Genomic DNA, 288,358 nt, shown 5'->3' on the forward strand with positions numbered 1-288,358 from the left:
AAGTCGTCAACTCTGGAAAGGATTACTACGCTCAGATAGTCGTCCTATTTTTCCGTTGTTCATTCTTTTTGGGATGTGATCCCCTTCTAAGTATACCAGGAATGCCTTCTTCTCAAAAGCCCCACTAGCCAGTCACCTAACTTCATTTTAGTTACTTGTCTTCATTTTGTTTGCTCCCTGAGTGGAGTCAAGCAGTGGACCGCAGGATACACTGACGCGGAATGTAGTTCCCTGGGAGCCAACCTATCTCTCTCTGACCCAATTTATTCTTTTTTGAAGGTGGCATGTGTCTCTGCAGTAGCAAAGCCTCTCGTCTAACGAGACCGTAAGTTAGTCGTGATAGCCATACCCTGTACAAGGTGACCGTATTATTAACAAAATGCTCCGGTTCGACACTGGGGGATCGAAAAACATCTCCTCCAATTTCGGGTGTCATGCGAACCATGCCCATTGGTAACTGACTGTATTTGAACCAAACCTCACTGGTAGCTGGTCGCCTCAGTGAGTACATTTCACCTTACCTGGCTTTGGCGGTCCACCTAGCACCCATACTCGTGTATGAGAGAACCAAATAATTACACCAATGGCAAAATACTACAAAAAAAACTACAACAACCAGCGGATCACGTAGCGCAGAGAAGCTAACAGACGGAGGTTACATCTTCAAAACGCTGAAGATGGGGCATCAAGCAGTGAAGCCAAGATCAACACTGTCCTACTGCGAGGACCGCAACTAATAAAGGCCACTGCTCATAAAGTAGGGACAAGCAAAACCGCAACTGTCAGGAAGGAGACAGGCCTCAGTGGCGCAGGTTCTAAATGGTACCTGCATTATTTGAAGGAAGTCCAGAAGCCAGAACAGGCACTTAAGAAAGCTCAGGATAAATTTAGGTCATCATTGTCGGAGCCCAGAAAGCGAGGAGCGAGGGGAGTGCTCCAAAAAAATACAAACCTGAACCCTAGAGGGGAAAAATCCTGGGTTGGTCAGGGCTGAACGCAGGAGTCAGGAAGCCTTCCAATAACTATGCTGCCAAAAACGTTTCAGGAGCAAATTCTCACCGGTGAGAAACAGGAAACTATCGAACACCTAGCCATCAGGCATATGTACAAGGGACATAGTTCGAAACTTGCGTTCACCGGGATACACTTTCAACCAGGTCATATACTCGTAGACTGCCTGGCGGCGGACACTCCGGAATGGGTTAGGACTAGAGTCCCCAAATCGTCAGCTTGAAAAGGAGCAGAACTGTTTACATATGCTGAGATACGATACTAGGAGTACACATGGTGACAGCGTTTCTTCCCAAAGTCGCAGCGCTGGAGACGGAGGTTCTTAAGTCCCCTCCTAATTGCTCAGAATGATGATCTCCATACGCGACTATAGAGAGTCTTCAGAAGCAAGATGTGGGGCAAAGGTAAACTTTTCACGATCGGGGTAGACGACCGATCCCTGAAGACAATCAAACATCAAACTTGCCACACAAACTGTAGGTTTGGTAACATATATGTGCACGTACACAGGAAAAGGCCCAGGAAACATATTTCGGAGGAGACATAGGGTGGAAAACCTACCGAGGTCCACGAAGAAATCTCAGAGGACAGAGAGAGTGCAAGGACGGGGAAGTAAACCTATTGTCCAGTGAAGTGAAGAAGCTGGACGACCTAGACTTAGATCCTCTAGGTCTTAGGGTGGACAATAACTTGCAAGAAAGCGTCATGTCGGAGGAGTGGAGAAGAGCTCCAAACATTAACGGAGCCAAAACCCAGCACTAAGATAGCTCATGTAAAGCTCCATCATGCAAAAGTAGCATCTGCAGTGGTTGCAAGGGCAATCTCCAATTACAACATTCGAATAGTGACTCAAGAATCCTGAGTGTATCAGATTCAGGGTCTACATGGAGGACGCATGTAGGCAATTTTGGGACTACTCTTACGAAAAACTAAGAGCTTGCATCATCAAACGTACCTTGTGGCTATCCAAGTCCCAGTAGAAGCCGAGGGGAGAACTCAAGAGGCAGTTGTGGCATCGGAATATTCCCGGAAAATGACATCCGTATTCCAGCGGAGCTAGTCTTTAAACTGATGAAGTCCTGTGAGTTAAAGGCGCTACCGCCTCTCTTCGGCTGTGATACCAACGCCCATCACGAAGTCTGGGGAAGCAGTAGTACTAATCGAAGGGGGTGAGCATCTTCTTCAATAATTTATACAGATATACAGGGCAATATTTTCTGTCAGTCTGTAGAAAGAAGATCGGACATGCTTTCCAGAACTCATTTCTCGGGATCGCACCCCACAGCAGAAGCCAATAACATCCTGCCTGACACCCCAACAATGAAAAAAAGGGGAATAAAAGAGAACTGGAAATTAGCAAAAGGGATATGCTCGAAGTTGGGGTAAGGTGGACAATGAGAACTTTGAACCACTGAAATCACCAGGAATAGATGCACCTTCCCAGCAGAGAGACCAAGAAATCTTCTTACAGTCTTTTCAAATAATGGTAAGAGGCAGCGTAGCCTAGGGATATATAGCAAAGGCATGAAGACGGGCGAAGGCGATCCCTAACTCTCTCGTACTTAAAGAGGTGGAGAAGGTCACAGACAGCTGTATTAGAACTAACGTTCTAATGCACAATCCCTTACATGACCAAGGAGGAAGCTAAATTACTTGCTTTCACGCTTAGCGATCGTACACCCAGCTAGCTGCTTCGGGAAATGAAGCACCTGGGTGGGGACAAGGTTGAAGTGCAACAACACACGCCTTACATAGTACGACCCCCTTAGTAGCTGCCATTATCTGGTAGACACAGGCACAGAAGTCCCGGTTCTCCCCGTTCCGGTACCCAACAAACTATTTCCTCAATAGTTAAAATTAGCAGCAGCAAACGGCCATTGCAACGGCTACAGGAAAGTAGACATGAGTCTTGGCTTGTGTCAGACCTTTTCGTGGCGCTTCATTTTAGCTGAAATCAATGTCTCCATATTAGGCGCAGGTTTCCTGTATCACTACGAGCTGTTGGTAGACATGCAGCATAGGTCCTTGATAGATCCTACAATATTGCTGATCCACACATTCGCGCCCTGTTTCAAAAACATCCCAACATTACTATCGAATGTAGTCTCTCACTTAAGTATGATGTCTAGCGCGGCAATAACACTACTGATTCTCCAAGGTCGCTGTTGAGCGGAAAAAGTTTGAACAACTACTTAAGCAGGGTATTTGCAGACCTTACAATAGCAGTCGGTCATCTTCCGTCCATTTGGTTCCCAAGCCCAATGGCGGCTTGCGACCTTGCGGAGATTATAGCCACCTGAATGCCCAGACAATTCCTGACCGGTACCCGATTCCATTCATCCAAGACTTTGTACATTATTTGGCAAACTGTCGTGTTTTCTCGACCTTGGATCTCGCCAGGTTCTACCACCCCATCTACTCTGCACTACGAAACTTGGACTTCTGTTTCGTCTACTTGAATGACGTTTTGGTCGCATCTTCCATCGAGTCTAAACATTTGACACATATTGATTGCATTTTTCAACGCCTCTTTGATAATAATAATTTTCAACACTAACAAATGCAAGTTTCTTCAACAGCAGGTGAAACTTCTAGACCATTCCATCACCTTTGACGGCATTTAACCTGGCCCAAACAAGGTGCAAGCATCGCCAGCATTCCGCGGTCAAAGACGGTGAAGGACCTTAGAAGGCTCTTGGGTACGGTAAACTTATACCCTTGTTTCCTGCGCAAAACCGTTCAGCACAAGAAGGAAGCGAGAGGGTTGATTTCGTTTTGACGTTTGCCAATCGACTGCAGCCGAGTAGCCTCGCCAAGGGTTCTCTCGTCGAAACCCCTAGGTTTCGGTTGGGGGCCGAGGGCTGTGGCTTGCCACGAGGCCAATTTGAAAAAGTAGAACTACTTCACACGGCCTTGCCGACTGAATTGACATTGACAGATACTTTGTGCAGTGTAGATCATTTTCGTCGGTCTTCCTAGTCCTTCCTTACATTTATCAGATTAAAAGATATTTTCAGTACATCAACTTTCAAGTCATCCAAAATCGATGATTTAACTTCTCAATTTCGGATAATTGCTTCAGAATATGCCTCCAATCCAATGATAAGATAATACCAAGTGTAACCAGCCAAAAGAGGAATCAATACTCTAGTAATGGCGTACCCTCCTTGTACATATTTATCTATATCAGTTGTCTCGTTAGTGCTTCATGGACATTTAACAAAGATTAAGGAGATCCCATGATTAATACATACTTATCTGCATACATATATCACAGATATCTTAGAAATCTATTAACAATGCCACAGGCTCCCAATTTAGGTCAAAGCGATATCAAATTACTAACGCGAAAACGATTATCAATTGGGCTCTTAGATATATACCACGATTCCTTGAGCTTACTTAACGAGCGTGAAATCTCTCGAGCATAATTTTTCTCAGCGCTCTCATAGTTCAGCATTAATCATGCGGAAGTTTAGGAAATTATGAAGGACGACCTGATCCAATCGAATGCTTCGCCCCCCAAAAAACTTCAACTTAATTCCCCGGGATTTTCTATTTATATCTGCCCGGAACACAAATTACCACTCAATCCAAGTGTCTCATTTTTTATTCAAAACCAACCAACAACGTTACGCTATGCCGCCGGTATTAAGTGGAAAGTTGGCAACGAAATCATCGAACCAATAACAACTAAACTCCATTCAACAATGCATTCTGGATTCCTTTCAGGAGGGAAGCTATCGAGCATGTCGGCGGGGGTAGGACGCCGATCACAACATGGCTCTATTCTCACTATGTCGCTCGTTTCAGTTTAGTTCAGTACACTTTGCTCTGGATAGTCAATGGGTATCTTGATGACTAATCAATAGAGCAGAGGGGGTTGTGATGGTAATGGAGGATTCCACAATTTTTTATTCCTTCTCTCTTGAGTCCTCTTGCTCCGCTAAAAATGCCACAAATTGGCGATGACGACTCCGTAATGAAAAGCGACAAGACTATTGAAATTAAACTTTCGATCTGAGCACTGGATAAGGGATGAATTATTGATAGCGGAGAGAATAATAGTATTTCATGGCGGAGAGTAGAGTTACCGTGAGGGAGAGGCAGACAGGATACACCTTTCAGTTGATTAGCGATATTTAACGAGATATCTCGCTCAACTATGCAAGTAATGAAGCCTTAAAAGAAATACATCCTAGGCAGAGCTCAATCCTGTAATATCAGACAATTTCTAGGAAAACCAGCATTTAAAAATCTGAAAGGGTAAATGGAGGGATCACCATCAGTTAATTTCCAGGGAAGACCAGCTGTTCGGTAACACTTTCCCCCATCTTCATCCACTATCAGCTCAAGGTTTCCGTCATTCAACCAAACCTAATCAATGACGCAAAATCGAACTAATTACGAGAAAAGCTGAAGCTATCATTGGAAATGAATTAAGCGAAATTATGGAGAAGTTTTCGCAACGTCAGTAAAATGCTATTATCACCGAATGATTTCAAGACTAAGCAGGAAAAACGATTGGGAAAAGTTTAATTTTCATTAGCAGTTGGCCTGACCTTTCCATGCATTTTCCGTTACTAACTTTATGCAATCAATCGCTCGATATAATTGGGAAATAATCATTAATAAAATGGGTGGGGGGGGGGGGGGGGGGGGGGATGAGTGGAGTTAGGTTAATTTCGCTTCCGTTAAGAGATTTTGGTTTGAGATATAAGTCCTCCCTGATCCCAGGAAGGAATAAGCTAAAATGGAATGTGCATTGTAGGCAAAGTAAAATTACCTCGTGCAATGCCTCGTGTCGTGGAAAGACTGGATCCCTTCCAAACAACATCACTGAAGGTCCTCCATTGTAGCTGTGCCACACGCTTTGGATGAACCATGATCCTCCCATGGGAACGTTTAAATTTGGGATACGGTATGTAATGGGGTAGCCTGTGTGCGCATTGGATCTGGTCGTAGAAGTTGGTTATACAGACCTTGGCCGATAGTCAGGGAGACGAATGCATGTTGATCCGGTTTATAAGAGAATAGCCTCTGCCCTCTGTCTCATATATTATTAAATTCGCAATGCTTGATCAGGACTCTTCCTAAGAACCATTCGTATTCACAAGATCTTGTGATCTGCCCTTGTCAGGAAGATATAGTAGTGTTTCGATGGATTTGTCCATGAGGAAGAAATTCCAACTATATTCTCTGAAAGAAACTCAAATCAGGCTTTACACAGTGAATATAGTTGCCTTCATTTAGGCTACTTCTCCAAATATAAGTGGAGCCACACTATGTGAACTAGCTCCTCTTCCTTATACTTTCAGAGGGACTTTCCAGTTCCCAAATCAAATTTTTGGCCTGAGCCCCATGCGATTAGTCAACACCTTCTATCGGATACGTGCAATTGGGGTAGGAATACTTCTTTTCTGATCCTTGAATATTAGATCTGCCAAATTGGGATTGCTTTTTACAGTCTGCCACGTAGGGTTGATTTGCCCTTTATACCCAAATATTCACTTACAGATCGTCCGCTGTTTCAAAACGGAGTAGTCTAAATGTCTGAAAAACATCTTTTAAGGATAATGTAGAGGAAGCATCACCTGGTTTTGATAGAAGGCACTTCCTATGCAATGTGCTAGGCGCAAATATGTGTTAGGTGAGGATTAAAAAGTGACTAAAAGAGCTATGTGAAGATCATGCTGGGCTCAAGTCCAGATGACGGAGGAGAGTTTGAAGCAGGGTATTTAATGCATCGTCAGTTGTCAGTAGAAGAACCGATGATCAGGAAAAGCGAGAAAAAGCAAAGGTGGACGTCCCGTTTAGTTGAGATAACTCCATCATACTGCATCCTATCTGATTACACCCCTCCGTCAAAGAGGTATAACTCAAATAACCTGGTCCTTCAAATAGGGAGTTTAATACGATGGGCTTACAATCCGTCATCCACCAAAAAATCGAACATCATGTACAGAAACATGATGGACAGTCTCGGACAACATTGACACCACGGAAACGACTGCGGAAACATGTAAATGACTACGCTCTTGGATCCTGGAATGTTAGATCAATCAACAAATTTCCAGCTGCCAAATATCTACTTCGACAGGCCAGCAACTACAAGGGCAGGGTTCTAACAGTCGACGAAATGAATTGGAATCGCTGCGAGATAAACGACATGAGGTCTCACACAATCTTCAAAAGCGGGAAGTTATCAGTTAAACGTGAGTTTGAAAAGAAAAAGAAAATATTATGGACTTCAAATCCATACACGAACTATTGTGTGTGCTTCGTATCAAAGCACACTTTTTTAATATAATACTTGTCAGCATCGTCCCCAAAGTCAAAGAACAATTTAACGATAGCCTGGAGAGACTATACGACTCATTGCCTCTGAATGACATCAAGATATTGCTCGCGGATTTCAACATCAAAGCTGGGAACGAGGAGACACATCGCGAACCGACCATTTACAAAAGGATATGCGCGTTCTCATCGTCAAAAGTAATCATTCAGCATCATCAATATGAGATCATATCGAGGAGCAAAATGTGACTCTGACATTTTATGGTAAAAACTGTCTACGGATGCCGAATTCCAAAGACCCGCGGAATAAAGACTAGCCTACTTAGAAAATTTCAACCGGCAAAGGTAAAAAATCATTTAACAGCTGAAGAACGCAAAGCAGAACTAGAAGAATAATTGGGTCCAATTTTTCAGAATGTCACGATGAAGCCTGTAGATGACACCTGGTATGACTTTATAATGTAATTAGTAAATTTTATTATTCTTATTTTTTTGACGGCTGACGACAGACTGACTAGTCCTGTTCTTACGCCGGCCCCGTGGCTGTCATACTGCTACCAACAGGTAGGCGAGGTTCTCAGGCGGGTGAGTTTTGAGTCATAGTAAATTGTGCTGCACTACTTTGGTGTGGAGCTCGGGTAAATCTCCACTAAGCGGCTCCACACTGCAGCGCTTCCACACTATCCCACCCCTTGCTAATACTGAGTTTCAGTGACGAAAACCGACTCTTTGCCCACCAATTTTAGGGGCGCAGATCGAATCTCACGCGCCGAGCACCTTTCTTTCTCGAGACCTTAGCCCCGCGAACAAAAGGCTTTAGCCTGGACACGGAGACGTTCCCGGGTCTGTCGTCGACGTCAAGCCTAAAGAAGTGCTCCCCTCCGTTTAATACTTCATATGGGCCCTCATATGATGGTGGCAGGGGCTTTCAGTGAGCATCCAAGCGAACCATCACGTATGCACAGACATCCTGGTCATTGGGGGCGTTGGTCTTCGTCGAAGAATGACGGGATGGCGGGGGTGATTTTAGTTTGGCCACGGCATTCCGGAGCAAGTGCGAAAGCCCAGTGGTGGAAAGGGCTTACCTGGTATCTAACACAGGATCGCTAGTGAGTAGAACGAAAAGCAGGACTTGCGACCACGGAAAGTCACCGTGTGCCATTATGGCGGCCTTCAGTGTCCTATGCCAGCTTTCCAGCATCCCTTGGATTGTGGATGGTACGCAGTCGTTCGATGACGTTTGAAGCCTCAGAGCTTACCTAACTCCGAGAACAGGGTAGACTCGAACTGCATTGCCTGGTTATCCCGATCTATTCCCGACAAAGTTCCTTGGCGCATGATTGTGCGGAAACGTCCGCCAGAGGTATTGCCTCAGGCCACCGCGTGAACCTATTGATGATTGTGAGGCAATACTTGAAGCCATGCAAATCTCGTAAGAGCCCAATGATGTCGATGTAGATTGCATGAAAACGCTTGGTAGACCGAAGGAATGAGCCTACTTCTTTTTGTAAGTGACTTTACACTTTTGGCACACGATGCATTCATTGAATAAATGCCTGGGTGGCACGTATTGAATGTCGGAAGTGAACTGGCGGATGAAACTCAAATGCCGAGGGTGGCGAGGGGAGGCTTTGTCGGGCTTCTGCTTAAAAGCAAAAGTAAGTGGCACCGTGAACACTATGAAGGACCAGCCTTCAAGGGAATACCGGAAGTATTTAATTGTGAGGTACGCGGCGAGTAACTCATCATAGGTGCTGTAGTTCCTTTGAGCGGAATTCAGCTGTTTGGAGAAGAAACTCAACGACTGCCAAATTTACTTCTTTTTTTGTGAAGAGCAGCACCTACGTCTGAGGCATCGACGGGCTGCATCTTGATGAGGGAATACCATAGGTGCAAGCAGTTGTTGCTTGTTGGTCTCAAATGCCTGGACAGCCTCTGGGAACCACACAATCAGGCGGGAGTCTTTAGTTTCTGGCCCAGATATGAAGGCATTAAGGATCGACTGATGTTGTACCGCTTTGGCAAAGAAACGACGATAGGAGTTTAATATGCCCAAAAATCTTGACAGATACTTGACTCTTTTAGGGTGTGGGACGTATGTGATGGCCTGTACCTGTCTAGATCAGGGTGGATTCCCTCAGGGGAAATCGTGTGGCCTCAAAGTTTCACCTCCTGTTGAAGGAATTTGCATTTTTCAATGTTAAGTACTAGACCGGCCCCAAAGAAGATGTTGAAAAATGCACTGGAGGTGTTCCAAATGCTCGGACTCAGAGGAAGACGGAATCAGAACATCATCCAAATAAACGAAACAGAAGTAGAGGTTTCGCAGCATAGAGTTGATGAATGTCAGAAATGTTTACGCTGCGTTGCACAGTCCAAAAGTTATCCTATTGAACTCGAAGGGTCTGAAACGTGTGCATATTGCCGTCTTCGGAATGTCTTCGGGAGCTACAGCTAGTGGGATATTGGTCTTGAAACCTCTAAGCATTTAGAAGTCTGTAGTTGCCACAAGCTCGCCAGTCGCCCTTGGGTGTAGGGACCATGTGAAGTGGCTTAGACGAAGATCTGTCTGAAAGTCTGCAAATACTCTTAAGAAGTTTGCAAACTATTTCCGCGCCACTGCGAGCTTTTGCGGTGGTAATAGACGCGCCTTAGCGAAAAATGTTGAGCCAGTAGTGCTGGCGTGCGGTTGATTGTCACGCTTAACGAGTTCAGAAAGACTACGCTAGGTAGTGATGTTGCGATATTTTTGAGGAAGTGCGCGAATACGTGAGTCGACAACGTCTTCAGAAACGATAGACAGAGTGCTGGGTATGCAGGATGAGATTCCTCCTGATGACCTAAGGAAAGTTGAGAGACCAGTTATGTTGATCCAGTAGCAATCCGTTGGAGTCCTGAATTCAAATCCTGCTTGCTGCGGTACGTGCGGAGCGACGAAGGATTTTCTACCGCGAGTTTCAACGAAGAACTGAGACTTCAGCCCTTGTATCAACAACAGAAATGGAAGCTTTTTTCTGAGGTGGAGGAAGGAGGCGTCATGACAGACCACAATACGATGTCGACAAACCATCGTTCATGTTACGTATTGCATCTAAGTTTCCTCCAAGAGCCATACATACCTCTTGAGAATCGAGGAGTTGCTGAAGAACGAGTTGCCTAGGGCAGAAGTTATCTACCGAATCGAAAAAGTTGCGAATATTAACTATTCAAGTCCAATAGTATTTGAAGACAACTCCACCGTAATACTCACTGATATGTGCTTGGTTGCTTCTTCCCTAGGCACTTTGAGAATGCGGGTTATACTCTTAAGTGTACGGATTCCGGGGCCGATTTGCACCAGAGTCATCCAAGCCAGGCTTTGTAATAAAATGAAGTTGATTACCTTTCTCTTTTCTCTGGAGATAACTTAGTGGCTAAAGGTTTTAGCCAGAGCAAAAGTGTTTAATTAGATGCTGTCTTACCTCTGCTTTCCCAGCAACGTAAGTAAAATCGGTCAGGAAGTGTTGGTTGCTGCCTTGGACTCATTCCCAAGCAGGAAAAGGATGGAGACAGTTTGTACCTAGTTAGCTCGTCAGTCATCAAGTGGATGAGTTTTAAGGATGTGTTTGATTACTGATTTTGCGTGAGTTTCAACTTGAACATGAGTAATTCTTATTTGCAGCTACTGTAATTTCTTTAGAGAACGTCAAGGACGTTACCGACACATTCAGCAACCGCCAGTTAGCCAGAAATGAGTATAGCCGGCTTAGGACGAACAGGTTTCCAGCTATCGATAAACTCCTCTTTGCAGAGATGCTGCATTGTGGAATTGCAGAGCGTTGCTTTTCGCTGGTTATTATCAGTCCGCTTTGCTTTGAAGCACGTAAATAGTGTCCCGTGAAGGAAGCTTATCGATTCCACTGACGCATTTTCATTTACGCTTCGAAATTAATCTCACATGACGTTTGATCTGTTAGTTGTGTTTTACCAAGTACTGTTGATGACTCGTCTAAAAATAAGTCAGCTGAAGAAGAAATATTACAAAGTTAGAGTGAGCTGACTCCGCTCCATGATATAATACCCTATGGTGGTTCCATAAGGCGTGGGGAGAGTCGGGAGTGGTTTTAGTAGGTAGAAGTCCCACACGCTAACATGTTCAGACCAGTGTCTTTTCACGATTTTCAACTCCTAAAAAAAAACTGACAGACAGACAGGTAGACTGACAGTAAACCAATTTGAATGAGATTTTCTTTTATACAGAATCTTAAAACTTAAAATTGGGGAGGGGGGGATACTCGGGCGTTCACGTTCGTCTACGCGGTAGAGCGAGCCTCGGTCCTGTTGAGAAATGCTTAAAAAATACGCGCTGGCGCACTATATATTGGTACCCTCCCTGGAAAAATGGAGGAACTTGTGTGAGCCCTTGAGAAAAGGTACATTGATATTTGCGCTTTATATGAAACTCGAAAGTTACAAGGGAGGTGTCTTCGATGGTATGGACATGAAATTTGCGGTGACGATATCTCACTTGCCTTGCAGATTTGTCTGAACTTTGAAGTGGATGGGAAACGACCAAAACGCCGGGCGAAACAACGATGGCTTGATATTCTGGGTGGTGATTAGAGAGCCTCGCAACTCCATCCAGATGAGGCCCTTGATCGAGCCAAATTGCGCAACCAATCGAGATAACCCGATTCCGCTTCTGAAGAAGAAGAAGGCATTTCTGCAAATAAGTCCTTATTTCGGGAGCTGCTACGACCTTCTTCAGTGCATACCAGGAAGTGAAAGTAGTAAACCTTTAATGGCAGAATAGTAACAAGAAACCACCACTATATCGCCAGGACGGCTTTCTTTACTATAATAAAAGAAAGTGCAATCTGGGTCTTAGGGAGGAAATCCCGGTTTCGTGTTGAAAACATGCAGGTCATGCCGTACTCTAGCGTCATACAAGTTCCAAGAAGGAACTAGGTCGGGCCAGATACCCGTAGATGTGGTGATGTTCTCATCAACCAAAGTGGGTTGCCTCTGAAACACATGGCGCAGAACAATGGAAGAGATGTGCGAGTTTCTCGGTAAGTTGTGGAGGCAGCTGAAATGCGTTCCAGAGAATGTTAATACCATACTTATATAGATGATCTCTTGCTGTACGTGAACATTTCTTTATTATTAAAAAATTATATCGGAGATAATGGGGTTTTCCATACCCATGTTTGTGATATTCAATCCAATGGTGGGAAGTTGCGGTATGTCCTTTTATCTGTGCAAATTTATGAATTTTTCCCTACCTTGCTGTAAAATGAAGGTGGCAGAATTTGTTGGTATTGTTCAAACGTCCACAGAACATACAAATCGAGGAAGCAGCAACTCCTTAGGGGACACTTCAGTTGACGTGCAACTGCTTTCTCTCTGGCATTGTGCTCTTTACCCTTGAGATGTTCACTTCAACCTCATAATGACTAAGATTTAAATCATCCCTGACCTCACTATTTTAAAGTCACTTTATCTTAAAATGAGAAAATTGCCTTAAGATATTGTAGTTTCTCCGTTCTCTATCTTCAAAATAGAATTTCTAACTGTGTCTCAAAATCTCATCTAAAAGTTTTCTTGCAGAATCACAAATGAATTTTCCAAAGCAACACTGGGAAGCAAGGACCTTGCATACCTACCTAGGAGTAGTACCAGAGAGCCAGGGAAGCGACTACGGCAATGTTTTTGCAATCTTGTCTTCCGTTTGCATCGCTTAATGGCATTGTTTTTCAAATGATAGTTACAGATATAGATACAGACATCCGTACGAGTGTATCTGCGCCCGCTACATTCCTCCGCATAGTACGTGGAGGACGTAAATTTCTTTCCGAACGTTCTCTTATGCATTCAACTCTTGTTGGAGAAATGCTTTTGCCAGAACAATTTCTATTCTGATAAAGATTGCTTTACACAATTTTGAAACCGATACGGAATCCTGGGAATCCTTTAAGGGTTACCATTGCTATCGTTCCAGGCATTTCTAATACTTTGCATTGCCATATGAAGGCAAATAGTTGATATCCGTCTCTGATGTAGATCGTGTGGTCTGTGTACAAGGATATGTGTAGGGACGTGTGTAATGTATCTTAGCCGGCAGAGAAGGCTAAAAGACAGAAAACTTGTGCGGATAGTCAATAGAGCGAAATGTTCACGTTTGCGGAAATCGAATTTATTTTTGGAACTTATTTTGCATTCAAATGAGTCGAGTTCGGCAGGATATCGAGAGCGGAAACAAGCTTGACGAATGGAGTGATATATATCTGAAATGCAATCGAAACGATTTGATGTTTGCAGAGTGTGTAGCTTCAAATGGTGGAGGGGACTTAAGGGTGTAAAAGGAAACCAGTCAAACGTTGGCCAATTAAAGGCTGAAGCAAGGGGAGAAACGTTAATAGTAGCGCATGTTAGACTCCCTTATTTTTGCGGGCAATGTCCTCGCTACGAAGACACCATTTTATGGAGCCACTCGCTCCCGAAAAAAGGTTTTACTATCCCAGGCACGCATGTGATTCCCATTACATCACCCATTCGCCATAATAATGTCACACATTAGGTCTTCTTTACGATCCTGGAGAGATTCGTGTTTGTCTTGTGGAATTACCACCTGGTTAACCGAAATTCAGTGCTATCACCCCTGGTCCTACCTGTGTCGCAATGGGCCCAAAACGAAGTTGACCACTGACCGTCCAAAGAGAAATGTGTCGGTCACATAAAAATAATTCGAAAAGCCATAAATAAGGGAAAAGCCGTAATAATACGTTGTCGACCGTAAAGTGGAAGCTTATTATAGTTTTCACCTAACATAATAATCGCACATATTGTGCGCAGGGAATAGAGTTATTTCCAGGATTATTTATTGTATTGCACGAGGAGGACTTGTATAATTTCACGGGAAGACAGGCAAAAAAAAATTATTTGTTTTACGTGACATATTTTCAGGAGGAAATAAATTTCCATGATAAACGGTGTTCTTTGCAAAGAACATTGTAAATATTGGGAGTACGTGAAAATCAGGATGGAGTAGGTAGGACAGAGAGAAATTTATAAAATTTCATTATTATCCTTTGCTGCTTATTCAAACAAATCAACTTTCACTCAAGAGTTCAAAGGACATTGTAGCCCCAAACAGGTTTCATAAAAGTTTCACAATTGGGGCTAATTCGGAAATTCTTGGTACTATTGTTCTCCGAAAACTGCGTATTACAGGGAGGCTTCCTTGGCATTTCCGAGTTGGAGTGAGATGGGTATTTTCCTTCGAGTGAAACCAATTTTCATATGAACCGGCATGTGTGTCTGTTTCGAAAGATGTGGGATTTTAACTCGGGAAATTATTTCTCCCCACGTAACCACTGAATCATCTCCATAGGTACATGTATTAATATCAGGAAGCTACCGGTTCAGTATGCTTCCCTTCCTCCTTATTTTAGCATGCGCTTTGACCTGCAAACCTTTTCCAGGATATCATCATCATCAGCGGCCCAACAACCGGTATCCGGTCTAGGCCTGCCTCGATAAGGAACTCCAGATATCCCGGTTTTGCGCCGAGATCCACCAATTCGATATCCCTAAAAGCTGCCTGGCGTCCTGACCTACGCCATCGCTCCATCTTAGGCAGGGTCTGCCTCGTCTTCTTTTTCTACCATAGATATTGTCCTTATAGACTTTCCGGGCTGGATCATCCTCATCCATACGGATTAAGCGACGCGACCACCGTAACCTATTGAGCCGGATTTTATCCACAACCTCACGGTCACAGTATCGCTCATAGATTTCGTCATTGTGTAGGCTACGGAAGGTAGTTTGTACGTCTCGGGTGGTTCTTCCCATAATATCGATATCATCAGCATAGGCCAGTAGTTGGGTGGACTTAAAGAGGATCGTACCTCTCGCACTTACCTCAACATCACGGATCACTTTCTGGAGGGCCAGGTTAAAGGGGACGCATGATAGGACATCGCCTTGTCGTAGACCGTTGTTGATATTGAATGGTCTTGAGAGTGATCCTGCTCCTTTTATCTGGTCTCGCACATTGGTCAGGGTCAGCCTAGTCAGTCTTATTAATTTCGTCCGGGTACCGAATTCTCTCATGGCCGTTTACAGTTTTACCCTGGCTATGCTATCATAGGCGGCTTTAAAGTCGATGAATAGATGGTGCAACTGTTCTCTATATTCCAACAGTTTTTCCATCACTTGCCACAAAGAGGAGTGAAGCCTTTTTGGTATGGGCCAATGGTGTTCTGGGCGTATGGGGCTATCCGGCCTAGCAAGATCGCGGAGAATATCTTATAGATGGTACTCAGCAACGTGATACCTCTATAATTGCTGCACTGTGTCATATCTCCCTTTTTATGTATGGGACAGATAATGCCTCGTTGTCAATCGTCAGGCATTGATTAGCTGTCCCATACTTTGAGCACAAGTTGATGAACCACTTGGTGTAACTGGTCGCCTCCATATTTAACCAATTCGGCGTAATTCCATTGGCTCCTGGCGACTTATGGTTTTTTAGCCGACGAATTGCACGGACTGTTTCTCCTATACTTGGTGGTGGCAGTGCAGTATTTGTCCGTCGTTTTCAGTTCAGGTGACCTTCAACTCGCCGATGTTCTGGTTATTCAGTACCTCATCAAAGTACTCAATCCATCGCTTTAATAAGCCCATTCCATCGGAAATCAAATTTCCCTCTTTGTCTCGGCAGGATGAGCATTGAGGTGTATAAGGCTTCATCCTGCTGACCTGTTGGTAAAACTTCCGTCTTATGTGACTGGTGCGGTTGCCCCCTGTACTTTTCTAGTTCACAGACCTGTTGGTTCTCCCAGGCTTCGTTTTTCCGTCCGTGAAGTCGCTTCTCCGTTCGATGGAATTCGTGATAAATCTCTGCGCGTGCCCGCGTTCTTTGAGAATGCAACATTACTCGGTATGCGGCATTCTTCCGTTCCGTTGCTAGCTTACATTCACCGTCAAATCAGCCGTTCCGACTCCTTTTGCGGCTGGGGCCAAGTATGTTTGTGGCCGTATCAATGATAACGTTCTTCAGGTGGTTGTGAAGATCATTTGTGGATGCTTCATCTCCAGGTCGTCTGTTGACTGCGGTTATTGCGGCATCCATTTGCCTCTTATAAGTGTTGCGGAGGGTTGTGTTATAGATGGCTTCAGTGTTAACTCTCACCTGATTGTCAGAGCGGATTCTGGGTCGTTTTGTTATTCGAGCACGGAACACCATGCCAACGAGTGATCCGAGTCTATATTGGCCTCCCTATATGTTCTGACATTCATTAAGGCTAAGAGGTGGCGGCGTTCAATCAACACGTGGTCAATTTGGTTCAAAGTGGTCCAGTCTGGAGAGGCCTAGGTATGTTTGTAGACCGTTTTCCGCACAAACCAGGTACTTCCAACAACCATTTCGTGTGACCCTGCTAATTGAATAACCGGCAGTCCGTTATCATTTGTATTTTGTTGTAAGCTATGGGAGCCAACGTATCGCCTGAATACGGGCTCCTTCCCTACTTGGCTGTTAAAATCCCCAAGTATGATTTTGATATCATATCTGGAACAGGACTGATAGCAGCAGGTTTCATTTTTTGGCTGACTAAGAAACCTACTTCGCGCACATGGTTTACTGGATGGCGACTATCATATATATGGTGTAGCGACTCTTCTCCAGGAAACCGGTCCCTGTACAACGCATCTCATGTAACACTGTCACATCAGCCCTACATTGGGACAGGGTATCGGCTAGCTGATTGGCAGCTCCATCCCTGTACGGGGAGCTCACGTTCCATGAGCAAATGCGCAAATCGTTATTCCGTTTTCGTTGCCGGGTTCGTCGTTGTAAAATCCATCCTGTCCGATGCTCCTGTTGTGGCTTCGTAACAGGTTGTTTTCCGTGTAGGGTTGTTAGCCCTACCCAACCCCCAACCTGGAGGACAAGTTGATGCAATTTGTCCCATTTTTAGGGGCGTGAGATTCGTCTTCATCGTTAAGAAAGAGCTCCCAGCGGTCACCACATGGAAGTGGATATAGGATTTGGTACTAGAGCTGTTGGTGTTGGTTCAGCAGGCGTTTCTCAGGTTTTATGCTCCATCGTAGGCACCAATCCACGTTTCGCCCTGGGACCTATGCTACACTTTGACAACCTTTCCAGGATATAAGGTATAATATTGTTTGCGGGATATCATTCTCCATTCAGTGCAGACATTCATCGCGATTGAGCTACATAGCCACCGACCAAACAAGATCCCAAGTCCTTTGGATGAGGCTGCCACAAATCGCCTACAGGTAGCTCAAGTGAAAGGAAAATCTACAAACCAAAACCTGATGTGCTGGATCTGGGGCGGGGGGTTAAAGTCATCCTAGATGGCATTCAATTCTTCTACGATGTTGTATTGTCGTGTGCAACTAAGATCAAAGACACATAGGCTGGTTTAAAGCTTAAAATGATCCCAGATGATGAGCTCCCCAACAAGTATATCCCCTAAATCTGACTGCGTAGCTCAACATGAATAAGACTGACTTCAAAATCTTCTTATATTCTTTGGAGGCTGGAATGAGGATGTCCTCATTTGGAATAACGAGAACCACGTAAGGATACTGGAGAAGGCGGACAATAAATTAGGATTAATCGGATTCGAAATATGAGATGAAAATCTTAACTCCATCGACGACGCAGATGACTTAACTGCCGAAATGAACCATAACCAGGACGGTGAAATTCGAGGCGTATTTCAGTGGATCTGTTGGTGTTTTCTATGAAAAAAAAAATATCGATATAGCTCCCATCCAAACGCCTTGGGTTCGGTACTCAATAATGAAGCGGCTTCAGGGCAAACAGTTTTAGTTGCTTTTTTGTCAACATACCAGGTAGGTTGCCTACTTTAAGACAGGTGAGGAAGTAGTTAAAAGTTTACCTAAGCGTCAGTTTGTGCCCATTGATCACAATGGTTCCAAGCTAGAATCTAATCCGGGGGAAGGTCTGGTATACTCGTTGATCTACACAGCTCACGACATGGTAGTACCGTCCGGAGATTTCAGTCATTTAGTAATCTCTACCTGAATGAGGAAGTCCAGCAACCTATCAAAGCTAGATGTACTTTATAGGAGAGGACGAACAAAATAAGTTTCCTTTTCATTTTTGTTTGCTAACTTTCTGGTCAATAACAGAAGCGAAGTTAAAGGAAGTTAATAGTTGGGAGAAGAATGAGTGGGTATAAAAAAGAAATCTTCCTCCAATCACTTCTGGATACTGTTCTTTGTGAATCTCGAAAAGGAAAAGATACCCAACAGTCAGGTGGTCATCGAAAAATTGAAAATTGTTATGCGGCTGATGCTGATGGTGGATGGCAATAGGAGAGGTGCAACAAGCCCTGAATCTCTGAATCGCGGTTACTAACCACGACGACTATCAACTATACATTATTCCTGGGAGTGCATAGTGCAGACTGGAAACACAAAAAAGTAGGTAAAGAATTAGAGCAGGAAATATGGAAAATAAAACACGAGAGGACCATATCAAGGATTGAGCTGTACCGGGCATTCGTCCACTCAGAATGAAATGAAGTCGTATCACGCAAACTAGACCGAGAAAAGTTTGCACTATTTCTGTAGACTTGGATAATGATGAATAATGAGAATAGCTCCTAGTTCAATTGCGTGAGAGGGGAGCGGCCAACTACATTTTGAATCAAGGGAAAAGGTGAAGGTCAGAATCAGAGACGTCGTCTGCTGATGGTTTCAAAACTCCTTATAGCGATGAATAAGAATCTCTCGGAGGTAAGACCTGGTGCAGCCTAGGATATGAACAGTGATTAGGACAACATGGGGAACTGGAGGACACTCTCAACTACTACAAAGCATACAACCTTTATGCAACAACAGTGTAGGTATCATATTTACGAATGTATTATTGGAAACACTCGTCGTGGTGTACCTCTAATTCATGTGCTGTGATCATCGTAGGTTTGGAGAAAAGGTTACTAAGAATATCAGCCCATATATGTTAACGGTGATTGAATCAAAAAACAAGGTTCCCTGGGGGATTTACACTCGAAGCGCAGCTCTTCGGTTTATAACCTTAAAGGGAAAATTTTCTAATGGATGCAGACGGTCGCGAAGGTTCGCGACACCACATCCAAGAATTTGGTTCCCCAATACCTTAAAATAATAGCAGTGAAATCCACACCCATATAAACTTATGGCCATAGGCAAGTAGACTTGAGTTTTGGCTTGCATAGTACTCTTCCGTGTCACCCTATTTTAGCGAAATATCAGTATTCCCATACAGGGTGCAGATTTCTTTGCCATTGTTGGCTATTGGTGGACGTGTAGCTTAAGTCCCTGATAGGCCCTCAAAACCTCTCCAACATCAGGGAAAATTACGAGCTGTTCATGCATAATGTTCAGCACCATGTCAATACTACTGATTCCCTAATTCGAAGGTGTATCTTTTACCATACCAATAGTTTGCTGTTGTGCGACAAGAGTTTGAAGAACTCCTTAAGAGTATGTGCAAACAATCCAACAGCTGCTGATCTCTCTTCTATTTAGTTCCCATTCGGAAATACGAATACAACCTTGTGGAGACAATTCCGAAACGGTGCCTCATTTCTCTCATTCAAGACTTTGCGTATTAGGAAAACTGTCACGTTTCCTCCAGTTTGCATTTCATCAAGACATACCGCAAAATCCTTGTAGCTCCAGCAGATATCCCAAAGATATCAGATTGAGCACCTTTCGGACTCTTCGAGCATACATGGATAGCTTTGGCCTGTGTAATGCTGTGCGAACCATCTAGAGATTCATCCACTCTGTGCTTCGAATCTTGAATTTGTGTTTCGTTTACTGGATGATGTTTTCGTCTCCTCCGCCGTGTCCTAATATTTGGTACATTTTCAGTGGATTTTTACATGCTTACTTGATCATGGCCTTGTTCTAAACGTTGCAAATTGCCAGTCGCAGGTGAAACTTCTAGGCCATTTCATTACCCCTGACGGTGCTGAACTGAACCCAGGCAAGGTACATGTGATGGCGAGCATTCTGTTGGCTAAAATTATCAAAGATTTTAAATGTTTTTTTGGTATGCTAAACTACTACCGTCATTTTCTTTCCAAAGCCATCAGTCTTTCCGGTACCGACATAACAGCGTTACTGACTAAGTCTAAAACAAAGGAGTCGCAGGAGGTTGCGTCCTCTTCAGAAGCCGTCGACTTCAACACTTTTGACGTTCCCTCAATACGATGCACCCCTGCCTCCCCGTGTTCTTCGAAGCTTAGGAGCTTGGAAGCAAAGGACCTGCAGCACCTATAATCATGAACTATTATCTGAGCATCAAATGCTGCCATTTTTTCCTTGTTCACGGGTCATAAGCCTTTCACATTGCCTTACAGCAAACGCCCGACAAAATGTCCCCTGGCTAACTTTGCCACCTAACCTTCAGAAGCCAGTTTAGTTCGGACATTCAACGTTTGTCCAGCAAAGGCAACTTAGTCGCGCTTCATCTCGGATCTTAGAGATCAACATCCCAATCCCAATTGATTTTTAGACAATCGTTGGCATTGGGCGCCGAAGGCCGCTATTAGGGCTAAAGAGGATTCCTCCTGGACGCAGGTCTTGCCCTTCATTTTGCCTGACCTCCGTACAACTGCGAAGAGTTTGTCAGTCCTGCTACTCTGGTGTACGGGGAGAACCTACGGCGACCTAGTCCTCAAGAAGAGAAACTATTCTGGAGAGACTGGATTCTTGCTCCTGCTGCGGGAAGACATTGCCCAATAGAAGCCGCCTCTGCTATCTCATCACATGCAAACAATGGCTAGTACCCCTAGAGAGCTCGAAATCTGCATCCAGGTCCTGGTGAGGAGTGATACCATTGCCGGAGGCCACTGCAGCTACCATACGAAGAGCCTTACAAGAATCCTATACCGATGTTTGCTACAATGTGGCAGAAAGAAGTAGTTAATACCGCTTCCAATAAGCTACCCTCTTACACCACGGACGGATCCGGATGTAAATTTGTAAGAATGATAATCTAGCCAATGTATATCGCAACCCACGTAGCACAAACTGAAAGCGATACAAGCTAAGAGATGGAGTGCTCAAGGAATGTGATCAAAACCATGTATCAGGTGGTTGTAGATGAGCTAAGCAATAGGAGAAGGTTGACAAATAAAGAATGTTTGAGAATAAGTGAAAGTTGACAAAGAAAAGTGCACATAGTGTAGCTGGTGTTGTCAAAGACCCACTTCAATAGATAGACCAACGATTCAATCCTTACCGAGTATGACAACAAGATGCGGAAAACTAGGGAAAGAGATTCCGTGAGTAAATGCAAACACTTCCAAAAGAATGCGTTCCCAGAAGATTCTACCTACATATTTCGCTTACCTGGTTGGGATACTGCAGTTCACCATATTCTCCGGTAACAGGGGACTCTAGTTATAAGGCAAAAATGACGGTTGATTTTCGGGAAGGTAAAGGTGAGAGCAAACAGAGCTAAGCCCTTCACTGCCTTCCTTATTAAAACTGCTAGATAAGCTGATTCAGAGATACATGCTTATCAATCGAAAAAGTCTGAAACTGATATGAGAAAAAGCAACAACCGCTATCATGGTTCTGATGGATATAGTTGGCGCCTTTGATAATACCTCTTCCGGATTAATGGCATCAGTCAAAAGAAAGCAAGGTCTAGCCTGGCTAATGCATATCTGCGTGGTGAGACTCTCTACGCGGCTAAATTCAGGGGATATCCTTAGAGAGGAGGCCCATCACTTCTATCGTGGAAACTTGTAGCTTATGAAGCACTAGCCGAAAGCTATGACTGGCTAAGTGCATTAATGGAAATAATCTCAAAAGTGGTACAATAACGCCTTTGTCAAACGGAAGAGTACCCAGAACAATCGCTAGAGTGATAACTATCGAATGAATTACACAAAAGTTTCGATGGTTCTCATTCCAAAAAAAAAACTAATCCATCTCTTCGAGAGGAGAGTCCTGAGGAAAATAACAGAAGCTAAGCCAGAGAACGATTAATGGCGAATCAGATACAACCATGAATTGTATCAAATATTTGATGCTCCTGAAGTCTCCAAATTAATCCAGCTTTGGAAGTTGCAATGAGCTGGTTATGTTCATCATATGGACAACACTCGGATACCTTAAAGAGGATTGCAAGGCAGAACAGAAAGACGAAGACCGTTTGGAAAACCATGAAAATGCTAGCCAGATTCTGTTGACGAAGACAGTGCATCAGTGTTCGGATTTCGAAATTGACGTTCATGATAGATGGATCGAGGGAAGGGCTGTAAAATCTTGACGAGAGCGTTGCCCACTCAATACGCCAAAGTAGAGTAAAACACCATGGTGGAACTCTGATTTGGCAAAACTAGAGAATAAAAAGGTGCATTATTTGAGGGAGTAAAATTGGCATCTAACTCGCTTCATAGATATAAGGCTTGGTGACCCGGGTGGCACCATCGCTGTTTAAGTAATAATGGATACGCGGGGTCTACATATTCGGAATATATACCCCGCATGCCTGGCATACACTTATATTTCAATGACCTGGCGTTATGTGAAGGTGATATTTATTCCCACACCAGCTTTCACAGACGTATTTTTCTTTAAATTCCTTTCAATTAAAAGGATTAGAAAGACTAGTAGATCGGTTCATAAGGGATACATATATTCCTAGATGGCCACTTTACTGTAGATAGCTCACATACCGCAAAGGCAAATCCACGGAGATATCATTCCATGAGCTCACGGCGAGAAGGCGATATCTGAAAAGGAATAGGCGTCACAATTTGTGAGGCAGCAAGACAGCATGAAATTGAACCGCTGTTAATAAGCTGGAACCTTGACATGCAGGATTGGAGGAAGATTCATATGCCGGTCGGATGTAGGAGAGGGTGATATACAACAGGCTGCTCGCGTTCATCAAGCTTGCGGGTGGTCTTTCAGAGCGGCAGTATGGGTTTCGGCGAGCCCGTTTTACGGTCGATGCAGTAGCAAAGGTCGTGGAATTGGCTCGAAATGCAATGGCCATGGGCAAATGCTGTGCTCTGGTGACGCTGGACGTCAAAAATGCTTTTAACTCAGCCAACTGGGGCTGGATTAAGGGCGCTTTGGCCAAACTAGGTGTTCCTACCTACTTGGCTCGGCTCATCGAGAGTTACTTTTCGGACAGACTTCTCTGGTACGAGACGGACGACGGGTCGAAGGAGTACATTGTGGCAGCAGGTGTGCCTCAAGGTTCTGTATTGGGACCGCTGCTGTGGAACATAATGTACGACGGAGTGCTTGGCCTTCGCGTGCCGGAGGAGACAACGCTGATTGGTTTTGCGGACGACTTGGCGGTAGTTGCAATTGCAAAGCATCCCGAGGACGTGGAGCTTTATGCAAATGAAGCCATACATACCATCAAGTTATGGTTACGAATGGCCAAGCTGGACCTGGCGGACGAAAAGACGGAGGCGGTCCTCATTACCAACCGTAGGAAGAACAACACGGTTACAATCCAGGTTGGTAATCGTGAGGTCGTCTCAAAATCGGTTGTCAAATACCTGGGGGTGATGATCGATGCCAAGCTGAGTTTCAAGGGACACTTGGATTATGCGCGAGAGAAGGCAGCAAATGCCAGCTCATCCCTTGCAAGGATGATGTTTAACGTGGGAGGGCCGAAGTATAGTCGCAGGCTACTCATCGCGGGAGTGGTGAGGTCGATCCTGCTATACGCGTCCCCTGTCTGGGCGGGAGCGTTGAACCACGCTGTCACCCGGAGGAAGATATGTTCGGCATACCGCCCAATTGCGCTAAGGGTGTGCAGCGCATTTGGGACGGCGTCGACGGAGGCAGTGTCTGTTATCGCAGGAATGATCCCTATAGATCTTCTAGCGAGCGAGGCACACTGGCTCTACGAAAAATGGAAGGCAAATCCAGCCGAGGTGAATGCGGATTTCCGAAAAGCCATCAGGAGAGAGTTGTGTGGCAAGTGGCAACAACGATGGGATAACTCCGACAAGGGCAGGTGGACCCATACATTGATCCCGTGCGTCGAGAAGTGGGTCAACCGAAAGCACGAAGAATTGAATTACCACCTGACACAGTTCCTTACGGGACACGGTGGCTATAGGAAGTACTTGCATCGCTTCGAGTTGGACGAGTCTCCCAACTGTCCTGAATGCGGTGCTACACTCGAGGACCCGGAGCACGTTATGTTCCATTGTCCCAGATTTCTGCAGCAGAAAAGGAGGTTGAACAGCATCTTAGGGGCGGACATCGAGCCCTCCAACCTGGTGGAAGAGATGTTGAAGTCGGAGGAAAACTAGATGGCGATAAACGAGGCAGTAGCCGTGGTGCAGACAAAACTCCTGGAGTTGGATCGAGCTCGGAAGGCGGCGCGACGGGGACGTGACATGGACGAGCTGGTATAGCGAACCAGAGCCTCCCCCGCGAAGTAATATCATACTTCACGGTCCCGCGGGGAGGGGCGGAAGAGTGGGGGTGGTTTTAGTGGGTGTGAATCCCACACACTGCTGCAACCTGGCGCAGCAGCGTCTTTCTAAGATTTCCACCTCCATCCATAAAAAAAAAAAAAAAAAAAAATATGCCGGTCGGATAGAAGTCTATTAAGACAGGCTCTCCATATAGGGTGGGGGCTTTTATGGCTCTTGGTAATGGACACCTGGCTATGCCCCTTACAGGATACAAAAGTCTTTGTGCAATAATTATTGACAAGGCAGTCTACATTGTGTGGTGCTATCCTAAAGCTACCTCTAGGTAGGTAGACATCATTGGCACGTGGAATGGATGGAATGGATGGAATCGTGCAGCGATGCGTCTGTCGGCAAATCCCTCCGGCAACATTTGGTGGTTCTGGGAGTCATTGTTTATATGGTTTCCAGATTTGTCTTTGAGAAGAATGATCAATGAATGGTCACGAATCTGTTAGGATTACAGACTTAATAATCGTTACCGACGGGTCAATCATAGAAAGGGCATCCGGCTCAGTGTTTTTTTTCGGAAAACCTGATTATCGCAATGGTTCAAACTCTTGGTAAATTCATGAGCATATTTCAGGCGGAGACCTATGTCATGTTATTGACAGCAGAAGAATATTTGTGACAAAAATGGTTGGATCGCCCCATTGGAATTCTGTTTCGGCAGTCGTTATTAATGCTAAACTGTAGCTGCCTGGTTTCTTTAGACCTCAAACGAAGATACCCTGGTAAGGTCTTCTTCAATGAAGAATCTGCGTATTCTCCACCTCTACAAAATGTACTCAGATTTGCAAAAGCCTGCGAACACAGCAGGCGGTAAGCCACCGTGTGGGCCATTTTAGGGGGCAGTACTCCTCAACCTAACTAAACAATCACTAACTATGAGCTGCAGATAGCTGAGCTCGCTACTCCAACGTTTTCCAAAGAATAGTTTAGGGGGCGGTGTTTTGGTGGACACCCTGGTCGAGTGTGTTTGTACGTCCATATTGGAGATAATGTGAAAGGCCAGAAAGGTGGTACTCAGCAGTCTGATCAACATTTTCGTGGGACGGTTGGAGACTAAGTTTTCCCTTTCACCCACTCTTTCATTTGATAAATATCTTGGTAGCTTCTGGTGGCAACTCCATACCAAATGCCCTAATATGGTACTGCTGCTTTTCGGTTTTGATGGTGCCTGCTTGACAGTTTTATCGCAGATATTTTTATGTTTCCACATAGGTCGTCAGGCACAGCCCTGAGCCCGGTTCCTATTCCATGACTGTCCCACCTGTGGAGATTACTATGTCCACGTAATTGCAAAAGGTGCATGGTCATCTGGCGGCCATTAAATTTTTAGATTTTTTTTGGTCCTTTTCCAGAGATTATTTATGTCTTCCCCAAGCATAATCCGAAACTTGTATAGTTTCCGGGGATTAGAGCCAGGGTAGTAACTTTTCGTTCACCTACGGTTATTTTCTTTATCATTTTGAATACTCACAAATCCGTTTCATTTACCATGAAGGTGTGAAGTGGAACACATTTTGAGTTCATCTAATCCTATATTCCTAGTTCAGAGCTTCATGCTAATTAATGCATGGCCACGAAGCCATGAGGAAATGTACATATCCGGATGTCATCCCGTCTTGATGGATTTTTCGATAATACATAAATCTAATTCTGTCCAAGTAGTAAAGGTTTATCCGCTTCTCAGAGCTCATGCCTGCGTAGATTAGATACAGAACAAACAATTTGCCTTACAACAAAGGATACAAAACAAGCAATTCCACTTCATTAATATACAAATCCTTCCACCTGCACAATATTCTCTTCAGTCATTAAATCATCACCTGACTCGCTTAAATTTGCTCAAATTAACTTTTCTACCTTTCAAGCAAATGAACGTAATCCTTTTCTTATCCGCCATAGCCCCCGGCAGGCAAAATAAGATCACCGAAAATTAGTCGCAAAGTAAATACTCCACACTATGAAAAGGATGAGAAAACAATGGCGCTGGGGTAGAGGGCGAGGATGACTACTCCGAAAGGATCAGAACGGAGCAGTCTGTTCATTCGCTGATTGTTCAATTCAGTCATTGTAACTTCTCCCTATGGCGAAACTTTCCCTCCCGGGGATTTCTTACTTATTCCCCCTTTGAATTTATTTAATTATTTATTTATGATTCCCCCTTTGAAAATATCCTTATTAGTTTTTCCAGTCAGTCCTAACTCTTCTGCTTAAGGGGGCTGGAGTTCAGTCTGTGCAAACTTGCAGTTCTAAAAAGGTGTCCTTTATTCAGTGATTTTGGACTGTTCAGCCTTATCAGGTAGTTAATGTGCAACATATATATTCAAATCAACGAGTTCAAATGGGTCCTTTTTGGGGGCTACGTATTCATACAATCACCGATCAAATAATGGAGAGCTATTTCTCCGATTTTCGATTAGCAATGCCCCTCAACCCTTCATTGAGGGATCCATGCTGCCGTAAACGAGGGGTCGCCTTCATCCATACGATAGCGTAAGCAGGATATTCGGTCATGGAAGACAATGCGTTTGGAAAGTTGCCACGTTGGTACACACCATAAACGTAAATGGCTCCTCAGGATGAGTGTAAAAGCAAAAGGTCTCCTTAGGTCTCTTGCTCGTTTTCCCAAGATGAAACATAAAAGCAGCAATCGCTTCTGTTAAATAGAGAATTTTCCTTTCCAGTTTTTGACCATTTTTCGCTTTTTTTTCCATTCATTTCTTTGTTGTCCTTTCCGGGGGAAATTGCTAACATTATTTCTTGAATAACTTCCATTTTGCTACCCAGTTTTTCATGCAAAGGTGCTCACACACGGTTGGGCTGTATTTTCCTGCTTAGCGAAGAGCAAATATAGAATATGCCGGAGTGTATACAAATGTCCTAGGATCGGAAAAAAGCAGTAGCAGATGCAAAGGAACTTCGCTTCTCAGGAGAAAGTGTGAGAGAATGTTCTTTAATCTGAGATTTTTTTATTCCTGCTAGACACTGTGTTTGGGTACGAAGTTTAAGAATTGTATTGTGCTCACATGGGACCTTGTTAGCCATTTGAACTTTGAACTGTGCACTCTCCCTCAAATGGGGACTGCTTTCCTTTCATCCCACGTCGTCCTTCCCGCTTCCCTCCCAACACAAAGAAAAGTCCATGGAACGGGAAAACACAACAACAAAAAAAGACGGCGTGTGTGTAGACAATTTTTCCCGTTCGTTTAGCGAAATGGGATTTCAAACATTTTCCAGTCATTTTCTGAATTTTTTCCGTTTCAAATCGGTCTCCTGGTTGTTTTGGCAATGCTCTTAGGAGTGAAAGCACACGAAAAAAAGAATATTGATGCTATAAGGCTTCCTCTTGGAAATGTCGTGAGGAAAACATAATAGATCCGGGAAAATGGTAGAAGAACCAAAACGAGAGGTTTTACGCCAACGACAAACGATGGAGAACATATTGAGTCCACATGGTGAGATGGCAAACTTTTTTTCTTGGAAGCCCGGAAAATCGGTATTGTGCGCGCGAACAAAGAAATTTTGTAGGTGAAAGTATTTAGGTAAACGATGTTTTCGATTTATTAGTTTCGTAGCTGAAGGTAATACATAGAAAGTGCCTTGAGGAAATAAGGAAATGTGAATGCAAGTAAAGGATTCGTATGAGACATTTGAGGACTACCAAAATGGAGGATCCAACGATGTATTCTTAATTTGTTTGTCGATTGCTTTGCAAACTGTTAACAGATAAGAATCGGCATTTGGAAGTCATCTTATTAGGTAAGGATGGAGTGTACCTTTTTTTTTATGGATGGAGGTGGAAATCTTAGAAAGACGCTGCTGCGCCAGGTTGCAGCAGTGTGTGGGATTCGCACCCACTAAAACCACCCCCACTCTTCCGCCCCTCCCCGCGGGACCACCGTGAAGTATTACTTCGCCGGGGAGGCTCTGGTTCGCTATACCAGCTCGTCTATGTCACGTCTCCGGCACGCCGCCTTCCGAGCTCGATCAAACTCCAGCAGTTTTGTCTGCACCACGGCTACTGCCTCATTAACCGCCATCCAGTTTTCTTCCGACTTCAGCATCTCTTCCACCAGGTTCGAGGGCTCGATGTCCGCCCCTAAGATGCTGTTCAACCTCCTTTTCTGCTGCAGAAATCTGGGACAATGGAACATAACGTGCTCCGGGTCCTCGGGTGTAGCACCGCATTCAGGACAGTTGGGAGACTCATCCACCTCGAAGCGATGCAAGTACTTCCTATAGCCACCGTGTCCCGTAAGGAACTGTGTCAGGTGGTAATTCAATTCTCCATGCTTTCGGTTGACCCATTTCTCGATACACGGGATCAATGTATGGGTCCACCGGCCCTTGTCGGAGTTATCTCATCGTTGTTGCCACTTGCCACACAACTCTCTCCTGATGGCTTTTCGGAAAACCGCATTCACCTCGGCTGGATTCGCCTTCCGTTTTTCGTAGAGCCAGTGCCTCGCCCGCTAGAAGATCTATAGGGATCATTCCTGCGATGACACACACAGCCTCCGTCGACGCCGTCCTAAATGCGCTGCAACCCTTAGCGCAATTGGCCGGTATGCCGAACTTATCTTCCTCCGGTTGACAGCGTGGTTCAACGCTCCCGCCCAGACAGGGGACGCGTATAGCAGGATCGACCTCACCACTCCCGCGATGAGTAACCTGCGACTATACTTTGGCCCTCCCACGTTAGGCATCATCCTTGCAAGGGATGAGCTGGCATTTGCTGCCTTCTCTCGCGCATAATCCAAGTGTCCCTTGAAACTCAGCCTGGCATTGATCATCACCCCCAGGTATTTGACAACCGATTTTGAGACGACCTCACGATTACCAACCTGGATTGTAACCGTGTTGTTCTTTCTTCCTACGGTTGGTAATGAGGACCGCCTCCGTCTTTTCGTCCGCCAGGTCCAACTTGGCCATTCGTAACCCTGACTTGATGGTATGAAAGGCCTCATTTGCATAAAGCTCCACGTCCTCGGGATGCTTTGCAATTGCAACTACCGCCAGGTCGTCCGCAAAACCAATCACCGTTGTCTCCTCCGACACGCGTGGGTCAAGCACTCCGTCGTACATTATGTTCCACAGCAGCGGTCCCAATGCAGAACCTTGAGGCACACCTGCTGCCACAATGTACTCCTTCGGCCCGTCGTCCGTCTCGTACCAGAGAAGTCTGTCCGAAAAGTAACTCTCGATGAGCCGAGCCAAGTAGGTAGGAACACCTAGTTTGGCCAAAGCGCCCTTAATCCAGCCCCAGTTGGCTGAGTTAAAAGCATTTTTGACGTCCAGCGTCACCAGAGCACAGCATTTGCCCATGGCCATTGCATTTCGAGCCAATTCCACGACCTTTGCTACTGCATCGACCGTAGAACGGGCTCGCCGAAACCCATATTGCCGCTCTGAAAGGATGGAGTGCACCTTTGACTAATCGAAAGGCACAACATATACCATTGATTGAAAAGGTATGTGATGTAAGGACTTTTAGAACACCCAGGCAAGTTTCCACTTCAAATAACATAAATAGGTGATGCAGTATTAGTCAAATTTGAACCTTGGCCCTGAAGTGAGCCAGACCACCTCATTCCTAGATTTGAACGATACACAATATCAAAATCAGGGATTTGGCTGAGGTATTCCTTCACAGCAGAGCTTATGTTTGATAGCCAGCTTTCAATCAAATGCGTCTGCCAACGATTCAAGCAGTGACTTTCTGCTGCGAAAGGCTGGTTAGCTAACAGCAAGCCATCCGCCATACTGCTTTATGGGTTCGTGTTCGGTGGTGTATAACTCTTAGCAAGACAAGTCCACTGTAGCTCAGCCACGCAAGCGCATGCACTAAAAACCACCCGCAGTCTTTCCAGCTTCAGTCCCGCGGTACCTACATTTAGGTGTTACTCGCAGGGCACGGATTTGCCTTTAGGAACTCGTGCTTCTCACTTTTTGAGCTTTCCTTCTCCTTCTGTTCATTGTGTAGTTTTACAAATGCGGAGGAAACCTCAGCTCCTTTCTCTGTACGAAGATTTCTTCGACAGATTATCAAAGATCCTAACCGGATTTCGTCCTTTCATCCTCTGTGAAGATTTCAACCTTCCTATGCTCCCTTGGCCTAATACTCCTCACCTACATTCCCTCCACAATACCTCCACTGCCTTCCTTTATCTACTTTCACGGATACCTGTGCCTCGCAAACTTGATTTAATCCTTTCTAAACTTCCTGTGCGTTGCCTTCCCAATACCTCCATGGCTCCTGCTACGTTGTTCCTGGCACCCATTATCCTGCTCTCGAGTTTGATACGTAGATCACTGGACCTCTCCTGTCGTGCGCAAGCCTGCTAAGTTTAACTTTGGTAAGGCAAACTTCGAAGATTTGAGGTCAGCTCTGGCAACAGCCGATTCGGCTTTCCTCCTTTTTCCATTAGCGTGTGATCAACCACTCAACATTAAATTTTATACCATTTTATCATGCTCAAGAACTGCTAGACATTCTCACTGCAGGTTGCGCTACAGATTGCGATGCTCCTGCCCATCAACCGCTCGTCAATCATCCAGGTTACCGCATACACTTCAGCCAGGTTATCGCATACACTTCAGCCTGAAAGACCATTGTATATTACCCCCAGGAAAAAGCCCACTTGAGAGATAGACTGCTGTTCCAGAACCCTGGTGAACCATCGGTGTAGAAGACGTCAGCATGTCCTGCCACGATTCTTCTGGTTCGTCCCAGAGATAACTTCAAATCTTCTACCAAACAGATGTACGGGGATCCAAGAATGAGAAAGCGCTGCGAAACGTTGATTCAGTTCTCCCAATAACTCTTCCAATGCTCTGTTCGCCTCTCTGTATTAATACGACGTGAATGCCTTCCAGATCAGCAGATTAGTCGAGGCGCATTTCGATTGCAGAAGATTTATTTGCGCTACCCTCTGTCAGTCTGCAACAGCTCGTCGGTGGCGTCGCTGGATCCAGGTTGTCGTCTGGTTCCGCGGACCAGAGCGGAGTTTGCTAGTGCTGCACATAAGTGACTCCTGGCCGCTTCGCTGAATGATTTCGCAGTTTACGCCTCCTCAGCCGGCTGTGTGTAAGGCTTTGTAGTCGCTCCAAGAAGTCCGTTTTGGTGCCACAAACTCTAAAGCATAGCCCGGATCAAATCTCGAGAGCCAACCCGTAGCATTTACGAAGGATAACAGCATTCCCGCCCTGCCACTAGAGATCTCTATTAAGACCTCAAAGACTGGCTTACATTGTGTTCGTAGCGTGGCTTTAGCTAGAGTTGGGGAATTGGGAAGGAAATGCCTGAGGACTTCTCGCTTCTTTCCTCATACTCGGCAAAGCGAATTGTAAGATAAGCTGGGTCTGGCGGCGGGGTCCTATAATCCAGGGTTCTGCGTAGACTGTCGTAATCTTGTATGCATTACGAACGTCTGGTCAAAAAGCCCTCGGGATCAGGTCTTGTCATAGGTGAGCCAAATCCTCCATCACTTGTGTCTGCAGCTAGATGATATCACCATTGAACACAAAGCCTTTATTGTTGCTGGCCTGTCGGTTAGAATGTCTATGTTATAAGTGGGGCTCGTATCATGCCCCTGCAATCGACAGACTTCCGGTCACTTCCGCTTGTAATACAACAGCGAATCCGCCCCGGCTGGGTTTTTCTTAGAAAACTCCCTCGCCAACTCCACAGACCATCTTTGATCTGCCCTTGAAGGGTACTCATAACCTTGCAACCGGAAAGTCCGTAGCAAAGTTGTTCCTACGTGCAACATAGTCCGTTCAAAATGCCCAGAGTTTCCAAACTACTTCGTCTAGTATGTAATAATGGCTTCGTTGTCCAAGATCTGAAGTCATCTAGTCTGACTAAACTCTTAGTGACAGCATCTGTAATGTGAATGTCCAAGGAAGGAGGCGCAGGAATATATTGAGGGCATCTGCCAGGCAGGACTGCTAGAGCCCCGGTGGCATCTGCACACGCGGTTCTTTGAATGTGTAAAATACCCCTTCAACATCTTTCAAGTTAGGGCTTCCTTGATGACTTTGGCACTTATGATGTTGAATGCTCTCTTTGTTACCAGGAAGGCAACTAAGGTATATTCCTTCTAGCGTGGGGACCACCCAACTATGTTAATTACGGCTGCCAGTATTTGCACTCACAGCAAATGTTGAAGATCTGGCTGAAAACTGGACAGATCTTCATTTCAGCATGTTCCAATGTCCTCTTGCTGTATTTAGCATGACATGAGACTTTGAAGCCGATTTGGAATGCCTTTTTCAGAGCCTCGAACATAGACTTCAGTTCCTCTTTCATATGAATGCTGCTAATTTGAGCATAGGAGACTTTATACATAATATTTAGGCTAAACTTAAACAAGGCCAACTACTGGAGATTTCCGCAGCCAGATTTAGACTGAAAAGTGTCCAATCGTGATCTGAGAATGATATTTGGGCAAACACTCTCCAGTTCTATACCCTAAAACTGTCATTGCCTGTTGGTAGGATGATACTAAAGACTTCGATTAACACCATTTCAGTTACACATCATTAGGTTTCGGTTAATAATAAAGTCAAAGAGAAGCTCACCTCTATCGTTAAATTCTATGGCTACGCCGCTGAAAGGCTCCAAAACCCATGCCCCATCGGCCAGCTGTTTCTATTTCTGTGTTTGTAGAAGCTGCTTGATGTTCAGACTCTTGCACATTGAGGTCCTCTTACTTTGCTTTTCGACCGAATCTGAAGGTTGATTGCGATTCGCCTTTAGTTCGTTTGCCTAGCGTCTATTCGACAATCGCTTGGTATTTAACCAGGTCTTTTTCATCTCGCTCGTCGACAGTACCGACCCCTTTATTCTCCGCAATCTTGGCTCTTGAATAGCATCCTAGTAGACCTCCGCTCTTCCCTGGTGAAGTTTCGGTCTTTTGGAGAACCTCCAAAATCGATCATTCGGATTAGCAATACTGTAGCTGGCTTACTACGCCCAGTTCAAGACAGTGGCTTCCAAACTTCACCCATGGTAGTCCCTGTTGTTGGTTTCAACAAGCTGTAGCCACTCTTGTTCAGAATATATATGGCTTCCTAGAATTGGCTCTTAAGCAGGATTCTAGTGTACCTCTGCCACTTTGCTGGTCTCCGATGCTGACATTCGCTTGTTTGCTGGTTTCCGTTGGCCGAAATTCTAGTCGATACCTGCTTTTGGGGATACCTTCAACTTTGACGGTTTGAGATTAGAAGTCTTCCTAGGTGGAAACCACAAGTTCATTGGCCACCTTGATCCAGTAGGTCCCTGTTGTTGGTTTCAGCGCAGCGTTGCTTCGACTGACACAGATTGTATTGCCCTCGATGGTTACCGTCTCCTGGCTGGATGCCAGGAGCTCGTCCTCCCACGAGTCGCCTGGCATCAGCACCTCTTCTGCGATTATCATCTGTTTGTCTTTGGATCCTCATATTCGTTGTGAAACATGTCATACAATTTTTTGGATATTCCAAGAAAGAACATCGCACAAACGTTAAGCGAATTTCAAAAAATTTGAAGGAGAGCCCCGCAATGGCAGTTCTTTTTAAATACACCGCGCACCTGTCTCCGCGTTCTTAACCTGTCTGGTCCACTACTTAAGTCGATAAAAAATTTCTTCAAATTCTCCGAAAGAGGCTTCCATCATCGCCATTCACAAAAGCGCTGAGATTCCATATTCGTTGAAAACTATGTCAGCGATTCGATGTCCGCCCACATTGGCCACTTCATAATTAAAGGGCATGACGGCTCTGTTAAGCGAAGGTCCACTGCCTCCAACCTGCTTGACATCTTCAACTTCGTGGTCAAATACGGAAATTCACGGCAAGATTTATTCTGACTTTGCTAAAGCCTTCGACACTGAAATCACGTCTCCTCTTTAAGCGTTTCCATTTCACTTTTTTCATGACTTGTTACTTACCTTTCCAACTGATCCTACCGCGTCTTCTTAGATGGCTCTACGTCCTGTTCCCTCTCCCCCTCGTCTAGCGTCCCTAGACGTAGGATCTACTCTATGCTCTTTATTATTTCAATTCGTTTATCAACGAACTCCCCCCACCGATCGAGGGTTTTGGGATTCTTTATTTGATGGGATCAGTTTTTTTCCAGTTTAGCGCTGAAATTGTGAGCAGTCATCCATCCGCTTACCGTCATATTAATATGGTAGGTGCTTTGTGCCTATTTAGCGGTGGGTTCGGCAACAATTGCTGCAATGCCATCTGCGTGACTCTTCTGGCATGTCGAGTCTTAGAAGACTATCATAGGAAGCGTTCCAGAGGTCCGGCCTGATCAATATCTCCCACTGATCCCATAGAGCAAATACTCCCTCAATATCCGAGGGAATGAGTTTTCGACTCTCCATGAAGGCACTTCTGACATCAAGCGTTATGAAGAGCACTATCCGCCGAGATTAGCGGCTGTGTGCCACGGTTCAACGAATGAAATCTACGAATTCCATAACAACATCCACTGTGGGTCTCCCTGTTTTGAACCCGAACTGCCTTGGGAATAAGTCCCTCCTGATCCCTTCAGCGAGTCTACTCCTGATAAGCTTCTCGAGCACTTTCCCGGTCATGTCAAGCAAACACAGCGGTAGGTATGCAGACGGCAGCTCAGGGTCTCCTTATCCTTTGCTGGTTAACATGAGCCTCACCCCTTCCAGGGGCAAGGAAAAATGCCGTCCTTTCAGCCAACCGTTGAAAGGTCAGAGCATCAACTCAGGCCGTTGGTGGAACACCAATAGGAAAGGTGGTGGTTGGTGGAACACCAAAGGATATAGACTGGCACAATCAACAAATTAGAAGCGAGGTTGAGCGTTTCAGCTATGAATATCTCATGTTCTGAACCATGGTTACTTGTGCAGAAAAGAATGCGCTTGCGGAACGCCAAAATGATGCCCTAAACTTCGCTATTAGATCAAAGCCCAAAATGCAATTTGAAGGGCGTGAATGAAGGTACTGAATTGTCCTCCTCGAGATTTCATCTGAATGTCTATTCTGGAATGGAATTATATTCTAAGTTCAATTATTTAATGTACCTCACTATCAAAAGCTTTCCCAATTATTACATATTCGTGCCCATCCTCTATTTGTAGTCCAATAAATGCCTCAATTTATTAGAGCGCAACCAATTAACTTTACACCTTCCACATTCCTGCCGGTTTTGCTGGATAGGATATAATATCTAGGCTTCTTTTATTATCTCTCTCCACAACCTCGTAATATTAATCCCATAAATTTAACGTCAGATTTATATATCCATGTTTGTCCAAGAGCTTTTTATTGGATCCATATTCGAGCCCTAGCCATTTTCATCACCGTCCATGTACACATTGCGCTCCGTAATATGCGTGCGTTGATGAAGACATAAAATTCCCGAACCGAAAATTTGTTGTCAAGTCAATCATTGCTGCTGTTTTACACTCACTTTTGCTTCGGCTCTGCTAAATAGAATGTCGTAAAATCCGAAAGCCAATTACGCCTCTCAGTTCAATGGCGCCTACCAGGTCTATCAGGAAAGGCTCGAAAACGGGAGTCCTATCTTCCTTCAATTTACGAGTGTACCTTACCAAGCACTTTGTCATCATTACAAACTCATCAAGTAGACTATCTTCGACACGACAACAGAGCAGGGACTGTCGGAGGATCTCAAGCCCAAGGAAAACCACTAACATTCATTTGGCAATCTGGAACCTCTTCGCGAGTGTCAGGTTCGAACCCATGAATTTCATCAGAACATTAGCAACCTAACTAATTGTCGTCATTAGTTTAAGTACAAATGTTCGGCAATAATCATTACATTTTGTACCCCCGAATGTTTTTTTGATGAGTTTACAAACCAATTACGGAGACAAGCCTTTCGGGGAGAAGCGCTTGTTGATCCTTTGGTTGCTGTGTCGAACATGATTCTCAGACAATGCCAATTTGAGGTGTAATGCCGAAGGAGGGTCGTACACAAATTGAAAAGATACTCGATTTCAAGGGTATCTCGAAAAACCAGGAAGGCCTAACCAAAGTTAGATAGAAATCTACAGCGTAGTAAAGATGGGAATCCGAACACACTTCTACGGGACGAGTAGGATAATTAGGATATAACTACATCAGATATCCAGGCAAGGCTCTCCGGTGGGACAGTCATAAACCCGACCTAACGACGGGAATGGCGAAGCTACATTCACTACCAGCTCCGTAAACTATCTGATTGGCTTAATTATACGCACATGAGTAGTTTATACGCGTGCAGATTAAAATAATCAGAATAAAACCCATAAAATTTCCATTTCCCCAAACCAAACATATCCTGTGTGGTTGGCTAGGATACTAGGACTCTACGACGAAACCACTCTGGATATAAAACAATAAACTGTCGTCATCATATCCACTCACGATTCCGCATTTGAAAAATATATGAAAAAAGCGTCGGATTGATTGATGGCATCGGAAAAAACTCAATATTTCATATCCTGTCATTCGTATTGGAATTCAGATTCAACAGTATCTCATCAATTTCCTGAACTGGGAGAGAAGGCATTCGGAATACACAATGCAGAATGCGAAGAGATTTTATGTTTGGGAACGAACTGATTTCAGGAAAGATAATTTTACCATTGCGGATATCATGTTAATCCTGTATCCATCATAATTTCGCAAAAAAAAAAATCAGAGAGCGCAGGAAGGGATGTTTATCAGTGTAGGGGAAGTATGCCATATACCGAGCTCGAAATTTATTTAGCGATGGGATTTAATTTGGGAGAATTTTTATTTCAAAGAGTTCAATATGAACGTCCTTTATCACTGTTGGATTTTGATTCAATCTGGTCATTTAATTGAATTGCGTTGATCGATTACAAACCTTCAGTGGAGACCGAAGACCAGCATCGAAAGTATATTGATCTCGCAAATTTTTCTGCAGCCGCCAAGTTGTCAAAGATTAACATCTTACCTGAAACGGATAAGGAAGAATTCAAAAACACTAATTATTTCGACGAGGGTTTTACCTGGCTCGGTAAGAAATAATGAGGAACCATCTCAATAACAGCCAGAGTATGAAGGGAAAAGTGGAGATCGTAGGGCGATAGGAATTCGACCTCAATTATGGTGCGTGGAGATACTTGGCACACTTCCATCGAAAAGTGATAGTGCTCCCACCTTCTGCAGAAAAAAAGATGTGCTTCCAGTAAATACAGCCTTGATTTCCCGATTGTGTGGGGGTAAGACTGAAAATCCCCGGGTCCGTTGAGCAGTTGGATAATAGTCAAGCTCACCCACCGTGCTTTAGATTGAACTACAGCCGCACGTATATGATGAGATGGGTGGTCCATCTACCCCTCGATTCCCTTTCCTGAGATTTCTGCCATGCTCAGGGAGTGTTGGCACTCTTTTCACAAGCGCGGCTTCCTTATTTCCCCCGCCTTTTCTTAGGTACACATGTAAATTTCCGCTCAGCAGCATGAGGAGCGACCAGAATAGCTTCTGCCATCACCTTTTGTGTCGGCTCTGAAACGATACGATAGGCAGATACCACTAGCAGAGTCCTTCACCTTTGAAGTTGTGCCAGGCACTTGTGGTATATCTCCTCGCGGAGGGAGTCAGCCTACATTTGGAAACCGTAAAGAAAGACGGACTGAACGGCACTCATCAGCAAACGATACTTACTGGGTAAGGGATCTCGGACAGTGGACACCAGTCGGTAAATCGACAGCATTCGTATCCATCATGATGCAGAGATATTTCACCGGCAGCTTTAACTAGACCATATCGTCACCAACCTGAGTAGGGAGGAATGTGGGACCCTCTCCTTGGATTTTCTCCAGAGCTAGGGAGGATCCATGTTCATCCTTCCATTTCATTTGCTAACTCGCATCACCATTTCCAGTGTTCGCTGAACATATTCAATCGTGTATGCAGTAACCAGCACCGCAACATCATCCATATGTCCAACCAGATCGGATTTATGAGGCATCTTGGGTCGTAGAAGGCTATTATATAAGGCGATCCAAAGGTGCAGACCTAGGATAGATTACAGAGTACAGCTCGCTGTTACTTTGATTGTTCTTGCAGAGCAGGTCACGGTTTGTTAAATAGTCCTTCCATATCCGCAAAAGCTAGCCAGAAGTATGGAAATGATTTTCCAGCTCCTCAAGCATTCAGCACCACCTCGCAGAATTGAAGGTATTTCTAGCATATCTTGATGGGCTTATTAAGTAGCTTTCCCGCTGTGTTTAACATACTGAGAGGGTGGTACGGTGGTAGAAGTCTTGTAACCTTCAGTTTCAACACTTTGCCACGAATACCATCCGGTCCTTTTGCTTTTTTGTATATCATGAAGAAAAATGCCTCCTCTAATTGCTTTACAGTCAAGACTGAGCAATCTTTAGTATTCACCTCCTCCTCCACGTCAGCTTGAATGGGGTGAACAGGAAAAAGGGCCTACACGATTTCTTTCATCTTCACTACGTTCATAAAACAAGGTGATCAATCGGCACCTATTTCTTAGGTAACCAGCTTATACCCGAAACCTCGTAGCTTCTTGTCAACGTCGCAGATTAGATCCTGCAACGGCGCACTTCCTGCCTGTTCGTAGCCAAGTTCCTTTCCCCCTCTCCTATAATCTGGGACGAAATATTACCTCACCTTGGCCTCTTGCACACTGAGGAATCTGCCGAAATCTGAGGTAATTCCTTTGGAAACTTGCAATTGCACCAATATACTGGTTACTTTCCGGGGATTCTTTTTGGGAAACGTTGAAGGTACTAACAATGCAGTCGCAACTGGGTCTTCTTGCTCAACTACGCCTCTTCGGAGAGCTTCGGCAAATTTTCGAACGACGATTTTCCCGATGTCCCACCTGGCAGGTAATTGTCGGACGTCAGAACATTGGGAGGAGGCTTTTGTCAGTTCGAAGGAAATGTACTGATGATTACTATCGGTGGCATCTTCCAGTAACTTCGATCGTTACACCGCTGACACAAAGGACTCTATACCTAAGGTTACGTGGGGGATGGTGTCCACACAATCAGGCCGGCGAAATATCGGAGCGCTACCGATATTTAGGACAATAAGTATTGTCTTGGCCTCATTGAAGGGCGTTAGAGTCTTCTCCGACTTGAACTCTTACTTCCGTATTTTTAATGATGTCCTTCAAAGCAGTGAAGAGCGGTCGTTCGAGGTAAGTGCTGACAATAGGTCATTTCCCCACAACGAAGCCATCTCCTCCACCATTGGTCCGCACTGACAAGTTAACCTTATCTCTCACCCAAATGACAGCATATCACAATGGTTACCTCTTGTCATGTTCCTGCTCGTTGAGAATCTCTTCTTTCTTACACCATCTACCCCCATTTACCCGTGACCGGTTGCACCCCATTGCATGTTCTCTTGCAGAACGTGGATTGCGGTACTTGGCTATTCATCCCTTGTAACTTTTCCGTGAAAACCTTACACATCCCGGAACCGGGAACATAAGCTATATCTTCTTTCTGCAGACCGTGGTCTCTGCAAAGAACACAGCATTTTTGCGGCTCGCATGTCTTCACTTTGTGCTTGGGTTCGCGGCACTTGTAACACAAGGAGTTTACATCCTGTCCTTTGTAAGCCCCTGCTATATTCTCGTAGCCGCGACACTTAAAACGTCGGGTTGGAACTGCCCTTCACCTTATCCTGCAAATGATCTACCCGAACTTGATTTCCCGGAATAATATTAACAAGGGCCAATTTTCGCCGCCGGAACGTAACAGATGTAACTCCCCCCTTGAGATTGTCCATATCTATTTAATCCCTTTTAGATTCTAAACTGGTGACCGTTGCTTTCGAGCCTACAATGGTTTCATAAGACCAATGAAAGGCGTACAACAATTTACAAGCTCCTTCGTGATGAAGTACTTGTTAACGTTTTGGCAAATTGTAGATTGTTGGCCCGAGAATTTCTATCCATTTTAGTCAGCTTTTACTAAATTAAGGAGTAATTTCAGTATATTCTTAAACTCTAGCTCACATCACACGTAAATCCATCGCAAAATTGACCAAAAGGAGGTGAAATCTGAACTCCGTTCACCCCTGTTATCGATTTGGTCAATTCAAGAGAATCCAAAACGGAAATTAACCTCGAAGCGTTCTCTTATACGGTTTAAGTATGGTTCCATGTTATTAGAACGTGTCCTCCCTTTACTTGTCATTGTTCTGCCCAAGATCTGTGGAACTTACTGAGGCTTTCGGTAATTAATTCTTAACTTAGCAGTGAGAAGTTCTTAAAGTGAAGTACCTTCCTTCATGCAAACCTACTCGCACGCCAAACCCAATCAAGGTCTTTCAAAGTTGGATATAGTTTGGCCAACGAAGGCGTCGGTTGTAGACCTGACCTTTGAAGGCCATGCACTGACATATTGGTCTGTCGGCGAAGGCTACACCCACAGCGATGACCAAGCAATCCTTACCGAAATATAAACAACTGGTGGAATGGTGCACTGGCCAGCCTTTGATCAACTTTCCCCTGAGCAACTGAAAGGCTCAGAGGGAGGAAAGTAGAATCGAAAAGGGGTAAATAGGGGATGCCTGTCGACAAGTTCACGAAATCCTGAAGCTGGCATTCAACGCAAGAGGTGCTTTAAGGAAGTCTGCTCGGAGGCAACCGCAAAACTGGGAAGGAGGTACCTATTGAATCGTAATTTTGCAATTCAGAGGCCGCTAATCTCCGCAGATCGAATGCCCTACTCGCGATTCACCCAGTTTCACACAGGGCATGGCAGATATTGCGACAATCTACCCGATGGTGCATTTACGGACGGAGTTCCGAAAGGGTCAAATCACGTATTCTCTCATTGCTCAAGATTCGGAAGAAAGGGGAAACCTAGAGGAAAGTGTAAGAAAGGTGTGAAAGCAGCTAAAGTATACTGCTCGCACTGCAAGGGCCGCTCAACCGTGCCAATCACCTCAGGGGGAGCGGTTTCTGTCGGTTTGCCTTTGAGGTAGGCATGCCGGGAGTTAGAGAAAGGCGTTCTTTCCATGGTTGTCATTAAGAAGATGTCCAGGACGTGCGCTGGGGTCTCCAACACGAAAGAGATGAGTGTGGTTAATCGAAAGCCCTTCACGGACTCATCGCGTGCCTGCGTGCGCATTTCCAAGATTGTGGTACGTATCCCGAAGAGATTCAGCTCCGGTAAATCTCGACAAGCCACTGCACAACCCATTCTGTTGCTTTTGTAGCATGACTGCCATTATGCCATCTGGACTCGGAGATCTATATGCGGAAAAGCTGGTTATGACCCAACCGATTTTATTTTCCGTAATTGCTGATTTTATAGTCTCGCACGGTTGGGGTCACACAGTTCACAGTTTTCCGAGCTGCAAAAATGGAAGGCTTGTGTACTGCTACCGTTTCGCAAACAAAACCTTAAAAAAGCATGACTTATCCCTCTCGTTGATTTCTGAGTTGCCCAAAGCGTATACCTTGCATTGGTGTCACAACCTACCAACAGGTTGGCCTTCTTTGTTGCTATGGTTGTCATCAAATGTTATAGTTCTTCTGGTGAAGCTGATTATGTAACCCTATGAAATATACACGTTCTCTGCTCCCACCTGCTCCAGTTACTATGATGACTAAGTCGCTGGAACTCAGGTCAGGACACTGAAAAGCGTGCAGATTTTTCCATGCTCTGGGTCTACTCTGATCAACGTCTTCTGTGCTGTGGAATAAATTATATTTGCTTAAGAGCCCTTTGATGATTCGGTTGCCTACGATAAAGGGCTCCTGTACTAGTCAATGTCTTTCTCTAGGAGGAAGACAAGCAGATTAGCTGAGGTGTACTTCGAGTGTAGCAAATTTATTTACGTAACCCTCAATCTGATCAGGGGGTGAGGGGGGTTCGGCCACCCCCATCGATTCTCATCTCCTCACTTTTACCTTTGTGTTCCCGACCCCGAAATTCACTTTATAGTCTACCTTTTTCAGCGCCTCCATGCACTCTCCGTTTATACGGAGCAGGAAAAGTTGGCTTTTCCTCTAGGGTTCTTACTCCTTGATAACTACCCTGTCGTCCATGAGAATCCTGGGGTTTTAAGGGCGAAGGGATTGGGCAAGCGGATCTTTAGCAACTAGATGCAAGCGATCAGTCTCCTAGGAATCTCATCGTAGGGGATAACTTTCAGCTTTAAGTCCTCCAAGGTGTCGCTTGTTGCTGCTTATCTTTTTCCAGAGGTTGCTTATCATCCGAGCTCTTGCCACTTTGCTCCGCTTGTGTCTTGAGATCGATTGCGTTTGAGAGCGGTGGGCTTTGCCTTCTTCTCGTCTGCGAGGCGTTTGCTGTTACATTCCGCAAGAATCGTCTTGTGTTCAGCAAAGTCTCGTCCATCCCGCTCGCCGACAGTATTGGCCTCATTATTCTTAACAATCTTGCAAAGAATAAGCATGGCCTTCTGGTACTGGCTCTTGAGCAGGGATTTAGCTGTTTCTTAGCCGATTTCTGGAGAACGACGTTCTTGTCGATCTTTGATGTTGAGGGATCCTCGAACATCGATGGTTTCGGGTTAGCAATGCTATGGCTGGTACTCGCTATACCCAGCTTGACGGCAGTGTATTCCAAGATGGACACCACTAGTCCGTCTGCTGCCTTGCTCTGTAAAATTCCTGCGGATGATTTCAAAACAGCGTTGCTATGGCTGACACTGATGGTACTACTTTCGACGGTTACTATCTCCGGGCTGGATGGCAGCCGCTCGTCTTCCATTAATGCGTTTGCTATTTTTGTTAATTGAGTCCATGTTTTGATCCCATGGGTAGCCCGGGAAGAAGGTCTACCCTGGCTAGCCCGGCCAACAAGGTAGGGAAACCCCTTAATTTGAAACTGATGGTACCCAAGGTACTCAGAGTTCGCATATAAAGACCAAGCTTCCAATTGGCCACGCAGCCCTCGGCATATGCTGTTCCACCTTGGTTTGGTGTCCTATTAACACCTTCTCCAGTGCAGAGAGGTCGATCTCAGGGCTCTTGCTTCGGTTCATCCCCCCGCTAGATCTACTTGCCCCTAACAGATGACCCGCAGGCGAACAGAAAAAAGGGGGAAGCAAAGAATGAAAGGTATCTCTTGTATCTATTTGATACGTAAACCAAACTAGATGGGCTAGGGTGCACCTCAGAAGGATCACTAAGAGCTTTTTGGGAGGTCAACTGACGTACTGCATGTCCACTGAAGTAATCTGTATTTCAGATGATGAGTGCCTTTTAGATTTGGCAAGAGCTAGAAGATATTAAGGCGAGGCCATCAAGTTAGATTGCTTCTAAAACTAATTGCAATACACAACGAACTTGTGAGGCGGAGGCCAATTAAAGTGTATAATAATCGAAACCGATTAGCTAGCGAGACACAATAGACAAACATATGGTGATAAAGTAAACATTCGTCTATTCATATTGACTGCTTGACTAGCTTTTCCACTAAAAATAGACCCGCCTCCCGCTACGTCTATTATGGAAATTTGCTGATATTATACCACAATCACATTATCGCTACAAGATTATTATCTGACGTTCAACACAATAATTATTGCTCCCTATCACTCATCAAATCTTCAGCGAACTGCTTCCACGGGACTTCTACCCTCGAGTACAGAAGGATCTTTTCCGTCCTTCGTACTCCCCGACCAGCTTCCCGACCGAATCGCATTTACGGAATAATTAGCAACAAATGTTTGGGCCATTTGTTAAGTAATTAGACCTCCTGAAGAGTCTATCTAAAGCATATTAAAATGAAATATGGCATCTAATTTTTCGTGCTTCGCTTCTTCGGGCCAGGACCAGAGCAGCAACCTATGGAAATCCTTTAATGAAGGACTCGTTGGAGCAATGGAGCAGTATCGATAGCACCACAGTCGCAAGGGAGAGTACGGTCGTTATCAAAGTGTATAATTCAGCCGATACATCTGTATTTGTTTCAGCTTTAGCTCCATTTTTCCATCACACAATTAGTTAGCATCTGTTGCTATAAATATTTCGTGTCATTTTTTATCGAGTACAACCATCGCTATCAGGGAGAGTTCGATAAAATTAGAGCGTAAAAATTTGCCGTTCACATCAAGATGGTTGAAATGAAATATTTAATGCACGACACAGGCATCCCTCCTCGTACCCAGCAGGGTGGGATCCTTGTCGAAGAATAGGGGGTGACAGCACGTTTTCCATGGCGCCTAGAACACACATGCACACACCATTAGAGATGAAATTCTCTTTGAAAAATTAGTCAGGCGATAAATTTCAAGGAGGTAAATGATTAAGTGTTCTTATAAATTCTGTCGGTATTCGGGATTTCAATCGATACCATGGGGACGTTCTTTATTAGAAAAAAGGCAAGCGAGACGTCGGCTCGAGCGAGCAAAAGGACGAATGTGGATGTTATGATGAATGGGATTTATTAGAAAGTTCAAATGAAGTCATTGGGCATGAAGTGATTGATCATGTTTGATAAATGTTACTTATTAGTTGGATTGAAACAGGGGCTCCTCTGCAAAGTTGTTTAAAAAGCCTTTTCAGCTGTTTCCACGGTGGGTTGTGCTCTCCAATAGAATTCCATGTTGAAGTGAGAAGGACAAAGGAGCTCCTTGAAATAAGCACTTTCACTGTTGCTTGCTTGAAACATTGGCTTGGGGTTCTACATAGTATCAGAATATAGCATAATCACAGTAGCATGTATTGAAAAGTTTATGTATTCTGGGAATCATGATGGAGATTGCCTTGTTCTCATGTTACCAATTGCCCATCGAGCTCCTTGCGGTTTCACCATCTTGCTTAGAGGTCAAATAATTACTGTAAAGATGTTCAACTTGTCTTGCAGGCGTCAATGTGAGTGTTGAATCTAATTTGTGGGAGGATTTAGGTGAGGTGGTTTTCAGAATCAATACATGTGGCGAAAGGAACGAGGCTCGCAATTAGAGGACTTGAGGATTATTATATGACTGGCGGCAAAGTAACAAAAAGGCTTGAATTACAAAGATCATTTAGAAACAAAGTAAACCAAGGAAGGCTTCACAATACCCACAACATTAAAGCTAAGGCTCCACGATAGTAAAGCAGCAGTTCCTCTTACAGTACTGGGATGTTTTTAACCTCGACTATATTTTCTAATTTAAAAAGTGAAAAGTTGTAAGAAGACAAGATTCAACGATTTTGCAAGGTTTCAGAATCAAAAGTGTCCTTTAGATCACTAAAACATCAGCAGGTTCTTCTCAAATTTGCAGCACAATTAAGGATCGAGCATTTACCTTATATACATACAAGCAAAAATTGGGTATTAACACTCTTTTAGGTGTGTCGATAGGTTTGTACCCTAGCAGATATCCAAGTTGGTAAGTTCTTCAAGATTATTTTTTTTAGATTTTTAACTCAACCATTTTCTGAGAAGAGTCCGGTGAAATAAATGATCACACTAATTTCAAAGCTAGCTTGAGAAAGTGCTAACCAAGGTCTTTTGTGGCGCGGCAGGAAATAAATTTCGAATGTCGCGAATACCAGCGGACAGATGACGTCATTGGCGCTCCACTCAGTTCAGACCTCGCTACAAGAGTGAAGAACAGAGTAGGTGACGAGAAACGTCAGATAAAAAAATAAGAATAATAAGTAGAAGAAGATAGTTGGCAGTCATTGTGAAAAGAACGAGTTTTGTGCAGAAAGAAAATAGTTACGGACGGAAATCAGTATAATTTCTAATATCCCTGGATTATAATATGAATACTTTTTTGAAATTGTGTATTGAACGTTGTTAAATACAAGCTCCTAAACTTTCATTTTAGACCGCGCGTGCTTAGATCTACACGCTCCTTTTCCAAATACCCCCTTAAACTCAACTTTGTTATTTACCGCATATATGTCCATCTCTAGATCCTACATTCCCACAAAATTTTGTGTCAATTAGTTCAACCATTTCTGAGAAAAGTGCAAGAACAGAAAAATAGAAAGTCAAGTAGTCGATGTGGCATATACAAAAAAAAAATGTCGCCGTGGAGAAGGACTGTATGTGAGCATTATATACATAGCCCCCTCAGGCAATTTTCTTCCAAATCGAAAATGGGCAATGCACTGGGCTGCTTTTCCCCGGATAGGAAACTGGAAATCCGGGTGAGTGCCTGAAAATAATTTGATGGCGATGAGTTTGTACAGATGCTAATGGGAGACCATGATCCCAATGGTGCGGCTTTAGAAAAGCTAGATAAATTTTAAGAGACTAATAACTATTGGCGGAGCAAAGAAATCGCGGAGTTACTAGCTACATGCTTTCGGACAAGAAAGATCTATTCACGATCCAGATGAAGGCCAGATTGGGCCAGATGGGAACAGGACGTATATGCAAACCCTCTAAGTAGCCTTCAGAAGGATATACACACGGGCAAGTGGGAATACTTTAAAGAGCTTGATACGAAGGCAGACCTAAACCTTCGGAGAAGAACAGGCAGCGAATGCCACAACTAACTTTCCTGCATCCTCTTCTCGATTTAGGTATAACATGCCCCGTATAAAGGGGAATGTTGAAAGTCGATACAAGCGTTGAGCGCTTTCATAACACCTGCGGGGACCGAGGAGACACTTGCGGAAATTTGTCAGAGAATCGATGATGATGAAGCCTCTCCTGATAGAGTCCATAAATTCGCTGTTACGGCCAGACTTAACTAGTTTATCAGCATATTCAAGATCTTTATGGCTGAAAGAATTTGTCTCCGTTCGGTGGGAAAGACAAACACTAGCTGTGCTTCAAAAACCCAATAACCGATCAGGAAACCCATCTACAAAAAGGGGATGCCCTATCATGCGTCCTCTTTAACCTCGCCCTAGAGAAAGTGATTCGTGATGCTGAGGTAAATGCGAGGGGTACGATCCTCTTTAAATCCACCCAACTATTGGCCCATGCTGACGATATCGACATCATGGGAAGAACGTCTCTTCAAACCCGATGAAAACTCGTGGCGGTTGAAAAATTGCAAAGGTCACCCAACGCCTATAAGGGTAAACCGCTGCGAATGGGGAATATTTTGGTTTCATCATTGTGAAGTTTGATTTGCCAACCACGCCACTGAATGGGTAGGTAGTAAAACGAGAAGGAATAAGAAATTCACGCCTTTCTACCCTCGCCAAAAGCCTATACCGGTTAATTCCTCTTAAAAGGTTACGGTTCCTTGAAGGCGACTATTTCCGTAACATTAATAAGCATTGAAATACTTAGGGCTTGCTTTCTGTTTTCATTACTATTATTTATTAAGCTTACAAATACAATTATTTCGGGAACCACTTCTTCCCTTCATCAGTGCTAAAGGTAAGGTTAATAAATAATACTAGCGAAAAGAAAAGGCAGGTCTTACTTAATTGAAATAATAAAACTTGTTGTTTCTTTTTCGTTGGTGTGGATAATTATTCTTGCAAATACCGATATTTCGGGAACCACTTGTTCCCTTCATCAAAACTTGTTAGCACTGATGAAGGGAACAAGTGGTTCCCGAAATATCGGTATTTGCAAGAGTAAATATCCACACCAACGAAAAAGAAACAAGTTTTATTATTTCAATTAATTAATCGTTGGAAACACCGCATAATTTCACTCAAGTCTTATTTATTTCAAATAATTTAATCACTAGAAAGACCGTGAGAATTACATTTAGATTAACAAGCTTGTTAGTATTGCAATCATCAGGTCGATAGGCGAGGGGATTGCCTTATCATTAAGCCGCTTTCCGGACACACGCAATTGAGGGAGAGGGGGGAGGTATGGGACTGTTTTCCTCTGTTGTGTAGCTTCATTAATGTTACGGAAGTAGCTCTTCCCCGCACCTCGCCATAACTGCCATAATTCTGCGGCGATGTTAGAGGTGGGAGGGGGCTTGTTCTTTCATTTTCTATATCCCTCTATCCTCTTCGGGGTGGATACGACAAATCAAAATCAGTCATGATACCTCTCATTTGAAAAGCCACTAATTTTTAGAGGTAGGTGAACCCTGAGATTTTTCAACAGACTTTGAGAGAGAAGCTCTCCCGCTTCTAAATTCATACTCCCATTTCTGCCTGGAGGATAGGATTCAAAGTTAAACCCTATCAATTTGACTTGAAAATAGCCCCAATTGGGGGCGCCATAACTTTTTGAGCTAGGATGGCGGTCATAATTTTTTAAAGGGGTTAGCGAGGAGGGAATTCCTCTTGCATACCCCCCTTGATCCTTGGCCCTTAACGCGGTATGGTTAAAAATTTAACCTACCATGACGACATAGCAAAACCCATTTTGAAGGGTCATAATTTTTAAAGGGAGTTACCGCTACGAGCTTTGATCAGGATTAAAATAGAGACTACCCTCTCCCTCTCGGATGTGCGGTACAGCAGCTTCATGCTCATACCTTTACCTTGATTAATGACACCCATCCGATCGCCGATCGGATTATCAACAGTTTCCGGGATGTAAGTGAGCCTTTAAGAAGGGTACCGGCGGTCATAGTCAATCAAAAGGAATATCTAAACCTGAAAGCGGGTTTTGGGTAAAACTAGCCCGTTGGAATTCGTTAAAGTATGCTGTTGTCCACTTGGGCGTTAATTACTTATGACTTTGTTCTCAGTAGCCCTATGCAGAAGAAAGTGTAGTATTTCGCAGCCTACAATACTTTATATGTAAACCCTAATGAAAGGAGTGATACCCTGGGTCTTTTGCGCATACTAGAAATTGTTCGAAACAGGTAAGCCTTAAGCTTGACACCTTTGCAATAAAATCCTTGGTATCAATTTTATGCCACTCAAGGTATAAACATAAATTGGAAGAATACTCTCCATTAATGTTACCACTTTTGGGTTATCTAAAATCAAACAAAATGACACGTCAGGATTTTACTCGGTATAACGCTGCAGCCTACAATGAAGTCAATAGATCCGTGATGGGCATATGCAGAGAGAGAGAGGTGACATCAAAAGGAAATGCTGCTTCAGATACATGGCCTGTGTTGTATAATCAGGAAAGATGGTAATAAAATAGAGTTCGTAAAAGGCTGATTTTTCCATGATGGTGATTTCTTTGGGGTTTATGTTTCTTCCAGAAAGATACCATCTGGTTCATGTCGGACCAGACCAAATGGAGAGAACTTCCTTTCGCGTTTTTAGTCAACTTATTCCTCCTTTTGGGCTCAACACCCAAGTTATCAAAAATTAAGAGGCAACTCCGCCATAGGAGTAGCATGACCCAAGCGGTTCGCAGGCGTTAAACATACATAAAACACAAGATGAGAACGACTTAAAATGGACGCTGCTCCCAGAGCTGAGGTGAGTCAGCATCTGATGAGTCTTAATTTTGACAGAATTGTCTCTCACTATTTACTTTTACCATATGATCTTCATTCCGGAACATATCATCAGAATTTGGCTCCTTTATATTTGTTGAAAGCTTGAAATCATGAACATTGCTGACCTGAAAATGTGACTCTTCACCATGAACTTCACTGTGATACATTTATCTGGCACATTATCTCACCTTTTGATCCATATCGATTCCCTTCAAGACATTCACAAACATTCTAATCCATGAGGAGTGAAAATTCGCGGTACATTACCACCACCGTTCCCACCCAATACACCTCATTAACTATATCCTTTCAAGGTTGCATTCACAGGAAATTTTCAAATACACTCCTCCATAATCAGCGACAGATTATCTTAATTGAAAGACAGCTACATATCGCACAAGGGCATAAATTGTAGCACGCCCGCTAAATTTATAGAAGAAAGGATATGGGTACGAGCCAACAGCCAACAACCAACGAGCAAAGTGAAATTTCTAAGACGGAAATTGCTGACAACTGGGAAGAAGCACAAAAAAATTGTTAGCAAGACGTGATATGAAAAGCGCAAGGATATGCTCAGCCAAGTACGAAATTGAAATTAACGTCGAAAAATACGGAATTCTGAAACGACGAACATCATAGATGGGTTGATGTTGGCGCAAACGTCGCACCACCATCATCGGCAAGAGCAGAGAGCCCGTCTGGGTCACTGGGTCCAATGGTACAGTGTCTCCTCAATCGAAGAAAGATTGCGAAGCGGAAATCAGTGCGGATGTTGCAATATGAAAAAGTAGTGAAAACCCGGCTACAAATATCTCTAGGATTCTATGATAATTATGCTTTTTCAAATGTCACTGCCGAGATAGGGTGCAAGAGGACAAGATGCGATGCACCGGGGTTTCATTTAAGCAGATCCTTTTTTCCTCAAATTTCCAGAGATGTTTCGTATAACGAGAAAATGCAAGCAGACGTTGTATTTTCTGTGCGGAGCAAAATGGTCTTATTTTTGTTTTTGTCAGTTGAAATTTTTTCCCCGGAAAATTTCGACATCGGAGCAGTATATGATGTGAATCGGATAATTGGATGGATATGGGATTGCTGAGAACTGGCCATTGATCCAGATTAAGTACATTCCGGTCTGAGGACTTGAAGCACTTGGGTACCAGCTCAATTATTTCTGCATTTCTGAGCTGATCGTCATTTAGTTGGGCTTTCAATGAGTTGAGATGGAAAATTAAAAATAATTTGAGATTATGACATTTGACCATTTCATTAAGGATACGTCATATATAGACATACCCATTACTCCTCAATTCTAGCAAAAGAAAGTATAAGAACCATTAGTAATCAATGCCTTTTCCACAGGACCCTTTGACCCGTTTATGCAGTGGGACGGAAATTAGCTTTGTAGATGACCTGCCATCTTTTGCTAAACTTGTGTGGCGTGTAGGAATATTCCTTCTTGTGATGATGTCCGTTTTTTTGTAAGAATATTTGGATATACGATGGCTCTATTTATACAGGCGTTACTGACATTTTATCTCTTAGATAGTAGCAGTAAATTGACGAGAAGTAGGCAACTTTGACCCCTTATAACTTTGTTAATAATAGTAGAATTTCTACCAAACTTTTCAATATGATACCTCATACCGAGGGCATTATTGCAAAATATTATGGTTCTACAATGAATTTAAGGTGGATCCGAAGTAAATTTTCAAAATATAATTGTTTAGCATTATTCACTTTATTTAAGCAGATATCGCAACGGAGAGTATTTTGGGGTCTAGAGACTATGTGGATCGACTACCATCATTTTTTTCAGAATTTTGGGTTTGACCTGTGAGTCGGGGGTTAAGAATGCATTCAAAACCTCCCCTGCTTGTCGTAAAAGGCGATTAAAAAGAATAGAAATTTGTGGGCTAGTGGCCTGCAGATTTTGGAAATTTATTGCTACCAAAAAGTCGTCAACCCCACGGATAGGGAGTAACTTCCCGGGAACGATCTTGGACCATTGAAAACAGACTATGATTGGTTTCTGGTATGTGCGAGCGCTCCTTGATAACGGTACCGAAGGTCCTCAGAATGCTCGCTTTTCAAAATTTGAACCGGAATTCCAACGATGTACCTGAGCTGGACACACTGCACCTAAGCGAAGTAAGATGATGCAACTCTGGGGAGGGCTCCTTTCCTTCTTCCCACATTAATGGGAATGTGCTTTTGTACCAAATGTGCCGTGTGTTGTGTTTGAAAAACCCGAATTAATGCGGCGTATGGGCTAATGGACGAAACAGGGCAACATTATTTGACACCAGAATCAAATCGATTGTCATGCGAATGTATTCCAAATCGTGTAAAGACGCAACAGTCCCATAGCAAGGCTATGGCATCAATGTCCCCCAGCAATTTTTTCTGTTCTCAGACCTCAATGGAATTGTATGACATCTGAAATCATTGTATCGCCCCGAAAGCAACTATGAACTTTTTCGCCAACCTGGTATTCTGGAAAGCCTGGTGGTAGCAGACGTGAATTCTGTATCAGATTGCTTCTGACGGCTACCGCAATTCGCGCTCTCTTGACCTGGCAGCTGGTTTCTGACAGACTTACAAGTGCGAGATTCCGGCCCAGATTAAGGAGCAACAATTATACAATGCTACGCACCAACAAGGACTTCCGATATAATGGAGAAGGATGCTTTCAGGAGAAATTAAAAGCGTTTCAGGGGAAGCTTCCCAAAGGTGACATTGTAATCGAGATGGGTGATCTGAAAGCCAAGGTAAGATTTGACAACACCTTGCTCGGTCAAGTGATGGGAAAATACGGTCTTGGCGACCACAATGGCAATGGTGGGAGGTTCGTAGATTTCTGCAGCTTCCGCCGCCTCGTCATAAGGACAGTTGGGTTTAAACTGACCGGCACCGTATAAGCAATCAGATCGACTACTTCGCGATCGGCAGTACATTTAGGAGTTGTCTCCTGCATGTATGGATCAATAGAGACGCTAACATGGGCCTCGAAAGGGATCCCCATTTTATGGTCGCTTACGTTGGATTGTATTCTGCATGTCGCACTTCTGCTACCGATTTTCTGCATCCCTATAAATTTAACATCGACCGCTTGTATGACTCAGCTCCCGTTCGATAGTGGGAGAGCTGCCTTGCTGAGTCGACGGCAGATATACTGAGCAACCCTCCTGAGAATATCGATGAGCAATGCGCCGCCATCCAAAATGCTCTTTTCTCGGGGGTTAAACAGGTCAGGTCGACGGGGCGACATATGGTCTGTCTGACTTTATAATGGCGGGAGTGAATGAATGAATGGAAGGAGTTGAAGGCTCTACCGACCGCGATGATGATGGCGAGCGTGCCGCAATACCGAGTAAAATCCTGGGAAGTTGAAAGAAGAATTCGATCAGCGAAATAGGACAAGAGCGCGTAGGATGCCGCATAACGCCATGATTTCGGAAGGGTTTACCTCATCACCAAAGAGCTTGCACGTGGTTAGAAATCTTTCGATGGTCCTGTGAGGAATATTTTCTGTCGTCCCTTCATCACGATAACGAGCACCTGAAGAGATGCACAGAACACTTCACCACGGTTCCTAACCCTACCATAGCTGGTACAGTTCCGCTTCTTCTGGACGAAATGACTAGTCACCATAATATGCGGATATGGACTAATTCAAGCAAAAGAGAAGTTATTTCGGCCATCAATGTACGCAGTAAACTCGCTGAGCTTGATGGTCTCCTCGCAGATTTATTTATCGCTGCACCTACAGTTACTCTAGATCTGCTTCTTCCACCCATACAAATCCGAGAGCATTCCCAGAGAGTGGAATAAAGGGATGATCATAAAAATTCCAAAGAAGGCGAGAGTGTGGCAATTGGGAGGGGGAGAGGGGGTTTAGATAATAACTAAAATAATCCTGGGACGGATCAGGAAAATATTCAAAACTTGATCGACCGAAAGCAAGCTGGTTTTTGCTCCAGATCCTCCTGCATTGATCACATCAACACCGCACGGATCAGTTTAAAAAGTGCGCGGTGTTTTGATCTTCGCTGCACCTGCTCTTCATCGATTTCGATAAAGCTTTCGATAGCGTGAATTCGGAGTGTATCTGGAGTGCTCTACACAGGAGGGCATTCTGGACAAATCAAAAGCTATTATCAGAGCGACATACGATGACGCAAAATATCATGTGTTGCACTGAATTAAAATCTCAGAGGATTTTTAAGTCAAAACGGCGTCCACCACGGTTTGTATCCCGTCACCGATATTATTTCGTCTTGTTGTCGGCGAGGTTCTTCAAGCTGCCTAGTCCGAACGGTATAGAGGAATTCAAACACCTCGACTTCCCCGATCACATCTGTTTGCTCCCTCACCGGGTCGTGGACCTTGGACAAATCGCTCTGGATTTGGAGAGAGAGAGGGTTGGACTGGAGATAGACGCCAACGAAATCAAAGTTCCTAATCTTACGAGTCATCGCACTCTCCCTATCAATATAGATGAGGAGAGCGTCGAAGGCGCCAATCAATTTGTATATCTTGGAAGCGTGGTTTCTGCCGACGAGGGTGGCACCGAACTGGATATTACCCGACGCAGTAACTGCACTAATTCCACTTTTGCTGCTCTGTCTAAAATCTAGGAATGCATGTATGTCAACACCAAGGTCAACTTGAGATTATTCCGTTCTAATGTTCTTTTTGTGTTTCTACATGGGAGTAGCACATGGAAAGTGATCCCCACTGTCACTCGCAAGCTCCAAGCTTTTGTCAAAACGGACGGAATGCGCTGACCTGATACTATTTCAAATGAAGATTTGGGTCACTGCACAGACCTGTCATCCGTAAACGATTTGATTGGAAGGGGATAAGTCACACATTAGTGAGTGACGACATGCAGTGGAATCTGATGGCCTATGATTGAGCTGCCTCAGAGTACTTGGCGCAGAAGAGTAGAGGACGATTCCACACATCTCGAGATATCCTGGGGAAGCCGAAGCGTATTTCAGCAAACCACGAACAATTCCGCGTATGTAGGTATGGTTGAAGCGCTACATATATGCCACTAACGGGTGAATGGCAACCAAGTGAAAGTCTTAAAATTGGATCAAGAAGAAGAATAGGACATGTATAATGAGATCAACAAATTTCCAAAAAGGAGATTTTCTTCTTCTTCTTATTGTCCTTCAAAAGATAAAGGAGGATCCACAGTTGACCGGACCAGGTGATGGAAGCAACAACATTGGAAGAACAAAGAAACAAGATTTGATCCGAGAATCGAATAAATCCGTAGAAAGGACAGGTTAATCAATGTTGGTAAATGACTGCTATTTTGTCAGAATGTATAAGTAAACCGTTGGAAGCAAGAAATCGTCACAGATACAAAAATCTGGATAAAGTCACTTTACAGGGAGATCTCTGTGGCCCACTTTAATAATAGTTTGGTCTTTGTTCCAGTAGAATCCGGGGTACACTTGATTAGTGCAGGTGTCATAGATGGGTAATACCTAGGCTCATTGGGTAGATGCCTCTCTTTTAGATATCACACGAACAATCAGGACAGGCCGAAAATATCAAGGTACTTTGGACAGATGGTTGAGGTCGATATGTACGTTACGTTGAAAATCTGCGAGAGTGCTCAGTACCAGCCCTTCCGGACCATTCGAGAGTTAAATATTGACTTAGTGATAATCAGTACACTCTACCGCGATTATGTGGTGCTGATTAAATGATCAGGTAATACCTCAAAATGAGTATCTTGAAAGAACGCTGTACAGGAAACCATGTAAGATTAAAAATTAGCTACACTGAATTGGCGAACGTCAATAAGAACTTCTTAAATGAAAGCAACATTTTTCTGCAAATTTCGGTGAGGTATAAAGGAGCCCGGAACTATCACCTATACTACACGACATTAGCAACACAGATGTACGCGGGTTTTGGGGAGGACTGAATGGCACCATCAAAGAAGTCGCAGAGAAGGCGTGGGATATAAATCCCGGTGAACATTCAACTGAGAACGGTTACCAACCCGGGACTAGCCTTTGCGAGGAAAAAGATGGAAACATCATCAGCGATGCCGACAGCATCAACAAATGTTGGGCGTCCTAGTTTGAAGAGCTTCTGAATCCGACCACCTGGCGCCCCCATAGAAGTAGCCCAAATCGATGGCGGTATTGGTGGTCCTGGCCCTACCACATACCTTCGATAGCAGAAGAAGTTGATTTCGCCGTGCGGTCACTAAAATCAAACGAAGAGCCGGGTGTGCACAAGGCTCCAGCCTAGCTATTAAAACCCGGTGGAACGGGTCTACTAAATATGATACACCAACTACTGCTCTGAATCTAGGAGGACGAGGGGACCACAGACGACTGGCGCAAAAGCGTACCATCCACAAAAAGGGAAATAAATTTCCTTGTGAAAACTACAGAGGCATTTCACCAGTCTTTTCGTCCTATAAAATACTGACAAAATTTCTGGAGAATAGAATAGGAACATACGCCGAACGACTCATTAGCGAGTACTAAGGCGGTTGCAGGCCGAGTTGCTCCTGAACTGAACAGCTTTTTACCGTTAAACTAATCCTGCAAAAGTGCTGGGAATATTACTTTGGCGGATATAAAATCTTTGTCGACTTCAAGCAGGCATACGATAGTATAGATCGTGGATTACTGTACAACATAATGCTGCAATTTGGTATACCAGCTAAACTAGTACGACTGACGAACGACACCATCTCATAGGTCAGCGTCCTAAAAAGGTTGAGCACTCGAATACGCTATCGGAGCAATGGGTACCAATACCAGCGGGACGCTTCTCATCTCTCAAAAACTGACTGACCCCCTGCGAAAGAAGATGGTTTACGCATCAATGAGGACTAAACAAAAATAATGATGCAATCAAGAAGAAGAACGTCAGCTTATTCGAGCATTAACGTAGGACACTCCAACATCGGATTCATAGACAGCTTTATGTAACTGGAGAGCAGCGTGTCAGAGAACGCGAATGAGACTAACGAGGTCGAGCGGTGGATACAGCCAGCGAATAAGACCTTCTTCTCGGTCTTGCCAACAATGAAATCAAAGTAAGTCCATTGAAACACGAAGCTCCGCGCATACAAAACCATCATACGACTAGTGCTACGTGGGTGCGAAACTTGGACCCTAATCCAAGCCTCGGAAAATTTGCTAAACACATTCGAAAGGAAAGTCCTTCGGTGAAACTTCGGAGCAGTTCGCGACAGTGATGATGAACTAGAAGACTTGAAATTTCTTAAACTACAACGCCTACAGTATACAGGGCCTATCTAACGAATAAGTGACGATCCTACATGCCTACAAGTGTTATGAATGGAAGACGTGTCGACGGAGCGAGTCTATGAGGAAAACTGAGAGTACGGAGGGAGAGGACAATATATACGGACGACAAGCAACTAGTAAGCTTCCAGGATTGGAGGACGTGGTCACGTGATTGAGATAATTGGAGGATGACGATCCAGGCGGCCAAAGCCCGACGTCGGGTATGAGTGCCACAATGATCTAATAAAGGAGCCTGCGGTCCATTCAAAATTCGGTCTAAATGTCGGCGTAATTTGATGATTCTGACTTCAGGAGTTAGTCCAAGCAGACAAATCTCAGGACTTTATTTAATTATATCCAATATGGGTATTATAGTTTCGGTAATCAGGTAAAAATTGGTAACAGCGGGGATATTTGGAAGGAGTTTAAAAGAGAACTGGCATCATTGATGTCCCCTATAATATAGAGGATAGTCGTATTTTAGTAAAACCTGGATTCAACTTTGAGAAATGTGACTTCAACAATGATCTTACATGCATATTGTCAAGAATCAATAGCGATAGAAATGATGCAAGGGCTGCTGTAATGATTGAGTCATGTTCAGGATAAAGAGTGGGTTATAATATGGGCAACATGGGTACATTAGTGTACCCCAAAGTCGTTACCGTAGAGCAAGAAGACTGAGAGTAGATTGGGTTACTAGCGCATTGATCGACATTTTATGGAGACCAAAATCATTGCGCATCTTCGACCACGACGGTAATTGCGTTCCCATGTGAGTGCGAGTAAATGGCCGCGGGCATGTGGCATTACAGAGCATGGCTTGTCACGTGAGATGACAGAGAAAACAATTAAAGAGAAGAGTAAATGGTTTTGATCCCTAGCAAACAGTATCCTAGTTGGTTGTCAATGCCTTAAGAAGCTGAATTAAAAAAGGGACCTTAATGCGTATATATGTATAAAGGAGGAAAAGCGAAAATATTCTTATGGAGGATGATATCAAATCGCATGGACAGTTTTGAACAAAGGGGCGTATAGGGTCTTGCTTAGCTAAAAAAACTAAATATTAGGTTGTTGCACATGAAATGGCCGATTTGGCAATCAAGTGAGATTAGTTGCGATTTTGCTGTATAAAACCACCACCAGTTTAAAAGGGAAAAAAGGATGGAAAGAACGTATACTTTTTCTGTATGAGTTCAAACTCGGGCTTAAAACAGCGGAGGCGACCACTAACATTAACAGTGCATTTGGAGCTGATACAGTAAGCGTACGAACCACACAGCAATAGTTCAAAAAATTCCGGTCAGGCGACGTAAACCATCAAAGTGAACCACGTGGACATCCAGGACCATCGATTAACAATGACGAGCTGCGTTTGCTAGTCGAATCCGACATAGGTCAGTCTGTAAGAGACATTGCAGAGAAACTGGGCGTACACTATTCGACAGTTTCCCGGCACTTGCAACGACTTGGAAAGGTGAAAACGCTCGACGAATGGGTTTCGCATGCCCTTGCGGAGCAAAACATGGCGCTTCGAATGGGAATTTGCAGTTCTTTACTCTCCCGCAACAGAAGCGATCCCTTTTTGCACCGAATAGTGATATGTGATGAAAGTCATGGGGGTTTAACGTGAGTACCTGCCCACGGTCCTCTTCGGACACGGATTGATTTTATGACCACAATCAGAGCCCCGTCATGACTAGCACTGCGGTACTGGTTTATACTGAGTGCAGGCTCAGCATTCATACCAGTGGATGCGAGGCCTATCTAACATCTTTGCCGCAACTAAGGGGTACGGCACCCGAGTTGTACAGCGCAACTCCACACTTGAGCTCCGAGGAGCTCTGCCCGCGATGCGGCATAACCATAACCACCATGAAACTCTCACTAGGGGGCCAACCGCAAATAACCGGGACCTCCAGGAATTCTCCTGGAGCATACACTCTCAGAGGACCATCCCGGTTCCCATGGTACCAGATAACCTCCGGTTATCAGATGAGCCCCTTGCAGACTCGGGTCTGATCGCCCTCCTCGAGTACGTGGGGGCGGAACTCCCCAACAGGTTAATTGGAATCAGCCCGAAGCGGAAGTGACATGTGATGAAAAGTGGATATTATACGACAATCGTCGCCAATCTGCACAATGGCTAGATGCTGATGAGCCACCGAAGCATATGCCGAAACCGAGCCTCCATCCGAAGAAGGTAATGGTGATTGTTTGGCGAGTCTGGGATGGATTTAGTGGGTAAGCATCCCCCACGCTGGCGTGACCCCCTTAAAAAAAAGGACATTGAACCGAATTTAATAAGGTTTTCTTTCTTAAACAAAACCTTAAAAATCAATTAACGGACGTCAATAAAAATTTCCCAAATGAAAGCAACTTTGACGAAATATAAAGGAGTCCGGGGTGCATTCAAGAGTCAGGCTAAAGGTTGGGGTAATTTGACGATTTCAGTTACAGGTCTTTTGGGTATTGACGTAAAAGGGGGTAAGATCCACACTGGACGCACCAGACTCTTCTGTCAGCGGTAATGCGCGCAAGAAGCGTAAGACCAACACATCTGCTGTGGCCAACGCTTTATTGTGCTCCGCACCAGGGCTTATATCCACGCGTCTCGCGGGGATTAGGACCGGTGTGCCGGGAGGTGATCAAATCAGCGAGAGAGGTCTCAATGAAGCTGGTCCCTCCCACAGGAATACGAACACGAAGGCGGGAAGGGAGAGGACTTATGCGCAAGCTGCAGCCTCTGTTCTGACTGCTGCCGTGAGGGTTTCCTCAAAGGATGGCAAAATGTCAGAGGGACAATTTATCATCCTCCGGGAATGCCTGTGGAAAAAAATGCTAGAGCCTGGAATGAAGCCACGATTTAACAATCAAGATTTTCGTGATGGACTTCTCTATTTGGAGTGCACTGACGAGGCTGCTTAAAGTGGCTCCAGCAGGTAATCCCAACTTTGAGTTCCAGCGGTCGGCCCAAGTTCACTATTGTGAACACTGAGCTACGCAGGACAGAACATGTCGGATGTTGGCTACCGGGCCCTCGAAGGAAGGCAGAGGACATCATCCGCATACTGGGTGAACAGAACCTGGGCATGGACTTTGGACACTGGATGGTAAAGTTCATGAATGCCAGGAAGGACCAATCTACGAACGTGGAGGGCTTCAACTTGGTATTCGAACTGGACCAACAGAGTCTAAGTGTGCTCAGGGGAAGTCACCATATGGTGTTCCACTTTTTCCTATATAGACTGAAATTCAGTCATATCAGGAAACTGTAGGGCATCATCTCCATTTTGAGAGCGAAGAACAATGATGGTCTTCGACTCACACAACATACAGCAAATTGCAGCATCTTCGGTGCGCTCTCCCACAATGGAGCCGTGCGCGGAGGATAGTGCATACAGGGGCGGAACCCCCGTATGGAGGCTCGCACTGGGGAAGGGACTACAGAGTGAATCCTACCTGCTAGTAACTTCTCCCACACCTTCCAAGGAACAGGCGGAAGGAAGGGAAGCCAGAGACGTGAACGGAACTGACTTGATGACAATTCGAGTGATCGAATCTATCCAACCCGGACACCGCAAACCAATTAAGGTGCTAAGTGGAAAACAGATGAATGCTCTGCGGAATGAGATGAGATCTTTCGTGGATGAGAACATGGGAATTGCGATACTTCCAAGTACGGCTTTTCTCGGAGAAATCAATCACGAGGGGATCGAGTCTATGGCGGTACGGTGTGGGGGAAACCCCGTCATACGCGGACTGCCGCATACGCTTCTAACTGTTTTCCATAAGACAATAGACTAAGTTTATGTCAAAAAACATAAAGATTGGTCAAATCAACCTGCAGCATGCCAAAGCTCCCTCCTACCTGTTGGCAGTGAGAATGACAAAGCTACAGGATTTTCCCTATCTCTTTCTGGTGCAAGAACCGTGGGTTGGATTTAACAGAATCTGTCGCATTGGATCAGTAAAGGGGGCTAGGATCTTCTACGCCGAAAGATCCATAAGACCGAGAGCTTGCGTCCTGATGTCAAGACGGTTAGAGGCAACTATGCTGAGACAATATTGTTCCCAGGACTTAGCTACGGTCATCATACAATACCAGATAAATGGCGAGAGGAAAAACATCATAGTTGCCTCCGCTTATTCACCCTATGATTCTTTGTATCCTCCACCGACGCACGAGCTTAGGGATCTGGTGGCGTATGCAGAATTAAGTGGTCTCGAACTCTTAATAGGTTGCGATGCGAATGCTCAACATATTTGTTGAGGTAGTAACAAATGCAAATCCAAGAGGAGAGAAGCTATTTGATTTCATCACTTCAGCTGGTGTTATGACTGCAAACGTAGGGCGCGCTCCTACGTTCGTGGGATCGAGAAGAAGCGAAGTAATTGACCTAACAATCTGTATCCCAAAATTGTTAGAGTTGATTACACACTGGCGAGTGCTAGACGAGGTCTCACTATCAACGGTTTTTCAAGCCGAAGTTTATGCGATCCTAAGGGTGGCAAACTGGGTGATTGACGAGCGGTTGAAGGGCAGGCGCATCGCAATCTGCAGTGACAGTCAAGCTGCACTGAGGGCATTGAGCAGTCCTTTGATCACCTCGAAAATCGTTCAGGAATGCAGAGACTGTTTGAACTCCATGTCTAGATTCAATACGGTGGAACTACTCTGGGAAACTGATCACTGTGGCATAGAGGGAAAGGAAATCTCGGACGCTTTAGCGAAAGAGGGGTCAATCTACCTTATGCCGGGACCGGTGCCAGCTATTGGAGTATCAGTAGCATTGGCCAAATCTGTTTTCAAAAACTGGAAACAAGCTTCCCATAATGACAGGTGGCAGCGCCTAAATGCAGGTGTATTGTGGGCATTCTAACAGGCCATAATTCACTAGCTGGGCATATGTTCAGAATAGGAATTACCAAGGATGATACGTGTCCCTGCTGTAATGAGGAAGCGGAATCCACGGAGCATTTGGTGGACTTAAAAATCTTTATGGGGAAATGAACCATTTTGCAATGCCTATTTTGATATGATGGACAATATGAGCAACTTTTTTTATAGTGGAAGGTTGAATATCCTCTGGAAAAATTGAGGCTGAATTAATTTAACTGTCTAATCGCCTTGAACCAAATTAGGTACTTTAGAGAAATCATTTACATAAAACCTTTTTATCGAATTAAGTTGAAATATGTGCAAATTTAAATATAAAATCCATTAGCGAATCCTCCTGGTCTGGATGCTATACCACCAGTGAAATGAAAAATTTACGAACTTTATCGGAAATCCTATAAAAAGGACGAATTTCCAGTAATTGCCTTCTAATCCATTAATGGATACAGCGCGACTTAACAAATTAACGAAAACTAAGCGATATCCTGGCTCTATTTTCATCACCCCAGTTTAGTTATTCTCCCACTTTCAGTCTTTGCAGCTTCCAGTATCCCTTTGAGAACGTATCAAAAACCTATACTCACTGCGGAAGGGATAAAGTTTAGAAAATATCTAAGCTGAAGACTTTAATTTCCTCTAGTTCTCTGCTATGCACCCTGCCATTATCTCCTCAGCCATCCTTTTTCCCCGGTCTTTTTAATATCGCAAGTATAGGTGTCCTGGAGTATAAGGGTATACGCCTCAGCACCTACATATATAGCTGGTAGTTCCTGCGACATAAACGTTATTTCGCTGAACACAAAGTAAATTTTTCTTTTAATCTAATTCGACTAAAAGCTTTTCATTCAACTTAATCGCTTTTAAAAGCCGCGATGGTAGCAAGGACGAATACGAGAGCGTAGCCTGGATAGGGGCTGAATGGCTGGCGAAAGAATAACGGCAAGAGACACGAGAAAACCAGGCTATTCAAAGATGTGTATAATGATGGCCAGAGGGGATGAGGTGATGACATTAGAGTAATCCATGTCGGAAAGAATTAACGAACTACGTTTTATTTCCGCTCTCACTTTACGTTTTATGTGAAGGAGAGTGTGAAGAAAGGAAATAGAAATGTTAATGATTAAGCGGATAATTCAGAATAAATCCCAGCTGAGCGTCCGGGGAACCAGATGGGTAGGGCTGGTGTTGGTTTTTAATAAGAATTTTAATTTATTTAAAACACGAGAAATTGAGTCGTGTTGGGTGGTCTAAGTATGAGATGGGCTCAAGGATTTGCCGGTAAGAGGACACTGCCTAGGGTCAAACGAGCTTTTCTTGCATGTTGACCACCCATTCCATAATTCGCCTCCGTTGACCGGATAAGTCCTTCTAGGAAAAGATGGTATTTTGATTTCAACAGAAATTCAGGTCGCTTTCCTTAATTTGGACCCGTTGACTTCTGTATACACATGCAAAGCCAATAATCCTTTCCTAGAAAGGTCCAACTGCAACTTGCCGCCCGAATATTTATAAAATATATTTTCTCTCCCTCTTGACATCCAACAAATCAATTGTTTATTTAACAAACAACAATAAAAAACGTAAAGATAGGAAAATTTCTCTATTTTCTGAAATTCAAATATTTATTCACCACGACTGAATGCCTGACAGGGCATAATTTTCCGATTGAATAAGCTTCATAAGGCAAAAATGGCAAAGGCGGGCGACTGAAAAGGTGGGAAAGTATGAAAAGATAAATCCAGAATAGTCAAATCGAAATCTGTAGAATGCAAAGAGAAATACTGAAGGATTCATTGGTTTATAATCCAATTAAATCAAGATTTTTAGTCAACGTGAAAACCCAAAGTAAATTTTGTTAGGGTTTTATGGAGCACAATGGTTTTAGTCAATTGAAATTGGCTTGGGGTGGGGTGGAAACTTTGAAGGGTTTGTCTATGTTTATTTTTTTCCCAGACTAAAAGATGAGAGAAGAATAACCGAGTTGTGATAGCAAGTGGGAGAATGGGAGACTACTTACATAAGCTTTCTATCCCCATGAAATCAGGCGAAAAATTTGGCACTCTTTAGAGACAAATGGAATTTGATTTTCAAGCTATCAGAGTAAACAAGGCCTTCACAGAATCGAGGGGTGGCAGTGGCAGTACAATGAAACTAGAAAATTATGATAGATAATGAATTAATGAATTCTATCAAATTCTATGCCCGCCAAAAATGTGTTCCTTGGGAGATGATTAAAAATCCAGAGTTAGTTCCACATTAAGGAGTAAGTGGAGCCTCTAATGCTACTGCAAAGACTAGCATTTCCCTATGACAAGACCACTAGGCCACTAGATATTTTGACACAACAGTAAAATTAAAGCTTTTAGGCGCTTCATTGAATATCAAAACAAAACAATAGGTTTTTTGATGGGGCAGGTTGCGGTAGTGTGTGGGATTCTCACCAACTAAAACCACCCCACCTCTCCGCCCATATTCCCGCTGGACCCCCTTGGAGATTACTTCACAAGGAAGGCTCTGGTTTACACTAGCACAACTAGTTCACATAACGCTTTCCGGGCTTGTTCTACTTCCTACAACTTTTCCTGTATCGCAGTCACCATTGCGTTTATCGCACTTCAATTTGCTGTGGACCCCAGGAAACTACCTAACTCCTCCACGAAACTATGGGGTCCGATAACTGCGTTGAGGGCATCGTTAAACCTTGCTCTTTCAATCCCGATTCTCGGACAGTGGAGCATAACATGTTCCGGATCTTCGGATGTAGTGGGGCACTCAGGACAATTTGGGGACTCCTCCAGTCTGAAGATAACTCTCGATTATACAAGCTTAGTAACCAGGGACACCGAGTTTGATTAGGGTGTCCTTAATCCAAACCCAGTTGCCTGAGTTAAAAGCATTCCTGACATCCAGTGTCACCACCGCGCGGCAGTTACCAGCCACCAATGCCTCCCAAACCAGGTCTACGACTGTTGCAATAGCATCGACCGTGGACCGCGTTTTGCGAAACCCGTACTGCTGCTTCGATAGACCACCCGCTAGCACGACGAACGAAAGCGACTTAGTGAATAATCACCCTCTCCAACATCTTTCCCAGAGTATCTAAAAGTAAGATAGGGCGATATGAAGAAGGTGCGCCAGGTGGTCTTTAGGGTTTCAGTAGCAGAACCAACCTCTGCCTTTTCCGCTGGGCAAGAAGTGTTCCCCTTCTTCGACCATGCACGATTCAGAGGTACTTATGGACCATGCGGGTCTGATTTTAACTGCCAGCTTCAGAACTTTATTCAGAATCTCGTAGCCCTTTTGTCGCCAATTCCTCCACAGATCTCCTGTAGTATGTCCTCAGTCACCCCGGGGATTAAGAGGACGTCCTGTTGAACCATTGGATGGGGACCACTTTCTTCCTGTTGTGGGAAAAGGAGTGCGATTATTTTGAACAAGAGTCGCGGGCACATCACTTGATGTGATTTTTGTCCACGAGTATTGTTCATTACAACCTTCTAAGCAGCAGCTCAAGGTACAACTGCATGTAGCAATTCCGTTTATTTTCCCGTATAGACTTCTGGGGGCTACTTCGAAGATCGCGGTATTCCTTCTCCAACTGCGGATGTTCTCGCTTCCCTCTTGTATTTTCCTAGTGTGGTGGAACTTGCGTCGCGGCATTGTAGAGTCATATGCCTCAGTTATCCGTTGACATAGCTGGCTCACTTTGCTAGTACCGTTCCTTCAGAAGCCGCCAGAAATGTTTCTTCCTCGAAAGCTCCAATGGATCACCCATTCTGGTTTTTTCGCGTTCAATTGCTGATTTGACTGTCCCCTCTACCGTTTCTGATGTCGAGGAAGATGGCCTGATGATCACTGTGGGTGTAGTGTTCACCCATTTGGCAGACCATCCCTCTCGCCAACGAGGTACTGAGGTAAGTCAGATTCACGATCGAGTCTAGCCCTCTGCCTTGAAAGGTGGGCACGCAACCAACGTTGGCTAATACGATGTCCAGCTACGCGAAGGTTTCAAGCAGAATTTTTCCCCTGCTCTTCGTAACTCGACTTCCTCAGTCTAAGGCCCACGCACGCAATTAAATCGGCGGCAATGATTTTGAAGCTGTTTTCTCTAGCGTCCAACACCAAGTTCTTTAGCATCTCCTCATATTGCGCTGATGCTGCTGTAAATGCTGGACGCCATTGACTTTTGACTGTACAAAGCCGGGAGCTCTCGAGAATGCCATTGTTTCTTAAATGGCTTGTTGTCCAAATGCCCATGTCGCCGCGTTTTCCAACGAGTCTTTCACCCAGGTAATACTAACTTAATTTCGGTAAGGTCTATATATTACAACCACGTCCACACTCAACTCTCGAATGGTTTGCGAGAGCAAGTCTTGAGCTGATTCGCAATGGTTGAGATTGATTTGTATCAACCTCATCTAACCCTACGGTTCAGCTCCCTCCAATATGCTGGATACCTGCCACCACCTGCAATATGCCGGTCATCGATTCCCTTTTTCTCTCTGTACAATTTGCATTACGGATCTTCCGTGCAGTCTTTGATAAGGTGACCCTCCTGCACCTTCTCGATCTATCGTCTCTACTTGTAAATGCTGCTGCAAGGTGACCAAAGTCGAAACATTTAACGCATCTGTTGAGAGATACTTACTCGCTAAGTTGGCACACTACCCAACCTATTCTTACCTTACCGCTTACCGCTTTTTGCTGCTCACCTTTGTCCATTGTTTGAGTTGACGAGCTCTAGACGAGGAAGGACTTTTGTCAAAGTTGTGGTCGTAGACGAAGAACTACTCGGAACTTTCGCCGGCGCAGCTTTCTTCAGCGAAGGGACCTTTTTCTTCTTGGCCGCTTGCTGGACGCCAAGAGGTTCAGTTATTTCGTCCTTCCTCCATTTTTGTCGCGTTTTCACCTACCTTATGTTGGGGAGGCGTCACCTGCGTTTCCCACGTGACTTTGTTACGTGATGCTTCGATGTTTTTCTTCTCAACCGCCCTAATATTGAACTACTTAATGTCATGTATCAGAACCCTGATATTTTGGTGGATATTCCGCCTCTACTTGATGAACTGATATGTTAGATCTCATTTTTACTGGGGGGTGAAACAAAAGATGCTGTATTTTACTGCCCTCCACGCTTACGTTTTCCAGCATCGGTAGTTATATTTATTCGGGGACTATCCAAGTTCATTTTCGAGTCCCGCGACGAATCTCGACTGCCGAGGGGCAATGTTGCTCACAGTAGTGACTTCTAAAGTTTTGAGCTTTTGCGAAAAGGATCCAGGGTAGATATCATTTTCACTCCACTAAGATCTCTTGTAGCATTAGATGCTAAAGTAGCCAAGCTTCTCAGTACTGAGACACTGCAGTCATTAGATATCGACGGTCAGGAGCCCGCTTGCCCACTCCCAAAACCGCCCGGTACTGGGTTTCCGAAGCCCTGTACCATAAAAAACTACCTTTCTCGTCTCCTATATTTGGTTTGATTTGTGAGTATCCTTCCCATAGCCAATTTTTACCCACGGGTGGGTGTTTGCTTCTTATCTACCCGGCCTATGTATAAGTATGTCCATTGACGTACATCTCTGCATGCGTGCATGTGCATGCCCATAGCGCATCCACCGAGCGTTCCCATATCCGCACGAAGGGACGCACCTGTTGGGAGATTTGGCAGCTCCACACAGTACTCAAGAGATTGGAACCCGTACGGTAGCACAAAACCTCTCATTTAGCTTGGGAGAAGCGTGACTTAAGCCATTTTCAGATGTTAATGCCTCCTTTATGTAAGTTTGCAAAAATTACGTGGCTTCGAGTTTAAGCGAGCGTAAAGCGTAAATGTAAGCCTTTTGGAAATGTTCGCCTTTTGGACATCGCTCGCTTCAAAGCTCTACGAACTTCAATAAGGGAACTGATAACTACATACATATAGTATTCCAGAAAGGAATATTTTTCCTGGGTTAGGGCCGCGTTGGCCAATTCCTCTCAGTTACTTGCCAAGTTCCCAGGCAATTCTCCTGACTTACCTTAACAGTCGTGTGACGTACTCTCCCTGCGTGAATAACTCCTCTCCTTCGACTGGGTGCAGCCTGCCCATGTCATCTGTCATATCCTATGGACAGAAAAAGTGGCGAAATTATACCTTGCAGGTCTGCCTGCACCCAAATGCAATTCCACAGAAGTGCTTTTTTTCGATACACACCTCTGTCCTAACCAGTTTCGGGAGTGTGGGTACGTCTCTTCCCGCGTCACTGACAAAATTGCACTAAATTTGGGGGGTTGGAAGCGGATCCGAATCCAGGATAAATGATTGGGATATTGCGAGAAGTTAAGAGAGCGCACGCGAATCCAAAGCGGGAAGTGAAGAAAAATAACGTAAGAGGAAGAATCTACGCAGATGGCACCGTTGTCCAATGTGTCTTCCGCCATAGGTGTTAATAAGGTGCAGCCCTTTGAATCTCCTCTCTACGTTGGCATCTACCGATCATTGTAACTGGGTATGTTCTAAGGAATTGTTATTATTATAGCTGGTCCCAACTCCAGATATGGAAAAGGAGGGATAGGGAGCGGGTTCGACTTCAAGTCATTGCGGAAGTTGGGGGGCCAAAAGGCGATGCGGCATAATATTGGCTTGAACAGCCCCACGTTGCATTGCGGGCAACAGGTTCACTGCTTCATATAGTCAACACGGGGGAGGCTCATCTTGAAGAAGAGCGAGCGGGTGAATTTACGCTGTATCTTCTCTAGGGTAAGACAATCACTATTACAGAGGGGAGACCAAATCATAGAAAAATACTCAAGGATAGTTCGCACGAGGGAGTCAAAAAGCATTATGGAGGGTTGTGCTGAGGTGAAATCAGTACAAGAACGCAATATGAAATCTGACATTTTGGAAGCACAGTTGTGATATTGAAGTAGTGGCTGTCAAAACGGGGTTTATCGTCAAAGGTTAGCCCCAGGCTGAGGATAAAGTTTAAATAGGACAGAGAGCAACCATCAAGCGAGCAGGAGAAAGGGGTGGGAGAGGTTTTAAGCGAATAACACACCGAGTGGCATTTGCTGACATTAAGAACCAACTTATTAATTGTGTATCAATGGACCAAAACATACAGATGTGAGTGCAGGAAAGCGCAATCCATTGGGGACGAAACACAGGAAAATAGCTTGAGGTCAACCGCGTATAACAAGGAAGGGCAAGTAAGGATAGAGGGGAGTTCGTTAATAAAGAATAATAATAAAAGAGGTTCTAGAATGGATGCTTGTTGCGCATCAGAAGAGGAGAAAAGGTGTAAAAATGCAACCATCAAAGGAAACGCTATAGGATCGAAAGGAGACCTAGGAGGCAAGCCATCTAGTAAGTAATGGAGGAATGTTAGGAGAGGCGCGTTTGGACAATAGTATCTCGTGGTTAATGGAAAGTCTTAGAAAAGTATGTGTAAATGGCGTGGAATTCCTCCTGAGGGATTTGGTCACAAAGTTGGTGAAGTCCAAAAGATTGGTTGCAGCCGATCGACCCTCCTGCTCCTTAGCTATAAGGTGGCCGAAGTCGGTAGTCAACCATTCATTAACGTAGCTCTCGAGGATTTTGGAGCAGGATGTGAGGAGCGAAATAGTGCGGTAATTCTCAGCAAGACTATGGCCACCGCCTGCGTATGTGGGCAAAATAAGGGCTTCTTTCCACAGGTTGGGAAAATGATAGTCTTCGAGGCTCTTATTGAAAACAATGCAGAGAGGCAGGAAAATGAACTTAGAGGTTTTAATCAGGAAGAGGTTGGGAAGACCATCGAGGCCGCGACCGACATTGCATGAAGGTTGTCAATGATATACACCAGGGAGTAAGGAGGAGAATGGCAGGAGATTCGGAGGAAACTGTACTCACAAGGGGGGAGAGAGGAAGAAGAAGGAGAGGAGTTATGCACCGAAGGGAAGTAATTGTACAGTAAAAACACAGCAAAGCTCAGGAGAGATAGCAGTGGAGCCAGAGAATTTGATGAAAGTGGAAGGGGATTGGGAGGCATTACGGGCGTTACGCATATGAAACCAGAAAGGCTTTAAGTTACCACCCGTCAATTCGATTTCAACACTGTCCGGATAGTCCTTTCTAGACTTAACTATCGGCGACTTAACTGAAAATCTTTTTCTTCGTAGCTTGCTTCAAACGAAGTTTTTTATGGATTTCAGTGGTGAACCATAATGGGTAGCAGTTCGGGGATTTAGTGGAGAAAGGAACGTAACTAGGAAGGAGGTCAGAAAGAATGGAATAAGAGGAGAGGAGTGCTTGGTCGCAGGTTAATGGTGAGAGAATGGGACCCAAATTTGGAAAGTTGAGCTTAGAAAGCTTGCGCATAGTATGTCACCACAGACAATGAAGGGAAGAGAAGGGGAAATTACCATGATGGTTATAGCTACATTTAGTCTTCCTTTCTTTAACATTCCACCTCCTTTTCTGCCTTCCCATTATGCACGTTGGGCTTCAGCTAATAAAAATTTATGGCATTTTCAAAATCTAAAAGAAAGTCCTTAATGTAAAGCAACCGAAAATGTATCCAATCCAATAAGCTTTCCTAAAAAGTATATCTTTTTTGCCAGCCTGAACTCACGTTATTTTCGTTGTTTACTTGTCGCACATATTCCATCAAAGACAAAGTACGATTCCTGCTCCGAGATCAATATTCAATCATGTCGATTATCTGCAAAACACTGTTCCATCATTTAAAATTTATAAGCATGACTGCCGTATCTCGACCTCTTCCTATTCACCTGAGTGCTAGCGTGCAGAGGAAAAGGAGCCGTAACTCTAGACCTTTCTCCATTTCTCTAATACAACTTCTTGGAGTTATCCAGGGTAGGTACGGTTGCGTCTTTAAAAATGTATTATGGCGTATGTTTTCATAAGAAAATACGATTACGTATTTCGATTCTGCTGCTTGTGTACGTACCTCTCTCCTGTTCGTCGCATTATTCGTTTTGGACTAAAAAGCAGAAATTTATAGACGCAAAAATTCCAAGGTATTTCGTCCTGTTGATGCCTGAAAATTGTTCTGTGTTAAATTTGGGTTTTTGCAGCATCTATTCGTACATTTAGATTTACGCTACCCAAATCCTTCCGTGAATATCGAATTAAAAAAAATATTGGGGCAGGGCAGAGCGGCAGGGATTGGAAATTGTCAACGGGGCTACATCGGTGCCTGAAATTCGCCGAATACGTGACCTGAATTTGATTTCAAATGCCTTATTAAGGTTCATCCATCCAGTGGAATTAATCAAGCGTTGGTGGCTACAAAATTAGTCTACCCTGACCATGCTCCTGCCGAGTGACGGACTTCTTTTGAAACGCGACTAATATGGTGGGATTTTTGTCACCCCAGTCAGGACGGCCTACAAATATCACCCCAAAGTGTCTACCCATAACCACCATCGATATCCGTATTTTCAGCATCCCTAGCATTATGGACCGGAGCGAAGCAATAAGCATACACTCGAGTGACAAATGATTCCTGCTCCTGATGATAATTTACAGCAGATAAATTCCAGTACTACCCTTGCTCACTCGTCTCCGCTTTTTCGACATTAGCCTGCAGGCGAGCGGAAGCAAGCAGCCAAGCAAGACGACTTTAGTCAAAATACCTTCGCCTTACCTACGCCAACGTACAATAGGCTAACGTGGAGAAGGGTAGTGAAAAGCGACTTTCGGCGAGAGAACCCACTTTTCTTTGCATCCCTCTGAAGTCGGCCAACCATAACGCGGACACGGAGCTACTGTTTTTACTCCTCGGGAACAGAAATCAGTTCATTTGGTTTTCCACGTTTACTTCGGGGCTTCTTTAGTTTTTCCTTCGCCCCGGTGACTTTAAGATTCCATGCAAATTATCTTACGCTTCCTGGATTTCAGCGCTCACCCCTATAAGCCGGAGGCAGTGAAGGTGAACAATTTTCTTTTTTTTTTATTTACTCATGTATATTCAGGGGAAATGCGCGCTTCTTGAAAGTTTTTGGGTTTGTAAATCCATCTTGTTGTCGAAATTCAGAATTCAGGTGGAAGCTGTTAGCTTAATTTTTGTTCGGGGCTAGTGATAAAGGTGAAGTGATTTGAATTTTGATCGGAGTCGAGCGGGAGGGATGGGCACGGTAGCGAATACGGATGTATACAGAAAGTTGATGTAATTGATATTGATGGGAGACAATGGAAACTCTTGTGAAATAAAATGTTAGGGGAAAGGTCTTCAAATAATCAAAATCCGTCTTTTGTAGGAAATGTGACGGTTCTTGGTCTTATAATGATTTTAACTCAACACAACATATTTATCTGCACCCACAAGATGGTATGTGTTTCTCTTTATAGTAATCTGAACCCAATTAAATTAACTGGTCACAATTTTTCTACCCTCCTTCGTGATACCAGGTCTGGTATGAGGGCTTCATTTACAAAATCACCAAACGTCCACCCATGGAAAAAAATGGCTATGGGAAGAACACCCAGAATAGACAACCAAAAGTCCTTGGTATGTGAAGAATGGTGGCTGTCGTAGGCACACACCCATGCAGCACTTATTGACGCAAGCTGCTACTGTAAACATAGCATTTTCCACTCACGTGTGTCAGTAGGATGTGCGCATGGGGAATACGGCGACCCGGGTAGGGTTGTGCCTGGTGGGTTGAGACGAACGTTTCCTGTGGGTTTCAAACTCCAACACGGTACTTTGTTGCAATCCCGAAATGGGTTAATCGCGGAGGTACCACCCCCTAAACTAGTGGAAACACCTGAGTTAGTCCCGTTAACTCAGGGAATGTGCAGGAGAGCGAGGTACTACTGAAAGCCTATGGAACTGTTTGGTAGATGTGTAGTTTAAAGCAAGGAATGGACGGCTGGATGAATTGGACTTCCTATAGAGCACAGGGGTAGTGGGAAGCGAAAAGCCTGCATTTTCCACCGTAGTAATCCGTGAACGCGAGCCGTGAACCGCCTGCAGGCGGAGGGTAGTGCTCTGAACACACTATATGAATGTTTTGGTCCGCAACACAATGTTCACCATTATATTAAGGTCGTTGTCCGAAACTTTAAAAACACTTAAGGAAAGGTCATGGACGAATTAGGTTGGACGAAAGCGTGACAAATTTCGGACTGTTACAAACTCCTATCGTAACGGACAGAACAAGCCACTCAACCAAGTGCGATATAGAAAGCTTTATGGGGCATGCAGAGGAGTGAGAAGGAAAGGAGGAAACTGACATAAAGTTTCCAACACCAAAAGATAACAGAAGCTCCAAAGAGTCGGTAACGGGAAGAGCACAAGGTTTGGATTTCAAAGCGGGTTCACAAATAAAATCCTAGAAGATGAGAGCAAATGTTTGGACAACTGTGAAGTCAAAGAAGCAAGTAAAACTGCAGAAACCCCGTCAGAATGTGAGCAGGGGTGCTTTCCCTTACACTGAGATTTTACGAGAGGTTAAGGAAGAGCTGACGCTATGCGAGCTGAGAGACAATGTCCACAGATCAGAAGAACGCAGAAGGGAAAACAGCTTCAAAAAACTCAGGGCGGAAGGACGCCCAACTATTAGCACTTGGTCGGTAAATGACTAGCTGAAGAGTCTAAGTCTACGGTGAGGCACTTGATCCCCCAAATAACTGTGGAGGGTAGAGATCTTGACAAGATTACGATAAAGGAGGACATTTGGAAGGAATTGGTGTGGCAATTTTAAATTTCAGATGAGAGTATGCAGGCAATAACGAACTTTTGAAAAGCATACAGTGGACACGCAAACGTCAATTATCAGCTTACTGGTGGTTGCCGAAGTTAAGATTGAATGGGTTGTTTGTAGGTAGAAAATATCTCCTCCTATGTGCTTTAGATGTCTGGAGAACGTCCATATAGCCAGATCTTAAACAGAAAGACCCTGAGTGTATGTTGTGCAAAAACATAGATTTTGACAGTACGGGCCAAGCAGCAGGAAATGGAAAATGCCCGTTGTATAGGAGGGAACCAAAAGTAAAGAGTAAATGAGATTCATTCAGATAAACCACAACCACTCTGGGGCCGCACACGAACTTTTGAACCAATCAGAGTTCGATGTGGGCTTGACAGTTATTAGAATACCATACATACGACGTGGTATAGGTCACCGAAAAAAAGGAAAGTTGCCATGGAAGGCAGGATGACACCCATTCGAAGAAGAGCTAAAATTAAACGTGTTCATATTTATAGTTGCTCCGCTTTGCCAAACGCAACAAATGTTTATTTATTTATTTATTTAATTAACGGACAACAAACAGAAAGAATTCCAATTAATTATTGTCCTCAGGAGGAGGAGGAGAAAGCAAAAAACTTAACTTGTTTTGCATTATAATTTCGGCAAAGCCTGGGAATCGGGGAATGAAAATAGACTTCGAGCTCCGCGAAGGGCACGTTGAAAATATCTGCGTTACGTGTGTTATAAGACGCAGGGCGGCAGGTGATCTCGTCAGCGGCGGAGCAGTCCATCAGCACCGAGGAAAGTTTAAAGAATGTGCATAGATCCAGATAGGATCTACGCTGTTGTAGGAAGGGAAGGTTTAGAAAGCGGAGGCGGGAGGGGTAATCCACACGAGGGAAGCTTTTCTTAAAGAAGAGGGAACGGGTGAATTTACGTTGCTCATTTTCAAGGGCAAGAAAATCACAGTTACGGGAGGGTGACCAGATCACGGAGCAATACTCGAGGGTGTTCCTTTCGAGGGAATTGAAGAGAGCTAAGGAGGATTGGATGGAGTCAAAATCAGAGGAGGAGCGAAGAATAAAGCCTGACAATTTTGCTGCTCGATTGATGACATCGAGGCAATGGGTGTCAAAGCGGAGCTTATTGTCGAAAGTGACTCCGAGGTCTTGAGTGGAATTTAAGCAGGATAAGGAATGTCCGTCAAGCGAGTAGGAGAAAAAGTGGGTGAGGAGTAGCACATAGAGTGACACTTTCTGACGAAACATAGTGTCTAGGTTATTCTGACAGGAAACACAGTCCATAGGCGACGATATAGCGGAAAACAGCTTAAGGTCATCTGCAGAGAGCAAACAGGGACAAGTAAGGAGGGGAGGAAGGTCGTTAATAAAAAATAAAAATAACAAAGGACCCAGAATAGACCTCTGTAGGACGCCAGAAGAGGGCGAGAAAGAGCGGGAAGTACAGCCGTCAAAAGAGACGCGGCAGGATCGGTTGGAAAGGTAAGAGGCAAGCCATAAAACAAATGGTTTGGGAACGTTTAGGGACGAGAGTTTGGATTAAAGTATCTTGTGATTTACAGTGTCGAAGGCTTTGCGAAGTCAGTGTAAATGGTATGCACTTCTTGCCGTGAATTTAGACGTTGGTAAAGTCAAGCAGGTTGGAGGCAGTGGACTTACGTTTAACGAAGCCGTGTTGTTCTTTCACTATGTATTGGCCAAAGTGGGCGGACAACCAGTCGCTGACATATCTTTCCAGGATTTTGGAATACGAGGAGAGGAGGGAAATGGGGCGGTAATTCTTGGCAAGCGAACGATCGCCACTTTTATGAATGGGGATAATGAGAGCCTCTTTCCACAAGCTGGGAAAATGATTCTCTTCAAGGCTTTTGTTGAAAATAAGAGATAGGGGAAGGGATATGGACTTACCAGTTTTGAGCAAAAAGAGGTTTGGAAGGCCATCGTAGCATCGTAGCGTTGAATATGAGCGAATACGCAAGTGTACAATCCCTTATTGACATCGCAAAGACTTCTGCGCATGGTCTACCGAGTGGAGAAGCAAGGTTGGTTAGTAGCGAGGCCGGTATTACTGGATCCTTTTTCTTTATCCTTCTAATTTTTTTGACAGATTCGTCGTGATTGGGAGTTCCGAAGTATTGTTAAGTGTGAAACAAGAGGACATGCCGTTCCAGCTCCTTATTTGATCGATGAAAGCTGTCAGAGGAGCAATATAACCGAAGATCTAGTACTGACACTTTGGTTAAAAAGGAAAAAGGCCAGGGATAGGCGGTGTATCAGCAGGAAAAGTATCAGCGGTCGTGCGGCTCACTCTTGAATTGAACGATGGTTCCGAGGTATGCACTCAAGCGCTGGTACTCAGGCGGGTAACTACAGGCTCCTTTCCACAAGATATCGCAACGAGTAAAAGCATTGCTGTAAGGGAAGAAGTCGGTGGTCTCAGTAAAAGAACATGCATCTCATGTTCCAGTTTTATTGGGATCCTGTATGCTTCCACAATTTTTCACGAATGGAGTAGAAACCCTAGTTAGTTTCCTACTCCAGAACACGAAGTTGGGATGAATAGTGTCTTCGATATCGGAATTCACTTGCCAAGATTGGCATGAGAATAAAAGTTGGTGGTAAGTGGCCAAAAGGCCGGCCAAAAGAACGGTGGCTTGGTACACTGGATGGGGATTCAAAAGCCTCGAGATTGTACCCAGATCAGACAAAATAAAATGGCGAAACCAATCACGACGAGCCGACCCCATTTGTGAACGGGACAAAAGCTGAAAAAAAGAAGAGGAAGCTAACGCTGATCACTATTGATAAGGCACGAGTTTTTCCCACCTACTTCCTGAAATGCTTGGATGTTACACGGCCACATTGACTCATCTCTTCAATCTGGCTGGGGAATATCTTTGGCAGAGTTCTAGATCCCTTAATTTCCGAAAGGAAGTTAGTCGAGATGAACAAAGAAAAGATTTTTCCATATCTTGACATTTGTGGAATGTCCAAACCCAATCCATTTGATATAAATTTTTCTTCATCTCTCTGGGATAAACCAAGCAATGTAGGAAAATGATTCTCCTTCGCGAGACATCTGAAGGATGTGTATCAGCCAGACCTTTGTAAATTCCTCTGTTTTTCAATCCACTTATCGTATGACTGATTAATGAGATTGCAACTTTGGCCCGCGAACGTGGCATAAGCAAGTGAAACTGCCTTTTCTTCTTCTCCGTTACCCCGTTTTACCCTGTTTTCCCGATTTGTTTTTTTTTTCTATTATTCGGGATTATATTGAACTCAGAGTAGATAAAAGCTGAAATATCCTTGGAAAAAAAGTTTTAATCAAGCATAATTAATTTTTAGCCAGTTTGAATTGAGCTGATTGCTCAGTTTATAAACTTTTATCTGCAATGTCCCTAGGTACACTCTGCAAACTTTAAGTGGCATTGAAAGTAAATCCGAATAATGGAGATGTTGCTAGGTATACCAATGACAGTGAGTGGAAAACATATCGTTACTACCAGGAACCCTTACCCTTGTACTTGTGGGCTGCTTTTAGCTTTCGCTTTTCCGACCGGAAGATGGGATCTCCCGAAGGATATTGCAAATATAACAAAGGATGAGTTTGCTATTACCGTGAAAAGGTGCGGATTTTTAACGCCTGCTTCGAAGAGCGTATCTTCCTGACTCAGTGAGTAAAGCAGATGCGGGTGCTGCTATCATAGAGTGGTAAACCAGCCGGTCAGCCATCCTCTTACTGTTTCATTTGTTTACTGAACAGTATGGAAAAGTTCTTGGAGTGCATTACATACAACAGACTACCCCCAGTTTAAGAGGAAGCAGGAGGCATATCCACCCAACAGTATCGTTTTTGCGCTGATCGACGAACTGTGAATGCTATCAATGAAGTCATAAGTCTGGTAAAGGAAGCGATTGCAGGTATAAGGTCATAGGACCGTACCAAAAAATGCGGTGCTATCATCATCTTTGATGTGAGGAATGCTTTCGACTCAGCGCAATGGTGGCATATAATAATATCTCGAAACCAGCTGAATGTGTCCATATATATTCACGTAATCATGAGGGACTATTTCGTGGGTAGAAAAGCGACACCCACGTAGGCCCAGTTGAATATTTGGTAAACGGCGGTATGGTTCAAGGGTCGGTGCTAGGCCCACTACTCTCCCCCAGCAAGCTACCCTTATTGGCTATTAAGGGAACACATTACCTGCGCAAGCGAAAAATCAGGCAAAGTTATAGCTGCCTTAACTGCTATGATGACTAATTGGAGGACCCAAACCACTGATTGGCTGGCTCATCCATTCTACTGTATGCAGCACCAATTTGGACAAAGACCCTTAACGCTCAGACGTTTAGGAGGGTAGACTGAGCCTGAGCGTTTTAGAAGTTATTAGCGCATTCCGAACAAAGTCAGATGATGCAGCTTTCGTGCACGCGGAAATGGTGGACATTTGGGTGAGAAGATGCTCCATTTGGTTCGGTATAACATCAAGTGGATGTGGACTAAGGATCGCCTAGTTTAAGTTCAAACTATTGGCGGTTAAAAATTGGATATAATTCGCACCAATGTCGAATTTTTCCGATTATATAAAGGAGCGTTTTCCATCTGTTGCCACTTTCGGTCACGCTGCTCCTAGGGCAGAGGTGAGGCAGCGTCTGATGAGTTGCCTCTGCCCTGGACGAAACCGTTAGTCCCTCTTTTTGAGATGCGTAGATTATTCAACTGGAAAGCACGCGGCGACCGAATGCCAAGAAGTGTGGTATTCAGCACCATAAGTTGCATTCAGGAGGAGCTTCCAAGGTTAGAGCTCTTAGGAAGAAGCGGCAGGGAGAGACCAATTCCCTCCGTAGAAGTAAGTTGATAGGGGAAAAGGAAGTTAATCGAAACAGCCAAAAACGGATTTTTCGATATCGTGACATTTGTGGGAAGTCTTATCCCAATCCATTTATCGCTTTTTCTTCATCTATCTAAGATGAGCTAAGCTGTGGGGGAAAACAAAACGCGAGACGCTTGCAGGATATGTATCACCCAGACCTGTCTAAATTCCTCTGTTTTTCAATCCACTTATCGTATGACTGATAGATGAGTTTGCAACTTCGGCCCGGAAAAGTGACATAAGCGAATCAAACTGCCCTTTCTTCCTCTCCGTTATCCGTAGTATCCTGTTTTTCCAATTTGATTTTTTTTCTATTATTCGGGATTATATTGAAATTAGAGTAGATAAAAACTGAAGTATCCTTGGAAAAAAAGTTTTAATGACGCATAATTAATTTTTTGACAGTTTGAATTGAAGTTTATCAACTTTTACCTGCAATGTTCCTAGGTACAATCTCCAAACTTTAAGTGGCATTGAAAGGAGCTCCGCCTAATGGGGAGGTTGCTAGATACACCGATGACAGTGAGTGGAAAACATATCGTGACTATAAGAAGCCCTTACCCTTGCATTTGAGGACTGCTTTTTGCTTTCGTTAAAAACTGTAGACTTTGGTTTCATTTCAACTGAATATTTAAAGATATTCAGGGATTCGATTTCTGGATAGAGAAATTCAAAGGACGTGTCAATAAAGGACATAATCCTGTGAGAAAGTCACTGTTTCCTGTTATGTATTACTTACTGAATCGACCGAAATGAAAATCAATTTGTCTAAGTTACCTTTGCCTTGCAAGTTGACGCCTTACCCAATTAACACCCCAATCTATTTACTTTCTACCCAGCATCAATCTAGGTTCATTCTCGCAAATAATTCGGTAAATAAATTTCCCTGAATTAACTTTAAGCTTATCTATTTCATGCGAAGGAAAGTTCACATATTCATATCTCACACGAATGATGAAATATGGGATTAGCCCTGGGTATAAACTTCGCTAAATAACTTAGTCCTCTACTAGAATTCACAAGGATATGATATTCGGAAGCTCCGGACTAAAATCTTTATCATAATAAATTCTAAAGGGTTGTTTCGAAAGGAATCTTCCTACAACTGTTATTCAAAGGATCAAAGCACTGCATGGCAGAAAGGTTGTATACAACCCCGTAAACCAGGGACCTTTCTGTACATCCTTCACGGATTCCACCAATTCAATTCATATCATAGCAAATAACGATTACATATAAACAGGATCGCCCATTCGTTACACTTGCCCTGCTTGCCTCATTTCCAACCCATCCGCCAGAGCACAACAGATGAAAAAGACATCTATTCTCGATTCCTTTTAGTACATTCTCCTCATCGTTCAGGGAAAATCCTGAATAATACTTTAATCCTATCCTTATCTTGTCAACTTTTGTTAAACAGACAAAAGCTCGTAGCATTAGCGCGTCGTTTGTGATAATCTCATTAGTTGTTGTACTCATGGCGAAGCGACGCAAACGAAGCGGCATAGCGAAATATTGGTCCTAAGGTGAAGGCAGCCCCTTCGCTCGGCTTCTAGTCCTCTCATATTCCTTTCAAATGAATATCCCAAGCAGCGGGACTGATGGTGATGAAGAGGACGATGAAGGAACGCGAATTCTTTAAGATTTTCTATTTTCGACCTTCCTGGAGAGATGAACGACAGGACTGAGTCGGGTGAGTATCTTTTAGATAAAGGACACAAGACAGCAAATGACAAGTTCAGGATAAAACTTTTATATGAAACTTATCTGGATGGAAAATAAAATCGTTTTCGACCAATGAGCACCTGCCCGGCTTGAGACTTCGATGAGCAGAATAAAAGAAGCAATAAGTCCTTTGATAACGCCGTGGCAAATGGGCACTTGAAGAGGTATCCTGTTTTGTTGCCAACATCTTGGTAATTTTACAGTTGAGTGAAACCAAAAGTAAACTTCCCGATTAGTGAGAATCGTCTACTATTGCTGAAGATAGAGGTGCTTTACCAAATGTTCACTAGATTAGAGTCGAATGGCTTTAACGGTATAATTGAGATTTTGATAGGATAGGGATGGATCCTGGAAGATACTTTACAATCACGCAGTCAACAAAGAAGGCAAGGAATTTGTGCGGGAATAAGTACTATTATGATATCTTAATTTCAAAGAAGCAGTGGTGTTGCACCGAATTCAATTGCTTCAAAATGGTGAAATTTCCAAAATGGCACATAAGCCCAAAGAGATAGATAATCTGTTCATCTAAAGTATAATGAACAATGGGTTAGTGAAGCTGTACGAGCGAGTATGATGGGTCACACTTCCTCAACCTGAAAATAGAAAGGATAATTATACGGATTTTGTCGTGTGCATTAACGTAATAGCATTATTCCATAATAGCGAAGAGATCAAAAAGGAGCAGACGCCATCACCGTTGATGGAAATGTGAAAGTGCCACTCTAGTTGACTCCAAGGCAAGATAGAGATATAGATCCTTTCCTAAACTACATAATTCCATCATCAAATAAATTGGATCAAATTTTGATAGTCCTTTCCTTTTGTGAGCGAAGATGTAGGATAGTCATAGTCGGCACTTCAGATAGCCGCGGATGATAGCTGTTCATCGCAAGGATGTAGATTGAAAGCAGTATCCGAGCTCATTCTAACTTCTAAATCCTATATAAAATCTAAAGTCCCCGAGTACCGGGGCGAATTCATCTATTTCTTGCGTTTACATGCCTGGCCAATTTAAATTCTTGTCACGCTTTCGACATTTCCATTTTTTTTTTTCCGAATTCTACGTAACACCAAAGTCTATATGCGTTGAAACGCCATGAATGCTGTAGTTGGGCTGGTTCAAGGAATTCCGTGTGCAATAATGGAATTTGGGCGGTAAGGAGAGGCTAAACCTCACCAAGTCGCACCATCCCGTCTTCTCTAAATAAATCTGATAATTCAATTTACATGGGGAATGGAAAATCTACGTAGACGAGTCCTTAGTGGAAAATAAATTTTACTTTGTAAATGCTACACGTCCTTTTTTTACATTCGCTCCCATTGAACCGAAAAGGAGCGCTGAAGGGAGATGTTCTGGAGGCAGAAAAAAAATTGAAAGGTATTTTGGTTACGTTGCAAAAGCGAATGATACGGTGATTGGAAGCTATTACCCGGTTTTATCTGGCGAGAATGTATGATGAAATGAGTCTGGGTATGCCTTAATTCTTTGTAGAAATTATATACTTATGTGAGGAGCAATTGAGTTCCTGGAAAAGGAGCAAGATTGTAGTCTAGAGGGCGGGGGTTCAACGTTTTAGTTGAATACGGTGTGTCAGTCACGTCAAACCAGGTACTAGAATTGAACAAGGGATCGTCATTATCGTGACACTAGAGCCCATTTCGAGTCTCAGCTTTTAGAATGTCCTTCCTCCAACCACCTTGATCCATCGATCGCGTCCTCAAATATGACAAACTAAGCAGTGATGTGTTGCCTTTGTCAACAGAATCTGCATCGCGCTTTTGTCGTTTCCCTATCGACCTTCGTCGTTCCGCCCTGCCTTTGGATACAAGGGTATTTTTGGATAAGGAATCGCTCGGCGGATGTGTTATGGGGATGCATATACCCGCATCCGGAAATGTGCGTCTATGGGCATGCTTATGCACAGGCCGGGTAGTTGAGAACAAAAGCTTGCAAGTGGATAAAAGTCGGCTATGGGAAGGATATCCCGAAGTAAAAGCAAACGTGGAGGAACAAAAGTCGATTAAAGTTACGGTCCAGAGCTTTGGAAACCCAAACCAGCGGTTTTTGGAGTATGAGATTTAATTCTATAGTGGGAACCTTGGCTTCTGTGGCATCTAATGTTACAAGCGTACGGGAGGAGCTGGAACTGGTTCCATCGACCGACCCGATCAGAAGAAGCTTGATTCTTCGATATCCCGTCTCTACACGGGCACAAACCCCCGCGATCTCTACCCCCTGTTTAAAGCGTGTACCGCGAGCCTTTGATGAGGAAGAATCCTTGGCGATGTTGGAGGCAACGGCCAAACAGGAGCTGCCTTTACTGCCCTGGGTGAAAAAATCTAAGAGTTGTGTGAATTCATATAAGTGCTCAGAATTATTCCCCAAAATACGTACGGCAAGGGCCACCACGAAAGAGAAGGGAAAGGCGTCGAACGAAAAAGTGAGCCAGGCGACTCAAGTAACGACTGTTCAAAATACGAAAGGAGAGAAAAGGGGAAGAAGCTGCGCGAAAAGTTGAACGATTCAACACGCCAGCAAACTCCGGAAAGAGACAAGGACTCAAATCACAAAAAGGCGGAGCACATGAGGACTATGGCTGAAGCTGACGGCGAAATTGTTGTTGACCTCAGAAAAAGGGAGCGGATTGCTAAAGGCGGACGCGGAAGCTTAGAGGAAAGTAGCAGCCAAAAAAAAACCATCGAAGGCAGATAAGACCGGAGGTGATTATCATTTCCAAACGAGGTGAAGGGTCACATGCTGACATTGTCAGGAGAGTGAAGGCAGACCCCGAACTCAGCAACTTAGAAGATAATGTCAGCTTGATTTGACTATCCCAGAGAAGAAATCTAATGTTGGAGCTCAAAAACTCCAAGAACGTAATAGATGACAAATTCTTGAAGCAAATCAGAAAGTTGTTAGTACAGGAAGCCGACATAAGGGCTAGCATCACTATAAATTGCAAATCTATAGATGAGATCATCACGAAGGAGGAGATTCACGAGAACCTTGGAGAAGCAGTTCGGTCTTGTTGGACTACAGGAGTCAGCGGTGAAAACGCTGGGGAAAACCCACGAGGGAACACAAACCGTCATCATCAGCCTACCAGTAGAGACTGCGGTCAAACTGTTAGCAACAGAGACAGTAAGAGTAGACTGGGTTATGTGTCAGCTGAGGGAGCAGGTGAAGCGTTGCTTTATATACCTTAGCTTCACCCACATTGTGAAGAAAAGCACTAGTCCAAATGACAGAGCAAACCATTGTATTATAGAAGATGCCGAGTGGAAGGTCATATCAGCTAGGATTGCTTTGAAATCGGGGGCCTGGGGTGTATTGTGGACCTCACATGCATGAGTGCCACTTTAGCCAGTAAAATGCTTGGCATGTCAGTGAGGACTAGACTCACAGTCACCGCCAGGCAATTTGCATGTAAATCAAGGATGAATAGAGCTTGAAAAAGAATTCTCGTAGAATGCCGGGTTGTTTGCAGTGAAAGCTTTTGGGGGAGCTCGTTTTCCGCAGCGCTCAAATTTGTTATATCTCTGAAGGGTATGGCTAGAGAAGGAGCCACCTGAATTCCCTGATAGATGACGGAAGCATGCGATGCCACTATGCCCAGAAGGTGATTCTTCTCCATTAGGCAACCCAACCACTGGTGAAATAACGAAATGGAAAATTTGCCAGCCGCATATTTCCGCGCACGGAGGCTTTACCAGAGGCGACGGTCGAGGAGAGGCACACAGGTAACTTCGTGCCGCCTAAAGGAAGCCACTCGCAGGAGTAAAAGGAACTGCTTCAAGCAACTGTGTGACAGTGTCGATATAAACCCTTCGGGCGAGGCCTGTAGGGTGATAATAAACACGCTACGAAGATCACCTCAGGTTACCTGTCCGTGCCTTCTGAAATAGTTTGTTATCACTCTGTTCCCTCACCACAAAAATATCGTAAGGCAAACGGTTTTTCAGCTAAATGAGTGAAAGAGCTGCGGGAAATATGTCGTGGGATCGGTTTGGATGGCATCTCCAACCGAGCAATGAAACTGGCAGTGAAGACTAGGCCCGCTATTTGTACACTATTCATCGTCGAAAACAGCAATGGCTCTTCGGGGCGCTAGTTTGGTTTCCGGCGAGCCCATTATACACTGGATACAATAAGCATTTTGGCAAACCAGGTAAAAGACGCACTGATTTCTGGTGGCTGCCGTGCCGTGTTGGCAATGGATGCCAATACGTATTCAGCTCGACCAAGTGGAACAGAATTAAAGGGACGTTGACTAACATAGGAGACCCAGGTTTTAAGCAAGTGTGGTGGAAAATTACTTCTCAGAGAGGACTCTCTGTCGCGAGACGGATGAGGGCCGCAAAGAGTACATTGTCGCAGTCGGGGATCTGTACTGGGTCTCCTATTGTGGAATATCATCTACAATAGAGTTCTTGCTCTAGCCGTCCCAGAAAGGACTGGGATTGTTGGCTTTGCAGATGACCTAGTTGCGATTGTTACAGCAAAACACCCAGAAGATGTCGAGTTCTACGCGACGGAAATAGTGAGACCGCTAAAGTCCTGGCTAGAAAGATCCGACCAGATAGGAAGACGGAAGCGGTGCTTATAACGAACTTCAGGAAGCGGAAGTCGGTGGATACACTGTCGTATCAAAGCTGGTTACAATTTACACCAAATTGAGCTTTAGGGAGACCTAAATTATGCATGCCAAAAGGAAGCCAGTCACCGCGGCAGAGTATTAGTGGGCCGAAGCACTGTCGGAAATTGCTTCTAGCTGGAAAACTCTCCGAGACGTAAGCGGGCAAACTCGACTTATTGACCGCGATTAAATTATTTTTTAGCTTTCCCACATTACATTTTCTAAGTGAGTTAATTTTTATTGCACAGGTCTTTGAAATGCGGCACCTATAAACACTGTTTACCATTTAGTGGTCGAAGACACACTTTCCTCCTCGATAATGACTTCAAGTCGAGAATGCTAGATGATCATCTTTTGCTGATGAGAACGTGGTCTATCTGGTTGAAGCTAATGCCATTTAGGGACATCCGATTTTATGACTTAATTCCGGCTACTTGTAAAGTTCTGCTACTTGTCGGTAAGCCGCCTGCAAATTTGGAAACTTCACTACTACTGAAACCTCAGCAACGTCTGGGACAGATTTGATTTACAAAGCTTAACATATGGTCACAAATCTTTCGATGGTCAACCACGATGACCAGCAACTGAAGAGCTGGAAAGAACACTTCACGACGGTACTCAACCTCATCAAATCTGGTGAGGCTCCTCCTCCTCAGAAAGAAATGACAAGTTTCCGTAGCATGCGAATACGGGCTGTTCCCCACATAGAAAGGAAATCTTTCGGCTATATATATACTCAAAGCAGCCGGGCTTGACGGTCTCCAGTGTATCTGTGAACAGGGAGTGTATCTGGAGTGATCTTCGTAGGGAAGGCATTCCGAAAGCTACTATCAGAGTGACGCATGATGGCGCAAAATGTCACGTGCTGCACTGAGGTGAAATTTCGGAGGATTTTGAAGTCGTTGGTAGAGTTCACCAAGGTTGCATCTTGTCACCGATATTATTTCTTCGGGTTACCCGTGCTGCCTTGTCCCGAGATGTTGAGGAGTTCTGCGACCTTAACCAAATGCTTCAGGATTTTAAAATATTGGCAAACAGAGTTGGATTGAAGGTAAACACTAATAAAATCGAGGTTCTCAGATCATCGTAGTTCCCCTACCTGCAATAATGGACAGAGCATCGAAGGTGTCGATCAAGTTGAGATTGTTCTTTGCTAGTGTCCTGCTGTGTTTCTATTTGATGATGATGGCGCGAAACTCAAAAACTGATGAAAGGCTTGAAAATCCACATGGCGCTTTGAAGTAGGAAACATCAAATCAAAACCAGGCTGAGGAAAGCCGCGCTGCCTTCTGTCTCCGCAACTGGTGAATAAGTTCGGGCGGTATGTTTTGGAGGTGTGTTGATTGGAGTCCATCGAATCGTCCTGTCATTTGGAATCCTCTGGATTGGTGCGGTTGGCGGCTTGCGCCCTGATGCCGATATGTTGTTTCCTTCGAATGGTGCAGCCTCGAGGAATGCAGGCTCCAGGTGTTCTGTAGAAACGTTGGTTTCCTTTCAATTGAAGTCAATTTTATATCTGACTTGGGATATTCTGCTCAGGATCTTATGGGGTTGCACTAGCGATTTGCGGATCGAGTTCCTTTGAAAAAAAAAAAAACGTGATCGGGGAGTGATACTGCTTCGGGTCATCCTGAGTCAGTCCACCATGGTCAGACTCTTATCTGAAATCATATCATCGGGCCGACTATGTCTAAGTGCACGTGTTGAAATTTGCCATCTGGTACTACCAACGATTGGATTGGGTTCAGTTCGTGTTTTCCGATTTGAGAGCGCTGGTAGGGTACGCAGCAATGGGTCCAATTATATATGTCCTTGTACATTCTAACCCAAACGGGGGCTTGTCCGGACTGAGAATTCTTTGCCCTCCGGGTAATGTCTGAAGTGTTTGATGCTATAGTGAATGGCGCTGTAACGTTTTTTCTTACTAGAAAGCTTGCGTTGGAAGAACGCCAGTGGAAGACAACGGTTGTCTTGCAGCTTTTGTAGGACTAAACCGATTGGGGAGTCAGATACATCCGCTACTAACGAGAGAGGCTGATTTTTCTTGTAGTGGACGAGGAGAGTTTCTTTCGCCGGTGATTCTTTTCAGTTTAAGAAGGGTTTTTCTGACTTAGGCGTCCATTTTGTATTTTATGGCACCTTACGTTGGCTAGGTACTCGATCAACTCATAGAGCCGGAACGGCGTTATTACCGCTATCTCAGGAATGTCTTGCTATATTTTAAGGACTGACAGTTACACATTGCTTCCAATGAAGAAGTCTGGTAGCGTCCCCGATCTGGACGAAAATGATAGTCCTTCTTTGAAAAGAAAGTTGACAGTTTGGCCCCAAAAAGAAGAGTTTCTGAACCAGAAAGGACCCCCTGAATCCTTCATGGCTTCCTTGATGTCCTGGGACTTTCGACCATTCTGCAAACGTGCTCGATGTTGCAGGGAGTTCTCGACGGATTCTCCCATTGACCTACCGCCCCGTGAGTTGTTAAGTAGGTAGGATCGTCCGAGCCTGAATGCTTGGCACTTAGTGCTAGTATTAGGTGAAATAATAATAAAATTGTCTGGCTGGTCTTTGCCGTATGGATTGTTCCTAATAATAAATTGTTTGGTATTCTACCATCTGGTGAAATTGCGAACTTCCTTTTTATAATACTAACTTATCGTAGCCTGTGTCTGGTCTTGTTCCCTTAATTCCATTTTTTACTTTATTCCGATCATTTAAAATATGCATGTCCTCCCCTAAAATATTTTGAAAAGAACACAACGCCGAATGCATCATTGCTTTTCCTATTTCTCTTACAACTACAACCCTTTTCAAATCCACTTGTCGCCAGCTATATTGTTATGGTTCAATGCCTTACCACCAAACGACTTAAAACAACACGGATTCAGCCTTTTGCCAAAACGCAAGGAAAGCAAAATTAAATTTATCTCCGTATCAAAATACATCTCCGTTCACATTAAACCGTGTTAATCAGTTTTATTTTTCCACCTCGCTAGTCTGCACAGGAAGGACCGTTGAAAGGTCAACAGGATTACCCACATCGTTCGAGGAACCCAACCACGATACTCCAGACCTTGCCACAGAGGTGGAATACTGTGATTTCAGTTGGCTAAGCTCCGGCTTGGAATGCTTGTATACAACTGTAGACTTTCAAGATTTTAGCCTAACTTCAGGACTTTTTTGCTTCCACCCTCCAGCAAGGCTCCGAGTAGTCATCGGATCAGGAATGTTATTCCTTTCGCTGTAAGTTTCCCTGAAGATGAAAAAATGCATGCAAGTTTGTTGTGGAAGATACCTGACCAGACTGAAACTAATCGAAATTGTGCTGAATGTAGTCGTAAACCGAGTCCTGACGCGTGGTTGTATATAACAAGAGCTACTGCGGAGCGAGCATGGTATGCAGGAAAATCTCCGTAGTCTAGGTTGGAGTTGATTAAAGAGAAACTTGGGGATCCTTAAGAGAGGAATCCTGAAATCGACGCATCCTATAGAATCCTTTGGGAAAATATTTCATGCGCAGGTTTTTAGGTTCTCATTCCCTTCAAATTCCAAAGGTTACTTGCATTTCCCACAAATACTTCCTAATGGGGAAAACATATTTTCTCGATCGTGTGAAGTGAAAATTTATTTGTTGTTTCTCGACAGGACTCGTAATTGTTCCTGTTCGTTAGTTGTCGTCGTATCTTTTAGAGCGTTTGCTCGTCGCTTTCCCGAATGGGTGCTAGATGTGGTGGTTTCATTCCCGCTTTGGTGTCGTTGCTCCCATCCTTAGACGGAGATTCCCAGCCTTACGTATGGTAGTTCCATTGCGTTCATAAAATCGGCTAGGACTTGGGCCTCCTCGTGTTCGCAATGAATTTAGTGTGTCGATAGATTCCGCGTCGCATGGAAATCGTACCAGTCGCTCATGCTTCCCAATTTGACCGATTTTATAATTCGATTATAGGCCAGTCACCGTGACACGTATCCTTGCTGTGACAGTGCTTTGGTCCATATTTGCCAGATTAAATATATTCTGTGAGTTTTGTTGAGTGAAAGCAGAAAAGTTTGCTAGATCCTGTGAACTTGATTGTGTACTATATTGAATTCTCTCGTTCACTTGGAGTCCTTTCCGTTGAGTTTGGTTCTAAAAAAAAACCAACGTAAGAGTTATTAGTCCCTCCTTTGGAGGAGTGAAGGATCAGCAATATAGAGTTTTTCTTCCTTTCATATTAGTGAAACCGTGTGATAATCGACAGTGATGAATATGGGAGATTACAGGCAGTTGGAATGATTGATTGATTGATTGGGCTCCAGCATCCCAAAATGACGACGGCAAGGATTTAGGGCGAACGATTCCGGCGACGTGTTGTCCTTTTTTCTGAATAGCAGACGAGATAGGCGGCCGGCAGCATTTGTTCATTGAAACGTGTCATGTGTCATGTTTCCAATGAAGTGGGTGACGCATTCAATTTAGTGTATTAATCGGCTACTGATTTACTATAGGAGATATTTGAATATTGGGAAGAAGTGCGAAGAAAAAAAGGATAATCGCCGCTCAAAGCAGTAGTGTCGAATCAAGTTATTCTATCTAAAAAATGTTAAGCTTGACATCGTATCCCATTCGTCTGAGTGCCCTTTGTGTTATGTATGTTCATCCAGCATGACTACCACAATCAATTTTACTGTCAATGGCCAAGATATATTCGACATGAGTGCATTGGTGAAATAAATTAAAATCGACAGGTGATAATAGTCAATATGTGGAATATTCTGAGAACTGCCGGATGGATTTTGGCTTCTGTAGCAGTTGCTACATTAGCTTCACCAGAAATAGCTACCAAAGGTGAGAGGATTATTTATTACCGAATATTGTATTTCGAAATGAATAATACATTGATGGATACTATGTATTAAAGTTTATTTGTCAGTTGTTCAGATGGATAGTGTATCTTGAAGTTTAGGTACCCCAGAGGCATTCATTTGTTTCTGCCAGCACTGGTACGCTTACTCCGGAACTCTACCCAAGAAATTCACCTCTCTTCTCTACTGTTACACCTTCGAGGTCTCCACTTGCATAGTGCACATTTTTTTAGTGAATCCACTTCTCTTTAACAAATTATAGATAACAAATCTTTAAAGAATAATGCTAAAGGCAAAATGGCAACTCTCGAAGGCTTCAAGATAAGAGCTCGGGGTCATATCTCGGTGTCGCTTTAGGGTAGCAATACAAGAACACAAATGTCGAGATGGATCTCGTACAGTCTTGGCTAATTAATGACTAATATAGTCAGGGAAAAATATAAGATAAAAGTACTATAGTAGGGTATCTATGCAGATCTAGAGTTTATCAAACAATAAAATTTTGGATCAAACTTTTAGCCCACTTTAAAGTTTATCGGTTCCTTTAAATGTTTCAAGTCCTTGGGTTGATTTCCTAAAGAGGAAAGCATACGACACCTAAAAAATGACAATCAAATTTCCTCTAATGGTATTCAGTAGATACTTGTATATTAATAGATACAGACGAGTATTAGACGTCTTCAGTTCTAATCAAATATTGAAGTGATGTATCTAACATTTGCTGCTGAAAAATAAATATTGATTGTCAGATACAGATATCTACACATTCTTTATTTGGAAGTCCTTTTTAAAATTTTCATAAAATAGATTTATTACATTCACTGCCTGTCTATTTGACAAGGTTAGAACTATAGACTGATATCGTCATCTGTCGAATTTAAGGAAAAGATCCAATTCATGTAGAACGAGAGGGATTTTTTATGCCAGATAATGTGCGTAGTACTTTTGAGATCAGGTCTTAATTTTGACACAAGTTGTAAAGAGGAGAGAGTAGATGAGCTTAAAAGTGGTCACTTATTTCAAGGGTTTATCCTCAGAAGCTACTCAGCCCAAAAAATCTGAAAAAATCATGGTAGTACCCATACATGACATTTAGAAATTAAAATAAAAATACATCTCGATATTTCTCAAAGTAAAATGATATACCGCATCATAATGGAAAGTTTGGTGGAAATCGTGCAATTATCAACAAAGTTATAATAAGTCAAATCAGCTCTCTCACATGAAATAACTGTGCCCTAGCAGATAAAATTCAGCATTGAATTGAAGTGAATAGAATACAATAGAACAATGTGCATTAAAATATCCTTACATAAAAATCCATAAAACCCTTCATATCTGAGCGCTAAGCATCCAATTTCTGACGTATTCTGTATTATTCTGAAAACTATTCAACTTTCTTTAATAATGATGGATGATTCGGTAGCCTATATAACGACGAAATGGTGATGATGATATCATTCTCAAACAATCTAAGATTTAAACAATAAAAGAAGCATAAACGAAATCTGAAGATAACTTTGAGCTACAATGAGGTCCTTCCTAAATCTGTTCAAACTTTTCCCAAAAAAATTACTATTCCTCCTCGCCCTCGATATTTAGTAAATATGACTTCAAATGGACGACTGAAGTTAAGGTCCTTTACTTTTCCCCGATGAATTTGCCCAGCAGATGGGTGATCTCATAAGGTCAGTACTTTTTGGTCGCCATTTCAGACCGCCATTACAGGGTTGGTTGGATCCTCCGGTGTTGTATTTCTTTCGGTTCCTCAGATTTCCATTGAAGTCTGAAGGACTTTTCTTCTGAATTTGTGTAACGTTTCCAAAATTTTTTTTTTGCTGCACATTTCAGCTCCGGGGGAAGTCCCCTTTAAGTTTCGTCTGAATTTCAACCGTTGGCCGGAGGGTCGATTTCGATCATGATGCTAGTGGTTATTTAGATAACTTATTTAGATAACTTGATCACAGTGGGCCTAAGTATACCAGCCTTTTTGGTTTAGTGCCGTTACCTTGCTGAGAAGAGGGATGACTTGGTTTAACGTTTTTTGTTGATTGGGTGTGAGAAGTGTACCTGTATGCAGTTTTCCCATGATACCTACACGATTTAATTTAAGAACGCCACCATTAGAAGGTTTTTCTTTAAGTGAACCATATACCTACCATCCAGCAGGTGTGACAGTTGCCCTTGAATAGTTCACACCGCCAGCAGAGCGGAAGGTACGCAGAAAACGATGAGGAAACGGCAAACCATTTGCTTGAAGTGCTCTTCCCAGGTAACATCAAAAATCTCATCTCGGAGCCGACAGACACATATAGCACTCAACTGGAAGATTGGACTCTGGCATGCAAAGTAGTTTCGCAGGAGCTAGTGAAATGGGCATGCAATTCGTTCCATAGATGCAAATCTGAAGGTCCTGATGACATTATTCTTGCTCTAGTAAAAGAAGGAATGGATGTTTTCACCCACACATTCGGAATACATACCGCGGTTGCCTAGCACGTGCTAATATTCCGCAAAAAGCATCCAACCGATCAGTTTGACTTCCTTTCTGCTAAAACCACTGGAAAGGCTAGATCATAAGGGATACATATATCCCTAAGTAGCCACTTCATTATAGGCAACATCATCATCAACGGCGCAACAACCGGTATCCGGTCTAGGCCTGCCTTAATAAGGAACTCCAGACATCCCGGTTTTGTGCCGAGGTCCACCAATTCGATATCCCTAAAAGCTGTCTGGCGTCCTGACGTACGCCATCGCTCCATCTTAGGCAGGGTCTGCCTCGTCTTCTTTTTCTACCATAGATATTGCCCTTATAGACTTTCCGGGTGGGATCATCCTCATCCATACGGATTAAGTGACCCGCCCACCGTAACCTATTGAGCCGGATTTTATCCACAACCGGACGGTCATAGTATCGCTCATAGATTTCGTCATTGTGTAGGCAACATGCCTTCTAGAAAGGCAAATTCACGTAGACAACACTCCATGAACTAACGGCAAAAATTGAGGAGGCAATGACCGATGGGGAATACGCCTTAGGCGCCCTTGTGTCGAAGGCATCTTCAATTAGGCCTCATTCGCGTCGATCCGCAGTTAATCAGTTGGATCCTTCACATGCTACAGTGGAGAAAGATCCGCTTATTGGTCGGACAGAAGCCTATTGAGGCAGGGTGTCTTAAGCGTTGCCCATAGGGAAGTGTTCTCTCTCTTTTATTATGGCTCCTGGTAATGGACATCTTACTATGACTCTCGGAATGCACTAAGGTCTTCGCACAAGCATTTACAGCCGATCTAGCCGTAATAATTATCGGCAATTTTGTGGGCACAGTATGTGACTGTCTGTGTGCATGTAATCCACGGTTGGTGCCTCCTTAATGGACACACGGTGAACGCTAGGAAAACTGGTGTAGTTATGTTCATTAGGAATGTCAGGTGGCAACTAAATGCCTCCCACCTCAGCAGGGGCGGAAATCCAGCTGGTACAAACAGTCAAATATTTAGAAGTACATCTTGACTCCAAGTTAACGTGGAAGCACCATATCCAGCAAGAATACCGAAAATACTGCAGATTGCTCCGTTGCTGTAAGACTTTCACCAAAACGGATTCATTGGATGTATACATCCATAATAAAACCAATTTTGATGTACGCGTGCATCGTCTGGTGGCCGAGACAGAACTTTGCCAACAGCAGGAAGCTACTAACGCAAATTCAAAGGCTTGGTTGCCTAAGTATTATTGGAGCAATGAGTACTATGCTGACTGCGGCACTTGAAGCTATCCTAAATTTACCCCCCATTCACTTGGAGGTGAAACAGAAAGCAGCCAATGACGTATATATACTCGATACCATTGGAGCATGGAAAGACGGCCAATCATACGGTCATGGGTCCATCTGGAAATTTTTTGACAAACAATAGGTGGCTCTAATGCCCACCGATCATACGATTTCCAGATTCGTCTTCGTAAAGACATATTCCGTCATAATCACCGAAAGAGAAGAATAGTCAATAAATGGCCATGAATTTTTTAAGAATTTAATAATCTTCACCGACGGGTCAGTCATGGAAACCGGATCAGGTGCAGTTGAGTTCTCGGGAAATGCGAGCATCATCAGCACTAAACAGGAACGACATGTCTGCAGATATTGCTGAATTGTTCTGAAGGTAGGTGAAAATCTTAGTGAATGAACCCGAGAGCGAATTTTTCTTGACCCTTAAGAAGTAGGACATGAAAGCCCTAGTAGTGCTTTTAACGGACACTGCCCCTTAAACTACCAAATGAATAAAATCGAAGTGGTGGTCTCGGCTATATGCAGCCAATGCGAGGAGGAAGAATAACCTCCTTAAACCTCAGACGCACATACCTTTTTTTTTTTTTTTTTTTTTTTGACAGAGAAACATTTTTACAACAAGAATTAGACCTTTTGGTCTCTAGCCTGTAGTGTGGCGAATCTTAATACTAAAATAGAATATTCTCACTCTATCAAGCCAGTGTTTGAAAAGAGTTATTTTGTTCAAGTCTTATTTTAAATTTATAGCTAAGCGCTTATAACTAATACAATTAATCTTTTTAATAACTAATATAATTAGCCTTTTTATTCTAATCTCAGATTTAGATTTGGAACCAATTCGTAGGGAATTTCTTAAGGTTGAAGGGTTCAGGAAAGGATTGCTATGTAGTTTATGTCTATAGTCAGACTTTTTCGGTGTATCTTTTTTTTGATGCTGCGTCTGTAGTCCTTATACAGTTGGTACGCAAAGGAGCACCCTACTGTTGCAGTGAGGATGATGAGAATAGTTTCAATTCTTTCTGATTGTACGTCGACCGTGTCTACTATGATTGTGTTCGTCACCTCCCCGGTATTATCAACGTGCTTATCTTGAGTATTTCCCATATTACTGGTTTGGTTAAACGGAAAAGAGTACTATAAGAAAATTGATGAGTGTGGCGGGTTTTTATTTGCAATTTGTGGTGGATTTGTTATTATTTGTATGATGTTGTAAGGTAGATGTTATTGCAAGTTGGCTAGTTGCAGTGGGTCAGTTCTTTTTAGTCTTGCGTAATTGTTGGAAAGAAGAATGTCTTTAGCTGTAGTGTTTGGATGGTTGGCTAATCTTTTGATATATTTTTTGCTATACTTTTTCGCTTCTTTTGCAACCTTTAAAGTATTGGTGTCGCGAAGAATTATTTCGTTCTTAACGTACCTGGGTGCACCTAAAATTGACCTGATAATTTTTGTTTGTACGCGCTCGATTATGTTGATGTTCGACTTTTTGGCTGTGCCCCAAAGTTGCAAGCCATAGGTCCAGATTGGTTTTAATATAGATTTATACACCATTATTTTTGTTAAAGTGTTGAGTTTGGATTTTTTGTGCATTAGCCAATATAGCTTGCGGAATTGAATTTTGATTTGGTTGCGTTTATGTTCAATGTGAGATTTCCAGGTGAGCCGTCTGTCTAGGTACAGCCCAAGATATTTAACTACGTTAGAAAGATTGACTTTATTTCCGTTTATGGTGACAGGTCTGCATGTTCTTTTTCTCAGCGTGAAAGTTATCTGCTGTGTTTTGTTAACATTTACACTGATTTTCCAGGTTTTGGCCCAGTTCATTATCGTGTTGATGTGTCCTTGGATTTCTCTGACGGCTGTTAATGGATTAGGATGGCTATATAGGATGGCGGTGTCATCAGCAAAGGTGGTGGTCAGCATTTTGTTATTTGTAGGGAGATCTGAAGTGTAAAGTAGATAGAGAAGTGGTCCAAGTACACTACCTTGGGGTACACCTGCTTCTATGTAGTGGGTTGAGCTGAGCGCATCCTTATATTTTACTTTGAAGTTTCTGCTATCTAGGTAGCTAAATAGTATAGCGTGAAATTCTTTAGGGAGGAGGGCAGTTATTTTTATCTTGAGGCCTTTATGCCAGACTTGATCAAAGGCTTGTGCAATATCTAGGAATATACCTACACAATATTCTTTTCTTTCTAGGGCTTGTTTAATGTTGTTAACGATTTTGTGGATTTGCTCGATCGTTCCGTGTTTTTGTCTAAATCCGAATTGGTGAGAGGGTATGATATCTTTCTTTTCTATTACCTTTAGAATTTTGTCAAATAGAAGCTTTTCGAATAGTTTAGAGAGGGTTGGGAGCAGACTTATTGGTCGGTATGATTCCATTTTTTTCATGTCTTTTCCTGGCTTAGGGATGACTGTAATCCTGGCGTGTTTCCAGGTGTCAGGATAGTAGTTAAGACGAAGAATTGCATTGAAGATAAATAGTATTGCAGATTTTCCTGAGAGCGGAAGTTCCTTTAGCATTTTCCCTGATATGCAATCATGGCCTGGGGTTTTCTTAGGGTTAGTTTCTTTAAGTTTTTTGAGCAAATCTGAAAAATTGAATTTTAGGGGTGTTGATGGGTTAGTTGTATGGTGGTTAGGGATATCATGTGGGGTGCTATCACCACCTTCCGTTTTGAATACTTTTTCAAAATATTTAGCAAAGGCCTCAGCTTTTTGCTGGTTAGATATGATCCAGGCGCCTTGCTGACTTTGGATTGGAGTTTCCGCTTGTATTGGCTTTTTAATTCTTCTTGTTGTTTTCCATACTGCGTAATTTGTGTCTGCTAAATGGCTTAGTCCAAGAACGAATTTTTGAATGTTTTCATTTCTTTCTTTGATAAGTTCTTGTCTAAGTGTTTTGGTTGCTTTATTCAGGATTGCTTTTGTTCTTGGGGAGCGTAGCTTTTGCCATTCGCGTTTTGCTTTTCGTTTGGCTTTAAGCAATTCTTGGACATTCTGAGAAGTATCGGGATGGGATATTTTCGGGGATTTATGGTTGGCAGTAGCTAATTCGATGCATTCTAGTATAGTGCTAGTCAGATATTGCAGTGCGTTGTCAATGTCCGTTTGAGTTTTAAGTCTGATTTGTGAGCAAAAGTTTTTGTTGAAAAGTTTCTGAAACTTATGCCAGTTGGTTTTGTTAGTGTTTAGTTTGTCTTCTTCTTGGAAATTTGTGGCCGTAAGTCTAAGCACGAAAATGGTTGGTGAATGATCCGAGGAGAGGTCGATCGTAGTAGTGGCCCTAATGCGATTGGGATTTAGGCTTTTAAAGATACCAAAATCTATACAGTCTGGGATTTTGTGGGGGTCGGATGGCCAGTAGGTGGGCAATCCCCCTGAAATGCAAAGGAGATTGTTTTTGTATACAGCGTTTAAGAGCTGTTTACCTCTGGGGGTGGTTAGGCGTGAAACCCAGTGTGGCGACTTGGCGTTAAAATCGCCCGCCGCGAAAAATCTGGGTCCTAGAGTATTGAAAAATTCAGAGAATTGGTTTTCACTTATTTTGCTTTTTGGGGGACAGTAGACAGCAGCTAATCGAATGATTTTTTGATTTTGATCGGTAATTTCAACTACCGAGCTTTGAATAAATTTTGAATTAACACTAGGTACAGGAGAATATCTTAACCTATTTCTTACTAGCACAGCTGTTCCTCCACATGGCTTGTCTTCTGGGTTGTTTTGTAGATGGGTATTATAACCGTTGATTTTGAAGCGGTTGTTTTTGCTGCAGAGGTGCGTTTCGACTAACAGCATGACATCAATGTTGTTTTCTCTGAGAAAGATTTCTAGCTCGTTGCGATGTTTGAGAATACCGTTTGCGTTCCATTGGGCGATATTGATGCTGCTCATTTACCTAAAAGTTGACTAAGTATTTCTGTTTGTTTGTTTAAGGTTACCTGCATTTGATGCATCGTATTTGTTAGCTGTTGGATGTTGCTTGCGAGTGTTAATAGTATTTGAGTTGTGGTGCCAGGAGTGCTGGTTGGGCTGGTTGATGTCGGAATGTGTGCACATACCTTGGTACGGTTTTCTTCAACGAAGAGTCTGCGTATTCTCTGTTTCTGAAGAATGTTCTCACATTCGCTTACGCCGTTGGCGAGAGACCGATGAACAGGCGATTTACGGGGATAGTACAATGGGCCTAGCAAAGGTCTGAGTGCTTGGAGCTGCGGCTCCCCACATTAAACTTAAATAACTAACTAACCAGCAGCCGGCAGATGAGTGATGGGCTTTGGTCTGACCTGCCTGTCAGACTGTACAGATGGCCATTGATCGATTGAAAACTAATTTGGTTAGCCGATTTTTCTGAAAGGATATCAGGCAAGCCGATACGTAAGTGGAATGATGCGTCTCGCCGACGTTCATTGTGTAGGCTCTCTAGATAGTGAGCATTCTGTTCACTTTATGAATTTTCAACGCTTTTCAGAACAAGCGTTCAACTGATGGTGCCGTTCGGTTTTCGGGTACGTTTATAGAGTTTTCAGTTTTAAAGGTGCCTAGCGGAGCATATACGGCAAGCTCTATATGTCTTTTCAAATTCAGCATTTATCTTTAAAGATTTTATTTGGATTTGCAAGAAGAAGGGGTTTACTTGCGGCAGCCAAGCTTGATTTTTCCAACTTCTTCAGTTCTTCACAAAAAATTTCCAAAAAAAGGGAAAAAACGGCCTTCACGCATGATGACCCCCTTAAATTGTTGCGTTGCTAATGCTTTCAGATACTTGCCCGACCTAAAAGATGTTACTTGGCGTTATATTCTCAGACTGGTACACCAAAGCAATTCTTTTCAAAGAATCCCAGCTCCATTTTCATTCAGTCCTAAAAAGTTGCTATAAAACTTTTTAGTAAAATATTGACAAAAATCTGAAAGTCTGAATTAGAAATAAAAAGTTCTGAAATGGATTTGCAAAAATCTGAAGTTAGTTTGAGAAATTCTGGATTGGTTTGGAAAATTCTGAATTAGGGTTGGAAAATCCATATTAAGATAAATAGGAGAAAATAATAAGAAAAATTAAACCAAATATTATATCAAGTTCTATATCATAGACATGGCACTCAAACATGTGGTGAGCGCCATTCATTGGCGTAACATTTTGAATGCACGACCACAAATTTGATAACAATAAGTCTCTATGCTTAGCCTGAGATTCAACCTTTGGCGAACTCTCTCCAGTAAAAACTCAACACTCTCCTCTTCAAAATAAATCTCGTTTTTCTTATCCCTGGTTTGGATTTTGTCTTCTCTCAACAAATGGCCGTACCCACCCAGAAAAGTCCGCGACTTTTCATTGCTGGATAATACACGTAACTATCAGTCAAGTTAATATTCAGTCACCCGGAAGAAAACCGAGCCACTAACTCTTCTTTCGCTTCACCAGTCGCCCACATTTCATAAGGTCAAACGAAAAAAGTAGAAATATTACTGAGCACAGCTTCACACCTTTAGACAAAAAGCATTTAATTGCAAACTGAACCGGGCAGGTACATAGCATTACAATGCCAGCTATTAGAAAAAGAGATCAATGATCGTTTCAGGTTTAAAATGTGTATAATAAATAGGATTGAGGATTTCGAAGAGATTTAAGATTTAGAAGGGAAAGAGACAAAGGTGCGTACAGTTAAATAAATTTCTCCAAAAGTCCAGAAGTGGAGACTCAAGAAATTCAAGAATTTCCATACCATGAATACGTGGACACTACAAAATAGCACTTGACTCCTAGCGATTGCTTTCATCGTTTTCTCAACCGGAAGTTCCCTGTGAAAACATTTCATTTTGAACTCTCTTCTCCTTTCCTCAGCATTTGGAAATTCATGCACGTGTTTTGGAAATTTATGGCTGACTTTTATTTTTTGATAAATAATGAAACTTTTCGAATAGGCTCCTTTAACCTGTATAATTTTCCGCACCGCCCCCATCATAATCATTCACGCAAATAGATGCTTGTACTTTTCATAACGAGGGCCTTCATTTCCAGAACTTCCGTTGTTATCAGGCTTACTGACCATTTCACTGCTAACACATTGCTACAGGTCACAAAGGCTGCAATTGACACCACTTATTTCCCGGCTTTAAATAAATGAACTCACGCTGCTTTGATCATAAGCTTTTAATTGTTGCGGCTGTCATAAAATTACGGCTGGCTTCTGTGTATCTAGATTCATGAACAATATTAGATTTATTTCCAAATGTGGGAATGTTTAGGATACATCCGTTTCGTTTTGTACAAAGAAAAGTCCTTGGTGTATGTGCACGGGATTTCACGTGGATATCTCAACCATAAAAATACCATCCGGTATGTGGTAAAAAAAGCCCCAGTGGGTTTAGAATAATGATGTTGGCTGGTATATTCGGAAAAAGATGCTTATTTTATTTAAGTTTAAATAAACAATTCTGTAGAAGATATTACGAGCTTTTTTTTTTTTTGAGTTTTTGGGTATATTCCAAAAGCGGACATATTTCCTTTTGATATAGCCATGGTTTGACTGGAAAAAACTGAAGTAGTCATCCTGACTAAAAAGAGAATTTCGACCCTGCGTCCCATATGGTTCGGCGAGTCGATAATCGAGTCAAAATCAGCGGTAAAGTACCTGATGAGTTCAACGCAGTCTGTCCTGTTCTACGGCGCAGAGGTATGGGCTGGCGCTGTTAACAAGGAGGTATATCGTAAACGCCTCGCGCAAGTACAGAGACGGGGAGCTTTGCGAGTGGCGTCCGCGTACTGCACTGTCTCTAAACCGGCCGTGATGGTGATCGCGGGAGCAATCCCCCCCCCCCTTGCCCTTCTTGCTAGGGAGCGTCAGGCCATATACAAGCGCAAGGGAGATAAGCCAAGGGAGGTGGTTGCTCGCGAAGAACGACAACGCAATCTAGACGAGTGGCAGCTCTCGTGGCAAAATGAAACTAGAGGCAAATGGACTGCGCGGCTCATCAGCAACTTAGGTCCGTGGCTGAATCCGAAGCATGGTGAGACTGACTATTTTCTTACCAAATTTTTAAGTGGGCATGGAAGTTTTCAGTCTTACACAAGATTGGAAAAGCGCGTTCTCCGGATTGTATGTTTTGCAAAGGAGTTGTGGACGACGCCCACCACACTTTTTTTTCTTGTGGAAGGTGGGATGGGGTTCGTCAGCAGCTCTATTTAATCACAGGGTATCCCTCTCCAGAGAACATTGTCGAAGCGATGTTGAGGACTGCTGCCAGGTGGAATCGTATTGAACATTACGTTCAGGCCCTTCTCGTTGCTAAGAAGATAGAACTCGACCGGTAGAGGAGCAGGGGGTTCCTTGAACTGACAGTTCCCTTCCTCCTCTCCCCTCCCGTTGGTGAAAGGAATTCCGTGATTTGAAGGGTCCGCAAGGCGGGAGAGTTCCAGGACTAACTGTCTCGAAGTAATGTGACAAACGGTTCCAGGCTAGCTCTGTGACGTTGGGGAGGTGTCTAGTTGGTAGTCCGACGACGTACCGAATCGGGAGTCCAACACTCTGTGCGTAAATGCCTTGACCTACCTTACACCAAAAAAAAGGAACATAGCCATGGTTAAAGGCTTAGTTGTGCGCTACGCTGACACATGTACATCTCCGTATTCTGATCAGGTTATTATTAAATATAATAGAGCAGTATCCAATAAACTCTTGCAAAAGTATCTAAGGGAGCCAGAAATGTCCCTAAATTGAAAAACAATTACCATAGTTGAGTGTCATCCCGTATCTCTTATTGAAAAACGTAGTATTCTGTCTTGGTGACAATAGCCCACCCCACTTCATCACATCAGTTATCCACTTATTTGATTGCGGTTTAATCAAAACAGCATGTGGTCTCTCTTCTAAATATTTTTGAACCGTAAGTACTTAGAAAAACAATTGAAATTATCTGTATATCTAATTATCTCAAATAGTGATTACTGTTTGATTGACCTCAATATGTGGTTTGGACTAATGGAATTTTGAAAGGTTGTGGTCTAATTAACGCGATTATACCTGAAACGTGGAAGTCCTCTATGGAATTTTATGGAGTAGCAATCAATTAAACTAAATAATGTGGGACCAGATATTTTATTTCAGATAGAAATAGTTTGGTTTATAATTTTCCAGTGTTTAAATATCCGCCAGCAATTTGTATTCAAACTGAACCAGTCATAGTCAGGCTGACTTTGTTTGGTTAAGCAATAGTTCTATCTGCATATATTTATTCTGTTGTTAATAATTATTGAAAGTTCAGACCAAAGGTATTCAAGAGGCTTTCTGTATCTAAATATTGGATTTCACTTCACGGATTCGTTCCTCATAACTAAAAATTATAATAGACCAGTACTTAACTGGCCTCTAACTAATCTTGGAAGATGTTGAGTTTTCAACCCCATCCCCGAAGGGATTGCAAAGGTGATGGAGTAGGAGGTGCTTCCTCTTCAAAGCCGATGGAAACTCGCGGCAGTTACCCCAATTAAATGGCCGCTCCCGTGATCTCCCATCCGCGAGGGTATTCAGTGATAGATGGACAATTATTTAAAGGGACTAAAAGGCCGGACCTTTCTCTTTCTTCTTCATATCCTTCACATGCTCTTCCCCCCACGGAGTAGGGTTGAAAAGTCAAACTTGACAGTTTTATAAAAGTAGTTTTTTTTTGTTGAGGATGAAGGGAGTCCTGAGTCCGCATCCACTTGATGACAGACCGGACCATTTGGGAAGCAACTTACTTCCTCTCTTGTGGTCCACGGACTCCTTGTTTTTTTTAAAAAACGAAAGATTGACTGACGGTTTCGTCTAGGGTTCCTTTGCTTTAAGTAAAACTATTAAAAGGAAAAATTTTCCAGTTTAACTATAAATTTATTCAAAAAAGTCACGCGACGACGGCTTTACGGTTTCTTACCAGGGCAGGGGCAAATCGTCAGACGCTGCCTCACCTATAAAGGAGCATTCAACATCTGCGAGCCGCTGCGGTCACGCTGCTCCCAGGGCAGAGGTGAGGCAGTGTCTGACGATTTGCCCCTGCCCTGGTAAGAAACCGTAAAGCCGTTGTCGCTTGACTTTTTTGAAAAGTTTGGGTGCAAGCCATAAGCGAGGGGACCGTGGACCAGGAAGGAGGGAGTAAGTTGCTCCCCATTTGGTCCGGTCCAGCATTAAGTTGATGCGGACTTAGGACCCCATCATTCTCAAAACGAATATAAATTCATTGTTTATTTAAGAATTGCAATTTTAATAGTTTTACTTAAAACGAACTATAGAAAACAAATGAGCAGGTTCCACTTTCAACACCTTACTTAAGTACAACAAGTCAGGAAACTGGAAGATTCACGCTTCAGGTATGAAAGGTTTTGTGTTTCCCTATGTGAGAAGCATAAGGCAGTCCTCCATTGGCTGACAGCATTGAATCGAGGTATTTAAATTGCTCAGTGCTGTCAGCTTCAATAACCTGCCCAGAACTGAGCGAATTAAATATCTGGGATCAATGTTATCAGCCAATGGAGAACTGCGTTTTGAAATTGCTTCACGCATTAATGAGACCTGGATGAAGTGACATTCCACAACTAGTGTTCTTTGTGATCGAGGTATCAGCGAACGTTTCAAATGTTGGCCGACTATAAAAGGCAATGAAAGGCATCTTGAGGTAATGGAGACGAAGATGTTGCTTTGGACTGGTGGCGTGACACGTTTTGATCACGTCCGAAATGAGGATATCTGCGATCGATATGGGGTTGCACCGATCTTGGAAAAGCTGCGTATGAGGACGCTGGATGCGGATTTAAAACCCTCGCGATTACAAGCTGATCAGGGGTTGGATAAAACAAAATTGCGAAACCGATCACGACGAGCCAATCCCGTTTGTGAATGAGACAAAGGCTGAAGAAAAAGAAGAAGATGCGAGGAGCGACGAGTGCATGACAGGTCCATGTCACATAGTTAAAAATTCCATTTCCCTCTAGTTTTTAGAAAGCAATTTAAATAAATCATTTGATGAGAAGCCCTGTATTGATAATAGTGAACCTACTATAGATATAAAATAGGGCTGGGGAGAAGTAGATTCTTCATGAATGGAATTTTAATATTTCATTCGAATGTCAGTTATTCTCGTTAATTATGACGTCAGCGTCTTATTTGTATGGCTTGGGATGCAGTAAATTCGCAAGAAATTGATAAGTTTGAACTGCTATAACTTTGACACTAATAGGAAACTTGGCATGGGTATGCACGAGACTGTCTCCTATGTCGGTGCTTAGTAGTATTCCTAGGATGGACTTAAGGGGAGTTTTTTAGTCAATTTCTAAAAGTTGGTAATATACTATTAGTAAGTTTATTTGAGCAGATATTGGAATGGCACATATTTTGAGGCCTAGATTTCATCCAAGCGCACCACCCTGATTTTTTTCTGATTTCTAGGTGGGGTAGTTTTCGAAAATGAGTCCTGTCTCACTTTAAGTGCGTACATTTTGACCCCTTAGTCGAGCACTTTGCAATTCCAGGCCTTTCATTTGATACCCTACACGACTATATTCGGTGAAAATTTTTTTTGAATCCCCTCTTTGCACCTCTCCACCTAAATTTATGCCATTCGCTGTATGCGTGGGATTTCATAGTTGCCATCTGTCCACCAAATTTAGTTCGGATCGGTCTAGCCGTTTTGGAGAAAAGTGCGTGTGACAGACAGACAGACAGACATTGAATCAATTTTAATAAGGTTTTGTTTTACACAAAACCTTAAAAAGCAACTCGCCGGCCTGAGCCAAGATATTAAATTTCTGCAGCTCGGTCTCAAACATAGGATACTACTGAAATCACACCAAGTTTCCATCCAAATAGGACCCCCTAACTAAAATGCCGGCATACATACCAGAACACTCGAAAGAAGCCTCATCAAAGAGAGCATTAAATCAAAGTTCTCAAAATTGGACAGGATCACTCTCTTGGCTTATCAGCGCAACATATCCCAATAGACATCACACTTTTCAAACTTGAACGAGCATACGAATGCGAACAGGATCGAAGGAAGAAGATACTTTCACAAATATAGCAGAGTTTGTAGTTAACAAATTCTCGGAAGTTTTTATAGATGACAAATTGATTTTATTGAATAAAAGATTGAACTACGCAACATCGGCCTTGAAGATGAACGTCGAAGACACGATTATAAACGTCAAGGGAGCTATTAGGTATCTGGAGAAGGAGGAGGCAAGGTCCCTCGTAGAAAACGTCATTCAACAATATAGCAAAAGGACAAATAAACAACACAATAAGGAAGAGCGGATGACTAAAAAACTAAACCAGAAACCAGTTTTTTACCTCAGAGCATATAAAGGTAACAAACTGGTAATACTAGACCGAACGACCTACGAAGATCTGGCGCTCCAGAAGTTAAATAATGGCAACTTCTTCAAGCTAAGAACAAATCCTCTACCAGAGTCGATTAAACGAGTGGAGAAAACACTAAGGGGGAATGGATACTACAAAATCACCGTAGGCACGGTAATGGGTAACCCACTTTCCCCTCTACTAAGCGAAGTGCTTCTGACAGGTCTAGAGGAACTAATGGAACAACATGGGATAATGTCCACGTGTTGGGTTAGATATGTTGATGATGTAGAGCCATCGTAGACAAATCGCTCCATAAAAATATTATATTTACCATGGAGACTGAACAAAAGGGAGAAATACCAGTCCTGGACATCCAAATAATTAGAAACGGGGAAGACTTCGAGTTCGATATATTCAGCAAGCCCACAACCACCCAACGGGTGATTCCTAGTAGCTCCAGCTTTCCATTCATACCAGCATCAATTCGAGGTTTTCCACAAGATGATACATAGAATGCTAAACATACCCCTAATCAGATCGAGATATTTTAAAGAACTGGCTTATATAAAAGACACCGTGAGAAAGAACGGATACAGCACCGATATTATAGACGTAATAATAAACCTCGTTGTGGCCCAGGATCAGTAACGCGCTTAAAGAGAGAGGCTGTACCAACAAGCAGATATGCGCAACTTTATACTTGACTTAGGAGTGTAAAGGACCCGAAATCCAAGGAGGAGGAGAGCGCGATCTATAAGATCACATGCCCGGAATGCACCAGTATATATACAGGACAGACTAAGCGGTTGGTAAAAATAGGATTCGAAGAACATACCAAAGAAGCGGAACTAGCTGCGAAAAACCCACTATATCAGATAAAATGGTATAGAAGGTGTTGAGTGCTTGGTCACACGTAAATGGAGAGAGGAGGGGAACCCAGTTGATTACCGCCAGGGTAGAGTTCAGATCTTCGAAATTCGCCTTACGAAAGTTGAATTTGGTAGGCTTGCGCATGATAGGAGAGTGGAGCCGGGATATCTGAGCATCGAAATTGAGAGCAGGTGATGGGCGTCAGGGGCAAGGTAGGACGGGGCATGAAGGGATTGGGAAAGGCAACGTACAGGAAGGTTAGAGAGGACAAGGACAAGAGTGCGATCTAAGTGGTTTCTAGAAAGGTTTAACTGGAGGGCACCACAGGTGTACATGAAAGTGAATAGAGGAAGGGAGGGGTGGGTGGAGTTGTTAGGGAGGGAGGGAAGGCCTCATGGGAAGATTAAAGTCGCCTCAGGGTATGAAAAGAAGTGAGTGGAGCAAAAACGATTAGGACCTCTAATAATCTGTCGAAGAAATCCTCGTACTGAGAAAGCGGGCTGAGGCAGGGAAATTATGCACACGATATGATGCAGGGGCATACGTTTGGCGGAATGACTGGTATGGTGACAGAATCGTAGCAGCTATTAGGGCACCTCCACCGGTTGTCTTGCCAAGCGTAACGCAGTCTTTGTCACAACGAAAGACAGAGTACCCTTCGAGCTACTCGGAATCTAAAATCCTGTCATCCAGCCAGGTTTCAGAAATGCAGATGACATGATGTTTGAATGTTAAGGCAAAGAGTTTGAAATCCGGCAACTTGATCTTTAGACCCCTTACATTTTGATAAAAGAGTGTAAAGTAGTGGGAATCATTTAAGTTCGGCGAGGCAGGCGGGCGGGCCGGAAATTTGCACGAAGTTTAATCCTTTGACAAGGCTTGACGAAGACCTCCTGTGGCCAAAAGGAAGATTGAACGATAGCATCGAAGTCGTGGGGATATGTCACTTTGGAGGAAGGTCAGGAAAGCCATATTTCGTCAGCTTCACACATGAGAGAGGTGACAAAGTTGAGTTGGCCTTGCTTCTGATATAGATCAGAATTTCGTCGGACATGGTGGAGTACGCTAGGCTTGACACGAACAGTTGTTTCGGCGGCAAGGCGATATTCAATTGAGGCCGGCTCGGGGGACATGAGGTCGGAAGGGCCTGCGATTCAGCGGTGACTGGCGTTGATGATGCACAGGAGGAAGCATATGGTAGTACTAATGCAGCGATAGTAGGACAATCGTCACAAGTGCGTAGCCAATGCTGAGTACGAAACATGTCCTTCGGATGGAGGACGATTTTTCGGGTGGCTAGCGGACGCCGTCGGGCTGATACAATCTTTTATAGAGGCAGTAGATGAGTGCGTGGCAGATAAATGCAGAGAATTAGCCGACCGGGTCGACTTAGGTATGACGCCAGTATTATTGGCTGCAGTTACCGGCAGGGTATAAGCAGAGTCTGTCAGTGGCGTCTCAGGAACTGACCCTATGTGTGTTGATGCAGCAGTAGAATTGCATCAAATAGCGTGGTACCGTAGTAGGCGTTACAACAATAGGTAACGTTTGGTGAAAATTTTGCGCGAATAACTATGAATGCAGAGGGAATCCCCAAATATTTGACGTGGAAAGTTTTACCACAGTACCCATAGCTGTCTAAAAATTAGGAACGAATTGAATCTAGATACAATTGATGCCAAAAAAATCGATTCCTCGAATCCGACACTCGGGATGACCCCCTTAAATACACAATAAATCTATAGTTAAACTGGAAACTTTTTCTTTTAATAGTTTTTACTTCAAATTTGACCTTGACGATATTAAAAACGCCAATTTGAGGGACCATTACTTTGTAGGTGAGAAGGTAACCGTCACGAGTTTTCCTTGGCTTTGAGGAGGGAGCACCTTCACCTTCCACTTCTATAAGCTTTCCTCCCGCCGCAGATGAGGCGGAAAACTCATCTTTTAGCTTAATCTTGAAGTCGACGAAATTAATCTGTCCGAAAAGAACTTATCCTATTGTCTGTACGAGTATCTTCAGTTTTCAGAATTCAACTTACTTAGAAACATCCCTTCATAATCTACTCATAAAATGTAGCCAAATAAAAGCTGCCAATGAAACTGACACTTCTAGGACAAAATAGACGAAACTAGGATATCCTTTAATTTACCAATTTATAGTTGAACTGATCTGACTTGACCTAGATATGACTTTATTTAGATGCGGCAATGCAACATACATATCCTGAAAATTCTGAAAATGACGTACGATTAATTTGGATATGTCAGAATATGAAAAATGTGGTAAAAGTTTTATTTCAATTTGAAAAATAGGACGCAATATTTTGAGGAATATGTTGAAATATTCATGGACGCAGTAAATCAATCAACCTAAATCAACTATTTGATGCTTTTCATCCTTACATTCCATCCAGACCATTCCCAGAGGACTTGAAGGGGATAATGATAGTATTTCTGTTTATGGACGGGTGTTGGTTTCAAGATATTGATGCATATTGTTGTGCGCTAGGGCTAGGGGTGTATATTTAAGGGAAGTTTTTGTAAAAGAAAAGAAACATGTACCCTTACTTGACGGTTATTTTCCGATATGGGGAAATTCGCAATACTGCACCGTCCTTAGTTCTTGTTCGTCTCGAACTAAACCTGTCCCTTCACTCCCTTCAGTTTTACCGTGTAGTTTAATTCGGGATACTGCATCATTGGGCCTTCTGAATATTAGATAGGGGCCTTCCCAGTTACGTAGCGATTTCGACGATCTTCCTTTTTGTCGTCGCGGAATGTGCGGCTATACTAAATCACTTTCTTAAGAAGAGTTGTCATGCAAGTCGTGTTGGGTCCGCATGCGGTCCATTGTCAAAGAAATTTTTTTCCTCACCTTACCTGCCAATGTCGCAGATCGGATACATAGTCTCTCCCATATTGGTGGTAGTCCAAATATCAGGTCGGTAGGGATTTGGATATTTCTATCAAATATAATTCTGGGTGGGGTTTCTTCTGTATGCATGCATCGAAGTCCTGCAGGCCATCAAAATCAACGGTATGTACTTGGTTCCGGTCTTGTTGTCATTCGTTGACCAATGTAGATAGATTGCCATTTAAACTGCTGTTGAACCGTTCGACCATTCCATCTGATTATGGGTGCGATGGGGTAGTCCTGGTTTTATTAACCCCAGTTCTATTCACATTCGTCTGAGCGAGGAGCTCCAAACTTGGTTACCGAATTTGTAATTAATTGATCGGCTGTGGTGGTAATCTATTCATTTGGAATCTTAGACTCCATAAACGGTCCAGTTATATCGATAGCTATTTTTTGAAAAAGTACTCCTATGTGATACTGCTGCATTCTAGCTTTTGTTCGGCCTTGTGGGTTTTTGCTTGAAGCACAAGTGACGCAAATATGGCTCCAGTTTTCCATATCATCACGAAAATTGATCCACTAGTTCCTCTCACGTACTTGGCTAGTGTACTGTTGACTCCACCCGCAATTCCTTCCTGGTGCTCTTTCAATATTTCTGCAACCTTGGATCATGGAACAATTTGTTACATAATATGTAAAGTTCCGTCTACAGATCCCCATTTCCGGTTAAACATTTTGTCGCCCAGTTGCAGGGAATCGCATTGAGTTCAGTAGCTTTTCACGACTTCACTTCATCCCGGTGTATCTTTCAACTTAGGTCTTTTCCCTTGATTTTTCCAGTCGATTATTAGCGATATATACGGATCATTTTGCTGAGCTTCTTTCCATTCGTGAGGTTTTCATTTAGCATTCGGGTTTATGGTCAGTGACTGCGAATTTTTGCCGACTCTGCCTCCGGCATTTTTTAATTAAAGTAATTATTTTAGCGATGCATGATCCGCTCTATTTGTGGAAATGCTTAGTGGTGTCTACCACTGCCAATAACTCCCTGGGAGTTTCACAATAATTTCGTTCGGGCTTGGAATGGCAAATCCTTTGGAGTATGCCAGTTCATTATAGCAAGCGTTTTTTCTGGATCCATTTTGACACCTTCGGTAGGTACAATGTGACCAAGGTGCTTGATTTCTTTACAGAATAGGGAACATTTCCGTTGCCATCGCAACTATTGAAGCACTTCTTATAAGTTCTTGACGTGTCCCTCGAATGACCCCCCGATAACAATGACTTCATTGTCGGGGAGTGAAAAGCACTTTAATTTAAAAATATTTTTCACAATAAAATTTACCGACGGGTTAGCTTCAAATGATATAAGAGGTTAGCTTGTAACCACTATCAGTCGGCGAGAAGTTCACTAGGTGATGCTGAAGTTGTGGGATAAGTGAAATTCAAACATGTTTTCTGTGCCGCTATCAATAGATGATCTAAAGAATGGCGAGTGCTGGGCCGATTAGGAAAATATTTTAAGAAATTAGATTTCTGTGGAATATTGTCATTGTCGTCCGCACTTGCCGGCGATCAGAACAAGAAGAAAGTGGATGTCCAACACGCCGGCCTGGTGCCAGGCCGCCAACTGTGTCGGCGGCAGGTGATCAATGCGTCAGCGGCGGTATTTTCACCGCTGGTAATGCAGTCAGTGGTCCTTGTCTTCGATTGCTGCCACACAGGTTTTTTAATTGAGACCACGCAATGTGAAATTCATTAGTTTTTCGAACGTCGCTGGCACGTTTCAAAGTCCAAACGGTCCTACGCTGAATCTCCATAAGCCATTGCCCACAGTAAAAGTGGTTAACTCCTTATGTTTATAACCTATTTCCCCTTGCCTGTAGCCACTTTTAAGATCGAGGGAGGAGAACATTGTGCATTCATCAAAGTGTCCTTGATTTCATTCAATCGTCGGTAATCTACGTAGAACCTAGTACGGCCGTCCTTCTTCTTCACTAGGACTACAGGTGAAATCCACGGGTTTTTGTATTCCTCGATTATAACTTCTTTCTGCATCGCTTGGATCATCGAGGCGACTTCATTTTATTTTACCAGAGGAACCCTCTTCGCAGGATATGGTATCGGTGTTGCACTTCCAGTACCTATTCTATGTTTCACTATACTGGTCCTTTCAAAATGACCCCGCTAGAAGTCTGTTGGTATTGATCTTCTTGCAGACTACTGGTCTGCAAAAGTGTTGCAGTGATGTTCTTCCTCCCTTTTGATTAGTTTTGATTGGTGGTTTCTGATATTCTTGGTCGATCTTTGTTCCTGCAGGAATCGATTCACAGCTTCCAATAATGTTACCTTTATTTACAAAAACATAAAACACTATTATCGGCATTTTGTTACCTCCATAAGTTTTCACTAATTTTCTAGTCAATATTAGTTTTCGTAATGCGTGTGTCACCTCTGATTCAAACAGGCTGAATCGGTAGTCTTCGGGATCACCAACGAATTTTGCCCATACCCCATATTTTCTAAAGATTTAAGGATGTCAACGTGGTCGCGCAACACAATCCTTAGTTAGACTTGGGTTGGATTAGAGTTTACCTCAATAGGAACTCCAATGTTTCGCCATAATTGGCATTCGTGAACCTAGTCATGTGAAGCAAGGGAATCCACTCCAAGCATGCATTCACCGATGATATCGGCAACTAGGAATTCAAGGAAAAACTTCAAATCGCCCAGTTTGATTTTCCATACTATTTCGACATATAGCTTAGCCGTTTCGTTATTCGAAGGGCATACCGCCCTTTTCCGTGCAGCCAATCACCTTCTACTACTTTGCCGCTTAGGATCGATCTGGTCGCACCAGTGTCAATTGTTATAACACAGTTCAATCCTTCAATAAGTCCATTCATGCAAAGATCGTATTCGTCACGGTGAAGTCGAGAGACTGTGATGCCTGTTCCGAGGGAGCCAATCCTACAAGCCAACTTTCGCCCCAAGAAGTTGACACTTACTCATGGCATTTCAAATTCTTACCGTGACGTTCCAAGGATACTTCCCACACTCATAGTGAAAGATAAAAGTTATATTCGAAGAGGGACACTAATTGCTGTTTTGAGCACATACACTCATTTTACGACTCAATCTTGAATAATAGGAAATAGTAATTAGTAGGTAAACCCACTACGAAAGCCATGGTAATGGACATCAGTGGTTGAACCCACTGTTACCTTAAAAAGTAATGAGCGGAGTTACTCGAATCGAAATTTAATTCAATAATTGCTAAATTATAATCCCCAATCAACGCCCCAAGAAGCCCGCTAATTGGCTACAAGCAACATGTTGTATATCTGTTGCCAAGGTGTTAATCTTGCCTTATCATAGCCGATACTACGTACATTAACTGGCTACGAACAATTTCCCAATAACACAAAGCTATTAATCGTTTGAAAATTATTTCCTGGAAAATACATCATTTCTTGGAATAATTAGGCTTTTCGAATAATTTTGTTGATTGTTCAAGCAATGTTTACATTGCCTAATATTTATTTTATTCAGAAAAAGATCGATTTGTGAGATGGCGATTCCGTTGGGCACAGAATTCATCTTTTATCCGAAGGCGCCCAATGTGGGGTCATTTTTGTATTAACGTTTCATGGAAATGACTTCTAAATGACATTCGACATATACAATTCACATATTAGGAGCTAGGACGCCCCCCCCCCCCCATGCTCAGAGTTTCTATTTTTAAGGAGGTCCAAGACGACGTAACCTTCAGAGCCTAGCTTCTGAATTGGCCCAAGCCTAGAGAAATACTTTATTTGAAGTTATGAGTACTTCCTTTCAATACAAATAGAAATGGTTTTAGACAAAACTCTGTTGTTTTCTTTAAATCAAAATTTTACTGACAGTTTCGTCCAGACTCAGTATAATTCGTAGTTATGTCATTCTCTACGAATTATATAAGGTGAGCGAGCGGCTTTGGCCACACTGCTGAGGCAGTGCCTGATAAGTTGCCTTTGCCTTGTTACGAAACCGTGACGCCACCTTCGCTTTTTATTTTCGAGGCTTAGGTTGCTAAGCCCAAACGAGGGGTCAGTGGACCAAAAAAAGAGGAAGTAAGTTGCACTGGTCAGGCTCTGCTCACTTCGTTTATGACCTGTAATGTTGATATGACAATGGATACAATTGCAAATCAGACCACCCTCGTTACAGTTATAAATTTTATCTAATGTCGTCTAAAGATGAACCTTTAATTTTTTTCTATTGAGGATGATGTGTTTCCCCAAACAAGGTTAGTTACCGCACGCGGTACATTTTATTTCAAATGGTCAAATCTTGTAGGTTGAGCATCAATAGATGTGTTAATTTGTAAAATAAAAGATTTTAAACAATCCTGTGAGCGCTTATATCCATATCCAATGACCACCATGGACTGTCCCATTTCTGGTAATTCCCTCAGCCGTTCTTCTTCAGTCCTTAGCGATTTGGTTCGTAAAATGGTGCTCCTATCCCTTTCCTAACTTATTTGCTTTCTAATCCGAGATGACCTTCCCGCCTCACTGATACTCTAGGCCATTCTACAGATCCTTACCTGCATTTGTATATAAAAATGGAGAGGATTTATTCCCAGAAACTCCTCCAGGGATACCGTTGGGCATGTCCTCGTTGCACCACTGATACTCGCGCAAGCAATTCTTCGAAGTTTGTGTAAATTCCTCGCTGTTGAAGGTAATCATTAGCCTTAATATTGTTGTGTATACCCAAAATAGTATCTTCGGGGTGCATCCCTATTTTTTTCTACTATGGACAAACAAGTCATCAGAGTCCGCGTATATAAATTTTTAACATGTGTCTTCCAGAGTAGTTTTTAGCCCAGTGATTTGATCTCTGTTATTCGTTTCACCTTCGCCTCCAGTAAGTGTAAGTAGGATTTACCGCCGGTGATGGCACCTCGGCTTTTCCGCTTCAAGGTAGCAACAATTGTAGGGCTGTGGTCTCTGGCGCTCAAAACGCAGCTGTGTAGTATCGCGAAGGTGCAGTAACTTTTTGCCAAGTGGCAAACGACTGAAATCCACGTATCTGGAGCATGTAAGGAGGCATCCTGCTTCTCAGATTGGTACGGGCTATAGTGGCTGCCTTTTTTTCTTCAGACTTTCTAGGCCTGTTATATTGTGTCAACCAGTTGTAATGATTAAATTGAATTGGTGATAACCAAAAGACCACCCTGATTCGTTGTAGTCAATCTACATCGAAAACCTAAAGAATTCCCAACCAGCTTCCTTTCCTCAGGTCATGAAAATGGAGGCTACCCTTTATTAATAAGAATTTTGCGGGTGTTCGGGATAAGCGGGGACGCCGTTTCCTTTTTAAGTTCCAGTGGGGAACCGCGAAGAACACATGTGAGGGGCTCAAATGTTCAAAAGGACCTATCCAGGAGGCACTTCTTTGGGGGTTCAACATTTGCAGCCTCTAGGGTGGCTACGACCAACCATAATCACCTTTTGATCACCGCTAATAAATTTTTTAACGAAAAAGAGAAATCCCAAATATTTGTTAAATGATACTAGACGCCCCCCCCATCCTCTCCGGTGAGATGACTTGCGCCAGAGGGAGTTCGTCATTTCTTTCCCGACAAAGGGGTGTCACGCAGCTCGGAGTTTACCATCTTTTCTCATGGCCCCTTTTCCTCAAACTCGAATTAGATGGCGGGGATTTTGGTCGACAGGATTCTTACCCTCTACGGCTTCACTCCATTCTTCGCTTCCAATCCTTATGGGAATTTGTGTTCAGAGCCGGGATCAGGTGCGGATCAGGAGTCCATTTCAACTGAGCCAGCACTGTCAACTTAATGGTGTCATAGCTTTGAACGTATTTGCAGCTCTGCCAAAGTTTTTATCGGGTCGTAGGCACCTGTAACATTAACCTGGAAGCGGTTTTCACGAAAAGTCACCTTCGTGTACTAAGGTAACAGAATGCCATAGCTGTCAGCTCATGTGCTACCTATTCCGGATCGTTTCCCTAAATTATAAGTCAATGTCAGTGCAGTGGCTAGTGGTTATCCCGGGTTACCAACTGGGGGGTGTGAACCGACTTGGCTTTGAAATAGCAAGGATGTTTGCCATCCAGCAACTTTGCCCTGTCTGTCGAAATCCGTTTAACCCTAAATGCAAACTTACTTCTCTAAGTTTTGCCCATTATACGACCCCTCAATACCCTCTTTTGGGATACGCAACCATATCCCTTTTCTTTCCTCCCTAATCTACTGTGCCACATTGCTCCATTCTGATTTCAATACTATTTTTATACACAAATGACCTGCTCGCTCTCCTCACGGTCCCTTGCTAACTTTACGCCAATAACTTTTGGCTTTTTCAGCTGCAACTCCTACCTTCAATTCTGTGTCCCTTTGATTTCGATATGCGATTCCTTCGAACCCTAGCTCTCTTGGCGGTCACCCTTCATTATACTGGAGTTTTCTGTAAAATTTTTGCATAACTTTCGATGATAAGCTCCGCTCCAGCAGCTACGTCAACAATCGGGTTCCCCGAATCCATGACTCCATGTTGAGTACATCTTTTGGGTTTGACTGTGTCCATTCCCACTTAACATTTTACAACCCCCTCGTTCATAGCATCCTTTATTATTGCTGAGATGGATAATTTTTCAAATGTTGTCGAGATGGGTATCTGTGCAAATGAGGCATCAGACAAGGTTGAAAAGGAAAGCTTTACAGATTTTCAACCCCCACCTTTTGAACGATACAATAGTAGTAATAAAGGAGGAAGGTAAACTTTATAGGTCCAGATAAGACAAAATATCAATGCAAGTGAAAATTTAAAGGACCAAATCGAAAAAGAGACTTATCATTAGCCTTAGCAGTAGTGGTGGCATTATTTCGATTTCTAGGCTTAACAATGTGATTGATAAAAATATCGAGAAAAAAAACTCTTCCATTCACCCTCACTAATTCCTTTCACAATGAAGGAAAGTCAATGATACTTCACCTTTCTCGTAACATCAAACCAAATGAATTTTTAAAAATACCAAAAGTTGTAAAGTTCCCCCTGCCAGCAAGCAGAAAAAATCAAGGGATTCCTGTGAAATATTTACAATGGCCCGCAACAAACCCCCACCTCGGGAAACAACGAAAAGGATTTTAAAAGGCTCCTTTTACAATTTCAATAGCAGAAATGGGAAAAATACAAATGAGGGCAACATAAAGCATGTCCTCTCCGAATTCGCCGTCCACGATGAATCCAAAGTTGGTTTCCTTGTCCTGACCCTTTTAGCACAAGGATCAGTTTTCATACAATAAAAAAAGATGAAATGAATATTACTTGGAGAAATATTAACCTTTTCTTGCCCCGATTCCATATTTTTTTTTCATCCCCCGACCAAAATTCGTATATATGAAAAGGAAGAAAATCGAATTTCGTATAGGAGACGTAACCAATGTCCTGGCAGTTATATGAAACGAAGCACGGATAACGAAACATTCCGGAACCAGACAAAAAACGAAATTATTAAATCGAAAATATTGGTTTGGGGATGATGAGTGAAATGATTTTTATTGATGCCACCCTCTTAGTGCAAAAAGGTTTTACGATTGAACGAGAAAAACTGAAATTGTTTGCCATACGATTGAGGGTAGATTGTGATTTAATTGATTTGGTCGATAATTTTAATGACCCTCCCGCCGAACACTAACAGCTGGTGTTCACTTAATTGAAAAGGGGACATGACCGGATTCGATTTTTCTGTCGCTCACCACAATAATTTGATTAAGGTAATAAAAGTTGGTGGGGAAAAGGTCTAATTGAGTGGCAATATTGATTCGGTGTTGATGGATTTTTTCACGAGTTGCGTTGATTTTTTATCGCGACGGAGGCGTTGATTTGAACGGTCGTGGAATATTGATTGGATTGGAGGTGATTCTTGACTGAAAAAAATAGCAAAAAAGTCATTAACAAGGGTAGTGCTTCGACTAGGAGGCAGGGTGACATGGTGGCTACATCACTTTTCATGTCAGTGGATGAAAAAGCTCCGAGACCTTTCATCGAAATCTTTGACTTACGTTTTTTAGCCCCGATCTTCTACTGCTCCCTTTTCTCGTTAGGGCTTTATTTCAACTCGTTGCCTAGCTTTGAAACCTACCTGCAGCATAGTGCGCCAACCACCTTGATTCATGGAAAGGTGTTTCGGCTGTATCTCCACTAACTAATCAGCCCTCGATGATACCTACTTCTATCTTCCAATAAATATGGACTTTTTTTTAATCTATTGCCCTACCTTGCTAGCTTTAAGAAGGATAAATTGGTTTCGCGCCAACCTCATGCTCGCTTGGCTCGGGCTCGAACCCAAGATGCGTCATGGATGTTTATGTTCATCTTTGTGCTAGTCCTGCTTCAGACAGATTTAAGCATAATTATAAGAGCCAAATGACAAAATCGATCAAGACAAACCGACCCCGCTTGTGAACGGAACAAAGGCTGAAAACCAAGCATAATTATAAGGAAATTGGGGCGTTTACTTACATAGTTTTGAGCCTCTCTCAAATACAGCCTAGTTGTGATATGAACCCATTTATCTTTTTGTTTGACAACCCTTGAACCGTTTGAGCGACTCCAGCTGAAATATTGTATAATAAAATGTTTGAAATATATGAACTTATTGACATACTTTTTTAGCTTGCCGGTCATCGAATTTTAATATGATACAGTACCAGCTCGAGAATTAGAGCTAAAACTCCAACTCTAATTTCTTATAATTTCTAATTTCCAAACGCTTTCGATAATGACCAAAATAAGGTCCGTGATCACATTTCAAAAGAGTTATTGTTTTATTCAAAGAATTTGTACTCCAATGTTCCAGCGCCCAGGTTTCAAAGGAAGCATTCCAGACGAAACCTTGGGGTCAGAATCACTAGAGTAGTCGGCGGACGGGTAGCAATTTCCTGGTGAACAAACATCAATATATCGCGTTCAGGCCGGTGCTCCCCCAGTGTAATGTCTCGTAGGTGAACATCGGGAGATTAGTTGAAACTCTTGGAGTAGCCGAAGCCGCGCTTTTGAACACTTCGGAGAGTAGGGTCGCTAAAGCTGATATAGTCACAAATTTTATTATAAACTCATGAAAGACAACTTGCGGGGCTTCCAAAATCCGGCGGCATCCAGCCATGGTAAGCCTTCTGTGTATTGATGGACTGGGGTAATTTGCGACCTCCAGAGGGAGAGCTATAAGGCCCGCCGTTTAGTACAAAGCCCAAACGACATAGAGGAAGCATGCACCACAATCCCAGGGTAAAAATAAGCTAAAAAGGGACTCTGGAGCTCGCTACAGCCTAGTCAGCGAGCTGGACAAGGATCCGTGGGAACTCGGTAATATTAAGTACTCACTAAAAAAATCGAGGCACTCCGCAAACCTTTTTCACTTGACGTCGGACCGATATACCCTATGGTCTCCCAGGTTTCGCCAGTGTATTCCAGACGGAAGTACTGGCGATATTGGAAGTCTGTCGATGGCTGGAGCGTGATTCGAACCCCAAGCGTAACATAGCCATTCTGACCGACAGCCAAGTGGCCATCAAGGCCTTGTATTCAACGACGACATCTTCCCGGTTGGTGGGGCAGTGCAGAGACACGCTCAACCATCTGGGCGGCACATTCAAGATCACTCTCCTCTGGGTTCCCGGGCATAGGAACATAGAAGGGAATGAGCGGACTGACGGATTTGCCAGGCAAGGCTCTGCTTTTGGCATTCCCTCGGCGAATACAGTCGGTGTTCCGCTGGCTGCTGTCGGGGGCCGAATCTACTCGCACTACCTAGCAGCTGCGAACCTCAGATGGCGAAGGCTTGCAAGCTGTGCTAAGTCAAGGAGAATTTGGCCCGCTTATAACATAGCCCGATCACGAGAGCTTCAGTGCCAGACGCGTGCAAATGCATTCAAGATTACAGCGGTCTGATGGGGCACTGGCTCGGCATACCCTACAACTCGCATTGCCGAAGCTGCGGAGAAGGAAGGGAAACCCTGATGCACTTTTTCTGCGATTGCCCAGCTCCGGCTAGAGTCAGGCTGCGGACATTGGGTAAACCATTCTTTGGGGATCTCAGAGAGATTTCTAGCTGTAGGATGGGAGAGCTGCTTTCCTTCGTGAACGCTACGGGCCGCCTCTGAAAATCCGAACCGGCTCTACTCTGCCTCCCTACGCCCATAACAACAGTCACAGTTTTTGGAGTTTGTGGCATCAAAACGGCGCACCAAAGCGCTAATTGGGCTCCTCGGAGCGTCCACTGATACCTACCCTACCTACCTCTATTTAATACCATGTTGTTTATATACATAGTTTTGAGCATCTTTTAAATGCAGGGTGGTTGTGATACGAGCCTGCTCATCCTTTTGTTGGTCTACCTTTGGACCTTTTGCAAGGCTTCCATAATCAAGCCATGGCAAGTCTTTTATGAATTGATGGACTGGGGTGAAAGTATCGAGGGAATGCTTTAAGGTCCGCCATTTAGCACAACGTCAAGACGACCGAACAGAGGCATGCACCACAATGGCAGGGTACAAAGGGACTCTGCTGCTCACTACAGGCAGGAACTGGTCAACGAGTTCGATGGGGATCTTTGAAGGCTCGGTTATAAAGCAATCACCAAAACATCGAGGCTTCCCGCAAACCTTTTTCATTGACCCCGGACAGATGGACCGAGTTGTGCAGAACTTATTCCCAACGGATCCTGTTTAGGTGGATAACAAAGCGGGGAAGGTGCCGAGGATTGTTAACTTTTCACTCTGAAAGGCCAGGTTTCTATGAAAAATAAGAAAGTACTAGTAACGACGGTATCCTGCAGAGGTATATAAAGGTGCTTTGTCATCGGCCGGATGTACATCCTGCTCGATGCATTCAACACTTAACTGAGGCGAATCAGTTTTCTTTGTCACCGGAAGATGGCAAGACAGTTCAGAAGAGAGATACACAGGGAGTGCTGGCATAGGGGCGGGCAGACTGTTCTGCTCGAAACGTCTCACCATAGGGTCAAAGCTCTTACTGTATAAGACTATGATCTTGCCAGTCCTCATGTACTCCTCGGAAACTTGGGTTCTTAGCAAGAAAAATTGCGAACTCTTGGCCGCGTTCGAGAAAAGAATCCTCCGAAGAATTTTTGGCCCCCTACATGAGGATGGACGATTCCGTAGCCTACACAATGACGAAATCTATGAGCGATACCATGACCGTCTGGTTGTGGATACAATCCGGCTCAATGGGTTACGGTGGGCGGGTCACTTAATCCGTATGGATGAGGATGATCCCACCCGGAAAGTCTATAAGGGCAATATCTATGGTAGAAAAAGAAGACGAGGCAGACCCTGCCTAAGATGGAGCAATGGCGTGGGTCAGGACGCCAGACAGCTTTCAGGGATATCGAATTGGTGGACCTCGACGCAAAGCCGGGATGTCTGGAGTTCCTTATTAAGGCAGGGCTGGACCTTATACCGGTTGTTGCGCCGTTGATGATGATGACTTATGGTTCACCTCGAAAAGTGGGTTTCCCCGTAACGTCGTAACTAGATGTCAGAAACACCTTCAATCCCGTAAGATTGCGACAGTTAATTCCACGTGCCGGGTTTACTTTTCCGAATATTGTGATATTGCCTGAAACCTGAATCCCGCTCTTTGCCCTATGATGAGGGCCAGGTGCGGATGGAAATCACTTCGAGGATAGCGGAAGGATCCATCCTTGAGCTGCACCTCAGCAATGCATTTGAGGAAAAGCTTCTAAGGCTCGACATGCTTGAAGAATCACATCTGGCCGATTATGCAGATAATGTTGGAACAGTTTTTGCTGAACCAACCCATAGCAGATTTAGCATATTGGTACGATGGATACACACACGCTGCTCTAGCAGCCTTGCCCTGGAAAGAACCGAAGTAGCCATTTTCACTAAAAAGGCACGCAGCAGCAAATAAGGTCATAGCTGAAATTTCGCCTTTAAAACGGCTAACAGCAAACGTTGAAGTTCCTTCCTCTGGCAGAAAATTCATCTCATGAGTGCTAGACAGTCTACTATAGTCTATTGTGCTGAGGTCTGAACTGAAGTCCTTAACAAGGACATGTATCATAAGCGCCTTGCACAGGCACAGAGATAGGACTGCCTTCACAGTTCCGCGGCGATCACTATATCAGTTCGTGACCATGCCCAATTTCTCCAAACATTACATTATATTACATTGGACTCATCCAACATGTCCTATGGGATTAATGCATACAAAACCCATCTGGGTCTTAAAGTGTGTTTGAGCATTTCATACAAGGCCGTAAGGGAGGAGGCTTACCCCCAAGAATAAAGATCGGAGAAGAGAATTGCAACCAATTCGGGGTATCGTTGAGAATCATATCCAAACAGATTCATCCTAAGGGGAGAACAAAACCTGGAACTCACAAGCCGATTCCACCAATGTTTTTGACAGTCCCTTCAAAAACTCTACTTAAACAACCTCCAAGCTACAAACCTTAATAACATTAAAAGTACCCTTACCAGAAGTTTCGAATGTTTAATGTATGTTCGACATGTGAAAAGTGAATGGAAGGATATTGCAAGTCCAGTCCCTGGAAAACATTAGTTACTCGACTGCATTTTCATTTCCAAATATAGTAGCTGCTGTCCCCTTTGGAAACTTCATAAAACGATTCATCTACTGATGTTGAAGTTTTCGTAATATGGTCCTATTTCGGGCTGCATCTTGTTCATCCCTACACCTCAGTATTATGGTTCCATTTACTGCCTCCGTCACTGGGCTATATTGAAATGATTAGCCAGAAGCGATTTGGTAACATGTAGGAATATGAAATGCAAGAACTCCTTCGTCTCGTTTATCGAAGGTAGTGGTAAACAGGCTGACTAACACTTGCTGTCTTCGACAAAAGGACCTTCAATACTAAAGGTGCTGAAGGTAGATTCGTTTTCAGGCAAATTCAATACTTTCCTGGCTTTTGCATTGCGATAAGCAGGATATAGATGTATCAATTTTGGGCCACCCCATTGACCCAGCTTTGCTAATGGTATGACTTTTAGACAATTACGACGGTATAAATTTGGATGAAATGGTGGCTTGTGTGGAATATTTTTCCTTGTGTAACAAATTTTGTTTTTCAACTCCCAGTTGAGCTGCCATTTGTGGGATAGGATGGGGTGCTTAATGCGTACACAATGCAAATTTAGATAATTTGAAATAGTAAGAATAATATAATATGGAGGTGATACGAATTGCCGTCGGATAAGTCCCTCTCGTGGTCCAGCTTCTTACTTTCTGAAGAGGTAGGCCTAGAGCCAAGTTTAACCAGATGTAAGCTTTATTCTCCACCTGGTCTCTTATCCTTTTTGAACCCTTATGGAGAGGCCTGACTGACTTAAGCCTAATTACCTTTTTTTAGTACTTAAAGAATAATATGTAGGTATTAGAATACATTGGATTTCCTTAATGGTGCTGGTAATTCATAATTCAATCCTCATATTGTATTCATCGGCCCAGCTATTATTCACACCTAAGAAGACTAATCACAGGAGACTCATCTCCCACCGCAATGCTCGAAATTGTAAGGAGGGAAAATCATTGCACATGTTCGACCTTGTAAGGTAACGCGCGTACATTAGGTCTGGTTTTAATGCCGTGTATGTGGTGCAGCGCACGGTTGTGCGGGCGGGAGGTTTCGAGCAGGACTGTGAGTAAAGCTGTTCATGGCTTGTCACATGGGATGGAAACACACACAAAATAGCCATCTTAGCGCCATTGACTCACCAACATACCAATTCATGAACCACAAGGACCACGGGCCAGTTAGCACCTTCGTCCGTACCGCATGATAACGTAATGACATTTCGTGCCTCCTAAACAATTGATTTGCTCCTCCTGTATTTAGTTTTCCTATTCATGCCTCTAAATTTGGTTCCTGATAATAATGAAGTACGATCTGGTCATAAGATTCATTCTAGAGAACACTTCGCAGCAGAAATTACAAGGAGCAATACCCACATTGGGCGCCCATTGGAAAATTTGTTCAAATATTGCGAAAAACAAGATTTCCTTCTAGTTGCCCCCGATAATGAAGTAGAATTCCGTATTCTAGCTGAAAACGAGCCCATTTATCTGTGTTCCAGAGAGATATTCCCATAGTTACTACTACCATCTTGGATGGCTCCTCCTCGAAATATTTTTGTTCAGGGAATACAAACGAAACTTCCTACATAAATTAAAAGGCTAATTCTCCCGAAACTATAGCCAACTCACAACCATTCCTTGATGCTCGTATATAATGCGTATATACCTATATCTCCAGATAACGTCATGGGGCAAAACATATATAATTAAGCAGCGTACCTTTCGTCAGTCTTTATCTTTCGCTATTCAGTTTGAGTTAGCGATTTTTTTCCGCAGCTACGATGGGGAAGTCTTAATAACTCGCCTCCCCTAAACTTTACTTAGGATTATTCTAAGAACAACGAGCCTGATAACTATGTTTGCTCAATAATTCGGACTATGTTTATTCTTCCTTCGTTCTGTGACTACAATATCTCATTACACCTACTATAGTCTAATCGTCCCTTTTTATGTCCTTTAGATATTCACGAACACTATCCGGATTATATTCCGTAGTAGAGCGAATAAATATTTACACATCGTCGTTGTAAAGATGCCTTGAACGGCACCCAAACTCTTCGGAATTAACGGACTATAATCCATATCCCTTCCAAGTGAGTGTCCTGACAAGGACTGGGGATAGAGGAAAGCATGTCTACTCGATATTGTATCAGGGTACAAATTGCTATACTTGAACGCATTCATATTTAACGAGTCACGAGATCTCTATCTGTATAATGAGTCTTGATTGACAGTCTTCGATTCAATCGAATGCGGGCAAATAAAAGGTCGTTGTCGTTCCTCTGACATCAATCCAACGTTTGGCCATTGAAAACATGATGTCCAATTACTTTACCGTCACATGGCATTGCTTCCTCACTCGATACTCCTTCCCTCTTATCTATGCTGGTATTCGGGCTTCTTGGTTTTCAGCTTTCTACTATATTAATTTCCTCACAGCGGATTTTTCCAAGCAACAGGAACGAGAACCAGGACTGTTCCGAACAGTATCTAATTAAGGATAATGATACAGAACTTCGGAGAGAGAAGGAGCAGAAATGAGACTAGATAATGTCCTTATCGGACGGACAGCTCATGTGACCGCTAGCTCCCAGTTTAGGTTTCCACTGACTGGGCCGAAAAGGATAATTGCCATTAGGCAGACTATGCTTTCTCCTGTCGGGTTTGTTTATGTTAATCAGTGTCGTATCACATATGCTATCAGGAGCACTGTCAATAATGAAAGGCTGGCAAAGAAATTTGATATATTATAATTCGTGTGATTTTGAATAACTCTAAAAGGACGAAATTTTGAAGAAACATCAATTGCATAATGAATAATGTATAAGCTGCAGGCTTTTAACGTAATTTCAAATACCCTCAATTTCGTCCCAAATATTCATCCATTAAAACTCTCCAGCTTGCTTAATCCTTTTGGAGAAACTTGTCCATAGACGGCCGTATCTGAGCAGCTACCATTATCCTTCACAAATGTCGTTCATATCTTAATAGAAAATTGCTACTCGCTCCTGACGAGTTCAATTTTTCAACATGCATCTTATCCTTTCAATAGCAAATCCCCGGATGTCGGTTCGAATTCGTATATAAATGTGTTTTCAGGACGATCACTTACTATCAAGAAATTTTGTAACCGAAAACTTCCTTCCAATAAGACGGATCTTATTTCTTAAGCCCATCTTAGAAATTGATGCTTTTGGCTTACTTCTATTACAGCATGTCTTCATCAAAATCCCATAATGTAGCATCCACAAATACTAGGTCTTGTCTAGGAAAGCCGACTCCCCGGATGAAAATGAATCAGGGAGGCATCAGGAAGTATTGTAGAATCAGGAAAGGAAAAACTGTCAGAGTCTGCTTTGAACTCGTTGTGAAGTGGAAGGGAAGAGCCCTGCCTCCCTGATTTCGTCAGTAAGCATTCTCTTCTTCGATTTCATTTTCAACCCCGTCCTCGTGATTCCGCCTGCAATAAAAATAGTATGAAATCATACACTTTGTGCCAAGCAAAGGAATCCTGGAAAATGCCACTTTTCACTATGTGCGGTGCGAGTGAACGGGATGTCAACCATATTCGAATCAGGAGGAAATTCCACTTATCGTTCATATGAAAATTCGTCCCTGCTAACGTGGACCCCGGAGGGTGTATTATTCCCCGTTCAAAGTCACGAACCGCTAGAGCGGAGCAATGAGGAAAATCTTCTCCAATTTCTTAAGAGCTACGTGCTCCAATGCCCCCCATCCCAACTATTCGTTTGCCCGTGTTTCCGGCCGCTCTCCATTCTCGCCGTCTATTCTTTTGTAGCCTTGACGGGCTTAGCCAGGAGTATCAGACATGATTTATGAAAGTAAGTCCTCGGGGAAATGAATTGAATGGAATCAAACAATGAAGAAGCAACTTTTATTAATTATTATACTCGAGAAGGATTTAAGCGGCAAGAAATTGCGTAGGGATAGTGCTTATTAATATTGGCAGTAGAGGTCCTGCGAGATACCCGAGCCACGAGGAGATTAAGTGAAATTTAAGCGCGGTCTAATTGCTTGGGGAACGGTATACGAATAGGATGAATTTTTAATAAGCTATCGTGTTGTTGGTTAAAGGAGACATGAATGGTTAATTTAATCCAGAAATGATGGAAATGTTGGATTGTGCAAATTGATTTGGAATTTTAAATTCTATGGAATTTTTTGGCATAATGAAATGTGTACAGCAAGAAATTTCCAATGAGGCGAAGATAATTTAACTAATTTTTGAGAACACGAGGGAAGCGGCCATTACTAGGCCATCTCACATCTCTCTGGTCCAACTACCAATGGCCTTACACTTATCCCATTCAATGGGAGAAAGGGATGTAATCGTAATTGAGTGGCTGTCATGGAGAATAAAGATAAGAAATGAAAGGGACAGTTGGTCCCCGAAATACGTACTTTTAGCCAATAAAAAGGAAAATATCTTCAAAGGAAAATCTTTCACCTAAAATTTCGGCTAACTAACTGGCTCCTAATTCAAACCATGAACAGGACAACCAAGTCAGAGTTCAATAATCTTCTGAAACCCAAAAAAGCTATAGCAAGCACCAGCAAGGACATTAGGTTCCTCAAACGGAGTATCAAACAGAACGTTACACCTAAAAGCCATAAAAACCATATTTCATCAGCCCTGCCCAACGCCAAACTCCAAAGAAAAAAGATGGAAAGGATGGCCATAACACATTAAGCCACTTTACACGGGGCTAGAATATCACTCCATGCTTAATGTGCACACTTAAAAATCAGCCAAAACACCCATGGAAGAAAGGGCGACATGACCGACATATGGGAAAAAATCAATAAGGCCTACACCTGCGAAAAGGACAGAAAGAAGAGCATCCTGGAAAAGAAATGAAAGGGGCTTACCACAACACAAGCGAGCCAGGGGGCAACAGAGAAACCGAAGGAAGAATTCATACCCAACTATGTGATCAACAAATCCAACGAACATATTACCCAGAAACAGCTTTCACTTGTCAATAAAGGCTTGAACTTCGCCATCCGAGACCCCACTTTACCCAAAAAGGACATCATAGTTGACATCGCAGCAAGAATCAAACATACATCACAAGAAGAAAAAGCCGGCACTCCGGAAGAAATTAGGTGACTATGACCCCCACCAAGCGAATGACCGCAAGCAAAAAAGAGCATCACAGCAAGAGAACCATCACAAATCCATTAAAGAATTGAAAGAGAAACCCGTTTTCTACTTACCAGTAGACAAAGGAAACGAAGTGGTCATCATGGTCAAAGGAACATATGATGACTTAGTACGCAAAAAATTAGAAGAAGGTAAGTTTCACGTCATCAGGAAAGACCCTCTGCCAGACCTGTTAAAAGAGTGGAAAAGGTTTTGGCTGAATACAAACCCATTATTAAGAAAACAGCCGACCTTAGAATGCCTAACCTATCTCTGCCTAGAATCAAATGCCTCCTCAAAATACACAAAGAAGGCAACGAGGTCAGAGAGATAATGGTTGCAACGCATTCACCGACCCAAAATATTGCAAAGTGGCTCTTGGAAGAAGTCAAAAGGTTAGGCCTAAAAATGAAAAAACGGGGGGGGGGGGGCGAAGGGCAGAGAAGTGTTTACCAGACTCAACAAGGCCGGGAGGATACAAAGTGATGAGATACTAGTATCCTTCGACGTAAAAGCGCTATTCCCAAGTGAGCCGATGGAGGAAGTCCTATATTTGTTCGAAGAATAAATCACGACACCGGAAAACTCATCCGAATGGAGGAAGTAGGCTAAACTGTATAAGAAACTGCCCTTCGCGTCCATGAGTGAATCCGATTTCACGTTCAGGACCAAATTTTATAAAACAACCTCCGGGATAGAAATAGGCAACCCCCTCTCACCGCTGCTATGCGTGGTATTTATGGAAAACCTGGAGAATGAACCCGAGGAGGCTGAGGCACTCTCGAAATTCTGGATCAGATGGACGATGTATTAGCAATCATCAAAAGGGAAGAAGTAGGAACAATCCTCGAGAAATTCACACGGGAACATTGACTTCACCATGGAGATCGAAAAGGAAGGGGAGATACCGTTCCTTGACTTAAAAATAATCCGGGAAATAGGGGATTTTGAATTCGACATCTATAAGAAACCGACCCAGACACAACGAACCATCACATACACCTCAAACCACGATTTCGACCCTAAGATGGTGGCATACAACTTTATGATCCACAAGATGATCACAACACCGCTCGATGAGGAGAGAAGAAATAAGGAAATGAACAATATCCTGGAATCAGCCAAGAAAAACGGATACAACAGGAACCTCATCAAGACAGCAACTTTCAACACTCCTCTGGGAGGTGAACACAGAACCTAGGCTATATATAAAATTGACCAACTCGGGTCGGACGCAGAACATCAAAAGGCAGCTACACAAACGTGGATTCCGGGTCACCTCGACCAGCAGAGACGATACCTACTTAGGGTCCGGTTACAATCCTAAGGTGGACCTGGATCCACAATGGTGGGGCCAGAACCAGCTCCTTTATCCGGCCATGCACTGTCAAGTCTATTCTGAAGAGTGAAATTGCAATGATTCACGCAGCCAAGTGAATAAATTTGAACTTCTGTCAGCAGGCGGAAATCTTCGTTAAAGAACCCGGGCGGAGCGGCATTTTTGTCGTCCCTTAAACCCCTAGAAGGTCCGTAAACTACCACATGGAAAAATTGGAGTGATTTTCTTGGCTGTATACAGTCAATGTAAAGAAGAGGAAGAAACGTCCCTGCACTTCATATGCAGCTATCCGGCCTTCTCAGACCTTGAAACGGATACTTCAACAAAGAGTTCAGGTTCGCAGAAGCTTACAAATTTCGGCAGGCGGGGGCCCATTGCAAATGCGATTATCGGAGTTAGTAGAATGGGCGTAACAAAGGTTGGAGTACTTGGAGCTCCGGCTCCCCCAACTAAACTAAACTGGACCAGATACGTGTCGTTATGCTAGGGAAGGAGTCCGGTTAGTGATACTCTGATACTCTAGTCTCAGTCATAACTGGAGTTCGGGCAGAAAGATAGCAGTTACCAGCAAAATACAAGCTATACGCTCTGTTTTGATAGAATTAGGTGACTAAGAGAGCAAAATTGTCCCGAAAAGAGTCTTTAGATAAATTAGTTTTTCCAACTGTCGGAGGATATTTTGTCCTAAGTCAACAACAAACGAAGAACTTGGTCAGCGTATGTGGCAGATACCCATGGACGTGGTGATCAGAAGGTGGAAGTGGCAGTGCATAGCCTTAACAATGCAATAGTTGAGCGGCAGAATGTCACCCAGTCGTCATGGATATTTGTGTTCGCCTTTGTGCTCTTCCGACAAGCACGGCGTTCACTGTTCTACCAGCAGTTGGGCCTTCTACTGGGCAATGTGAATCTTCTAGGCATGGACGCATCACTTGTCTTTAAGATGCATTGTGTGACATGGAGAGATCCGTGTTGCTGCCAGACTTAGTAGGTGGGTCTAGCCACATTTTCGAGAAGATTTATTCATCCCCTGGTTTTGTAGACCGGCCTAACGTCCTTCTCGGATTTGGGTATACTCTTTCCTTGCCGTGTGACACTCTCCATACCTGGTGGTCACTGTGGGTGTGGTCCTCGCTAATCTGCTAGGGCATACTACACACCAGTGTAGGACTGACAAAGGTCAGCTCTACAACTGAACTAGACCAACTTTTCCGAAATTGTTTATGTTACCTTCGCTGGCCAGAACTACTATCTAATAGAGCAAAGTATAATTTGGTTACCGCAAGCTCATGCTGCCACTCCCCTAGCCGAGTTTGTGACACATACGCCAAAGTCACGATTTCGGCAAGGTTCATTTATGATAGCAATTTCCATCTCAGATTTATAAGTGATCTGCTCAAGTAAGTCCTAGCAACGACAACCCCCCCCCCCCCCCCCCATCCAATGATTGAAGTTTGATTGACGAAACCTTTCTTCTTTTGGACGTCATTTTATGGAGATCCTTGCATTCTAGATAGATTTCACATTTTTTGGTTCGTACTATGACATCCTCCCCAAATGAGCTCCGGTTATAAAAACCATAAATTTTCGGTGGATTTTTTCAACACAAACATCAGATCCCTTTCTAGCTCCTTCGGATTTTGCCGGCATTTTGGCATTGATCTTTTATATCGGGGTCAGTTTTGTCCTTTTTAAGTGTCTCTGCGTACAACAGAGTGCCCTGCTGGAGATAACAATTGCCTCTGAGCGAATTCGCACCTTCTATTTCTTGTGTATAACTTTTGTCCTTCTACCATTTCCGTTTTCCGTAGGCTTCACCCCGGTTGCCAACAATTACACTAGGGGTACTTCTTAGGTGCCTGCTAACCTTCCTCTTGCACACTTTTATTTGAAAGCTGGTCGATGACACCACGGTTAGGTTTCGCCAGGGGCACCTGTGGCACTGTTGGGATAGCAGGTTTTGGCCTTTGCTAGGATGTTCCTCCTTCCTCCTGCGATCGATTGTAAAGGATCCTAATGGCACTCACCATGTTTTTGAAAGCTTGGTGCACATTGTGCTTGCCCTTGTTCCAGGCGAAACCCCGCCTACATTTGACTTCGTTCAAGGTTCTGGAGCCACAGTCTACCTCTCGAATGAAAACAAGAAGTAGACTTTTTTTTGGGACAATATGCAACGGTTTTTCAAGCTGTAGTATATGCTATACTATAGGCGCCAAACTGAGTGAGGGACGAGTGGTTGAAGGGCAGGCGCACCGTAATCTGCTGTGATAGCCAAGCCATTTGAGTAACAGTAGCATCAGCTAAGTCTGTCTTCAAAAACTGGGAACAAGTTTCCCGCAATGACAGGTGGCAGCTCAAAATTCTGCTAGGCATACCAAACTTTTGCTGTCAGAACCGAACATGTGTACCGCAAAGTTTATCCTGTCAAAAAGCAGGAGGACTTGCTGGAGTATTGTAAGCATTCTGACAGGCCATAATTCACTAGCTGGACATATGTTCAGAATAAGAATTATTCAGAATCACGTGTGTCCCTCCTGTAACGAGGAAGCGGAATCCGCGGAGCAATTCCTATGTGGATGCTCGCCTCTGGACGCATCAAGCATCAGATCTTTGGTGCCGATGTTCTTCAGTTGGGGTGGTTAGCACCACCTCCACTAATGGAAATACTGCGGTAGGTTAACGAATCCGGGATCTTCCATCAGATGATCTGAGTGCTCAGTGGAGTGCTCCCCCACTACACTCACACACACTCCCCACGGTTGTGGTTGCTACAGTCAATATTTGCAAAATTTTGGTTTGGATGATTGAACGAATTGCCCTGTATCCGGTGGAACACCGAAGGATGCAGGACATGCGATGTTTCACTGGCCAAGGTTCGCAACGGAGAAGAGGAGTGTAAGCCAAGCGCTGGGCAAGAGCGTGAGCTCGGAGAATGCAGCTGCGGTTCTGAGGTCGAAGGAGGACTGTCTTATAGTTTCCTCTGCAATCGTTAAAATACAGTAGGAGCTGCTGAAATAAAAAATAAGGAGAAATTTTGGCAGGAGCAGAAGCACCAGTGCCTAAACCCATACCGCGAAGTAATAACTAAATGGTTGGTTCCGCGAGGCTGGGGCTGGAGATTCTGGGGTGGCGTTTAGTGGGTGGAAGTGCTAACTCCGAGGATGTTCCGTATGCAAACAGTACAATAAAAAATCATTAACCCTGCGCTATTAAAATATGTCAACAATCCCATTTGTTTCGACTGTAAACTCAAGAATGCAGATACTTTCCATAATGCAATTATATTCTCATTTGGCGTCTCCTCCTGTATTCTCTGGAACTCAACAAATAGGTAAACTATAAATCGGGCTCATATAAGCATTAATATCTTTTAATTGAAAGTTATGGTTTGCAAGCGTAATTAAGGAAAGTTTCATATCGTTTCCTGTGCAATTAATTACGGCTGCAACGAGACTCTTGCTTCCTCCTAAATTTATATCTCCGTCTAGATACAGATACACTTGTAGACATTCCCATCCACACAGAACTGAAACTTATAGAACTTAACCAACGAAGCGCCTTATTTTCAGCATCTTGGTGCAGTTCAGTTGAATATATTCTTCCCTGAAGTAACAGCCAGAAGGGACGACGACGAAGGGACCAACTTGCTCCGGATAAGGAAACTGAAAATATCTTGTATTGCCATACAAGACGGTTCACTTGGATCTGGTGTGTTCGTAGGAAGTCAAAGTTCAACTCACTCGTCAACACACTAGAGAAGTTGGCTTAAGGTCGGTGCGTTTTAAAGATGAAACCAAACAACGAGAAAATTATTATTTATAGCTACACAGCACTGGGGGTAGGCTTCCGCTCCATCCGCCACAAGATGGGTATTTTATTTAAAACTTCGCTTCATGATCCCTACTAGACATATTTTCACGAGACAGACAGACTGGGGAGAAAAAGATAATTAAATTAAATGAAGTTAGGGTTTCTCACTGGTCCTGAAATAGGCTCCGGCGACTGAGTGCTCGTCGCCAGAAAATAAACATATTCATGCAATTTATCAGGACTAGCCTCCTCTTTTTGTTGTTGTTTCGGAAGAAGCATTTGTTTAGGCGAATGGCCACTTTTGGACGACATAGTGCAGAAAGTCCTCTGATAAACCCCCAGAGTGTTTGGTAGGTCAGGGGAAACTGGCTCTTCTATACGAGAACCCATAAAAGGAAAAACCGAGGGCTGTCACCTACATAAGTTTAAGAATATTATGCACCCAAAAAGAGCGAATTACCAGCTACACCGAACACGGCACAAACAATTTCAATGGCTTTACGTTGCATGACACAGCAGCAGCTGGGGACAGCCCGAAATTTCCTCATTATCCTGCAGCTTACACTCCGCCATGACGGAGTTCTTTGTACATTTGACCATTTCAGACGGACCTTGTTGGCTCATTTTGCTGACGCTATGACTGAATGTAATGCGGTTTCGTGGTAAACGTTAATTTCATGAAATGCAAGGATATATGTACAAGAGCAAAGGATAGCAGGCTCAGAGAGCTTTGGCGGGCAGAAGCCTTAGCACACAGATGCGAGGCATCATTTAACATCTTTATGCAGCCAGCGAGAACCCGGTCGAGATAACTACAAAACATCAGCTCATTGGGGAATAGTAAATCCAATGCCGAATGTGTGTATGCGAATAAACTGTGGCAACTGAATGAACCAGATGGATCCAATGTCCCGGTGTATGTCTGCATCAAGTGGTGGAATTGATTCGTGGTTAACTGACTTCATGAATTGTTTTCATGCGGGAATTCCATTGCTTTGAACTCGTACATGTGGACATCCTCATCCTGAAAACAATCGATGGACATCATTAGTTTATCCGCACAGCCTAGAAACTCCGTTTGGATTACTAATTCTGTGAAGGAGCTCCGCAGGCTTACTTAGAGCAGGACCTAGACTAAGCAACATAACCCGTGTTTCTTCTTTTGCAAACAAGGATCTGAAATGGATTGGTTGGCATCACAAAGGCTAACTAAATCCTTTTGTTTTCATTGCTTAAAACAATAGTTACTGCTCAGAAACTTCAAGGCTCATAAAATATGTCATATATTCTACATGTATATATATGTCAGGGGATCATGTATGCCTTGTTATACATTTTTCAGCCCCAACCGCTCACCCCCTTTGTTTGCCAACCTTATGAGATTCCATTCTTAAGGTGAGCTCACATTATTTCTTTCCATCTTCAAGGTTGCGACATGAGAAGGTGGAGAAAGGCATTAAACGAAACGAGAACCTCAGCAGTAATTTCAAAGCGATATTAACGAAAGAATGAGGTAAAAATGAGAACAACAACAATCGTCCAGAGAACCCTAAGACGTCTGCGAATATGTGTACATGCGAAAGGAGAATAGAATCAAGGGTTAGAACATGAACGTTTAAACACGAACAATTGTGAAATTATCCCCGAGAGATTTGATGCTGTTCCACATTTTTATGAGGGTGGGCATGCCTATGCATACATATGGGGGGGGGGCTCCTTTTCAGTACTTGACCGGTAAGTTTTCTCTGCTCCACTTTCTCTTGAATGTTTTCCTTTGCTAGGACACAATTCAACAATTGCATTATATTGTGTGGTGATTGCTTTTCCTCAAGTGGGGGGTGGGAGGGTGGGGGTTAATGGAATTGAACTCCAATACAAACAGAATGGAAATGTGGAGGGCCAAAGTCTGGCAAACAACTTTGTACAGGTTATGCTTAAATAGGATTGTAAGGGCTATTTCTGATGTCGTTAGGGTATTAGAGTGAAATATGCATTAGCAACCAATGGGGAGCAATCGGTACTTCGCCAGCACGTGAACAACATATATAGTTGTCCTGCATTGTTTGTTTTGGCGATATTGGAAAGAATCAAGATGTGAGCCTGGCAAGGAACGAGGCATTTTCAAGGAGAAACTTGAAAAGTAACTTTCATTGATGGGAATCAAAGTCAAGAATACCCACATCAGATTTTGGAGAACATCAGTTGCCCAAAGGTATTTTATGTTTGAATATACATTTTTCGCCCCAAAAGTTGCAAGAGAAGAAAGAAGAAGAAAACATACCAACTTCTCAGCAGGCGAACAGTGAGGTACCATTTGGCAGTGTAAAGGCACAATGGATATAGTACCTCCAACTATTAGTAAATATCATGTTGATAGCTAAAGAACCTTCAGGTGTTCGAAGAAGGATGATATAGTGATACAAAATATGGGGAGGTACTAGAACACCAAAAGGATGCTTAAGATTTCACAGAATTAGCAACGCTTCCAAGGGGATGAAAAAGAGTCAGAATATCTTCAAAGCAATGACTATAAAAACAATAATAATGTTGTCAGCCCAACATGCTGAGTGAATTACCGCTAAAGGCACCCGCCGCGCTACTATGCCCCCGAAGAGAAGGCTCGATGAGCCATAAACAGCTCGAAGATCTGTAGAGACCCTTGTCTGGATCGGACACAGAATTTCCTATACAAAAGGCCTACCAATATACATGGTTGGCACATGTTAGAGACCAGGTTACTAGTCGGCCTGAGGAACTTCCACCTTTTCTTACTACGACACAAGATCTCGCTTATCAGACCTCAACAAGTTCGTTGTTAGTAGAGAGAGCCACACTCACTTCGAGCACGACCACATTCTATCTGAAGAGCAGAAGGACTGCCAAGTTGGATCAAGGGGTTTGCCAAAAGTAACTCATTGTCGACTCGACAGATAACTAAAAATCAATGAAATCTCTTTAGTTGCTAAGTATATCGATTACAGCAAGGCTTTAGACAGCGTCTTGCACACCTGGCTAATAGATATCTTACGTCTACCTCGTATTGATTTCAAAGTAGTAAACTTTTTGGCAAGAGTGATGGAAGGATGGCATACCGACTTGTTACTGCATTCAGCTGCGAGTGAAAACACCTCAGAGCCCATCCACATAGGGAGATCTTGCCGGGGGATTCATTGAGCCTCCTTTGGTTTGGTATGGAAGTGAATCTCCTTCAATGATTACTTAATCATACCGGAGAGCATGGTTTTGCAATCAAATATAGCCTACTTGCTGAGGGCGTGGTAACAGACTTGATGCACTTCAATGACATAAAGCTGTATGCAGGTACTGATGACCACCTTTGAACTCCGTTGCGAATAATAAACACATTTAGCCGTGATATTCGGATGGAATTTGGATTAGACAAGTGTCGAATCCAAGCCATTTGCAAAGGTCATCATGAGCCCCGTGCCGGAAAGTTTCCACTTCCAAGCTTGACCGAGATAGACTTCTGAACACAGTCTGGTTCAAACCATGCAGAAATACCCCATTCTGCACAAGTAAACGATGTTTCGGAGGGTTTTCGACGGATTCTCCCACTAAGTTACCACCGGCCACCACCACCAGAGCCCCCCTTTATTTACTTTTAAGCAGCTAGAATCATCCGAGTCTAAATGTTCGGCACTTACTGGTACTTTTAGGTAAAATCCGCCATCTTCCGAGATTCTGATAACTAAAATAATTGAATTAAAGAAGGATGCACTGGGTTCTAAAAGGACTATTGTATCCTTTAACTGGTTATAGTGTACCTATATATTACTGATGAAGCTTATAGCCGTTTTCTGTTTGTAGGTATTTCAGCGTAGCATCTGCTATTATCTCCTCGCATAATCTGTAGGTAGCGTCGGCAAATATCCCAATGTTCTCCAGGTGGTAATCTAACCTGTGACTATTGAGTATTTCCAATGCGATCCTAACTCTCTTCTTAGTGAGATTTAAACAATTTTGGGAGCGGTTGGGTTCATATCCCCCGATGAGCACACTGATAGTTTCGCCTAGTGTAGTTCTCTAACCCAATATGGCCTGGACCCCAAAGTATCCAGGCCTTATTGTGCTAGCCAAGGGTATCTAGTCTATTGTCCTTGGAATGTGGCAGCTCAAGAAGAAGACATCTGTTGCTTTGTTGAATGAATATGCTGAACAGCAAATGCGGCTTAAGTATGAAGTGAAGGTTCCTTATTCTTCAAATCCAATCAAAATATCAGAGCGCAGCAAATTATTAGTTATCTTTGAAGGTTGTGAGCTGATGGTCACTGGCTCTTCTGCTAGGTGCATTCTTATGTAAAGTTTCATCGGAACCAGAGAGACACATTTATCTTCCTCCAGTTACATTGAAGTATGCCACGTTTGTAAGTTCAATTTTTAAGCAGCTTCTGGAAGGGCCCGTAGTTCCAGCTCCATCTTCTAAAACCCAAAGCCTACGTCATAAGACAGAGAAAGCGATTTTACCAACCACTTCTATGCTACGAACAAGATTGTTCAAGGACAGTTCAGGCTCATAGTTAAAATTGTGCGGACGCCCTGCTACTCTACACTCTCTAGGTATTTTGTGGTGACAACCATGACCATTCAAAGAGCACCACTGCACCGCTTCGAATTTTATTATTCAGTGAGCCATCGCTTTGGCCTTGGAGAGTGAAAATTATTGAAAGTTCCGACTGAAAGTGACCAAGAAAAGACGGAAGGTCTTTGTGTTTCGACAGACGAACATTCGTTGCCTCTGAAAGTCCCAGACGATATCTTATAGACCTTCTACTGCTGATTTTCTCCTGTGGTTGCTGGTATTACCATCGTGCTCGGGGGGTTGTGGGAGACGCAGATTACTTATTACTCGTTAAGGGGACAAACCCTGGATTAGCTTCTGTCAGAGATTACAACACATAATTTGAAAAGATGCACATCATTTTATAGATGATAAGTGCTCTTTGGTCTGGTCCACCATCAAGCCAAGGAGGACTTAGGTTCTTTCATAACAAAATATTTCAGCTCTGGCCAAGCTTCGGCCCAAAGTATGGGCGGATAAATGCTCAATATGATTTCTAGTCATTTCGTGTTTTGCATATCATTCGCAAAATGAGCATTTAGCATCTTCGAACCGTTTCAGTATAGTGCCATGCTAGCTGCGTGCGTATTGCGACTGTGTGGTAGCGTAGTTAACACACGTAGAATTTCTAAGTATCATTATCAGAGTTAGTGAGGACGCGTCCTGACAACAATTATATCGAAGCACAATGTGGACAATAGGTCCCATGAATTGGATACTAGACCTAAGAGATTCCACCCCACTGAAGAGAGCGAGGAGGATGCTCGTTCGAACGTTAACGAGGACCCTCATGCAGGCTTCCGCAGTAGCGGTTCTAAAATGAAACCTGATCTTTCGGAAGAGGAAGAAAAAGTCAAACCGTGATCCGATCTATAATCGAGAGGCAATACTTGTTGCCACATGAGTCACACAAAGGATCTTCATTGTCGTATCTGTATGGTATTGAGCAGTTCCACCTGTCAGCGCAACTGAAGTCGAGGAGGCAATAAAACGAATGAAATCTGGGAAATCCATAAGACCTAACGACATCGCATCTGAGCTCTGGAAAACGAAGAGCTGGGACCAGGACTGTGGCTTAGTGAATTCTTTAACCGGGTTATTCAGGAAGGAAGAACACCATCTGACTGGCAAGAAAGTACCATTGTTCCAATATGGAACAAGAAAGGTAGTTCAGCACAATGTTCAAATTACCGTCCGATCCGGTTACTTTCTCATACCATGAAGATTTTTTAACGCATTCTTGTTCTCGTTGAAAAACCCGTGAATCAAGCCGGATTTGTCAAGAACTGCGAAACCACTGACGCAATACACGCTGCGCGGTTACTCATGGAAAAACACCGTGAGAAGCATCGCCCTCTTTACATTGCCTTTCCGGATCTAGAGAAAGCGTTTGACCGTGTTCCACACGAACTCATCTGGTACACTTACGACAACACTTAGTGCCAGAAGAACTCGCTCGTTGGGTTCAGTTACTCTACCGAGATGAGAAAAGTAAAGTTCGAAGTATGGCGGGTGTATCAAAACCGCTTCGTGTCTCTGTTAGTATTCATCAAGGAAGCGCCCTCATACCACTCCTCTTTGTTCTTGTTATGGACACCGTCACACGGGATATCCAACGTCCAGCGCCCTACACACTGCTTTATGCAGATGATATTTTCCCAGTATCTGATAGCAAAAATGATCTCGAACAACTTGTTTAAAAACGGAATGATCGCCTCATGCAACACGGTCTCAGATTGAATTTAAATAAAACTGAATTTTTGACGACCGATCCCCATGAAACAGGCAAAATCATTGTCAGCGGCAGTGATCTGCCCAGAACTGAGCGATTTAAATTCCTCGAGTCAACGCTATCAACCAATGGAGAACTGCGTTATGAACTTGCTTCACGCATTAACGTAACCTGGATGAAGTGGCGTTCCACAAGTGGTGTTCGTTGCGATCGATGTATAAACGAACATCTCAAATCTAAAATTTACCGCAATGTCATCCGTCCAGTCGCTCTCTATGCTTCTGAGTGTTGACCGACTATAAAAGACAATGAACGGCGTCTTGCGGTAATGGAGACGAAGATGCTACGTTGGACTAGTGGCGTCACACGTTTAGATCACATCCGAAATGAGGATATCCGCGATCGTTATGGGGTTGCACCGATCGTGGAACAGTTGCAAGAGAGGCGTCTTCGATGGTATGGTCACGCAATTCGTGCTAACGAGAATTCACTTGCCAAGATTGGTCTGAACATCGAAGTCGATGGTAAACGACCAAAAGGCAGACCTAAACAACGGTGGCTTGATACGCTGGATGGGGATTTGAAAGCCTTGAGATTGCACCCAGGTGAGGCATTCGATAAAGCCAAATTGCGAAACCGATCACGACGAGCTGACCCCGCTTGCGAACGGGACAAAGGCTGAAGAAAAAGAAGATTTACGCGCTTTGTTGATTTAGGGAATACACCTACTTTCTTCCTAGCATACCTAGGAACCCTCCATTTTTGGCATGCGATGCACTCTCTGGCCCAAGTATTTTCTATATATGTATATTCTTATTCATGGACGGCTCGGAATATTTGCTGGAGACTAGCCCTTTCGTTGTCTAAATACCGGTGTGCGCAAGCTCGTGGACAGAACGAAACACTTTTCTACAGAAAGCGACAGGATTTGGAGAATTGCGCCACCCTTATGGGCGGCAATGATTGCCGAAAAATCGAGTGCGACATTAATCCTGGAGATCCGAGCCAAAGCGCCAGCGACAAAGTTTTCTTTACCGGACACATGTTGAATGTCCAATATAAACTGGCTGATATAGGCTAAGTGCCAAAATTGGTAAAGGGTAGCTTGGCCGGGCTTGTAACGAAACGAACGTTGGAGGTTTACGGTCGGTTTTCAAGGGAAAAGCGGAAGTACTTGATGTTCAGATTGGCGGCTAGTAATTCACGATCGTAGCCTGTCAAGCGGGTTTCAACTGTTCTGAGAAGAACAGAAGAAAATGGTTCACCATCTGTTAAAAGGCAACGCCAACTGTGATTTCTGAGGCACCGACAAGCACAGCTCGGGGTGCATAATGTTGGGAAAATGACGAAGGTGTAATGTCTGCCAGCTATTTCTTGGTGGTTTCAAAGGGTTGGGTGGCTTCTGGAGACCACACAACCTCCCGCGTTTTATGAAGTACTGAGCTGAGTTTCGTCACAACTGCACTATAGTCTGCATTCGTAATTATGATACGACAAAAAATCAAATCCACCCACTGAATCTGGTCTATAGTACCACTTCTTATTTTTCTTCAACCTTTGTCCCGTTCACAAGCGGGGTCGGCTCGTCGTGATCGGTTTCGCCATTTGGCTCTATCGAATGCCTGATCTGAATGCAATCTCGAGGCTTTTAAATCCCCATCAAGCGTATCAAGCCACCGTTGTTTAGGTCTGCCTTTTGGTCGTTTACCATCGACTTCGATGTTCAGACCAATCTTGGCACATGAATTCTCGTTAGCACGAATTGCGTGACCATACCATCGAAGACGCCTCTCTCGCAACTTTTTCACGATCGGTGCAACCCCATAACGATCGCGGATATCCTTATTTCGGATGTGATCAAAACGTGCCACGCCACTAGTCCAACGCAACATCTTCGTCTCCACTACCCCAAGACGCCGTTCATTCTCCTTTATTGTTGGTCAACACTCAGAACCATAGAGGGCGACAGGTCTGGCGACATTGCGGTAAATTTTAGATTTGAGACGTTCGTTGATACGTCGATCACAAAGAACACCAGTTGTGGAACGCCATTTTATCCATGTTGCGTTAATGCGTGAAGCAATTTCATAACGCAGTTCTCCATTGGCTGATAGCGTTGACCTGAGATATTTAAATCGCTCAGTTCTGGGCAGATCACTGCCGCTGGCAGTGATTGTCCCTGTTTCATGGGGATCGGTCGTCAAAAATTCAATTTTGTTTAGATTCAATCTCAGACCGTGTTGCATGAGGCGATCATTCCATTTTTGGACAAGTTGCTCAAGGCTATTTTTGCTATCATATGCTAGGAAAACATCATCTGCATAAAGCAGTGTGTAGAGCGCTGGACATTGGATATCCCAGGTGACAGTGTCCATAACAAGAACAAAGAGGAGTGGTGAGAGAGCGCTTCCTTGATGAGCACCAACAAAGACACGAAGCGGTTTTGATACACCCGCCATACTTCGAACTTTGCTTTTCGGATTGTGGTAAAGCAATTGAACCCAGCGCACGCGCTCTTCTGGCATCAAGTGTTGTCGTAAAGGATACCAGATGAGTACGTGTGGTACACGGTTAAACGCTTTCCCTAGATCCAGAAATGCAACGTAAAGAGGGCAAGATTTTTGTAATGGTTCGCTCGGGTGACAGCGGCTGCTTTCTTTGCTTCCCGGTTGGCATTCTTATAAATCTGCCAATTGGCTGGTGCCTTATTTTCGAGAAATTTGTGGTAGAGGCGTTTCTTCTCACGGACCTTCATTTCAACATCATTCCAAAGCGGTGGCTTAATTCGCAGGACGGCAATCAACGGTCGATGTTAAGGTGCGATGGTCTCATAGGGAAGGACTTTACAATCAGTGACGGTGGTAAAATGTCGGTGTCTTATGGGAATATAATCGATTTCCGTTTTACTGCTCCCACTATAAAATGCAGGGAGATGAGACACTCGTTTGATGAACCATGTATTCATAAGTACAAGGTCATGGGTGTCCGCAAATTCGATTATACGCTCGCCATCCTCGTTGCGCACTCCGAACCCCTTTCTGCCATGACACCTGTTACCGTCTGCCTTTTCACCCACATGACCATTAAGGACGCCGGCAATAATAATATAGTCGTCAGCAGGAACGTGACAAGTCTTTTCATCGAGAAGTTGCCAGAAGGCATCTTTCTCGGCATCAGGTCGGCCTGTCTGTGGTGCGTACGCGGTAAAGAAGTGAATAGTGCGATCAGCTGATATAATGTTGAGCTTCATCAGCCGATTATCGAATCGTTCGACTTCTTTGATGGCGTCACGGAAACCCTCTGAGATGGCAATGCCAACACCATATTGAGTGTGTGGGTTACCAAAATAGAGAAATTTGTAGTCATTTTTATCGCGTTTGCGTTCAATGTCGGAACTTTTGGCCCCAGACCATCGGGTTTCTTGCAGAGCGCAGATATCAATGCACCTTTTCCGAAGGGCTCTTTCGAGTTCCTCGGTCTTTCCAGTTAGGCTACCAGCATTTAGCGTGCAGATACGTATTTGTTTTATTTGTTTTGTTCGGACTAACTTGCTTACGTCCTGACGCCGTCCATGCATCAAGAACCCTTGCCCATTTCTCGACAGGACCGGGGCCCGTCCTGCCGCATCGACTGAGGTGGACGCCCTAGCATTTCTCCGAGGCTTGTGAGTCAATCCGATCATCATGTTTGCAACGACATTGTATGGATTTTCATGGTCGACCTGTCGCGGGACCTGTCACCAAGAGAGATCAGGTAGGATTTAGTATAGTGGAATAACTCCAACTATACTCTATTTATCTGTTTCCCTGACCTCAGCATTTTATTTTTATTTTTTATTTTACTGAGAATAGTACAGAGTACGTTGCCACAAACCCTCCTCCTTTACCTGGGCTTGGGACCAGCATACTATGTTAAGAGCATGGCGGAGTTGGTCTATAGTACCACTACGTAAACCCAATACCAGTTACGTCCTGAAGTGAATAAAATCTTTCCGCGGAGGACATCGTGATTTGCTATTTTTAAGACAATTTTAATTGGAGTTGGATTTTATATTAAAAAACTAAATTTTATGGAAAAATATCATTTAGTCAGTAATTAAATTACTCATGTTAGTAACGCTGAGACGACCTGCCAAATAATGCCTACGTAAAATATAAGAAAAGATACCTTAATCTTAGAATTGATTTATTATTTAGGCGTTTTCAATGAAAAAACCGACGTTCCTTCTCCAAACGTTACACTGAGATTCTTCCTATAATATTTCATTTTAGATGATAATATGTCATCTAATAACAAATGCAAATAGATAGATGGTAACATCTGCTGACCGCCTACCTGTTTCCAAAAAGGAAATAAAATTGATGAGTGTCGACCTGGAATGAGCCAAATTCTTCCCACATTGGGCGCAGATTATTTAAAAATATCTTATTTCAGGCCGAACAATAAGTTCCTTCCATCTTCTGAGGTAAATAATCGGGATTTCGTAGAAAAGATTCAATTTTTGAAGGAATACTAAAATTCAAAGAGAATCTTTATTTGCATAAATTTCACTGATGAAGAAAGTTGCCCTTTTTCTGCTCGGAAATTTAATAATATTGTCAGAGGTGATTTTTGGTAGTAACCTTTTGAGATAAATGAGGACCCAGTTACCAGGTGAATCATTTTCAATTTTTTCGTCGTTGGGCGACGAAATGGAACCAAATCAATGAATCGACCGCCCACCTGGTGGCCTTACCTATCTGTGATTGCTGCTGCCGGTCGATGGGAAGGAAGTCTGCACGCTGCTTTGGGGAAAATGTTGAGTTCAACTCAATCTTTTTTTCTACTTTTGAGTAACATCCCATTCTCATGCGACCTAATTCCAAAAACACCGTAATAATGTGTACAATTTAAATCCCATTTTCCCGAACTCTCAAACTAAACTTTCAATCTACGTAAAAGGATATCATTATATCTATTACTTGCTATCATGTACCGAACATTATTCCTCCACTATCTTCTCGATCTCCCTCGATATTATCCCTATCGTGTTATAGCGTCATTCTGGAACTTTCTACTATCCGTGGAGAGAGCGAAGAAGTGGTAAAGAATAAAATTCTGTATACCATAAATAACCACATCAATCAATACCCCTCGAACCATATAGCGTAGAGCGCTACCGGCAAAGCAAAGAGGGTTCTTTCAGCAACCTTCCTACGCTATACACCTCATTAAATATTCTTCGATATTTTCCACCTTGTAGATACACAATTCCTGCTATAGTGCCGTAGTGGTTTAAAGACGGTATTCACTACTGCATATTATAATAATATCCCATGTATCCTTGTTCATAATAGAGCAGCTGCTCGTTTCAGGTTGTTTCCTGCGCTTACTTCCCAGCTCTTTCAGGACTCGCAGTCGACGGAACATATTGAACTTCCGCTGTCTGTTCGTAGGTGGGCGCGAGAAAGATGGAGAATTTTAATGAAAATCTCGGAAAAAAAAAGATTTATGACGTGTTTAAAGTTCGTGGATGAAAGATACAATTCGATTATGAGCGTAAAATAAATCAATACGGGGTGATTGCTTGGGAACATCTGCTTAAATTCTAGGTTTGATTCGACGTTGACTTTTAATCTGAAAAGTTCGTCCTAACTTTGTATCTTTTAAAAGAATGACATGAAACGTAAGTATCCGCCTCATTATCTGAAAACCAGATTAATTAATTTAAATCTAGAATAACATGTTGCCCTGAATTTGTCAGAACAAAAGATCTGATCGACAGTCCTCAAAATGAAAAGTTGGACTTTTCTGAAACCTTTGACCTCGTTTGTGTTTGCCAGGATCTCTCTACATATCCTGTTCTCGTTAAACTTTGCAACAAGCAGAAGTATCCTGCTCTCATAAGTGGGAAAATGGAGCATGCCATTATGTTACCATGACCATGAATACGTTAAGGGAATATTGAAAGGGCGGAACCAGTATTAATGTCAGCAGTGCAAGTTGCAAGGAAATGGTAAATTGATGATGCAATATGTGGTATGACTGGGTTGAATTGGAATATGAAAGACTTGGTTATATCAGCTTAAATTAAAGATAATAACGCATATCATTTTTATATCAACCATAATATCTGAAATTCCATTTTTGAAGGTTTACTTTTCTTAGGACAAAATTTGAAATTTAACTTTTAAAAGTCGGCTAGGTCAAGGAGCCGTACAAAATGAAGTATTCCCGTGTCAAAGGGAAGATCTCAAACCTAAAAAATACGGGAACATATTAAGGCTTTCCTTGTCAAGCTAAATATTTTCCCGTTTTCCTAGAGTTGGCTCGTCGACTATCCAACAGAGGTCCTCAGCTGAATCCTGTCGCGGGGCGTCGGGACGCGATTCCACCAATGGTGTTACCGCGCGAGCCTGACCCATCGCGAACCCTTTGTTGGCGCTTCCTCTGGTTCGGCAAAAGATTTCAGTCTCGATAAGGAGACCCATTTAGGTCCGCCCCGGACGTTGAGCTTGAAAAAGTCCTCCAGGCTTCAGAGAAGCGACCACCTTAATGATGAGCTACGAATATGTCTCGCGGTCCCTGGGGATATCAAATTCCGGCGTTGCATGCCGGGAAGGTGTAGTCCGTCGCTCTTTCGAAACCGCATCCCTGGGCGAAAACAGTATACTAGAGTCACTAAACCCTGCTCTGATATCCAGTACTCGCAAATTCTCCCCATACACGATCTCCGCAGGGTTGACCATGAATTCCTTCTCTTGGGCTTTGCGAGGGCAAAGAAGACAAGATTTAAAGACTGCGACCACGACGGATTTTCGCGAGCAATTAAGGTGGCCTTAAGTGTCCGGTGCCAACATTTGAGCATCACATTGGACTGCAGGGCGTATGCAGTGATCCTATGGTGTTTGAAACCCAGCAGCTTGCCTAACTCCGAGAAAAGGGTAGACTCAAACTTCTTTCCCTGGTTGGTCGCATAGGATCCTTTCTCAACGGAGGGCTTCGTGGTGGAAGCTCCTGGTCAACCGAGGGAATATGACTACTTCCTTTTTTACGTCCTTGTTCATGGACGTTCAGATGTAGTTATCGGTGATTAATCGGTTCGTCGTCCTAATGCCTCATGCGCAAGATCGTGTACTGCAAGAAATCCTTCGTTGCAAAAATTGGCCGATATTAATGGTCTAGGTCCCTTGTGCCAAGGTCTCGCCGAATAAGTAGGAGTTTCAGCTGAAGATTGGAAACTCCTTGAACTTGTATTTAGAGTTTGGCCTCAGGCTCTGAAGCTCTGGGTCGTTCTTCCGCACTTCGTATTTAATGGACAGATATACGGCGAGTAGCTGACAACTATAAGCACTGCAGTTGCGTTAAACTGGTTTGAGTAGTTTAGGAAATAAGCTCAACGGTTGTTAGGGTAAGTTCACCCATTGGTAAAGAGCAGCGTCTACCGCTGTATCCGAGGCATCGACAAACACGGCTAAGGGTACATCTGGCCAAGGAAATGTCAGAACTGTAGCATCAACCAGCTGCTGTTTAACGGTTTGAAACGCCTGAACGGCCCCAATAGACCACGCAACCTTGCATTAAGGATCGCTTCATGTTAAGCGGCTTTGGGGAACAACGATAAAACTTTAACATGCCCAAAAACTTTCGCAGGTCCTTCACCGTGGTCGGTAAGGGAAAGTTTTTGATCGCTTCAACCTTGTCTGGGTCTGGTTGAATTCCATCAGGCGTAATCATGTGGCCGAAAAATTTCACCTACGTTTATAGAAATTTTCATTTTTCAACGTTTGGAAGGAGCCTGGCCTCAAAGAGACTTTAAAAAATTCACTGGAGATCGTATCATTGCTCAGATTCGGAAGAAGAGGCGACCAAAACATCATCCATGTATTATAGATAAAACAGAAGGATAAGTTTCATAGGATATAGTGTATGAATCTCTGAAATGTTTGCTTTGCATTGCACAAACCAAATGTCATCCTGGTGAACTCGTCGAGTCCGAAAGGTGTGCAAACAGCGGTTTTGGATATGTCTTCGGGACCTACAGGGATATGATGACACGCCTTGGCCAGATCCATGGTCAGAAAAACACGGCAGTTTGGCAAGTAATCTGGCAGATCATGGAGGAGTGGAATAACATATCGGTGCGGAATTGTTTGGGCATTCAGGCACCTGTAATCTCCGCAAGGCCTCCATTCCCTATTTCGCTTAGAGACCATATAGGGTGGAAATGACCAAAAGCTATTGGAAGGTCTACGTATACCCCGTTTCCTAACATCATCAAACTCTTTCTTTGCAATAGCTAGCTTCTGGGGTGGTAGGAGACGCACCATTGAGAAGACAGGGGAGCATTTATTGGTGATGCGGGACTCCTCATCATGTTTAACTTTGGAGGTAATCATCAGACACTTTAACATTGGGGCTCTGCTGGGCGGCTATCTACTTCTCCATTACTCATGGGAACAAATTAAATAATATAAATGTTACCCCAGAGACACGGAGGCATCCAACATGGCTGAGAGTCGGTCAACATCATCAAAGCGACTTGATGACATGTTCATAACCCGATTTCCGAAACTAAATCATATTTAGAAACAAAACGTCGTCAACTAGTACAAAGTGAAAGTGAATAACAACCGTATTGCCCTACAAACTAAACAACAAATCTTGCAAGAATTTTCACTTTAGCTCTGGTGGCGACTGCGGCTAACGATACTGGCGCCATACCTAATTCGTCCCAGTCGCCTAATCCGGCGAACTTGTCCGCGTTAATAAAGGATCACACCACCCCGACGATGTTCGCAAGCCAACTTAACAATCGCCCTTCACCCGAGGGACATGTTCCCAACTCAGCATCGGGTGCAGCTATGACGACTGTCCTACTGTCGCGGAATTAGCGCACTGCACCTCCTGCGCATCATCGGCGCCCGCCAGCTCTGAGCGGCAGGCCACACCTGTGGTTTTCCCGATCTCATGTCTACCGAGCGGTCTCCTACTGAGCGTTGATTCGCAACCGAAACAACTGTTACCACTCCCGACGAAATTCTTCCCTACATCAGAAGTAAGGCCAACTCAATTTCGTCACTTCTCCCATATGTGAAGCTGACGAAGGATGACTCTCCTGACCAAGTGATAACCTCCTTCAAAGTTACGTATCCCCACGACTTTGATGCTAACGTCCAATCTTCTTTTTGGCCACAAGGGGTCTTCGTCAAACCTTATTAGAAGACTAAGTTCCGAGAAAATTTGCGCCCCGCCCTCCTGGCTTGTCCTTCCCTTCGTGTATCTACTTCCATATACACCTGTACCGCCCTCCAATTTAACGTTTCTAGAAACCACTTAAATCGCTCTCTCGACCTTGTCCTCTTGCCTTCCCTTCCCAATTTCATCTTGCCTCCTCGTACGTTGCCCCTAACGACTATCATCCTGCACTAGGGTTTGATACTCAGATATCCCGACTCCACTTCTTTGTCGCGCGCAAGCCTACCAAGTTTAACTTTCGTTAGGCGAACCAAACTCAGCCCTAGTGACAATCAACTGGGTTCTCCTCCTCTCTTCGTATTAAAGTGTGATCAAGCGCTCAACACATCCTGCACTTTATTAAAAGTGGGACGAAGACGGCTACGATTTCTTAACAGGGCAAAGCGAGAGAGATCTAATCTACGAGCCGCTTCGGTCATGCTGCTCCGAGGGCAGAGCTGAGTCATGATCTGTAAAGTTGCCAGTGCCCTGGTAATAAACCGTAGCCATCTTCGTCCCTCTTTTAATTTTGGAAACTTGGGCGTTAAACATAAAAAGAGTAGTCCGTGGACTATCAAGAGTGGGAGCAAGTTGCTCTCCATTTGGTCCGATCGAGCATCAAGTCAATGCGGTCTTAGGACCCTCCTGATCCCTAACAAAAAGAAGAAAAAGAAACCTCCTTTACTATTATATTTGACCTTCTTTTCCATTACATCCCCTCCTCTCTAAGCGCTTGCGCTCTTACCCTGCTTGGTTCACCACTGAAGTCCATAAAAACTTCGTCAAAAACCCACGTCGGAAGTACCTGGTTTGCGTGGAAAGCGGTCTACATACAAGCATGGACTTTTGACCACATAATAATCCAACACCGCCGTCGTTCAACCTTAATAGATTCGGACCACTTTCTCGATTGGCATGATGCGCCGACCTTCTGGCAATCAAGTAAGAGCAAACACTGAAGCCTTCCATAAAAGAGTCCTTCGTAACACCAGGAAAGAGGAAATGGATTCTAACAGAGGTCCAGGAGATAAAGCATCAGCAATTTTGACAGCCACCTGAAGAATGTTATCATTGGCACAACTGCAAACATATTTTGCCCTAGTCCTAAAATGGGTCGGAGCGAGTGATTCGACGATGAATATAAGCAACCGAACGGAAGAGTGCTACTTGCAACAACCAAATTATTGGCGTATTGGAAGTCATGCCAACTGAAGACGAGGGACAAATGCTGCCACCACCAAGCATGGAAGAAATAGTTCATGCAATCTATCTGCCTAAAAATAATAAGTCGCTGAGAGCCGATAGAATTACAGCTGAACTGATTAAATACGGAGGCCACCAACTACATCAAGAGGTTCAACAACTGATGCTCCAAATATGGGACAGCGAATCAATCCCTGACGACTGGCAGCAAGCATTATCTGTCCCATACATGAAATAGGCAGCAATTATTGAGGTATCACGTTGCTGAGTAGCCCCATATGCCCAGAACATATTCGGCACATACCAAAGAGGCTTCTTTCTAGCCAAATCAGTAACAGACCAGATGTTCTTCTTGCGGAGGACCTTGAAAAAACTGTTGGAGTATGACTAGCATCGCCTATGATACCATAGCCAGAGTAAAACTGTACACGGTCATCAGAGAATTCCATATTGGTAGGACAGACTAGGCAAGCCTTCATTATTGTGTGGGGTCAGAAAGAAGCAGCTGCATCACTCTCGGAGCTATTCAACATCAACAACGGCCTAAGATACGCTATCATTCAGCCAACAGGGTTTATTTCAGCTGACAAAAAAAAGGCGCTGGAAATATCTACCATAGAACACAGATTTCACTGTACAATCCAATGCTTTTACCAGTCCTCATGGATTTTTTCGAGACCTGGGCTCTTAGCAACAAAAGCTGTGAACTCTTGGTAACGTCCGAGAGAAGAATCCTTTGAAGAATTGTCGACCTCCATAGCCTATATAACAACGATATTAATGAGCGATACCACTCCTGTTTGGTTGTGGATAAAATCCGGATCAGATCGGGGCACTTAATCCGTAGGAGTGAGGACGGTGCAGCCCAGAAAGTCTATAACGGCAATATCTATGATAGAAAAAGAAAACGTGGTAGATGCTGTTTAAGATGGAGCTGTTGCATAGGCCAAGATGCCAGATAACCCTTGGCAGTGTCGAATTAGTGGACCTCGGTACAAAAGCGATGACCTATATGGCCTTAGCCTGGTTAAACTTTTTACTTACATCCTAATCCTTTGAGGTAAGCGAGAAATACTGGGATTTCCAAATTTAAGAAGCTTTCCTGGGTCTAACTGTTTGTCTTACGCTATTGTCGACGAGGTCTTACTACTTTTAAAGAACAAAAGAGACCACCCTGTCCAGACAGGCAGCCTTACTAGCTCGGTGAGGACTTTATGAAGGTTTACTTTTGCGAGAATGAATGAACTTGAAGAGCTGCGGGGAAAAAATTGACCTTCAACCGATCACCGTAGTTAAGCATTGTTGGCGATGATTAATACTTAGAAAGGGGACCAAGGGTTGACGTTTCCGTTTTTCACGTGGTAAATGAAGTAGCTAATTCGTAATGGTTACTGGTAGCTCGTTGTTACGATCAACATGAAAGATTCATATTTCAGATATAAGACACTTCGGAATGAATTTGTGCGGTAAAGAGTGTGCACTTAATGTTTCGTATATGAGAAACCCACAAAGCCCTTCGTACTTAAGTTATCCAGATTCCGGTTTCCGACTTATTAAATTTCTATCTAGCAAAAGTTGTAAAAAGATACTCTTACTATGTATATTTACTGACTAATTAAGCTCCCGTAATTTGAAGTAAGACACTACAGATACAGTAGTATCCACTAAAGCTTCATTTCGCTTCTTAATTCAATCAAGGTCAGTTGTCAAATATTATTATCCTTTTTTTCACTCCGCTCTAATGACTTGATGGAATTTGATTTCAGCTGCACATTTGCCCTTTCCAAAATATCCTGAGCATTTCTTCCTTGTGAAAACCCAGCGGAGCACTTACCACCAGACAGTTGCAAGTGCTTTCCTCTTCCACACCTGTCAATTCATTTCAAAACTGCTCATTTCTAATGTAATTTTCTACATGCCATACAGCCATCTTGAAATCCTTTCCTTTTTATGTTGGCTCCGTTCACGAGGATATGCTAGGTGTTGTTCAAATATGGAGTAATCTAAATGAACGCTTGACGCTGGGAGGACATCCGACTGAAAGCCGACAGGTTGAGCATCTGACTCTGAAGGGAAAAAAACTATTCACTCCAATTCCTCGTTTTGACTTTCAAGTGCAATTAAGGATCAAATAAACGAAAAAGTATGTTGGGCAACTTTTTTGCTTGAACTAAAAAAAAAAAGATATGAATGCAATGGATGAAGTTTCAACTTGAAGATGAGGAATCTTTCCATTCAGAGTTTCAATTCACTTTGCTTACTTTAGCGTGTGGCGGAAAAACTAGTTGGAAGCGGATATTCGTGAAGCTGGAAATCATTAACTGAATATTCAAAACCAAAGGATGGCGAATTTCAATCTTTTGCCTTTAGTTGGAGGAGATGAAAAGCTGAAAGCACGCTTGGCCAAATTTCATCCAACGTCCGTGCGTTCGGGAGTATTTTCTGGCAAAGGACAGTTCGCTAACGCAGTTTTTGAATTCCACAAAGAATTTAATATTTTTTTCGACTCCAACGGTAGCGGAACACTTCAATTTCCCTGAATCAGGAATAAGCGCCATTTGGGTTAGCAACTCAGCGGGAGCTCTTGCATTCGAGCTGCCTCACCTGCCAACCACTCTCGAATCAAAATTGAAATATTAGTCCTTTGGAGTGGGGAAGCTGAGATGAATAGCGTGTGGCACAGGACATACATAGCATGCGGATACGAACATCTACACTTCATTTACACATTTTAATATTAAATCATTCCAAAGAGTGACAAATTTGTAGAGAACTTTTCACCATATTTATGGGAGCTGCGAAGTCGTTAGCAATGCAGAAATCTAGAAAGGTCCAGCAGTCAAGTGAGCTTAGTTACATGAATATGCAAATTCTGAATATACCTGGAAAGCTTCCGCACCGTTAGTCAAATTTCTAAATAGGACGCTTAGAGGGAAATTTTCATCGTTTTCTGCATGTTCGTGCGAATTTCCAAGGTGCGAAAGTCCACCTGAATTGACGTCCCCGTCGTTGGCTGAGGACTCAGATAAGGAAGATATTTAGAGCACTGAATCATTAAATAGGAGTAAATTGCTGGAAAATGACCTACTTTGCGTGCATTCTACGAAGATTGACATCTGTCTCAGCGGGAATTGGTACTACTTTCCAAGAATAATGCTGTAGAAATAGCTCCTCTGACGATGGTCCTGTTTTGATATTTTTACCTGGGAATATTTTCGCTCTGGAAAAGTTGACCTGTCTGTTATCATTATCACTCGAACTATACATACTTGGCTTTGTTAGAACGAATCTTCCTATCCTACATACTTCCCACAGGCACAACGAGTTCATAACTCCTGTGGAGCACAGATAAGATGGCGAGAACCCATATCATTGACTTTGGTGTATATCCCGGAGCAATGGGGGTGAAGGGCGAGAGAGGTTAACATCGTCTTTAATTGCCAATTTGCTAAGCAAAATATGAATTTGGTTTAACAGCATATTGAAGTCTTACCTCTTCCTTGCTGATGCACTCGACCGAGTTTATGAAGGGCTTTAACGTTCTCTCCATGTTTCTTTTACAGGCAAACAACTGCGAGTTCTTGAGCCAACACCTTCAGCTGATGGAAATTATGGTAAGTGTTTGCTTACTGCACTAGCTTAACAAGCACCCTCTCCTGCTTAAGTGGCGAGAAAAGCGTGTAAGGATTCAGGAGGGTGGATGGTGTATAATTGTTAATAACATTGTTTCGGTATAGTTCAGGAAAACTGAAAACTTTTTGTTCATCATCTTTCGCCACTTGAGCTATAATCATGGAATTTCTTATGAGAGGAGGAGTTCATAGTTCAGTGCATGTTTCTCATTGGTTTCTTATGTTATAGATGCTGGCATGCCCCGGTTTGCAGAACCCATACCAAATGTTACCGTATCCGTTGGCAGAGACGCGCTATTGGCATGTGTCGTTGAAAATTTGAAAGCATACAAGGTAAGTGAATTCCGCGGTTTAATTTTCACCTTTTACTCTGCATAGATTTATGGGAAGGCACCAAAAGTTAATCTGTAATTATTATAAGGTATTAATCGGTGGTAGGGTAGGAAAAAGCAATTATAGAAACGATATAGTATGTGTGGTCTTAATTCCAAAGAAAATGTGGAGTTAGATCTTCAGAATTTTCCTCGCAGGAACCTGCTCCGTCCTATTTCCACCCAGAAAACACTCTCTATTATTACAACGTTTCGCCGTCATCGTAGAGGTTCTACAGCCCAATTCGGACCTTGGTCTTCAGGATATCCTTCCTCCAACCATCTCGATCCATCAATGACGTCCTCCAATTTTGAAATCCAAGCAGTTGTTACGCCAATATAATTTTCCTGAACTCTTTTAAGGTTCTAATATTCCAATTTAAAATTCAAATTCAAAATTTCAAATTTGAATCTTCGCCACAAAAGGGAAATTTGTCTGTGTGGTGCTCTGCTCTGCTTTGCCGCACTACATGGCTGGGCAATTGGGTTTTTTTTTTGGAAAACAAGAAAGAAGAAGATGAGGAGAGATGATAAGTGCGGAGTGTGTCTTGCACTTTTTTTTAGGTTGGGGTATCGAAAATTGTAAGAATGAGAGATAGTTGGTCTCCCCCGGGGAGAAAATTGACGAATTGTAAACTCCACGGGATCGAAGCCAAATTCAAGAAAAATTATTGAAATTCAACCCCCATGTGAGATAGGTCCAACATTTTTATTCTACATGGCAATCTTTGTCACTCTTACGTTAGCCACCCTTTTAGTGGTCCTGTCTGGCGCAGGCGTCAATGTGCGCCTCAGTAGTGCCTTGACCGCTTGTTGCGAACCGTAAGGAGATAGTACCTGCGGAAGATGTGGATGCCGCTATATTCGCGGTCCCTCGAATCCATCGCGACTCTGACCGCTGTCGCAAGTAAAGGCACCATGTCGACGATAAGACCAACCACATGAAGGATCTAGTTCTCCGATCGATAAATGAAGTGTGTAATTTTGCACTAAATGTGAGGTAATCTTTACAGAATAAATGTGTCATGGGGCGTAGACTTAGCGACTAATTTAATCCAAATGAGATCATTATGTTAACCATTGCTCCCTAACTCTCTCCCAGGAAGTGTCAGTCCTCCCATGTATATCAAAGGGTCCCCATTATGTTTAAAGCAGCAGGGGATGAACGATTAATTTGGGGGTGGGCTGCAGCGGAGTCACGATATCATCTGGCCCCCCATGATGAACAAAAAAAAGACTGTGGCCGCTCGTCGCATAGATGTCCGGTCCTTCTCCGTCCATTCCTCGCGCGCTCCTTTGGGGTTGAAATCCTCGGTGATATCACCCCACCCCGAGGCATTACGTCTCTATTAGAGTAGTTTAACCCGGGTTGGTTTTATTTTGTTGACTCCTGGGTCAAGGCACGTGACTAAATCTCTGTGTCTTAACAGGGAGATAATATGTGAGAACCAAGAACCCCGACCAACATCTCCCTAAACTGCCAGTATCCGGTTTAGCTTCAGCACGTGCCATCCGATTCTATATATTATCTCTCGCAGTCGGCGTTCACGATTGCCAAACCTGTTAGGGGAGTTTGGTTGGTTGACAGCCTTGGTGATCGTGTTGGTGCCAAGGGACTCATCATAACACAGCAACGTGTTGTTATCAACGGTACTCCTTAGTCCTTTTGTTCTCCTTTCGAGTACACTTTCGGGTATCCGTGTGTTTCCATGCTTTGGACGTGACCAGCCCATTCTAGCTTCCCAAGTAGAATTTTGGATGCTCAAATAATTCATGCAACTGTTTGACTACTATTATTCTTTTCAGGAGTCTCTTTCCGATGGTGACCTGGTTTTTTGGAACTTTGTGTTAGAGTCCATATTTCACATTCGTAGCGCAGAAGAGTTCTTAGTATCGATTTATAACATATTCTCGGAGCTTTACTTTCTTGTGTATGCAGTTGGTTTTTAAAACCCGACTGGACCAAGTAGAGAACTCTGTTTGCGAGCTGAATCCGGCATTTTATTTCGTCCTCTTCATTTCCGTTGCAGTGTCTCATATTGCACCAATTCAAGTACCAATCTAGGCGTACTCGCGGAGATCCCACAACCTAAGCTATCTGTGTAGGCTTTGAGCAAACTCAGGACAGGATAAAATAAACCTAGGCTTTGAAATTCCACCGAAACTGATACGAATGACTAAACTCATTATAGACAACATATACGGAATTCAAGTCAAAACCAAGGGGGTAGGTACAGAGCTTCGGCACAGACTCGGATTTGAAACAAGGAAACGGTCTCGATGCCACTGCCTTCAATATATGTGATTGTGGAGTATATTATCAAAAGATATACCGCCCAAAAGGATTCCCTCTCTACCAGCAAAATCAACCCCAGTGGTAGCATACGCAGATGATAGATCTTGGTATCCTTAATACCAGACGCCAAATCAACTTTTAGAACCTGCAGTCTTCAGGAAAGTAAGTTAAATTAAGGGTTCACGAGGCCAAAGAAACGGCATGCCTCAAACAAAAAAATTACCGCAATACGATAAAACATGACAATAAGCAAATATGACCTCAAAAGTGCTGCAGTTTCATATACGTAATCGTAATAGAAATAGGAAGACCAAGGTAGACCAAGTTGAAGTGTATTGCTACACCGACACAGCTTCGAAATTTGAGAAGAGAGTGGAACTGCCTTAAGTTCAAGCTAAGCGTTTCCAAAAACGCTCGTGTCACCCGTTGTATATGAAGTGAGGCGGTAAGTGATCTCAAGAGAGGCGAAGCAATCCATCAATTTGGTAGAGAATTAACGGACATTTAGCGACCATTCGTTACCAAAGTACTAATAAAGCGGTGTGCCTAGTTCGATCTCAGGAAGATGCGATATATTGAGAAAGATGGAGAAGAGAGGCAATAGAGAAATGCATAGAGTAACAAAGTCGTAAGGGTTGAAGAAAAAGAAAAAGGTGAATTCCACGCAGAAGGGCGATCAATGTCTCCACCACTTGCTCTAAGTAAAGCTACGCGATCGCTATTCCAGCGAAAGGTAGAGTAACCTTCAAAGAGCTCACAATTTAAAATCATGAATATTGTTAGAGAAGATAGAATAAGCTAACCTAATCATAAGCAGTTGCTTGGTTATTGAAGCCACCTGCAGCAGAGAGCAGTTGCTGTTACTGGAAGAGAGCCCGGAGAAATCGAAACAGTAGCATGTTGCTATATTGGCAAGAATCAACTAGATGGTGGGAACTAGCCGCTTTTTAACCGATTCTACATTAACAGGGTAACCTATGATACTATTGCCAGGTGATTGTAGTATCCCATCAATAAAATACAGAACCTAAATGAAGCTGATAAAACGTTGAATCCAGTAACCGAAATTAGTCCAATACGAGATGGATCAAACTTGAAAATCAGATGCAATGGTGTTCGAGAAACGCTTCAAAAACAATGTTCGAAAAATGCGTTCTTTGAAAATACTGGGACCGGACTTCTTTCGAGATTCAACCAAATTCACGGTTGGGTGAGAACGAGTTGATATCAAAACAAAACACAAAGATTAGTGTTAATTGATTAATTTTATTGCCCGCACAAAGCAGGATGAGAAAAAGAAACGAAAAAACGAAACGAGAACGTGAAAACAGTAAAAAAGCGAATTGCGCGTGAAAGATGATGTGATAAACGTCAAGCGGAGATCTTGTTAGAGAACCGCTGTAAATTTACACACACAGTCAGCGCTAACGCAGAGATAAGATGAGATGAGAAGCGGGAGATTTGAACACATGGAGTTCAAGGCTCGATTTGAGATGTTACGTTATTGATGATGATTATAAAGATTTTCTAGATCGCTAAGTCTTACTTTACTTTATTTTCCTGCTCCTATTGTGCAAAGAAAATGAGTACTCCCAATCTACAAAGACCTCATATCGGCAAAAAAAATTCGCCTAGACACCCATTTTGCACTAGGTCATTCTGAAAGATATCTTCCTTCGGATGCTAGATTCATCATGACCATCGACGTCGCAGTAGTCGGTATCCGGTTTAAGTTTGCTTTATTAAAGAACTCCAAATATTGCGGTTTTGTCCCTAGGTCCACCAATTCAGTATCCATAAAAGCTGGCATAGTCTTTCATAGACTTTCCGAGGTGGATCATCTCCGCCTATTTGAATTAGGGAACCCGCCTTTCGCAGTCTATTGAATTGTCACATGTCGATGCATAAATTGGGGTTTTTTATGATGGAAGAGCTATATTGCTCAACTTGTTTTTTTTTTCGCCAAAAAGCCATGCTTTATTAACACATGAAATTCTTTTCACTTTAATTCTTTTCACTTTCATTCCAACTATTATTGTCCCAGAATATGTATTAAAACTTCATAGCATAGAAGCTGGCAGTATCCTCCAAAGTTCTTCTTGGTTAATTTCAAACAATCATGCAAGTGTTTTGGTCCATGTGTTCCTATAAGCATTCTGAACTATTCAATTTCTGGTAAGCTATCTCTGTGTTTATTATGATGTCCACTTATTCCCAAGCAATGCTCCTTCTTCGATAAGTCAATGCAGCATCTCTACAGTATCATCATTTTTTTTTTTTTTTTGTGCGTAGACGGAGGTGGAAAATCTTAGAAAGACACGTCCGCCGCAGCTCCGACGCCCGAACGGCGGAACTACAGCGGGCGCGTGTGGGATTCACACCCACTAAAAACCACCCCCGGTCTCTCCAGCCCCAGCCCCAGCCCCAGCCCCGCGGGACCACCATTGAGGTATTACTTTGTGGGACAGATTTGCTCTTAGGCACTCATCTTTCTCCTATTTCCGGCTTTCCTCCTTCTTTGTTCTTTCAGCAACTCCTTCTGCATTTGGATGATTGCGGAACCAACCGCAAGCCACTTCTCCTCGGACTCCAGCATCTCAGTAACCAAGCTCTTCGGGGTCCCGCTCCTGCCCAGCACCTGGTTTAAGCTCCTTCTCTCCATCGCAAATCGTGGGCAGTGAAACATCACATGCTCTGGATCTTCCGGTATGCCATCGCATCTGGGACAGTTCGGAAAATCATCCAACCCAAAGCGGCGCAGATACTGCCTGTAGCAACCACCGTGTCCCGTGAGGAACTGGGCAATGTGGTTGTTGGTCTCCCCATGTTTTCGCTCAAGCCACACCCTAATGTTGGGAATGAGCCTGTGCGTCCACCGACCTTTCGCAGACTCGTCCCATCTGCGTTGCCAGAGATCAAGCGACTCTGACCTTGCCGCATTTCTACGCTGTGCATGCCCCTCCATATGTCTTGCATTGTACAGGACACTCATTTCTTTGGCCAGAATGTCAATCGGGATCATGCCTGCCACCACCAATACTGCCTCATCTGATGTGATTCTAAAAGCACTGCAAACCCTCAAAGCCATCCGCCGGTAAACCGAGTTCATCTGCTTCCGTCTCTGAGAGTTTGCAAGCGCCTCTGCCCACACAGGCGACGAATAGAGCAGGATTGAGCGCACCACTCCGGCTAGCACCAACCTCCGGCAATGTTTCGGCCCACCAATATTTGGCAACATTTTTGCAAGTGCCTTGGTGGCACTGACTGCCTTTTGGCATGCATACTCTAGGTGTTCCCTAAAACTCAATTTGGTGTCAATTATTACCCCCAGGTATTTGATAGCCGGCTTTGATACGACCGTATGTCCACCGACCTCCACTTTCACAGTATTATTTTTCCTGCGTTTCGTTATTAAGACCGCTTCCGTTTTCGCGTCCGCCAAAGTCAGCCCGGCCTTTTCTAGCCAGGACTTTACCGCTCTCACTGCTTCTGTTGCGCAAAGCTCCACATCTTCTGGGTGTTTTGCTGCAACAACCACAGCTAGGTCATCAGCAAAGCCGACAATCGTAATCCCCTCTGGGACGGGAAGAGCAAGCACCCCATTATACATGATATTCCACAACAGGGGACCAAGTACCGATCCCTATGGTACCCCGGCTGTGATAATGTACTCTTTGGGGCCCTCATCCGTCACGTACCAGAGAGTCCTCTCTGAGAGGTAGTTTTCCACCAAATTCGCTAAGTATCCGGGGACACCTATGTCAGCCAACGCCCCTTTAATTCTATTCCAGTTGGCCGAGTTGAATGCGTTTTTGACATCCAACGCCACCACGGCACAGCAGCCGCCAGAAATCAGTGCACCTTTTGCCAGGTTTAGCACCATGCCAATTGCGTCCACCGTGGAGTGGGTGCGTCGGAAAGCAAACTGGCGTTCCGACAAACCATTGCTGGCTTCGACGATGGGCAGGAGTCTGTTGTAGATGATTCTCTCCATCATCTTCCCCATTATATCCAACAGGCAGATAGGACGATACGACGCTGGGTTTCCAGGTGGCTTGCCAGGCTTCGGAAGCAACACCAACTTTTGCTTTTTCCACTGGACAGGGAATATTTCTTCTTTTAGGCACGCCTCGAAGGTGTTGGCGAGAAGTTCGGGCCTAGTCTTCACTGCCAGTTTCAAAGCTCGGTTGGGGATGCCATCCAAACCTGGGGCCTTGTTGTCACCGAACCTACCACATATTTTCCGCAGCTCCTCCACAGTTACAGGCGGTATTATGCCGTCATTTAGCTGAACAAAAATTTGCCTTCCCCTATTTTCGTGGTGAGGGAACAGAGTGGTAACAATCTGTTTCAGGAGGCGCGGACAGGTCACCTGGGGTGATTTCCGCAGCCTTTTCATCACCACTCTGTAAGCCTCGCCCCAAGGGTTTATGTCGGCCTGGTCGCACAGCTGTTTGAAGCAGTTCCTTTTGCTCCTCCGAATGGCTTCCTTTAGGCGGCCACGCAATTGCTTGTGTGCCTCCTCTCGACCGTCGCCAGTATCATCATTATCGGTGGCGCAACAGCTGATATCCGACCTAGGCTTGCCTTAATAAGGAACTTCAAACCTCCCGGTTTTGCGCCGAGGTCCCTAAAAGCTGTATGGCGTCCTGTTCTACGCCACCGTTCCATCTGGCCGTCGGCCTAATGAAAGCAACATATTACCGCATGAGACCTGAGTGCGCATGTTGAGCCAAAAGTCCGCCTGCACAGCCCATGGGCGGTAAGAAGTCGTTTCATCTTTACCTCTACATTTTTGTTGCAAAGAAGCTTTTTATCTGAAATGTGCCTTTTTCATGTAAGTGAAAACTACACTCAAAATAACTACGAAATTAAGGCCTTATAGAGCTCCAAAAGGAACTCCTGAGAAATACTCGGTGGGCTGCCCAAGTATACGTTTCTTGTGCTGCTCCAGACCGATATATCCTCGAATAGCACGATCCTAGAAAAGGTCGCCCAGATTAGCCAATAAATAGCGAAATCATGAAATTTTATTATGCCAAGAAGATGACCACATCACAATGGAAAGCTCAACTGCTAATAAAATAATAATTTTACTTTGCTATTTCCAGAGAGGCTCAACAGGGGAATTGAGTGGCAACAATTGAGATGAAGAATACCTCTGGTTACCGGGGGAAAACTGTGGAAAAATGTAGTATAATCGGCTACAAAAAAGACCTCCTGGAGGTGGCATTCTGAACCCATTGTGAAGCAGACAGTGAAAATTCGAAACTATCTCCTTTAACTTTACTATTTGGTGATGATAGAAAAACTCATCTACAACAGAATGTTACTAATTGTCGACAGCCTGAGCAAAGAGACTTAGAATCTCACAGAGGCGAAAGCGGCCTTCCATCTCATGACCCTGGTGTGTTCAGCTCTTTTAGAATCACCAGCTGGAGAAATAAGTTTCTGCATCACACAAGAAGTATGGATGAGTGTGCAGAGCACTGGTCGAACTTGCATGACCGCTGGAAACGTAAATGGAATGGGTGTGTGGACGCATTAGCTGGTTCCCAACATTGCGTTCTAGTCACCACTAATTTCGTTTTATGTTCTGGTAGTGCAGTGCCTTTCAATTCCGCTTTTAAGTACTAAACACTTCTCCCAATTAACTGTCTGGTCATTACTACCAGCATTTTCACAACATCCTTAAATTGTCTTAAAGGTCATCTATGTCTGTTTTCTTGATTATCAGACTATGGCAAACTACGAGACCAAAAGGTACTGAAAAATTGCCACTAGCCATTAAGACTTCTGAATGATCTTTACCTTCGACTATTTTCTTCGATGGCGCGATGATTGAGGAGGTAGAGAATCAGCCTCCGAATCTCGTTGCTCTGGGTTCGATTCCCAGTCGTCATGGGTGTCTATGTTCGTCTTGTGTTTGCTTGATTGCTGTGAGCTTATCACTCGCACAGCGTTACGGGTGATACCAGTGAAACTGAAGCAAAATATGATTGTGTGGATGCCCTATACTTCACCAAGTAGTGAAAAGGAAGCACTACATTCTCCTTGGTGACGTGAGAAAATGTGTCCGTGAGACCTTGGATCTTGAAGTAAGCCTAATAATTTATTTAATATTTGTTTGACACTGCTTTCTTTACGGATGTGTCAAATTTGTTTTAGCCGCTCCGGTTTTTATTGGGTCTATCTCCTGTAAAATCGTAAGCAGTACGACAGTCCTCAAATCCACCAATTCTTTAAACTTACGGAAACTCCCAATCATGCACATTCCCTTGTTCAGCCATTCATTTTACATAACAATTCCGAACTCCAAATTAAACCACAAATTCTTGAAAATTTGATCCCAGTGAAAGATAAATAAGTTTAATTTCCGGAGGCAACCCCCCACCCCTCTTAGCTCTCAAAATGTTCGCTATTATTCATGTCACTTGTATTCCATACTCTCCAAATGGCATCAATATACATAAACAATTTAATCCGAATTGACGTAAATCAACTTTGAGGGAAAGTTTTCTCGGCCGATTTTATGATGTCATTTCCCTGTTACCGTTGTCGAATTTCGGCGTGTCCTTGCCACAACACCCCCATCCCCTCCCCCTCCCTATCTCACAGCCAGGAAATAGGCCAACAGAAAACCTCAAACTTCTCCTCTAAAAGTCAAATTACATCAAATGATTTTTGTGTGTATTTCACGTCCGACTTAAAAGTGGGTAAAGAAAAATCGAAAGATGCAAAGACGAGCCATCTTCACTCATGAATAAGAAAAAGTTTTTTTCGCTATGTTTTCCCTTTGCACGTACTTTTTTTTTCTCAAAGACCCCGGAGAAAGTATCAAAGAACGATGTGGAAAATTTGCTATTTTTTCTCTCCCAGTTGCTGTGAGTGAAACACATCGAACACCAGAGCAGACGAGAAGACTAATTGGAAGTCATATCACGTACGAAATTAGGGCATGAGTTTGTCCGTAAGATAATTTTCATCCTGTCAAGTGAAAATAAAATGCTTTTCTATTTTCAACATTTCTACACCGATGGAGAGGCTTATTTTTAATCGAACGCTGAAACGGGCTGAATAAAGTGACGAATTTAGCGATAATAAGGGTCTGACAATGTCAACATCGCGGCAATTAGCAGGATTCACTTGGAAAAAGCTGGACGTGATTGTTTGACGTGCGCGGAAAAATTACCTCTTGGCAGCCATGTAACTAAGTGGTATCCCATGTCATGCTGTAAGCTGAGTTTTGAACACCTAGCCTGACTCACCTGCCCATCTTTCAATCTGCTTATTTCTCTTTGCGTCTGATTGCTTGTCTACACTTTCCTCTCCTCGAAACTTGAAGTTTAGACCTTGAGGTAAAATGGTAAAAAATGGCAGAAAGGGACTCTTTGCTTCCTTCACCCCCGTTGACAAATAACCCTAATTATTGGTGACAAAAATCTAGAATAGCGGTTACCACCGAAAGGATGTAATCCCAAACTTTTGGACCATATCCATTCAGCAACTTACAGCTTTCGCTCAGAACGATTTTACAAGGGGTTCCGGGGGGGGGGGGGGAGGGAAGGAGGGGTACCTATGTTGTTTAGAATTACTTAAGGGATCTTCAAAGCTATATCCAGCAATTCTGCAGAAGACAAACGAAAGCCAGGAAAGAGATGGTAGTGAAAATATTTTGCTTCTTAATTCCTTCAAATTTCATATTTTCCGAGAAACAAGTCCTGATATAATCGAAAATAATAGGTTTTCTGCGAACTCTTGAAATAAAGCTTTCGCTAGTCGCTGTGCTGTTGTTTGCCGTCTGCTGGTGGCATATCATGGTCACTACCGATTGGAATTTCCTGGGACACGCGTGTTTTTTTTTTGCTTAAATACAATTTTTTTAGAGGAAAATGGAGTAAAGCCTTGATGGTTTCACATTCTATTACCAGCAGCGGACAGCAGAAATCAAGTCAGTGACATGTTTCCATTGTTGAGAAATCTCCAAAACAAACGTAGACTTCGTTAAATAGGAAGACATTTAATGAAATCGCGTCTCGTATTACCAAACTGCAATAGTAATTTCTTTCTTACGACTGACTTCTTTCTGCCTAAGCTTCCTATTGATAGCTTCAATCTCCTTTTTCACTGTAGTCCATGTCCCCTTTGATTTCAAGATATGATTCATCATGTTTCCATGTGCTAAGTGCTCCCCAGGTTTAACTTCTTATGCGGCTGTCTTAACTGCAAACCTCGGGCATTTGAAAAAATAACACATGCTCTGCATTCTGATGACTCGTCATGCCCAAATCGATAGAGGTAAACTCCATAACCTCCGTGTCTTGTCAAAACTTGTGTTAGGTCCAAACCTGCTACGGCGTAGAATCGGTAGATCCATCTCCAAATATGCCATATGATTCTGCGTGTCCATCGGCCTTACTCTGACTCTGACCTCTCGTGGCACTTGGTGATAGTTTCACTCCGCGCGAACTGTCCCCTACCGACAGAAGATTTTCCGGTAAGATACGCTCAAGGATAAAGACGTTGTTTTTCTTCCGTCAGAATATCAATTGGGATCATCCCTGTTATTACGCAGGGAGCTTCGCCGGATATATGCAGCTTCGATCTTTCTTCTATTTACTTTCTTTTCCAGGGCATCCACCCAGAGTGGGACTGCATATTGCGGGGTCTAACTAAAAACGCATGAAAAAAAAGAGGCAGTGGTCAGCCTAGGTCCAGCTATATTGGGTAGCATTCTCATCTGCACTGTTTCGGTTTTACATGCCCACCCTCCACATGTAATTTCAAATTTAGCCTCTGGTCTATTATTACGCCTGAATACTTGAGTGCAGGTCGGCCTCATGGCCGCACTCTTCCACCGCTTAGCGATAAGTACTACCTCCGTCTTACGCTCTGCGAGCGATCGGCTTGCGTTAGGACTTAATGTCGTAAACTGTTTCATTGGCAAGTGTCAGCCAAATGTGGTCCGTAAAGTGGATAGTGGTTACCTCCGTAAGGAGATCTAACGTCAGCTCTCCCTTATACATAATTATCCATAACAGTGGTCCTAGTACGGACCATTGTGGTGACCCGCGTGTTATTTGGTATGATTTAGGTCTTTCATCTGAATTGAAGCGCAGAAGCCTATCAATTGAAAAGTCGCCAATTGGCCCTCCCAATTTAATTAGGATCTCTAGAATTTTGCTAAATCCTTCGGAATTGAAGGTATTCTTCATGTCAGGTGTTATCACTACATAACATTTGCCCTCTTAGTTAGCCACCAACTTAACTGCATCGACGGAGGACCTTTTCTGTTAAAATATGAACTTGTTCTTAGAGACACTATCTTTCTTTTCGGCAATCGGAAATAGTCTGTTGTAGATTATTCATTCAAATAATTAGGCAGCATTATTTCCAAGGCATATTGGCCTGCAGGATGAAGGTTCACCCAGAGGTTTATCAGGCATTGAAATGAGAATCAGAAGGATTTGTTACCGTGACTAAATGTGGAATATCCGTCGACTCAGCTGTGAATAAGTGCCTGAGTTGAATCACGGCACCTTCTCGAATTATCTTTGCAGCTTTCAGGACCCCTTCCTCTTTTACGGATGAAATTTCGTCGGGATCCACTTGGGTAATACGAAGGCTAGCGGTATTCACATTTCATGCAAGAAAGTTCGCCACTATCTCATCTAGCAAGTTAGGAAATTAATGGATGGAGAGCGTTTGCGTTTGATTTTGTGCATGACTGTTTTGTAGGCGCCGTCCCTGAGGTCCACATTAGCTGCCTGACACAGCCTCTTGAAGAGTTTGCTTTTATTTCTTGTTATAGCCACATGCAATTTTTTCCACTCCTTTTGTATTGTTCATGTTGCTGCTCGTATCCAGAATGGCTTCTGTTGCGTTGACTGCGTCTTCTGGCCTGGACCCAGGTGCTGATTGGTTTTTAAACACTGGACATGTGCTGCTATCTGTTATGTCTGCCGGGTGTTGGGTGTTTCATCGCAATCCTTAGCAATCTGAATTTCTTTCTACATTTACGGCTTAGCTCGGACCTATTGTGTGTCCATGTACCCAAACTCTAGACACTTAAGGCATCTTTTCAATGGAATCTGCTCTCGTGGCCACCAGTTAACCCAACCGATTCGGACATTACTGACAGTAATTGCTCTCTTCACCGGTTCAAGGGGAAGACGTAAAATATCAGCCTCCTGGAATAGCGGCATAGCCAGCTGGGACCGTAGAGCTTGGCAAATTCTCTCCTTCGTATAAATCTCGTCTCTCTCTCGGCTTTACATTTAATGATAATTTGACTTCTGCCGTTTCCTCGCACTTTCGGCTGTGTGCCTAGTTTCAATTTAAGCAGTAAATCGCCCTCACTCAAGTTCCCGTCCCATCCTACGCTTTGGTACAGCGCTCCAAGTATCGTCCGATATCGGAGGAATCACACCATCCGCGAAAAGGAGACCATCCTCTGGACGTAAAGGAATACGTTCACGAATTAAAAAATAAAATAAACTGTCTTATTATCCAATCAGAGGGCACTAGGTACTTTTTCTTACCTAACTCATCAATTCTCGCTTTCCGAGCTCTCACCATGATTGCCAGCACCCTGTCTCGATAGTTTTTCCTATTCCGCATGCAGCAGAAACTTTTCAAAGGGGGCGCATTTTCTTTTATAAATTTCATTTCTTCTACAATAGTTAGAATGTGATTACTTATACGTCACAAGTTTAATTCACGTCAAAGGTCACACTATTCTGCCCGTCCAACTTAAATCCCCGGTCCAACTGTTCCCTCTATCCAATGATCAGCCGGTCCTGCTTACCTACATGAAACCGGTGGATCAGTACTCTCTTCATGCATGAATAGTACCGCAGAGATGGGGAAGGCTTACCGGCTGTGCCGCTTATAACACAGCCCAATCACGAGAGCTCCTTGTGCCAGATGCGTGCACATGCATGAAAGGTTACGGCAGTCTGCACGGGGCACTGGCCCATAGGGGACCATGCCGTCAGGCTCGGCATATCCTACAATTCGCATTACCGAAGCTGCAGAGAAGGAAGGGAAAACCTCATGCACTTTCTCTACAATTGCCAAGCTCTAGCTAAAGTCAGGCTACGGGCACTGGGTAAACCATTCTTTGGGGACCTCAGAGAAAGAGAGAGCTGCTTTCCTTCGTGATTTCTACGGGCTGGCTCTGAAGATCCGAGCCAGCTAGACTCTGCCCATCTGCTCTTATAACAGCAATCACGGTCTTAGGAGTTTGGAGCATCAAAACGGCACACCACAGCGCTAATTGGGCGCAACCGAGCGGCCACTGATACTCACCTACCTAACTACTTAGTACCGCAGAGAGAAAATCCGCGCCGAGAGTGATTAGGGCGTTTTCTATCATATATTATCGAAATACATATATGCCCAATTTCGTTAAAGTTTTATACCAGTCCCCGTCGATAAAACTTCGGGCCGAGGAAAATAACTCCCTCCCTTCCTTTCTCTCGTCATGATTGAATGACAAAGCTGCTGCCGCGAGTGATACTAGTGGGCGCTGGTATCACTCGCGGAGGTTGGCCTCATTTCTGATTCCTACATATTAAATATCTTAAATCTATCCCCATTCATAGTATGTTAGTATATTGCCAAAAAAAAACTAAAGGACCCAAATATATTTATTTTCTCCAACAGGTTGCATGGGTCCGAGTGGACACACAGACCATTCTATCCATTCATCATAATGTGATAACTCAAAATCCAAGAATAAGTCTATCATACAACGATCACCGTTCATGGTATCTCCACATACGAGAGGTTGAAGAAGCAGATCGAGGGTGGTATATGTGCCAAGTAAATACAGATCCCATGCGATCGAGGAAGGGATACCTTCAAGTTGTCGGTAAGTGCCTGAAACTAGGCGTCTATTTCACTAATTTCATTCAGTGTGAAAGGTGAAATTATCTAGTGGATATAATCCTTGAAAAGTCTCTCTTCCATTTCCGATAATTAATCCAGTCCCACCTATGATTAATGAGACCATGACCAGCAATGACATGGTAGTCCGGGAAGGAACCAACGTGACGCTGGTATGTAAGGCTCGCGGCTACCCGGAGCCATATGTGATGTGGAGGCGCGAGGACGGCGAAGAGATGGTTATCGGCAAGGAGACTGGTATGGCATCGTTTCAACTGCAAAGGACACATAATGTCCTTCTTTCAAAATAATGACAATAACGATGATTAATTTATTTCACAGTGAACGTTGTCGACGGTGAGATTCTACACATCACGAAAGTCAGCCGATTGCATATGGCCGCATATCTGTGCGTGGCATCAAACGGGGTTCCGCCGTCAATCAGTAAACGTGTTCACCTCCGTGTACAATGTAGGTATATTGCTGTAATTATTACTTCCAATAATTTGCCATTATATCCAATCACGCCGGAGTTGAAACCATTTGAATGCAGAGAGAGCACTTGTGAACGGCCGGGCCTTAATTGGAATTGATTAAATTTTCGGTCCGTTATTGTTCTCATGTATGCAGTGCGAAATTTAATTATTGGCACTCGAGTGCGGCTACGATTATCGTCCGCACTCGTATTGTCCTGCCCACTCCGATTGGAAGGATTCCCGATAACAACTATTAAAACATTATCCATGTTCTTGCTGTTGTTGTTTTACAGTTCCGCCGATGCTATCAATACCTAATCAGTTGGAGGGTGCCTATATCGGACAAGATGTTACCCTCGAATGCCATACAGAGGCTTATCCGGCTTCGATTAATTACTGGACAACGGAGCGTGGTGATATGATTATATCCGGTAAGTGGTTTCATGCCTTCCCTTCATAATATCCATTCAGCTGTATTAGATATCAGGGGGTGTGGGGGTGGGCAGCAGGTGGTTGGCTGCAAATCCATAGCTTTGAAGTTCTATTTAACCGTGGCCGAGTTTTCGTAGTAAATCCTTTAAGCCTTTTTCTGTTTGTCCAATTGGCAAAAAGGGATTTGCATATTCGAATGGAAATGGGTTTGTGCGAACTTCTCCAATGTGCAGGAGCTCGTTTATTCCCCCATAATTTCTCCCATTCAACGTGAGTGATAAGTTGATGAAGCTGCAGTTAACGCATGGTCTCATATCTACAGTCTCTGATTTGTGGTAAATGTGCAATAATTAGATTCCTATCTAAGATGAACACATGCACGAACTCATTACCTCTTGCATCGTCTGCTTCAATCAAATCAATCATTGTTTGATATTTCGGAAGATACGGTCGGATGCTGTGCAAGGATCCTTTGTTTTGTAAATCTCTTTGTTGCCATAATGAATTTAAGTCATTGTTATATAAATTTATCGAACAATAGGCTTCAATTTATTATTGGAATCCCAAGTTAATCCGATTAATTTGTGAAGAGCAGACACTGAATTTAGTAGCAGCTCCCATCAGATGTGTAAGGACAAGATTTGTATAGCAAAAGTGTAGCATTATGGATTTGATCTGCATATGTAAACCATAATCAATTTTGTGGATGCGATTAGACTCACAGCATTCATCCAGCACCGAATTTAATCGTCTGACAACAATACAAAACCCACCAAATAAAATATTTTTGTTTGACCAAAGCTTTATTTGTCGGATCAAAAGGCGCCAGGAAGCCATTATTTTTTATCGGGCGGAAGGATTCTTCCATTAGTGATGTTTGAACGATAGATATGTGTGCTATCTGGGGAAGTTTTAGGCTTCCTTATATCTGGCCATATTATTTTTATGTTGAAACTAGCTGACCCGACAGACTTCGCACTGCCTCAATCGATAAATAAAAGACCTAAACTTTTGTATTAATAATAATTTAAAAATAAAACAAAACGAATCCGTATTTAATAAAAAAGCATATTGTGAAGCATTCCGTCTACGAATTCGATCAATTTCATTATGTCGTGATTGCTGTTGTTGTGTTTGATGTGCATGAACTCGTTGCATTCTAAGCTTATCTACTTCATTATCACTCACTAAATAACGCAAATCTGACATAGGAATACGACTATTTTCTTGATCTGTCTCTGGTCATCAGTGCGGTTAGCATGTGAGGTAGCTCTTCGCACATTTGATTGACTGCGACGACCTAAGTCAGGTCATCTTCTCCTCGGCATCGTAAATTGTAAATAATCAAAGTGAGAAAATTTTTCGCTCACTTAGCAGTAAAGTGTCACAATCACAAAATATCAAAAAAAAAGGATTGCCAAAGTAACGAAAGTTCTCGCGCACTCAGAGATATCGTAACGCAATATCGTAATACTTCTTTCCGTGTTCTAAAGTGCAACAGGATGAATTGACATATTAGTTGGTTGTCAAATCTAATGTCAAATATTATCGTTGCGTAACAAAACTTAATATCTAGTCTAGGTCTACGTAGTCTAGTTTGGTCTTGAAATATTTACGGAAATTCAGAGAAGGTTTAAACGATGAGAAACAAAAATACTCAAAACAGAAATTCTATCTTCCAATACAACATGTTCTGAGCTGTAAAACATGTGATGTCTTTTGTCTTTTTAGAAATAAAGGATTGTCACTTGGTAGTCAAATATTTCTAGTTGCGTTAAAAAATTTGGCCGTTTCATAGCTGTGATATGAGGTCCGATGAACACAGTGAGTGATTGAACTTCGCTGAATATCGATAAAGTTCAAATTGACTCTAAATTTTATTTAGAAAAAAACGTTTATATGGGAAGAAGAAAAGTGCTGTTTTTAGGCTTTTACCGGCAATTATTCGAATTTTCCTCACCTTTTAAACCTTCCCTAGACTTCCACGGACATTTCAAAACCAAGATGAGATAAATCCGTTCAGCCGTTCTCGAGTTTTAGCGAGACTAACGAACAGCAATTGATTTTTATATATAAGATGAGGACCATTTTTAAGGTTTCATGCAAAACAAAACCTTATTAAAATCGATTCAATGTCTGCCTGTCTGTCACACGCACTTTTCCCCAAAATGGCTAAACTGATCCAAACGAAATTTGGTGGACAGATGGGAACTATGAAATCCAGAAATTTAGGTGGACCTTAAGGGAGGGCTCCCCATATATGCAAAGGGGGAACTCAAAAATTTTTTTCACCGGATTTAGTCATGTAGGATATCAAATGAAAGGTCTCGATTAGTACTTTTAGAAACTGACATAAGTTTTGGCGTGAATTGCAAAGTGCGTGAGTAAGAATTCAAAATGTACGCACTTAAAGTGAGACACGACTCATTTTCTGAAACTACAACTCCCGAAAATCCGAAAAAAATCAGGGTGATGCGCTTGGATGAAATCTAGGCCTCAAAATATATCCAATTCCAATATCTGCTCAAATAAATTTACTAATAGCATATTACCAACTTTCAGAAATTGACTAAAAAACTCCCCTTAAGTTCATCCTAGGTGTACTAGATTTTGCACAGACAGAGGACAGCATACACATGCCAAGGTTCATGAAAATCCAACTATTAGTGTCAAAGTTATAGCAGTTCAAGGTAGGTAGGTAGGTATCTGGCCGCTCCGAGGAGCCCAATTAGCGCTTTGGTGAGCCGTTTTGATTCCAAAAACTCCTAAGACCGTGACTGTTGTTATGGGAGCAGGGAAGCAGAGTCCAACCGGCTCGGATCTTCAGAGCCAGCCTGTGGCATTCACGAAGGAAAGCAACTCTCCGACTCTGCAGCTAGAAATCTCGCTAAGGTCCCCAAAGAATGGTTTACCCAGTGTCCGCAGCCTGACTCGAGCCAGAGCTGGGCAATCGCAGAGAAAGTGCATGAGGGTTTCACTTCCTTCTCCGCAGTTTCGGCAATGCGAGTTGTAGGGTATGCCGAGCCTAGCGGCATGGTCCCCTATGGGCCAGTGCTCCGTGCAGACTGCCGTAATCTTGAATGCATTTGCACGCCTCTGGCACAGGAGCTCTCGTGATCGGGCTATGTTATAAGCGGGCCAAATTCTCCTTGACTTGGCACACCTTGCAAGCCTTCGCCATCTCAGGCCCGGGCAGTTCAAACTTATCAATTTCGTGCGAATTAACAGCATCCTAAGCCATACAAATAAGATGCTGACGTCATAATTAATGAGAACAATCGACATTCGAGTGAAACATTAAAATTCCATTCAAGAAGAATCCACTTCTTTCCAGCCTTTTTAAGGTTTTGTTTGTAAAACATTTATTAAATTATTAAAATCGGTTCAATGTCTGTTGTCTGTTTGTCTGTCTGTCACAGGCACTTTTCTCAGAAACGGCTATACCGATTGACACGAAATTTGGTGAGAAGGTGGGACTGTGGACCCTAGTAGCTCAAAATAGTCTTTACCCTGTAAATTTACAATGCAAAGTACTAAATCTAACATGCTAAATGCAGATTCTTAACGGGCTACGTACAAATGAGATAGTTCTACACTCAAATATACTCACACAAGAAGCAAACAAAACCTTTCATACCTGAAGCGCCCAGCTTCCGGTTTCCCGACTTGTTTTATATTTGATGTAGGTTACATTCTTGGCATTTGCTAATAATATTTAACTCTGGAGTGTGAAGCGTATGAGGATGACTATTCTCAATACAGGGGTTTCGATCAAATGATTTATTTAAATCGCTTTCTAAAAAATAGAGGGCAATGGAAATTTTAGCTATGTGACACGGAGCTGTCGTGCACTCGTCGCCCCTCACATCTTTTTCTTTTTCTTCAGCCTTCAGTTCACAAGCGGGGTCGGCTCGTCGTGATCGGTTTCGTCATTTTATTTTATCAAATGCCGCAAGACGCTGTTCATTGTCCTTTATAGTCGGCCAACACTCAGAACTATAGAGATCGGCAGACGGACTACATTGAAGTAAATTTTAGATTTGGGACTTGCGCTGATACGTCGATCACAAAGAACACCAGTTGTGGAATGCAACTTCATCCAGATTGCATTAATGCATGAAGCAATTGCATTACGAGGTTCTCCATTGGCTGATAGCATTGACTCGAGATATTTAAATTCTTGAGTTCTCGCAATGGCAGTAACTTGCCCCTCGAGATATTTAAATCGCTCAGCTCTGGCAATGGCAGTAACCTGTCCAGAACTCAGCGATTTAAATATCTTGGGTCAATGCTATCAGCCAATGGACAACTACGTTATGCTCCTCACATAGGGAAACACAAAACCTTTTACATCTGAAGCGTCAAGCTTCCAGTTTCCCGACTTGTTTTTTATATCTTTCTATTTAGAAGAATTTTTTAAGTAGTGTATAGGCACGAGGTAAAGATACTTCCCTGCTTCACATTGCCTGTCGTTATTTTTCATTTCAGTTTCATTTATGTCTTCTATTCACTCCTTTGTGGAGAATAGAACAGTAAGGCACAGCCTCAGTTCTTATTGAGGCTGGATTTTAGCACACTAAATACGGTGAAAGTGATATATCTACAGCAGCGGGACAGCACAAAGACCAACACAAACAGCCATGACAAACTGGAATTCGTGCCTGAAGATAATGTGAGATACTGGGTAGGAACCTAGGTATTCTGTTAAGAAGCTAACAACCTAATGTAGGCTAATGAAAATCTTTGAAAGCAACAGTAGGTTAATAGCTTCTTACTAGCCACTATTCCTCAGACATGAAAATTTGGAGATGACTGGAAACACAGTTGCAGGACACTGAGATTTATGAGGATGCAACATTTAATGATCCTTCCTTGACTACTATGTTAACAGAGAAGTGGTTTTTTAAAGAGGGGAACCGGAGTTACAGCCACGATCACTGAAGCGATGCAACTGTTGCATCAATACACTGACATGTTGGCTGCTTTTCAACAAGTCATTGATTCGTCACTCAATGGCTGAACTCGGGGAAATTGAAAACGACCTGGGAATGTTAGAAGTAGCAGTGGGCGGACCACCCGTGACTTCACCAGTACAGCATCAAACATTTAGTATGAATACAAATGAGAAGGAAGTAGGTGAAGTAGGGGAGCAGTCCCGCGGCCTCGTAAAGAAGCGGGGCTTATTATCAAGTACGGCACACCCGTGAACGCCCAGCAGATATGCAATATCTTTTGAAGGTGATTGGAAGCGCGCAATCCTGAGAACCGAAACCAACCTTTATGGAATCACGAGCCAAATCTTTCCAGTCGTGAATTCATTCCCGAACTGAGCCGTCCATTAAATCTTCTATCATGGAGTCGAGGCTATCTTTCTTTGCCCAGCCCGCCCATACCGGATATCCCTACGTTCAGTGACGGCATTAGTTAATATGAGCCATTTTGAAGTGTATTTAATTCGGTGTATGCTGGTTCTGATATCAGCCTTGCGGAGCGTCCAATGATGCTTCAAAGCAGGCTAAGAAAATAAAGGAGACCACTTTTTGCAGGTTCAGCACTCAAAAGGTAACAAATTAATCCCTAAGAGAGTGATCTTTAATTCCCTTTTTAGATGGCTAGTCTGAGTATGGTTTGGTCCAGAGTGTTGGCTAGCTACTAAAGACAATAAATGCCGCCTCACAATAATAAAGACGACGATCTTACGTGGGATCAGTTGATTATGGTTATTAGGTAACTTGTGGACTCTACCTAGACCATAGTTTCAAAAGGTTTCTCGTTAGCCAGACCCGAATCACTTATTCTTGATGCCGACCACAAATAAATCATCCTAAATCACACTCCAAATACCTGAATCGCACATCCAATTGTCCATAAAGCAAGCGATAGCATAATAACAATGATAAAGACATAAAACGTAAATAAGTAATTTAATCAGGTACGGTGGTAAGTTGCAAATGTTAATTTTTAATCAAGGATAAAAAAGTCAAGAAGAGCAGTTAGGAATTTGGTTCAAAGGGAGCGAGACGAAACCACTATGCTCTAGAAAGAGAAAAGGAAGCTCGCAATTGAATATACGTTTCAGGCAGTTTTAGGGCAGGCCTCCGGAATTTCGGGATAACCGATGAGTAACGATAAGTTGAACACTACGCTAAATTATACAGAACTCACCTATTTTGTCAAGAAAATATGAAACCTACCAACTTTAAATGACCACAATGAAACAAGGCTGAACAATTGATTGAGATGATTGAACTACAATCCCTCTGGTAACAAGTGCCACATCGACTTTACTAAGATAAAACTCTTCCACGTATTTCTGCAACGACACTAAATAAGGCCTCCACTAACAGAGCTCCAAGGAGATGGAATATTGCCGTATTGAAGAGCTACCTTCCTTTCTATGTTTATTATGTTGATTATGGAACCAATAAACCATCATCAAGGACTATTACTTCCATGATAAATACTTCTCAATTTCACGGAAAACTGCCAGAGTAAGTATCCTCTTGACATCATTACGCAAGGATAGGATGACTCCCCACTTAACAATAATACATATGTCTTCCCTTCTGGTACTTGAAAAAGATCTATACAAATCAGTCCGACAAATTGGGGAGGGATTTTTCCTCATTAAGTGTTTAAGAGGGAGTTAAGGCATCCTGATACATATTATATGAACAAAGTCCATCCGAATCCTTAATTTACATGCCGTTCGTTTGAACACAGCTTAAGAGCTGCCTACCCTTTGACGTGAAAAAGGACAAAAGGACATATAGAGTTCTCCTCAACAAATATATGTAGTGCCCGCCCTTATCTGGATGATATTGAAACCGCATTACAGAATATCGATTTAATAGCGCTTCTGAGGGTATTTGTAGGGATACGTACATATACATATGTCAGTAAGATAATGCAAGTATCTCAGGTCAGTGTTATATGTTGCACGTTCTCTGGAACGCAACGATACAGAATTATTTTCTATTAAGGTTGCACTACCCTTTCAACTGTATTTCGGTAGAAGGGAAAGATATCAATTTCGTGATGTTACAAACCGACTGAACGTTTTTTATTATTTTCACTAAATATATTCTTGTGGCTATTAAGGGTCTCGATTACTACGAAAGGAGTGAATTACTTCAAAGGACCCGTTTTCAGAATATTTTTGGGGTCCGTTTCCCAGTGGAAAACTCTCATAATAAGGGACTTAATTTTTAGTGTTAGTGGGGTGGTTGTTCAAGTGATCTATCCTTTCTCTATTATAAGAGAGAATAGAGAGAAACCAATTCCAAAAGCATCCACGATCTCTGAGATTCTATTTCCCTTTGTAATATAGTAATATAGTGGGCTTCCTGAGTAGTTCACGTTACGTCCTCCATCTTTGAAACCAAGAAATGCAGATTCACAGGAATTTCCACGCTAGTAGACATGTTGATTTTAATTTAGTGAGTGAGATTTTTGCGTCTTCTGGCGAATGTAATGCTAAAGCAATCTCTCCAGACATTTTAGCGGAAATGATATTAAGCTTAGGCCCTTTCTTCCTAAAGTCCTTTGGGTTTGAATAGCCATCTTTCCTGAGCTTCGGTATGAAGGCTACCTTAAACTTCTACCAAGAAGGGCGCACTTAGCACAGAGCAAGATGTGATGCAAAATACTTCTTTGAAATTGCTCTAAGTACTCTATACCCTCCTTTAGTATAGCTGGATAGATATCATCCATGCCAGGTGCTTTAAAGTGTTCAAAGCAAGTAAAGAAACTCGCTTTTGACAGGTAACCATTCCTTTTGTATTGTTCCTATTTACTTTGAAGCACTTTAGTGTTAAAAGCTTTGCAAAAACCGCAATTTTTCCCTTTCCTGCCTTAAAATTTATTTTTCGCCTGCCAGTTCCTAAAATCGTTAACTAAACGAGGAGCATCTTGACCTGCGAAAGTTTGACAAGCCTCTTATATTCATGTGGTGAGTTCCGGAAGTGTAAGCGGTCTTCATTCTTATTGTCTTTATAAGCACGGCTCAGAAGGAATTCTGACTGGTTTCCTGAGCTTTTCGCAACAATCGTGGTCACCGCACCATCTGAAAGGATAACATCAAATAGCTTCTCACCTCTAGAGTAGCATTTCCAACTGCCTCAACACATATGCTAAGCGCTCGCATCACAACCTATTCATTTTTTATTCACTACCAATGACGTTCCTCCTCATGCCATTAAAGTAGTATAATAAGTTGAGGGAAATTAGGTCTGGGAACAGAATTATTTCAGCACCCAAGGCTCTCGTAATTGAAATGGATAAGGGCAGTCATATAACTGCCAGTAGATAGGCTTTGACATGCTACAAGTTAATTTGACTAACCTTTATGTATGTAGACATAAGTATGGTCTAATGTTAAAGCCGGCACTGACTAAAGAATCTACTGCGTCCAGCGTGGGTCTCATCGAGGTTGCAAACTTGTTCCTCTCTTTCCGTCGAAAGTTCCACTTTCTTCTTCAGATGCTGCCAAAGAATCCGCATTCCAAAAAAAGCTTCCTATTCATAAGTAGCGCCTTCCGCCTTCCCTCGGTTGGAAGTTCTCTCAGGTTCCCTGTCTTCAGTCTACATGAATCTGTTTTCCCTTACCGGTATTTGAACGGTTGCGTCCACATCACCAACTGTCTTTTCATCCACTTTTCAAGGCGGAGACGGAAGAAATGGAAGAAATGAACAGGTAAAGTTTAATATGGAGTTCCTTCTCTTTTGCAGTTTAAATATTTTTGGTCAACCCTTCGTTTTCCATTTTCTGGCAGAATTAGACAATAGCGCCACCGGCAGACCACCCATGGTTGGGTTGCCAATTTCCCTAATTTTGGAAGTTGATCTTCTCTCCTTTTTAGTTTGTCACGACGTAAGCATTAGGTACACACTTTCCATTGAAGTGGAGTGTCTTTCACAGATTTCTCAATAGGAAAGCATGAATTTTGTCAGATCTCCAATGGAAGTCACGCGTTGATTCGAAAGCTACAGGGTTGCTTACAACTTTTGGGATGGGGCTAAACTTTCCTTCTTTATTTTTCTCGGTCGAGATAAGGGAGTTAAACGAGTCTTCTTAAGGATGCATACCGTCGTTTCCTTCTCTACCTATTTTCTGCGCCAATTCTATGTTGATGGACGATGATTGTTTCGGTACTGCCTGATCTAATAGGCTTTTACTCGCCTCACGCTATCACCGGGCTTAAATGCTATGGAAAATCATACCATCCTCCACATTATCGCTTTGCGGAATTTCCCTTCATAGCTTGTCTTGCGGTATTTCTAACTGCAAGACGAATCACTCATCCCCTAACTTAACAACAAGCACATACTACTTCACTGTTTACTACGAGCAAATCAGAGGTCTAAGCTTTGTGAAAATTTCCGGCCCACCCGCCTGCCTCGCCAAACTTGAATGATTACCATAACTATACGCAAAATGTAAGGGGTCTAAGGACCAAGCTGTCGGATTTCAAACTGTCTGCCTTAGCATTCCAATATCATGTCATCTGCATTTCTAAAACTTGGCTGGATGACAGGATTTTAGATTCTGAGCTCCTCGAAGGTTACTCTGTCTTTCGTTGTGACAGAGACTGCGTTGCGCTTGGCAAGACAACTGGCGGAGGTGCCCTAATAGCTGTTAAGTCCCCTCTCCGTGCCGAAATCCTCTTTTCCTCCCCCTTCTCCTCCTACGATTCTGTTACCATACGTGTCCTTCCGCCAAACGTATGTCCCTTTATCATATCGTGTGTATATTTTCCCTGCCTAAGCCCGCCTTCTCTGTACGAGGATTTCTTCGACAGATTATCAGAGGCCCTAACCGTTTTGTTTCCCTCTCTTCCTTTCACCCTCTGTGGTGACTTGAACCTTCCTATGATCTCCTGGCCCGTTACTCCTGGCCTTCCCTCCCTCCCTAATAACTCGACCCACCCTTCCGTTCCTCTATCCACTTTCATGTACACCTGTGAGGCCCTCCAATTTAACCTTTCTAGACACCACTTAGATTGCACTCTTGACCTTGTCCTCTCTAACCTTCCTGTGCGTTGTCTTTCCCAATCCCTTCATGCTCCGTCTTACGTTGCCCCTGACGCCCAGTGTCACTCTATGTGCTACTCCTTAAAATCCTCACCCATTTCTTTTTCCTACTCGCTTGACGGACATTCCTTATCCTGCTTAAATTCCACTCAAGACCTCAGAGTCACTTTCGACAATAATCTCCGCTTTGACACCCATTGCCTCGATGTCATCAATCGAGCAGCAAAATTGTCAGGCTTTATTCTTCGCTCCTCCTCTGATTTTGACTCCATCCAACCGTCCTTAGCTCTCTTCAATTCCCTTGAAAGGAATACCCTCGAGTATTGCTCCGTGATCTGGTCACCCTCCCGTAACTGTGATTGTCTTGCCCTTGAAAATATGCAACGTAAATTCACCCGTTCCCTCTTCGTTAAGAAAAGCTTCCCTCGTGTGGATTACCCCTCCCGCCTCCTACAACCACCCTCCCTTCCTACAACAGCGTAGATCATATCTGGATCTATGCACATTCTTTAAACTTTCTTCGGGCCTGATGGACTGCTCCGCCGCTGACGAGATCACCTGCCCTCCTGCGTCTTATAACACACGTAATGCAGATATTTTCAACGTGCCCTTCGCGGAGCTCGAAGTCTATTGTCATTCCCCGATTCCCAGGTTTTACCGAAATTATAATGCAAAACAGATTGGTCCTTTTAACTTCCCTGCTTTAAGTAGTTTTAAACGTAGGATAAGTTTTTTGCTTTCTCCTCCTCCTCCTGAGGACAGTAATTAATTGGAATTCTCTCTGTTTGTTGTCCGTTAATTAAATAAATAAATAAATTAACAATTTATTATTTTTGAAAACAATTTATTTAACTGACATGAGTATTATTTAACTTTTTAGCTTTTCTTTATCAAGTTAAATATTGTATTTTTTAAAGCTAAAAAAAATGCCATGAAGAGATCTAATTTTCTTGACAGATCCAGGCAGACTATTTGTTCTACCTGGTTGTCAAGGTAAGCCCCACCCCTAGCTGACACTGGGTATCAGCGATAAAACCCGACTCTAGGCCCACCAATTTTAAGGGCGCAGATCAAATGTCACGCGCCGTGCACCTTTCTTTTCCGAGACTACAGCCCCGAGGACGAACGGCTTCAGTCTTAACACAAAGACGTTCTTTGGCCTGCCGTCGACCTCAAGCCTAAAGAAGTGCTCGCCTCTGGTCATTATTTCATACCGGCCCCTATATGGTGGTTGCAAGGACTTCCGGGAAGCATCCATGTGGGTGGGGGTGTTAGTCTTCATCCCAGGTTGTCGGGATGGGGGGGAGGGGGGTTTAATTTGGTCACGGTGTCCTGGAGCAAGCGCAAAAGCCCAGTAGTGGAAAGGCCTAACCTGGTATCCAACACAGAATCGCTGGGGAGTCTCAAATTATCCCCGTATACTAATTCAGCGGAGCTAGCCGCGAACTCCTCACGATGGAAAAGAGGAAATTGGAGTAGATTTAGCTTGTTCCGAGTTTCTCAAGTTTTCTACATAAGGAGACATTATTGATTCTATCATCAACGAATACGTTTAATAAGTCCCATGGCTACCGTCCAGCCTGCATTTATCTCTTCAATACCTCAATCTACAATTAAATTCATGTAATATTTGGGAAAATTCCAGGCTTCCAAACTAATGGACACTCATAATCAAATTCTTATTAGCTTCCTCTTCTACAATCCAAAACTCAATCACTGGATCATTAATATCAGATTCGATAATTCACTGGAGTGTTCGATACACCAAAGAAATTAGTTCTCTTGTCTTCATGATTTTTATGAATTCGGGAAAATCTCATTAGGTCCGAGAGCCCAATTAATCTGCAATTTATTCCGCTCAATTTTCGTCCTCACGCTCCTTTCAAAATTTTCCATCGGGACAAATATTAAACGCTGCAGATACAATCAAGCATTTTCGTCAGAAAAGATTTTTGGGGTGTTAATTATAGCTTGTCTGCCAGGATACCCGAAAGTTATACATTCAAGTGTGTCTCCCCCACTCCATTATCCCATATACGCGGCATAAAAAGTCACATTCTCCTTATCGCCATTATCGACTCCGCTCGTAGACAAATATTAAGCTACAAATAACGCAGCTACTATTTAGTTAATGCGAATATAAAAAGCTTGGAAAAATGTTATCCATTCGTATCACAATATGTTCATGTCGTTAGCTTTCATGTCGAACGGGAAACAGCTCTCCCGGTCAAAAAGAATTATGAGCGTCATATAGTCCTCTAAATAACTTGAAACGATAAAGTTAAACTACCATCAGTGTTTACACACAGCGGGAAACGCCATCTGAGGAAAGTTCCTTTTCCTTTTCATGAGGCGAACACCCCTCACATGTTGGAGGAGCCAAACAGAAATGAAAAAAAAATAATGAAATAAAAGCAATAAAAATAAAAATAAACTGAAATACATCAGACGAAGCAGTCATAAAGTGACACGCAACCATGTCCTGAGAAAAGGCTAAGGCTAAGGAACGTATAATTTCACCTTTCCTCGGAGAGAGACAGTGCTACCTGCCAGGACGATGTGTGTTGAAAGCTAAGGGGAGGATGCACGATGATAGTTCCAATATAAAGAGGATAAGTCGATTTTCAATGTTTTCCCAGAAATAGTTGGCACAACCCTCATCCACTTATCCTGCTGGCAAGCAGCCAAAGGATGCTTGGTGGAAAACCAAATCAATTTGAACCTAAACATGGGACAACTTTCCGAAAACGGAAAAAGGAGATTATTAAAGCTAAATGCCATTTAAATTTAAGATAAATATTTTACCGGTTCATTGTACTCTCCTGGCGTTTCCAAAAGTGGAAATGTTCAGGGCCTACTCTTCTCTCAAGGACACATTCTCAGCTCGAGGCCTTATTGTTTCGCACTAACGATTTCAAGTAGAATTCCTCCCCACAATCCCTTAAAGAAGCAATAAAGGCCGGATCGCATGAGCCCCAAGGTGAGCACACAACAAACCCCAAAGATAATTCAGTGGCATTCCGCCACATATTATTGATAAAACAATTTCTCCAATCAACTGTGGTATATTATTTAGGCGACAAGAGATCCGAGGACTCCGACAATGCTCCAATTTTTCAGACTACTCCGAACGATTGTTGTCTTCATGGCTCACCCTTTATTATTGATTGTACCACGACGCATTTGTCGCATACTAAAATCTAGAAAAAGTAACATAGATACGAGGTTGTGTATACCGTTCACGTTTTCTTTGGCTTCGTGTCCTTGTGCGTGCATATTCTGTCAGAAAAATATCGTGACATTTTTCTGTCTGGCAGTGATAATTTAGAGAGTCTATTGCCTACCCTGAAATAGATTTTGAAATTGATATCCAATTTAAATGAAAATTCACGAGATATGTTAGCCGTGTATCTTTCTTCGACAGTGATGACTGAGTTGATTGAGCGTCAGCCTATCAATCATCTTTCCTTGGGATCAAACCTCGGATGTAGGGTAGGTAAGTAGGTATCAGTGTTCACTCCAAGGAGCCCAATTAGCACTGCGTTGCGCTGTGCTGATACCACCAACTCCTGGGACCATTACTGTTCTTACGAGAGCAAGGAGGCAGAGTCCAGCCGGCTCACATCTTAAGAGCCAGCCCACACCATTCACGAAGAAAAGCGGCTCTCCCACCCTGCAGCTAGAAATCTCTCTAAGGTACCCCCCCCCGTGTCCGTAACCTCACTCTAGTTAGAGCTGGGCAATCTGAAGGTTTCCCCCTGACCCACTTCTCCGCAGCTTCGGCAATGCGAATTGTAGGGTATGCCAAACACCACACGAGACCCCCGCATCGACTCCGCAAGGCATCTTTGATCCATCGGTGAAGAACATCCTAACCTTGCAACACCCCGCCGATCTTCAACTCTACCCTGGTTGGAAAGTCCACAGCAAAGTTTCTCGTGAAGTTCAGCTTACATATGGCATAGTCTGTGAGGAATACCCAGATTTTCCGAGGTACTTCACCTAGAATGTTACTGTGGCCGTAGGGCTTCGCTGTCAGCATCTGGACGCACGCAGTCTGACGGCACTGCACACTGCAACGTATTTAATGTGGAGGTCTAGAGGGAGGAGAGGTAGCACATTAAGATCATCTGCCGGGCAGGACTGCAAAGCCCCAGTAGCACTTGCCACGCGGTTTTTTGAATCCTATTTCGCTCCGTTCTATTGTACTTTTTGCTCAAAGCCTAGCACCATACAATAGAGGCGTACGTTAGAATTGGATACACCACAGCGGGAAACATTCAGAGAACCATCCTCGACCAGAGACCCCATTTATTTGCAATGATTCTCTTGCAGGCATAGAAGTCTATTCAGTTCCATTTTGGTTGGGTTTATGCCGAGTCCGCATCTTGCGGCCCACTGGCACACCTTTCACAGCGCTCCTTACATCAAGTTTCACATAATGAGAAAAACACCCCTGACACTAATATCACCAAGTCGTTGGCATACGCCACTACCTCCACCCGCTGTTGTCCAATATTCGTAAAATTTCCCTAGTTACTATTAACCAGAGCACAGGAAAGATGGAGCCACCCTGGGAGTGCCTCCGTTCTAAGCTCTGGTCAAGAGCCTCCCAGATCGGACTGGATTATCCTAGAACTTAGCATGGGTATAACCCAATGCGTAAGATACCCCTCCAATCCAATACTGGTCAAAGCTTCCTTGATGGCGTTGTTACTAACTTTGTCGAATGCTCCCTCTATATTCATGAAGGCAGATAATTGCCCTTAAGTGGATGTCCAGAACGCGCTCTAGAGTTTTCAACACGAAAGAGGTCAGGCTGATTGGACGAAAGTCCTGCCCGTCTTCAGAACTGTGGTGCGTATCCTCCGGTAAATCTCAACAAGTCACGGCACAACCCTTTTCTCCTGCTTCTGTAGCATGACTGGCATTATGCCATCTGGGCCTGGAAATTTATATGCGGAGAATCTGTTTATAACCCAACCGATCTTATCCTCGGTAATCACCGATTTGATAGGCGCTCTTGATAGTCGACTTGTACTTCTTCAGGAAGTCCTTGCATGGCTGCCAATATTTATGCCGATGTTGAAAATTTCCTGGTCAGCTTCCTGAAGCTGGAGAGATTTTTATTCTACCATGCTCGAGACTTTAATGACGGTATTGAATGCCTTTTCATGAGCCTGCCCTTTGACTCCAGTTCGTCTGCCAGTTTTCCGGAGAGTTAGTGCTTAATTACTTGACCAAACTTTCTTCCGTCGATCCTCTTGGCATCTCCGAAGGGTTTGGAGACCTCTACGGCGAGATTTAGATTGAAAAGTATCCAACTGTTATCCGAGAAGCATCTCTGGTCAGACATTCTTCAGTTCCCACCCTGAAAATCCCATTGTCGATTAGTAGGTTGATATCAAGGACCTCCTCCCAACCGTAAGAGTTCTTCGAACTGGGGAAATGGAAGGTTGGTGTACTGCCCCTGTTATACACCGATAGTTTTGTAGTAATAATAAAATCAAAGAATGACTCACCTTACTTGTTGATTTCCGAACTGCCCCAAACCGTATCTCTTGCATTGGCGCCGCAGCCTACTAACAGGTTGGCCTTCTTTGTTGCTATGGTGCTCGTCAAATGTTATAGTTGTTTTGGCGGAGCTGATCGGTCGTGAGCCATGTAAGTCGAGTAAATATACACGTTCTCTGCCTCCTCCTGCTCCAGTTTGACCACTGGTAGGTCGCTGGAACTCAGGTCTGGAGACAGAAAAGCGTGTATACTTTTCTTTGCGAGGATACATGCTCCAGGTCTGTCCTGATCAGCGTCCCCTATGCTGTGGAATAAATTAAAATATATGCTTTGCAGCGCTTTGATTGTTTGGTCGCCTGCACCCTTCATGGCTCCTGCATTAGTGTGATGTCGATGTCTTCCTCCTCCTCGTGCCTGACTCCGAACCGCACTTTATAGTCCATCTTTTCCAGGCACTGTCCGCTTAAACGTTTGTCTGGGGTTCCCCTTCCTTGACAACTACCCGGTCATCCATGGGAATCTTAAGGTCTGGAGGTGCAGGGATTGGACGAGCTTGTCCTTATCCATTGGCAAACAGATACGAGTGATCGGTCGTAGGAGATGACTTTGAGCTTTACGCTCTCCCAGGCGTCGCTGATCTTAGCGACGCACGAACCGAGAAAGTCCCTGGAGAATTGGTCCTTGCAAGCTTTAACGTGAAACCCGTAGACCACCTGAGAAAAATCAAAGCATGGGGTGGATCTATTGTTTTTTTATGTGTTTGCCTTTGGCGTCCAAGAGATGCTCAACGACCATATTTGACGCCCTGGCCTCAACACTGATCCACACCTCCGGCGCTAGTTTGCCACTAGTATAATTACCATCTGCCATCGCCACACTTAAGTGGTTCCTGCTCACGTGGCTGAAGGGTTTCGCAGTTCGTGGCTGACTGTTGCTGCGTACTTTTCTCCAGATGTTAGCATCCGAGCTGTTGTCCACTCTGCTCCGCTCATGATCTTCTTCGACCTCGTTTTAGGATCTTGCCTTCTGGTACTGGCTCTTGAGCAGAACACCAGTAGAATTTCGCTTCTTAGCCGGTTTCCGTTGACGGATCTTTACTTTTTGGCAGATCCCCCGACGCCGAGGCTCTCGGGTTAGGAGTACGGCAATGGAATCCAAACTGGAGAGCACTAGTCCGTCTGCGGGACCGTCTCCGGGAAATCCCTGCGGTTGGTTTCAGCACAGCAGTGCTACGGCTGGCATTGTGTGTGTGCTGCTCTCGACGGCTACTGTCTCCTGGCACATCTCGGATGTATCCTGGATTTTTCTGTTCATATTTGTACTGGTCTGGCTGCTTTAGGTATATCAAATACATAGTGTTGGTTTATAATGAGAAGAGATAACAACGTGAAAAAAAACCAACGACCGATTTTTTTTCACGACGGAGCTACCCCATATCGACCACGGTTGTCCTCTTTTCGGATATATCTACATCTTTGCCTCCATACCGCGAAGTGGCATTCATTGACTATGCTAGGCGACTAACACTCAGAACTACAGAGAGATCAAGGTAGACAACAATGCTGTATATTTTGGATTTGAGACGTTCGTTGATAGGTCGATCACAAAGAGTGCCAGTTATGTGACGCCATTTTATACAAGTTGCATGAGACGACTATTCCATTTTTGGACAAATTGCTGAAGATTGGCTTTATTGTGAAGCGCCTAGGGAGCATTATATGCATGGAGAGAGAATGTGGTATGTAGGTCGTCGGACGTTGAATGTCCCGCGAGTGCCCATAAAAAGAATAAACGAAACATTCAGCTTTGCTGAATGATGATTTGAACCGACGCACACCTCTGGAGTTCCGAATTTTCACAATTAATAGGTTTCCGTCCGTTTTTCGACGACATGACCACTGAGATCCCTGATAATGGCGATCCAGTTATTGACAGATGTGTCTTTCTCGTCATTGGGACGACCTGTCTATGGCGCGTAAGTGGTGAAGGTAATTATATAAAGCGTGCATTCACGTGACGCCATCGCACGTCCGGGGACTAGTATACAATTTTGATTGAGGTGATTCGGGTGCCCTGGTCTGATCTTTTTTTTATCTTTTTTTAACGAAATTCAACACGTTTCAATGATTCTCCTGTCGCGGGACGGGTCACCAAAAGAGATAAGGTAGGATTCATTATAGTGGAGAAACTGCAACTAGATATTCTTTACTGACATCTTTCCTCGGTTCTTGCAATTTGTTCTTATTTCACTGATTATAGATTAAGCATAGTTGGCTCAAGGTCTCCTCCTTTATGTGGCCTTGGAACCTGTGGCCGCGTTAACTACTCTCAAAGACATCTGGAGTGAGAATCTCGGGAACTACCTAAAGAAATTTAATCACCGTCATTTTCTATGATATATAAGTGATCTCACCCTTAAAGTAATCTAATTGCTAGAGGGATACGTAGAGCAAAATCTTCAGTCGAAAGGTTAATCTGTGAGCGCTGCAATGGGAAAGTAAGTAGCAACAAGGATGCCAAGAACACGTAACATGCCTGCGACTGCGTATGCACCGAGATCTCCTGACTGGAATCCTCTTGATCTCGAAGTTTGCTTCTAAATAGTTGTAATTATCTAGGCATGGCTTTACACTAGAAATCGGAGAAAGGGCTATTTAAATAATTCAGTTCAGAGACCCTCTCCAAGGTGAGTCTCGTACCTCTCCACAAATCATTGGGGGTGGAGCGATACTGTCTGGGCCACTTGTTCATGACTTAGCCGCTGTTGACCAAGCACTCTTTGTTGCCTTTTCTCCCGAAGAGTTGGGATCGTCAGCGGACTTCTGTCGCTTCGGTTTTGTAGGTAGCGTCGACTGGAGCCCGGGGTCAAGTGTGCTAACAGAAGAGGACTGCATCGGTCTGACCGTTAAAGAGTGAATCTCAACTAGATTACCTTTCACTTGAATAGGTAGAGAATCTGAGTATTCATTCAGATTCTCCAGCGATGAGCTCAGGATTTCTTCTCTATTCAGGATTGAATTTTGTTTTATGTTTTTAAGATTTGCGGTTTGTCATAGTTGGCTGCTAGGATTTTTAGTTTTACAGGGGAAAGTAAGTCGATCCCGCAGAGTCTCTTTTTGCCGAGCCATATCCAGTTGAAGCTGGTTGTCACCTGAAGCTGGGTCACCGTTCAGGGCCACATTTTAACGATTGTGACCATTCAGCGCTCGGCACGGTAGTCATACCTAAGGCTTAGGACTTTGATTACTTCTTAGCTTCGGGTGTCACCTCGAGTTCCCTAAAGTATCTTCCTTACTGGGTTCCTGTACTATGTCCAGGAATACTCTTCTGCCAGAAAGGTTCAAGCAACTTCGAACTTCAACGCTATCAAAACAGTGATTTCTTTCTGTCCTTTCCAGTCCTGCTGAGACACCTCTATGGTACTGCTTCATATTATTACTAACTAACTGATATGAATATTGTCCCCGCTAGTTACCATGTTCAGTATGTATAATCCCCCATTATATCTTCCCAGATACGTCACGTCCAGGCGACAAATTCCAAACAACATCCACAACGAACGGTTATAGCAAATACATGAAATTAAAAATTCACAACGTGAGTGCATCAGATTTCGGCTCCTACCGTTGCGTAGCGAAAAACTCACTGGGCGAAACGGACGGCGTAATTAAACTCGATGGTAAGTATCCTTATGGCTTGACTCCCCTTAACTCAGGATGATACCATCACGTCCGCTTTTGTACGAAATAATGAGTTGAATCGAATCAGGTCCTTGGCTAACTTTATTTTTGCAACCTGCACTATCCCAGGCACCACTAAGCGTACACCCGTTTAGGATAGATGAATTTTTATTATTAATTTTCATAATGCAATTTTCTCTAATTTGCACAGAAATTCTTGCACCAACGACTGCTATTATGTCGGAAATTACCATGTACAACCGGAGTCTAGGTACGTATGGGCACGGAGAAGAGCAAGCCGAAGGTATTTAGACTTTGTGGATGACTGCAAATTTTGATTATAGCGAACTTGGACATTCGTGATTATGAATACGGCAGGACCTGAAAATAGCATTTAAGGCCAGGTTCATTCTCGCTCCTGGTCCGACCGCACACGTAAACTCCTGCATTTTATGAAATGGCAATGATGGCACCTCGTGTTTCGGAATTCAGTCCGGTGTTTTGTAGCCTTTTGTGCTTCCATTCACTCGAGAGAGAATCCAGCTGGGAGAAGTCATAGCAGACAATGTCATTAAACAGTTGGAGGAAAGTTTAATATTATTCTGGAAAAGTCTTTTTCACGGGGTTCTGTGGAACTGAATCCTTTTTGAACGCACCGCCTGACAGAATATTAGAAAGTATAAATATCAAAGGGAAGTACTTGCGAATAGAAGAGGGATGGGAGTACTGCTGGGTCCAATGCAAATTAATAACGAAAGGAAACAGTGATGAAAAATTAGATAAACGAGTTCAAATTGACTCAACTTCAGCCTAGACTGACACTCAGGTAATACCGTCATTCACCTCGTTAACAGAATGAAATTATACGTAAGGCTCTGGTGACCGCTGGGAGTAATGGCGGGCGAGATGAGCTGGAACTCGGTCGAAGCAAAATCCCGACAGAATTTGCTATTGCACTGGTCAGGGAAGCGGAAGCTGTTGCACATCCCAATGATTTCAGAACTGAATACAGCATCACGAAAGAGCTTGGATGTGGTCGCAAATCTTTCGATGGTCCTGTCAAGGACGTCAACGGTAGACTCTGGTGGACTGGATCCATGATGATGAACAACTGAAGAGGTGGAAAAAACACTTCACTATAATCACATCACATCACATCACATCCAGTGAGGTTCCTCCTCTAGTGGATGATATGGATAGTCACCATAACATGCGGATAAGGATTGTTCATCCAAGCAAACACGGTGTAAAGCCGCTGGGCTTGACGGTCTCCTCGCAATTGCAATTACTGCAGATCTGCGGCTTCTTCCGTCTTGAGAATCCGAAACTTTTCCCAAATAGTGGAAAAATGGGATGATAGTTAAGATTCCCAAAAAAGGGCACCCATTTTGAGTGTGCCAATTGCGTACTTCCTGCCGTCGCAAAAATAACAGCTAAAATAATCCTGAAACATATCAAAGAACATCTCCAAAGCTAGACTGACAGAAAGCAGGCTGGTTTCCGGTCCCGAAACTCCTGAAATGATCACGTCAACATCCTACGAATTATTTTCGAACTGGGCGGAGTTTAGATCTTCGATTCGCCTGCTCTTCATCGATTTCGATAAAGCTTTCGATATCGTGAACAGGGAGTGTATCTTTTTTTTTTGTTTTTTAAGGAGGTGGAAATCTTCAAAAGACTCGGGCCTGGGCACGCCAGAGTGTGGGATTTTTACCCACTAAAACCACCTCCGACTCGCCCCTACCCCGTGGAACTACCTTTAGGTATTACATTACTTTAGCTAGGTCTCCTTCCATCTTCCCGCGGGGTTCGTAACCGTGCTTTCCTCACTTCTTCTCCTGGATTACTGCGATCATGGAATTGATCGCATTCCAGTCTTCCTGGCAAGCTACCATTCTCCGGACAAAATTTTCCGGTGATAACACTTCACCTAGAGTTTCCTGTAGGTTCCTTCTTTCTTCCACGAACATAGGACATTGGAAGAATACGTGCGCTGGGTCCTCTAGGACCCTGTCGCAGTTTGGACAATTAGCTCCGGTGTTCAATTTAAACCTGTACAGGTATTGATGGTATCCTTCATGGCCGGTGGGAAACTGGGTGAGATTATAATTGATCTCCGCATGCTTTTTCTCCAGCCACTCCCTGATGGAAGGAATCAACCTGTAAGTCCAACGACCCTTTTTTGACTGGTCCCATCGCTGTTGCCATCTGCTTATAGATCTCTCTCTTTCGGCTTTTTTCACCTGCCATAAGGGAGAGATGGATTTGGTGTTGTAAATGTTCATAATTTCGGTTGCCAGTATGTCAATCGGCATCATTCCGGAGATGACGAACGTTGCATCGTCTGAGACGGTCCTGAAGGCGGAACACACCCTTAAGGCTGTTCTTCTGTAAAACCTACTCAGTTTATATGCATTGCCTAAAACCTGCAGCTCGTTTCCCCAAACTGGGACTGCATACAGCATGATAGAACTCACCACCCTGCAAGTATGCCGCGGTCCTCCTATGTTCGGCATCATCCTTGCGAGAGCAATACTCGTGGAGGATGCTTTTTTGCAAGTATGCAATATGTGCTGCTTAAAATTGAGTTTTCCGTCTATTATCACCCCCAAGTATTTGATGGCCAGCTTGGAAGTGATGATACGATTCCCGATGTTAATGCAGGCGTAATTTCTTTTGCAGCGCTTAGTGACAAGGACCGCTTCCGTCTTTTCATCAACGAGTGCCAGTCCTCTCACTCTCTAACCAAGCCCTAACAACACTGATTGCTTCGCTTGCGTACAACTCAGCATCCTCAAGATGCTTTGCGACCACAACCAGTGCTATATCATCGGCGTAACTCACCACCGTGGCCTCCTCTGGAACCGGAAGGTTAAGCACATCTTCCACAGTAGTGGGCCCAGTACAGAGCCCTGTGGGACACCCGCGGAGACAACGTACTCCTTGGGTCCATCATCGGTATTATACCAGAGTGTTCGTTCACGCGAATAGCTATCTATAATAGCGGCGAGGTAGGTGGGAACACCAATCGTCGCTAGAGACTTTTGTATAAGGTTCCAATTGGCCGAGTTGAATGCATTCCTCACATCCAGGGTCACCACCACACAATATTTGCTGGTACAACCCCTTCCGTGAATTGCATTTTCGGCCAAACCAGTAACCATTTTGATGGCATCAATGGTTGATCTAGCTTTACGGAACCCATACTGCCTATCTAAAAGGCCCCCTTGGCTCTCGATGACTGGAAGTAGTCTATTATAAATAACCCGCTCCAACATCTTCCCCGTAGTGTCTAGAAGACATATGGGTCTATAGGAGGACGGTTCCCCTGGCAGTTTGCTAGCCTTGGTCCAGCAGCTCGTCCCTGGTGACTGGTGGAATCGGCGTCACATTCAGGGGACGCTGGAAAGTGTCAGTACCCCACTCTTGCTGGGGAAATAACCCCTGGATTATTTTCAACAAGAGTGTAGGGCACGTGATCTGCGGAGATGATCGGCCTCTGAATCGTCCTGTCACGATTTTATAGGCGCTACCCCACGGATTTATGTCCGCTGCCAAACAGAGCTTCTTAAAACATTCCCTCTTATTCCGCTGGATGGCGAGCTTGAGGTTCTTGCGAGCTTCCCTATATGCATGCTCCTTTTGCCCTTGATCGATCCTACCTATTGCTCTCTGAGCCGTTCGTCTGGCTCTGTGGCAAGTCGATCGAAGGCTGGCACTATTCCACCAATAATTGGGTCTTCTAGTGAAGAATGAACACCTCCTAGGCATCGACGCGTCACATGCCTTAGAGATGCTTTGTGTAACATGGAGAGCTCTATCCGTGGAGGTGCCTGCTTTGCTAGGCAGGTCTAGCCACACTTCCATGAATGTTTGCTAATCCATCGCTTTTGCAAACCATCCTGGTGTTCTTTTGGATTTCGGCTTCTTGGGTGCGGGTATCCTGCTTTGTGGCTCCGTCCTTAATTCAAAGGTAATAGCCTGGTGGTCGCTGTACCTGAAGCCGTTGCTAACTTGCCAGGACATGTCGCGTCCCAGCGCAGGGCTGACAAAAGTCAGATCTACAATTGAACCAGTTCCCCCTTTCCGATAAGTGTTTACATCGCCTTCGTTGGCCAGAACTACATCTAACTGGGCAAATGCTTCTAATAAGCACCGCCCCCTTGCGTTAGTCTCTTTGCTGCGTCACTCGATAGCCCACGCATTAAAGTCACCGGCTATCACCTTTGGACCTCGTCCCCAGGGAGTGTATCTGGAATGCTATATGTAGGAGGGACATTCCGGAAAAACTAATAGCTATTATGAGAGTGACAGCTGATGGCGCAAAATATAACGTGCTGCGCCGAAGTAACATCTTGGATGATTTTGAGGTCGAAAACAGAGTCCATCCGGGTTGCATCCTGTCGACGACATTATTTCTTCTTGTTATCGATGACGTTCTTCATGTTGCCTTGTTATCGACAGCCAGCTGAGGATTCCTCCCTTACAGTCAGTACATCTGTCTGCATCTGGCATTTAGCTCGTCCTCCTTTCTTAGGATGTGTCCTTTCCAACTGAGCTTAATACCGAGTGTCGTACCTAAGTGAAGTCCTCATCAGCGCCTAAAGAAAAAAGATTTTGATTGAAGAGTGATATAAAAAATCTGGGGACAGTAGGGTCAAAAGAACTCGAAAGAAAGCCCTGAACACTGTTGTTTGGCCGAATTCTGGAAAGAAGAAATAAGTTCCAAAATCGAGTGATATGATTAGAAGTATTAGATGAAGAAGGGCCTACAGAGTGCGAGATCAAAAAAGTTGTAGATTATCGGAAAATAGCGAATCAGATGACAAACCTTAAATGACCGGATCGACAAATTAGTGGGTATCGCTTGGAATGGAAAAATGGAAGAGACTACCAAGAAATTGGTACAGCAGATGGACAATTTTGATGTAAATATTTATTGTATGGATGGGTGTTCACTGTTCCGATCTTCTCACCAAATTTCACATTAATCGCTGCAATCATTTCTGAGAAAAAAGCCTGCGACAGATAGACAGAAAGGTAGAAAACCTCCAGGTGAGCCATCCTCCAATAAACCCATATGTCTCTTAGATAATATGGGGAAAATGTTAGAGCGCTCAAGGTTATTGTGAAGCAAGGCACCTTTTAGATCGACAATACGGACCCCATAAAGCCATCAAATTAGTTACTGGATTGGGAGAGAACGCGATTCACGAGAAGGGTAGTTCCAGCGGGAAATGCGGTCAGCTCGGCCAGTTGGACTTTAATACGAAAAACCCTGGCAGCAATTGGTGTTCCAACCTACCTCGCTGCTGTTGTCGATAGGTATTTAGCAAAAAGGAGGGTTTGCTGTGACACCGATGACGGCGCCCAGAAGTACGTTGCCCCTGCGGGTGTCTTTTACTGGATCTACTACTGTGGAGCATTATGTACAATTATGTACTTAATATTCCGACTTCTAAGGAGATCATGGTGGCGTCTTACGCCGATAACATTGCATTAGAGGTAGTGACGAAGCATCTAAAGGACGTTGAGTTATGCTTACGCGAACGAATCAGTGCTGTTAAGGTTTGGTTAGAGAGCGCTACCTGGCATTTGCGCAGAAAATCCGGAAGCAGTCTTCTTCATAGAGCTCCGAAAGAGCCCGAATCAGAATAGGCTATTACATCATTACTTCCAAGGCGGCCCTTAAATACTTGGGAATGATAATAGATACGAAGTTAAGTTTCAGACAACATGTGCAGAATGCTTGTGGCAAGGGATTCCCGGCTAGTGTGACCCTGGCAAGGCTAATACTGAATTTGGGAAGGTCCCGATGTACTTGTAGTCTACTTATTGCCAGACTGGTGAGCTCGATCTTACTTTATCCCACCCCTGTTTGGAGGAAGGCTTTTCACATATAATGCAATGCCCATAAATTGAGTGCGGTCTATAGAAGGACGACCCTAAAGGTATAGCCTTCAGAACCGTCTCAAATTCGTCAGCCGTTTTCAAAAAATTTTACTCTCTAACCCCCGTCCTTTTTAAACACTTCTCCATTTTAAAGCCCTATGAGAATAACGACTCCCCCCATCCCCCCCCCCCCCCCAGAGCGGGTTTTGCCACACATGGTGAAATTGAAACCAAATAATGGGAACCTCTTAACCTTACGATCCTGGCCGCTGGTAGACGCTGTAAACGCCGGATGTACGGTTTGGCCAAAGCTACAACAACTTTTCACTATGCCGAAAACTAGCAAAATCTCTATTCTCTCGACTGGATTTCAAGCCATTGTCCGAGTAATAAAGCTGTCAGGTATGGCTAAGCTAAAGAAAATCCTAATCGTCACGGACTCCCTTCAAGCCATCGAAGCCCTCATTAATAGAACTCCAGTCAATTATCTGGCTGCCTGGGCTAATGATGAAATGAGGAAAGCTTGTCTGAAAAAAGCGCTCATACTCTGGGTTCCTGGGCATAGCGGAACCCTGACTCCCCATCGTTATGCCTTTTCTGACGTCCGGAAACTAACACGTAACACCATTCGTTCTGAATGAGATTTGGCATTCAAATTTATCTCCGTAGTTAAAGGTAAATTTTTCTTTCGTATTTTCCCAAGCATCTCCATCAAGTCCTGGCTTCAGGACATGCCCCTCAATACGAGTGACGTTACCACCCTAAATTAGTCTCTAACTTTGTCTTTTGTAAAGCACTCCTGCCTAAGGTAGGCGTAGCTTCCCCGCCGGTATATGATAGCTAAGGTGTGGACGAAACGGACGATCTCATTATCTTTCATTGCAAAAAGTTCTCACGGCATAGGACTAACCTCGGTTGCATAAAGCGTTTCAACTCTCCACTTGATCTCTTCATGGCGGATAATAGATCTCTCCGGATGGACTTGGTCAGCTTTATAAAAGAGGCTGGAATCAGAGTCTAGCTTCGTTCCTCCCTCTCCTGTTCATTGCTTTCCTCCCCATCATCTCCTAAATCTAACCTAACCCCTCCATTTTTCTTTCTGTGTTTTACACTAGCTTTTGAATGCTATTTTGTTTTCACACACCAGAGTCGCGTACCTCGCGTTTTCGTTTTCCGTTTCCTCTCTTTTGTACGACTGTAAAATAAGAAGATTCACCACTCTCTTTTTCATGTCCTCCATCTTCCATAATCAACATTTCTTTGAGGTACATAACAATCTTTTCGTAAAACGTTGGCATCATAGGCAACAGCTTGCTATTCTGGGAGTCACGGTAAGCTCAATCGGTGTAACGCAGCATTACATCGTTAGCTTGCCGGTACCTCACGGAACCTACAAAATCAACAGCAACAACAAATCATACACCCTTCAGTTATGCCAACGTATAAAACACGGTCATTATCTTTTCCAAATTTAGCTCCACAAATTCTTGTTCTACCTGAATCGTCCATTTGAATATTATCCACTCTTGCTAGGTCAGCAATGTTGAAACTTCCACTGAATTCTGAAATCTGTCCGCTGATAAGTGTAAGATATAAGGGGATTTCTGTGAAACTCCTACATTACCAGCTGTACGGAATTCAGTAAACTGAGATTGGTACTCTCCATATTCGCATGAGGCTGCGTCAACCTGTACGCTGCCTTACTTTCTAATTAATTCCTTTTTGTCTTACAAGATTATTCTGGCAAAAATCAAAAATAGAGCTCCTTGGATTACTTCACTCTAGTTACACGTCTACTCTCAGGCGCCTCACAACCCCCACTCCCCGGTTCAACTGTTCCGCTGTCCATCTATCAGTCGGTCTCGGTCGTTCCCGGTCCATGGCCTTAAACTTAAAAGTCCAGGCCGGGCTCAGCGTCAACAGCAGCAGACACTGTTGTGTTGAATTTTGCGGCAGGTCATTCCCCCCCTCCCTTGTTCCCGCCCTGATCAATCTCCCGCTTGCACTCAATAATGTGCAATATGGGCATGTTTATGAGGATCAACGAATGGTTGGTCCGTTTAATTCAGGCGTGCACCATTGGAAAATTATGAAAAAATTAGATTTTGAAATTGGTTAATTGAAATTGGACTATGAAATTTAAGGGAAAGACCCCAGTTGTTGCATTGTTTTAAAAAAAAATAAATGAAATAAATTATTTGAAATATTAAATATCGTATTTGAATGAAGGACGGGATGGGAATTCTGAAAGGAGAGAGGGATATTTGGGAAAAATTTAGGTATAGACAAAATTGTCTGATCAAATTGACCCCGGAGGTGGGGAATTAAATGCCGCTCCTGTCGCTAAGCCGAGGACACTACACGTTCCATCATCAGATTAATGACTAGGTAAGGGTAGAGATAGATATTAACTAACATAATCCTGCAACGCATCAACATCTTGGAAGTTTGGTCAAGAGAGAGAAGGCTGGTTTCGGCTCTAGATCGTCCTGCATTGATCACATGAACATCCTGTGGATCATTTTGGAACAATGCAGGGAGTTTAGATGGTTTGGTTGAGCTGCTCTTAATCGATTTTGAGAAGACTTTCTACAGCGTGAACAGCAATGTGTCTGGGGTGATCTACACGGGAGGGCATTCCGGAAAGACTAATAGCTATTTTTCTTGGATTTCAAACAGTTTGAAGTTCGAGGCCGTAAATAATCGGTAGTAATGTTGCATACCGATGATGTGTGTCCCAGAATGTGGGATAGTTAATCATACACCCTTATTTTCTGTACATAACCTTTCAACCAAAGGACACGGGTTATGAGCAAGCCACGAGCAAATTGGCGTAGAGACAATAATAAATGAGAATACATATAGTAAAATGTATAAATGTTTGCCACAAAATGTCAATAGGTAGTCATTCCAGAATAAAATATTTACGAAAAACACAAACGATTTTATGAGAGGTATCAGCCGTGGGTACTTTGAGCATACGAATATGTCCTCAATCCCTTTGACATACTTAGCATGCGTCCGACAAGGAGGTGAGTGAAACTGAGTTTATTAGAGTTCTAGCTTTCTAAATGTTGAGCATTTACTAAAATTTTCTGCTGGAATTGAAAGATACGGATAATGTTGTTAAACTAAACGTTGACATTCTCTTAATCAAAATTTGCAAATTAGCCATTGTTGACATAAATCTATTTTTAGAAAGTACCCAAACAAACATCATAATTCGAATTACAGGTGGGAAGAGGCCACATCGAAAAATGGAATCAAATGCTTTGCCCGACTATGGGGTCGAAGAATGGAAAGACAGTGGTAAGTACTAGCGACTCGTTCAGAAATATATGAGCCCCCATATCTATTCCAAGAGAATGAGGTTATTTCGTTACCCTCATCAACTTTGTATGCTGAAGGTGGACAATTCCAACCAACAATCCTACAATGGGGGGTTTCCCTTAAAACCTTACTACAATTGTGGAGACTAACAAGACAAATCAATTCAGAGAAACACTCTAAGACTTCTTTATACAATTTAATTATTTTCCCATGTTTTGTGGTTTCCCCATCGTTCAGCCGAATCCCTATCTATTTCTCAATTAGTCGTCAAAATATTCCATACTCAAATTAAATAACTCTCGCTGTCATTTGGTAAACAAATCTCCTAGAGGAATATCCATTTACCAGTTTGCAAATTTCTCGTTTAAAGTAAACTTTTCGACGACATCGGCAAACCAAGTCATTTTACTCCCAACTAACCGCAGACCATTTTCAAATTTATATTCTAAATAACCACAGGCGAGAAAATTTAATATTTAAATTAGGGGCAAAAGATCCTGCGGTTACTTCTATACTTTTGAATGAGGAAAAAAGCGATGAGGGTGGTTCGGGCCTGCCAAGAAGACCCTCAAATGATTTCTGACGGAATAATTTGTTCTTCCCTATTTCCTGCCTTCGAACAATAAAGCAACACGAATACAATTTGAGAAACACAAAAAAGGACAAATTTTAATTTTGCAGGCGATACAAATCAGCCATCGGTACGACATCCTCCAGGTGCTTTTCATAATAAAGCATCGTCAGGACGTGAAAATGTTATCGTCACAATTGCCAGGTGGATTACGTTTAGCCCTATGTTATCATCGTTTGCAGGAAGTAGTGAGCCAATTGCTGATATCACTCTCATCGGTACCTCCGCGGCCGCTTCCAAGGATCCCAACGAAACCTCGTACAGCGTATACAACAACAACAAAAATAAGGACAAGGGAAATTTTAGCATTTTTCTTTTGGAAAATTTCATCCAATCAACCATGAAAATGTGTTCCGCCGCACAATTTCATTTCGTTGTCTTTTTCATTGTTAATTTCATTAGCATAAACTTCCTCAGACGTATCTTCCTTCCGCTAAGGATAAAGAGATGAAACGCGGCATCAGTATCAACGTCGCCGTCGCCATTGTTGTCGATGCTGTTGTAGGCGGCTCCGTGAACAGGACGAAAATGATGGAGGGATATAAAAAAACCGCCAACTGCCATCATCATCATCATATCTACGGCAAACAAACTGACGAAACAGAAACCACTTCGACAAAACTCATTGTGTATAAGGATAGCCCCTGCAAATAGCAAAAGATAAAATAAAACCAGGAATAGTAAGCGAAGGTGTTACATTGGCGATGGTGCAAAGTGGCGAGGGTGCGAAAATATTCTTTTTTTTGTTTCCACGTCCTCCGTCTCCATTTCACGGAATACCAACTCTTGTATCTAAGGAAGGAAGGAAAGGAGGAAACCATTACGATAAAATTTGTCTAGGTGTATAAAAAGTGAGGAAGGATGATCAAAATGTTGACATTTACGCTGTATATAAAATGAATTTCTCTTCCTTTACTCCTTTTGGACGTAAGTAGCACTAACTTCTAGCGAAAGTAATTGTATAAACGAATAATAGGATCGACAAGCAACCAAGACCACATGACGAAACCACACCGTTAGTCTTTATTTAGAATAAGCTTCGCGTTTTACATTTCCACGCCTTCGGATGCATCTGTGTGACCGGTATACGCCTTCAGATATATTTCCAAATCAGCACAATGGACCCATCATACCAAAAGATACCCATGAATGATACTATTGCGTTCAAAAGAACAGAAATATCCTGGCAAGTTGCCAGCTAAATCAATCTATCAAAAAATTTTCTATCTGAATGGACCTGTTGAAGCTCTACGGACCCGGAACTAGCTGATGCTACCCAAATCGGTCCAGCAACTTAATTGCAATCTTTATGCCTAATGTATTTGTATCTAAAACACTGTTAACAGCTTCTATGCTCACTTTTCTGGAAAAGATTATTTTAATTTGGAAAATCAGCATTCACTGTACATATTCTTTCCGATAAATTAGCGGGTCACTGACGCGAACCTGCTCAAAAAGTCTAGGATGTTTACTAGGGTGGAGCTATCCTGTATGGACCTTTTTTACTTTTTTTTTACTTTCAACGGCATATCAATGAAAAGTTGCCTTTTAGTTTAGTTTAGTTTACTGGGAGAGAGCCACAGCTCCGAGCACTGAGGTCATTGTTAGGTCCACCGTACTATTCCCGTAAATCGTCCATTCAATAGCTTCCCGCCTATGGCGTTCGCTGGCTTTATCGAATCTGGGAACATTCTCCAGAGGCAGAGAGTGTGCAGATTCTTCATTGGAGAAAACCTTACCAAGGTGTCTTCGTCTCAAATCTGAGGAGGCCGGACAGCTGCACCAAAAATGCAGGGCCGTCTCCTCTTCCTGGTATTTTAAGGAACAGTGCCACGTTAAAACTCCCACTAGGGTTTTCATGTCCCACTTCTTAAGGGACAACAACAATGCCGCTCTGGCGACCTCAGGTTCTTTCACAAGGATTTTCGCTTGCCGGCAATAGTTCAAATTTCCCCATTCGCCTGCATGAATCCTTGCAATTTCACCCATCGAAGTAGACTTGACAGTGGATGGCCGGATTCCAAAAGCTGGTTCTGGCCCCGCCATTGCAGATCCAGACCCTCTGCGAGCCAGTCTGTCAGCCTCCTCAGTGCCAGCAATGTTTGAGTGTCCCGCCATCCATATTGGGAATGTTTCGTTCAGTCGGCCAAGTTTCAGCAGCACCCGATGACAACTTCACACCAACTGACTTGATATGTCGTTGCTGTTTGGTGCTGATAATGCCGCCCGACTGTCAGAACAGATTCGAATGGTGCGACCCCTCCATTTTTGTCGCAGACATTCTTCTACCACCAATAAAATGGCATATATCTCCGCCTGGAATATGATCGTCATTTTCCCGAAGGGCGGGGCCAGTTCCATAATCGGATTCCCCGAGGATACCCCTGCGTCCGATCCGCCGTCCATGACTGACCCATCGGTGAAGATTATTAGGTCTGTAATCTGAAAAGACTCCTGGCCATTTATCGACCATTCTTCTCTTTTGGTGATTACGACAGTGAATATCTTTTCAAAGACGAATCTGGAAACCATATGATGTCCATGAATGCGCCTAAGGCGTATTCTTTTTCGGACGTCGCCTTTTCAATTTTTTCCATGAGTTTCTCGAGTGCTGTCTCCGTGGATTTGTCATTCTGGTAGGCGCGTTGCCTATGGTGAAGTGCCACTTAGGAATATGTGTATCCCTTATGACCCATCAATTAGTCTTTGTAGTCCTTTTAGTAGAAAAGACGTTAGATTGATCGGTCGAAAGCGTTTTTGCGTCCATGTAGGTGGGTTTCCTGGTTCTGGAATAAATATTACCTTGATAGCACGCCAGTTAATTGGAATATAAGCGTGTGCTAGGCATGCGCGATGTAAATTCCGAATAGGTAGTCCCAGGGCATCCATTCCCTCTATTACTCACGCTATCTGGACCTGCAGACTTGTATCTATGAAACGAGTTAAATGCCCATTTTACTCGCTTCAGTGATACTACTTTGCATGCCAGATTCCAGTCTCTCGGTTGGACTGTATGCATCCGTTGCCCCCGAGATTAGATTTTGGATGCTGCCTGGGTGCACTTCAAGCAAATGGTTTCCCGTTTCTTCATCGCTTCCTGTGTACCTTCTGCTCTCTAATCGTAAATAACCCAACTGCTGGCTACGTTCTTCAACAAGGATCCTCTTCAGCTTTGAGGTTGCCTCAAGAGAGTTGGTCTCTTCGCAAAAGCGTTTCCATGATGATCGTTTAGCTGATTTTATGCTTTTTTTAGAGCCTTTCGTGGAATCGCTATAAAGAGGCAGTGGCTGAATCACACGTCAAAGCACGATTGAGGAGCATCCTTGTCGTTCTCCTGCCAAATCCGAATTCAACTATGGTGTTTTACCCTTCTTTGTCGTCTTTGGTGGATAGCTCTCATGTTAGTTATGATCATCTGGGTTGTCTTCTCAACTCCAACAGGATTTGATGCGCTTCCTAGGGATCGTGACTCGGGCGCTCAATTCTATTTTATACGACACCCTATCTATCTTCCGCGTATTCCGAAATGGAGTGGGTGGAGGTGGATCCATGACCATTACGAAATCAATGCGTGTGTGATCCGAGTTAATCGTCGCCGGAGAAACGTTGCCTTACTATAAGTAAATCAAGGGTGCAAAATTTAACCTTCTTCTCTTACTGTTTAGAGGTGACCCAACACAGTTGAAAATCACACACATTCAAAGTAAAAGGTCGCTCGATTAACTCACAGTCTCGCCAGGCAATAATGTCAGTAGAATCTACAATTCCACTGTAATAGTCTGTTTAGTTCTTCTTCCATCAGACGAGTAACACCACCCTTGAAGCTAGTGTTCACTACTGCTCCGTCGAGGCCAACAACAGCTAATTCACGTGGTTTCAGCGTTTTGTTTTTGTCTGAGATTTGGAGAGTCCTATCCATCCATTGATGCCGGACCGGGCCAAATGGAGAGCTCCCACTCTTTATGGTCCACGGGACTCCTGTTTTTGAATTTAATACCCAAAGTTCAAAAATTGAGAGAGGGGTGAAGACGGCTATAGTTTCGCACCAGGGCAGAGGCAACTCATCACCTCTGCCCTACCTCTGCCCTGGGAGCAGCGTGGCCGAAGCAGCTCGCGAATGTTATACGGTCCCTTCTATATTTCGCAAAAGAAGTGTGCGAATTATATTCATCTTAAATCCGCCCACAGTTTGGACCAAAGCTTAGCCGGAGCTAGACAATTTTTGTTTGAGAATTGGGGAGTCCTACCTAGTCCACCGAATTATATTTCAAGTAAGATAATGAAGTATCTTTAATACCTTTAGCAGAACCCGACTCACATGTAACGTGCCCGAAATAGTCGCTTCCTATTCGCATCGGCCGTTTCCTATAAAATTTATCTTCTTTCTGAATATGAACCAAAGGTTTGTCCTTTCTCCCATCGTTAGGTGAAATAATGATAAAATCTTTTAGAACAGAAGAACCTATACTGGAAGCTGCTCTGTCCGAGACTCCAGTATGATCGCAGGCAAGGACTAATGATGGTAAATTTAATCTTTTTTTGAGGCAGCAAAAGTATTTGTTTCGACTGTTCTGGCATCGCATGACCTGCTGCTTTCGATTGGCAAGTCATCAGTTAAAGAACTAGAAGAACAAGGTTCGTCAAAATAATTCGTTTCGTTTATACACTCAGGGTAGAAGGGAGAATCGTCGTGACCAAATCAATGCAAATACCTGCAGTATCCACCCTGTCCAGTTAGAATTTGGGTCCCGTGATAGTGAACATCTTCATGTCTGCGCGGGTTCCAACGCTGGATATTTGGAATCAGCCTATACGTCCACCTCCCTTTATGAGAATTATCCCAAAGTTCCTGCCACATCCTGATTGTGCGCTATTTCCTCTCGTCGTCGATCTTCGGCATTATGGTCACTACGTGTTTTCCAATTGTATAGAGTTCGGATCTCCTCAGCCAAAATATTAATGGACCCCATTCCCGCGACTAGGAAAGCTGCTTCGTCTGAAATTGTTCCGAATGCGTTAGCAGACTCTTAACGCTCTTTATAGTAAAATGGATGAGCACACTCTGGCTTTTAGCAGCCTCCTCGGTAGTGTGGGTCCTCCAATATTGGGCATCATGCCAGTTAAGGCAGCTACAACTTTTATTGCTTTCTCGCCCGCATAACTCAACTGTTCCTTGAAGGTCAATGGATGATGAGGTACTTGATGAAAGGCTTCATGATGTGCAGTTTGCGGCTGCTGACCAGTACAGCCTCAATTTTGTGTTCTGATAAATCAAATCCATGTGATAGCAACCAATCCTTGGTCAGCCTAACCGATGTCTCACATGCCCAGATAACATCCTCCAAGTGTTTGTCCACTACAACAATTGCGACGTCTCCTACATAACCGATAAGGGCAGCTTGTCGCGGAAGTTTGGTGCACAGCAATATAATCGTACATCACTTTCCAGAGTAGTGGGCCCAACAGTGATCCTTAAGGTCGGGCCGGGTGGATATCAAATATTCAACTTTGCCTACGTCGGTGTCGTAGAGGAGCTTTCTATCCACGAAATAATTCCTGATGATTAGCTGAATATACGGGAAAACAATCAGCCTGTTCAAGGATCTGATTATATGCTGTCATTACACTGAGTTGAAAGCATTCCTCACGTCGAGGATAATGATGGCACAGTATTTTTTGGTGCTCCCTGCTACCTTATACCTTCATTTGCTTCCTCTGCCAGATTGACTACTGGATTGATAACATCCACCCATGATTGGCCGGTGCAAAAACCATATTGTTGTGTGCAGCAGCCTGTTGCATCCCTTCAGCAACTTTTCTATACTGTCCAGCAAACAAATGGGACGATACGACGATGGCTCTCCAGGTGGTTTCCCACTCTTTGGTAACAGCACCAGCATTTGCCTTCTGCACTGAGTCGGGAAGGTGCCTTCTTCCAAGCAGGTATTAAAAATGGAAACGAACCACTCCGGTCTTGCTTTTATCGCCGCCTTCAAAGCCATATTCAGTATTCCGTCCAGCCCGGGTACTTTTTTAAGCCCTACCTTTTTGGCTGGCAATGGTAAGCTCATCCTCTGTTATACTTGGGATATCCGTTGTGGGATACTCTCTTTCGACCGCAATCGTGCATTTGCTTTGCTGCGGGAATAGAGTGGTCACTATTCTTTGCAATAAAACTGGGGAATTTATCTGCGGGGCCCTGCTTCCTTTCAACTTAGCCATTACCGCTCTATAGGCTCCTCTCCACAGGTTGATGTCGACCCCTTTGCAGAGTTTCTTAAAGGAATTCCGCTTACTTTCACGGATTTCCTTCCGCAGCTCTCTGCGACTAGTTTTATACTTCGCCGTCCTTTGTGGAATTTCCTGCTCATCTTTTGCGCGTTGGTAGTTTCTTCTCGCTTGCAGGCATATGGCACACAGTCGTATGACTTCATCATTTCACCACGGTTTCGGTAATCTGTAAGCGTTATTTCTGCGCCTTGGCAAGGAGGAATCACATGCTGCGACTATATTTCTGAGAATTTGCTCAGATTTTCCACTCGCTGAAGTGCTCTCTCTGTCCGTCTGTCTATCTATCACACGCATTTTTCTCGGAGGCGTTTATAGCGATTGACACTAAATTTGGTGGGAACACTCACGCATACAGTGAGATACATCCTTTTGCGTCGAATCTGAGGGGAGGTCCGTGCAAGAGGGGGGCGTAAAATTGTTTTTACCAAATAAAGTCATGCGGGGTATCAAATGAAAGGTCTCGATTAGTACACTCTGAAGCCGGCTTTAGTATTGACACTTATGGGAAAGGTGACTGATTTTTCTGTGTTGAATCAGTGACACAAAAGAGCAACTTTTTACAGATATTCCGAAGAAATTATAAAAAAATTAGAAATCGCTCCACCCTAAACGCAGAGAACCATCTTTTCTGCTACTTCATTTTGTAAATACTCATATGTATCTACTTAAAGATATTGTACTAAATTTAAGATAAAGATAACTTGCCGAAAGGCAGTCGTAATGAAAGTTGTTTGTAACTCAATAAATGCAAGTACTTATATAAGAAACGCGTTTATTTTATGTAAATTAAAGCAAAATACAAAATAGTTGTGATATACCTGAAGGGGAGGAAAGGATAAGTTGTACGGATTCCATTGTTCAATAATTGACCAAAATTCTATCAACGAACAAAAGTCGTAATTAAATTCTCTGAGAGTAAGCGTTGAATCAAATTGAAGCAAAATTTCCAGGAGTGATAAAGTGGGACGTGGTTTCCCCTCACGAGCAAGCGAACCAAAATTTTCGCCAAGCGTAAATCATTACACTTTCAGGAGATCCTTACAGAATCCTGTTTTATTCAACTCATGTAAATATAAATTATATATTTTTACAATTTATTTTGCTTGTTAATCAAATTTTCCATGAACATAAAAAGCTTTCCCGGAGAAAATTTCAAATGGGATTAACTTAGTGCGCCGTGTTTTCAGCAAACAATTTTCAAGTTAGATAAATTGCTTTTATGTGAATATATTCCGTGGCAGAGAGATACTGTTGAATGAGAAAAAGAAAATCTATCTTGCAAACAAATGCTGACTTGACGAATTGCAAAACACAATTTGCCAAATCAACATAAATATGTCAGCAGAAATGTTCTGAATGTTGAAAACAACCAAATAAACGAAAGACGTTACCGATAAAGCTTGAATTTATTTTAATTTTTTATAATAAAAAACTTGTCTGTAATAAAAAACTTATACTTAAAAAGATAGAATTTTATCTGCTTGCATGATAATGTGTTACACAGATAAAATTTTTGTTTTGAATGTGGTCAAAATAATTTAGAAAATAGGAGTTACGTTTAACGTTAACTTTAAGAGCAGAAAAAAATGTTAGCACATACATTAAATATATATATATATGAAAAGTGGAAACTAAAATGCTGTGCATAATTGAAAATAAATAATAAATCAATTGAAAAATTTGAACTTCAAATCTTTCGTTTACTTTTTCTGAGCCAACTCAATTGTCCCACATTTAGTCCTTATTGAACCTGGAAGGACTGCGGTAAGTTTTTATAAAATATTTTAGGCTTCATTTCAAAAATTAACTGAAAAGTAGACTTTTTTGCCTAAATCAGTTATAAAATTATTATTGCTTCTCGCAAATTAATATTAAAAAGTCTGGCGCCCCACGTTGGGCGCCATTTGTGGTAACTTCTATAGCTCACATATTTAGGCTTGAGAGATGGAGATGGAGCACCTTACAATGCCGAATAATCTATTTTGCTGTGGTAGGGAAGCTCGGCAGGGGACATCTTCTCGGGAACTAGAGGAGAAATCCAGCCCTGACGCAAGGGGAGTGATTCCTTTGCGCCCGGAGTTTCTTTGCATGTGCAGGAGCATGATGCTCAACGTGGCGTCCTATTTATAATCATACGATGGTCATTGGAGATAATCAAGCGCCCATCCTGAGTGCCGGGAGATGGTCAAGGAGGGAGAGATATCTCAAGAAACTAGAAGAATGAGCATTGTCGAAATTGACTGTAAAGATCCGGCCGAAAATATAGAACCTCCATTGAAACATTTCGTCGACACGCACTTGCTTGCCTGTAATCTAGCCAGTCTCGAAAATGTCTCCCATTCCACATTTTGAACACTTGGATCGCTAACGTGACATATCCAACATTTCATACGCTATGTGCAGTGACAGGCCGACGAGAGATTGCAGTCGCAATTATGCAGCATTTTTTTTTTTTGCATTTTACCAATGCTAGACCTCCATAATACACTCCTTCCGATGTCATAATTCGTCTTGTTCACAACCCAATATGATGCCTGAGCAATTTTTTATTATTTAAGTAATGTTGTTTCGAATACACAACAACGGTCGTTGGGGTCCGGTCAAGGGACATCAACAAACACTTCAACACATTTGAAGCAAACCAAGAGGTGCTGCTAGCTAGTCTCGCGGAGGACCATCCGTACCATGTACAGGATTTATATGGCGATTTGCACGGAGTAGTACAAACGGCTTGGTAATGTTTCTGACCCTGCTGGAGGCCTCCACTCCTGCAGCGGGGTCTAAACTGAGTGGAGAGCGCCGGTGGCGTCATCTGTCCGCTCGCATTCGCAACATTCGAAATGAAACCGAGGGGTTACAGCGACCGAATCCGCAACTGTGTTCCCCATCAGTCCTTGAAGCGAACACGCCGTTGTTTTGGAATGCACACGGGCTTCAGCCTGGACAGGGAGACCGCTTTTTGTGTCCACCGACCTCAAGCTGGAAGAAATGTTCTCCCCACTCGAGAACGCGGTACGGACCTAAGGAGGCTGCAGCGGCTTCCGGACGGTATCCGTCCTGACCGGGACGTGCATACACGTGTTCAGCTCCTTGGGCGCACAGACAGGTGCGGACGAGTGTTGGGTGGGAGGAGATGCGTCCGTGATACGTCGGAGATTGTCTCTCAGCAGACGCACCAACCACGACTCTCTGAGACCCGAGAACCTTCGCATATTTGAGGAAAGTCTACGATATCCAAAAGAGATGCAAAGCTTGAGGAATTATATGATTTCCTTTTGAGGAGGCATCACTGGCCATGTTACAATTACTGCAGGCTTTCTTTTTCCGTTGTGGAAAAGCAAAGGTTACACATATCCGTGACAAAGTGTGATCGATCTACAAAAAATAGGACCACAGATCTAAAATATACTTCCTTTGAGTGCGAGAACCTTCACCACGTCTTGCTACTCTATGCAAAACTAGCATTCATCACCATCAACGGCGCAGCAACCGGTATCCGGTCTAGGCCTGCCTTAATAAGGAACTCCAGACATCCCGGGTTTGCGCCGAGGTCCACCAATTCGATATCCCCAAAAGCTGTCTGGCGTCCTGGCCTAGGCCATCGCTCCATCTTAGGCAGGGTCTGCCTCGTCCTCTTTTTCTACCATAGATATTGCCCTTATAGACTATCGGGGCTGGATTATCCTCATCCATACGGATTAAGTGACCCGCCCACCGTAACATATTCAGCTGCATTTTATCCACAACCGGACGGTCATGGTATCGCTCATAGATTTCGTCGTTATGTAGGCTTTGGAATCGTCCATCCTCATGTAGGGGCCAAAAATTCTTCGGAGGATTCTTCTCTCGAATGCGGCCAAACTAGCATTAGTATCCTCCAATCCAGCAACGAGGAGATGTACTAATAAAACAATCACCAAATGGACGATTCTAGCGACCGCATTGGTCAATGTAGATAGATTCTGGTCGAAGACCGTTAGGTCTTTGTTTCAAGGCTGGTCAGCTCGACTCTACTATATGCAGCAATAGTATGGGTGGATGCACTGGAAAAGGAAATAATTGTAAAAAAAGGGGGACTGAGTAAGGCTTAACAACACTACGGATATGCTGCGCCTATCGAACAATATTGATATTCTGGCGCGAAAAAGACAATGCCATTATGATCGAGCGTATCTCATCGGAGAACCTTCTACTCGTAGCCGGCAGTTTGCGCGGAGTGAAATTATCGCTTAGCGACAGGAGGGGTTGAAAGAGTCAGAGAAAGGAAGCGAGGGGGGAGTGGAAATGGATCGATCGATCCTACGGCAAGTAGGTTTCGACCTAACACAAGTTTTGAACGGACACTGAGCTTATCAACCATACCTTTATTAATTTGGGCATGATGAGTCGCCATATTGCCCAATGCACCCGAACATTGCAGTGGACGGAGAACTCGTATTATTTGAAAGAATCATATATTGAAGTTGAACAGGATATGGACTGTGGCCGAAAAGACGGTCCAAGCTATCCATAGGAAGCTTAGACTGAAGGAAGTCTTCCGGAACAAGGAACAAGTGATGAGCACGAACGCAAGCACGAGTGCAGGATAAATTCTGATGCAGCCGCCCATATGGGAGTCCCGCGGTGAGAGTGGAAAGAGGAAGAGATGACTTTGGGTGATCTCAAAATGAAGCTGATGCTCTACATTTTCGTGATATGATTGAATTTTAATCAATCTAAGAAAAAGCGTAGCACCATATGGTGACTTCCCCTGAGGCCGTTCAGATTTTTTTGGTCCAATTCGAATACCAAGCTGAAACCCTCTACGTTTGTAGATTTGTGCTTCCTGGCATTCATGAACTTTACCCTCCAGTGTCCGGAGTTCATGCCTGGGTTCTCTTCATCCAACATGCGAATGATGTGCCATGCCTTCCTTCGAGGGCCCGGCAAACAACATCCGATATGGTCTGTCCTGCGCAGGTCATTGTTCAAAGCCGGGATTACCTTCACTTTAAGGCAGCCTCATCAGTGCACTCGAAATGAAGAAGCTCATCGCGGAAACCTTAATTGTTAAATCTTGGCTTCGTTCTACGCTCCAGCATTTTTGTCCACATTCATTCCCTGAGTAGAGTAAATTGTTTCTCTGACATTTTGCCATCCTTGGAGGAAATTCGCACGGCAGCAGTCAGAAATGAGGTTGCAGCTAGCGCATATGTCCTCTTCCTTGCCACCTTCGTGTCCGTATTCCTATACTTTGAGGTACACATAAAAAAGCATCGAGCTGCTAGCGCAGATCGAAATACTCACTTGCCAAGTATTACTGACGCGCTAAGTTTTACGCCCGAGAGAGACAATTTGACCATCGTTTATAAAGCGAGTATTGACAGATTGGTTTACCGGTGCAAGAACCTTCCCTTGCAACGAAGACATGAACAGCTTAGCAGGATTTTTGTTGTTGAGGATGCTGGGAGTCCTCAATGCACATCCACTTGATGACGGACCGGCCCCCTGGGAAACAACTCACTTCCTCTCTTGTGGTCCACAGACCCTCGTTTTAAGCAGGGTTTACCTATTTGTAGCATTTACCATACAACTACCGGCTTCTTCCAACTTAAGACGAAAATACCCCGCCCTTCTTCATGATGTCCTTGTATAATAGTCGTTGGCGCAACAATCCAATTGGATCAGTGTCTTGAAGGGTATAGTCCAACGCAACATGACGAGAACGGGATGGAAAGGTGGGATTTTTCTTGGATCTCTGCAATGGAAATTTCAATGAAAAGAAGGAACAACAGGGGACCACCTAATTTTCACTTCAGAACTGCACCCAGATTTTCTCTCTACGGCTCTGAATACAGGACTTCGGCCTGCTGTAGGAGGCAATGTGGTCAGCACTTTGCTCGCCCGTGATGATTATGCTGATTTGACTCAAGTACTTATTAATAGTTGAGTCGACGGGTATTTGACATTCAGTCAGATTTGAACCACGACCTTCCATTCCGACAGCCTAGCGCTCTAACCGCTGGGTTATCTGGACACACATGGTGTCCTTAAATTCGAAAAACTTCCCTAATTTCACAGGAAGGAAACTATACTCCTCCAATTATAGTACTCAAGACAGGATTCCTTCTTTGAAATCTTAACGATCATCCCCTTCTTCCGGTCCCAGGGAAAGACAATGGATTTCCAAGATCTCCGAGTAGGTCAAAATAGAAGCTCTATAGGGACTACTTCGAAACGTGCCATCCTTTAAAGCCACCTTTTTGAGGCAAGGCAACTTGCCTTTTAGAGAAGTAGGAAGTACTTTAACCTCCAGAAATTAGGAAGAGAATCAGGAATCTAAAGATATTTTTGTGGTTTTTAATTAGTTTTCCACAAATCTCCGATTGGACTGTCAAGACGATGATTTGATGATTAGAAATTAGCAAACATCATCATCATCAACGGTGCAACAACCAGTGTCCGGTCTAGGCCTGCCTTAATAAGGAACTCCAGACATCTCGGTTTTGCGCCGAAGTCCACCAATTCGATATCGCTAAAAGCTGTCTGGCGTCCTGACCTACGCCATCGCTCCATCTTAGACAGGGTCTGCCTCGTCTTCTTTTTCTACCATATATTGCCCTTATAGACTTTCCGGGTGGGATCATCCTCATCCATACGGATTAAGTGACCCGCCCACCGTAACCTATTGATCCGGATTGGTCAGGGTCAGCCTAGTCAGTCTAATTAATTTCGTCGGGATACCGAATTCTCGCATGGCCGCGTACAATTTTACCCTGGCGCGGAGTCGTGACGGATAATCAACCCGTGGAAGGTTTTTTTTTGTAAAAAAGGGTCCGGGTGAATTTGCGTTGTACAGCTTCAAGAGCGCGGCAGTCATGGATGCGGTAGGGGGACCAGACTACACAACAATATTCAAGGATGTTTCTGACAAGTGAATTGAAGAGTTTTAAGGAGGGCTGAATTGAGGTAAAGTCGGAGGGGGAACATAGGATAAAACCAGACATTTTGGAAGCTCTATTGATGATGTCAACGAAGTGGGAATTGAAACGAAGTTTATCGTCGAATATTACACCCAGGTCTTTGAAGGGGGTCAGTAGTGAAAGGGGTTGTCCACTGAGAGAATAGGAAAAGGATGATGGTGGGGGGGGGGGGGGGGGGGGTTTAAGGGAATAGCGCATCCAGTGGCATTTCTTGACATTCAGTATTAGCTTGTTGACCGAACACCAGCGGGCTAAATATCAAGGTTGGACTGTAAGAGAGCACAGTCCAACGGAGGCGAAACAGAGGCAAACAATTTAAGGCCGTCTGCGTAAAGCGAATACGGACAGGTGAGGATGGAGGCGAGGTCATTGATAAAAAACAGGAAGAGTAGGGGGCCAAGTGTAGAGCCTTGGGGAACACCAGAGGAAGGAGAGAAGGAACCAGCTGAGTGTCCATGAAAAGAAACTTTGTAGGAACGGTATGAGAGATAGGAGGAAAGCCAGGAGGTAACTGAGGGAAGAAAGTCTAGCAATGAAAGTTTAGAGAGGAGAATGTGATGGTCAACGGTGTCAAAGCAAAGCAAGAGGAGAGAAGGGAAATGGGGCGGTAGTTCACAGCAAGGGAAGGGTCTCCGCTCTTGAGGATTGGAATGATAAGGGCCTCTTTCCGGAGACGGGGAAAGTAGCATTCATCTAGACTTTTGTTGTAGATTATACACAGAGGGAGGGAAATGTTTTCTACAGTTAAGGAGGAAGAGATTAAATCGATCCGACATTGGGGCCAAGGTTACCATTGAGGAACTCAACCAAGGAAGGCGTAAGGAGAGTAATGGCTAGAGATTCGGAGGAGTCTGTAGTTATGAAAGGTGTAGAGGGTGGAGGGCACGAGGGAGAAAACACTGAAGAGAAGTGGGAGCAATGCTATCATAGGCGGCTTTAAAGTCGATGAATAGATGGTGCAACTGTTGTGCATATTCCAATAGTTTTCCGGGTTCGTCGTTGTGTAATCCGTCCAGTCCGAAGCTCCTGTTGTGGCTTCGAAACAAGTTGTTTTCCATGTAGGGTTATCTGCTTTGCTTCGTGAATGCTACCGGCTGGCTCTGAAGATCCGAGCCGGCTGGACTCTGTTTCCCTGCTCCCATAATATCAGTCACGGTCTTAGGAACCAAAGCGTTAATTGGGCCACTGATACCTACCCTACCTACCCAGGGTTGTCAGCCCTACCCAACCCCCAACCTGGAGGACCAGTTGGTACAATTTGTCCCGCTTTTAAGCGCGGGAGACTCGCCTTCATCCTTCTCCTTAGGAAAGAGCTCTCAGCTGTCACCACGTGGAGGTGGAGATAGGGTTTGGTAGTAGAGCTGTTGGTGTTGGTTCAGCAGGCGTTTCCCAGGTTTTATGCTCCATCGTGGGTACCAATCCACGTTTCGCCCTGGGACCTATACTACCCTTTGACCGCAAGAACTTAGCATACACCTTGAAATATCAAGGTAAGACTAGGAGCCAACACACCTAATTTATTTTTTCTTCCAGTTTCATAGTGCAATATACCTCGGGTTGCATAAGACAAGCTACTCGTATTTCGAAGATTCCGTAGCTATTTTTCAGGCTCAATAATCCTAATCCTAACATGAGGCGATCAATATTTGTAGCTTAGTGGCCGCTGTCATTACAATCTATATCGAGCAAGCCCAACCCGTAAGCCTTCCAGTCAAATCAATTAGACGAGCATTGTTTGACGCACAGATCCTGTATCTATCGCTAATCAAGTTGCTTCCTTTGAAACCGAATCTCCAGTCAACATCGACTCCTCAATCAATTTATCAAAACCAACTTCTAGAAAATTCAATGACTTGTAAGAAAAGTTTAATCCTTTTGTTTTCTTCCCCCAAAATTCAATTTGGATTATTTGGAACCGCCCATAATTCTGGTGCCACAGCACCCTCCCTCCGGGGTCACAATAAAATATCTTCGGTTACGGTCGGTCATAGTTGCTGCTATATGTATCCAACAATCATTAATTTATTTTAGCTCACAACAATTTGTCAATAGAAACGCTAAATCACATACTTAATCTCATCGTTATTGTTTAGTAGTCATTAATCACTGTCCTCGGGGATAATTTCATCGGCATTACTCGCCCTGCGGAATGGAAACGAATAGAACGGAGGGAAAAAGTGTTGAAAGAGTAAGAGCCTGGGGGAGGTGAACCTTTGCAGAATTCAGTTAATGAAAACTGAATTTTTACATCTCCTCACCATGTAGGGTTTGATTAATGAAAACCATGATGGCGACCAAGGATACCTGCCGAGCTTTTTGTGAAAGTTGGAAAATGTTTTGCGGATGTGCTTCCCAACTTGTTCAATGACCAAGGCTCAAAAACAAATGGGGTTATTCGGATCAAGCATGCGAACAGCGGGGCTGGAATTTAAAGTATCTCAGTTGGGGGGAAAAAATTTAAACATATTTGGATATCTGAAACCGTCATTTGGAAGAAGTGAATTCCTCAGCCGAATTTATTGTGATATGATGCAGACACCGAGCCCACATCAACCAAATACGCAAAAACGTAGAGTCGGTGCTGAAAGCAATTTCGCTTCAGATACGTTTCTTAGTGGGAGAAGGAGTGGATCAGTACAGAAACAAAAGACACATCTAAATGACTGAACAACCGAGGAGGGAGCTCCTTCACAAAACAAATGTGAGCATAACAAAGAAAATAACGTCCTCAGAATGTAATTTAAAGAGGTTACTGACACACATCTTTGCGTGTAATTGCACATAGACGGCGCAGTGCCTTTCACCTAAACACAGCCATCATTAAAATAGGATGTTGGCAGGAGACGCTCCTTTCTCTTTGAAGTGATAATATAAATCAGAAAGTTATTTTTTCTAACGTTAGCCCCGGAGGAATAGAACAATACCCTTCGCTTCATCGTCTCTTGTTTACTTGGTCCTTAGCGGCTGTCTCAAACGTGACAGTCGTGTCAAAGGACTATCCTATGCTTCTATTGGCAACGGGGAACAAGAGGGAGGAGGAGCTGATTGTTCAAACTTTGGATAAATGATTCATTTTATGCCATATCACTTTTGATGTTTGTTTGCTATATTAAGCAAATACGTGGTAACGACCCCTCGTCTTTGTTTTCACATCATGAAAATTATCTCAACCCAGTGAGGACTTGGCCCGGGCGCCATCATTCATCCCACTCGTATCAGAAAAGCGGTGGAGATAATAATAATTTTTTTGGAGATAGGTAGCTGATGAAGATGATAGGAACCTGCCTCCATGGTTCTTTTCAAAATCATTGGAAGTTCGTTCATACCAAAACCTTGGAGGCTTCATCTAATTTGTGACTAAGCAGCGACTCTTTTATGTTGGTTCACTTTTTCAAGCACATGGCAATGACATGGCTTCTTTTCTCTCAATTGGTTGGAAAATGCTGAATAATATCCATGAACAGATTGTGTTGGAATAAAAACATACCGATATGAATATGGGCTTTAAATAAATTTAAGTCTTCGCTTTGCGTCTGCATGTGAATAGGGACCCTATGTAAGTTGTTCACATCGGGTTTTTCTGCATATCGAGGATCTAATAACTTGCTTGGGCTACACTTTTCTCGCAACGCAATAAATTTGACATTAACCCAATAGGAATTCTCACTATGGTTCTTTTTGGTGAGGTAGAAATAGTCCCTTGTGCGCTTGAGTTTTTATCCCCCAATGAGCATCCTGTACTGCTCCATTCCTGGTAGGCTCGCCCCGTATAGTTTTCTCAGCGGTTCCTCTTTGTTTTTTAATTTCATAGTCATTCACCCGTTTCCGATTCCACAAAAGGGTTCTGGCCCTTGTAAAGGCGTCCCTGCGACCTTCTTAGCTAGTTCATCCGTTGCCTTCCAACCCAACATGGCCTGGAACCCAAGGTATCCAGACTTTATTGTACGAGCGGTTTCTCAAGGCATTCACAACCCGTGCAGCTTTTCGACAAGTGCTTCCGACATGTGTCTTCCAGAGTAATTTTTGGTCTGGCGTAATTCCCTGCTTTTCGTTTCACCTCCATATCATGGCTCTCAGGTAATTAAGCTTACGCCTCCCAGTGATTGGTACTATGGCGGTTTTGGCTGAATTGATCCGCAGTTCCACCGTCCTGCACCAGGCACTAGTAACCCTTAGTCCAGTTTGGGTTCTATCACATAAGGTATCTTCATATTTGCCCTTACAGATTAAAACCATGTCGTCCGCGTAACCCTGAACTTGTATTCCAGTATTTATTAGCACCTCCATTAGTTCATCCACTACCACACTCCACATAAGCGGTGATAGTACCCCGCCCTGTGGACAACCTTGAGTAATCTTCATAACAATGAAATGTGTGCCTGTCACTACTTCCATTTGCTTGCTTTCTAGCATTTTGCCCATCCAGAATGCCAGGGTATTTCCCACTCCCTTGCAGCTCAGGGTATCTTGTATCTCTGTGTGCGATGTGTTGTCGCATGCTCCTTCGATATCCAAAAACGCACAGTGGTATTTCTTTTGTTTCTACGGCATCCCGTAGTACCTCTGTCAGCTCATACAGAGCAGTTTCAGTTGACCGTCCTGCCCGGTAAGCGTGCTGATAGTGATGTAGGGGAATACGCTTTAGAACGTTAGTTCTAATATATTGGTCTATGTCCTTCTTCACCGTTTTAAGTAAGAACGATGCATGTCTCCATGCCCTTGGTATAAATCCCAATGCTATGCTCCCCCTTACCACCCTCAGAAGAGACTCTAAGATGATTCCTAGGCTTCTCTCGATTAGTGCTGGGAAAATGGCATCTACTCCGGGTGATTTCAATGGTTTAAAAGTTCTCACTGCCCACCTTAGCCTAGCTTCTGAGCATACCTCTTTTGCTAGTTTCCAGTTCTCCTTTCTTCTCCTTTTATTCGTTGTTGAGCTATCAGGCGGAATGTTGTCGCCTGCCACCGTGGGGTAGGATCCTGGGAAATGAGTTCTGAGAAGCAGGTATACTCTGTGCTCCTCATTTTGGGTAAACGTCCCATCTTCCTTCTTCCAATAGGCGGAATATATTGCCCTGTCTTTGGCTATAACTTTGTATAGCCCGGTTGTTTCTGTGGTTTTTTCTATCCCTTCGCAGAATTCCCTGAAGCTGTTTCGTTTTGCTTTCCTGATCAATATCAGTCAATACATTTTTGTACCTTTGGCCAGTCCCCGGTTCGTTTTGCAGGGTTGAAAAGTTTTCATACTTTGTTTCTCATTCTGGCTAGGTTCTTATTCCACCGAGGTACATCACTTGATGCTTCAATTGTCTTAGGCGAACAGCTGACCTAAGATGCGTCAATGACGACTATATTGAGATTTTCCATCGCTGTTTCTATTTCCAGTTCGCTCCTGATGTCACCCCCCCCCCTTAAAGGCTGACCACGTTGTTGCTCAGGTGCATTGTACAGGATTCCCAATCTGTTTTCCAGGGATTCCTTATTATTTTTTTGTGTCAGAGTTGCCCTCAATGTTGAATCTAATTATTCCATGATCTGACATAGAGGGCTCATCCGATACCTCCGATTCTCGACCAACCCGTTCATCAGAGAATTCCCTAGAGTTATGGTACGTAAGGTACGTAAGGTACTCACCTCTTCGATTGGTGTCGCTGCTTTCCCAAACTTCGTGATGGGCATTAACATCGCAGCCGAGGAGAATTGGTGACCCCCTCCTCTCACAGTACTTCACCAATCTAGCAACTAGGTGGGATCTGGATGTCGTCTCCTAGGAAGCAACCCGATGCCACGACTACTTTTCGATTGCTTCCCCCGGCTTACAACGAGACTTGGCTAGCCACAAGCTTCTCGGTCAGGAACTCTGAAAGGCATATGTTTTTAATGATGCAAGCTTTTGGCTGTTCGCAACAGGAGTCCCAAATTACTTGTCTGTTTCTTCCTTACGGATCGCGAATCTACCCCCGGTACACCCTGATCTCCTAAGACTGAGGAGCTTGCCCTTGCAATTATCGATGCAGCTCTTGCATGGTGAAGGTTTATCTTGGCTAACCATTGGATTTATTATTATTTGGAGCTCTTTTCCACTGTCAAAATATCACCCTCTTACTCCGATATGGCGCTTTACTGTCCGTCGCAGTCCACCTTAAGCCCTTGTAGATCTTGGTGTAGGTCGTCCAGGTTCTGTTCTTCACTGGGCACCAGGTTTACTTCCCTGTGAGCCAGTCCTTTCCGCCTCTATGGCTTCCGAGATTTCTTCGTTGACCTCGGTAAGTTTTCCCCCCGATGGCTTCTGCGAAGTGTCTTTCCTCGGTTTTTCACTGTGCATATGCACAGGTATGTTGCCAAATCTGTAGTTAATATGACAATTCCTTTGTTAGATTGTCTCGAGGGATCGGTCGTCTACCCCGATCGTGAGGAGTTTACCTTTGTCTTGCTTTGAAGACTCCCCATAATCGCGTTTGAGGATTCACATTTTGAGAGATAAGGATCCCCATCAAATCTTCCGCCTTTCGATAGAACCACTACCTCCTAGTATAGCATCCCCAGCACATGTCGATAGTTTTGCTCCTTTTCAGCGTGACAATTTTGGAACTATAGTCATAAGCCACTCTGCAGTGTCCTCCGCCGTACAGTCCACCTGATCGCTTGCACATCTGCCAGGTGTTTGGTATTTTCCTGTTCCTCAGCAGTATTTGCTTCGGAAACGTTTCTGGTATAATTGCCAGTCAAATGCCTTGACCGCATCAGCATAGCTAATGGCGGGTTTGTTGACTTCACCCCTTTCCGAGATTTCCCCCATCTGGGTTCAGCTTTGAGTTTTTTTGGGAGCATTCCTCTCAAGCGGGCTAATCTTCGCTGCTCCCCGCTTTCTTGGCGCCAATAAAGATGGCTAAGATCTGTTTTGAGTCTTCTTAAGGGCCTCTTTTGGTTTCAGGACTTCCTTCAGATAACACAGGTGCCATTTAGCATCCGCGCTACTGAGGCCTATCTCCTAACGTCTGATATATTGATCTCAGACGTGCTTTTGTTTGTCCCTACTTTTTGAACAGTGGGCTTCATTGGTTGTTATCCTCGCAGTGTACCAAAGTTGACCTTGGATCCATTGCTTCTCCTTTTTTGGGTGTAATCACTTGGCTCTCAGAATTTCCGAGATGTGCCTCCGCTTGTTTGGTTGTATTCTTCTTTATTTTAATACTCATTTGATTCCCACGAGTTTGTGGGTTAGGAAGTCCGCCGTGTCGTAGCCTCCCGTAGCACAGTAAGGTCAAATTTACTCGCTGAGGCGTCCAGATATCAGTGAGGCTCCGTTCGAATATAGTCAGTTACCTTCGACTGCAAAATATCCAATGGGCACAGTTCGCACAACACTCTGAATTAGGAAAGGTGTTTTTCGACTCCCCAGTCTTGTTTTGTTTTGTTAATAGTAGGGTCACGTCGTGCAGGGTGTGGCTATCACCACCTTGGTAGACGAGAAGTTTGGCTCTTGGAAAGCCTCACATCACCCAAGAAGAAAGATAGCTCACTTTAAGAGAAAGATAAGTTGGTCTCAGGAAGTTATATTCCGCGTCAGTCAATCCTGTAGTGGACTGCTCGACCCCCCAATCGCAGTAAATGCTACCTTGTTGTGTGGTGCCCAGAAATTTGAAGTATTTGAAGTATACGTCAGACCAGAAAATGTTATCGAGGCTTTCTCTAATTAATTCTGCGATCTCCCCGTTAGTCGGCATTATCCTTATCTACGAAAAAAAATCAGTAAACTTTTCAGATTATCTGACCCATGCAATGTACCATCTGCATCTACCCGGCATAAGAACAATATTCTTTGACTCCAGGCTGCCCGAAACTGGTTCCCGATAATGCACTCCTAGACGTTACATCTGAGCTACTCTCCTCCTTTTTCACGGGTGCGGATCATTTTTTTACGATATTTGGTTTACCGATTATTTTTATTGCTGAAACCCGACGCTAAGAATCTCAACTTAAGTGAAAGCAAAAAGATCTATTGGTCACAGGCGAGATAGAAGCTTTTTAAATTTTCACTATATGCTTGGAAGCCCACAAGGGTGATCCTCTAGGAACAATCGCCACAAAAAATGTGTTTAGCTAAGCGCCCTAAACGTTATTTCAATGTCAAAGAGCTGATTAAAGATCAGATGCAGGTCCAAGTCGTTCCAGAGATAATTCAACACTGGCTCTTGAGAGCTAAGCGACCACCAAATTCTCTCTTCTCATGATGAAAGCTTGATACCGCCCGGAAAGTCGGTAAGGGCAGAAAAAGAAAACGAATAAAACCCTGCCTCCAATGGAGCGATAGCGTAGACCAGATAGTTTCTAGGAATTTTGAATAAATTAACCTTGGCACAAAACCTAAGACGGGCCTAGACCAGATGCTGGTGAACGTCGATCCCGGAATCCAGCTCATCCAGTCACCGCCGCGGAGTTCAAACAGAAGGTTACCATGCGGGTGACAAACGTCTAGGTTTTCTTTTTCCTCTCGAAAATTAGCTTAAGTCTTCCAAAGACACTGGCTTTCGCTGGCGGATAAGCACCCATAGGTCTAGCTTTTCCCTGTGAATGGGCGCTTAATAGCACACTCAAAGCGTTCCCTGGTCATTGGACATTCTGGGCTTAAGCGAAGTAAGATGGTGGAATTATGAAAAGTACTCCTCCCCTCCCCCATTATGGTAATGTGCGGATTTCTTTTTTTGACCTGGGAGTCGGTTTCGGGCAGAAGTATGTACAGTGCCATTCACCAACAGTGTCTTCCGACGTAGTGGAGACGGACGTTCTTACGACTAATTACACGCAGATCAGGGGAGGCTTCCTAAAGCTGACACTTCGATTCTAATAAGTGATCTAAATGCCATGATAATGGGAAGACATGGTCTTGGTGACCCTAATAATAATGGTAGGAGGTTTGCAGATTTTTGCAGGTTCTTACCTTTCGTCACTGGTTTGATGGTTCCTTAAATTGGCTTGGGCGTATTGCATCCGTCACATTTCACAAGGTTAGAGGGCTGCGTCCCTCCAAGTTCAACATCTACCGCTTGAATGATCTAGTTGTCGCTTGACAGTGGGGAAGCTATGCTGCCGATTGAACAGCAAATGCACTGAACAACCCGCCTGAGAATCCCGTTGAGCATTAGGTTGCAAGCAAAATTTTATCTTTTCTCGGGTACCACGCAGGTCATTGGCCACATCCCGAAGAGGCGTCACAGGATCTGCCTGGCTTCAAATCATGGAAACTAATCGATGAACGGCAGGAATTAAACGTTTTATCGGTCGTTGCGAGTGATGATCCCATGGTGCATTTCAACTCCGATACCGACCGATATGTCGGGGGATACAAAATAGTGGGAGCCGTGTTAAAGGAAGTTTGCTATTACGCTGGTTAGGGAAGCGGAAGATACCGTAGAACACAATGAAATCAGATGCCTAAACCGCATCGCGGCAAAATTTCCATGTGGTGGCAAATCTTTCGAGGATCCTGTGAATGATATTAGCGGTCGACATCCACAACGAAGAACAGCTGAAGGTAGAAATCACACTTCTTAACCCTATCATATCCGGTGTGGTTCCTGCTGTTGTGGTTGGAATGGCTAGTTACTGAGGCATGCAGACACGGTTCTTCCTCTAAACAGAAGAGGAATCATTGCGGCCCCAATGAAACCAAACGTAGTGAAGCCGCTGAGCTTGACGTTCTCTCTGCACAGTTTTTTTTGTCGCTGTGCCGACCGACGAGTGAGTTGCCATAAGGGTACTTGTCGCAGAACAGTAGACAAGGAGTGCAATCATCTCGAGAGATCGTAGCGGAAACTGAAAGGCACTTCAGGCAACCGCGAAGGATAGCACGTATGTGTGGTTGATACTCTATTCCTCATCAACTATATAAATATCAAAGTTGTAGTCTCCTACCCTTATTGTTCTCGTTTGGCTAGTGCCATTTTATGTTGTTTTTTCTTTCGTTTTTGATGCTGAGGTTGCCATCATGAACTTCGTCTTGTCTTCATTAATGATCTCACATCAATCGCCGCTTGCTGGATCTCTTTGACAGTAGACTACACTTCAGGTTGTTCTTACCATAATCTCAATATTGTCAGCATAGGCCTCTTCAGGGCCAAGTTAAAGAAGATGCAGGATAGAGGATCCCCTTGCCTTAGATGGTTACTGATTTTGAACAGTCTCGAGAGTGTTCCTGCTGCTTGGTATGTTATGTGAAATCCGGCAATCCTGATGCTAGGAGCAACTCTTCCCCTTTCTACAAGGCTGTTCCTGCCTCATACTGAACGTTTATTAGGAAAAATGCATAGCTGACCAACGTATGTCTAAGTGGTGTGGGGAATTCTGTGAAGGTCGCAGGGAAATTCACAATGAAGAGCGGAACGGAGGGCCGTCACTTTTAGACGGGATTATGGGAAAAGTGAAAAGCACACTGTTTGATGATCAAAGGATCATCGTTAGGAAAGTTACTGTTCGAATTTTTTGAGATTTCCAACAATGAGCGGGAACCAAGGAAGAATTGCTGGACCTCCTCGTTATGGACGACCAATTGTGAAGGTATCATTTCACTCCGAAGACCAAAAAAAAATCCTTCAAATGGCATCACTTAATTTCACCGAAACCAAAAAGGTTTAAACAAAGTCTTTCTGCTGGGAAAGTCAAGGCAGCCGTCTCTGAGGACAGGACTAGAGAGGAACTCTAACAAATTCAGAAGGGACGGTCCAGATCCATGATCAAAGGTGTGAGGCTTCTTAATGACAACGCTTGACCTCACGTCGTTAACCAAACACGTGAACTACTGACAGACTTTCGCTGGATTGCACGGCACACCCCTATTATAGCATTTGGCTAAGTCTAGGTGAGGAGTGATTGCATTTATTCCCAAAATTAACGGAGCACTTGGGTGCAATGTGCTTAGACACCAACCATGAAGTCAAGGAAAGATTTACTCGATTTCTTAGAGTGGTGGCTGCAGAATTTTGTGATATGAGTATACAAAAATTGGAGCATCGTATGCAGAAATGCTTGGATGAAAACGGCTAATATGAAGAAATATCTTTAACTTCTAAAGTAACATTTCATTATAGCAAAAAATTGGCTGATGGTTTGGTCCAGGGCAAAGGCAACTCATCAGACGCTCCCTCACCTCCGCCCTGGGAGTAGCGTGACCGAAAGTAACGACAGGTGGTAATCGCTCCATTTATATATAATTGCAAACACGTCATGAGCAAAAAACAACAATTTCCGAAAAACAACCATTTTTTTATTTTCTAAAAAGATGAATATAAACTTATAACCAACTTAGGGACTGTCTTAAGAGTTAAACCTAATCTAAGGTATATAATGAAGCCTAACCTAACTTATCACTAAAGAAATATATGTGGAAAATATTTGCAAGCCATTTTGTAGGAAAAGTAAAAAAAAAGCTCCAGTCGTTAAGCATATTTAAAAAAAGGGTGGGGCGGGGAGGGAAAAAGGAATGGGGTAGGATGGGTGACATGCCGGAGAAGGATTTGAAACAAAAGTTAGGAGGTGCGCTAATGATAGGTAGGTTTAAAAAATTGGGAGTTGGAGAAATTGCCTGTGTAGAAGACTATGCTTGGGGACCTTGGGGATCAAAAAGACGGTTCTGTGATTCGAGGGATAGGAGGATCTGGGGAAATAGATGAGTCCGAAAAAGATTATCTTGAACGATCTCGATCTGCACGGCTTTGGAGACAAGAGGATTGGGATGCGATTGACACTTGACCAGGAAGTTGAGGGCATGACGGGCAAAGAAGGCATCGATACGTGGGGTTGGGCAGGACTCGTAGAGGATCAGGTTGGAAATGTACTTGAAGTGGTTTTCGTTTCTAAAAAGGTCGGCACAGTGGCAAAAGATTCTGCGCTCTTTAAGGTGGAGTCGTTCAATTTGGGATGGGGAGCAATCAGGCTAGAAAATGGAGCCGAAAATGAAGAGTGGACGGATAAGCTGCTTATAACAAAACATCTTAATCCTTTTTGAAGTAGGGATATTGTATTTAAGACTAGGATACAAGAACCTGGAGGCACCAGTTGCACGGCTTAGTGCCATCGTTATATGAGGGACGTGGGAGAGGCGGGAATTCATTGTCACTCCGAGGTAAGTGACTTCCTTTAAAGTTGGGATGGGATCGTCGTTGATTGTGAGTGACAAAGATCAAATGTCACTCCACATTTTCGGCATCATTCTCATGTTAGCATGGAAGATAATGGTCTCGCATTTGTCGAGATTTAAGTAGAATTTTCAACGGGTAAAATAATGGTAAAGCTCATCTAGATAAGAATTCAGACGAGCTTCACGGTGGGAGATGTCTTTGGTGGCGGTATAAAGGATTAGGTCATCCGAGTATTGAAGGATTCGGATAGGACACGGGTGAGGAGTTGGTTTGGGGATGTCAGCGGTGAACAGGAAGAAATGAGTTGTAGAAAGAACTGAACCCTAAGGAATGCCGGCGGGGAACGTATAGGACAACGAAAGGTGCTGTTGGGTGTTCACTAAGGATTTCCCCCCGTCTAGAAAGCGAAGAATTAGCTTACAGAGGTGCGGATGGAAATTGAAGATTTCGGAAAGGTTATAAGCGAGTCGGTATTGCCATACGTCCTTAGGTGAAGGAGACAGACTATGGTGGGTGTCCTCTGATTGATACCTAGAAGGACATCAGCCTTGAGGACAAGAAGTGCTTGCTCAACCGAGTGTTTAGTTCGGCTGGCGAATTGAAATTCTGGTAATGTGTTGTTGGAAATACAATGCTCGACTATGAGGGATTTAATGACTCGCTCGAAAATTTTGGTGGAGGAAGATAGGATAAAGGTTGGCAGGATTAAGTGGTTTAAGGCTCTTTTTTGGGATGGGTACAATTCGAGCACTTTTTCAAAACACGTCATGAGTACGAATTATATTGAAGTGAAACCCGTCCTAAGTTCAGACCTACACCAGGCCGAAGTGAATTTTTTGATGAAGATGCTGGGACTCCTGAGTCCGCACCCACTTTATGACGGACCGGACCACTTAGGAAGCAACTTAGTTAAATTCTTTTGGAAAACTTAGGTGTTTAACCCAAAAAAGGAGGAATCCGTGAACCACAAGATAGGAAGTAAGTTCATCATCCCCCCGTCATTAAGTGGGTGCGGACTCAGGACTCCCAGCATCCTCAACAAAAAATTGCAAAAAGTTTCTATAAAACGCAATGCAACTCTAAGTTAAACTGCAATGGTGGAAGAGGCCAAGAGATCCTGGTCCTAACTTCAGCTAGGATTCTAACCAAGGATATAAGACGTGAATGGCAAAAACCTGAACCTGAGATACAGCTGTAAAAGGACTCTAACTGAAGTTCCAGCTGAAAGCAGACTCATACAATAACGCGAGAAAGATTTCGATAAAGGGGCTCTAAAAAGCATCCTTTACTCGAATTTAGAGCAAGCCCAGGAAGAATTTAGTTCAAAGTAGCAATCAGCCCTAAACTTTTTCGAGCACCTGCTTAGTAGTAACCGACCAAGACCAATTTCAAGGGTCTAGAATTTCAGACTATGCAATTAACACTTTCCTAGCAAGAAAATACAATATTCTATCATTTCACTGTACTTTGGATAAATACTTACGAATAGTCTTCGGAGTCGAAAACGCAATGTTCGCCAGATGCATCTCTATCCAACTATCGGGTTTTGAATCAAGCTCATGATTTGGGGATATGTATATTTGTAGGAACAGCAAGATATACTGATAAAGGACTCTAAACAGAAATGAATTTGAACAATGGGGTCGTTTGTTTCCACAACCTTTATTAAACCACAAACTGTGCACGATGACAATGAAGTTATCTCCTTCCACATAAGCAATCATGCTCATCGCCCAAAACCGAAAGGCACATGTATCTTCACAACTATACCATAAACGCACTCTCCATCTATCTAGAGATTCATGAAAAGGTTTATAAAAGTTACATGAACGCATTGTGTACTTTCGACAGTCTTCAGTTCTTTCGACACACCTGTACTTATGTTTTTTTACACGTGGGACCATTTTTCAAAGAAGTCCTCAGCCGGTTGATTGATTGCAAATAAAATTTACGTCACCTCAGGCACGGATCTTAATTTTAAATGACAAAGTAGAGGTTTTCAGCCCTACAACGCCAGCTTTTAGGATAATTGTGAAAGTGAAAGTGTTACTTTGGAAACTTTCGGGATGGGAAAATTCATTGGGGTTCAGTTGCTCATGACGCACCTCCATTACGCCTAATGGATGGAAACTAGGTTGTGGGATGTAGAGTGGTAGATAAATAATAATAAATACCAGTCTCCAGACAGCACTCTGTCGAAAAATAATTAGGAGCAGAAGAGTGTTGTCACTAGACAGTAATAAAAGGCATATTTAAAGCTTATTATTCATATCTAAAGAGAGATTCACAGAATACCTACCTAACAACTTCCACCACGTGTTTCTACTAAACGTAATCAGCAACAAAGTAATATGTAGTATTTTCGTAGATCAAATTTGACGAAAACTAGTTTTTGGTGTCCTCAAACTCTACTCTAGCTGAGCCAACAGGACTAGTTGCAAAAAGCAGCTACATTTTAGATGTCGCAGAAAGACTAGCTAACCTACTGTGGAAGAGAGTAATTAGCTCTCGAAATACGTATCTACAAATTATAAAAATATATTGTAGTAGGAGAAGATACATATCTCAGATGATAGTAGTTAAATTTATAGTTATGGACGCGGTCTATAGGAGATCGGGTGAATACACCCCACCTAAAAGTAGCCTCGTCGACGGTTTGATTTCTCCAATGTTGGGCATCAATGCGCAAAGTTACTACTTCCCTCGCTTTCCCGCAAGTTAAAGTTAACCAACTGCAATCATGACTTCGCCGGAATAGCCAAGAAGTGTAGCTCATCGAGGAAGTGTCATCCATAAAATATGATCGTACATCGCATATGGTATGCCCAGTACCGATCTTTGAAAAACTGCCCTCGTTACTAGCTATTCCACTTGACCTATTTCAGCGTCACTGAGGAGTATCCTAACCACGAAATCGCTCTGATAATCGGACGAATCTTTGTGGGCACATCCAGTTGGTTTTGAAGGTCCAAGGGGTTTAACCTAAGTGAAGACTCGGGTCTTATCGCCCTCCTCAAGTATGTGGGGACCACACTTCCCAACGGGTTGACAATTGACATACAACTCAACATAGAAGACAACACTAACAAAAGACACACGAAACTGAAGGCTGTCCACTACGGCCGCTATGACCATTCGTCCATCATACCGCAGATCAAACAGCGTCGAGGAACTCCCTCCTACGTCGAAAGACAGCACGCGCGTATGCGTGGGCATAACGAATTGTATCACTGCCAATAAGGTACTCACTAAAATTATCGATACCGTTCACTAGGAGAGCACCCATGTCGTCTAGACTACGGATATAAAAGTACGCTGGACAGGCACAGAAAACATGAAACCAGTTTTCAGAGACTGCTACACACAGAACGCAACCTCACTGCAGGTAAGGTTCCGGGAGAAAGGAAACTCATTCAAGCTACCATGCCCCGTGAGGACGAAGGCTACCTCAAGCCCAAAGTCCGAAGGGGACACCCTCTGCCAGACACACTTTTAATGGGCTGGTATGTCTCCCGACCTTTCCCGCATTCGTTCCATGTAAGGTGCCACTTAAATTTGCACTCTGGTCTGCCAACTGTTGACGGCAAGCGATCCTAACCCCTCCATTAAATCCCCCCTTAATAAATGAGTTTGCAATAAAGGTAGAGTAGGTTTGTACTGGTGAAGGGAGTAAGTCGCTCCCGAAATATTTATTTACATTTAAAACCAAAAATTGTTGCTACCCCTTGTCAATTAATTTTGAGGCTAGACTACAAGTAGCAGACGAAAATCTAATCTCTTAGGAAGGTATGCTCCTGCAGTTGCGAGGCGGGCTACCAATAGATCAAGAGGAAGAGTACCCGAAAAAACCTGCATTGTGTTGGTCGAAACCGTGCGCCACACAGGAGGACACGCTAACAACGCTACCCATTTACAAGCGTGGAACAGTTTTCTGTCCTACGCCGCCATCGCAAACTCATACAACAGAGGGAACTCGTACATTGAACATGCAAGAAAAAGTCTCACATATGCGAATCTAATAGCTCTCCTGCTAAGGCGCCATTTACACTTCATCACACGCTCCAACATGCATACTAATTTGGTTAAACCCGTCCTGAGCTCGATCAGATGCAGTGCATGCGTTTCGCGATTTTGACTCCCAAGTGTGTCACTTTCTGCCGATATTTCAAATTTAATCCATTTAATTTTACTAAAGGAGAACGACGTTGGTTGACTTTTAGCCACATTTCGACGGTTTCCCCCTTGAGACCGCGACCCCAACCACCAGTTCCCCTCATCAAAAATGAGGAGATCATCCCCGTGAACAACGCTTTCAACCACCGATTTAAGCTCACTCAACAGTTCATCTATTAACTGGTTCCATATAAATGGACGTAAGATGTACCCCGGTATGCAACACAGGAATTCCTTTAATTTCTCCGGCGCGATCATTAGGGGACACAGAAGGCTCGGATCACGGAAATAGTTCACCCAACAAGGCGCAAACACTACCACGTCATGTCAGTATAGGCTCTCCAATGTTGTAACTTCTTTTCCCTTTGCATATCCGATTGATCCTTCCCCAAGGACTATCGTTTTGCTCATCGACGAAACGCCTGCAGTCTTTTTCGTTAGACTCCGAAGCTTTTTGTAAGACGATACCCGTCGCCAATAGGCGAGGTCGACATCAACAAAGGGATTAACTTCACATTAGCGACGCGCCCTTTACTTACTGTGAAAAGCTTTCGTCCACCACGTGCCATATTTTGAAGCCCTCTGTTCAGGCTTTCTCAACATATCATTACTTACGGAACATATCCAGCTATTCAACAATTCAATCTTCCCATCCACTGACAAAATCACGAACCCAGAAATGCGAGAGCGGTCAGTTAACTCTTCCACCCGAGCAAAATATTCCTCCCAGTTACACCCGCGCGTATTCCAATGAGTCGGTATAAGTTGGAGATTAACACTCATATCGGAGTGTGGTCACTAACATAACACCCTTTCAACAGTCTCCATGACTGAGCAAACATCATTGCTGCAACATTCACACAAATATCACTGACGCCCCCGGAGCTATCGAAAGTAAAGGCATTTGACGAGTCACTTAAACAAAACAAATCGTTCTTCAGCCACGTTTCAGGAAATACTTATCCCCCACGTATAGCATGGTGCCAAGATGTGCAATGGAGAGTCTTGCTGGACCACATAGGGAAAACCGCATTCGTGTCCATGCCCAGGAGGAAGAAGTGAAGACGCCAAACCACATCATCCAGGTACGCGAGATATTACTCTAAATCGTCTGTAGGCGGACAGTACATGCTCACGTAAAACCACCGTCCCAAAGGGCCCGTGATTGAGACCCATTAGCCCCACTCATTTATACGAGTCTCAACACAGGTACAGCCTAGACGCGTCTCATTAATAACAGTGGCCGAATTGGCCGACCCCTAGAACACCTTAACGTAGTCATTGACTGCCCAAGATTCCTGCAACATGGTGATGATAATGTTTTGCTCAGCAATGTGCTGGCCGAAATCATGTATCACGGCAGTCGCTCTAACGCAATTCAATTCTATCAGTGTGAGCGAGCATTCACTGGCGGTAATTAACCCTAGCCACCATTACGGCCTATATAGGGGACAGGATAGACCATAGCATATGTTCGGCCGGAAGCCTCCGGAATACACAATTCCAGCAGTACAACTCGTTACTGCATCATGGAAGCAGCGAGCATACATGTGATCTTTAGCCTTACAGACAGCCACGGTATGGTCCAAACCCAGGCATCTGAAGCATAACATGCAATCTAGCCCGATAGCTAAATCACTTTACATACAGACGTCACCCTGTCAATTACAGCTGGAGTTCCCTACAAAGCTACATTGCTGACCCCTTCGGGGTCTTTTGATTTTGACTTCCTTTTTGAGCCTGTCGAACGACATGTAATCCATTATACTTCCAGAATCACGCAGAGTTTACAGCATTTCTTCGTAATACCATACTACGTTATGCTTACCGACAGACCCATATTGTCGCCTCGACATGCCTCCGGCTTATCCTATAATTAGAAGCAACCTGTTGCATATATGTTTTGAGCTCGAGCTACTTTTTCATACTGCTCAATAAAAAATAGGGTTGTAACTGGATGCTTCACCAGGTAGTCTGCCACTCTATGGTAGCAGCAACAGTATTTACCTTTTCTATTGACCCGGGAAGACACCTTCCTCCAAGCAGCTATTAAAAGTGAAAATGAACCCTGCGGTTTGCTTTTATCGTCACCTTTCGGAAGCTTCAATTCCCTCCAAAGAAAATCACACAAAAAAGCCACTAACTTCTTACATACCAAGTACACAATTGTCCAACTTTCCTTAAGGCCAGATCTGCTTGCACCGGTGGTTCGAGCCCATGGGGTTACCGAGCAAACCCCACGGTTCGGCGAAGGCCTTCAGCCTCGACAAGGAGACCCACTTTGGCCCGCCCCTCACGTCGAGCTTAAAGGAGTGCTCTCGTCGCTCCTGGATTTTAAAGAGGCGTTCGTATGGTGGTTGCAGCGGCCTCCGAAAAGCGTCCACCCTAATGAGGACCTGTGTGAATATCTCGAGGTCACTGGGGGTATCGATCTCCAGCGGCTTGTGTCGCATAGGTGGAGTCGGCTGCAGTTTCGTACGTCTCTGACCAGGCGTAGCATGCTGAAGTCGCGTAACCCTGCTCTGATATCCAGTACAGGATCAGCAGACCCCGTACACCATCTCCGCGAAACTGGTCGTGAACTCCTCACGGTAAACTGTACGAAGGCCGAGGAGGACGAAAAGCATGCACTGATACCACGAGAGATCGTCGCGAGCCATTAAGGTGGCCTTAATGCCCATTGCCAACGGTCCAGCATACCATTGGTCTGCGGATGATATGCAGTGGTCCTGTAATGTTTGAAACCCAAGAGCTTGCCTAAGATAAGAAACTCCTTGAACTTGAATTTGGAACCCTTAGACCCTGAAGTTCTGCGTCGTCTCTCTGTAACTCGGCGATTGCCGTATAATCGACCGCGGCGGGGAGTGTAACCTCCGACATTCGAGGCAAAACGTCTGCAACGTCGTTGTCTTTTCCAAACACGTGTTGGATGTCGGAAGTAAACCGCAGCTAATGAAGTTCAGTTGCCGGAGTTGGCAAGGAGACACTTTATCGAGCTTTTGTTTAATGTAGAAAATGCAGTTTTCAATGTTTAGAGCGTCCCCGGCTTCAAGGAGACGTTGAAAAATGCACTCGTAATGGTCCAAATTCTCAAATTCGGAGGAAGAGGCCACCAAAACATCATTCATGTAAACTAAACTGAAGTTTAAGTTTCCTGGAGAGATGGAGGATGAATCTCTGAAATGTCTGCGCAGCGCTGCAAAACTAATTTGAAGAGTCCGAAAGGTGCTCAGATAGTCATTTTCGGTATATCTTCAGGAGGAACAGGGATCTGATGATATGTCTTGGCCAAATCCAAGTTCGTGAAAATACGGTGTCAGCGAATGCGCGAAATCATAGATGAGTGGAATAGGGTATAGGGTATAGGTGTCCGAGCATTTAGACGCCTGTAATCTTGCAGGGCCTCCATTCGCCGTTTGACTTAGGGACCAAATAAAGTGAAGATGACCAACAGCTATGGGAAGGTCTGTAAATACCCTGTTTCATGAGCTCATCAAAGTCTTACTTTGCAACAGCTAGCTGCTGGGGTGATGGGAACGCACCATCAAGAGCTGGTAGCGTTGACAGGCTGGGAGAAATTACTTTCAATAGTGATGTTGCGATATTTTCGGAGGAGTGCAGGAATGCGATGGTCGGCAATGTCCTCGAAAATAATAGAAAGGGTGTCGTATACGCAGGTGGAAACTTTTCCAGACGATTTTAAAGAAGTTTCGGGGTCTATTAAGTCTTTGTTCTGCAGGTACACCTACAGCCCATAGTAACACAGGAAGTTTGCGCCTAAAATGGGGGTGCTAATATCTGCCAAAACAAATCGCCATGAAAGCGTTCGATGCAGTCCGATACCCACGTCCAAATGCCTGTAGCCGTAAGTGCGGAAGGGAGAGAAGTTTACGGCAGTCAGTCGCAGGTTCTACGGTACCAACATGTTTGAATGGGGCATGGGGACCACCGCAGCCATGTTGACCAGATAGTAACGCCCGCGCAGAGGGTCGAAAATTATAGGGCGACGTGGTACTGCGCTTCGAGTAGCGTCATCGAGGCACCTAGCGAACCTAGTTTTTTGTTGTATTGAAATTGCATTTGGTGATACATTTAGTCGCTTAAGCTTCCAACTTACGGTGTTACGAGCAAATAGTCGGGGCTGGTGAGGGTCCCGGCCTGCGACTGCCCGCGCGCTTCTTTCGGGAAGCAAACCCCGGCCGTGACTGCGATCAAGATCTACCTCCCGAACGCAAAGTACCTACAGCACTTTTGACTTGTAATTGTTTGATTTTGTATTCTGCCCGGGTGTGGGTAGTTTATGGGCATTATTTCTGAACCTTGGGGGATGGTCGCAGGACCATATTTTTCACAATTTTTCCGCATCCCTCTTCCGGTGACATAGAAGTTTCCTTCAATATGCCATCCAACATTTCCACGTAAGACATCTTTGAATTCAACTGCTCCGCCCGACATAATCTTATGTCACCCTTCTTCTGCTCTCTCTTACAAGCTAACCTCCTGGTCTCAAGGGATATAATCTATTTCCATTTTGAAGTCTGCTAATTCTCCAAAACTGAAAAATTTGGTGGAAATCCTACCTTTCCTAATAAGGTTTCAGTATATGGAATTTATCTGCTTGATGTTAATTATTATAACCCAAGACATGAAAATAAACTGCGCAATGTGGCCTACTAACTGCATACACATTAGGAGCTACGTAAAAATGGAACTATTTGCATGCAAAAATTCTTACATAAGGAATTCACAAAACCTTACTAATTTAAAACATCAATTTTACGGTTTTGGACTTACTTATACCGAAGTTATAAAGGCTATGAATTACCGCACGTCCTCGATTATGGTTCCAATTGATCCCAATTAATGAAAGAACAACAAGCTTCTGAAATTTGGAAAATCTCTACTAAAGCTTCCAAGAATCTGTTAATATTTGTAGAACCCTTCCAAGAAGCGCTCCCCACGCTCAGTACCAATACAATTTCCATTCTACCCCCAAAATGAGAAAATAATAAAGCCGCCATTGCCTGAAGCCACAGATTTTCGCTATTTGACTCTTCTACTGGACTCACACTTCGTTACCAGCAATGAATGAAGGTTTCTATCCATTAGCAACATCAAAAGGAATTCATTTCTTTTTTTATATTTTCAACTTATCCCCGTCCTTTGTGAGTCTTTTCCTTTATATTTCCTGAAAGAAATCGTTTCAAGATTCTGGAAACTCAGTTTTTCATGTAAGCCATTAAAAGGAAACAAAGAAATAGCCCTTGTTAGGGAATATACGGTGAAGGGTTTCGGGTTTAGCCCAGTTTATTTGAATAATTGATTTTCTTCAAGGTGAATTTGATTTTAACGAGTTGGAAGCAGGTGAAGTGCAGCCATGGGTCTTTCTTAAATACGCAGAGAGTTTCCTGTATCAGGAAATTAGGCTTTTGTTATATCAAATCAAATCAAATGCAAGTCATGGGATATTTGAGGAAATGGAGACGATTGGTCCGTCATCTGGTTGAATCAAAACTTTGCTTGGGATGGGCCATTTTCGGAAGAGATGACATCGAAAACGCTATTAATCCTTCCAACGAATTATATCAGGATATATAATTCACACCGGAAGACACCTACCATTTTTAGATTTACCATTGAGGAGCAAACAGCCCTGACTGTTTGGTGCGTTCCTCCACTGCCCCATCAGCCTGGATGATGTCGTCGCTGAAAACAAGGCCTTAATGGTCGCTTGGCTGTCGGTCAGAATGACTACGTTACGCATGGGCTCAGCTCCTGCTCCAGCCATCAGCAGACTCCCAGTATCACCCAGTACTTCCGAGTGGAATACACTGACGAAACCTGCGAGAGAAGGTTGTGTATTCGAAAAAACCCCAGCACCGACCCCAGAGACCATTTTCACTCCATCGGTGAAGAATACTGTGTAATAACCCTACAATTCGCCGGCGGTCTTCCGCTTTCCCCTGGTTGGAAAATCTACATCAAAGTTTCTCCTGAAGTTTGCTTGTGTGTGGCATAATCCGTGGGGAATCCCCAGATTTCAGGAGGTACTTCGTCTAGGATGTTATAATGACTCTGTGGCTTCACTGTCCAGCGTCTGGACCCACGTAATCTGATGGCACTGCACCCTATAGAATATTTTATGTGGAGGGCTAGCGGGAGAAGCACCTGCACACGCGGGTCTTTGAATCCTATTAAGCTTTGTATTGTACTTTTTGCTCAAAACCTACTACCATACAACAGAGCCATACGTTAGGATGGGGCATACCACAATTGTGTTCATCCAGAGAACCATCCCACCACACATTTGAGTGGATTATCCTGGGGCATATATCCATATATAACAATCCAGTCCAATACTGTTCAAGGCTTTCTTAATAACGTTAGTACTGACACTGTTGGAGCATTCAACATATATCTATATCCAAAGAGACAGCTAGAGTATCCTGCTTGTACTACAGTGAGCACTCAGTCGTGCCAATTAACTCGTGAAGAGCGGTTTCTTTGGATTTGCCTTTGAGGTTGGCATGATGCGATTTAGAAAAACGAGATCTCTCCATTATCACTCTTCATTGCAAGTTTAGGACGCACCCTAGGGTCTTCTACACGAAAGAAGTGAGACTGATTGGTCGAAAGTCCTTTGCGCTGTCATGGCCGCTCCTGCCCGCTTTCGGCATAAAAAACATTCCAGCGCGTCTCTAGGTTTGTGGAACGTATCCTAAAAAGATAAAGCTCCGGTGAATCTCAATAAGCCACGGCACAACCCTTCCCGACTACTTCTGTAGAATGTCTGACATTATGCCATCTGCACCCAAAGATTTATATGCAGAGAAGCTGTTTATAGCCCAGCTGATCTTATCCTCGGTAATTAACGATTTAGTAGTCTCGCGCGGCTGGGGTGGCTGCATACCTTCCAAGGAAGACTCTGACTCACAGTCCTCCTTGCTGACCGGAAAGTACGTCTGAACCAGCAGCTCCAAGATTTCACCAGAAGGTTTCATCCAGGAGCCTCCCGACCTTTTTAAGAAAGGATGGACTCTTATGTTCTTTGGATAGAATCTTCCTGAGCTTCGCGAATTCGCTGGTGCTTTCGATGTTCTAACAATAGTAGAACTCCTCTTGGCGTTTTTGATGGGCGACTTATATTTCTTCAGGCAATCTTTGTATGGCTGTCAATATTTCTGCTTGTAGCATATGTTGAAGATTTCCCTGGTCAGCTTCCTGACAGATCTTCATTCCGCCAAGGTAGAAGTGACTTCTTACTGTATTTAGCAGGGAACATTAAAGGCGGAATCGAATGCCTTTTCCGAAGCCCCGACCTTCGACTCCAGTTCGTCTGTCGTAGTAATCTTGCCATTTGCGACCAGACTTTTTCCAGTCGGTCCTCTTAGGGTCTCTAAAGCCTTTGGAGACCACTGAGATGAGATCTAGACTGAAAAGTATCCAATTGTGATCAGAGGAGGACCACTAGTCTGACACTCTCCTGCTCTCCACCCTAAGAATCAGATTGTCGATTAGTAGGGAGATATCACAGACCTCCTCCCAAACGTTACAGTTCTCCGAATTAGAAAGATGGCTGGGCGGTGCACTGCCCCTAATAGATTTCTATTAATAATAAAATCAAAGATTGAAAGTTGGTGTACTGCCCCTGTTACACATCGTTAGGTTTTTAGCAATAATACAATCAAAGAATAACTCACCTCTCTCGTTGACTTTCGAGCTGCCACCAAAGCGTATTCCTTGCATTGGCGTCGTAGCCCATCTTTAGGTTGGCTTCCTTTGTTGCTATGGTGCTCGTCAAATGTTGTTGTTCTGCTAGCGGAGCGGATCCACCGTAAGCCATATAAGCCGAGGAAATATACACGTTTCCTGCCCCAACCTGCTCCAGTTTGACCACGACTAGGTCGCTGGAACTCAGATCCAGATATAGAAAATCGTGCAGACTCTTCCTTGCGAGGATACATGCTCTAGGTCTGCTCTGATCAACGTCTCCTGTGCTGTGGGATAAAGTAAAATATTTGCTTTGGAGCCCTTTTGATCGTTCGGCCGCCTCCGACCCAAGGCTGCTGCGTTAGTGCTATGTCGATGTCTTCGTCAAGGAGGAATACAAGCAGATTAGCAGAGACGCACTACGAGTGCTGCAGATTTATCTGCGTTACCCTCAACATGATCTTCTTGCGTGGGGGTTCGTCAGTCCCCGTCACACCGGCAATGCTTATCTCCTCCATTAGCTCGTCGGTGGTGTCGATTGGATTCAGGTCGTCGTCCAGTTTTTCTGAGCGAAACACTTTCATTTTTACGTTTCTCACTCCGTACCGCACTTTATAGTCGACCTTTTCCGTTTCTACGTTTATATGGAGCAGAAAAGTTTGACTGTCTGCCTAGGGTTCCTCCTTCTTGATCACAACCAAGTCGTCCAAGGGAACCTTAGGATTTTGAAGGCGCAGGGATTGGACGACCCCGCTTGTAAACGGGACAAAGCCTGAAGAAAAAGAGGGATTGGACGAGCTTACTCTTATCCATGCGGATCTCCGGCCACCAGATGCGAGCGACCGGCCTCCTCGGAATCTTGTCGTAGAGGATGACTTTAAGCTTTACATTCTCTCTGGTGTCGCTGGTCTTAGCGACGCACGAACCGAGAAAGTCTCTGGAGAACTAGTCCTCCCAAGCAATAACGTGGAACCTACGGACCACCTGAGGGTGGAAGCAGGGGATGGATTCCATGTGTTTGCCTTTGGCGTCTAGGAGATGTTCAATGACCATCTCCGACAACCTGGCCTCAACACTGGCCCAGACCCCCGCGCTAGTTTGCCGCAAGCGGAATCACCATCCGTAGCTAACGGGTTTCGCAGTTCGTGGCACGTCGACTGGTTATTGCTGCGTACTTTTCTCCAGATATTGCTTAGCGTCCGAGCTCTTGCCCACTCTACTCCGTTTGTGATATTGTTCAACCTCGTCTTGGGATCGATTGTGCTTTAGAGCGGCGGATTTCCTCTTTTGCTCGTCTGTCAGGCGTTTGCTGTTGTATTCCTCAATAATCGACTGGTATTTACCGAGATGTTTTTCATCCCGCTTGTCGACAGTACCGGCCTTCGTTCTTAGCAATTTTGCCGAGAATATGTATGGCCTTCGGGTACTGGCTTTTGTGCAGGAAACCAGTGCACCTTCGGTTCTCAATACATTGTGTTTCTGTTGAACGACATTCTTGTCGGTTTTTACTTTTTAATGATCCCCGACGTCGATGGCTTTGGGTTAGGACTACTATGACTGATACTTGCTATGCCCAGCTTGATAGCCATGGATTCCAGGTTGGAAACCACTAGTCTGTCTACCGTCTCTCTCCGAGAGGTCCCTGCGATTGGTCTCAGCACTGCGGTGCTATAGCTGACATCGAATTTGCTGCCCTCGACTGCTCCTGTCTTTTCGCTGGATGCCAGCACCTTGTTTTCCTTCTCCTATTGTCAGTTTATTTTTTTTAATAATTGAGTCTATGTCTTTGTCCCGCGAGTAGTCCGGAAAAATGTCCACTCTGACTAGCCCGGCCACCAGGGTAAGGGTCTTATTTGAAACTGAAGGTGCCCAAGGTATTCAGAGTTCGTACACTAAAGACCAAGCTCCGCATTGGCCACATAGCTCTCGACGTATTCTGTTCCACCTTGACTTGGAGTCCTATTAGCACCTTTTTTAGTGCAGAGAGGACGAACATCAGACTGTTGCTTCGGCTCATCCCCCCGCCAGATCCACTTGCCCCTAACACATGACCAACAGACAAGCAGATCCTGGTCAGTTGAATGAGTCTACTCCCAGCCCAGCCCTACACACCCTTGGCCCGCCCGAAGACGATTTCCAAAAGCCATCGCTAGGAGGTCGTGTAAGGCCTTGCCGAATTATGCAACTTTAACCTGAGGCATAGTCAGACCAGACCGCCAAAAAAAAATAAATTACTCAATAAATCTACTCAAAATTATCGGAGCCGTTCAATCCCCAATTCATTGTGCCTTTGTCCTCCACCTCAGGCTTATATTTAACATAATTTCCTGGAATAAATCGGACGCAGATACGCTTGATTTTAATTTTTCCGCAATGATTCAATGGAACTTTCGAAAAATTCAATTTTCACTTAAAAATAATATCCAACGTAAACCAACTTCGGAAATTTCACATAATTTCGATGGTAATAAATTTATTTATTATTTAAGGTACTCGATGAATTGTTATCTGGTCCGTACAGCCAAATACTTCCCCCACCCCCTGATGGTGGTAGTATCTATAAATCTTTGCTTCAGTCTCTACTGATTTCGCCAGCCACATACATTCCTGTATTTTCGTTAAACCATGACTTTATTAACCATTCCCGAGAAATTTATGCGTTTGAGTATCTCCAGTAATCGGTAACCCGTCAGTCGACCGTATCCCACAATAAATCTCTTCGTTGATGGTTTTACTATTTCGAATCCATTTGGGACATATGCAGGGTAATATTGTAATGTCGTTCATTTTTCCAAGGTGCTGATTTTAAGGTTGCCTTCCGTTTTTTTATTGCAGGATAATTCTGCCGAGGGAGAATGATATGTAGATCTACATAAAAATGCAGATAATATGTGGAAAAACCCACATCCAAATCGTCCCCAAAATATTACATTTTAAACATTTACGTACATATATGATTTTCATCGAACAAAGTTCGTTTTGTTGGCGCAATAATTTCCTGGAGATACACCCCCAAAAAAGATTTACATTTTTGCCTTTTTCAAGAGCTCTCCTTTTCTTAGTATCAATTCAATATCTTATCTGCCCGTGGTTTGCTTATTATCTATATGAATACATCCAATATTACTGAATCTGCATCTTAAGATCCTGCGAGCATCCAGGAACGTATGTATCTGCCACTAGTGAATCAATCTTCGACTGAACGCACAAGTGTGCAATAAGGACCCACAGAGCATAAAACACTAGAAATACAAACGAATCTTGCATTACCAGGGATAGTTCGAAGAAACTACAACTACGTTAACCTGTCTCCTATCACTGTGCTTACTTTAGATAACGAATGTCATTCAACAATAAATGGCTGCTGATATCTCCCTGTCAGTTTCTATTTAAATTTCCGCTGCAGATAAAACTATACAAAATGAAAACGCTCACCTCGATTGTCACCCCCTCCATTACTCTCTGGATCGAAATTTGACATTGTGAGATGGTCTATTTCCTTTTCATTGAATCTCTCAAAAATTTGCTTGCAGTCTGTAATACGTTCATCCCCACATCCTTAAGCCCAGTCCATTTCTCCCTGTCTCTACGCGTAGTTCCATTTCGAAAATCTCCTGGCCACAATGCTTGGCTTCCACACTGCTCCGGCAAATTCCCTGATTAGATTGATTTATATGAGTTGTGTCTAAACAAAAACCAAACTTCTATAAATCGACCCTCAGGGCAACTGTTACTCTTCACTATGTACGCTATGTCCTTAACCATTATCCTGCCTGGGAATATAGACATGCTTGCGAGTAGTTTTGTAATTTCAGGAGATTTTTGGGGAGTTTCTGTTTAACTCATCGTTATCCTTAAGAGAGGTTCAATCGTTGGATGAAATCGAGAAGATGTGTTTGTATCTGTGCAGACCTTGTCTTATCTGTTCGACAGAGGGTGGGAAAACTTATTTGGAACTTTCAATTTATATGTTTTAATATGGGATACGACCGCAAGATATTCTATATATCCTGCTTAGATAAGTTACTTGATATACAGCTATCGGCAAAACAAATACTTCTCAATGATAGGATACAGTTACAAAATATTGGGGAACACGTCCGCAAGCCAATGGCTAAGAACTTTGAGCGTGGGCTAACCGATGAAGTTTTACTGGGGCTGTTTTGATTTAACGAGCTGGGAAGGACTAATGAAGGCAACAACTACTCATAGATAATGTTGTGCGCAAAGATTGCAGCTTGGTTTGTTTGAAATCACAGCGAGAAGGGATTCAATCTTTTGGTTTTGTTTTGAAGGATTTGGGAAGTTGAATGAAGTCGAAGGAATGCATTTACTTGTTCAGGTCAATCATTTGACTGGGTATCGTTTTTATTGGATTTAACACGTATGCATGTTACTATTACTACCAGAGAAGCACATGTTCAGATACTGGTTCTTCGTTTTCCTCAGCTTGTCTCCACTTTGATAGCAAAATCGGCCTTAATCGGGTTCACCATTTCCTTAGGCCATACACTTATTCCGCCTGAAGCTCATTGTTTATCAAGAAAAGTCCTTGGATCATTTGTGGTCAATTTCCTCTCCTACTGTTCTGCACCAAATGCTCTTGGGGCGACCTACTCATCGGCCATCTTGAGAGAGTGGATTCTATGTGATGGGGTAGCCAGGAATGCAATTGTCACCCCTCCATAATTGGTAACCTACACACTGCGATTTCCGCCTTCCGATCACGTGGCGTACGTTTGTAATAATATCAGGTCAGTATATCCCGATGGCAAGATGTAGCAGGTATCCACGAGGGCTTGGAGGTTCCCAGCAACAGAGGGGGGGGGGCGGGGGGGTTACTTCCCATCTGCTACTCCTTTATATCAACACAGAGAGAATACTAGCACCGAAAAATCTTAACTTGATCTTAATGTTCAGATAACTGCATTTCCACATTTTAGACGGAGCAGCGAAAGTAGATTCAGCGACGTTAATGCGACGGACAACTTCCAGTTCCGTACCAACCTCGACCTCTCGTGCTCTGCCCACTAAATCAGATAGCAAGAGTTCGATGACCCATCAGACTGAGAACCTTGATTTTATTGGTGTTTGTCTTCAGTCCAACCCTACCTGCATCTCCTTCCAAGTCAAGAGCCATTTTGCTAATTCCTGAGACTCGCGGAGAGAACAAATAGATACCATCAGTGTAGTTGTGGTGTATAAAGAAAGAGGTCATCGTTCATTGACATCATCGACGTCCTCCGCAACCATGGCGCACTCCGCTTACCACCTCAAATTCCTCTCAGATTTGACCCCAGTGCAGCACGTAACATTTTATGCTATCATATGTCGCTCTGATAATAGCAATTAGCTTCTCCGGAATGTCCCTTCTGCGTAGAGGACCACAGATACACTCCCTGTTCACGCTGTTGAAATCTTGCTCGAAATCAGTGAAAAACAGGTGAACCGAACATTTAAACTCGCTGAACTTTTCCAAAATGATCCGTGGGGTATCGATGTGATCAATGCAGGAGGACCCAGAGTGGAAACCAACCTGCTCTCTGTCATTCATGCTTTGGAGATGTTCTTTGATGTGTTCCAGGATCATTTTAGAAATTATCTTAACAATGACAGAAAGCCCGCAGATATCCCTGCAATTGTCACTTTCAAAACGGGTATCCTTCTGTGAAAGAGTTGGAATCCAACTGGCCTTATGGTAGGCTCTGCGTTCGAGCAATGTGCCATTAATAACGAGGCAATCGAAACTGTAAAAATCTACAAATTTCTCACCTCCTAAAAGCCTTTTTGCAATTGTCATGCTTCTTAACTGAACTGCCAGAAAGAGGATCACAGGTCAAGGGAACAAGCATTGCGTTAGCCGTCAAAAGCAATCTGACACCGGATTCACTTCTACTACCGCTCAACATTTCAGAGAGCAAAGCACCTTGCCACTAGTGTGGCAGGTCAGAAAGGTGTACTCTCTTTAGTCCCATCATCTTATTTCACTTAGAGAAAGCAAACATTCTGAGGACCCTCGCTACCTTTATCAAGCTTCGTGCGTACATTCCAGAGACCAATTTTAGCCCATTCTCGATAGTTAATGGTCTTCGACGTGAAGGTAGTCCATATCCGCTGCATCGTTAACGCTTCGGTAGTAGTAAAGTTTCAAAATTTCCAGGTTGCTAGCCCACAAATTAACACCCCTTTTAGTCGCCTCTTACGACATGCAGGGAAGGCTTTGAGTGTTGTCTTAAGCCCCAACTCACAGGACCAAATTTTTTTTCGGAACTCTTGGAAACTGGGATGAGTCGTTCGAAATCAGTTTCATTGTGAGAGATTAAGAGAACGCCATCCTCAAGAAAAGTGTCTTGGATACTAGGTGTTGGATATAAGACTTTAACTGAAGGTGTCGCTACTGCCTAGGTAGATTTTCGGAGGTCGGGTGGTCGGTTTAAGCTCGGCTTTTAATCAAAGGTTCCTGAGAAAAAAGCAGCTGGATATGTGCTCTATTTCAAAATAGGAGAAAAGTCAATCAACGGTTCGGGTGAACCAGCGGTGGACTGTATTTTTGTTCATTTTCGGAATCTTATGGAAACACAATCGAGATGTCAAAATTATTTGATTTCCTGGACCAGTGCCTCATAGTTTGCCTTTTTCTCCACGTATTTCCGTTGCGTGCGGTTATTGCTAGAATTAGGAGCAATATCAATAATATATGCTTATTGTGTGCAATATGGCGATATCATAAGCAGCACTATCGAAAACTGCCTGCGGTTCATATCCATAAACTTGACTAGTTTCTGTGAATGACCCAGGTATGGGAGGTTTTCTTGAATTGCGGTACAGGGGAGAATCGGGTCTTTGTGCTTCATCGCAGAATTTGGATTATGCATTCGGAATTTGAACATAGTAATCTAAATCGATTTTCGTCCACCGTAGCGGCCTCTAATTGCCTGTCCTACAACTATGGAGTCGATAATGATTTACGTTTTGCCATGCCTTGATGCAACTCGATTGCCCGTCAGTTTCTCAGGCAGAATTTTGATGATCTTGAGATGCTGAGTGTTGATGAGCAAGTAATCGATTTTGTGTTTGCGGGATCCTGCAACGTGTCGCAGATAACATTAGTAATCTCTGCAGTTGAATGGTTGTAATTCGTTCGGTCGACTAATGATCTGAGTTATGATATGCTGCAATCTACTGTGTATGTTAAACGGTGAAATTGCTGTACTAGAGATTCTCTACCCGACCTAGACCTAGGGCCTTTCAGTTCTTTACGTTGTTCACGGCTCGACTGACCAGCTCTCCGATAACATCCGCAGACTTTATGGTCGAGATAGTGACATGGCGGGTGTCTCCAAAAACAAAGATAATATTCTGAACGCACAACCTGACAGCCGCAGCGGCACCACAATACACTAGTGACTGTAATTGTATTAGCGCCTCCTTCATGTGCTCCCTAAATCTGGTGGTTGCCAATCTTTTTGTTTGCCCGATATATACCTTCGGGCAATCTGAGCAGGCGATTTTATAAATGCCGCTCATCTCTTCTACCGTTTTTCGATCTTTTTCCCCCGCCAGCTGGGTTTTTAGCTGGTAGATACGGCTTGATCCTACCAGCTGTATGTCAAACCTTTTCAATGTCCTTTGTATGTGTTTGGACAAATTTGAGAAGGTGACACTTGATCTTTTTTGAGCAGTTAAGGTTAATTGTTGGCTATAGAGTGTAGTAAGATTACTACGTTCTAACCTTCGGGTGTGTTTCTTAATCATTGTTTCTATGGTGGCGCTGGGGTACCCGTTCTTCATAGCCGTGTCCAAGATATAGAGTTTTTCGCTCCGGTAGTCTCCCTCAGTGAGCGGAATTGTTAGGAGGCGGTGGATCATGGTGCCATAAGCAGCCATTTTGTGTTGGTAGCTGTGGAACGAAGTGGCAGGGATTGTACGTTGAGTGCTGGTCGGTTTCCTGAAAATAAAAAAGGTAACTTGTCTGTTTTGACGTTTGATTGTCAAATCTAGGAAAGCCAATTGATTATTCGCTTCAATCTCGTGGTTGAAGGTTATTTTAGGGTGCAGCGTGTTGATTTTATCCAGCATATTTTGGATATTTGTGTCCGGGATCACTGCCAAAATGTCGTCCACGTACCTGAACCATTTATTTGGCAATAATCCATCCTCCTCCATTTTTTCCTCTAGTGATGCCATGAAAATTTCACTAAGGAGTGGGGAGAGGGGATTGCCCATCGCTACACCTGAGGTCGTTTTGAAATATTTACCCCTGAATGTGAAATAGTTCTCACTCATGCAGAGGGAAGCCAACCTCGCATGTTGTTTAGCCTTTTTCCTCCATTCTTTATTTTTTATGTTAAATTGTTAAAAAGAAAATTTTTTTATTAAACAATTAAAACTTTAAACTTCGTCTAGGTGTGTTCACCGCCGCGGTTGGAGACAGAAGAGACCGGCTTATTTCCATGCGGTCCTTACTGTCCCAACCAACGGCATTTTCTCACCGCTAATTCTCCACTCCCTTGGCGAGCTCTAAAATGAGTGAGTGGAGAGTTCCGCGCCATCTACCCGTCCGCATCCGCAACATTCGAAATAAATTTCGAATGCTGCAGATCCTGGCGCGCCACAGACTGCCTTTTATCCACTCATGTAGTGCTGGCCAAATTAATGAATTTGGATCGTTTATTTTGCTCTCATGCATAGATTTTTATTTTTAATTAATTTGTGTCAAGCTAAGTGAAAAGTTTTCCTTGAAAACAGCAACAACAAAAATTTATTTTGGACAACGGCTCACATTTAAATATTGGCGCCCAATGTGGGTCTAGACTAGAATAAAAGATAGAAAAATTCTGATTTTCCCTTTAAAATATATCCGACTTCCTTTGATGCATAGAGTGGTTGCAAACTTAAAGAAGCGTTGCAAAGCTAAGAAAATGCCACTCTATATTTCCAAAGCTATATCCGAAGTACCTCAATCCAAAGTTTCTTGAAGCATATGAAGTTTGGAAAAAAGAATCTTACGAAACTCGAATTCAAGGAATCACCAAAGTGCTTCATTTGAGAAGGAAGGATCGGAAGGATTGTTCTTAGTATGAAAAGGTGAAACTTCAAACACCTGAACTCAAAAACCGCTCAAACGCCGTATGGGTTACCCAACTAGTAATAGCGTAAAATAATGGAGGTTTTTGATGGCTCTCGGCACAATTTTACGGGGAATAATTCAGTTGAAACTATAATTTTATGTTCTCCAAATCCGCTCGTTCATAATCCGAATTTCAGTTAAAACAATCATCCGTAAATATGAAATGCAAATTGTAATATCAATAATCCCTAAGAGGACAATGAAATTTTCAATCATTACTTTCATGTTCGAAGCCAATCAAGGACCAACACACAATTGTTAAACGTGGATGTTGCTACTCATTACAAAATCATTAACTCATATTTCCCCGGAAACCTTCTACAGAGTGGAAAATCACAAAAACCCTCCCATATTACTCTGACGTAAAAGCATCGAAACCAATTCATTTTGCATCCACATAAATTTCCAACGCTAATTGTAAATTTAGAACCTGAAACATTTTACGACGAATGGATGGAAATAATGTGAAACTTGGGAGTATTCGTCACGAGCCTTTTCCCTGCATGCTCCCGATATTCCAAGGCTAAACATTCAAACCTGATCACCATCCCCGGAGCAATTGCAATTTATTCATGAAATCGAGTGGAATTCGTAACAAAACATATCTCAAACCTGGAATTTCTCAATAAGGATGATGAAGGATGTAAATGCACAGAACCCTACTTGAAACTGGGGATATGCAACGTTCAGTTTGTTAGTTGCATTCAGATCAATTTCCTATTCAATGTCGTCGCCTGAACAGTTTGTCACCTGGTCATCGTAGTCTATTCACCCTGGAATGGAATTGAGACCAAAGACCAGGGTAGTGGTATTTCAAGTATCTGTGCAGAGTCCATAATATGGGGTGGATCGGTGTTACAGAAACTTTTCCAATAACCGACTTTGTAAATTGAAATTTGCTTGAGATGGAAATAAGTAGTTTCTCTCACAGAAAAGCTTGGAATTTCTGGATGATGTAAATATGATTTATTGGGAAACAAATTTTCAATGAATAGTTGAAATCCGGATGTTGAATGGGAGTTCTAAATTAATAATCTGGAATGTTTCAAAAGGAAATTATATATTGGAAATGTGGTCAACAAATTGCTTTTGCAAAGAGTTACTTCCCGTACTATTTCAATTAAATTAAGCCTCCCTAAAAAGTATTTATCTAAACAATTTCAATATATTTTTAACAAAGAATTTCTATGGCAATCCATCCATCGTCTCTGACGGCCAACTTCCGAGCCTCGTCCTCACATCACCTACCTAGTCAGCTCCATTCCATCCGCAACTCGTATTTTAATTGCATGGGCTATTGCGGTTTCATCATTACAGCACAGATTGACGCAATTTACATTAATAAGTAGGATAGCCCGGCCACTGTAACAGCTTTCAAATCAACCCGTCTCTCGGTGTATCCTCCGCTCTCAACGCATATGGCTAACGTACGTAAATTTGTAGGTGCACATTACATACAAGCACAGCTACAGTCTACGGTGGACAAATGGCTGAGTCCTTTTCAAACTGCTACACTTGATACCCATACCCACTAGGTATGGTAACTGTTCACCTAGTCGGGATAGCTAAATATGAACATTTATTTTGTAAATGCGGGACAGCTCCGCGAAAGTCCCAAGCATTCGATGGCAATATTGGCGGTGGATAGGTGCTTTTTAATCAAATGTTCGAATAAATAACCCCGAAAACATGTTACCCACCGGGAGGAATTGCCGTGCAATCCATTTTCAGTGGTGGCCAATTCATTCTCGCTTTTTGAGGTTTAAACTGGCCAACCGCAGAACCATATTGGAATTGGGCGAAGTAAAGAGATTTGTTTTCGGTTTTTGTTGAGTATTTAAGATGGTTTTTGTGTGGTCGAGATACGCTCCCTTATAAATTAGAGATTTGTATACAATCTACTCTGTTTATATATTGAATGTGGTATCAGATATTTGCATATTGGTAACCTAGATCTATCAGCATTTATTGCTTACTGTGGTCCTTCGCATTGGTTAAAAGTGCAACATCACTTTTCAATCAAAATTATATTAAGTTCCCATTGCTGACCTCACCCTAGCTTCCGAGGATACCTATTTTGCTAGTTTCCAGTTCTCCTTTCTTTCCCTGTTTTTCGTTTTTGGGGTGTCAGGCAGAATGTTGTCCTTCCGCGGTGGAATAGGACCCCGGGAAATGAGTTCTGAGAAACAGATATACTCTATCATCCTTATTCTGGGTAAATGTCCCATCCTCCTTCTTCAGACAGACAGAAGATATTGCCTTGTTTTTGGCGATAGCTTTGCAAAGCTTGGTTGGTTCGATCCCTTCACAGAATTCCCAGAAGTTGTTCCGTTTTGCTTCCCTGATCGCGTTGCTATACGCAGTCAGTGCATTTTTGAACCTCGGCCAGTCCCCGATTTGTTTTGCCAGGTTGACCAGTTTTCACACCTTTATTTTCATTCTGGCTAGGTTCCTACTTCGCCAGCGTACATTGCTTGATGACTTAAGTATCTTAGTCGGATAGCTGGCCTCACATGCGTCAATGACGACTTTGTTGAGATTTTCCACCACTGTGTCTAGTTCCGTTCGTTGCTGATGTTCTGAAGGTAAGCCATGTTGTTGCTCGGATGCGTTGCATAGAAATTGCAATCCGCTCTCCTGGGATTCTTTATTATTCTCCTTATTTCGGTGTTGTCTTCAATATGGAATCCAACTATTCTGTGATGAGACATAGATGGCTCATCCGATACCATCCAATTCCCAATCAGCCCGTTCATCAGAATTATGTTTAGTTCCTCTTGTCACAAATATTGAGGTGTCCCCTATCTTATATATTTCTAACTTATTACTAAGAGTAAATTCAAACAGGTACTCACCTTTTCGATTGGTGTCGCTGCTTTTCCAGACTTGATGTTGGGTGTTGGCATCGTAGTCGAGGTGAAGTGATAGCCCCTCCTCTCACAGTACTTCACCAGTGTAGTGACTCCTTTGGGACCTGGATGTCGTCTCCGAGGAAGTAATTCGATGCCAGGACTGCCTCTCGAGTGCTCCCCCGAGCTTCAAGTGAGACCTAGATAGCCACAAGGTCCCCGGACAGAAACTCCTAAAAACATATATATTTTAAATTATGTTTAAGAATTATGCAAGCTTTTGGTTTTTCGCAAGAGGAGTTCCTAATTACCTACATGCTTCCTCCTTGTAGACCGCAAATCTGCCCCCGGTACACCCTGATGTCCTGAGCCAGCACTACTCTCCTTGTAACTTACCCTTGCAATTACCGCAGATGCAGCCTTCGCACGATGCAGGTTTATCTGGGTATTGCTTGGAGTTCTTCTCCACTTTCGAAGTATTCCCCATCCTCCTCAGACATGGCGCTTTCCTGCACGTCGCTGTCCACCCTAGGCCCTAGAAAATGTAGGTTTAGGTCGTCCAGCTTCTACTCTTGACTGGGCAGCAGGTCTACTTCCCTGACTGATCTAGTTCTTTCCGCCTCTACGGCCTCTGAGATTTTTTCGGATACCTCGGTAAGTTTTTCACACGATGTCTTCTCCGAAGTGACTTCCTCGGCTTTTGCTTATCCACGTGTACGGGTATGTTGCCAAATCTATAGCTGGTATGATGACTCCGATATATGATTTGTTCCTGGGATTGGCCATCCACCCCGAATAGAGTCTACCCTTGCCCTCCACTTTGCTTCATTTTAAGCGATTGCGGCTTTCGAAAGAAACGTTGTCAGCGTTGCGAGCGCATGTCGACAGTTCTGCCCCTTCCCAGCGTGACAATTCAGGAACTATGGTCCTAAGGCACCCCGCAGTGTCCTGGCATTCAAAGACTAGAAAATTACTTTGCGCCTTTGGCAAGATCTTCTTACCGACATTAGAGTCATCTGTAAATATTCGCCTTACTGTTACATAATTTCGATGTCCTGGTTAATTATAATCATTACGATTTGTCAGAGTGATTTTCGTCACACTGCCCACCGCCTAGACTTGTTCGTCCCAAACATCATCATTGATACCTGCCTGGTGTTCCGAATCGTGGCCATTTTGCCAGGTACTGCAATTTCCGGCTTTATCAACTTCTTCAAATTTAGCTAACAGCATCATTAAATTCATTAATTGCCCAACAAAGTCCTTCCAATTTCGATTGCGACTTTCGTTTATCTACCTTCTTAGGCTGCAGACTCTGGAGCAATACCAATTGATCCGCTGCCTGGTGACGGCTTTATCTTAACCATAAATCTCCTTCCGAATGTAGTTCCAATCTCACATAAGAGCATGGTCCTAAGCCACCCCGCAGTGTCGCCTCTCGTGCAGTCCACCGGTATATGACCTGGTCGGAAGCGTATCCCATTGAACACAAATTTCGCAGTCCATCCCTTACACATCTGCCTGACGATAAAGTCTTCCATAGTTTCCTACCCCTCACGCGTGAGTATTTGCTCGGAAAACGTTTTTGTGCAATATGACCAGTCGAATGTCTCTAACCCCACTAGCATAGCTAATGACGGGCATCCTGATTCCTTCCTCACCCTTGATCTACCTGGGTTTTCTCCCCTCTTGGGTTTAGGTTTGGGTTTTTTTTTTTTTGGGAACATTCCTCTCATGCGGACTAATCTGCTCCAATAAAGATGGCTTAGGTATGTCCTGAGCCTTATTTTCCTTTCAAGCCTTCCCTCAGATAACGTTTAGTGCTATCGAGAATCTGCGCCACTGAGACCTGTCTCCTTGCTGACCTCTGATATATTGTTTTCAGACGTGCTTTTCCTTGTTCCTGCTTGTTGAGCAGTGGTCTTTGTGGGTTGTTGTCCTCGCAGTATACCACGACCTTGGATTTACTGCTTGATGTCCCAACTTCTCCTTACGTGGGTGTAATCACCTGGCTCTCATTATTTCGGTTTGCCTGGTTGACCAGTTTGTATGCGGTACGGAGTCCCGCTTTTTTTTTTGTTGTAATTTTCTTAATTTTTGTAATATTACTCATTTGATTATCACGATTATGAAGGTGAGGAGGTCTGCTGTGCCACGCTAAGGTCAAACTTACTCATTGAGGCGACCAGGTATAGTTCCACTGTAAAATATATAGTGCCCACGATTCGCACGACACCCGGGAATACGGGAGGTATTTCTCTACTCCCCAGTCTAGATCCGTAGCGTTTTGTTAATAGTAGGGCCGCCTCGAACGGTCTTGGTAGACAAGAGGCTTGGCCCTTAGGAAGCCACACACCACCCTAGAGGTGAAGCAGCTCACTCTCAGATAGGTTGGCCCCAGTGAGCTATATTGTCCTGTAAACAATGGTGGCTTGATACGCTGGATGGGGATTTGATAGCTTCGAGATTGCACCCAGATCAGGCATTCGATAGAGCCAAATGGCGAAGCCGATCACGACGAGCCGATCACGACGAGCCGACCCCGCTTGTGAACGGGACAAAGGCTGAAGAAAAAGAAGAAGATGTCCTGCAGGGCACTGTTTGACCCCAACTCTAGCTATGCAAATATAACAAGGTTGCTTCTGCGTTTGAGTGAATTTCCTCCTTGCCTCGAATATTAATAAAATTTAGTCTACTTGCTTCCTCGATTTTTCAACTAAACTATAATCTATGTCGCAAATATACCTTCTTGATGTGCATAAAAGTCTAAACTTCAAAAAGATACTTGCTTAAAACTGGTTACTTCCCGTGGTAAGAATAGTATCGCATGGGAAGTGATGCCTTACACTATCTAAAACGATCTTAATCCACAATCTAGGGCATCTTTCACAATGGAAAAGCTGCGGTAGTGCTGAGATTGTTAGATTAGTTAGTTAGTCCCCATAATAATGAAGTAATTCTAACAGAATCAAAAATATCTGGAGCGTGTTTGGCCTTCAAATTGCAATGCCGGGAAATCCTTGACATATATGAGTCCATTTGCGCAATGTGAAGTTGAAAAACCAGTCACACAACAAGCAATAAATAATGCAATCCATGGACTTTCAGCAACCAAGTAGCTGCTGAAGTTCACAGGAAATCTGTGGATGTTTGTCAAAACTAATTCAAACAAATTGAATATGCATTTATAGTCAAATTTGAACGATGAACTACATTTTCAATATGGCGCCCAATGTGGGTCATGGATAAAATTCGTATGAGAAATAATAACTTTGCGGAATTATAGTAAAAAAAATCATTTATTTAAGTTGTATCGTGTACAGTTGGAACTAGACTAACTTAAGCTAATCTTAATCATCAACATCATGCCTTGCCTAATGATCCAAACGTTTGCTTTTCCCATGCAACTGCACCTGATGTGCAGATGATTATGGGGTCGTTTTCTAATTTCAACTCTCTCACATTATCTCTTATAAAATCTACGGTTTGCCTACTTTCGTCGATGTTGATATTGTTTTCGAGTCCTTGATTTTCTCTGTCTGACTCATGTATATTGTTGCATACTCATTGTTAGTCCTTATTGGTTTTATTGTCAATGTTACGTTGGCTTGTGACAGTCCTAGTAGAAGTAGATACATAGAGGTGTTCAAAAATCTTAGAAAGATACATCCATTCCAGCTCTCCCATCTGATCGTCAAAGCTGGCGTAGACCACTACCAACTAAAAAAGCACCCCCACCTCACTCCTGCCTTTGCTCCGGGGACCACCATTTAGGCATTACTTCGCGGGGCGGGCTTGCCTTCCGTAGACCTTCATGATTTTAACTCATCAGTCTTCAACTTCTTTACTTCCTTCAGCAGCTCCATTCTCTCTTTAGGGTACAGCCTCTACATTTCTTTGAACCTTCTTGGGCCTGTTTCTCTCAGGAGTTGGGCTTGTATCCGCACAATTGTGTGGATGACTGAAGTCCAGTTTGCCTCTGACCTGAGCATTTTCTAGATTAGGTTTTGGGGGCTCACGCCGACTGCCAGGGCTTCGCTCAGGCTTCTTCTCTTCTCCCAGAATCTCGGGCATTCAAACAGCACATGCTCCGGATCCTCCGGAATCCCATGACATCTGAAACAGTTCGAGGAGTTGTCCACACCGATACGATGCAGATACATTCGGTAGCAACCACCGTGTCCAGTGAGAAACTGCGTGAGGTGATAGATCACCTCCCCGTGCCGTCGGTCAATCCATCCCCCAAATATTAGGAATAAGCTTGTATGTCCACCGACTCTTCGAGAACTCGTCCCACCGTCGTTGCCAGAGTCTATGCGACTCCTCCATTGCCGTTCGCCGGTGATCTGTTTCCGTTCCTGATGGACCTGCCCGCCTTCGTCCATACAGGCATCGCATCTCTCGCGCGAACAGGTCAATAGGGACCATCCCTGTGATTGTGAACACCACATCATCGGAACTAGTTCGAAATGTGCTGTCAGACGATAGGCAGAATTCATCTTCTTCCAGTTCTGTACGTTGTCCAAAGCCTCTGCCCACACAGGCAACGCGTACAACAATATGAACCGCACGAACCTAGTTATCAGCAGCCTGCTACACTTTTTTGGGCCACCTACGTTTGGTATCATTCTGACAAAGGCCGTGGTGACCTTTGCAGCTTTTTCACAAGTGTGCGATGTATCCCCTTTGAAACTCAGCCTGGCATCGAGAGTCACGCCTGGGTATTTGAAAATTGGCTTTGAGACGATCATAGCCATGACCGTCGCGGTGACGTAAATCTTCTCATCCTTCGGGAGTTTTCCAACGATCACTATCGCCAAGTCATCTGCAAAACCGACTAACGTGGCCTCCTCTGCTACAGTAAATAAGAGCACCCCGTTATACATCACATTCTAGAGCAGAGGGCCCGATGCGGAGCTTTGTGATACCCCCGCTGTGACGATGTATTCATTGGGCCCATCGGCCGAAGCAAATCTATCTCGCTTTGATTTCTTATGGGACACCGTATCTACTTCTATGGACTCGGGTGGAAGTTGTCTATCCTGCTCTGAATGGTTACCGGAGGATGGCCTATTTTGATAATAATTTTGACCACTCCTAGTCTGAAAATTTTCACCGCGAATCTAGTTTCGTCGATAATTACCCTGTTCCGAATTTCGTCTGTATTGACTTGATTCTGACCTGTTGTCACAATCTCGGCAGATGGTGGATTTTACCTAATACTAGCACGAAGTGCCAAACATTTAGGCTCGGACGATCCTACCTACTTAAAAGCTAAAGGGGCGCTGGTGGTAGGTCAATGGGAGAATCCGTCGAGAACTCCCCGCAACATCGAGCACTTATGCAGAATTGTGTATTTCTGTGTGGTTTGAACCAGACTGTCCGAAAGTCCCAGGACATCAAGGGAAGCCGTGAAGGATTTAGGTACAATACCTGTAACTGACAATATTATGGGAACTACAACCACCCGCTCAAGACGATAAATTTCTTTGATTTCCCGAGCCAATGGCTCATAGTTCACCTTCTTCTCCACGTATTTCCGTTCGATGTTGCTATTCTGGGGGATAGTAACATCAAAAATATACGTGGAGCGACCCGTTTTGTCAACTAACAGTACGTCAGGCTTATTATGTAGAATATGGCGACCAATTCGAAGTTAAGTGGAGTCACCCACAGCCTGCATTACAGACAGCCTCATGTAAAGGACTCGCCTGCTCTTTGCTATAAAAAAAGTGCGCAGCGAGTCGACTTGGCGATGATATTGTGCCACCACGCCACGGGATTCTTCGTTTGCTTCATCTAGATGTCTCGCATTGACTAATTGGATATAGGAGAGTTTAAAATATAGATTCAAGACTGGGTTCCGAAGAGACCTATGTAACTTGGGTTGCAATTTAAAAATAGTATCTCCTGCTCCCAAACTGAAAATGGTCAGCAACCAACCCGGAATAGAACAACCTTTTCAAAAGATTTTATACATCAATTTTAAATAAATAATCCTAGATCCCTATATCCAAGCTCGACAAATATCACCTTCGCAATTCCTAATCTCCGCTTCCCATTCGCTTACGAAGTTTTTAATATTTAGATACTGCACGGAAGAGACCATTTCAATAAGCTTTTCATAAAACACCACCTCCTCAACGCTGTCACATAACGCATAAACTCCCCTGAAAAAAGCCATCCTGAAAATGAAAACCTCTCAGTGGAAATGCGAAAGAAAAAGGACTCACCGACTGCAATGAGGGTGAGCTCCGTTCACTGTGTGTGCAATCATCCATTCAAAATATTTTCCACCAGTTGACACTTTGTGACATAATACGTTTGCTGCCGAATCGAAATAACAAGTACATATGTGTTTGCTCTACAGGATAAAAACTTATGGAGGTACCAACGACGGGAAACGTAGAGGTGTCTGGACGGACGTTATGTCATTTCGCAAGGTACGATTTGCAAATATATTGAAAAGCTGTTGGTGAAATGTTGTCTGAATTCACTATAAAAAAGATAGTGACGATGAAGAGATGGTTTAGAAGAAATGAAGGAAAGATATTGATGAAATGTGTACTCCAGGAGGTATGGACACAAATATTTATTTGCAGATACGCCCGGGGTGAGCTTTATATTTTTTGTAGGAATTTGGGTCAAGGTTTTCCCTGCAAAATTGAGTAAGATGGAGGGACATATAATTTACTTGGGATGCGACAAATATTATAGCACAACTAACTCCTCTTAAGAAGAAGAAGAGCACCACACATGTTGGAAAGCTAGCACTTTATTATGCATAGTACCCTCCAAGGCAATGATATTATTTTGTTTAAGGATTGACGGGTCCTAAGTCCGCTCCCACTTCATATCGGACCGGACCACATGAAGAACAACTTACACCATCTTTTTTTGATCCATGGACCTCTCGTTTAGAGCTTAGCACACAGACTTCAAAAAACTATGATGCAAAAGGGGCTTTACGGTTTCTTACCAGGACAGAGGCAAATAATCATACGCTGCGTCACCTCTGCCCTAGCAGCAGCGTGACCAAAGCGGGCCGCAGATGTTAAATGATCCTTTATATGATTCCCGACCCTGGTAAGAAACCGCAAAGCCGCCTTCCTCTAATATTTTTTCATGATATTATTATTTCGGCAATCTAATTATGATATATAAACCTATCTGTTCGCTGGTTTGTACTTGCATATGTATGGAAGATGTTCTTGAATTCCTGATGACTGCATACAGGAACCCCAGGAGCGCTCGGGATCCTGTATCCTCGGATAAACTCGGAAATACCAATTTTCCTGTCTAAGATTTTGGTGAAGTTTGAAAGGTTACAATTGTTTTTTATCTAATGGTGGGAACTGCCCCTGTACTATCAAAAATCAATATATTTGATCCGTCAGAATGGATTATATTTTCTATCCTTGACGGAAGCGGTACCCAAAATGGATTGATAAAATTGCAATTTGATACAGATGACCTAAGAATGAGAAAATATACACTTAGTAAAAAGGTCCATCAGTAAGGACTACTGTGCAGTATGACAACTTCGTGAGCATGGCCAGATAAAGAGAAACATGGGAAATGATCATCATCATCATCATCATCAACGGCGCAACAACCGGTATTCGGTCTAGGCCTGCCTTAATAAGGAACTCCAGACATCTCGGTTTTGCGCCGAGGTCCACCAATTCGATATCCCTAAAAGCTGTCTGGCGTCATGACCCACGCCATCGCTCCATCTTAGGCAGGGTCTGCCTCGTCTTCTTTTTCTACCATAGATATTGCCCTTATAGACTTTCCGGGTGGGATCATCCTCATCCATACGGATTAAGTGACCCGCCCACCGTAACCTATTGAGCTGGATTTTATCCACAACCGGACGGTCATGGTATCGCTCATAGATTTCGTCATTGTGTAGGCTACGGAATCGTCCATCCTCATGTAGGGGGCCAAAAATTCTTCGGAGGATCCTTCTCTCTGATAGATCAGATAAAGAGGGGGCACAGTCTTGCCTGACGCAAAACTGCAACCACTGCAGGAACTGTGAGCGGCACCTCAGGAGCAGAATTGTGGCGTAGCAGAATTAACAACATTCGAAATTTGTTTCAATACGAGCCGGTGGGTGACGCCGCCGCCGCTCTCCGCGGCTTTTCTAGAACTCGCCACGAGAGTGGAGAGCCAGCGGCGAGAGAGTCCGCATCTCTCTTCTGCTTCAACCACCGGCGTAATCACAAGCACTCTCGCTTAATAAAATTTAAAAGAGTAATCAAGTAAATTTGTAAAAAAGCAGTCTGCTCTGCGGTATGAATCAGAAGAGATTTTCTCATTTTGTGAAATAATAAAGATATTTTTTTTCCAACGCATTTTCGAATTCTTTTGGAGTAGAATTAATCCGAAAAGTGACTTTAACCGGAATAGAGGATTAACACTAAAGTTGGTGAATTTATCTGGAATAGATGATTAATACGACGGCGAAGAAAAGTGCTTCGGCGCGAACTGAAACTATTGTCTGTAGTGCGGCGTGGTGTTATTGATGCGCCTCCTCTGCCCCCATAGAATCTTGGTCACCAATTACCGCGATGACCTCAACTCAAACACGCTCCTTGATGATGATCGGTGTTGAGTCGTTGCGAGTAATAAAACGAAACTGGTCTTCGACTGGCTGCAAAATCACGTGTGGAAATCCTGAGAAGCCCTCGATGAATCGCTGACGCAACAAGGCGCGATAAGGTGTTGTAACCGGCCCGTCGTTATTCCGTAGTAGCAACGGATGAAGAAGAGGTTCATTTCTTCAGTCCACTTCATCCGTTGTCTACACGAACCTGCTGACGTGGGCGCCACAAATTGTGGCGAAACAGCTGCAACAAGCGGAACAATGCTCTTGGTCGTCGTGGCGCCTAGACGTCGAACCGCCCCACGACTAGCAGTTTCGCCGTCGTGCTGTCCATAACAGAAGCTCGACCCAGTCACCAAATCAGGCGACTCCCGCCAGTTATGCATACCGGACTTTAAAATTCTGCTTCTCCTCATTTTTGGTGGGTGCATGATGTCCCTAACTGCCAGGTGTAGTGATAGCCTCCAAAGTGAGTAATCTGCAAGACTGCAAAGTTCCTGCACTTTCCTCGCCTACCCACTGAGACGCTGCAGTGCTATACAGCCAATCAGACTGAAGCTATCCCTCCTCATTTCACAACCGGACTAACGACTTTTAGATATTTTTTAGTTATTCTTGTATATTTTATTTTAGATTGGTTTCTCGCTCTCTTGTTTTCTTTTGAATTGATTTCTTCCTTTGAATATATCATGAGCAATGAAACATTTTACCACTGTCACTGATTGCAAAGTCGTTCCCTATGAGACCATCGCACCTCAACATCGGCCGTTGATTGCTGTCCTGCGAATCAAGCCACTGATAAAACGGCGTGAGGAACGCACTGGCCCGCCGCGCATTAAATGGTGGCGATTTGGTGAGAAGAAAGAAGAAGCGGTCTCACTCATACGATTGCCAACCATTACGAATGTGGAAGAATCATGGAACCAAATGAAAGACATGATCCACAAAGCGGCCTCTGCAACCCTCGGGGTCACCAAGCCAGGTAAGCGGTACATCAACCGAGATACTTGGCTTTGGAATGATGATGTTGAAATGAAGGTCCGTGAAAAGAAACGCCTCTACCACAAATTTCTCGACGATAAAACGCCTGCTAATTGGCAAATTTATAAGAATGCCAACCGGGAAGCAAAGAAAGCGGTCGCTGTCACCCGAGCGAACCATTTCAAAAATCTTTACGATAAACTGGACACTTGGGGTGGCGAGAGAGATCTGTATCGACTTGCTAAAAGCCGTGATGAACGCACACAGGATATCGAACATTTCTGTTGTGTTAATGACAAGAACGGTACTTTGCTTACCAACCGTCGAGCCGCAACGGATAGATGGCGAGAATACTTCGAGCAGATTTCAACTGAAGAATCTGCTCATTCTCCACTTCCACAATCATTGCCGACATTTGGAGCAGTTCCACCAGTCAGCGCAACTGAAGTCGAGGAGGCAATAAAACAAATGAAATCGGGGAAAGCAACAGGACCTGACGACATCGCATCTGAGCTCTGGAAAGCGAAGAGCTGGGACCCAACACTGTGGCTCAGTGAATTCTTTAACCGGGTTATTCAGGAAGGAAGAACACCATCTGACTGGCAAGAAAGTACCACTGTTCCAATATGGAAAAAGAAACGTAGCCCAGCAGAATGTTCAAATTACCGTCCGATCCGGTTACTTTCCCATACCATGAAGATTTTTGAACACATTCTTGACAACCGTATTCGCGAAATCGTTGAAATAACCGTGAATCAAGCCGGATTTGTCAAGAACTGCGGAACTACTGACGCAATACACGCTGCGCGGTTACTCATGGAGAAACACCGTGAGAAGCATCGCCCTCTTTACATTGCCTTTCTGGATCTAGAGAAAGCGTTTGACCGTGTACCACACGAACTCATCTGGTATGCTTTACGACAACACTTCGTGCCAGAAGAACTCGTGCGCTGGGTTCAATTGCTCTACCACGATCCGAAAAGTAAAGTTCGAAGTATGGCGGGTGTATCAAAACCGCTTCGTGTCTCTGTTGGAGTTCATCAAGGAAGTGCCCTCTCACCGCTCCTCTTTGTTCTTGTTATGGATACCGTCACACGGGATATCCAACGTCCAGCGCCCTACATACTGCTTTATGCAGATGATGTTTTCCTAGCATCTGATAGCAAAAATTATCTCGAGCAACTTGTTCAAAAATGGAATGATCGCCTCATGCAATACGGTCTCAGATTGAATTTAAACAAAACTGAATTTTTGACGACCGATCCCCATGAAACAGGCACAATCACTGTCAGCGGCAGTGATCTGCCCAGAACTGAGCGATTTAAATACCTCGGGTCAACGCTATCAGCCAATGGAGAGCTGCGTTATGAAATTGCTTCACGCATTAACGCAACCTGGATGAAGTGGCGTTCCACAACTGGTGCCCTTTGTGATCGACGTATCAACGAACGTCTCAAATCTAAAATTTACCGCAATGTCGTCCGTCCAGTCGCTCTCTATGGTTCTGAGTGTTGGCCGACCATAAAAGACAATGAACGGCGTCTTGCGGTAATGGAGACGAAGATGCTACGTTGGACTAGTGGCGTCACACGTTTAGATCACATCCGAAATGAGGATATCCGCGATCGTTATGGGGTTGCGCCGATCGTGGAAAAGTTGCGAGAGAGGCGTCTTCGATGGTATGGTCACGCAATTCGTGCAAACGAGAATTCACTTACCAAGATTGGTCTGAACATCGAAGTCGATGGTAAACGACCAAAAGGCAGACCTAAGCAACGGTGGCTTGATACGCTGGATGGGGATTTGAAAGCCTCGAGATTGCACCCAGATCAGGCATTCGATAGAGCCAAATGGCGATGCCGATCACGACGAGCCGACCCCGCTTGTGAACGGGACAAAGGCTGAAGAAAAAGAAGAAGATGAGCAATGAAACATAACTAACCTCCTTTAGTTTGATAATTCCTTCCCTCTCTCCTCCTCCACAATCCCCGCAAAGCTCTCACAATTAGGGACATCCTCCAGAATTATGGCGTGAAGGTGTCAAGGAAGGCAGGGAACCTTTGGGGGCCGCGCCTCAATAACCATCGAAGACAGGAGAAGCAAGGATCGAGACTGTGATCCCTCGTGGATCTGCCCCTCGTTCGCGGTACTCGGGCCCCGAGATTTACGGCTCCATGCGCGCGATTGACCTGTCTTTCTTTTTTATTTTCATTTTTCAGGTTTTAGCTTGCGTTTTGGTTTAACTGGCTAGGCTTACGAGGTATAGAGACGTGAGTTTCGTATAATACATGTGAGGGATTGTAGCGCTCAAAGGACCCCCAGACATTCCCGAGGCTCGCTAGCACAGATTCGTACAAACAGGTGCCGACCAAACGCTCCGATGGACCTTCACGGTCAATTTTTCCAACTATTTAGGTTTTCGGGATAGCTCTTCCAGCAATTTGTCAAGCCGACAACTGTCTGTTAAGAATGTTTCTGCTGAGACAGAGGTACCTATGTTCCCTATCTAGGTCCGCATGGTTGTCGAGCGCGCTTAACAAAACCCCTCCTTCCCTTCAGTTGGATTCAAAACAAGCAGAAGTGTACCATTTTGTAAACGTGCTCGATTTTGGATTTTATCGGAGGTTGTCGACTGATCTCCTCAACATCCTACCACTATCCGCAAAAGCACTAAAGTTCTTTGTTTTTTTTTTAATATGCGGTATCATTTAGCTCCTTCATGTTCTTATTAGGTAAAATCCGCCATCAGTTGATGTTATGACAACTCGAAAATAATAATAATTATTGAACAAATAAATACCCTTTTTTGTTGAAGATACTGGCGGTCCTGAGTCCGCGCCCACTTGATGACGGACAGGACCACTTGAGAAGCAACTTACTTCGGCTCTTGTGCTTCTTAAGTGGTCTTGTCGGTCATCAAGTGTGTGCGGTCTGAACTTACGACGAATTTCACTTCAATATAATTCACACTCATGTCGTATTTGTGATTATGTATAAAGGGAGCGATTACCACCTGTCGCTATTTTCTGTCACTCTGCTCCCAGGGCAGAGGTGAGGCAGCGTCTGATGAGTTAGCTGCCTCTGCCTGATGAAACCTTCAGTCAACTTTTTGAAATAAATACCCTTTCTGGGATAGGATGGTGGAAGAAGTGAAGGATGTTTTCCTGATAATTAATTTCTTATTTTGAAAGCTGTTGATTTTGCGCTGCTTAAAAATATAGATTTTTTTAGTTGCCGAGTTGTCATGGTTATGTCAAAGATACCGATAGTGCTGACAGCAGAAGTGGTAAATCAAATCCATTATCGTTTCCTTTCATTTCCTATACAATACTTACTGCGTCAGATCCTATCGCTTCTACCTCTAACACTTGATTGCTCAATCCATTTCCGTTTCACCCCCACCATCCAAAAAGCATAAGCTTAAAACTCAAGATACTTATTACGATTTGATCTCTTTGTTTCGAAAAGATTCCTATCACATTTTTACCCTATTCCACATAAGTAGCATAGCTTTTTCCTTTTTCTCGCTCTCCTCATTCTTATCTTTATGAGTATCATAAATTTCATAAGCCATGGAGCCCTTCGGAACCATAAGCGTTGCCAGAGTATTAGAAGTCTGGGTATAGTGATTCATTTTCCTTTTTCCGATTTTTGCAATATTCCTGGGTCCCTTTCACTGAGGAGACCAATGGTGGTGGATTTTAAGGCAAAAAGGACGAACGGATGGAATGGTCGACCGGTTTTCATCCTGGCATAAGACATCAGCTTTAAATTTTGATCTTCGCTTCTGTGCATATGATATATTATCTTTGAGAAAGTCGAAAATAACTCTGGAAATAATATGGAACAATTTTTGAAAGTCAGGGAAAGTCAGAAACGGCAATTTTCAAGGAGAAATGTTCGGATTTTGTACCGAGCAGCAGAGTAGAGTCTTGTCCTGGCCGGAGGGAAATTTCGCGTTCAGCTTTGTCGAATTTTTTTTTCGTTTTAATTTTTCTTTTAGTTCAAGGGAGAATCAGTCCAGATTGTATCTTTGATGATAATTTATTCCCTCTTCATTTTTAAAGCACCTTAATCAAATTAAAAGCATTCAACTCCGACTTCTCACTAACTTTCCTCGCTTTCACTTCACTTCCTCTTCCTGCGATTCCGCCTGCTTCATTTAGGCCCTATTCAATCTGAGATGTAAGAGAGATAAGTGCACAAATTGAATACAGACGGTTTCCAAATTACAAGTTAATAATCGTTTTTGGCACCTTATGCTAATGAATAATAAATGGTTTTCTAAATGGGAAGTCCCTTATAATTCGGCACCATCGCTCCCCAGTCAATGGCGGCGCTTGTCTATTTAGCATACAAAATTATGAATTTATGATTTTATCTGGCAAAGCAACAAATGTCGGTGAAGCGATGACAGCATCGACTAAGAAATAGTCAGTCCCTCAATTTTGAGATGGTGCAAAGACACATGAGGCGACTGACTGCTGGCTCCTGCCTCCTTTATTTGTATCTTTCGGCACATGAGGATTTTCACGTAACGTGTTCACATTTGACTTTCATATATGTGATTTGAATTTCGTATTTGGGTTCGTATTCATTCATGACTTTTGCTGGGCGAATAAATTATGCAAACGGGCTTGAGGGAAACGGAATTGGGATATAAAGTAAACATTGGTTTGCTAATTTTCTCGAATTGCCTTCTCATGATAGTTCTACATTTAAATGAATTTTCTGGGCTATTTGAATGGGTTTTATTACAACTTTTTATTGGACTATTGGTTCTGGGGGTTCTGCGAATTTTTGGTCCTATTTTTGGGGTTGATATTACAATAGACAATCTCACGGAAATACAGAGTTAGTGACGAAGTATTCACATTGGCTGAATGACCGCTGCTGGTCTCTTCAGCATAGAAATCATTTCGTGAATGTCGTGCCGGAAAATCCCTATCAGAGATAGGTCAAAAAGTTGATCTATATCTCAGGCGTGCGAGAGAGTCTCAAATTTCCATCTCCACTCCTGGCCTTCTGTAATCTTAGGTAGCGGTGTTGGCTCGTCTTGATCCATTGCGCCTTTTTTAAGGTTTTGTGTAAACACAAAACCTTATTAAAATCGGTTTACTGTCTGTCTGTCTGTCCGTCTGTCTGTCTGTCTTTTTTTTTTTTTGAGGAGGTGGAAATCTTCAAAAGACACTGGTCTGGACACACCAGCGTGTGGGATTTTTACCCACTAAAACCACCCCCGACTCCCTCCCTGCCCCGCGGAACCTCCATAAGGTATTACATCACGGGGCGGAGTCAGCTCACTCTAGCTTAATCCCATTTCTTCTATACGCAGCGCACGTGACCGCGTTTTTCTCCTTTCCTCTGCCTTTCGCAATTTATCTTGAATTGATGCGATCATGGAGTTGACCGCATCCCAATTCTATTGATGTGCTAGCATTTTCGGCACCAGATTTTCTGGTACCAGCACCTCTCCTAGAGTCTCCTCTAGGTTCCTCCTTTCTTCCACAAATCTCGGACAGTGGAAGAATACATGCTCTGGGTCCTCTGGGACTCGCAATTTGGACAGTCGGGTGAGGTCTCTAATTTAAACCTGTGAAGGTATTGGAGATATCCTCCATGTCCCGTGAGAAACTGGGTGAGATTATAATTAACCTCAACGTGTCGTCTCTCCAACCACTCCTTGATGGCAGGAATGAGCCCGTGAGTCCACCGACCCTTTCCCGAGCGTTCCCACCGCTCTTGCCATCTATTTATGGATCTCTCCCTCTCAGCCTTCTTCGTCTGCAATAAGGGAGAGATTGGCTTCGCATGGTATATATTCGCCATCTCATCTGCCAAGATGTCAATGGGCATCATGCCAGAGATGACGAATGCTGCATCATCTGAGACAGTCCTGAAGGCAGAGCATACCCTCAGAGCTGTCCTCCTGTAGACTGCATTCAGTTTGCTAGTGTTAACTGACATCCGCAACGCCTCGCTCCAAACTGGGGTCGCATAGAGCATGATTGAGGTCACCACCCTGGCTATAAGCAACCTAGAGGTATGCCGTGGCCCTCCCACGTTCGGCATCATCCTCGCCAGGGCCATACTGGCAGTGGATGATTTATCACAAACATACTGTACGTGTTGCTTATAGCTGAGCTTCCTGTCTATCACCACCCCCAAGTATTTGATGGCCGGCTTGGAAGTGATGATATGATTCCCGACTCTAACTCAGGCGTAATTTCTCTTCCGGCGCTTCGTGATGAGGACCGCTTCCGTTTTTTCCTCCGCAAGCATCAGACCAGAGCTCTCCAACCAGCATTTGACAGCACTGATTGCCTCGCTTGAGTATAACTCAGCATCTTCGAGATACTTTGCGACAACAACCAGTGCAATGTCGTCAGCGTAACCCACCACTGTGGCTTTCTCCGGAAGGGGAAGATTAAGTACATGGGCCCAATACGGAGCCCTGCGGGACACCCGTGGAAACGACGTACTCCTGCGGTCCGTCATCAGTGTCGTACCAGAGCCTCCTTTCAGTTAAATAACTATCGACAATTGCGGCGAGGTAGGCGGGAATACCAACCTTCGCTAGGGATTTCCGGATTAGATTCCAATTGACCGAATTGAATGCATTTTACACATCCAGGGTTACTACCACGCAATATTTGCTGGTACTACCCTTTCCGTGGATTGCATCTTCGGCCAAGCCAGTAACCAATTTGATGGCATCAATGGTTGATCTGGCTTTACGGAATCCATACTGCCAATCTGAAAGGCCGCCTTGGCTCTCAACTACTGGGAGTAATCTATTATAGATTACCCGCTCTAGCATTTTCCCCACCGTGTCCAAAAGACATATGGGTCGATATGAGGATGGTTTACCTGGTGGTTTACCAGGCTTAGGCAGAAGTACCAACTTCTGCCGCTTCCATACCGCTGGAAATATTCCCTCGGACATGCACGCTTCGAACAACTCAGCAAACATGTCCGGCCTGGATTTCACGGCAAGCTTAAGGGCCTTATTCGGTACTCCGTCCAGACCCGGTGCTTTATTGTCTCCTATTCTGCCGCAGATCTCCAGGAGCTCGTCTCTGGTGACTGGCGGGATTGCCGTCACATTCAGAGGTGGTTGGAATATGTCGGTGTTCTCCTCTTGCTGGGGGAATAACCTCTGGATGATTTTGAACAAGAGGGCGGGGCACGTGATCTGCGGAGACGAACGGCCTCTAAATCGTCCCATCACGATTCCATAAGCTCCCCCCACGGATTTATGTCAGCTTCTGAGCAGAGCTCCCTAAAGCATTTCCTCTTGCTTCGCTGTATGGCGAGCTTGAGGGTTTTGCGGGCTGCCTTGTAGGCGCACTCTTTCTGCCCTTGATGGACTCTACCTACCGCCTTCTGAGCCGCTCTTCTCGCTCGGTGGCAGGCTGATCGAAGGCCGGTCAGTTCATCATTCCACCAGTAGTTTGGTCTTCTACGGGGGAATGCGCACCTCCTAGGCATGGACGCGTCACATGCTTTGGCGATGCATTGAGCCAGATGGACAGCTCTTTCCGTAGAGGCGCCTGCTATATCAGGTTGATCCAACCACACCTCTAAGAAGAACTGCTCATCCAAAGATTTTGTAGACCGGCCTGAAATCTTTTTCGGTTTCGGGCATGATAGCTCTTTGCCCTGAGGTTCGACACATGTCTCAAAGAAAACTGCCTGGTGATCGCTGTGGGTGTAGCGTTCGCTGACGCACCAGGACATACCACGCGCCAGCGAAGGGCTGACAAAGGTCAGGTCTACAACCGAACCTGATCCCCCTTTCTGGAAGGTGTTTACAGCACCTTCGTTAGCCAAGACTATGTCCAACTGCGCAAAAGCTTTTAATAAACTGCGCCCCCTAGCATTTGATTCCCTACTACCCCACTCTAGGGCCCAAGCATTGAAATCACCAGCAATCACCTTCGCGTCGAGAACAAGATTATCAAGCATTTGCTCGAATTCAGACAGTGTCAAACTTGGTGGGGCGTAGCAGCTGTATACATATACGCCACTTATTTTCGCCCGCACGAAGCCACTGCCTGCCTGACTTGCAGTACATTCAGTACATCCAATCCGAACCCTTCCGGCAGCCAATAACATCTGTGCTGCCTCCGCTGGTACTCGTATTGTGGCTGTTTGAGTACCACCATAGGCTTTTCATAAGCCCACAATAGACTCCTCGGTGAGTTCTTTCAACTTGAATTGCTCCTTCAGAGCAATACAAATTTCTTCTTTCGATGTTACTTCATCGAGATCCTTACATTGAAGGTAGATCTCATGTTTTTGGGCACGCACCGCGGCATTCTCCCCAAGTGAGTTTTTCACTTGAGTGCGAAAGTCATCAGTTTTGCCCACGCTGGATCTTTTCAGCTCGAACATGAGATCCCCTTTCTGGGTTCTTCGGATTCGGTTTACATTTCCGCTCAGATCTTTTAGGTCGGGATCCGCTTTGACCTTTTTGAGTATCTCCGCGTAGGACAGATTGCCCTTACTGGAGATAACAATTACATCTGGACGAGTTCGCACTTTTGCCTTTCGTTCCGCTTTTTTGTTGGTAACTTTAGTCCATCCATCGTTTTCGCTGGTCTTAGGCTTCGCAACGCTGGTCGAGTTTCCTAGATTCGCTGTACGGTTTCCTCCTTCTGACCTGTTGGTGTTGGTTTTCCAGATGTCCTGTCCGCCTTTTTTTCTCTTAGACGCCTGCTCTTTTTCACGTACTCGCTTATTTCGCTGGGATTCGATGGTAGTACGGTTAGGCGTCACTTGGGTCGCTTGTGCTACTGTTGGCACAGCGGGGTTCAGCGTGTTCTTATCATTCTTTTCCTCCATCAGTGATCTATTATAGAGAACTCTAATAGCCCTCACCATATTCTTTATGGCTTGGTGCACGTTGTGCTTGTCCTTGATAAACTCGGACAGCTCAACTATTTTTGCCCCAAGCTGGGTGAAGGGTAATTCCTCCGGATCGGGACTCTGCTCTCTATAAGTCCCGGCAGGGTTACTCCTTTTACATGGTCCTTCACTTTTGGCCTGTACTTTATCCTTCATCGTCTTTGGCATTGGTGGAGATCTCAAAGTTGATGAGCTTCTTTTGAATGGATCTCTTCCTTATTCCTGGAGCACTTCCTGCTGTCGAACATCTTGAACATGTGCGGTGGGTGTTGTCACGGTTTTTGTTGTCCAAAAAGCTGCTTTTAGTTCATCTTTGTTTGGCCTTGTTATTGGTGTTCTCGGTAAAGTCGTACTTCGCTTGAATACTTCCTTCTCCAGATCCAAATCACTTGTAGCATTATATGCCAAGGTGGTCAAGTTGTCCACCACCGAAGCACTGCGGTCGAGGGATATCGACGACCGGGAGCCCGCTTGCTCACTCCCTCTGTCTGTCTGTCTGTCTGTCCGTCACACGCATTTTTCTTGGAGACGGTTATAGCGATTGACACCAAATTTGGTAGAAAGGTGGGAACTGTGAACGCTCACCCATACAGTGAATTACATCCTTTTGCGTCCAATTTAAGGGGGGGGTCCCCATACATGCAAAAGGGGGGTGTACAATTTTTTTTCATCAAATATAGTCATGTGGTGTATCAAATTAAAGGTCTCGATTAGTACTTTTCAAAGCCGATCTTAGTTTTGACATTTGTTGGAAGGGTGGGGAGCGCGGGGGGTCAAAATTGATCACTTCTTTAAGGGGGCCATTCTCAGAAACTACAAAACCGAAAAATCTGAAAAAAATCAGGAGGCTGCCACTATATGGTGCCTGGGCTTCGAAATACCTTCCATGCCGATATTTGTTTAAATAAAGTTAATAATAGTATATTACTAAAATTTTTTGTAGTTGGTTAGAAACCCCCCTTAAGTTCATCCTAGTACCATGAAGTTTTGCAGTGATATAGGCTATAATATAGAGCATGATCTTACCAGGTTTGGTGGAAATCGCACTATTACTAACAAAGTTATAATACCTCAAATTTGTTGCTTCTTTGAAAATTGAAGACTATGAATGTCAATATCACCCGAAAGTGGATATTCTCACATAATATATGGATATATTACGTGCTACGTACTAAGAAATACACAAAACCTTTCGTACCTGAAGCGTCCAGCTTCCGGTTTCCCGACTTGTTTTTTCTTGGTTCTATGCCTGCTCTAAGTAGAGTTTGGAGGCTCTGAAATCACCATCAACGAAAGAAATGTGATCTAAATCTGTGATGCTTCCATTGCAAAGCGTGGAAATATCGCCAGCAGACGTCCAAGTATCTCTGTTCTGAGGTAGGTCATACACCATATTATATGCGATAGACCCATTCTGATTATAAAACAAATAAGAGATATTAAACAGCGACAGAACGCATTTGATGATACTCGATCAACCATGGCAGCCATCAAGGCCGAGGCTATCCTAGCAAATGAGTAATCAGCAATTTTTTTTAACGTTTTGTGCTTTTTCAGGTTTCTCTTGTATACTTTTGATTGCGGAGTTCACCGTACACCAGTTTCCTCCGACCTCAACATTTCTCCAACGATGTTCAGGGGGTTAAGTTGTTTCCCAGGGAGTCTTCCAGACTCCTCCTCCTCCTCGTGGACAGTGGAACATAACATGCTCCGGGTCCTCAGGTATGCAATCACATTCAGGACAAAAGGAAGAATAATCCAGCCTGAATTGGTCCAGATACTTCCTGTAGTCACCATGTCCTGACAGGAATTCCGTCAGAGGGTAGTTAATCTCGGCGTGTCATTACTGGATCCACTCCTTAATACGGGGAATTAAGGTGTGGGTCCAGCGACCTCTCTGCGAGTCACACCATCGTTGCTGCCACTTCTCCAGTGACTCTCACCTTCCCGCCTTTCGATATGCTGCTTCCTTTTCAGGAGGATTCATTTTCCTTTCCTCGTACAGGCAGCGTGCCTCACTTGCCGGAATGTCTATCGCCATCATTCCCGCAATAACACACACTGCGTCGGCCGATATTGTTCTGAAGGGGATGCAAACCCTTAGCGCCACTAAGCAGTAAGTCATATGTGCCATCCTCCCCTTGCTCTCACACGCTAGTGCTTCCTCCCAAACTGGTGCCGCGTATAATAGTGTGGAGCGAACCACCTGTAATCTGCGACTGTATCTTGCACCTCCAATGTTAGGTATCATCCACGCTAATGATACGCTGATATTTCCCGCTTCCTCACAGACATAGTCCAGGTGCTCCTTGAAATTGATTTTAGCGTCAATCATCACCCTTGGTTTCGAAGTGATTATGTGTCCACCAACACGAATATAAACCGTATTCCTCTTCCAACGGTCGGTAATCAAGACCGCCTCCATTTTTTGTTCCGCAAGATCAAGCTGAACCATCTCCAACCACGCTTTTATGGCGCTAATAGTTTCGTTAGCGTACACTTCAACGTCTTCAGGTTGTTTCGTGACGACAACCACAGCTAGATCATCTATGAAAGCACTTATCTTGGCCTCCTTTTGCACGGGAAGGACAAGAAACCCATTGTAAATGACGTTCCACAGGAGAGGGACCAACACTGAGCCCTGTGTTACTCCTGCGGTGACGGTGTACTGCTTGGATTCTCATCCCTATCGTACCAAAGTGTCCTCTACGAAAGATAACTGTCGAGGAGCTTAGGCAAATAACAAGGGACATCCGCTTTAGCCAATGAGCTTTTTGTCCACTCCCAACTAGCGGAATTGAACGCATTTTTTATGTCCAACGTCACTACGGCACAGCATTTTTTAGACGATATCGCATCTCGAGCCAACTTCAAAACAACGTTTACAGCGTCAATAGTTGAATGGGCTTGTAGAAATCAAATTTTTTCAATGATAAGGAGCACTCTATTGTAGATGGCCCCTTCCAGCATCTTTCCTACCGTGTTGATGAGGCAAATCGGTCGGTATAATGATGGGTGTCCTGGGTGCATATTCGGCTTCAGGATCAAAACTAGTTTTTGTCTCTTCCATCGGTCGGGGAAAACTCCTTCTACCATGCATGTTTCAAATACGCTGATAAATCATTCGGATCGGGTCGGGTGTATTGGGAATAGCATCCAGGCCGGGTGTTTTGTTATCACCAATTCTCTGGCAAATTTGCGCAAGTTCCTCCTCAGTTACCGCGAGGTATGGTGTAGACGTCCAATGCTTGCTTGTGTTGTTCGCGCTCCCCTTTATCCGGGAGGAAGAGCGCCATCATGATATCGAGCATAAGATGCGGTCAGGTCAGTTGTTGTGTTCGCCCTCTCATCCTCTTCATAACCATCCTGTACGGGGTTCCCCAGGGGCTTTAGTCTACCTCTGCGCAAAGTTCCTTCAAGCATTCTCGCTTGCTGGTCTTATAGCCTGCTTAAACCTTCCTCGAAGGTTCACATATACTTGCCGTTTCTTGTCGAAAGCCGGCCGCTGCAGATCCTTCTAGCTCGGAAACATGCATCCCGTAACTCCGCGATCTCTTCATTCCACCAATAGTTTAAGTGCCTTTTTGCGAGGAGGATTTAGCACTTTCCAAAGCTGGTCTTGGTTTTGACATTTATTGGAAATGTGGAGAGTGCGGGGGTCCAAATGATCATCTCTTTAAAGGGCCCATTCTCAGAAACTACCCAACCGAAAAATCTGAAAAAAAATCAAAAGGCTGCCACTATATAATACCTAGGCTCCGAAATACCCTAATACCGATATCCATCCAAATACAGTTAATAATAGTATATTACAGCATTTTTTAGTAATTGGCTGCAAAGCGTCTCTTAAGTTCAACACCACGCACGGTAGTAATATAGGCCATAACATAGAGCGTGATCCTACCAAGTTTGGTGGAAATCGCAACATTACTAACAAAGTTATAATAGGTCCAAATTGCCGCTTCTTTGGAAATTCGAGACTATGAATGTCAATATCACCCGAAAGTGGATACTCTCACATAATATATGCATACATTACGTGCTACATACTAATGGGGCAAATGTACACTCATATCTTTATATAAGAAATACACAAAACCTTTCATACCTGAATCGTTCAGCTTCCGGTTACCTGACTTGTTTAATCTTAGGTAGCGGGATTGGCTACCCTTAATCCATTGCACCTTTTTTTGGTGATTTCATGCCTGCTCTAGGTGAAGTTTGGAGGCTCTTACCATCAACCATGGCTGCCATCAAGGCTGGGGCTATCCTAGCAAACGAGCAATCAAAGGTGACCCGTAAAAAATACTGCCTTAATTATCATCACCCACGATGCAGAATGGCCTCAACTTTGGTTTTTCCTGAACAAGTCTACGATTCAAAGTTAGGGCCAGCCGAATATGAAGCAACTGAAGCAATACCCCAAGGATCTGCACTGGATCAATCGACATGAGAACATACGATCAATATGCGGTTGACCCTATCGCCGAAAAATCATCATGGATGTTACGGACATGTAGTTCGAACTGATAAGGAATCACTTGCTTAGGTTAGTCTAACGATCGAAATCGATGGGAAATGGCTTAAAAACCGACCGAAATAATGAGGGCTTGGTACACTTGATGGTGATTTGAGAGCCTCCAAACTCCACCTAGAGTAGGCATAATCGATATACACAGCTATGTTTGCGTAGCAAGTTTACTTACCAACCTGCACTTATCGGTTCTTTCCATGCCATTGGGAACGCTTCGGTAGATAAAGCATCGATCAGGCTGTCTTGTGATACTGGGACTGGGATTGGTATAGCATAAGAGGAGAATGTGCTAGTTAGTAGTTGAAACGTAAAGTAAGCCTTAAGTTTCACGTAGAGGAGCGCACCTAGAACCTAAAGTGTATGTCATGCACCTGGCACTACACGATCGAAAAGGTTGTTACTGATAACAGTGTATACGTTGATTTCGGACAACATAGGATGAAGAAGGGGCTAGTGACAATTCCGAATGCCTCACTCCTTGAATGCTTCAGTTCCGATAAATATGGAAGACAGTGAGACGCAACAAAGCCTGCACCCAGAGAGAACTCAAAGGGTTATAAAAGAACAGCAAGGAAGACCATAGGAGTAAGATTGTACAGTTGCAACCAGCCTAATAGGAAGGGAAAGGTGTCAAGTCAAATTTTTTAAGGATATGAGAGAGTCCTCAGTCCGCCATTGGTGTCGCCTTGGTGGTAGATCGGACCAATTGGGAAAAAACTTTCCTTCTCGGTTTTATTCTGGGCTAGGACCCAAATTTTAAAAAAATGGAAGAGCTGCCTTTTGGGCCAGTTAGCCATCAAGTGTATGGCGGATTTAAGGCTCCGTCATATCCTTAAAATGAAAAGAATATAGATCAGCCTTGGCCGGCTTAGGCCTGAATTTATTAAGACGTTTCTAATTAGGGAATTAAGCACTCTAACAATGGCCATTCTCTAATTTTGTTACAATTTACTAGGTAAACTTATCATCATAATCATCAACGGCACAACAACCGGTATCCGGTTTAGGCCTGCCTTAATAAGGAACTCTAGACATCCCAGTTTTGCGCCGAGGTTCACCAATTCGACATCCCAAAAAGCTGTCTGGCGTCCTGGCCTACGCCATTGCTCCATCTTAGGCAGGGTCTGCCTCGTCTTCTTTTTCTACCATAGATATTGCCCTTATAGACTTTCTGGGTGGGATCATCCTCACCCATACGGATTAAGTGGCCCGCCCACCGTAACCTATTGAGCCGGATTTTATCCACAACCGGACGGTCATGGTATCACTCACAGATTTCGTCATTGTGTAGGCTACGGAATCGTCCATCCTCATGAAGGGGGCCAAAATTCTTCGGAGGATTTTTCTCTCGAACGCGGCCAAGAGTTCGCAGGTAAACTTATCTTTCTTGAAATTCATTAGACGTTGCGGTTTTTCTAGAGCAATGGCCTTTCCAGTGCCAAATAAAATAATAAATGAGTCAGAATCTGATTTTTAAAACAATTCACTGATACAGATTTTTCCCATTCTTATACCTAGAGCTCCCTTCATCAGTACTCCATTTCCTTCCGAAATGCAAACATTTATATATACGACTATGAACCCACATCACATAAAGGTCAATGAATGTTAGTCAGCTCCATTTAATATGCAAATATTTACGTTTCCGGAAAATCAATGAAAGTAAACTCCAAACAAATAATGTTCTGCAAATTCAATAAAATGAGGCATTTACATGAAGCTACCAAAAAAGGATGCAGGTTCACTGGAATTTCATTATAAATGTCCGCACAAAGGTGTGCACGAAAGAGTTAATATTTAAAGCTTTTAACAAAGGGGAATCATAAAAAAAAAAATAAGTAAAGAAGGGAAAACCAAAGCGTTCCTGGTTGTTGGTCCTTTGAGTACGTCATGCCCTGAAATATTCAATTAAAAATTTACACATGTTCATCAGCTCGAAATTAATTTTTATCGAAACACTCACCGTGAATGCTCAGTTCTGACCGATATTCTGGTTTTGGGGGTAATGCGATAAATTATGATTTTTTTGGAAACTGTTCTGGACATCGTTCAAATAGACTTGGCCTAGCCGAGGATTCTGCTTCTTTTTCCAAAAATAATTATAAAAGTGTTTGTGATTGTTGACCTCCATGCAGGCATTTGCTTTAATAATTAAATTTAAAGAGATAAATTTCTCATTCTGGTGGCTACTTTGAGCACCCATTTGTTTGATTGACTCAGCTATTCCAGCTTCTGGGAGGAGCACCGTCAAGTACACTCAACCGGCTACTAACAAAAATAGAACCTGACGTAAACCAATATCTTCTGAGCTAAGTCCATTCGCGGATCCATTTAGTCTGTTAATTTGGATCACTTTTGGTCGCTTAAGTTCATAGAAGAGTCGCTAATTGCTGCGTAGATAAAAGTTTATGACGTGGAAATTATTAGCAATGGTCTAAGAATTAAGAGGGCCCTGAATGATGCCGGACCGGACAAATTGGGCAGAAACCCGGTCCCACTATTTGATATCCACGGACAATTGGTTCGGCTTGACATCAAGTGGATGCACTCAGCCAGCTTAGTCTTCAGCTGGTGGCTTTTCATCTTCGATGTACCTACATAGACTAAGTGCATAGAGACGAATTGGTTCCTCCGAATCGAATTTCTAATGGTGGGAAACTTATTCCAGAGGAATTAGTAGAAGGCGGTGGGAGATAAAAACTATAATCTTCCGAGACTACGAAAAGTTATATTTGGCGCCCAACGTGGGTTGCCACATATTGAATTGACACGTTTGACTTGTATCTTTCTTTTTCTTCAGCCTTTATCCCGTTCACAACGGGGTCGGCTCGTCGGAATCAGTTTCGCCATTTGGCTCTATCGAATGCCTTATCTGGGTGCAATCATGAGGCTTTTAAATCCCCATCTAGCGTATCTCGCCACCATTGTTTCGGCCTACCTTTTGGTCGTTTACCATCGTCTTCGATGTTCAGACCAATCTTGGCAAGTGAATTCTCGTTAGCACGAATTACATGACCATACCATCGAAGACGCCTCTCTCGCAACTTTTTCACGATCGCTGCAACCCCATAACGATCGCGGATACCCTCATTTCGAATGTGATCAAAACGAGTCACGCCACTAATCCAACGTAACATCTTAGTCTCCATTACCGCAAGACGCCGTTCATTGTCTTTTATAGTAGACCAACACTCAGAACCATAGAGAGGAACAGGACGGACTACATTACGGTAAATTTTAAATTTAAGACGTTTGTTGATACGTCGATCACAAAGAACACCAGCTGCGGAACGCCACTTCATCCAGGTTGTGTTAATGCGTAAAACAATTTCATAACGCGGTTCTCCATTGGCTGATAGCATTGACCCGAGGTATTTAAATCGCTCAGTTCTGGGCAGATCACTGCCGCTGACAGTAATTGTGCCTGTTTCATGGGGATCGGTCGTCAAAAATTCAGTTTTGTTTAGATTCAATCTGAGACCGTGTTGCATGAGGCAATCGTTCCATTTTTGGACAAGTCGCTCGAGATCATTTTTGCTATCAGATGCTTGAAAAACATCATCTGCATCAAGCAGTGTGTAAGGCCAGGACGTTGGATATCCCGTGAGACGGTGTCCATAAGAAGAACAAAGAGGAGTGGTGAGAGGGCGCTTCCTTGATGAACACCAACAGAGACACGATGCGGTTTTGATACACCCGCCATACTTAGAACTTTACTTTTCAGACCGTGGTGGAGCAATTGAACCCAGCGCACGAGTTCTTCTGGCACTAAGTGTTGTCGATGAGTTCGTGAGGCACACTGTCAAACGCTTTTTCTAGATCCAGAAATGCAATGCGTGTAATGCAGTGCAATAAACTCATAAAGCTGCAGTTGTCTGAGCTATGAAGTCTGATTAGCGTCCGGATGATTCACCGGTGAGACCGTTAGGCTATCGTATGGAAGCTCCAGGTTGAAATCTCACTGGTGGCAATGGGACTTGTATTGTGACTTGCAACTCTTCACACGCTGCCTCACTTCTGCCCTGGGAGCAGCGTAATCGAAAGCGGCAACAGGGGGAAGAACGCTCCTTTATATAATCGCAAAAACACGACAAGGCTGCTCCTAGGGCAAAACTGAAGCAGCGTCTAAAGATTTGCCTCTACCCTGGACGAAACCGTTAGTCCTTTTTTGTTTTTTTTTCGGTTTTTGAATGCTTTGGTGCTATGCCTCAAACTAGGAATCCGTGGACCTAAAAACGTGGTCCTATCCAACATCATGTGCATGTGGACTTAGGATCCCCCATATCCTAAACAATTAGTTCTTTAGTTTTTTGTAACAAACTATATTAATTGGTGAAGGGAGGTGCCCTACCAACCCCAACCCGACAACCTGATATGAAAAATTATTTATTATTGTGTCAAGAAAGGATGGATTAGATTGACATCACAACAGCGGACCTGGCAATGAAAACGGACAATAGAATTTACGCATTTTTTTTCTCGTGGAGCTACCAAGCAGCTAGCTGATACTCCATCACGATATATATAAGGTTGCTGTCACTGCGTTATAAAAGATACGCTGGACTGGGACCGACTTCCAGGAAAAGAGCCACAACACCTTATATTACAGTGGCCATCCTGTGAACCATGTGCTCTGAGTAGGTTTCCAAGTCACCCTAAAATGAAACCTACTGTTATTGGCTTTGAACGGATAAGCGAATAACTATGTACTCTGCGTTTTCGAAGCAAATTCCAAAATATAAGCCTCAATAAGGTTCACGCCCCTACAGAGGAAGCTCCAGAGTCGGAGAAGAATACATTCTACGAGACAGTAGAGCTAAGTAGGGGAGGAACTTGTATTTAAGCGATACATCTCTGTTCTGAGGTACCTGCTTTGAGAGGAAAGCGGTCCACAAACAAACATGGGCCACACCAGATGGACTTGACTGCGTGCTAATCGAACCTCGCCATATGTCAGCCTTGATGAATGTCAGAATATATCATTATCATAATCAACTGCACAACAAGCGCTATCCAGTCAAGCTCTAACTTAGTACGGAACTCCACACATCTCAGTTTTGCACCGAGATCTACCAATTCGACATCGTTGCAAGCAGTATGATATTGTGTCCTACGAAATCACTCTATCTGAGGCAGGGTCTCCCACGTTTTGGGAAGAATCGTCCTCACGCGGACAGATTAAGTGGTCCACGTACCACAGCTTATTGAGCCATGTTTTATCCACAACTAAACGGTTCTGGTATCGCTCATAAATTTCGTCGTTATATTGGCTACGGAATATTAAGCGGAGCCAATGTACACTCGGATCACCATCTCGTTGAAATAGTGGACCGGGCTCGAATAAAAGCATCTCCTCAAATCCCCTCTCGCAATCAGATAATAATCAAAATTGAAGCCATACATAATAAAGTCCTTTATAACGCTTGTAAGGGCAAACCGCCCACACCAGAGACGTTTCACTCCAGGCGGATCAACAACAGATCAGATTTTCTCTCTGCAACAAACGTTGGGAAAAATGTTCGAATATGTTCATCACTTACGCCATCTTTCCATCGACTTCAAGCTCGCTTATGACAGCATAGCCAGAGTAAAACAATAAGCAGACATGAGAGAATTCGATATAACGACCAAATTGATAAGACTGACTAAGCTGACCAATATGTAAGGCCAAATAAAAGTATCTAGACCACTCCCGAGATCATTCATCTTCATCCAAAATAAGCAAGCGATACGAAATCTTGGGCAAACTATAGCAAAAACGAAGGAAACAACTCAAAACCATTGATAATTATTCCAATCTAAAGTCACTATTCATAATCTAAAAACGACTATAACGGTTGCTAATTGATGGCAGGCAACAGAACCCTTACTGTACAGGACAATGATCTCCTCGTGTATTCATCGGTGGATCCTTAACAAGAAAAATTCCGAATTCTCGAAGTTCCGGCGGAGCTCGCTAAATGATACTCCTGGAACGCTGCGTGCGAACCGGTTACCTGATGCACGCTGCTGCAAAATGGGATCCTGTGAAACTGACACAAAAGAAGTTGCAGAGCCATCACAGGAATGTTCTCCACCTGGCTTACCACTGGCCTGACAAATTTTCGTTTAATTGCCTTTCCACTTCACTAGTAGGAGTGGGATTTTGTTCGTACATGGGTGTGTAAAAATTGCAAAAAGACACGTCCGCAAATGTCTGAGCTAAAGCGGAGCGAGTGGGCTTCGCACCCTCTGCAAAGCACCCCCGATCTCTCCAACCCCAACTCATAGATAATATAGTAATTGCTGTCCCCGTGTTTTCATTTAAGTCGTACCCTAGTGTTGGGAATGAGCCTATGCCTACTTTCGGAAATTCATCCCATTCGTATTTCCATAGATCATCTGGCTATGACCTTGCAGCACTCATGCATTCTACGTACTCCTCTATACTCCTTGAGTGGTACCGCATGATGGAATCATGCCCGCCACTACTAGTACTGTCATCTCAAGTAAAAGTACTACAAACCCTCAGGCCATCAGCCGGTAAATCTAATTCAAACGCTCTTATCTTTGGAAGCTTGCAACCGCCTCTAGCCAAACAAACCACGCGTAAAGTAAAATAGAACGCACTACCGGCACTAGCTGCTTCTTGACACACATACTCTAAATGTATCCTAGGCCCCATTTGGCATCAATCATTACCCCCAAGTGGTTTGTTCACTCTAAACTATACCAAACAGTTCTCTCTGAGAGGTAATTCTCGACCAGACCAAATATCCGGGAATACCAATGTCAGTAAATGCGTCCTTAATTCGGTTCCAGTTGGCACGTTGAAGCGGCACATCAGCCACCAGAATACAGAAAGTTTTCTGCTCGATTTACTGCCACATTTATAGCATCTACTGTAAAGTAAGAGCACCAAAAGCCATGCTTCCGCTTTGACAGACTATTGCCACTTTCGACGTCAGTCGTCAGTTGTAGATGATTCTCTCTCTTCCCATTTGTATGCAGCAGCCACGTCAGGGGAAGGCGACACTACCCTTTGCTTTTTCCACTGAGCAGGGAATATTCAGTGATTTTTCTCTATGTCACGCTCCGGCGAGAACTCCTTTTCAATCTTAATTCGCCCTTGATATCCAAGAAGATTGCCTGGTGTTACTGTCGTCACTGATTTTCGTGGCAGCTCTTCTGGATAAAATGGCGTCCACGCATTGTTAGGCCCACTATAAATCCCATGTCCCTTCCTCTCAAAATGTATAAGATCCCCTCCCCCGTTTGTGAAAGTATGTCCTGTCGCCGGCTTATATGTTTATAACCCAGCTTAGTCTTCATGTTGTCAACAGTTCGGATGCTATTTCTAGTTGTAAGCTGATGATGGTAGTAATCTCATCTACGTCATTGCAAACGATAATGATCACCGGCCTGCTAGTCCTTACGTCGGTTCACTATTCTGACGAGCCTTCCGATTTCGCCCAAAAATTTGTCCCTGATTACACCTTTGGATTTCTTGATTTCCCTTTCGTTTCTGCTAGCATTATCTCTCACATTGGTATCTTCAGTCGAATTGCACTTCTCTTCCCAAATCCAGAATCATTTGAACAAAGTTCATGACCCAGAGAGAGAGAAAATAGATGTCATCAGCATGCAACCCTGGTGGACTCCGACTTCCTCTGAGATTTTACCACGGCCTCTCACTGTGATAATAGATATTCATTTCTCCGGAATACCTGCCTACCTGAGACGAGTCAGTTCTCGATCAATCGGTCAAACTTTTGAGATGTTTGATGCCTTGCAGGATTATTTTAAATATTATTTTTGCAACGGAAGGGAGATACCCCTCCAATTGTTATATTCAAGACGCTAAAAGGAACAGTCCGTATCCGCCTGTTACGATGGCTAGACATTTATTCCAAAAGAAAAAAAATTTTCCACCTCTTCAGTTGCTCATCATTGTGGATGACAAGTCAACCGTTAACGTCCTTCAAAGGACCATGTCTCTTTTGTTACGGCTCACACTATGCTTAATTTCTCAGGATTTCGCTCGGTAGTGGAATACAAGTGTGGTACGCCCGTATCACTTCCAGTAGTCAATAAGGCCTTGAGCCGCTTGCTAAAATCTACAAACTTTCAACCATTATCGTTACGGTCACCAGGACCATGTTTCCCTACAGTCTCCGCATTCATATCACCCATCACAATCACGATGTCACACCTAGGAAGCCTCTCCTGAACTGCGTCTAATTGCTCGTAGAAAGCACCCTTCTCCTAAGTTTACTTTGGGGCATTGACCTATACAATTGTGATGCTCCTGAATCTGAACCGGTATTTTGCAGTCGAAAATCGACTCCCAGGTCAAGGTAGTGCTCCTTGCTGTAGCCGTCAGAGACATCCCAACATGGGATTCGCATGTGCTCCGACTTGGCTCTCCAGAGTACAGAAGCACATTGTCGCAAGAGGGAGAGGTGAAATGTCCAGAGCCCCGCCGTCTAGCAAATTCTAGATGGCTACTAATTGTTCCAAAAACCAGAGTTCTAACGAGTCTAACCTTCAAATCCAAGGATTAGAGTGGACACTTGCAAGCTATTTATTCTCAAAGCTCAAGGATCTCCTCAAATTCCTTAATTTACTGAATCGGGTACGATGAAGTTGCCTACATGAAAGTCGCATTAGGAGTTATTCATAACTTGGTAGCCCCAGAATCTCCTAGCGTACGAACATCGTATCCCCTCAGGTATAGGGCGGGATGTGAGGATACTTCTAAGAAAGGAGTTGAAGAGTGTTAAGAAAGGGTCGAAGGAGTCAAAATCAGAGGAGAGTGGTAACACAAAGCCAAGTTTGGCAGCTCTATTGCTGACTTCGAGGCAATGGGTGCCGAAACGGGGCTTTTTGGCGAAAATGACCTCGAGGCCTTGAATGAAGTTCCGATATGTTAAGGAATATCTATCCAAAGAAGGAGAGAAAAGAGTGAAAACATAGGCGAGGATATAGCGGAAAACAACTTAAGGTCATCGACATATGAAGATCAAGCAGAAAAAAGTTAACAGGTGGGAAGGTCCTTAATAAGAGAAGAAGGTCGTTTATAAAGAAGTGCCGTCTTTCTCCAAGTTTTAAAGTACCTGCAATGCTGCATTGTTTGATGAGCGTTATAAAACACACAGAGAGCCCACAATTTAAATTGGAGTAAAGAGGCAAGGCCCCAAGGCTTAAAAAGTATCTCATCCATACAAATGCAAAACCATAATATACCAATTTGATAAGTTATTTTTAACCACAACAATGAATCGCTGATGGAACTAACACTCAATGGCCGAGGGTGTATTGAATAATTTGTTGCCAAATTATATTTCCACCGAATAATGTATTATTCGTGTCGGTTATGGAGGTTATGGACAAACAAATTAGAACCAAATAACATTTTCCAATATGTGTAACACTAAAAACATCCAAAATCCCACTAACTTTTGCGTTTGCAATTGGAGCAATATATTTACTGCATGTGTTTTGCCAATTATTTGCGGTTATTGGTTTTCCCTGCAGCCTCCATTTTATCAGAATACCAAACTTTTGATATATGCAAACACACAATTCAAACAAATTATCGTGAACGTTTTCTGGGAATCGTTATTGGGGTGTGTTATCTATAGTAGTTTATAGATACACACATTCGTTGCAAACAGATTGATATACGTATAAAAGACGAAATTAAAAATGGCCCAACATGACAATAACCTGGGTAATACCCAACAATTCATAAGGCCAAAACTGCAAGGAAGATAGTTACTTAATAGTGAATAATGAGACCTGGAGAACCCCAAGCATGACCTCATCAAGAAAATTTAATAAACTTTTAATGATAAAAGTTCCTGTCGTCATAGTACACTGAGACATGCTGGGATGCGGAAATCTCGAAATTGTAGAATCAAGCACCCCAGCATCTTTGCTACATAGATACACATCCATCACGATGCTGACGTCTCCAGAGCTGCTCGTACTTCTGTAAGCCCCGGTACACATTTCAGTAAAATGTGTAGCTTGCAGGGAAACTAATAATTCGTCCTTAACTAAAGTATGGCAGCAGTCATGATAGACTGTTTGGAACATAGTCAACTTTGAAGAATTTAAATGCTCCTTTTCCGTCTTGTGCATTGATTCAATAGCGCTTACAGTTCAGGGAAAATCAGGAATGCCTCAGCTCCAAGGAGGTCTTAACCCAAGGGATTTATGCAAACACTGCTCAATAGTTTTGACCCCGAGAATCAAGTCCGTTTGAGACAAAGACCATCCTTCTTGACGCAAATGGTTTGTTACTCGCTCCCACGAATGTAGTCTTGCTCACCAGCCAAACATGAGTAGGAAGGCCACTAAACTTTGGAAGTTAAAAAAAGATACTTTTCTACTTAAGACCAAACGTGACATACTCACGAGTCGACTATGATGTCAATATTTTACGTACGCTATTTCATACCAGTCTATCCCACCCAAGAAACACATGTTCCAGAAAAACTCACTGAAATATCGGGCACACAGCAAAGTATCATCCACCGAAGTATGTGGATGAACGAAGGAAAATGGCACCGTTTTCAGGATGTTTATCGAGTGATAAAATTGAGTGTTTATGGAAATTGCTGACAAGATTTCCTGGTGTTCTTTTCTTTATCCGCACTATTGCCAGGCAACCGTCGATGATGAAGTGTCGACCGGATAATAAAGATATGAGTAAAATGCGGAACCTCATCCTTTGTGATTCAGTTTTAACGTGCAACACAATATATGGCTCATTAATTTTCTGAGTAGGGAGTTATTACAATTTTCTCCATGTACATAGCTGCAAGAAGAGACATGTGGTTAGAAGATCTAAGCGGTGAAAGACCTTTCCCAATGTAAATTTTTTTTTTGGGAACCTGCGGTAGGTGAATGCGTTTACACACAGAGTGTGAGACTTAACACCTCCCCATTGTCAGAGAGCTAGCCTGGAACCATTTCTCACATTACTTCGAGCTATCTCCGAACTCTGCCACCAAATCAAGGAATTCATTTCACCAACGGGAGGGGAAAGGAGGAAGAAAACTGTTAGTTATGGAAACTCTCTGTCATTCAAACCCACCACCGGTCGAGCTCTATCTTCTTTACAACTAGGAGAACCCGAACGTAATGCAGAATGCGACTCCAACTGTCAGCGCTCCTCAGCATCTCCTCGACACTGTTGTCTTGGCAACAGTTCCCCTGCGGTTAAATTGACTTGATGACGAATCCTTGGGAGCTGCGTAAGGAAATGGTCAGTCTCGTCATGCTTCCAATTCAGCCAATAAGTCGTGCAATCCATCTGCTCCCAGTCTCACGTTGCCAAAAAAGTTGCCACTATGGTCCGTTGCGTTCTCCACGAGGAACCACCCCCCTTGGCCCTACTCCCTTGCGCTTGTATATGGCTTTACGCACCTTAGCAAAAAGGACAACGGGATTCAGTCCCGCAATCATCATCCCGGGTGGTTCAGAGACAGTGCGGTACACAGGCGCACCCGCAAAACTCCTAGTGCCATACCTATGCGCTGCAGAGCAGGACAGACCGCGATGAACTTATCAGAAGGTGTCGCCAGCTAAACGTAGAACCCCCTGTGTTTGCGAGTAAGTTGACTTAAGGCCGAAATCCTAGCTGCAGCCTTTCCAGCTGCTGCTTTGGTTTGCTCGAAAAAAGCTTATCTTTGAGTCAAGAGTCAGTCCACGGTACTTTATCGTTGGTTTCAAATCGATTATCAACTCCCCGTCAGTATTTCCTTTTTAGTCAGGATGGCAACTTCGCTTTTTCCAGTAGAAGGTTGAAACTATGGGCAATCACCCATCCGTTTACCCGTCGCATCAATATACCAAGTCTGGTTTGCTCCTGTTCGACAGTGCGTCCAGCAATAAGCGCCTCGATATCACCTGCATAACCGACCAGGCGCAAATCTTCTAGCATGTCGAGTCTAAGTTGACTACCATAGGCGGCGTTCTATAGGTCCGGTTCTAGCATGGCGACCCCCGATGTGACCCTCTAGCGTCTTATAGAGCAGGGAGTGCTTCCTCAGGCAATCTCTCAATATCTGTAAGAGATAGGTCGGAATTTCGAAATAGTTGTCTAAAGTGCCAAGAGTATTTTCCCATATTTCGGAATAAAAGGCATATCTGACATTAGACGTTATTAGAACCACCACCCGTCAACATCGGTGGCTGTGTGCCTGCGCTCCCTGAACGGAATCGACGTTTGTAACCGAGTCCCCACGGGTGTATGACAGATTCAGCTGTAATACCACAACTACCAGAAATATCCTCCAGCGCAATCCCACCTCCTTCAAGAGTGTCCACAAACCTTCGCGACGTTCCACGCACCGGAAGAGAGACAGGATGTTGCACTTCGAGAGGTTGCATCAATCACTTCGAAAACGATGTATTGATGGTCGCTGAGTCTTTCAGAACTTCCCTTCACACTAGTGATTCCGACGTCGAAGGTTATGTTGGAAATACCTTCCTCGCAACCTGCAGTGTCTAATACTACGAGTCCTGCAACCACCGTCATTTTGAAGATTCAAATGCCCTAACATTAAAGTCATCCCTGACTAGGATCCGCCGCTTTGTGTCCGAAATAGCGTACTCCAGAGTGTCAAGCCTGCGTCGAAAGTCCGGCATCGTCTCATCTGGTGTCAGATAGACACTGGAAAACGTTACTCCTAAACACTGAAACCGGATAAAGCCATCCCCTCGGCCTTGGGCTAGAACCCTAAGGTGGGTGTCGCCTGATACCTGATATGTCGGGGTACCATCAAGCTGGAATGTAGGATGCAGATTATGATAACCGCGTCCTAGCTCTTTCCAGTTTTGTTCTTAAACTTGGACACCACCCGAGGTCGTAGTGTGCGCAACGCTCTCATCAGACGCGTCACGGTCCCTACATTGAATGCAACTCTCTTTTTTGTTGCCGCATCTGCGGTATTTTGCCCTTTTGTCAGGTATCCGGTTGATTGCTGACGTATGGCCATAATGTCAGCATCTGGAAGATGGGTTCATGGATTCATGTCCTACAGATTACCCAATCAATTCCAAATCAGTTTACTCGCGTATTTCTCCGCAACTTCCACAGCAGCAAGTTTTTGGCCTCGGGAGTTCACAAAAGTTATACCAATCCCGGCATTGGTTACCTCCGGACTGTCACGCTTGATGGCATCTTCTACTTCGTTCTTTTCTTTTCTGTGGTAGTCAAGGTCTCTGTTTTTCAGTGAACACGTGGTTTCTAGGCTAAAAATCAAAGCTTTCTCTGCCAGTAGCCCGATTTCCGCTCCGTCGGCTTAATAAGCAGCGCTGACCATTTAGTCCTCCTTCGTCTCCCCACCTTTTAATTTGGTGTTCCATCCTTTGTCTCCACATTAACTTTAGACTGGGATTTTTCTGGCGACGCAGTGTCCCGTTGCGTTTTGTCCCTCTTCATCTTCTTTATTTTGAGCCCTGAGTGAAGCCCCTTCAGAAGCCCCTTTCTCCTTTAATTGTTTTCCAGTTCGCCCTGCAATAGACTGTCTGCGATCTATTTGGAGCTTGCGGTGTTCTCAGCAGGAGCACGATTGCTTCTGCGCTTCGCGTACCTTCTATTGGTCTCCACATCCGCTTGTAATTCGAAATTCGATCCAGCAGCTCCTCCAGCTCCGTCAGCCCGTTTTTCACTATTTGCTGACGTTTTTCTGGAGCAACGTCGCAAACCGCATGCGCTTCACGACTGCCGCGACTCAACTTATTTTCCAAGCTATCTAGTTAGTTGCAGCAGTTTACACTATGAATCTCTCCGCAACAACAGCACCCAATGATAACGTCTGGGTTATCGCCTCCGCCTCAGGTGTCGCATCAGTTTGCGAGTCTTCTTCCTGCTTTGCGTATCCCGACGTCATGTCAGGGAGTTCAGCCCTGACTGCGTCCTTTGCTGGGTGTGATAGCGAGTGCCGCATTTTCGTCTGCGTAGAAACGCAGCCAACTCTTTCTCCATTCCCACTGCCTTCTTGTTTTTATTCGCCATTGAAGTTTTTGCCAGCGCATCGTGTGCAAGGGAGCAGGCCGCGATAGTCAGGCACGGGTATATCCTCGAGATAAAAGCCTTTACCAAAGTTCCCTGAGGTCTAACCTACACTTACCTGATTTCGGAACTCACGGACGGATCAGCGCTCGCTCAGGGCAATGCGGTCTACTAAAACCGGTTCGAGGCACACTTCCCAACAAGGGTTCCGGAGGGCCCGGTTCCTGATACACGCCACAACCTTGGCAGAGCTAGGCTCGCACCACCCACTGGCGTCGGCAAGGAGTTGTCAGCGGCTCTGGGGACTCCCACTGTGCCTCGACGTGAATCGGTCATTAGCAATTTGCTCTTCACCGAGAAAGTTTCTCGAGCCTACTACCTACAATGCCAGCTAAGAAGGCTGAATTTCTTGCTCCTCTTGCCTCGGGACGACACTCCCCCAACCATATGCGACCCGTTAAGGGTCGCTGATGACCCCTAAAGGTTCTCAATGCAAGAGTGACTTAGGCGAGCCTTTTCTTGACGCCTCATTGTCACGAACATCAGTATTCCCATTTTAGGCGGAGAGCAACTGTGTCACTATAGATTGCTAGTGGATCTATATAATAGGTCCGTCATTTACTCCTTGACTTCCCTTAGGTCATCAGAAAAAATCTCATCCTACTCGTCCAGGCCCTTTCTTTCGCTTTTGAAGATGTTGGAAACGCACATATTCGCGAACTTCTTGTTTGAAGAACTTCTAAAGGAAGGTATTTGCCGATCTTCAGACAGTTGGTCGTCGCCACTTTACATGGTCCCTAATTCCAATGAGGAATGAATACTTTGTGACGACAACAGACGTCTAAATGCTGAGACGGTTTCAGGCTGATGCCCCTCTCCCCTCATCTACGCAAACTGCCATATTTTCCCAACCTTGGACTTAGTCATGGCATAAGATCAAAGCCCTGTAGCTCCCGAAGACATCCTTTCAGACTGCACACCTTTCAGACTTTGCACACCTCACAAACATTTCAGAGATTCATCCACTCTGTGCTGAGAAATCTCTACTCACCTCACTCACCATCAGTCCATCCCTAACGCCTACTTACCTGGGCCGAAGACCGAAGGCCCCCGCCTGATTTTGTGATCCCAGAGGCTGTCCTGACTTTTGTGATCACCAAGCAACAGCTGGCGGATGCTACACTTCTGGCACTCTCTCAGCAAGATTCACCCCTAGCCGCATTCGTCAATGCCTCAGGTTAAGGTTTTGTGTAAAACAAAACGTTATTAAAATCGGTTTACTGTCAATGTGTCTGTCCGTTTATCTGTCTGTCTGCCTTTTTTTCCGATGGAAGGTGGAAAGCTTGAAAAGCTACCACAGGCTCCTGCCACATGGTTATGTGAGACTCTTACCCACTAAAAAGAACTCCTTCTCCTTCCACTCTCCACGCGGGATTCCCATTTGGTATTACGTCGCGAAGCTGGATCAGAATTTATTCTGTGCTCGTGTTAACAGTCGTGTTTTTCTCGCGCTCATTCCGCGGGCTTCCTGCCTGACTTCTTCCTGCCTAAGCTTCTTACCGATGACTGCAATGACTTTTCGACTTCGGTCCATATCTCCTTTGCTTTCACCACATGTTCTATTATATTTGCGAGTGTAAAGTGGTCTCCGGTTGTAGCTTCCAATGCAACCCCTTGGGCTGCGAATTTCGAGCAATGGAAAAAAACATGTTCTACGTCCTCTGCAATATTTGTACATTTTAGGCAATATGGCGAATCATCATGCCCAAATCGATACAGAAATGCTCGATAGCCTCCGTGTCCCCTCAAGAATTGAGTTAAGTCGAAACCTATCTTGCCGTGGGGTCGCTTGATCGATTTTTGGATATCCCATAGGATGCTGTGAGTCCAGCGGCCCTTTTCTGACTAGTCCTACTTCTCCTGCCATTCCGCGACATTTTCAGTTCATGCGAAGTGTCGCCGACGGGCAGGAGACTCTCCGGTGAGATACGCTCGATCGTAAAGTCGTTGTCTTTTTTTCGGCAAAATCTCAATTGAGACCATTCCTGCTATCTCGCAAGCTGCTTCGTTGGATATTGATCTGTAAGCGCAACATGTTCGGAATACACTTATGCAATACGCAGTTCCAATCTTTCTCTTATTTGCTGTATTTTTCTATGCATGTGTCCATACTCGAGCTGCATACAGTAGGATCGAGCTGACCACCTTCGAAGTAAGGAGTCGGCCACCTATATTTGGCAGCGTTCCCGCAACCAGGGATCCGATGTTATATGCCGTGGTTGCTGCAGCCTCCACATGCAATCTGAAGTTTAACCTCTGGTCAATCATTACGTCTAAGTACCTAAGCGTAGGCTTGGAGTGAATTGTTTGCGTTCCAACTTTGATCTTCATGGAAGTGCAAGCTGTAAACCAGCATGCTCTAACCAGGATTTAACCGCATGGACTGCTTCATTTGCATAAAGCTCGACTTCTTCGAGAAGGCTTGCAACAACCGTCACCCCAATATCGTCGGCGAAACCAATGGAGGCCACACCAGCAGGAAGGTCTAGCGTCAGTACCCTGTCATACATAATAATCCACAAGAGTGCCCTAGGACGGATCCTTGTGGAACTCCGCATGTCGTTTGGTATAACTCCATTCCTTCGTCTGATTCGCAGCACAGAACCCTATCGATTAGGGAGTCGGCAACGATACGCACCAGGTACTTCACCACGCCTAAGTTGATTAGGGACTCAAGTATCTTGCTCCATCTAGCAGAATTGAAGACGTTCTTCATATCGAGTGTGATCACTGCACAACATTTGCCCTTGTCAAGTGCGGTCTTAGCTGTGTTAACTACTAGGACAACTGCATCCGTTGTAGACCTCCTCTTTCGAAAACCGAACTGATTCTCGGAGAGACCTCCGTCCTTTTCGGCAATTAGCAGTAATCTATTATAGACTACTCGCTAAAATAATTTGTCAGTATTATTTAAAAGCCATATCGGTCTGTAGCACGAAGCTCCCCCAAAGGTATGTTTGGCTTGGGGACTAGTATTAATTTCTGCTTCTTCAATTCTGTAGGAAATGCTCCTTCTTTCAGGTTGTCTGTCTGTCCATCACATGCATTTTTCTCGGGGATGGTTGAAGTGATTTTTACATAATTCTACAATGAATTTAAGGAGGAGTCCCCGTACATGCAAATGGGAGGTGTAACTTTTTTTTTCATCAAATATAGTCATGCGGATTATCAAATGAAAGGTCTCGGTTAGTACTTTCGGAAGCCATTGACATTTATTGGAAAGGTGGGAGGTGCGGAAGTCGAAAGTGATCATTCCTTTAAGGGAGCCATTCTAAGCAACTACTTAACCGAAATATCTGCAAAAAAATCAAGAGGCTGCCACTATATAAAGCCTAGACTCCAAAACACCCTCCATGCACTGGGGATAGCTCATTTGATATCCATTGGTTTCCTATAGATCTCCAGGTCTAATGCCTTCTGTTTCCTCCCCAATAACCGATCAAAGAATAGTAGCGGATTTGGATGCAGTCTTTTAGATGACTTGAGCGTGTCTTCAATGGTGGGGAAGATTTCATCCAAATATCTTTTCCAAAACATTGGCATCATACTGAAGTTTACGTAAAATAACATTTTGTTTTGCTATTCAGGGAAATAAAGCCAATATTTTGTTCTTCTAATTATCGCGATGCCAACCAATGAAGGGATCATAAGGACCCACTGACATCATGTCACTCACACTTCCCATCCCAATCTCCAATGTCTTTCAGGTTTCGGCTAACAATCCCGCATAAATACATAATTTCATCTTTCTTTTCGATGTACTCCCTACTTTTCGGGAAACCATAATTTATTCATGATCGAATGTAACATTTCCCATTTCCAGTTGTATTGAGTACACCCTTCATCTACCCTTCGTAAAAGACTAATCAATATTGAAAGAAATCGATATGTTTATTCTGAAAATTCGAAGCAGAAAAGAAGTAACATAGCGTGAAGATCAAGGAAAAACAGAAAATATATCTTATTTGCAACAAAGTACGGGATAAAATATATACATTCAGATGATTCAGGAGAGTGGAAACCGTAAGCAAACAGCTTGACGCGTAATTGAAGGAGTCCTTCGGATCGAAATCGGAGAAAAGATAAACTTAAATTGAAAATGAACTCTGATTCACAGAATCGCAATAATTATTTAAAAGGTCATTTGATTATTGCTATTTTTACCGGTAAAGGACTAGTGGCTTAGAAGGAAACACGACATAGATTGGATGTAAAAAATCACTCAGTAACCTACGCAAATTCTGACTACGCTTTGGAAGGGAAGTAAAATCAAAGATATTTTCTAAAATATTATATAAGGGACATATTCCGCCAACCACACCTACGCGTCATCGTTCATAGTTTACTGAAACCCAATTCTGCTCCTTTCAGCACTTGTCGAGGCCCCAGCACCCCTCTTCCTTTAGCGCTAACCACTCGTCAGCTTTCCTGAGGTGATTCCATTGTATAGCAGAGTCGAAAATGGAATCATCGCATCTCCTTTACGTCTGACCTATACACTGCCACTTCCAACTGCTGGTAACTGACCTATGCATGACCTACTAAGTCATCCGTTGCATTAGGCCAGGGTAATCCGATGACACGCCCTAGACAAGTGCTGACGAGGACTTGGAGTCTTTGAGTTACAGGGATGATCACTTCCCATGTTGTACTACCCTAAAGTAACACAAAAATAACATTAGCCCAGAACAGTCTCAACTTGATTTCGGTATTGAGATAGTCGCATTTCCGCATTTTAGACGAACCAGCGAAAGGGGATCTGGCGCAGTTAATGCATGGAGCAACATCCAGTTTAGTGCCGCTGTCGGCAGAGACAAGGTATACAAATAGGTAAACCGCTTTCTCTTTCGCTGACCGACTGAGAACCTTGATTTTACTGGAACTAACCTTCAATCCGATTCTTCTTGAATCCTTATCCAACTCCAAGGCCATTCGGCCAAGATTCGTGGCTTAGTTCGAAAGCGAACAGATGTCATCAGTGTAGTCAAAATTTTTAAGAAAAGATGTCGTGGTCCACTGGAGCCTTCCTGAAAATTTTATCTGTTATCTATACGAATGCAGAGTGGGCGCAGATACCCTGCTGTTGGAGGAACAGTCCGTATCTACATGAAGAGGCGAAACTTCACCGAATGTCATACGATTAAGAACAGCGGCGGAAGGTTTCATCTACCTCTCCATCTGCAAATCA

General features: G+C 43.6%; 1 protein-coding gene across 5 annotated transcripts; it reads left to right on the top strand.

Moving 5' to 3' along the window:
• The first annotated feature begins 88,910 nt into the window (after window positions 1-88,910).
• LOC119652483 (lachesin) lies at window positions 88,911-199,287 on the top strand. 5 transcript variants are annotated; one of them, XM_038056661.1, is made up of 12 exons: window positions 88,911-89,389; window positions 89,463-90,072; window positions 152,203-152,253; window positions 152,501-152,604; window positions 166,606-166,813; window positions 166,930-167,085; window positions 167,170-167,298; window positions 167,597-167,734; window positions 186,796-186,960; window positions 187,173-187,265; window positions 196,088-196,162; window positions 196,865-199,287. In XM_038056661.1, exons 2-12 carry the CDS (start codon window positions 89,988-89,990, stop codon window positions 197,263-197,265), a joined length of 1,605 nt encoding a protein of 534 aa, XP_037912589.1. In that variant the 5' UTR covers window positions 88,911-89,389; window positions 89,463-89,987; the 3' UTR covers window positions 197,266-199,287. The 5 variants fall into 5 exon arrangements, with proteins under 5 accessions (XP_037912589.1, XP_037912588.1, XP_037912590.1 ...); XM_038056660.1 differs by having other exon boundaries at window positions 88,911-90,072; XM_038056662.1 differs by having other exon boundaries at window positions 88,911-90,072; window positions 187,173-187,232.
• Window positions 199,288-288,358: the final 89,071 nt, after the last annotated feature.

Source organism: Hermetia illucens, chromosome 3 (assembly GCF_905115235.1).
Source record: "Hermetia illucens chromosome 3, iHerIll2.2.curated.20191125, whole genome shotgun sequence".
Lineage (NCBI taxonomy): Eukaryota > Metazoa > Arthropoda > Insecta > Diptera > Stratiomyidae > Hermetia > Hermetia illucens.

What these genes read in the sequence shown, in the direction of transcription:
- LOC119652483 (XM_038056660.1), top strand. Translation starts at nt 89,988, where the DNA reads ATGTGGAATATTCTGAGAACTGCCGGATGGATTTTGGCTTCTGTAGCA. An exon ending in GGTTATCGGCAAGGAGACTG is followed by an intron (nt 167,086 to 167,169) that starts GTATGGCATCGT and finishes TTTATTTCACAG; the next exon opens with TGAACGTTGTCGACGGTGAG. An exon ending in CGGCGTAATTAAACTCGATG is followed by an intron (nt 186,961 to 187,172) that starts GTAAGTATCCTT and finishes TAATTTGCACAG; the next exon opens with AAATTCTTGCACCAACGACT.